The sequence below is a fragment of the Phasianus colchicus genome, chromosome 12, assembly GCF_987193195.1.
Source record: "Phasianus colchicus chromosome 12, bPhaCol1.hap1.1, whole genome shotgun sequence".
Taxonomy (NCBI): domain Eukaryota; kingdom Metazoa; phylum Chordata; class Aves; order Galliformes; family Phasianidae; genus Phasianus; species Phasianus colchicus.
Genome location: NC_143447.1, coordinates 19,475,286 through 19,756,618, shown reverse-complemented (window position 1 = coordinate 19,756,618; position 281,333 = coordinate 19,475,286). Strand labels below are relative to the sequence as shown.

The 281,333-nt window shown below is 49.4% G+C and overlaps 11 protein-coding genes, 1 long non-coding RNA gene and 1 pseudogene across 34 annotated transcripts in view; 4 read left to right on the top strand and 9 right to left on the bottom strand.

Annotated features, from left to right (window-relative positions):
- GLCE (glucuronic acid epimerase) overlaps positions 1–35,378 on the bottom strand; it is a 35,628-nt gene extending 250 nt beyond the window's left edge. The window contains exons 1-5 of one of the 6 annotated variants that reach the window (XM_090149196.1): positions 24,896–35,201; positions 24,448–24,818; positions 8,880–9,439; positions 5,686–5,931; positions 1–3,396 (exon numbers count right to left, since the gene is read on the bottom strand). The exon at positions 1–3,396 is cut by the window's left edge and continues 250 nt beyond it. In XM_090149196.1, coding sequence (XP_090005322.1) covers positions 2,372–3,396; positions 5,686–5,931; positions 8,880–9,426 — 1,818 coding nt within the window. In that variant the 5' untranslated portion in view covers positions 9,427–9,439; positions 24,448–24,818; positions 24,896–35,201 and the 3' untranslated portion in view covers positions 1–2,371. The other 5 variants (XM_031587897.2, XM_090149197.1, XM_090149199.1 and 2 more) reach the window with 5 other exon arrangements.
- Positions 35,379–37,685: 2,307 nt separating this feature from the next.
- Positions 37,686–46,403, bottom strand: NOX5 (NADPH oxidase 5). The gene is made up of 17 exons (XM_090149194.1): positions 45,941–46,403; positions 45,601–45,732; positions 45,314–45,464; positions 44,788–44,998; positions 44,071–44,305; positions 43,821–43,974; positions 43,345–43,517; positions 43,057–43,239; positions 42,622–42,754; positions 42,331–42,458; positions 41,825–41,980; positions 41,488–41,532; positions 41,222–41,346; positions 40,935–41,004; positions 40,645–40,744; positions 40,385–40,551; positions 37,686–40,315 (listed from the first exon to the last, which is right to left on the bottom strand). The coding sequence occupies exons 2-17, from the start codon at positions 45,718–45,720 to the stop codon at positions 40,184–40,186; spliced, it is 2,283 nt and encodes a 760-aa protein (XP_090005320.1). The 5' UTR covers positions 45,721–45,732; positions 45,941–46,403; the 3' UTR covers positions 37,686–40,183.
- A 118-nt stretch (positions 46,404–46,521) lies between these two features.
- On the bottom strand, positions 46,522–49,382 carry LOC149916313 (uncharacterized; annotated as a pseudogene). Its single transcript, XR_016470499.1, has 2 exons — positions 48,380–49,382; positions 46,522–47,428 (listed from the first exon to the last, which is right to left on the bottom strand). The product of XR_016470499.1 is annotated as an uncharacterized LOC149916313 (transcript).
- A 10,762-nt stretch (positions 49,383–60,144) lies between these two features.
- On the bottom strand, positions 60,145–67,555 carry LOC116225489 (uncharacterized). The gene is made up of 4 exons (XR_016470500.1): positions 66,949–67,555; positions 65,745–66,088; positions 64,842–65,061; positions 60,145–62,224 (listed from the first exon to the last, which is right to left on the bottom strand). It is a non-coding gene; the product is annotated as an uncharacterized LOC116225489 (long non-coding RNA).
- Positions 67,556–67,661: 106 nt separating this feature from the next.
- ANP32A (acidic nuclear phosphoprotein 32 family member A) lies at positions 67,662–87,007 on the top strand. 3 transcript variants are annotated; one of them, XM_031587893.2, is made up of 8 exons: positions 67,662–68,237; positions 81,244–81,393; positions 81,535–81,657; positions 83,056–83,254; positions 83,473–83,559; positions 85,105–85,202; positions 86,117–86,177; positions 86,394–87,007. In XM_031587893.2, the coding sequence occupies exons 1-8, from the start codon at positions 68,184–68,186 to the stop codon at positions 86,453–86,455; spliced, it is 834 nt and encodes a 277-aa protein (XP_031443753.1). In that variant the 5' UTR covers positions 67,662–68,183; the 3' UTR covers positions 86,456–87,007. The 3 variants fall into 3 exon arrangements, with proteins under 3 accessions (XP_031443753.1, XP_031443752.1, XP_090005319.1); XM_031587892.2 differs by having other exon boundaries at positions 67,665–68,237; positions 83,461–83,559; XM_090149193.1 differs by lacking the exon at positions 67,662–68,237 and adding an exon at positions 68,567–68,820 and having other exon boundaries at positions 83,461–83,559.
- A 4,632-nt stretch (positions 87,008–91,639) lies between these two features.
- Positions 91,640–119,541, bottom strand: CORO2B (coronin 2B). 4 transcript variants are annotated; one of them, XM_031587891.2, is made up of 14 exons: positions 118,640–118,786; positions 113,164–113,252; positions 109,997–110,063; positions 104,206–104,406; positions 96,597–96,713; positions 95,689–95,838; positions 95,313–95,477; positions 95,010–95,126; positions 94,658–94,762; positions 94,428–94,524; positions 93,896–94,008; positions 93,193–93,283; positions 92,952–93,091; positions 91,640–92,490 (listed from the first exon to the last, which is right to left on the bottom strand). In XM_031587891.2, the coding sequence occupies exons 3-14, from the start codon at positions 110,045–110,047 to the stop codon at positions 92,359–92,361; spliced, it is 1,479 nt and encodes a 492-aa protein (XP_031443751.1). In that variant the 5' UTR covers positions 110,048–110,063; positions 113,164–113,252; positions 118,640–118,786; the 3' UTR covers positions 91,640–92,358. The 4 variants fall into 4 exon arrangements, with proteins under 4 accessions (XP_031443751.1, XP_090005316.1, XP_090005317.1 ...); XM_090149190.1 differs by lacking the exon at positions 109,997–110,063 and adding an exon at positions 119,347–119,541 and having other exon boundaries at positions 91,641–92,490; positions 118,640–118,681; XM_090149191.1 differs by lacking the exons at positions 109,997–110,063; positions 118,640–118,786 and adding an exon at positions 119,347–119,541 and having other exon boundaries at positions 91,641–92,490.
- Positions 118,652–168,499, top strand: ITGA11 (integrin subunit alpha 11). 4 transcript variants are annotated; one of them, XM_090149189.1, is made up of 30 exons: positions 118,652–118,672; positions 141,697–141,808; positions 150,536–150,645; positions 152,176–152,267; positions 152,563–152,677; positions 153,644–153,771; positions 154,704–154,852; positions 155,067–155,211; positions 155,291–155,456; positions 156,097–156,167; positions 156,634–156,778; positions 157,629–157,777; positions 158,034–158,174; positions 158,335–158,538; positions 159,012–159,142; positions 159,786–159,952; positions 160,535–160,677; positions 161,633–161,743; positions 162,345–162,430; positions 162,982–163,189; positions 163,832–163,930; positions 164,771–164,847; positions 165,231–165,320; positions 165,884–165,974; positions 166,055–166,168; positions 166,432–166,518; positions 166,646–166,756; positions 166,860–166,955; positions 167,208–167,321; positions 167,611–168,499. In XM_090149189.1, the coding sequence occupies exons 4-30, from the start codon at positions 152,217–152,219 to the stop codon at positions 167,680–167,682; spliced, it is 3,261 nt and encodes a 1,086-aa protein (XP_090005315.1). In that variant the 5' UTR covers positions 118,652–118,672; positions 141,697–141,808; positions 150,536–150,645; positions 152,176–152,216; the 3' UTR covers positions 167,683–168,499. The 4 variants fall into 4 exon arrangements, with proteins under 4 accessions (XP_090005315.1, XP_031443750.1, XP_031443749.1 ...); XM_031587890.2 differs by lacking the exon at positions 118,652–118,672 and adding an exon at positions 135,688–135,860 and having other exon boundaries at positions 167,626–168,499; XM_031587889.2 differs by lacking the exon at positions 118,652–118,672 and adding an exon at positions 135,688–135,860.
- Positions 168,500–169,933: 1,434 nt separating this feature from the next.
- On the bottom strand, positions 169,934–176,807 carry FEM1B (fem-1 homolog B). The gene is made up of 2 exons (XM_031587887.2): positions 176,497–176,807; positions 169,934–173,110 (listed from the first exon to the last, which is right to left on the bottom strand). Exons 1-2 carry the CDS (start codon positions 176,742–176,744, stop codon positions 171,475–171,477), a joined length of 1,884 nt encoding a protein of 627 aa, XP_031443747.1. The 5' UTR covers positions 176,745–176,807; the 3' UTR covers positions 169,934–171,474.
- A 2,097-nt stretch (positions 176,808–178,904) lies between these two features.
- On the top strand, positions 178,905–185,264 carry CLN6 (CLN6 transmembrane ER protein). Of its 2 annotated transcripts, XM_031587886.2 has the most exons (7): positions 178,905–179,061; positions 180,110–180,224; positions 180,791–180,889; positions 182,711–182,899; positions 183,018–183,073; positions 183,451–183,573; positions 184,941–185,264. In XM_031587886.2, exons 1-7 carry the CDS (start codon positions 178,979–178,981, stop codon positions 185,227–185,229), a joined length of 954 nt encoding a protein of 317 aa, XP_031443746.1. In that variant the 5' UTR covers positions 178,905–178,978; the 3' UTR covers positions 185,230–185,264. The 2 variants fall into 2 exon arrangements, with proteins under 2 accessions (XP_031443746.1, XP_090005313.1); XM_090149187.1 differs by lacking the exon at positions 180,791–180,889.
- Positions 185,265–186,268: 1,004 nt separating this feature from the next.
- On the top strand, positions 186,269–188,968 carry CALML4 (calmodulin like 4). The gene is made up of 5 exons (XM_031587885.2): positions 186,269–186,350; positions 186,462–186,492; positions 187,380–187,520; positions 187,911–188,099; positions 188,666–188,968. Exons 1-5 carry the CDS (start codon positions 186,348–186,350, stop codon positions 188,761–188,763), a joined length of 462 nt encoding a protein of 153 aa, XP_031443745.1. The 5' UTR covers positions 186,269–186,347; the 3' UTR covers positions 188,764–188,968.
- Positions 188,969–189,048: 80 nt separating this feature from the next.
- Positions 189,049–251,340, bottom strand: PIAS1 (protein inhibitor of activated STAT 1). Of its 6 annotated transcripts, none has more exons than XM_090149185.1 (15): positions 251,137–251,340; positions 221,853–222,297; positions 210,402–210,486; positions 209,771–209,818; positions 209,158–209,248; positions 208,372–208,506; positions 206,188–206,293; positions 204,641–204,714; positions 199,363–199,523; positions 197,637–197,767; positions 197,165–197,342; positions 195,798–195,940; positions 195,421–195,458; positions 193,653–193,917; positions 189,049–191,366 (listed from the first exon to the last, which is right to left on the bottom strand). In XM_090149185.1, exons 2-15 carry the CDS (start codon positions 222,292–222,294, stop codon positions 191,278–191,280), a joined length of 1,986 nt encoding a protein of 661 aa, XP_090005311.1. In that variant the 5' UTR covers positions 222,295–222,297; positions 251,137–251,340; the 3' UTR covers positions 189,049–191,277. The 6 variants fall into 6 exon arrangements, with proteins under 6 accessions (XP_090005311.1, XP_031443743.1, XP_090005312.1 ...); XM_031587883.2 differs by lacking the exon at positions 251,137–251,340 and adding an exon at positions 241,940–243,086 and having other exon boundaries at positions 193,653–193,717; XM_090149186.1 differs by lacking the exon at positions 251,137–251,340 and adding an exon at positions 227,350–241,924.
- A 6,256-nt stretch (positions 251,341–257,596) lies between these two features.
- Positions 257,597–263,131, bottom strand: SKOR1 (SKI family transcriptional corepressor 1). Its single transcript, XM_090149288.1, has 10 exons — positions 262,962–263,131; positions 262,596–262,880; positions 260,047–262,010; positions 259,892–259,982; positions 259,407–259,514; positions 259,205–259,273; positions 258,922–258,996; positions 258,780–258,854; positions 258,281–258,346; positions 257,597–258,177 (listed from the first exon to the last, which is right to left on the bottom strand). Exons 3-10 carry the CDS (start codon positions 261,991–261,993, stop codon positions 258,080–258,082), a joined length of 2,529 nt encoding a protein of 842 aa, XP_090005414.1. The 5' UTR covers positions 261,994–262,010; positions 262,596–262,880; positions 262,962–263,131; the 3' UTR covers positions 257,597–258,079.
- Positions 263,132–268,625: 5,494 nt separating this feature from the next.
- MAP2K5 (mitogen-activated protein kinase kinase 5) overlaps positions 268,626–281,333 on the bottom strand; it is a 111,254-nt gene continuing 98,546 nt past the window's right edge. For all 3 annotated transcript variants that reach the window (XM_031587880.2, XM_090149180.1, XM_031587879.2), the window contains one exon: positions 268,626–268,874. In XM_031587880.2, the coding sequence (XP_031443740.2) occupies positions 268,770–268,874 (105 nt within the window). In that variant the 3' untranslated portion in view covers positions 268,626–268,769. The remainder of the gene's footprint in view (positions 268,875–281,333) is intronic.

Below are 281,333 nucleotides of genomic sequence, written 5' to 3'. Positions count from 1 at the left end.
TATACCCCACATGTAAAAATGTAGAAAAAATAAAGTACAATTACAAGGTGAAGGGAAATAGCAGCTTTCGGTGAATGTCTTGCACAATGGCTGAGAAAACAGCACGGCCACACGCATACGGTTGTGCTTGTGTGTCACTGGTGTGCATACACCACGCCTCCAATCAGGTCTATGTACAGCGAGCCTCACGGGAACGTCGAACTGATCTGAGTCCCCAAGACCTTTGTCACGTTGACCACTGGGAAAGCGCAGGAATAAAAGTCATTGACTTCAGCCAAGTGATGGGCGCCCACGTCCGGCCATCCCCTCCCAGCTCTGTACGGAAAACACGAACCCAAGAGGAGCCCTCACACCAAAACCCTTTGGCCCCACAGCCCCTGGGGGCAGCGGGCTGATGTGACACAAGTGCCAAGGCCAACGGGAACGCAGTGTGGGTATTAAGGACACGGTGTGCCCAGAGCAGTGGCACTGCCACCGACCCACCCCAACACAACCATCACTGCCATGATCAACCCGATATTAAAAGCAAGAAGAAAGTAATTAAATAATAATAAAAAGAGGGCACGGTGGCCTCAATAAGGCACCGGCACCGCTGCAGAGCAGCGCCCTGGAAGTGTCTCTCGCTTCCCCAAATCCAAAATGGGCAAAAACCAGAGGGGATGCACAGGGGGAGATGCTCTGCTTGCAGCGAGGACCGGTCGCTGGAAGGAAGCACGTCGGTTGGGTTGCTTTCTCTGTGCACACGTGTTAAAAACAAAACAAAACAACACTAAAAATAAAAATCAGCTCTGCTAACTTTGGTATTGAGATTTCTCCTGCGACATCTGCTTTTCACATTAAGCGACACGATCACACAGCACGCCTTCGCAGAGATCAAGTAATTACAAAGTCGCTTCAAACATCTGCAAGAAAAAGCACTGAAAAAGCAAGAAAAGCAAACAAAAACCAAGATGCACGCCGTCCTCACGCCCAGCCTCTCCGCAGTCTGAAGCAACTCTGTCCTCTGTAGGAGCACCTTAAGCCAAAGCACACCAACACCTGCAGCATGTCAGGGGATCAGTGGAAAAGCCCCGCAGCGATACATGATCGCAGCACGCCAGGACGTGTTGGCAGTTTTCGTGCCTGGGATGGGAGAGCAAAGCCCAGCACGCCTGCACAGAGCTGACGAGCTGGTGTTTGCTGTGCTACCAAACAACACCATTGCCATCTGATGATGCCATCACTTTTACCCTTCCAGAGCCAATGGAAACCTCCAGGCTGTGAAGGCAGACCCATGGTGTGGGTATGGGCTTACAAAGATGAGATGCAGACCATCTGCTCCTCTGCGTGCTGCCAGCACAGTGGAAGTGTTGGGGTTCTGTCTGATGACTGGTGTCGGGCAGCAAAGGCCAAGCAGTGCTAAAGCACAGACGGAGCTGTAGAGCCCTATGGACTGATTGTCATTTTTCAAGTGCTGGATCTTGGGAAGCAGGTTAAAAATGAAAACCCCCATAGGACAATGCTCACCGTTTCAAATTACATTTCCTGCACGCCACTCGAAACGAGCTCCACGCCACACAGGAATTCAGCACGGGTCTCCTACAGAACCAAGCCAATGCTTACAGAAACCTCTCAGATGTGATGAAAAAAATACAGAACAGAACATCGGGCTCCATGAGAAGAGACTCCAGCTGCCGGGGGGGGGGATGTGCTGCCAGCTGCAAGCACCCCACGTGCGCCTGGCTCCCAGGTCAGGGCTGGTGCAGCCGCAGTGCTGGGCCATCCATGAGCCACCAACTTGTGCTTACATGGTGCAACGCAAAGCCATACGGCTACAGGACCTCCAGACAGAGAATAAAAAAGGCCGTGTCACCCCAGGGAGAGAATCCATACAGAAAGGAACACCTTGAAAAAGCTACGCTGTCCACTACCCAGGCTACAAGGAAACACACGTTTACAGCATTACACCACACCACCGGCAACGCTGTTCCAACATATACACAAATAGCTCCATTTCCAAAGAGGCCACATACTAACTTGTCAGGCAAGTGCTGGACTTTAGAGACCTGTATGGCTTCCGTAAATATCTTCCTGCAAAAAGGAAAAACGAAATCGTCCCCCAGCTCAGAGCACAGATGGGTTTTGCTTCGTGCAGGTAACGTCACGGTGGAGTGCTATGGAGAGCGAGCGAGCTGAAGTCCCCGATTCCTGCCCATCAGACCCAAAGGTTTTCACACTGGAATGCAATTATTTCAGGAGATCAGTTTTAAGGATCACTTCTTCGAAACGGTCCGTATCGATTTAGGATGCAACCTTTCCAGGCGTCCCCTCGCCGAGCTCCAGAAGCCCGAACCTTTGCCGCCAGCAGGCACGAGGGCTTTGGTTGTCAGCTCTAGTTGTGCTTTGCCCTGCCGCCCCGCAGGTAGCTCTTCCACCTCCTGACAAACTCTTTGAAAATCGGGGCCTCGTCGATGGTGCTGAGCAGCTGGAGCTGGTTGATGTGGGTGGTGTGGTAGTCCCAGCGCGCCAGGTTGGGAGCGGTGCCCAGCATGAAGTGCCGCAGGTCGTAGATGGTCCCGGAGCCGGTGTCGTAGAGAGGCAGCATGGCCTTCAGGGACTCCATGCCACGCTCATACAGCAGCCGTGCCTCCTTGCCCAGCTTCTCCCCCGCAGTCTCCTTCAGGTCGTAGAGCCCGATGAGCGAGTACATGAAGCCGTTGAGCACAAAGGAGCTGGGCGAGGTGGGGTACTCCTCGTACCAGTCGTGCCTGTTCATGAACACAGCCTTCACCCCGTGCTGCTCTGATGGCAGCTTGTAGGGCGCAGTGGCCCGCAGCGCGGCGCTGAGGAAGGCGTGCTCCTTGGTCAGCAGGTAAGCCCGCACCAGCGTGGAGATGGCCTGGCCCTGCGCCATGGCCGAGTACCAGCCCGGGTCCAAGGACTTGAAGCCTTCCCCCAGCTTCCTGGTCACCATAATGGGCCAGCCGCCCCGCTCGTCCTGGTTCCTCACCAGCCAGTTGCTCGCCGCGAAGAAAGCCGCCATGTGCGCGGTGGTCGATATGGTGACGTTATCGAGGAATCCCCTCCCCTTTGCGATCAGCTTCACCACCTTCTTAGGCATTATTTTGGTCTGCTTGACGGCCTTGGTGTTGGACAGCCCCACTCCCTTGCGCAGGTCGGTCACCAGGTCCCGTGTGACGGTGCTCCAGCCGGTGCGGGCCCCGATGCCGTAGTAGACGTCGCGCTCCCTGAAGGCGATGAGCTGCGTGTTGGAGACGTAGTGCACGGTGAAGAGCTGGTTCTTTTCCGTGGTCTCCAGCACCACAGAAATGCTCCCGTTGGTTACGAACTTGAGATCGAAAGAAATAATGAAATCTCTGGTGTTCCCGAGCTGCAGGGAAACCCCCTCGGTGTTCTCTGCAAAACAAACAAACAATTGCTCGGTGGGAAAGAGTTCGTTTCTTTAAAGATATCAAAGATAGGGAGCGCAGCATCCAGAGCTAACCAGACAAAACTCAAATGCTTTTAGGCGAGCTGATCAATAATTCAAACAGCCTCTGCTTTCTGTACATGTATTATTTAATTAAGCATAAAAGTAAAGCCGTGAGCGATGGCTGAGGCGGGGAGCAACCCGCAGTAACTGAGCGTGCCAGGGGCTCAGCACACAGCCCAGGCAGCCACTGCTGGGAGCCCAGTGCAGGAGGATTTGGGCAGAGGAAAGCCGAGGCAAGGAGAGTCATGGGGGATTCCACTGTGCCTTCAGGTGGTGCTGGGAGGACACAGGCCAGGAATCTGGGGTAGGGTACGACCTTAAGAAATACTGTCACAAACAGATCTTAACATTTAGTAGAACCGTAGAATCACGACCGTTGGAAATGCCCTCTGAGATCCCCAACCCACCCCACCATGCCCACTGCCCGTGTCCCTCAGTGCCATATCCCTGTGGAATATAGAAAGAACACATTAAAAGTATTTATTAACCTCTCAGTTGGCAAAATTCAGTTCAGTTTAAAAAACAACAATAAATAAAGCTCCCAGGTGGCAGCACCTAATGCAATAGCACCTAATGCAGCTAATGCGTCTGTAATGCCACGTGCAAATCCCACAGCTTTGAGGGCACAGAGGGATGACCAACGCTTAAAAGGCAGTTGTTTCAAATTAACAGTTTTCCATAGAATAAAACCCTCCCATGGAAGACCACTGTTTCCATTCTGCTACCTCCTGACGTGTGAAATATCCCATCATCTGCAGACGGAGGGCTGTGGCCACCAGCAATGGCTTCCCCATCTCCAACCACTTCCACTGCATTTCAAACCATGGGCACTTCTGCACTGCACTGTAGGGACCACTGTGCTGTGCCCTGAATATCATGCACAGTTCCATGTAAATAACTTCTGGTGCCACAATAAAGTGAACTATAATGGGAAAAGGAGCTTTAAGAAGGAAACCTAAAGGCTGTTTGTTCTTTCTACAGCCACAAGCGCCTCAAAGCCATTCCTTACAGCCATCTCAGACGAGTGGATGCAGACTGCAGCCTTCAGCCCTGCACATCACTCTGCCATCAATAAAGGATGAGGAGAGAACGCACAGCAGCTCTTTTAGCCTTCTCTCTCCCTGTATTTCTCTACTACAAAGACATGAGAGCGTTCGGCAGCTTTTCCCCAGAGGCCTGAGCCTAAGGTGCCAACTGAAAATTACTTCATTGTCTTTTTAAGTAATGGACTCATTAATTCTAATGGGTATTGATTGAGGAAAAATACATTACGTCCTTATTAACGAACCTGTCTGAGCACAGAGGAAACTCCTGCATGAAATAATCCTCTTCTCAAAATAAACCTCTGCTCAGGACGAAGCAGAACAGGGGAAAGTCAAGCAGGCAACAGCAGGCATGTGGTGTGCAATGGGCAGTGAGAGCCCACACACAGCCCCACAAAGCCAAGGCTCTGGGGATGTGAGGGCCCTCCTCCATGGGCCTGGTGGCAGTGGTACTGCAGCCTGGCAATGCCACCAACACTGGGAGCTGCTGGGGGGGGCTCTTGGTGCCCATCTGCCCATGAGGGGGTTTTCCTTTCCTCCCTTGGAAAAACATTCATCACCTGTATACGGTCACTGCAACACAGAAGCTGATTTAGTTACACTAAGAGAGGGCAAAGAGCACAGGAAACCACCCCTAACTGCCTGCAAATACAGCACTCCCTCTTGCTGTCTCTTTAAGGCAACCCAGTTAAACCAGAACGAGGTCTGCATGGCCCTCAAACTGCAAAAATAGTGGCATCCCAATGAAGAGATGCAGGGTCCCAGCAGCAGTCTTGCATGGGACATCTGCTCAGGCTGAAAACTGCCCCTCTCTGTCATCTCACATCATGCCCAGCTTCGCATACCAGCTCTCACATCATACTCCAGCACCGTGGGCTGGAGTGCTTTGCTTCCACTCTGGGACGGAAGCAAACAGGCTCAGGAAATGTGAGCACAGCTGCTCTGCTGAGCTGCCCTCCCAAAATATACCCCCATCCTTTTTAATTAAAATAAGGATGTTTCAAAGAGCAGTGATGGAGAGAAAACAGTTAAAAAAGTACACAACTCAATGATGTCCTCAGGTAAGGTCCTAAGGATGGAAAGCTGCTCCATAAAACAACACCGGAGGAAAAGGAGAGGAGCCCCCCGCTAGCAGCTGAGCGAGCCAACAGTGTGTCTGCCATAACCCACCTGGAGCAACAAAGTGTTTAACACTGGTGAACTTGGTTTTATCGGGCACTGTGGAAAGGGAGCAGCCCTTGGGCACGGCCCACTCGGCAGCCCTGCTGCCCCTGTCCTTCTCCTCAGCCGTTTCGTACACCTCGATGTGCGGGGGTTTCTCTGTCAGGTTTTTGCTGTAGTGGCTCAACCCGTACTGTGCGATCTGGATGGGATAGAAGTAGCCCTGAGGTCCCCACTGGGTGGATAAGGGCACACCTAGGAGAGAGGAGCAACGTGAGTGTTTCATTGGCACAGTTTCACACGTGAGTGTTTGCAATGCTGCACGCTCCCTTCCCCATTCCTTCCCCACCACAGATGATCCTGGCAGACGATGTGAGAATCATAGGATAACTCAGATTGGAAAAGACCTTCAAAATCATCAAGTCCAAACACAAAGGTTAACAGGCTTCATCACCAGCTGGACTCAAGGAAAGTCCCATTCACAGAATGAACTGTCCCCATTGGCACTGGGATCTGCGACGGGGCAGCACTGAGCAGAGGGGAAGGGCAGAGCAGTCCTTATCGTGGTCCTCCACGCATTCCCATCTAACTGCACCCTGATGCATCATACTGACTTTAACATGCATTTAAAAGGCCCTAACAGATTTTCCTCCCTTAACTCTGGAGATCACTCAGCCCCCACACGACATCCCATATAACACAATCCTTTAACGCTGCATGCATCTTTTCAAACTAAATGGCTGTTATTGCTGGACTGTGGTTTGAGTCACTTGGTGCTAAAGGAGGAACGTCCCAACCCCCAGCTGCCCCCATTACCTCGGCTGGGATGTGCCAATTAACCCAGCCACACACGTACAGAACAAAGCAAACACACATTGCTTAGCACAGAATGGAGGAAAGCAGGATTCCCCAAAGCCCTAGATTTTGTTTGGGGCAAATTCCCAATTGCAATCTAAGAATCCAAAGTGGGACTACACCACTGTGCCCCTCTTGCAGCATATTTAGCACTGCAAGCTTTCATGTGCATGTAAGAAGAGAAAAAGGAAGATGCAAATAAACAAGTTGGCATTCGTACCACTCTCCCCTTTGGCAATGTCAAGCTCAGAAACTAATACTGCAGTGAAAATATTGCTTAAACTCAATGGGAAAAAATACATTTTCATACATATTTCTGTGCTTCACGTTCCTAATAAATATCATTGATGGGGATGTGATGGTTTACTGCTGCCTGAAGAGAAAACCATCAGAGGAAATGTTTGAGTCTCGTGTGCTGTCTCCGTTCCTGGAAGCCAGCTCGCTCATTAGTGCTAAGCATCTGCAGTTAAAGGGTGCACTCGTTGAGACTGAAAGATGCAAAAAAAAAAAAAAAAAAAAGAAATGTGCTGGAAGAGCTTGACTTGAAATTCATACAAGATGACAAGATTAAATTCTCCAGGTCACAGGACATAACAACGCATTAACCTTGCAGAAAGGGAGAAGGTGAAAATACAGCACGAGGTTTTCATCATGCAACAACGTGTTTCCAGGGCTGGAAGCATGCGAGGCAAGAGCTAAACCTGGCTGAGTGTTTTAATACTCAAACTCCTCCTCTACAAGCATTTCTCAGCCCTGTTTGCTGGCTGCTAACTATTGCCTTTACAATAGCCAGGCTCTGGCACTGCGTTTCACAAGGATGGCTCCTAAATCACTGCAAAAAAAGCAAGGCCAACAGAGGAATAACCCAACAGTCAGGTGTGAAACGTGCCTGTTCCCTAAGCTGTCCTCAGTCAGCAATTACTGCAGCGAGAGGAAAGGAACCCCAGCCTCCTGCACACAGAGGATGCATAGCCACTGGGATGTGCTCACACCTTTGGTGATGAAGATGTTCCAGGAGGGCTCTGCCTACATCCTGCTCCCAGCACACATAATTATGCCACAGAAACAAGCGTAGGGAAAGTTCAGAACTTGAGCTGAGAGATGTCAGCCCTTTTGACAGCCCAGCTTAATCACCACAGTATGTTACCCCTACCCAAAGGGTCCCTTTCCCTTCTCCAAAACCTATTTGGCATTTGGACAAAGGATCTTGAACCAGAAGCCCTTGTTTGGCTGATGCCCAAGTGAAAAAGACAAAGTAACCTCAAAAACCAAGATGGACGTGTACAGGGCCCTGCATGCTTGTGGATGTGAACCCTGTGCAGACAAACTAATTGCATGACACGGCAGCTTTCTGCAGGGACTGGCAGGGGAAGAGCTCACATCAACACAGCAGAGATCACCAAGCACTGAGATGTGTGAAAACTAACACATTTCAGTCCTTCAGCGAAAGCTGGTCTTCAATTTACAAGGAGTGCCACATTCTATAATAGTTTTATTTGTTTTAAAATCATTGCAATTTTTTTAATTTGAAACCCAACGAGAACCTCCTGTGATTAAATCTTTACCCAGATACGAGAAGACCTCAACTCCCTGTGTGGTTCAGTGAGAAGCTCCTGGAGAGGTTCTCCTGTGCCACCATTGGATGTGGGGACAGAAGAAAGGGCACTGTCAGTGTTTTCTCACCCACATGCAGTTCTGCCTATAGGCAGCTCCCATACTTCTAACCCTCAGAGAGTGCACAGGGATGGACTTGGACAAGATCTACCCTGTGCCATAGCGCTGAGCCAAACCCCAACAGCTCTTGGGAGCGGCACAGAGGGATGGCTCAGCTGGGGGAACTGAGCACTGCCCCAGCCACGCAAGGAAACAGGATATTGTTAAAGCACCAGGAGCACAAAGCCAAAAAACCAAGCAGTGAGCAGTGGCGTGGTGTCACAGCTGCCACCCAAACTGCTGGGCTCAGTGAGATGGGGCCTGGTGCTGCACACGTGCCCACAAAGGAGCAGAGTCTCCTTGGGAAGCAGGGCCAGCCCCATGGCTTTGCTGCTGTGTTGGCTTGTGCGATGGAGAATTTGGCTCCCTGACAGACACAGCAAGTGGCAATGGCTGTCTCGACACTGCAGAGGAGCACCCCATCCCAGCCACAGGACATGGCTGCAACCTGCAGAACCAATGCCACAAAAAGGAAGAACAGCAGAAGTCGATGTGATGCTGCAGACTGCACCACATTTCCTGATCCCCGATGCATTTTAATCCACGCTGTCGTGACAAAATTAGGAGCGCTTTGCATCTCAGATGGCAAATTTCAAAGAGCATTTCAACCGAAAAGGAAAACGTGGAGCACAAACCTTCAACACCACTTATGCACTTCACTCTGTCTCGAACCTCTACGTTGTAGCCCTCGAAGGACATAAAGACCCCATCCGGGTGGTAAGGTGCTCTCTGTGTGTATACTTTGGAGTAGCTATGAGAGAATTCAAACCTGTCATAACCATCGTACTGAGCAATTTTCCCATAAACCTCAAAGTATTTCTCTACCCAGCTGAACGGCAGGAAGACCTCGCTGCCTTCCCTCCTCCCTTTGATGGTGTGCTCGTCGTTGATCAGACAGTCTATCTCTTCATACTTCAGCCCTGAGGCTTTGTTGAAGCCTCCCACGACGGGAGGAGCCTTCTGCTGCTCCTGGGGTGATGCTTCCTCGCTCTGCTTGCCCACATCCCGTGCGGGGCCACTGCTGGCAGCGGCTGCGCGGCGCTCGGGGCCACCTGGGCTGCGGGGAAACGGTCCGGCCCCATCCGAGGAGCATCTGTTCCACAGCAGCACCGTCACCAGCGTGAAGAGAGCGCAGATGATGATCAGAGTCTTGTAGTTGACCCGAGCTGCCAAGCAACGCATATTCACACCATACCTGCAAAACAAAGGGAGAGGCGTTCAGGGAGCGGCGCCCAGCGAGCTCAGGGCTGGAACTACCAACAGAACCCCGTGGTTGGGAAAGACCTCCGAGGTCCTTGAGTCTGACCATTGGATTTCCTGCTTTCGTTTGCTTGTGTGATGGATAATTTGGGGTTTTTATTTCTTTATTTCTTAGCTTGATGCATAATTGGATGTTCTGAGTCCAATCACCCATCCCTTGGTGCCACGGCTCCTAAATATCACCAGGGATGGGGACTCCAGCACTTCCCTAAGCAGTACATTCCAATATTTGATCAAATTAAAAAAAAATAATCATAGAATACCCTGTGTTGGAATGGACTCATGAGGAATGCCAAGGCCAGCTCCTGACTGTATGCAGAGCAATCTAGGAGTTAAACCAAGGTGAACTCAGCTGAGCCAAGAGCAGCGCCCCAATGCTCCCTGAGCTCAGCAGGTCAGGGCCGTACGCACCACCATCAGGTGCAGAACCTTTCTTAACTCCCTCCCTGTTGAGTTTAGCCCCAGGCCCCTCTCTGCAGGCATCACTCAGCCACACAGAACCATAAAATCCTTGGAGATGGAACGGAGCTCTGATGGCCATCCAGTCCAACTCCCTGCAATGCACACAGACACCACAGCTACATCAGGCTGCCCAGGTCCTGATCCAGCCTTGCCTCTAAAGCCTCCAGGGGAGGAGACTTTCCTCTTATCCCCCCCATTGTGTTGTACATCCAGGACCGTGCCATTCCACGCTCTCACCATCAACGAGAGGCCGAGCAGCCATCACAACATCACCACAAACATTCAGATGGAAAAACCACCACCATGCCCAGAGCAACGAGAGGATTTCCAATGGAACAACCCCACAACCAAAGCCTGGAGCCTGGCAGCAGTTCACACAGCTGAAGTCACTTTTTTTTTTTTTTTAAACTATTATTATTTTCAAATGGAAACAATCAATTATCTCCCACCAGTCTTATGCTCCTACACTGTAAGCACCATCTGGTCAGTTAAAACCGGACTTTAAAAGAGAAGTGCCCTGTTTGCCAAAAGCCTGGCTTGCTGCAAGCTTTTAGAGAGCATAAATTTATATCTAATTGTATTTTTATGGAAACTCTAGCATAAGAATAAATCCAATTTTCTGCATCAGCAGATGGTTTTCAGCAATGATGCTTTTGGGATGACCTCAACAAACACGTTCTGCTCTTTTTACACGCGGGGATAATTCACTTTTAAAGAGTGAATAACATTTCTGACTCCTACCTAGAAAACTCAACATTAATTAACTCACCTGGATTAGCAGGGGATGGGCAAAGGGATGGGGAACATCACCACCATCCTCTTCTCACACCCACTACCCCACATGTGTGACTGTTTCCAAACAGCCCCATGTGTTACCCCCCAGTTGTGCACAGTCCCTGGTCATGCTGCCTCAAAGCAATTTTAGCTCAGCTTGGTTCTGCTCTGAAAGCACACGTGCAAAACCCCAACCACAGAAAGGCAGAGGGATGGGGCACGCAGCAGCTTTTGGGACCCCGAATGGGAGATGCTGATGCTCAGCTCCAGCACAGTGTGAGCTGCAGTGATACTGAGCTTTTATCAACTATAGATGAGCTGAAGAAGACTCAGGAAGAAAAGTGGAGTTTTCACTGCATGAAATTATACCAGGCATTGGAACATCCAGAGCTGCCAGGGCAGGAGAAAGGCTGACTGTGTGGTACATGAAGACATGGATTTCTTTATCCAGCTGCAGAAGAAAGAATTCAGAATTTCCATGAGAGAAAGAGGTAATTTAAAGCTGCAGAGGGGCTGTGTTAAATGGGCCTATTCCCTCGGTGCTCTTATGAAAAGCATTTCACCATATGATACTTAAAGGATTTGATGATCGCAGGATGGAAAAGCATTTTAAGGCATGAAGAGGGGGTGGGGGGTGGGGTGTTTTCTCCTATTTGCTGGTACAAAGGTGGGTTGACATCAAGAACCACTGGGCTAAATAAACAAACCAACTGGATTTTGCTGTGGCTTTGTGATTTCTGCCTGCAGGAAGGACAAACTTTGCCATCCCATGCTGCACATGTGCCATCACCATTCCCAGCTGTGCGCCCATCACAGCCTCTCCTTCAACTCTTCTCACCATTGGCATTTCATTCCTTCCTGCAGAGTTTTAGGGTTGAAAACACGATGAGGACTCTTTCTTTTGGAAAATTCCAAGACACCAGAGCCAAATTTCCAGCCCGGCAGCTCAGATGCCTTTCCTCTATCATCACTGCTCTGCACAGAGCCCCATACATCCACCAAACAGGGCGGCTGCTGTGCTGGGCTGAGCCGTTCCAGAAGAAGAAAGGCAATGCAAACAGAAGAACGGCACCTAAACCAGAATAATGATTCCTGGCACAATAAGGATAAAAGAGAGTTTCTGCGGGAAGCTCTGGATTTATCGAAGGGACCATTTTGTTTAATCCTTGGTAAGAGATGGGGGTGCCCACAGCCCCGGGCATCGCAGGCTGCTGGCAACGAGCCCCTGCAAAACAGAGCAGAGAAGCTGTGCTTCCCTGGAAAGCAGAAACCCTTCTCCATTCCTATGCTGCCTGCTTGCTTTTTGCTGCTGGACTTTTCCCAAGCAACCAGCCCTATGGAACACAAGGTGTTTTAAGAGGTCTTTTCTTGCATTTTGTCCCACCCCAAAACACCTCTGCTCAACTGCACGGCTCAAAGAATGGCTTTAACCCTGCTCTGCACAAGCACACAGACACTTCACGCACCTATCTCATTTTCCAAGGAGAGAGAAAATGACTTATTTCCAGCAGGAAGGTCTCCTAGCACTGCCCCACGCTGCACAGCACAATTCCTCCTCCTGCACAAAGCTCCTACAGGAAGGCTGGGTGTGCCAAGGGCAGGCAGGCATGCAGCCCTCGCTTCTATTTCTGCTCATTCTGTACAGACAGCATTTAGCAAACAGGACCAACGAGCCCTGAGCAGACGGCCCAGCTCCACAGGAGCTGAGGAAGACTCAGAAAAACAACCCCCAAGGCGACTGACTTCCCCAAGCCACGGCGCTGGCAGCAGTTCAGGGCACTCCCATGGAAATTCTCCGTGCTCAAACAAGGATCAGAAGGGACTGAGCCGCAGAGCTCTGGGACACACAGTGCTGCTCCCAGCGAGGAGCTGGGTTCCTGCTGCACTGCGATAAGGCACCGCCTGACTTTGAAGCCTGTGTGCCACACTGAGCTGCTGAGAACAGAGAGAAAACACGTCTCAGATTGGCAGTTCTGTTCACGCGTTCGACCCGATGTTTAAAGAAGAGCAGAGCAGAACTTCAATCTGTGCCCTGACCTGAAGGTGTACCCAGCCACGCACACGGCCAGCCTGCCTTTCCATTTCCTGCAATGAAATGCTGGTGTTACATAACACACACAAAAAAATAAAGAACTCAGGCCTTGTTTTTAGTAACTGTGGAAAACCATTCTATCAAAACTTCTGACCTTTTGCCAAAGCCTTCTTCTGTCTCAAAATGGGATATTGGTGAAAATGGGATAACGGCTCTGCCCCTCCATTGGCTCTTCAGCACAGATCAGCTGTATAATCCTCATTGGATTGCTGGGCAGGAAGGATCTAACATACAGAAACCACAAGTCCATCCCACAGCTTCCCAGTGCACCCAGAGCCTTACAGAGCTTCATTCATACCCACGCACCCATGAAGCACCAGGAGAAATGCCTATTGCTGTGCAGCAGCTCTTGAAAAAGGCGCAGCACCCACAGACACCTATGTGTCCTTTGGTAGAAACGGAGATTTGCATCTCATTTCAGCATTAGATACACTCATTATAGGGCTCTGTTTGTCAGTGGTGGTGGCAGTGCTTTTTTGATCATGGTTTTTCGGGGGTGCTGTTGGCACAAAAACCCACAGCACAATCCCAAAGCATCCGAATATGCTTATGCTTCTCATCCCATACAGCAAGCACAGGTCTTCCTTCTCAAACCCTACACACTGTGCACGCTTTGAAGGGCGTTTATCAGCCTGTACTAACTGAAAAACCAACTGCAGCTCCAAAGTATAATTGCAATCTGAAGTGCACACCAAGGAAACAAAGGAGCACTGAGGATGGCAGGCACCCACCTGCACTGCCTGCAATGCACTCAGGGCATTTCTTTGCACAACTGCTCTGTGTGCATTGGCCTGGCCGGTCCCCTGAACCTGAAGCAGCACTCACCTACTGGAGCACTGCCAAGGTGCTTTTGTTCTTCCAGTAAACATGCCATAGAGCACTGCTAAGAGCTCCAGCTCGGTGCCTGCTGTGTGCCACGCTGCCTTACTGGGGTGCGCGGATCGGAGGGACTGCTGTGCTAATCATCAGCCCATTCATCGTACAGCCCAATCCATCTCCTTGCTTTCCGGATGGATTAAGCTATTAAACCCCTCACTAACGGCACAAATAACAACTCCAAGATCTGGCTGCTGCTCACAGAGGCATTGCAATGCCTCTTCCTTAACTATCCAGTATTGCGCTGTTACCACACAGATTAACAAAGCACGAGATGAACCATTTCATCAGTCCCTGCATTCAGGCTTCGGGAGGAAATGTGGGATCCAACACCACAACACACAGGTGAGGTCCTCTCTTTACACCTGTAAAGTGCAGTGAGGGGCAGTGCTGCCTGCACGGATAGGTGGGATGCCCTCGTCCTGGTGCCAACCTGTGCACTGCATGCTCACACCTTCTGCCCATGCAGCAGCAGTCGGCCTTTCCCAGCAGATCAGCATCTGAGCACAAGAGGGATTTTTGTGCAGAAGTTATTTTAAGTGATTGGTGGAGTCGGTGCAAGACAGAGCAGTTAGCAGCTGTGATTCTCACAACACATCGTGTCCCAACAGCCTTATGTGAGCTCTGCGACGCAGAGTTGCTACAAAAAAGTGTTGAAATATGAAGAATGCACAGGGTTTCTGAGCAGCAGCGTGCTAATTCACATCCTCAGACTGCTTTGCTGATGGAAGCCTGCAGTCAGCCACGAGGACCTTCATCTCAGCGGTGGGGAAGTGTCAAGGCAGAGTCAGGAGCAGCCAAACCATAATGGAAAGGAAGGAGAGCACAATTACAGCATCACAGCGTACAGCACAAGCAGATGACACCCAGCCACAAGCTGAGCTGAACACAGGGATGTCCCAGCAGCAGGGGACAGGAGCACACAGACCTGGTGCAAGGGGAACTCTTTGCTGGGAGCTTAGCCTGGTATCAGCTGTGATAAGCCGGGTGGAAAGCCACATGGACCCCTGATGCATTTACCTGTCTCTACTGCAAACCCACAAGGAGTGAACTAAAATGCAAAGCTTTGCTGTCCTTGCTTTTGAGAAGTGAGGGCAACATCAAAACCATCCGATCCTCTGACAGCACCCAAGAGTGGCTGCTGCAGGAGAGCACTGCTGCTGCTTGTGTCAGCAATGCAACGTCACTGCAAATCAATGGAAAAACACAGAGGTTCAGGTCAGAAGAGTTTTCACCATTCATTTCACATTACCCCATTGCTGCTCCTGGCTCATCAGGAGTGCTGGAATGTTGTCACACAATTCCATAAACATCAGCAGTACATTCTGCAGCTCCAGCCATCCCACACAACACCTTTTTGGGACTGGGACACCCCAGTTGGAAGAACCTCAGGGATCCATGCTTTCCTTCCCAGCAGCACTGCACAAACAACAGAGCCACGGAGCAGAGAGATGCAGGCACTTCTGCTGCCAGCTCATGACAGTGCCTACAGGAATTCAGCACAGAGCGTGCTCCAAACGACAGCTCAGACATCTGGCAAGGATTTGGCATGCCTGCCTGCATGCAGCATCCCCGCACACCGCTCTGAGGAGCTCTCCTTGGAGCTCCTGCAAACTCCAAACCTGCTGCTTTGCTGCACCGTTTGCTATCAGCACAAAGCATTCATATTCCCACTCCTACATATTTCAAAGCTACGTCACTGCTTCTTTCCCCATGCAAAAAGCAGAGGTTAAGGAGCACAGTGCTTTACAGCAGATAAATAGGATATGTTTTAAGTCACAGAAACTGGCTAAGAGTGCCCTGTTTTTACTGCACGGCAAACGCCAGCACTGTGCACAGGCAGTTCCTTGGGCAGAGCTACTGATGGCAGCTGCAGCAAAATTAGCTATTTCCAAAAGAAACGACCTACACAACAATAAGCACTGCAAAACTTCAATAAAGTGATGTTCCCAGGAAGCTTCTGAAGCTCAGACTGCAATTGCTTTCCCAGTACCTTCCCAGTGCTCCCATACTGCCCCATAGGAGCAGGCACAGGTCCCTCATTTTAGGACCAGATGTGTACCATGCTTGGGACCACAGGTCTCCAGCCCACAGCTCTGAACCCCCCTACTTGACTTGCCCCAGAGCTTGTGTTCAGACTGCCATTAACCCCAGCATGGGTTTTTTCCTATTTTTCCTACTCAGAGCTGACAAGGCAGCCCAGCACCGGTACAGGAAGCCCAAGCTAATGCACAGATGCTGCTTTCAGGCAGCTCCAGCTTCTATGTACTGCACCACAGTAACTTCAGTTCTGGTTTCCGGAATGCAGCCCATGAATGCAGGTAGCACGTAATAAGCTATAAGAGAGAGATAGCCTTTCAGCCACCTTTTTTTTTTTTCTTCCTAATCCTTTCTACTTCGGCTCCTTGGAAGAGCTGATGAGAAAGGAGGGCAGAGTAAAATTAGAAACGATATAAAAGCGAGCTGAAAGGCGCTCCATGCAAACGGCTCCAGCTGCGAGTCATCCTGCACTGTGGTTTATTTGCATTATTTAATACTGAAGGTGATTGCTGTTAAACAGCTCACACACACACACACACACACACACACACACACAGAAGGAAAAGGTCAGAACAACTGCTGGGAGGAGATAAAGCACTTCCAGAGGACACCTCTCTTTGGGAGGAGCAGCTCAGGGAGTGCCACAGTGACGGTATGGGGAGAGGTGCAGCATTGCTGCCCACTGCTTCTGTGCTGTGCTGAGATTCCAGTTCAGTGTGGACAACTGGTTGGTTGTGTTTCTTTGGGGATGGACCATTTTACCTCATTTCCTAGCTGGTTTCATTCCAACCCAGTCTAAGAGGCCGTGGCTTTGCTCCTTGTGCTGCCTTCTCCTTACCAGCCTGCATCCTTCTGGGATTCTGCTCTCCCACAGTGACCTGCAGACCCCCACGCACCCAGCATGGGGACAAGCAGTTGTGCCTATGCCATCACATGGAGCTGTGGCATGCAGCTGTACGAAGGGATGAAGTCACCCCACGTGGACAGGAACAAGGGCTGTGCAACTTGCACGTGCAGAGTGAGGTTTGTGCTAAAGCTCAGAGGGGCAGCTCTGTCCCTGCACTCAGAACCCCATTTGCCATCAGCATCACTCCATGCAGTAATGAGTACTGAACCAGCTGAGTTACAGCCAAACGTGGTTCTCAAACCCCACAAATCACAAGTTACACAGATATCCCAACTGGACACCACAGTTCTTGCTGATGAGACTGCTTAACCTTTGGAACCAACCAAGGGACTGAAGGCATCCTGACCACAATTTCTTTCATCCAAGTGAGGATAGGCTTTCTGAAGACACAGCATTCTGCTCCAAAACCAGATCTGAAGTCAGTGCTAACCCAGAGAAGCCACCTGCAGACCTTCACTTCACAGAACGGACATTGGCAGCTCTCCCTGCTGGAACACACCAAATCCACATCCTCAGCCTTTCTCCCAAACTCCTTCCAACTCATGGAGCAGAAAGCTGCAACCCAACCTTACTGCTCTGCTCAGGCTCAGAGACAACTGGAGCTGCTCACTGCAGGGGCAGCACCACCAACCAACACCACAGGGGAGGACAGAAGCACAGGAACATTGCAGCACTCAGCACTGCTCTCCTCTCCCTGGGCACGCACTGGGCTCGAAGGCTGGGCTGCAGAACAAACCCCTCTGCCTTCCCCATCTTTGCCTCCCCAGTCCCATTAGGGCCCTGCAGGAGCCTGCTGGGGAGCACAGCACATGGCCTCACTCCATCTCTGCAGCCCATAGCATCCTTCTGCTCGCTCCTCACGTCCCACCATTAACCCATGGGTGCTTTGCTGCAGACATCAGTTAGAACTCGCTTCCTCTCCTGGACTGCACACGTTTACCCCATGTCTGCAGCTGTCATGTTGCACGGAGTTTCATTCACAAAGAAACAGCTACAACGCAAAGCAAACCAAGACCCTCCTCACGCTCAGCTGCTCTCCCAAAGCACCGCATCCCACCCACCTCCCCACTGCCTCAGGTCCTGGGAAGCACTGCAGTGCACACAAGCTCTGTGCCAGCCCACAGCCAACCCAGCTCACATCAGCATCCCCCCCCATGCCAGGGAATGGACAGATCTGTGTTGGCACACACAGCACAAGGAGAAAAGCACTCTCTTCCAACACCACTTTGTACATCTGTTCCTGTTGCTAGAAGAAATTTTTTTTGCTGTTTACCCCTTTTTTCCAAAGCAGCTTCTGCTTTGCAGAAGTAGGAGTTGGGTTTTTTTTTTTCCCCCTATTTTAAGTAAATTGCTGTGAAACATCAACAAGCCCAATTCTTCCTCCCCCGCAAAGGTAGGCAGCTATTGGGCTTGTGGCAGCAACGCAAAGATTTCAGAATACAAAGGAACAAACGGGAAGGATGCAATCAAGTTTGCTAATCTGGGGAAAATCAAAGCGAACTCGAAGCTTTCAGAGCCCAATTTAATCCAGAACTCCTTCATTACACAGCATCTCCAAAACAATCAGCGTGTGCAGAAATTCTATTTACAAGCAAGAAGACCACAAAAACCGAAGGCCTTTCAGAGTCATTCTGAATATGAACTCAATCCCAAGGACACTCTGATGCTTAGCTACACACCAGCACACTTGACCTTTTGAGCGTGACTTGCAGCAAATTGGATATGACTCAACTGATGGTTGCTTTTTCCAAAAACATGTGTTTTCCAATGGCAAGAAGTGCTGTCCGGGACCCTGGGGCAGCAAGGCAGCCCACGCAGAGGACGTTCTCCATTGGCTCTGCGTGACTCTCATCCACTGGCACAGCAAAAGCACAAGTCCCAAACAAGTCCCAAACAAGCACTGCGGCTGAACAGGACAGAGTAAACCATAGTCACCCAAAGAGCTCTGCCCACCTCTCCTCCCACTCTGTTCCACACATGCAACTATCAGATCTTACACGAGCATAAATATGCTTTCAGTTTTAAGAGCAGAATGTTCTCATGCCTTGGGGCAACGTGGCTCCGTGCCCAACCAGCTCTGCATCCCACAACTGCACAGCTGTAGTGCTCGGTGCCAGGGGGCATCCCAAGGCTGAAAGCCCCAAGCTGCTCTGCAGACAGGCAGAGGTTCAGCTGTAGGTACAAGATTTGGATAGAGCTTTAAAAAAAAGAAAAAAAACCAAAAAACCCACACCCTTAGCAAAACCTACAAGAGAATGCAGTTATTTACTCCAGGGAAATATATTCAGAATGAAACCTTTTGCGTTCAAGAAGCCTAAGGAAGTGTCTGCTCAGTGAACACTCACTCAGAGGGTTCATTTATTGGGAAATCGTGGATGTCTTCGTAGCTCAGATGCAGCACTAGGAAGGCCAGGGGCAGCACTGAAGCAGCCTGAGCTGGCCTTGAAGCCTCACGGAGCACCGTGCTGAGCTGGGGCAGCAGTGCAGGACGCAGCAGTCAGCCCTGGCTCCACCCGTGGCACCGTACACCAGAGATGCAGAGCTACAAAGGGAGGAGCGTTGCATCCACCCGTGTACAAACACAGGGATTGCTTTATAGATGGGTTACATCTGTCCCACAATAAGGGCATTCATCTAATGAAAATAAATTAGGAAAGACGTGCTGGGACCGACAACGATGCCATGCATCAGCGCTCACCCTGACCACACGGCAGCACTGCAGGCAAAGGAGCTGCTCAGATGAGAACCACCCCACAGACACACCTCATCACATCACTATAAAAATGGTTTATTAGCAAAACACTTCCAAGCATCATCCGGAACTTTACAACACCTGCTTTGCATGCACTCAGTGTTTGCAGTGGATTTATGGCTGCGTTGTCGCTGCTTCAGAACGTCGGTGCTATTAATCCCAGGTCTGCCATTCACAAACACAGCACTGCCAGCATCATCCTTTCACAAGTGCTTTTCTAACGAGCAACCAGCGTCAGCATGGCCAAAAATTTCTGCAAACACGCAGCCATCCAGTTTGCAATTAGCTCCAACAATAGTTTCGCTGATGATACTTTTTAGACCGAACGCATCCAGCAGCACGCACTGCAGAGCACTGCACAGACAGGGCAGCACCACTCATTGTGAGCGAGTGGCTTTGCTAAGCATTTAAAAAGAAGGTGTTCTCAAAGTAAACGTCTTAAGCTAAATTAGAAGCATTTAATATTCTATGCATACTTACATACACATAGGAGCACCGTGAGCATTTACCATCACTGGAGAGTGCTTGCTTGTGAGCAAGGTGCCATTAGCAAAGCTGCTGGAGAGTGCTGACTCCATCCATAGTCAGTGCATGAGGAGGTGAGAGGCTGCACCCTCCTGCTGGAGTGGCTGGGGGCTGCATGGAGGTGCTTGCAGAAGACAGGGGAAACCCAATTAGGAAAGCAGCAACATCTTTGTCAAAAAACAGCAAGCAATTAAGTGCCTCCAACACACGGAAGATGTGTGTTAAAGCTGATTGTTGTCCATCAGTCAATGTAATTGCAACTCAAACACAACCTGGCCCATGTAATTAGCTGGAAGCCTCATAATGAAACAAATTGCTAAGGTACCTCGTGTCAAGGATATGTCCTCCAGTGCCAGGCAGGCAGAATGCTGCTCCTGTCAGGTCTCACGTGCGCCTGGCCAGAGGGAAGCCAGATGGATGCCCTCCCTTCTCCCCTCCACCAGGGACACCCAGGTGAAGGCATCCTTTCTTCTCCCCTGTGCTGCTCTTAGGAGCTCCTTTTGTTCCATTAGTGCTAAGCCTTGCCATCGAGATGTGCTTACAGACCTCCAAGACCCCCGCAGAGGAGCACACAACATTTTCCAGCCTTCAGTGTGCTGCTGGGGCAGCCAACCTGCACTGTTTGGCATCGCTCAAGAAGCACTCTGCCAAGGCTGGAGGAGGAACACGGCGTCAGATGTGCAGTTGCAAAGAGCAGGAGCACTTTTCCAGGCAGCAAATGGTCATCACTTTCTTGTCCGAGCTGATTTTGGGGCTCTAACAGCTGCAGGACAGTTTAAGGCTCTGTCTGGCTGTGTTTGAGCTGCAGACACCTGCTGAGCTCATTGTGCCTTTGGGTTTGCAGTCCAGCATCACTTACCCGCCATTATCATGCCCTGGTCTCTTAATGAGTGGTTTAACACACAGTTAGCAGCCATTCACTACCACACTTACACCATAAGGAGGAGAAGGGAAAGCTGCAGCTTCCATTTCCAGCATGGGAATTAAAATAAGAGACAATTAACAGCCTGCAGCCAACTCTCATTCCACCAGGTAAGCAGAACTGGGCTCAGCAGCACCAGGATGCTCACAGGTTTCCCCATTCAGGCCTGCCTTAAGGAGAACCTTCTGAAACAAGAACTTTTCCATGTGCTGCTCGTTAAGAATTAGCTGAGGTCTTAATTAAGACAAGGCAGGAACAGTAAGCCATAAAATCCAGATCTCCTCCGTGATGTAAGGACCACCTGCACCTTCCTGCCTGCTCACACCACACAAGCTGTTCCATCCATGGCAATAGCTTCTCTTCTGCTCTTCCCCCTGCGGATTAATTATTAGTCCACCCAGCCCTGCTCCTCCATCACATTAACGGATTCAATGTCATTTAAAACATATTAAATACAGCACTACAGCAGCCTTGAATAACTGAATAATTCACAAAGGCAAAATAAGGCCGACGTGAAGCTGGCAGATCTTACAAACATCATTCTTTAACCCACCCTCCCAGTATTGTTTTGTTTTTTTTAAACCAATACCAAACTTGGGGGCAATTACAGCTGATGCAGTTTGAGCAGCAGCAGAATAACTGTCAGCATCTCCTTCAAAGCACTGCTCCATCCCAGCCATCACTTACAGGAGAGCAGCATCACGACAGGAATCAGAATACCTCTGCTCCTTCTCCAGGATTCAAACCAAGCTGCTGCTAAATATGCATAATGCCCAGCTGCATTAACACATTAAAGCTTTGCAGATTGCCATCAATGCTGCTGCTGCTTAATTTCACCCATCCCTCACCATTCACATCTTCAACTACTTTCATCCTAAAAAAAAAAAAAATAGAAAAAATTCACTTTAAATATAAAAACCTCATGATGCTCACATCAGCAGATTGCTGAGTGCATTTAGGAGGATATAGATTTAAAAGCTGGCAGCAAAACTTTATTCCCCTCCTAAACAGGAGCATGCTCTCCCATTCTATTGCCTGGATGTTAATAAAAAGCACGCTCTGCAATCAGTGAAGCTGGAGAAGGGCTGGGAAGGTGATGAGTTTGACAAGTCAGATGATTCCAGGGCAGACTTGCAGCACAGGCTGACACATGGGAGAACAAACATTGCTAGCAACCAATTGAAAACTCCATGAGGGACCCAGCAGCAAGCAGGCCAGGTGCCACGGCACAAAATGGATGCTTGGTGCTAACACACCACAACTTCCCAACGACTTTGTCTGTTCCAGCCTGAGGATTTGCATTGCTAAATGCTCTTTTCTGCTCGTTTAAGAGCAAGGGGAGGATTTGAAGCTGGAGCATCGCGCTGCATAATGCGAGCTGACAGCTCCCAGGCTGGGTGCTCACACACCGTGCTCCATCCAAGCCACCAGCAAGGGCTGCAACACACAACTCACCAGCACTGGTAGGCAGCAGTGTGGATTAATTACTGGGCAGAAGCCTCAAGTTTCCTTTAATCATTGCAAAGTGCTTTGAAATCGCTTCTCGGCTGCAAAGGAGCTTTTATCTCTGGGCTGTGACACAAGGGGGAAAATCCCACAGAGGTTTCCCAGCCCCAATTTGCTTCTTTTGAATTAGGTCTCCTATGGTTGTGCACGGTGAGATCTGCACCATCACACAGATGGTGAAGAAACTGTCCAAATAAGTGAACGCATTAGCCAAATAAATGAACAAATAGTCCAAATAAATGAACAAATAATCACTAAAAGGAGAAGAGGAGAAACTTTTCTGGAAAGTCGGGGAAAGCCAAGCTTCAGCTCAACATCTGTGTTTCATATGGCATCCCAAACATCCAGGTCAGCACAACAGGTTAAAACCCGCTCTCCTGTACTCAGAGCTCCGTGCTCACAGCGTGGCTAATTGCACAACACACCAAAGCAGGTAATTAGCATATTTCTCACATAAAAGCAGCCAGGCTGGCAGCACACAGCCTTGCTCTCACGCACCACCTTCCCCTCGATCATTTACAGTGTTATTTACACACTCCGGCACTCAGCCATTGATGGATCCCATGGCAACAGCACCCAGGCTGCCTACGGTTCCCCTTCCATCACCAACCTGCACCCAGGGCTGCCCCAAAGGGTTCGGAGCTCTGCACACCCCTGCATCCCACACAAGGTCCCAAACCCACTCACCGTCCAGACGGAGAGGAGAGAAGCTGCACTGAGGTGCCCCGGTGCCCAGCAGCAGCACAGCAGCAGCTCGGGGCGGGCTGAGCGCCCACAGCCAGCACAGCTTGTGCCTCCTGCAGCTGCACAGTGGGGGTTATCCATTGGCAGCACAGTGCCAGCACATCGCTGCCCGGCTCTGTGCCAGCGGATGCACGCACCCATAGGAGCACGGGCTGGCTCCTTGCTTACCTTAAGCAAAGGGGATTCTCCGAGTTCTAACGCAGCTCGGGTATTTTCAATTTCCAAAATTGAGGGGTTGGTGATTAAAAGTGATGTCCTTCTCTGATTTCCTACAGAGGAGATGTGGAAGGGGGTGGGGGAGAAGAAAAAAAAAAAAAAGGGAAAGAAAAAAAAAAAAAAAAAATCGACGCACTTAAGGATGTGCAGCAGCCACTGGAGCTGAATTTCTCCCTCTATCCGCAGAAATCCTCTTACTCAGCCCTGCCTGCTCAGAATCTCAAGGCTCAGCTCCTGACACGCGGAATCACTGAAGGATCAAGAGCAGAAATGGCACTTCCTCCAGGCAGCAGCGCAGGACCCGATCTGCTCTCCCCTCCGCAATCCGCCCCAATGGCAGAGCAAATCCCAACATCTGCCTTACGCAGCGCCGTCATTACGCGCTCCTGCACAGCGCCCAGCTAAAGCCCGTGCTGAAGGACCTCGGGTTTAGCAGAACCATTATCTGGTTTCACTTGAGAAACAGCACAAGTGGAAGAACATAAACCCAAAAGCTAATAAAGCAGAAGTCGGAGCCTAACCTTGAAAGGCATCACAGCTGGCTGCATCTGAGCGGCAGCGGGGGCTCTGGAGTCATTAAGGGAGCTTGTAACGAACCAAACTCCACCACGGCGCTTTATTTATGGCACACACACCGGGCCCAGAAGATTTCTGGAGGTTTTTCCATCTCCTTTATTACTTTTGTAATATTTCCCAACCAGGCGCAGCGCCACCGAGGCTGGGAGGTTTTGGATGGCATTTCGTAACGTGGCCAAAACTTTCTTTAAATAGCAGTGGGTTGTCACGAACTCAGCATCCTAAATACAGGCGGATTAAGCAGGAATCAGGACACCGTACAGCCTGGAAACACCGTGTAATTAACTCCTAAAGCAGCACTTCAATGTTCTCTGCCCTTTCTCAACTTGGTGATGGTGTGTTGAATTACATCATTATTAGCTCCCCGCCAGCCCCCTCCACCATCCCCAGCCCGAAATTGAACAAGAACTCCTCTGTTGGAGTCAGCCTCAAAGCAGTCCTGTTTTAAAAGGATTACCCTCTGCTAAGAGCAAACCCGACTCCACAAGAGGAGGCTCACTCAGGAACCCAAAGTCTGCTCTTCCTGATCGGAAAAGCTGCCTGATACACACCTGGATTAAAAAATAACCATCGCCTCCATGCATTCTTTTCCCACACTAGCTCAGGGAGATGGGTTTCAGCATCCATGGCGATGTGTGCCCATCATCCCTCGCTGGAGGCTCCAAGGAACGAACAAAGGCAGCTCTCACAATCACAGCCGTACTTCCAGCGATGCTGCGCCTGTCAGAAGCTTTCTGCAGCAGTGGGAGCACTCCTCCGGTCTCCCTCCAAGGCTTTGCATGCACTAAGCCCAAGCCTTGCCTCGTGAATGCTGATAACCACCGTTTCTTTTCTCTCCTTTAATGGATTAAACGCAGCCACGCAGACGCTCGTATTCGCGCATCACGCCCCATTAAATCGTCAGCTTGTCTTCCACGATCCTCTTAAAAAAGAATAAAATATAAATACACGGCCTTGAAAACATCTTTGCAACAAAATACTCATTTTCTTGGCACTTACTTCGAAATGGAAGCAAACAAAAGCAAAACCCAACCAAAGCCCCGCGTGCCTTCTTCTTACAGCCAGGTTCCAGAAGAGGAGACCCACTCTGCACAGAACATCTATTTTTAAATACTGTGCAGCGTTTCCATGCTGCATCCAGCAGGAAGATTTGCTCGCCTTCCCCAAGAGACTCACTTTTATTATTCAATCCTTCAGAGCGTTGTCTTCAAAAGACGTCTCCCAGGCTTTGTGCTATCACCCTGTGGCAACAACATCCAGGGTAGAAACAGGGGTTGGCTGCCTACCGGGCCTCCAGGGGCTGCTCCTTCACCACCTTTCTCATTCCCTGTCCACCTCTCAGCCCAGTATCCTTCTGCAGCTGCAGATTCCTCCTCCTGAACCCCCCAAGCACAGATTTGGGGTTGTCCCACAGATGCCCCTTAAGCACAACAGGCTCCAGCACCGCGCAGGTTAAGCTCTGCCCAATCCATATCCCTTTGGAAGATGCTGCCCATATATATGTGGGCATATCCCCATACATCATGGGAATCAGACCAGATGGCTCTCAGAAGTCCCTTCCAACTCTTAGGATTCTATGATTCTGTATCTTTGCCTTTAAAAGAAATCAGAGTATCCGATGTCCCTAACTGAGATGACACAAAGGTGGTTTGGATTGCTATTTCCCTTCGTGCACAGAAGTATTCCTGTATCTATGCATCAACAACTCCACTCTAAAACACAGCTAAAACCCCACAGCAGCCCCTCTGCACGGAACGTGGGGCAGACCCCATCCCTGCACTGTGCCAAGAGTTGTGCTGAGCCCACAGGGACCAGCAGGAAGCACCCCCAGCAGCCTGGAGCCCCAGCCCAGCCCTGCTCCCATCCGGCCCTGGCTTGTTGGAAGAACAGCTGCAGAGCCTGGAAATGCACTCAGGAGAGCGCCTAAAGGAGCAGCCAAGCAGGTGCAGCACCCGGTTCCCCTGGCAGGAAGGCAAGGCGAGCCTGGCAGCATTCACACACAGCAGGAGGAGGGCACAGCTCCAACACAGAGAAATCCCTGCGGTGCATCCGGCACAGGGACTGAGCTCTGGGCACAGCCAGCTCCATTGGGACAGCAGCAAACGGGGACAGAAGGAGCAGAAGGGGCACAAGTGACAGCTGTCTGCATGCTGCCTCCCCAAGCTCCCCAAGATGAAGTTGAATGCAGCAGACGTGCAACACACACCTACCAATGTCTGACTTTGCTTGTCATTAGTAACTGGTAAGAGTGTGTACACAGGGACCTGGGAAACCCCCACTGATATGGATACAGTTCATTCTCCCAAATCTGCTTTCAGCAGTAAAATAAAGTTTTAGATTCCTTTTGGTAGGAGGATAGGAATTTATCCTGTTCCTTTGAACACAGCAGTAAGAGTCCCTATTTTCCTTCTGTGTCCTACAGAACAGAGCCCTGAGCTGCTTGCAGAGAGCCCAAGATCACCAAGAGAAAAAAAAAAAAAAAGACCCCACTCCATTTCCAGCTGTCGTGCATTCCTGACACTGCACCACGCCTACAGACACGGCGTGCAATTCATTACTGCATTTCCTCATTTCCCATCTGAGCCAGATCTGATGCTGAGTCCCAAAGTTCAGGGATGCTGCCCAGGGCTGGGGATTGCTTGGGGTGCCTGGGCTGCTCTCAGTGTGCAGAAGCTCACGCTGATGTTTGTCATTTATTGAGAGCAATTCCCAATTGAAACAAGGTCGTTAAAGCAACAGCATCCAATTAACCGCTCGGTGTAAGGATGGCATTAATATTCAAATGCTGAAAGCAGGCGTGGAACTCCGTGTTGTCTGAATCCACACGCAACAAAGCCACACTAATGCCATGCAAATCAATACGCATTTCAGCAGCCGGTTTCCATTCTGATTTCTGCTCATTTTAAGTGCTGGTGGTTCAGCTTTTCCCAGCTCGCTTCCTGCTGACAGAGGATTTGGGGGTTCTATGGAGGAAGCAGCCTGGCTCGCAGCCACCCGCTTGCGCCCACGCCGAGCAGCTGCAGATCCCCTCCGTGCACATCCACCTCCGGGTGCTGGCATCGCCTGTGTTCAGCCCCACATTGTTTGCTCCTCCCGGCTGCGATGCAATGCAAAAGCTGCTATTTAGAGCAAGCAAAAAAAAAGTGCCTGTTTCAGGGCAATCTTGTTCTACATGGCAGCTCTCGATAAGGTCACAAGAAATGGGGTCAGATGGAGTGATCCTGGACGCAGGCTCCCTGCGAGCAGGAGCAGCACAGACAGACCCACCCATGTAGGTACAGAAGCCCAGCAGAAGTGACTTCAGCTTCACAAACCAGAGAACCCCATTCACAGCAGTGTCAGCTTTTGGCCCCGCAGCAATGCAGGCTGCATCACATCCCGCTCTTGTGCTCCCAGGGCTGCACAAAGAGCCTTGCATCCACCCAGGCAGGGAGCTGTGTGTGCAAAACAGCAGAAGCAGCCTTTCTAAAGCACATCCCAAGTGAAACGATCACAAACAGCAGACTACCCTGATACCGAGGGGCAACAAGCAGCAAGGAATGCAGAAGTTGCATCAAACGCCATCCAGGACTGCTGCAATCAGCAGCCAGAACTTCATCACGGGGAAGAGAAGGGAGCTCCAGCAGAGGGCACTCAGATGCAGGGAGAGAAACCTCAGAGCCAGCAGGGCAGCAGCGTCCTGGAGAGAGCAGGGTTCAGCAGCCAGCCCTCAAACGGCCGTAACACAACGTGCTCACCGTGCAGCACACTGCAGGCTGGCAGCCTGTTGATGCAGCAGCCTGACTGAGCAGAACGATGTCCTCACGACATGGTTGCATGCAGTGCTGTATGACAGGACACCTCAGCACGCATTCAGCTGACTTGTCCTGCAGGTCTTGACACCCACAGACCCCACACAACTTGGGAAGAGCCAACACAGCCTGCAGACATCAGAAAACACTACACAATCAGTGAGCAAAATTGCAGGTTATCGGCTCACAAAGGTCTGCCTTCAGGTTCTCTCCCAGCCCCAGTAATTCCCATTCCCTATAGTCCCACAGCTTTAAAGCAAAAACCAGAGAATAAGAAACCCCCATGTAGACACCAAGGAACTTCTCCTCTTTGGGAAATGCTTATGAAGAGAGGTGCCCTACTGGCAGGCATATCAGCCGCTAAAAGAGGAAGGAAGCAATGGCAGAAGCACCATCTCAGATATGTTTTATCCAGCAACATTTCATAAAGAAAGCTCAACTCTGATTCTTTCTTCATCAGCAATATGAACAGACTCAGAGCTTGAATTCACTGCCAAAGTAGCCAGGGAACTTGTTAACAATTCCTTGGGTATTAAAACACAGTGCATCACCAGCCATATCTCAGCCAGACAGCCTCCTCCATTCACTCCCATAGAAACCTAATGGCAGGGCTGGAACCAGTAGGACCAGTTTTGTTTGTAGCTGCTTGGGCAAAAAGAAAAAGTTTCTTGCTCCATAAGGACCGTGGGCCACTAAAACATCTTACCACCTGTGTTACAGGTGCTCATTTTAAACAGCAGTCACAGCAAGAGCTGAGCTCAGACCTGGCTCCAGCTGGGGATGTGCACAGGGTGAGAAGCCATACAGCCCACCATAGGGAAACTGCGAAGTAAAAAAGGGGGAAGGTTGGTAGAACTCTGTCTTTCATTTTTGCAAACAGCTGAGAACACAGAAGTACGTCACAATTATGCACTGCCATACAACCTCAGCCATGGCACCTCTTCCACCACAGCACTGCGCTGTGTTTCACTCCAAGCGCTGCATTGTTTTCTGTAACTCTTCCTTTTTTTTTTTTGTGATAAAATATTAAAAATGTTTCCTCTAAAAGCCTAATTCTCAGCAGGCTTAATGTGAACATTCTCCAAGAGGGCTGTTGGTGCTTAAAAACACGCATTAAGCAGCTGAAGCATTTGATGTTTGGAAACAAAGTTCCCCATTGCAAGGGTTTTGGAAGCATTACATGCAGGCAAGATTTTCTGTTCTAAATCTATTTAACATTAAAGGAAAAAAAAAAAAAAAAATGTATCTCCAAACACGCAAAGCTTAACACCGACAAACAACCCTTCCTGCTTACTTCTGGATCTCCCCTGCAAAGGGGTTTGTGCACTGCCAGGAGTTTCTGTTACTAACAGCATCGCCAGAGCACTCAGATCCACCTCGCCTCGACACAATGGCAGCATTTATCAATTAATCATCACGCTCAGAAATAACTGCCCTACTTTCCTCAGCCACCGAGGACTTGCTGTGCATGGCAGCCAGGACAGGAGCGAGCAACAACCAAAGGACGGGAGAGAATTCCTGAGCATCCCAATTCGGACGGGGACCCGCTGCAATCATGGAGCCCAACCCCTGGATCCACACAGCAGCACCCAAACGGTGTGCACTGCTCCCTGAGCTCTGGGCTGAGCCTTCCCCTAACCCCACCTGACCCGACAGCTCCATGTCGTGCCCTCAGCTTCAGATCTGCACCTGCCCCTCTGCTCCCCTGTGAGGAGCCGCAGGGCCGCCATGATGGAAGCGCAGGGCCGCCATCCCCGAATGTGTTTAAAAACCATACGTCCCTGAGCATCACGTCCAGGATTTAGCAGTGGATTGTTAGAGTTACAGGAGTAAGGTTGGACTTGATGATCTTGAAGGTCTTTTCCAACCTGAGCAATTCTATGACTTAATGATGGAGCTGCAGGGCCGTGCCTCTGTACCAGACATGGAGACCTTCACTGATGCACACACACTGTGCCCTCCATGCCCACCCCCATCCCTGTATCTCCTCCTTCGGATGCTCTCCCACAGCTTTATGCCCTTTTTTACACTGCAATGCCCAAACCCGCAGGCTGTGCCCAAGGCAAGGCCACATCAGTGCCACTGCTCACCATGCAGCGTGTGCAGGGCAATGCTGGCACCCCTTCACAACCAGAACAGCTCCAAGAGACAAACACAGCCCTAAGGATGGAAACAGGGGTCTGGGGCCAAGCTGCACCCACACAGCAGCTTGAGAAGAGCTCCAGGGCTGCCCCTGGGGCACAATGAGCCGCATGTGCAGCATGCAGTGCAGATCACTGCTCTCAAAGCTGGTAGGTTTGGGGATTAAACTCAGTGCTACCATATGGCAGATCACAACGGAGCGCTTCCTGCCGCCCACCCAACATGAGTAGCTTCACTGGCAGTTCAGCTTCCTCTGAATTTTGGGTGGTTTTTTGTTGTTTTTTTTTCCCTGGAAGAACGTCAACTGCATAAAAAACAAAGCCAGGGACCACCAAGAGGTGGAGGAGTTTGGCTGTCATGCTGGCAGCTCAACACTTCCATTCTGGGCTCAACGTAGCATCAAGATTTTGTCCAAATTCACCTTCTGTATGGCAGCTGCAGAACGAATTCAAGGACAAAAAAAAAACAACAAAACCCACACTCCAAACCAGCCATGGAAATAGAACACAACAGAGGTGCACAACCCAATTTACAAACAGACTTTAAAAATATCGTGACCACACAAGTGATGCCATCCTCCCTGTTCTCCCACAGATGTCTCATCCTTCATCATCATCATCATCATCATCATCATCATCTGCAGAACAACCACAGCGCTGCTCATTATGCCTTCATTACCAAGACGCACAAAACCTCACAAGATGATGGAGAGATATTTTTGGCACTTTTTGTGGCTGTGCTTCCATGGTTGGGATCGCTGCTAAGAGCCCCTGGCACCAAAGGAGCCCCGCAGTGACTGCAGAGACAGAAGGTTGTGCTCCCATGCAGAACCATGCATGGATTTTCCCTTGCAGCCCACCCAGAACTCAGCTCCTCTGCACTGAGCAATTCTATGATTCTGTGTGACCGATTTGGGTTCCTCAGCTCCACAGAGAAGCAGGCTAACGAAAAACCACACCGAGAACTGCTGCTCCCTTACTGCTACAGGAGATGCTCTGATCTCGTTTGTTGACATTTATCATTAGGAGGAGAGACGCTGAAAGCCCCATGAGGAGAGCAAAGCTTCTTAGGGGCTTTAAGAAAGCCTGCATTAAGCAGCAGGGACAGCAAGAGCTGATGAGTCCCTTGGCTCGAGATGCACAGCACAGTTAACACTTAACAAGCAAAAAGTTATTCAGAAAAGCAGAGGGTGAGATAGCCCACCAAGCAGCACACAGCACTGTGTTCAGGCACCTTCCAGCAGGGCAGCAAAGCTACAACTTCAGGACACATTAATTGCAACATCTCAATAATCAGAAGTTGATGTCTGTAACAACGCTCACTCGAGAAAATCTCTGCTGACCAAGAAGCAGAAACAGAAATCAAACTGGCAACGACAATAAATAGATTCAAAGCCCCCCTCCATCCAAACCACTCTAGTCCCTTTTTGGGGTAAGTCTGCTGGCTTGAGAAACACTTCTGTAGAGATGTGTGGCATCTCTGAAGTTGCACAGATCTCAGCAATTAAGCACATCCAGGTCAGCTCGTTATGCTCCGCTCGTTAATGACAACTGGCTGCAAATGCAGGCGGTGTTTTTAGGGACACAGCCCAATAAGCCATGTAGCAACTAATCCTTACATCCCTTTGAATTCTGCTCAAAACAATCCATTAGAAAACACGAAGCCAACAGCCACCCATCACTTCTAGTTCAGTTTGCTCACATAACATCAAACTGCACGGAGCAAAGCAACAGCTCCTGATGAGAAGTAGGAATGTGGAAAACATAAGACCAAACACAGCACAAAGGTTACTTGAAACAGCTCCATTCTAATTAAAACGTAATTAAAGGAGGTAAATCCCAAGAGAACTCAACAACTCCGGTGGAAATGTCGGGGTTGGAAGCCCAACCTGAATTCTCTGGGTCCACAGCTCAGGGCAGCGCAGGAGCAGCTGTAGGGCACAATGGGTACAGAGGATTTACCCAGGCATCAATGAAGGCTGTAACCCATTAACATGCTCTTAACAAAGCAGGGATGAAGGTTTGCCCTTAAACTGACTGAGAGAAACCAACTTCATTTCCTTGCATTGTTTCATAGGAATGAACTAACACACCTTCTGGTATTGTTAAGGTTTCTGTACGGAAGTCCAATACTCATTAAATAAGTAGCGAAATATCCTGTTTATATTTAGATTTCCTTTCTTTTCCTATCAAAATCCTTCAGGTTCTCCCACAAAATATTGGGAATGGAGGCACAGCAGTGTCAAGGTGCTGCTGCCATCCCTACCAACACATGCATGGAAATCAGCTGCTGATAAATCCTCTCCTTTGTTCCCGGACTTTCAGGAATTTCCTGCCATACCTTAATGCAATTAAAAAGACAAAAATAAACACACAACAGCCGCATTTCCTGTGCAGGAACAGCACAGGGACTCTCTCAACAAACAAATTCACCTTTTCAGACTTATCACTGCAGCACACAACAAACTCTCCAGCACCGCAAGGGACAAAACCAGCCTGTAATCCTCTGTAACAGACTTCATTTCCCATGGCAAGAAGCAGAGTAGAAAACACAGCTCAAATGAAGCCACTTTAGAAGATCAGCCCTCCCCACCAGGCACCACTTGTGAGAAAATCTCAGGCTACACCCATTGCATCCCCACTTCACACCCCTCCACCTCTCCCAATTACCCCTCCATGGGTCCATGCGTTTGCTCAGAGCTCAGCAGGCACAGGTGACACCATATCAGGAGCACCAGCTGACCTTTAATAACACAAGCAGTATAAACCAGGCAAAAGGAGAAGGTGGCATACTTGAGATAAGGCACTAATTAAAAGCTCTTCGTTTCCTTTGGAATTAGCAGTGAGCTTCCTTCAGAAGGTTCTCATTAGCGTGCATTTTATCTGTCCCCTCCAATATTTCAAATTCAATATTTAACATTTGAAACAGAGCTCAGGAGGGACCGTACGCTTGGGTAAATATTAGCTCAAGTGTTACAAAGCAGCACCATCCTGCCCTGAGCTGCACCCTGCAGCAGCTGCCAGTGCCTGGGGGGGCTGCAGGTGGGCACAACACAGGAAGGTCACTCCTTGTCTGAGTGCCACAGATCTGGCCAAGGGGGAGGAAGCAGAAAGGAGGTGAAAGGCAGAAGGAAAAGCAGAGGGAGATGGTCAGGAAGGAAGGAGTTGGGGTCAAACTGCACAGGGAACAGCTGCAGGATGGGGAGAGAATGCATTGAGCAGCAACACAACAGCGTAACGCTACATGAAAAGCCAGTGCAACCAGAGAGGAGCTGGTTTGTACCCTACACCAGGCTTCAGCACATAAAGGGAGCGCTTACCCCTAGATCTCACTGGGGTGCAGGAGGATTTCAGCATTAATATCACGAGATAATAACACTGCAAAAATGGGAACATCTTCCGACATCTTAGGTCTGCAGTGCAGGATCAGACCGATGACTCAACCTGCTTTGAAAGCCTTCAGAAATGAGATCCTGAAGTTTGGGCTGCTGCTCAGACATGAAAGGGAGTTCATCAAAAACATTCCCCAGCAGTAAAGTTACCCGGTTCAGAACCACCGCAAGCAGCTGCCTTTTCATCTTCTGCCTCAATTAAATGTAAAGTAGCTCTCTTTCTCTGAACATTTAACTTCAGTGAAATCCAAGGAAGAAAAAAAAAAATAGAAGAAAACCACTAAGGGGCATTGGACAGAGCGGCCGCTAAGAGCAGCTCCACCTCAGCACAGCACCTCTGCCTGCCCCCAGCTCACATCCCACTCAATACGTGTACCCATTATTCCCCCCTCCGTGTATTTCTGCACAGCAGTGACCCCAGAGCTGCTGAGGAACGGTGCCCAGCCCTGCCTTCCTGTGGAGCAGCTGTAGGTGCAGCACTACAAATGGGAGCACTACTATTAAGGAATCAGCTGCACAATGAAAGCACTGAGGACACTTGTCTTACAGAGAATTCCTTGCCAAGCGCTGCCAGCCTCAGCTCTCCGTTCTCTCCGGGCCTCCAGCCAGACTCTAATCATTTTGGGTCCCTTCTCATTTTCAGCTGTGTGACACAAAGGGGCAGCGTGGGCCGGCCGCTGCTGGAGGATACTTTTATTGACTATGTGAAAAAAGGAACTGCTGCCACCCCTAATGCAGACAGAGACATTATGATCTCCTGAGAAGGGAAAGAACTTCCCCTGTGCCCCCACAGGGCTGCCTGCCAGCATTCCTGTACCAAAGGGACCCGCCTGCACTATCAAAGCACTGCACCACCAAGGCTGGGCCAGGCAAAGGGCACTGCTCCCACCTGAGCTTTTGTTTATTTTAGTTTTTTAATGAAGAAAAACGTTCCAGAAGCACTGCTACACGAGTGACACCCCCCGATGCTGAGGCTCACAGCAGACCTTAGAAGGGCAGCACTGTGCAGTTGTGGCAGTTATCCTCCAGCTTAGAAACAAAGGAGTCACTTTTTCTAATGGCTACAGAGAGCACCTGGATAACCACAGAGCCTTCAGCCTCAGCTACATACATCGATCACCCCCTGGATCAGAACCCTCAGCCCCTCACTGAAGCATAACAGCACCTTTGGATACACACAGAACACAGCATTCCCCCCTCACTTCCTACCTGTGTCCCAGCAGAGCAAGCAGCCTCTGCAGGCATGCTGAACTTAATTAAGGTGCGTTATAACCAGCCAAGAGCAGCACATCACAGCCTTAAAAACCTTTCCGCTTGGCCAGCTCCAACCAGCTGTACTCAACGAGCTTTTAATCAGCGCGTTGCCCACAGGCAGCACCTAAAGGAAGGAGCCAAATGCCCCGTGCTTCTACGGACCACAGAAATCCGCTCTTTGTGTATCTGAGGCTCTGCTGAATCCAGCACCGCTTGGAAGAACTGGGAGATCTCACTCTGCGTGCAGCTATACCCCCACCCCCGCCCATGGGATACGTGCTCTGCACCATCCACGTTTTGTTCCGAGGCAGACTGTATTAATTAACACTTAGATCCGTCACAAAACCGCCCCGCAGCCTCCCAGGCAGGCAGCCACAGAACAGCCCAAGGACGCTCCGAGCACAAACGCGCCCTATCTGCGCTGTTGCAGGGCGAAGTCGATACAAAGTGCCCCCAGACGGCTCCGTCTGCTCAGGACAGAGCCTGCAGGAACCCACGTGCAGGGCCTGGAGTCAACGGCTGCGCACAGACACGGTGCAGGCGGCGCGCACAGCCCGCACGCCCGCCTGCACCCAGCACGTCCCCACGAGCACCGCGTGGATCCCCGCAGGTCCGCTCCGCAACACAACACACGGGATGGGGCTGCGCCGTTAACCCCGATTCCCCCGCAATCCCACCGCCCGACCCACAGGGCCGCAGCCATCGGCCCGCCGCCCCCAACCCGCGTGGCCCCGCCGCTCTCGCCCCGCGCTGCCGGCCCGGTGGAGGCCCGCTGCTGCCGCCGCTCCTACCTGCGGGCCGGGCCCTGGCTGCCGGCGGAACCCCAGCGCCGGGGAGGCGGGGGCGCACGGAGCGGGGAGCGCCGCGCCCCGCCTTGTCCCTGCGCGGCCAATGGGAGCTCCGCCCTCTTCGTTCTCTTCGCTCCTATTGGCCGCGCAGGGGTAAGGCGGGGAACGGCAAGAGTTTTGACCAATGGGACAGCGAGGCCTGGCGGAATCCCAGAGCCGGGGATGGGGTGGTGCGGCCCCGCCCGCACTTCCCGCGAGAGCACAGCGAGGGGGCGGGGCTTGTCACAGACCAATGGGGGGGGCGGGCGGGCTGAGGGCGCGGCCTATTGGCTGCGCGGTACCACGCCCCTTAGTGCGTGCACGTGGCGGCGCGGGCGCGGGAGGACGCGGGCGAGGCTTTAACCCTTGCGGCGCCGGGAAGATCAGACGTATAAACAGGCTTTTTTTCCCCACAATTAAACTAATTGCATTTTTTTTCCTAATCCGGAAAAAAAAGTTTATCAGGATCAGGACATTCATTTTCCAGCTGTGGAACTGACACTTTCTGTTTGTATTTTGTTGTGATGCAGGAATTCCCCTCTTTTCCAGGGCTCCATTCATTACATGCACTCCTTTTTAGACCTGCCCACGTCTGCAATCCTGCAATCTTGACCTTTTGCCAATTTTGCCATATCAATAAGAGCACTTACTGCATGAACTGAACATCACCTGTTCCTATTCAGCACTCCAGACCCCAAATTCCCATCTCTACTTATGGCACAGCTGCTGAGGTTCCCATTGCTGCTGTAGCAGCAGATCTCCAGAGCTGGTTTGCTTTGTGCAATAGGACTTGGCTGTCCAAAGGCCAGATCCTGCCCAGGTCCGCCCTCTGTGACCCTTTGCACAATGGTACACACAGCTTCTTGCAAAGGAAGATAATGCACTGCAGTGCATATAAATAGAGCTTAAATGATGTGGTTGCAATGCTGTTGTAAATGTGTGCGTTGCAATTATTGCCTTGTTCAAGATTACCTGCTCCTGCACAGGCTCACTGAGCTCTGTCTGGAGCTGGGGGAGTGACCTTTCACTGATTTTACATTAACAGAATAAGAAGACTCTCAGCAGTGCCTTAATTAGAACATCATCTTCATTACTCATTAGCAGACCCAGGAAGGTAATTACAATCGGCCCAGCATTGCCACGAGACCTCCACTGTTTTACACTGTGGTTGCAAGGCGCAAGTTTTGGCCTTGCATTCTCCAGGATAAATGCAAGGAAGTCTCAGCACTGCTGCACAGGATGGCCATAGGACCATAGAATGGCCTGGGTTGAAAAGGACCACAATAATCATCCAGTTTCAACCCCCTGCTGCGTGCAGGGTCACCAACCATCAGACCAGGCTGCCCAGAGCCACATCCAGCCTGGCCATGCCATGGCCCAGGCTGAATGGTGTGCAGTGTGCATCACTGCTGCTCTTTAGCAGACGTTTAGGAAAGGGATGGATGCTGACCTTGTGCTGCATTGCGTGGACCGATGGCGGGGATGCGCTGCACAGAGCCCTCAGATGCTGCAGCTCTGCAGGGCAGGATCTCTCCTCTGGAATTGGCCCACAGATTGTTCCCATGGTGACACGAAGATGCACACTGCTCTTTTGTCTCAGTTATTCATCAGTCCTGTTTGTCACACACTGTGAAAACAAAATCACGGGGTGAAACACAAAAAGATTTGAAGATACTGGGGCTCATTGCTCCTGGCTTCCCCTCTTTTTGCACAGAGGCTTCGTGCCACAGGAGCCAGCAGCCTGGCACTGCCACATGTCACAATTGCACTCTCCCTTTCCTCCAGGAACCACCCCTGATTGTTTTGGTGCCGTGTCTGAAAGTAACCCCAATGTCCTCAAAGCACACAGCAAACAAGTACCACGGATACTGTTGTTCCAGTGCTGGGTAAAGGATTTCGGCTGGGGCCCCACACACCACAATGCATTTAAATAGAGCTTAAAAGCCGTGGTCCTGACGCCAGTGTAAAAAAAATTTACATTGCAATTATTATCTCGTTGCAGATGAGCTGCCGTGCTGCTGAAATCCTTTATTTCACACAGCCCCACGTCGGGACGTTTTTCCCCCTCAGACTTCTCCTGAACCAGGCCCAGAGCTGATGATTCATGTATTAATATGTGGTTATTAGATGACTCCCCTACCTCCACGGCTGCTATCTGTCTTCAGCAATGGAGGAAGGAAATGAATTCTTAAAACCTCAGGAACAAATGGTACACGCATGGAGATCAATCCTCCTCCCGCTGACGTCAATGGAAAAATTTCCATCGGCCTCAATAGGAGCAGAATTAGCCATATATATCAGACACTGGTGTAATTTACAACCCCACAAACATCAATAGAGCCGGAGGGGGAAAGTTGTGTCTGTTAAAAATAGCTCGTGGGAATTAAGTGACAGTCAATGATGCTTCAGTTTCATGGGGACAGAGAAGTGCTGGGCTGTCTATTGGACGCACAGTGATGCTCGCTGTGGTGATGCTGATGGCACATCTGTGGGTCCAGCTCTGCACCTGGTGGTGGTATGGCTGGATGGGATCTGCTGCTGGAGCCTCTGCACATGGGGAGCCCCATGGCACCAGGGCACGTGGGGCTGAGCTGAGGGCACACACACAGCATTCACCCTGTTGCCCACAAAGTGATCATTGCATCGATGGAATGGGGAGGAAGGAGGAAGAAAAGCCCCAGGCATCCTCTGCTGATGGCAGCACTTAGGTACAGGTGCTGCTGAGAGCCCAGCGCTCTGGCAGCAGAACTGGAAATGGCAAGAGAAAGCACAGAAAGCAATGATGTCCTTCCAGCACCGCCAAAACCTCCATCACCAAAACCATCATTGGTCATCACTACCACCACCACCACATCTCTCATCAGCATCACTACCACCACCACCATCATCATCGCTACCATCACCACCATCATCACCTCCATCACCAAAACTATCATCATCGTCGTCATTTACATCACCACCACCACCTCCCAGTGGAAGTGACTGGGATCACGCTGCCACCAGCCCCTCCAGCTGCACCCCAGAGATGCCCACCACCAGGAAGCTGCTGCCCCAACCCCCAACCAAACCTTCTCCCTGTGCTTTGAGCCTCTGCTTCCTCTTGCCCGTGCCTTGGCTTGGGATGAAGGCTGCAGCCCCTGTGCAGCTGTGTGACACCCTGGCCCACAACATGACCCCATCCCCGCCCCACCAGGAGATGAAACAAAGCATCCACAAATGGCCACCGGCCCCTAATTAGAAGCCACCAGCTAACGAGATGTTATCCAAAGCAAATATTAGGAGCTGCCTAATAGTTATATCAATGAAATCAACAACAATTTAACAGCAAAGGTTAATTGCATTTATACAAAAATCTGATAGACAAAACGATGCTCAAACAGTTGGGCAGACTAATTGAAAGCTAATGTTGCTCCTAAATTGAATTTCAAATGAATTTTACATCCATAGCTCATTTTGCTAATTTCATTCCCCGTATCCTGTAATTTGTTGGCAGTGATTGATTACTTAAGTGAATAATATCTATGTACCAGGGCTGCTTGGCGATGGAATGCCGTGGCTGCTGAGAAATCCTGTTCCCTGCTCCAAGGCAGAGCCCAATGGACATCCCCCATTGCCTGCAATGGAGCCGGCGCCTCAGCGTCTCTGGAGCATCCGCTGCTGTGAGATGAAGGCAATGACATCTCAATAAAAGAATTGAATCTTTGGAATGATGTTGTTGGGTTTTTTTGTTGTTGTTGTTTTTGTTGTTGGGTTTTTTGTTTTTTTTTTTTGCATCCAACCAACAATTAGTGGTTGCTACGCTACAGCCGGAGCGTAATTGTTGTAATGAAGGCAGCCAAGGGAAGGCATTAATCAGAGAGAGATGTGATTAGCCCACCTCCAGCCCTATCCAGAGCCTCCTGTTGCTTTTCTGGTGCAGATTCTGGGCTCTGGATTTGGGGAACATCCCAAACTATGGGCTCAGCATCACTTGCAAGCATCAGTTCTGGGGTGTGTGTGGCCCTGCTGGCCAGGGGCCATGCACACCCCAAAGGATGCTGTCAGCTCCACCCCCTGCCCCTCAAATCCATCCCAGCAAGCCTCTAAACACAATTGCAAAAGAAGCACACGTGCATATGCAGGAAGCTTCCACTCGCAATGCCATCCAGTTGTGCATCGATGGAGATTTGGGTGTATTTTAGGCTCAGCATGGAAGACAGCTCTAAAAGGACCACAACACGATGGATACGATGTTATCCCAATTACCATCAGCCCCTCACTGGGATGGATGGGATGCAGGACTGGGAAGCATCCTGGTTGCCAGCATCAGTTGTGATTTCCTTGGCCATGGCTTGGAATGGTCAGATTTGCTGCTCTGGGCCCCCTGGACAGCCCCGAAATCTCTTTTTTTCCACCCAAAGTGCAAACAGCAGCAGGACTGGGGTTCCTGGGGGCGGCGGGCTGAGCCCCCCCGGTTTCCCCGCTGCTCGCAGCCCAGACCGGGAGATGTCCATTCACTTTACCGGAGCTGCAGTGCCCTCATGTGGCACCGCTCCTCCACCCGCAGCACATCCATCCATCCCCAAATGCTCTAGGAAACCACTCCTTGCCCCCCAAGACCCCACAAGGATGCTCCAGGACACCCACGCCTTCTGTCCCCTAATGCTCCATACCCCACACACAACCCCTACAGACCCATGCAGAGGACTGCAGGACCCCATTCTCTCACCTGTGTCACCCCTCCTACCCTCCCCATCTCCCCACTGTGACGGGGAGTGCACTGTGCACTGCAGGACCAAGGCACAGGAGATGCCACGCATCACAGCAGTGCCATCAGCCCCGAGCTCAGCCCCTTCCCAGCGGGTTGGGAAGGGTCACCCTGCAGCGAGGATGGTGATGGTCTTTAGAAGTTCTCCTTGAAGAAGCGGAAGCCGAAACGCTCGCAGTGCGCTCTGACCACTTTGGCCAATGCTGGCGAGCCACAGAAGAACACATGCACCTTGCCCTTCCTCTCCTCTGCCACCCTGCCCAGCACCTGCAAGGGAAGGGAAGGTGCCAGGTCTGTGCTGCTGCTGGAAGTGCCCAGCAAGGCTCTGTCCCTCACCTGGCTCCAGTCAGGGCGGCCGGGCTGCGTGCGGGTGCGCAGCCCCGTGATGGAGTCCTTCTGCTCCTTGGCGGCCAGCAGGTCCAGGGCCAGCTGCAGCCCCACAGCCTTCACATCACTCCTGCCCAGCGCTGATGTCATGTACAGGTGCAGCTCCAGGAAGCGCCCTGGGCACAGTGGAGGGACCCGGCTGTGCCTCAGGATGGATCTGGGATACCCTGGGCTGATTTGGGGTTTGGGATGCTCCACATCCTGCTCACCTCCCGGCTCCTGCTCCTCCTGCTGCAGCTCCAGCGCAGCCAGCAGGTCAAGGAACCACTCAAAGTGCTGCTGGTCCCGGTTAATCCAGATGAAGTCAACCTGGAAGGATGCAGCCTCCATGTCAGGGCAGGCTGGCAGCACGTGGGACACAGCCAGCCGTGGGATGTGATGAGAGCCTGCATCTCCAATGGGATGAGATGCTCTGGAAGCCTGCATCTCATATCCTCTCCCTATGGAATAGGAGCCTGCATCCCACATCCCCCCTGCAAACCCCACAGCCTGCTCCCACCTTTCTGAGTGCCATGTCCTCATCCCACAGAGTCTCACGTCCTGGGCAGCTCTGCTTCCTCTGACGGTACCTGCATGGGTGGATGCAGCCCTTGTCTGCACCCCTTGCACCCTGAGCACCCACACAGACCCCAAGCCTCCGTCCCCCCCAGCCCCACAGCAAACGCCCTGCCCGAAATCCCGAGTGAAGGTTAACCCCAAAGGCAACACAGTGTAGGGCCCTGTGTCTGCATGTCCCATGTTTAGCAATAAGGAACTGCAGCCCTGAGCGCGTGGCACAGCCCCAACCTGTACATGATGCTCTGCAGGATGGAAGCAAAGGGTGTGATGCCAATGCCAGCACCGATGAGCACAGCATGCTCTGAGGTGAAGATCCGGCGAGTTGGGGTCCCGTAGGGGCCATCAATGTAGCACTGGGAGAGATAGAGGCTGAGCACCCAGAAACAGGGTGACAAACCCAACACCAAAGCAGGATGCTCAGCCCTGGGCAGGACCAGCACACAGGACAAAGCCCCTTCCCAGCTCCCACCCCGCTGCGCCCGCCCTGAGCTCACCTTGATGCTGCAGAGCTGCTGGTTCTCACCCAGCTCCACAGGAACCTGCAGATATGGAATGTCCATCAGCAGCAGTGGGCGGCTGCCTCCTCCCTGCTCCCACAGCTCTGCATCCAGCATTTCCCATAGCCTGGCTCCCAGCTGCTTTGGGGTTGTTTTTTCCCCAGCTGTGCCCATCAGACCCCAGAGCTGAGCCCAGTGAGAGTGAAGGCTGATGGACCCCAATCCCAAAGCCATTGGGGCAGTGACACCATATAGTAGTGACACCATATGACAGCGAGGTTCCTCCCCTGCCATGTGGACATCTGAGGGGTTTGGAGGCTGTGCTGGCACCAACCACCTGCAGGGACGTGTCCTGATCCCTGTCCCCATCCTCGGTCCCTCGGGTGGTGGTGGGCGCCCCACTGCGTCGGTACGATGTCAGTTCAACGGCTGCATCCCCAGTGCTGGGCACAGAGCATCCCAATGTGCCTGGGGTAGTGCAGGGAGTGGGCTGCATGGGAAGGGGAAGGGAAAAGTAGGGAGAGAGGAGGGGAAATGAGAGGAGGAGTGAAAAAAGGGGGAAAGGGTGGGAAAAAGGGGGAAAGGGAAGGGGAGAGGGAAAAGGGGAAGAAAGGGAGAAAAAGGGGGGAAATGAGATGGGAAAGAGAGGAAAGAAGGAAAAGGTGGAAAAGGGAAGGAAAGAGGAAGGAAAAGGTAGAAAAAAAAAAACACCTGTCACTGATTTTTATTCTTTTGTGGAAAAGCCCAGCCTGTGCTGTGTGCTCCTGGGCTGCTGGACCCACAAGCACTGCCCTCACCCTGCCATGCAGATGGCACATTACAGGCTTTAACCTTACCCACCTGCACCCACTGCCACCACCTCTTCCTTTCCAGGTTCCCGTGGAGCTGCAGGGGCTCAGCCTGCCTGAAGAACTCATAGAGCCGCGTTGTCCACTGCCCCAGAGAGCGGATGTGCAGCCAGATGGTGTCTGTGGGATGGGGACATCACAGTGGCACAAGGGCTGGAGCACAGCATGCCCTGGGCACCAGGCACCCCTGCACCAGAGCAGGGGGGGGATGGAGGTGGGATGCTCATGGGATGCAGGACATCCTGGCCATGAGAGAAGCCCCAATTTGGGCTGCCCAGCAGACCTTGCTGCTCAGGAGCACTGCTGATGCTGAATGGGTGCCATTCATAAGCAGCAATGGCTGGGATGTTCAGGTAGATGTAGTCCCCAGGCTCGTAGCGGAAGGAGCGCGGCCGCTGGATCACCAGGTGGGTGACCTGGGTTGGGAGGAGCAGAAAGCATTTAGGCAGTAATTTACCAAAGAAATGGTGTTTTCACCTTTTGCTGCAAACGTTCACCAAAACATTGCAGATTTCCTGAATGCTGCCAAGTGACCCCAAAACACATCTCTGTACAGTTGAATCTGAAGACTTTACCCAACCTTACTGAAGCCAAAGGAAGGAGCAGTGCTGTGATGCAGAGGAAGGGATGCAGAGCCCCAAGTCTCTCATGCAGGGCTGGAGGAGCACGACCCCAACCTACAGGGCCCTTTGTGCACACCACAATTTGGGCCGCACACCTGGGAAGGCAGCAGGTGGACCTCCACGATGCGCAGCCCCATGGCACGAGACACGGCCATGCCCACTGCCTTCTCCAGCACAAAGAGGCCCCCAGGAACCAAAAACCACTTCCAGAAGTTGGGAGCATGGAAGAAGAGCAGAGCCCAGACAGTGATGTAGGAGAGGTGGCTCCAGTAGAAAAGCTGTGGGCAGGGGATGCGGGTCAGCAGGGTTGGGCTGTACAGGGCTCAGTGCCCCCTGTGCCACAGGACGGGGCACCTTTGGGGTGTTTGTGTGCATTTACGTACCTCGAAGTGTCCACCACGGCGGACGCAGGGGCTGGAGAAGGTGAGCATGGCAAACAGCAGCACCTGCAGGGCCAACCCGGTCTGTGGGGCTGTGCCACCGAGCCCCCCCCCACCGGGACGAGCCGTCAGCAGGAACTCGGAGAGGGCGCCGTGCCCAGCCTGTGCCAGCCTGCCTGCAAGCAGAACAGCGGTGAGCAAGGGCTGAGTAGCTGCGTACGAAGGCACAGCTGGGTTTGCTCAGATATATTGAAAACGAAACGTTTGTCGTTGTGCAAAAATGCCACGCGAGGGCCGCAGGAAACCCAGGCACCCGAGCTCCTGGTGCGGGGGGACGAGGGAGGGGGTAGGAAAGGTCTGCAGGCCCCGCTGTGACGCTGCCCGCCTGGGAGAGCCGCTAGAGGGGGATAGCAGGCAGCGCACGAAGCGAGCATCTCCAACCCCAACCCAACCCCAACCCCAGCGCCCGCCCCACTCACCGAAGTTGGCCACGTGCGCTCCGGTGTGCAGCACTGCCAGCGCCAGCACGGCGCTCCCCAGCAGCTGATGGAGGCTCACGCAGTGCTCGAGCGGCAGCGCTCTGCCCGCGGGGGTGGCACGCAGCCGGGTCAGGCACCGCCGCAGCATCGGCACCTGCGGGGCAGGGGCGGTTCGGGGGCTGTAAGGACGCCCAGCGGCGTCACCCCGCCGTCTCGATCCCCATCCCCACGGCCCGGAGTCCGCACTCACAGCGATGAAGGCGCAGCTGAAGTTGAGGCACTGCCCGCAGCCTCTGGCCACCACCACCCACCCGCTGCGGCCGACGTGCTGCAGGGCAGCCAGGATGAAGAGCAGCAGGTTGAGGCTGACGTAGCCCCCCAGGAAGGCGAGCTGGCCGCGGCGGTTGTGCCAGTACCACGAAGTCAGGCAGCGCGGCCGCCGGCTCTGCCGTGTCGGTGCTGGGGGCTTCAGCCAGCTGGCAGCGCTGCCAAGGCACCGCATGGCATCCCGCATCCAACCCTGCACCTATCCGGGCACCGACCCTGCATGCATCCCTGCATGCAAATCCTTTACCCACCGTCCTGTTACCCCAGCCATTCACCCACATCCCTGCTTGTAGCAGGGGGTTGGAACCGGGTGATCTTCAAGGCCCCTTCCAACACAAACCATCCTATGAACACAATCCATCCCAGAACCCATCCCTGCATCCCAGCTCCTCACCCACCCTCGCACCACATCCCATCCCCAACCCATGCCCAAGTGCTGCGGCCACCCCAGCACGCTGCTCCTGAGCAAAGGGACAGGATTGAGATGCCCTCAACAGCACCGCAGGGCACCCTGCTCTGCTGGAGAGCAGCCCTGACTGCTCCTGCTGTGGGCCTGAGAGCCTCCACAGAGCACAAACCCCACAGCACAGCAGGAGGGAAGAGGGAAGAGTGCCCTACAGACCCGGCCACATCCCTATACCTGATGGTCAGGCTCTCCATCAGCCCTGGGAAGGCCTCCAGCTGCTGCTGCAGCTCCTGGAAGGTGATGGAGCCGTTGCCATCCCTGTCGGCCGCCTCGAGCAGCGCCCTGGCCATGTCGTGCAGGCGCTGTGGTGGCAGTGAGATCTCGCTCTCACGCAGGCAGGCCTGCAGCACCAGGAGCAGCTCAGCTGCGTCGATGGAGCCGCTGCCTGCAGGGAGAGCAGCACCACCTCACAGCCCGGCCCCAAACCCCTCCACTGCAGTGCCACCCCCTCCTGCCTGAAGGGACGGCTGTGCCCACTCACAGCGATGCCATCGCTCCTTCACCAGCACATTGGTTTTTGGGAATTGGAGAGAATTCTGATCTAAAATTCATTCCCATTCCGATGCTGCCATGGGGCATCTCTCCACAAGCAAAGCTAATGAGGCTGCTGCATTTGCTGCCTTACAGATGGATGCTACTCCCATCCCAACAGGACAAAAGAGCAGCATTCAGGGCTGGATGCACTGAGCCACCCTCTCACCATCGACGTCGTAGACTTGGAAGAGGAAGCGCAGCTTGTCGGCAGCAGTGCCGTGCAGCAGCAGTCTGAGGGCACTGTGCAGCTCCCCCAGGCTGATGGTACCGCTGCCATCCACGTCAAACAGCGCGAAGAAACGCTCAGCAAAGAAGGACTGTGGAGGATGGATGTGCTGGGGCAGCTCTGGGATGCTCTGCACAGCCCAGACCTTGTACTGCAAAGTGAGCTCCTGCTGCCAGCAGTGCTCACCCCACCGATCAGTGGAGATCAGTGCAGGGCCCAGCACTCACCTCCTTCACCTGAAGGGCCGCCTTGAACTCCTCCAGGCCGATTTCCTCACCCTGCCCTGCAATGCTCTGGAACCGCTCCGTCACCCAGCGCAGCCACGCTGCGTCCTCAGCTGTGCTCATGGTGCCAGGAGCCTGCAGGGCGAGCAGTGGGATGGGGACAGCTGGGAGCACTGGTGCCCTCGGGGAGCCCCCAGCCATCCTGTTGAGCCTCAGAGCACAGGGGATGGCACCCAGCGCTGCCAAGCATTGCAATCTGCCCAGCTGTGCCGAGCCGCTTTGCTATCGCCACATCTCACCTGCAGAGCTATGAACCACAGAGGCCCAAACCCACACTGCTCACCTTCAGTCAGATGCTGGATGCAGCTCTCATTCCCAGCGCTCCTCAGCAGCTGCTGCTCAGCCCCAGCGCTCTCCCCGAGGAGCTGCAGCCCCTTCATACCCTTTTAAAGGCTGATGTGAATTCAGTCCTGCTGAAGCTTTTCACGTCAAATTAAAACAAAAAATGGATTTCAACGGAACCATTAAGGAGCATCTGGCTGTGACGTTCCCATAATTACCTCCTTATTTTAGAACTGATCTGACACTGCCTTACGGATCTCCACCGAAATACTCTGAAAAAATAAAAGGGCACATTTGGTTCTCTGAAGGCAGTGATCCAACCATTGGCCCAAGGCACCGCAGACCATTGGTTCTCTATTCAAAATGCATTCACTGCTCCTGACTTCCCTGCTCCGCAGCCTCAGTGACCCATGGCAGGAACATGGGCTGCTAACTTCCATTGGGCAGAAGGAGAAAAAGGCTAAGGAAATATTTTAACCAAATATGCCAAACTTTAAACATAATCCTGGTATGAATCCATTCTAATGGAGGAGGACATCCTGGATACTGAACTCAAAACCACACAGGTGAACAGATCGAATTCAAAGGTGCCTTTATGCCAAAAGAAAAGTGAGCTCCCATCTCCAGCCCTGAGCCCGTGCAGAGGGCTGAGCTTCAGGGAAGAGCAATAGCTGACAGAAGCTTTCTAGGAATTTAACTGAAACCAACAGAAAGAAAACAGACATAATATACAGCTCCACAAATCTGGCAACCAGCAGCAGGAAATAAAAATAGCACCAGTACAAACTTGCTTTCCAATGATCAGAAATGAAAATATGTCCGCCTAAAAGCAAAGAAAGAGAAAGAGGAATTGTTGGAGCCGATTTATTATCATCACATTTGCACAGAACACTGTGTGTAACTGATAACACTCCACATGTGACTGCCTTGGGTGGCCATCTCTTGTACGCCCACAGGAACCACTGCAGTTTGGAGCAGCTCACTGAGCAACCTTCATCATCATTTCGCAGTAAGTTTGGAGTTCTGAAACTTGAATGTGTTTGGTTTTTTTTTTGTTTTTTTTTTTTAGCATGGCTTCTTCAAGAACACTCTTTAAAGATGTCACTGAATCCATTCTTTAACTGATCAAGAATGTCATTCTCCCTTTTTGCACCCCCAGTCCGCAATGCTGATGCCAGCTCTGCCATGGCTGCTGCCAGCTGTGCAGACTCAAACCCACACAAAGCAACAGAAACATCTGGCTGGGGCAGAGGGGATGGCGTTGCTGGCACAGCAGCTTTCCTTCTCACCGTGCCCCTCACCAGCTCTTTTTGCTTTCCAGCCCTCCTTCTGCATGCTTGTAGCCAAGGAGCAGTGGTGGTATTGCTGGGGGTGGCTGCTCCTGCTGCGTGCTGAGCTCCTCGTGCAGCGTGGTGCAGAACAGCCAGCAGGTGCCCCAGGGTTTCATCCTTTGCTGTTACTCGTGGCCTGGACAGGGCTGTCCCAGATGCTGTAAGAGAATTAAATGGCTTTTACAGTTGTGTAAATGGTGTGAGTATGTTTGCTTTGCTCACCCCCCAACCTACATCACCAGTAACAAACTTCAGTACAAATGCACTTTTGCTAGAATTATTGTACTCTTCATGTTTACAGAAGATATGTTAATGCTGCCATACGAGGTGGTATGCTTTCCTGAATGGGTGAATAATTAAAGGCGCACAAAGGGAAACACATCAAAGGCAAAACCTACCATACAGTAACTGCTCAACCTAAAACCCTTCACGTTATCTCCTAATTCTGTGTTTTCTGAGATACCAACGATGGCAGATCACAGAATCACACAATGGCCAGGTTGGAAGGGACCTCAAGGATGATGAATCTCCAACCCCCTGCCACAGGCAGGGCCACCAACCTCCACATTTCACACCAGCCCAGGCTGCCCAGGCCCCCATCCAACCTGGCCTTGAACACCTCCAGGGATGGACGGGGCATCCACAGCCTCTGTGGTCAGCTGTTCCAGCACCAACGGTCTGGTGCTGAATGGTTTGGGTTGAAAGGAACCTTTATGACCACCCAGTTCCAACCCCCTGCTATAGGCAGGGACCCCTCCCACCAGACCGGGTCGCTCACAGCCCCATCCATCCTGGCTTTGAATGTGCACAGGGAGAAGGCATCCACAACCTCTGCCCATGTCTCACTGCCCTCACAGTACAGATTTTCCTCCTGATATTTGCTCCAAAGCGACTCTCTTCCGGTTTGAAACCATTTCCCCTCACCCTGTCGCTACCTGCCCTTATGAGAACCCCCTCCCCAGCCGTCCTGCAGGAACCACAAACCAGTAACGGAGCTGCAAACGAAACCAAGAGCTCCGACAGCAAACGTCACCCCAAAGAAACAGCGCTGGGCTCGGGAACACCCCCTACAAAACGGCCCTTGCTCAGCACGGCCGGCTGCCCCTCACCGCCGGGCGGCAGCAGCAGCAGCAGCAGCGCTGCCCGCATCACCCGCAGCCCCAACGCCATGGCTGCGCTGCGGGGCGGTGCTGCCCGTTGTGCGCATGCGCACAGCAGCTGCAGGGCATGGCGTTGGGGAGCTGCGGCTGGGAGCAGCACCGCGTGCTTCGCCCTCTGGACCTTCAGAGAGGCACGGAGTTATTGCAGAGCCCCTTTGATATTGGATCAGATCCCCCTAGGCTGCTTTCCCCCAGGTTGAACAGAGCGAGATCGTTCAGCCTTCCCGCAGCGGGAGATGCTCTGTGTATCTTTGTATCCATCCTCTGCGTTCCTTCCTGGATAGCCTGGACTGTTTTGAACCGGGGAGCCCAGAATTGGGCACAGGATTGTAAATGTGGCCTCAGCAGGGCAGAGCAGAGGGGAGGATCGCCTCCCCCAGTGGTACCGACTATCCTGAGATTAACAGCTCCTTTAGGAAATGGGTGGCTGCAACCCTGTCAAGCCAAGCGTGGTCCAGTGCAGCAATAACCTGGCTCCTGACCCGTGGCTGCACGCTAAGGAAGAGAACAAAGGGATTTTGAGCCAAGAAGGGGAAGTGCAGAGAACTGGGATGGCTTTTTCCTGCTGTTGCAACAGCATTCCCCAAATGTCATCAGACATCCAAGTGATGGGGACTGAATGGTTAAACAGACAACACATCTGGAACGAGGAGTGAGTCCCTGACAGTTTAAACACTCACTAGAAGGCGTTCATGCAGAGCACCGTGGAGGATTTTCCTTTCCACAGGCACAAAGTTGGCACCTTTCTGGGAAGGCCCACATTAAGATGCTGTATTACAAAGCTCTGCACCTTTCCTGTGCCCTTTGTAAAGAAGTCACATCACCTGTTCCACTTGAATGGCATTTTTCAGCAGGTGGGGCATGACACAGTGGGCAGCAATAGGAAGGACTGTGCAGAAATGCAAGCAACCTATGGGCAGCCTTAGATGGGACAGGGGGAAAAGATGGTATCATGGAAATGAGCAGTTACCTGCAGTGGGCACTGAGATGTCAATGGTGAGACAGGAGAGATGAGGGGCATCCCCAAAGTTCGGTCCAGAGGAACTGGAACATGTGAGAACAGCCATTCTCCAGGCAGCAACAGCTGCAGTGGGATCCTTTGGCAGAGAATGCCAGGCCTGTGTTGCCTGAGGAAAAACGGCCTGTGAGCATTTATATTTAAAGAACAGTGGGAATAAAATCAAGGAGACATTAGTAGGAACTGACAGGAAAAGAAAAGCACTCTGTGGGTGCTGGAAAAATGCAATCTGTGCTGAAACCCAGCTGTGCAGACACAGTGAGCCAATGCTCTGCTGCTCCCATTGCGTGGCCATTGCTGGGCTCAGAAGGAAATCCTCTAGAGGGAGTCAGAAAATTGTTTAAAGGATTTTCTTCTCCCTTTCAGTCTGATGGTATCAAAAGACCAAGAGGCCATGAGGTATTCCACAAAGAAAAACAGTAATTAAAGAACTTCATTAGAGGAGGAATATTTAGAGCACAGCAGAGGCACCAGGCTGGGAGCAAACACGCACTGCAAGGCGGGTGCTGGTGCAGTGAACTGCAGACCAAAGGAGAATCTGCCTCTCCTAGGGACTTCAAAGTAAGCCATTTTCACCTGTCAAGAGATTGTTGGAGATCCAGGCAAGCCAAGGAGATCCAAGGAGCTTTGGGGCTGGAGGCTCAGCAGGCAGCAAGCCAAGGTCAGCAGCAGCACAGCTGTAGGATTTGCCATGCTGGGCTGCCTGCATCAGCACTTGGGGTTCCTGGGGCAGCCCCAGATATTTGGGCACTGTATTATGTTATTGCATAACAGTACGGCCCAGTGTGACACCATTGATTGGTTGTGGAAGGATTCCAAGTAATTTTAAATGGGAAAGTGAATCGACGCCCCATAAGAAATGCTGCCACTGAAAATCATAGGGGAAATGTCACACCTTCTTTCCTCAGAAGTTATCAGCCGTTTCATTATAACCAGAATTCACTATCCACAGTCTGACCAGCTGCTTTTAACCTATTACAGACTTGCAGCTGTGAGCTCAGTATCACTCTGCAGCTGTTTACCTCACCTGAGCAGCCCCGTGAAAATCAATGGCAACACACATGCCTTAGAACAGGAATTCTGTTCCAGGAGAGTTCTAATTAAGATCCTGCTACCAGCAAAGCAGCTGGAGGGAAGGTGGCACAGGACAGGGCTTTTAAGATGCATTCCTCTCAAAATTTTCTGTGAAAATAAAAGTTGTCTTTGTTGAGAGTTGGTGGCACAGGCTCTGGCTTACCTGAACCTTTCCTGTTCAGTTAAATTAAAACAACTAATTATTCCTTTTAGGACAAGTAGCGGAGTTGAATCAGCCACAGCCAGGTGGTAGCAGCACAAGAGTACTTACAGCTGTAGTGCATGGGATTGATTGGAAACTGGATGCAGAAGGCCAACTTTGATGCTTGATGCTGGCAGTGCCACTACAGTACACTTGAAACAATCTCTGAATGGCTGCCAAGCACGCTTCTTTCTTGACATCCAGAGCCCTCTATTCTCACAGTCCAGAAAAGAATAACCAAAGCACCTCAAAAACTCTCTACTCCCACTTTTTCCTGAAGTGCCTCATGCCATCTCCTTGGTTTCCTCTTAAGGAAAGCAGAACAACGATACACCTTGCAGAGCACATCTCACCTTTGTACTACCATATAAGTAGCAAAAGTAAAGGTCTGTCTGTGCACAGGTTTTGTACTGACGCAACCGAGTTTATCTGAAAACAAACCCAGTTCATTCATTAAACTTGCCTGTATTGGTGTCATTACATTTGTACAAAGATAGTTCATAAAAGCACAACTACTATGCCTAAATGCATGCACAGTTGGGCACGTTTTCCTAAATAGTATGCTAGGTCTACAGAAGATTTAGAAATCTTTGGACAACACAGCCCACAGAACACACACAAGAAACTCTGCTCGAAGAAAATTACAAATTCATTTATTTATTTTAGGAGGAAGGGACTAAAAGATTCCAAAGTGTGCTACGTCCCTGATTTCCCACCCACTGGTCCTTCCTTGCTCTCCTCCCACTCTGAGGTCTGCATTTGAGCCAACGAAAAGCAATGCAACAGACAATTAGCCTTGGTTCCCTGGGTATATTAGAGCATCTGAAGGGAAATTAGGCAAATAACCACTTTTAATTCAGAAGCCTAACTCAATTTTAATACTGAAGGAGTATAACTTACTTCCAGTTCCACCAGTTCTCCCAGAACCTCCACCCTATTAAACCTGCCCAGCAAGGTAATGAGTGACAACACACCTCCCCAGTGAAATGCAAGGTAAAAAAAAAGACACTTTATCATTGGCATATTCATTGACAGAACATTCTTAAGAGGATGTCACAGCCTGCTGAGGAGCCCAGGAGCTGATCAGTGCCTCTTTATGTCACACATACACCCCTTTGGGGGACAAGGGGCCACAAGACACACCTGGAGAAGCCTCAGCATGCAGCAGCACTCACTGCTCCATCACTTTGTTCCTTCCTTCTGCTTGCAGCTGAGTGCTACACCAGGTGCTCCTCAATTCTCAGACCTGTTGCACCTCTTTGTGTTAAAGATCAGCACCAGAGGAATGGCAAAGTTGTAGAAAGTGGGATTGCTGTTACCTATCTCTACCTCTGCAGTTTCTAATAGTGGCATTACAAAGCAGAAAGTTAGTTTCTTGTGCTGAGGAAATGCATACGCAAATCGTGGTGCACTGCTGAAGAGAAATTTCAGAGCAAAAATCCTAGGGATATATCTTTTAAACATTATTTTATATCAATGAGACAGACTGAAGATCTGTCTGAACTGAAAAACAGTTCTTCCATCCAAACTTCACAGCACTCAAACACATCCTGGTCCAAGCACTCAAATACCTCCTGGTCCAAGCTGGTACACACTAAGGATTTTACCTTATTCTCAATTCCTCCAACTTGTTAAAATCAAGTACAGCAAGCAAAACTTATGCTGTACACCATGCATAGTCCCCAGGGTTAATACAAATTGAAGTCTGTTTGGCGATATATATTTACTAAATTCATGGAAGACCAACAAATCTGGTTTCTAGAAATCCAGAGATGCAGAATTCCAGAGCCAGAAACAGAAGATAAGATCCTGGAAACAGCAGTGGATATGCTAACAAAGTGCTGCCACAACACGTGTTTGTTGGGCAACAAGTTAAAAGCACTTTAACATCAGTGACGTCCCCATACAGTCATCTACACAAAGATGAGAGTACTGTGTTGTTGGTTTTGGACTATCTGACTATGCACGTTAGGCAACAGTTCCATTTTAGGGCTCAGTTACAGCTACATTAACAGCCGAGTCAGATCTACTTACCTTGAAACAAGAAGAAATATGGATAAAACAATGTGACACTTAATGCTGACCAAATACACATTTAGTGTTTGCTACTCTACCTTAAAAGGATAAGACATGTACTCATCCTTATTAGTGAACAAATTAAGCAGCAGGTACGATTATTACTACGTCAGAAGAAGAAATGCTCTACAACAGCAGGCAGTGCTGGGTTAACCCCAAAGTTGTTCTTCCCATCCGAATCACCAAACATCCAGCTTCTGCTCCGCTATTACAAGGCATTGCCTGCAATCCCAGCAATGAAATAAAAAGACCAGGGGGCCTCAATAGCCAGCAGGTGGTTGGATCTGCCTCCCTCATTTGACCGTTTGCCCAGCATTTACCTCACAACAGCAGCACATGTTTTCCTGACCTCGGGTTTGATCTGAGCAAACAACAGATCAGGGAGAGCAGGCAGCAGTGCAAGAGGATAGCAGGACCCCACTCACAGCCCCTCTGGAGCACCACGATTCCATAGACTGCAGTTATACTCAGATTATTTTACTTTGCCTGTTCAGTAGTGCAGGCCTTTCATCGCTGTTTGAGGTTCTGAATAGGATGCCCTAGTTAATTCAAATCCTTCTGCACCTCCTTTATTGCCTTTTCTCTTCTCTTTGTTGGAGTTCATTTAATCAAACATGATACTCCATGATTCTAAGATGGATTTGTGATAGAAGCCCTTTGCAGAAGTGTGTGTATTATCCAAGCAGCACCTCGCTTCGCTTAAATTCATTTCCTACTCCTAGTTGTAAGTTGCACCCATGCTTCCTTTGCAGTCAGAGAAGACAAGTATTTACAGAAGGAAGAGGAAAGCTGGCACAAGCTGAAGATTCTAAGATGAGATCAAGGGGAAAAGGTTTTGTTGGTGTTTGTGAGAACTATTAATTGCTGAGCCACTGTCTTCACTATAGAGGAAGAAAAATCCCCCTCTAGTATTCATCTAAGCCAGTAAATATCATGCTAGAATCCCCCCCCTTTTTTTTTCCAACCTCAGAGAATTAAAAGTGATTGATTTCTATCACAATAACAAGTACTTTCCTTGCACTGACTTCCCCTGTACACCAGACCTTACCTTCAGTAACCCGTATGCAGAAATGCACTGTCTGAAACTTCGTTTTGTTGGTTTTTTTAAAGCTCATAGACACACTACTGAATACAAATAGAATACAAACACTCAAGTCATTTTTCTTCTCCTCTGTATAATCATTTATCCCGAACTTCTGAGTGGATTAGGTTCAGGCACAGTAAAACAAGCCCAGCATACACAGCAGCTTGGTTTGCTTGGTCACTGTGAGTGAGGACACACATTGGAATGCAGTTCCACATACCTGCACATGCTAATTCAGCCTTTTTGTATTCCAGAACTTGATTCTGTCCAGGTGAACACCCACCTTTCTTTACAAACACGCATTCTCATCCACACTTGCTATACTTTCTAGTTAAGATATCCCACAGCTGCCAACAGACACTTTTGGCATTTATTTTCATTCAAATTAACTGTCAGTTTTGAACACCAACTTGACTCCTAAACCTGCCTTGTAGGAAACAGACAGCAACCACAGCACTTGCACAAACAGCATTTCAAAATGCAACTCTTACTTGTTTTGCCCATACTGCTCTATTTTCCAAAGCTCTTAACTAGCAGAAGTTGAAGCGTTAATAAACACAGACATTCATTTCCTATGGGTTTCCATTCATAAGGCCATCCGAGATAGGAAAGCAAATATTTAAGGAACAATGACAGAAACAGAATGTTTTTAAGACGACTGTGAAAACAGCAGAAGCGGATGGAAGAAAACAAACAAGGTTCCATCATTTGTGGCTTTCAAGAAAGGAGCTATTCATGAAGTATGGAGAAAAGAAAGAAAAATGTATTTTATTCCCATCCTCTTGGGACTTTTAAATATCACCATATATAGCAAGCTCTGGGAATTTTCAAAGAGAAATGCAGCACATGAGCAGTAATAATGTTGGAAGCCTCTGACTATTTCCCTAGCTCATCTCCCACCACCCATTCCATGTAAAGATCTGTGCTTTGCACTTCATTCAGAGGACTCACAGCATGCTGAGGCACTTTGTACAGCTGCTATCTGAAAAAATCTGACCCCACAACAAATGATACTATAAGAGAAAGCTCAATTATCAAAACTTTATTTCAGCATTGTATGCTCAACAGTGTGCTCTGCATATCTGACTAAGCAGCCAATTTGCTGCTAGGTAAGCAAAGAATTTCTGATCCTGTTTGTACAATGCTGAACTCTAGCACACGAGGGTGAACTGTGAATACTGTGAAACTCAATTGATTAAATCACTAGCTGTTTTTAGTAATAGCATTTCTGTTAAGAGAAAGTGCTTCCATTTACTCAACTGTTTATCCAGCTTAAGCTGAAGTGGGAAAACACATCCTGCATGGAGAAAAACAAACATATATGGCCTAACCAGCCTGCTTCTTTTTGGAGAGAAGTTTTTATGTTTAGCAGATGAAAAATCCTTTTGGAATATTCAATATTTAAAATCTGCTACTTAGTCTGAGGCTTGCTTTTGTCATATTTAAAAGGAAAGGAAAATAACATGTCATTTTCAAAGGCCTAGAATAGTAATACTGCACTCAGTACAGATAGTGATTAATTATAAGAAATTCTTCTATTCAGATCTTTCTCCATTTCCTCCAGTATTGTTTTTATCAGTCTGAGAATCCTGGTGAGGTTTTGCTTGGCCTGGAATTGGCAGAGCATACTCCTCAACTGCCTGAGCACTGAGTTGCATGGATGGCAAGGACAGATTTCAGCCACTTGGCCTGCAGACTCTTCAAAGCATCTGATACAGTTAGACTTGTTTATGTTGTCTCTAAAATTGAAGATTCAGCAATTAAACTGGGATCCCTCACATTGTGAATGAAGGCCAGGATGAGATAGTTAAGAAAAATGAGTAAATATCTAATTATTCTTGCTAGCAAGGAACAAGTCCAGAGAAGAACAACTAATGTTACATTTGTAATGGATGCTATCACAGACACAAGTGCTTCACTTTTGCTCAGGTTCCCAAAAGTGGAAGTTGAAAAAGGATAAAATTCCTCCTCCTACATACACTACCTGAGGGACAAATGTCAGAGAAGTAATGGTTTTTGAAATAACAGATAATGCTGCTGCAAGGATAAATCCAAAACATTATGAAAAAAAAGTCAGATGCCTTACATCCCACCACGGACTTCCGGACAGCCTCAGCATCTTTTCCAGTTGTGTTTCCAGCCCAAAGCCATGCAGTTTCCTCATGCCAATCAGATAGTTTGGCATTGACATATTGACCACCCAGACTCAGATCCTCATTGAGAACTACCTCCAACTTACTTATTATTGCTGCCACTTGCACCACAAATGCCAGACAAAAAGAACACGGCAGGAAAAAAAGAGAAATTACAGGTGTGCATGAGTCAGTGGTTATTTTTTCAGTTTGACAGCAGCACTGCACTATGTAGGGAACAAAGACATACATAAGCTAGATCTCATTGGAGTAGAACACCCAGCTTTGAATGCTGTGCCCTAAGACTGCCTCACACAGGCTACAGCCAGAAAGCCAGTCAGAGCAACTGCCTGTTCAGAAAACAACATGCAGGGAGAGATGGGAGAAACCGAGGTGGCTGCCCTGACAAAGAGACCACAAAATCTGTAAGTACTTTCAACTAAATATTAACAATACCAAAAGGAAACGCCTTTTTCCCATTCATCACCCATATGAAAAGAAATGGAAGATTCAGGTCAGACAGTATGACGAGCAAGGACAGCAAGGTAATGGCACAAATTACTGGGGAGCAGAAATTCCATTATCAGGGACCTCCAAGAGCAGCCCACACAAACATCTGCTCAGAACACAGAGGAACACTGTGGCTGACCCTGCCCTGAATGGAATTATAGATCAGTTCACTCTCCATACTTGCCAGTCACTGTCTGACTTTTTCATGTTCCATCGCTATTTGTTTTACTATTATGTCTATCAAGTCCAACCTCTGAGTCACGCCAGGTCCTGGGGCAGAATAAACACGTGTGAGAAATTCCACAAGAGACACAGGAATGTAACACAGGAGATAACAGCAGAATAGACAGGTAGGAATATCCAAGGAAACAGCAAGACAGCACTGAGCAGTCCCAGCTGCATGGAAGGAGATAACCAAGGACATCTGCAATCGTTACAGTAAAGTAAGGGTTGCTTAGGAGAAGAGGCTGTTTGTGTGATATTCTCTCATATGAAAATAATGATCTTAAATGCAACAAACAGACAACAGAGGCTGGCACGCTGCAATCTAGGACAAGAAAGGGCTGCACTATCAAACCACTACCCTGCACAACACCACTCTGCATGGAGTAAATATGTCATGTTAGGGAAAACAATGCTGGAAGGAGTGATTAATTAGACACTAAAACATTGCAGAAGTTTTACATGTGCAGATGGCCAAGGAACTCATCTCTAAAATTTCACATAGAAATATGGAAGTCTAGACAACCCTAGGAAGGTTTAGAGAGTCTTATTTCAGACGATGCCTGATTTGAATTTGCATGATAAGCAAATAAGGCTGTTTCATCTGCTGTGCCTGAGACAGTGATGAAGTAGGACTGGCAGAGGAAGATGAGAATCTCTGCTTTAATTACGTGATGCATGAGCTGATGCTTCATTTACACAGACAACATAAGATTTTAACTTCTGACAGAAAACAGAGCTAGGTAACACCAGATGATGCTGGTAAGACCATTGGTTTCATGCTCATTCAAAAATGAGGGACATGAGATGAACAATTCTAGTCTCCCATCATCTACAGAAAACCTAAAGAGGGACAAACATGGTCAAGAGAGAAGTAGGAAGGTGCAGAAAAAAACCTGGTGACAACCAGTCACAGTACCATTGGAAAACAGGTCTAAGAACATGGTTGCTTGTGGCAGAAGCAAGATAACCAAGGAAACTTCTGCTTCTTGGCTCTCATACTGTGGAGTAAACTTATTTTTATTTTTTTCTTGGCTTTGCACTCGATTGTACATTGCAGACTGACAGGTGTAGATTCAAAAAAAGCAGACAGCATAACCCTTCCTGCTCTGAGATAAAGTAGAGTTTTTTACTTGAACATCACTACAGTCAAGCTGTGAATCACAACCTCAAATGATTCATCAGAAACATCATCTGCAAGTGGATATTACAAGATCATCTGTCTCAAGACAGACTGGATGACCAACTCAATTCACCAAATTAGCAATACATTACATGTTAATGCCTAACATTCAGCAGGTTTGCCCACAGGAAGCACACTTTCTCGTATTCCACTGGATTGTGTTCACCTCCAATTCGATAAGGGGCTGAGGCACCACAGAAGCATCAAGTAGAAAATGGGGTGCATGCCAGTAAGTTTTAAAATGCAATACATCCTTCTGGAGGGCTGAGGACAAGACAATCATATCAGCATTTATATATTCCTACACAATTACAGCAAAATCTTTTGTTCAGATTGCAGAACTCAGCTGTGTCAATTGAATCGCTCTGATTGAACTAATTGAATTTCAATTGCTCAAGTCTGGTTTTGAACAGTTTTGTATGACATTCAAAAGACTGAAGACTTCATTTATAAATGGAAGTGTGTGTGGGGAGGGACAACGAATGATTTGGCTGTTACCCAAAAACTAATAAATGTGTAATATATTTCACTGGAGAAGCACACTGAGGTTTATCTTTCTCTGAAGGCCTCCATTTCAGTGCTGCATGAAATGTTCCCTGGGTTGGGGTACCTTCCCATGGGGAAGGAGGTAGGGACCCTCACCCCAGCATCGACTGAAGTAAAACTGCATGTTACTTGCCTAAGTCCTGCCTCACCCCTGTAGCCACCACTGCTTCAGCAGACTTGAAGCACAGCTGAATTACAGCTTCAGAGGACACAGAGTGCACACTCCTCATAAAACCACTGCTTTTGTTGATCAGACTCCCATGAGCACCTAGAAAGGAAAATGCCATAGTATGACCACCAGAAATTCTCAAATATTTCCAGAAAAACATATGTTTAATTAAGCTTTATTTAAATGCCAGGCTAGATCTCATGGCTGATGTCTGTCAGCAGCTTCTGTGCAAATCTGTTGATTGCTCTTTATCCTCACTGCAGAAATGGAACTGTAAGTGGCTCACAAGCCAAAATCAAAATGTTCATGAAGCCAATGGCAACAATTCCATCAACAATCCAAGCCAGGCCACCACACCTGGTACCTGTTCAGCCTCCTCTACAGCACCAATTTATTCTACTTATTTCAGTTAAATACTTCCCCTTTAACGGCATTTGTGGTGCAGACCTATAAGAATCCTGCCCTGTAAGTTTCAAACAACACCCTTTTACTTTAAAATTAACTGTTGATAACTTCCAGGCTAAAGAGCTTACTTCCTTCCCTTTCACTCTCCCTTTGAACAAAGACAACACCCACATATTCAAGCACAAGTCTTCAATTTGTTAAATTTTCATTTTCTTCCTGAATGTCTTAAGAGCAGCTGCATCTATTTCTGTAACTGGGCATGAAAATGGCAGAAGGCACACAGCATATGCAAAGACCAGCCTGCACGACCAAGCAGCACCAAGCACTTTCAGATGGATAGGAAATTTGTGGTCTGTTCAGATTAGGATAATATATACCCAGGTTTCCCACGTGATGTGCACATCACTTACCTCATCTCAATTTACTCATCTCTAAAACAGACTCAGTTCTTCCTCCTACTTTGTACATCTCACAGGTATTACTCAGTTATCAATCCATCGGTCAGATTTCCCTCTCCCTCAATGGCATTTTGTACCAGTAAAAACTGCAAAATCCTGTCTTACCCAGGGAGCTGGGTAAAACAAGAGTTTCATATCCCATTACCACCTATGATTTACCCTGGAGTTGAATTATTTATTTAACTAGGCAAAAAAGCAGTGGGCACGTCACACTACTCTACACATTAGCCAAAAAAAAAAAAACCCAATCAAAACACTAAAAGACACTCAAAACCTGCTCTAGTTTTTGGTCAGCCCTAAGATGGCAATGTGAGTGGACATGATTACCTTTGTAGGCCCCTTCCAATTGAAGGAGTCCATTTGCTAACCTCCTTTGGAGACTGTATCCATGAGTATCTAATTGTTGAGAAGAGGGAAGAGTCAGCTCTGAGATGAACACACCTTCTTTTGTAACATCTAAAATAGTATTTTTCATTTTAAAACTAGAACTATTTTTAATTCATAGGCTTTAAATGAAGATTTTAATTTTTAAAACAATCAGTTCTCACCCGGCTTATCATATTAGAAAAAGGCTCAAAGATGCCATGGGAAAAGGACTGAACTACCATTCTCAGGCTTGAGATTTTTGTTATTAAAACAAAAAAAAACCAACCAACTGTGATCTCCAAGCAAACTGAGAATCTTAGTATTTAATGGCATTTTCAAAAATGTTATGCAACTGTCATTCCATAAATTAACAGCTACATATGACAAAGACAATATGCAATGCAACTTTCATAAAAGGTGACTTTATTAGCGCTGAGCCCTAGTATACACATATACACATGCTGGACACATAAGCCACAGAACTACACTACTTACTGTCACTCAGGTTGCAGTCAGCAGGTGCTTGGGATGAGCACAGGGTCTCTTGCTGCACAAGGAGAAACTCTGCAGTGTTATTTTAGGACTCATCTTTGTGCCTGGATTGAAGCCTGTGGAACTCGTACCCTCAGTCAACAGGGACAATGAAGAATGATTTCAGGATGTTTTCATAAATTAGCTAACAACCTTTGATAGCTTTGGATGCAGGAACTTGTGACTCTTGAATTGAGCCATAAACACCATTGCTGAAGAATGCCAAACAAACTTGAGGGAGGCACGTTATTAAGAACAGGAGATGGAATTGAAAGAAATGAAATCAAAGGTAAGTAAAAGGTTGAAAAAGAGCAAGAAACTCTTTGAAGAGGATAAGGAAGACAAAGAAATTAGGAACACCGTGTGTGTATGTATTTATGGTTGTATTACACTTAGAACAGGTAGCTAAGCACTCTCTTAAATAGGACAAAATGACTATTTCTACTGCACGGGTGAAATGTTAGGAGATGTAATGCAGATGTTGGGGCTAGGCAGTTAAAAAGATTGCTCTGACAGTAAATATCAGAGTCCCTGAATTCTAGGAAATTCTGCTGTCTTTGATGCGAGACTGATGTAAGACTTTTGGCAATCCACTTCAATTTTAAATGCAAATTGCATTTGTGGAGAGCCAGAGAAGCGAGTTCTGATGATGCACATTAGTGACAGAAGATAACATTTTGTGGTTAGTATTTCAAAATTCCCTTCACTCTCCAGTGAAAGCTTTTCCTCACTTGGTCTAGCCATTTACACGAGAAAGAAGTCTGGGTTCAGCAGAACATTCCTTCCCACTCTTCTGCCCCAATGCTTCAAGAGCTCCACACTCCAAATTCCACTCTGGGTCAAGTCTGAAACGTGTCACTTGGCTTAAATGGAAACAAACACCAAACCACAGGTCAGAGGCTTCAGATATTACAGAATGACAGTTAGAAAGTTCCATCACAGCAAAAAGTTTAAAACCTCATTTAACAGAACACTGAAACACATAAATTTATTACAGAAATAAAACCTCATGTGTTGAAAACGTTAAAACTGAAGGTGTTCACGTCCTTGGTTTTCCCTGCCTGAATTTGACAGGTTTTACTCATTATCAGATTAATTCAAACCCTCTGTATCACTACTCTTTTACTATTCTTTACAGAAAACACAAAACAAAAACTCTGCCACTTCAAATTCCAGAGTTTTTCCTCAGCCTAAACACCTCAGGAAATCCTATGATGGTTTTATGTCAATTTGAAACCTAGCAGAAACTGCTCCACTCACATACAGCAGTCTGGAGTTGGCACTGCTGCTGCCATCGTTATCACTTACACTGTGACCAGCGAGCACGGGCCATGACAGGCTTTTTTAGCACTGGCACAGGGTACTACAGCAGCTGCACTGCTAATTACACCAGTCACTGTGCCCCATGAATCACATTCCTCTTCAAGTCCCCTGCCCAAGAACTGTCCTCACTTTCATCTTTGCTACTTAAACTGTCATACCCAAAAGCTCTCGCATCCACCGGAGTAAATTTTGCACAGTACTCTCTTTCTACCATAGATGCTTCCTATTTTGACTCTGAGAAATACACTATGTTGATCTGGGATACTTCTGCTAAATTAAAACCTAATCATACTGTAAAGCATAAAAACTACAAGCGCGTTTCTTTTTTTCCTCCTACTGAATAGAGTAGAACTTGTCAAATGCTCCTGAAGTTTTCATAAAGCCCCAGCAGAACAGCAAGGCTCCTTTAGCTCCAATTGCACTCACAGTCCTGGTGTGCAGGCCTCGTAAATACCAGCATCATGGTCTTCATGCTTTAGGTTACCCAAATGGTTGCTGTAAAAAAAAAAAAAAAAAAAATCAAACAAAAACTTTGTTTATTCTGAAGTACACAGATACAGGCTTAAGTAAAAAAACTGGATTTTCTACTTTCAGTAGAATTCTGCAGATCTCTTGTCATCTTCAGGAACCTTCCTGCAGACTCTTTAATAAGCTTCAGTGTAAACTGTTTCACTTCATTTTCTACTTAAGTTACAAAATGTATTTTATTTGAATATTAATACTTCAACTTCTTAAACTCTTTGTACCATGAGTTGCCATTTTTTCCCCACCTCTGATTTTGTTTAATCCCACCACACTACAGCTGAGTTCATCAGGTTTTGCAAAGGAGTTTTGTCACACTTTTGCAAGAATCTCTGAGGCTCTTTTCCTGCTTCTGTGTTAACCCACACACAGTTCTTTGACTGCCTAGAAATATACATTCTCTATTCCTCCTTACACAGGTCTAACAAGTCACTGCTTTTTGGGTTTTCACAAGCCTGAAGAAAGCTGCACAGCCTGCTCATTTGACTCAGAGCCATGCTATTCCTTCACTTTATATACACATTTTCCCCTTCCAAATAATTCTGAAAGTCTATCTAATGTTTTTAGTTCACAACATCGACCTAATCCCTGAGATTTTATAAGAGTTTTTAAGTTGGTAATGCACAGGACAGCTTTTAAAAGGAAGACCAACGGCCATACAATGGCTAAATGCTTATTTACAAAATAGGTAGCACATGCACAGAAAGTGGAACCACTGCCCTCCACAGTTATTTGTTGAGCCCTGCACAGGGATCTTCCTCAAAGCAAACAAAACATGAACAAAACCACTTATCTGTAATAATATCAGCCTACCTTCATAACAGAATGTTCAATGCTTCAGAAAATAAACAAATAAAGAATAGCTTGGTCACCTGTCAAATGCTGAAGGATACACTTAAATACTTCTAAGCACTGTCACAAGAAGGACAACATGCAGTACATCTGCTGCTAAATACACCTGCAAAACTCAGCTAAGCCCTCTCTTATAAGCACAGCAGTAACAACAACTGGTTTGCGCAAGAAGAAAAAAAAACAACGCATTTGGCAACCAGAGACTGGGGACCAACGGCTGCAGAAAGTGGTTTTAAAAACTAGCGTCAAACTTATGGAAGGTGGCAGGCTGACGGGTAAGTGCTGATCAGGCTATCACTGCAAACAGCAGAAATGGGTGACTCTTGATTTCTTTCCTTGTTTTGCTAAACATGAATTTCCAGGCTCTGCTGGTATGCCAGATACTGTGCAAATAAAAGGGAGATAACACTACGCTGAACAATTGGGGAACAAAACAAGTTTTGAGACATACCAGAAGTATCCACCTCCTCTAGTTGGGCACCTTAAAACAACTACTTCCCATTAAGTATGTCACTTTTTTTTTTTTTTACTTCTTCTCTCCTACTTGAAACAGTGTTAGACAGAATTTTGTGACACAAACATGCAGTACTTGCAAATGATAAATGCAGAAATCAACAGGAATCACTCGTCTGCCAGGAGCTATACAGTCACAGAGTCAGCACTGAAAGATACTTTGTTTTAATATAATTCTCCCTTGAGTTAGGCAAGCTAAAAAAGGCAAATAATAGGAGACAAAAACCCTTCTGGGTTTAAGCTTCACTCTGCTTGCACCTCACTAACCACTATCAGGAGAGATTTAAGTAACTGAACAAGTAACAAGGCACAAAACCAACACCCAAGCCTCTTACAATGGCAGTTAGCTTTGATGCTCTGCAACCAACACCTTGAGGGCTTCATTTACTTTTTCTATCTACAGTACTCCCATACTGAGTGTCTCAAAGCATAAGTCTGTGTTGTCAGAACATATAGATTGTTTTCCAATGCTGGCTTTCACCCTTTTTTCTCCAGAACTCCTGGGTACCAGTGATCAATACTGTTCTTACTTCCTGCTCATGACCAACCTTCCAGCTACACTGGAGGGGTGGAGAAGTGAGGGCAGGAAGAGGGACAACTCGCAAACAGAATTTTCTCTTTCCAGTTTTTGTATTTACATACACAGAAACGACTGAGGAAGACGTTACACAAACATGAAGGAACGCACTGTATAGATGCAGCAGGGACAAGCCAGATACCAGTAGGTCTACAAAGGAGTATTATAAGACAGAAAACAATCAGCAGCTCATTTCAACAAATGCTCAGCTACTCAGTAAGCTTACGGACATGGGAAATCCTCCTGCTGCTTTTCATATAAAACTTATGTTAAAGTAAGGCTATAGCACTTCACATTAAAAAAAGGGGAAGAGATGTGCATAGCAAAATAAGAATTTGGGATGAAATCACCTAATTGCAGTCACGCTAAATAACTTTTCAGTGTTAGATCAGAGAATACCGAGAAAATAATCATAAAGAAGCTTGTAAAAACGTAACTCAATAAAGCTTTAGCATCTTCCACAGTGAGTGCCTTTAGCATTTCAGATTTGGGCCAAAGATCCTGACACATGATCAGCTTCTACGTGCAAACCTGTACTTAGAATTTGTTGGTCTCATAATCAACAACAGATGACTTTCAGCACTGAAGGAATTGGTTAAATATATGAACCACGTTCAAAATCAAACAATAACTGCAGTGATTACTCACAACATCAACTTCTTTGTACTCGAACATTAAAAACCAGAAGGTACAGATAAGAACAGAATATCTTCATCTTCCAACAGGACACTGACCACAGGTCCTCACGACTACTTCCCACCACGGTGAGCTGAGCTCAGCCCAGTACTGCTGCCGAGCTCTGTTAAGGACTCTGACAAGACAGGATTCCATAGGTTTGTCAGCACACAGCATTTCCAATCAATGACATCTACAACAGATAGAGACAACTGTTTCCTTCATTGAAACACACAGTAAAAATTCCCCAGTTAAGGCTTAGCATTCCCGCACCAAAATGTAATTAATTTTCTCCTCTATTACAAAAACAGCAAATCTGAGTCTTTACTACACAATCATATCAATTTCTAAGCTAATTAATTTTTCTTATGCCCTAAATGTAACAAGCCAGTCACCAGGCATTGTTTGTTTTTAAGAAAAGCTATACTCTGCACAGTTACTCAGGATGCATGCACTGTTGTGAGAGGACACTTCAATATCTGATCCCCAGGATATTTCCATGCATTTTTAGTTCTCCCAACAATTTTCAAGTCTTCTAAAATCCATGCAACACAAGTAGCACGTGCTTGCACGGGGCAGAGAGAAACAATCAATATTTAAACTTTTCCTTTTGGTTTTGAACTTTGAATAAATTTCTCCCCGTGTTTTGAAGGGGAGCAGTTTATAATTTTAAAGAACACATTCTTATTTTCCAAGAAAGCAAAAAAAAAAAAGAAAAACTCTAGGTTCTCAGAAACTTATTTTTTCCTACGGTGATAGTTGATAGTTGTTATTACAATCAGAAGTCAGCATGGTGAACCAGCAATACAGAAATGTAACAGCAAAGGGACTAGTGCAGATGGAACAGGACTGCAAAGAGAAAGGAAAGGTGCTCACCCACCTCTGAAGATCTAGGCTCACAGGAAAGACTCTGCAAAGGAGGGATCTCCAACCAGAGATCCTTCCCCAGTGGGAGTCAGCCCTTAAATGAAGTCTAAGAGAGGTGCAGCCAGGCTCCACCCCTTCCTGTCTCACAGTTGAATTGCCTTCACCTGTGCTCCCAGGGCTGACCCAATCCTTTCCCCAGCTGCTCAATCAGTGCTTCAGGCCAGTACTCAAGGATTACCACACAAATATAGATGGTCTACTCTTCCAAAGATCTTCACCTGTCCCATTAAACCACATTCCGGACCGAGACCTCCTTGGTGAAACTTCAACCTAGGGGTCACCTTTGTTCACACCTGTAAAAGAGAATTTAAAACAGAGGTAAAATAAAGTTCACTTTAAGCCAGAAGTTTGAAAACTGCCAAATTTATATCCTAAAACACTGCTGTAGTAACTTTTAGCACGCTGAAACCAATGTTATCAAACAGTAAATAAAACAACTCATCCATGCTGCAGAGAAAGCAGAAATCCAATGCCTCTAACAGCTAAACTATAGAGAGACTCGTGCTGTAGAATCACAGAATGGCCTGGGTTGAAAAGAACCACAATGCCCATCCAGTTACAACCCCCTGCTATGTGCAGGGTAGCCAACCAGCAGACCAGGCTGCCCAGAGCCACATCCAGCCTGGCCTTGAATGCTTCCAGGGATGGGGCATCCACAACCTCCTTGGGCAACCTGTTCCAGTGCCTCACTGCCCTCTGTGTGAAAAACTTCCTGCTAATAATCCAACCTAAACCTCCCCTGTCTCAGTTATGTCACAGAACTGAGTTAAGGTTGGAAGGAACCTTAAAGATCATCCATTTCCAGTCCCTGGTGACCCCACCAGATCAGGCCGCCCAGGACCTCATCCAGCACAGCCTTGGGCACTGCAGGGATGGGACACCTACAGCTCTCTGCTCAGCATGTGCCAGCTTGACCTCACGGTCATCTGAAAGAAGAATTGCTTCCCAACGACTCCCCTCTTTAAGTTTAAAGCCATTTCTCCTTATCCTATCACACATTTTAAATAGTTACACCCCCTCCTGCTTATGAGCTCCTTTCAAGCACCGGAGGGCTGCAATAAGATCTCCCCACAGCCTTCATCACAAAAACACCAACCTGCTGCAAATAAAGAGAGCAGTGGAATTAAGGTTAGTTTGTTGTTTTTTTTTTTACCTTACACTGGATCCAGTTCTATCTCTGCCAGTTTGCTCAGTCCCACAGAACTCACACTGAGCTGCACCCACTGCAGCTCCTCCAAACAACACGGGTAAGATAAATACCCTACAAATGAAAATATGACGGTAACAGCAATTCTCACCTCTTGGTAACAAACACCAAACCACTCTCACAGCCTTTTCACCGCCTCCTGAGCACACAGGGAATCCCACCAAGGACCTCGCGCTGCTCACCTCTGCGTGCAGCAGGCCTCCAGCACGGCAGGGCCAGGCCGGACCCACCGCAGCCATCGAACCCTGCCAGGACATTTTTGGCACCTCGTTTCAGCAGCCCGCCTGGCCGAAGATACGGGAGAACGCGCCTCTTATTGGCAACGCGGGCCCTCGGCCGCACGGAGCCGGGCTTCATGCGACCCCTCCATTCACCGCAGCCGTCAGCAGCTCCGCAGCGCCTTTACACTGAGGAAACCGCCCGGCCCGGGCCTTCCCAGCACCGCCACCGCCTCCTCGACCGGACATCTCCGCACCCGCACCGCGCGGAGCCCCCAGCGCTTCCACCCCCCCCCCTCACAGCGGCGCCTCCTCCTCCCCTCACAGGGCGCCCCCTCCCCCGCCGGCCCCGCCCCGCCCCGCGCTCTTCCCGCCCATTCCCCCCCCACCCGCCGTCGGCCCGCGCGCCATTCCCCTCAGCCGCCCCTCCGCCGCCCCGCTCCGCACCTTTCCCTCCCTCCTGGCTGCGCGCCCCTTCCCCGGGCGGCTCCGGCTGTAAGCGCCGCTCCCCGCCCCTCGGCGCCTCCCCCAGGATCCGGCAGAGCGGCGGGGGGAGAGCGGTGAGGGGGGGAGCACAGCGCGCCCCAGCCCCACCGCGGAGCCGCGCCGCTCCTTCCCCATCAGCCACCAGCACGGAATGATCCTCCGCTCCCAGCCGGGCTGTCCCCCTGGCCGGCTGTGCCGCTCCCCTATTGGCTCCCACCGCGCCTCGCTCTCTCCTATTGGCTACAGCCAAGCGAAGAGGCGAGGCGATTGGCTGGATCAGCCGTCCATCAATCCGAAGCCCCCACCTCCGCAGTTATCAGGTTAGTGTTCGCCGCGGCGCTGGGGCTCGGGATTCCGAGCGGCGCTGGTTGAGCCCTCAAAGTCCCTCATTACCGCGCGGGCTGAGGGGGGGTCTGCGGCGGTGTCACCACACGGAGCGGAGCCGGGGACAGCGAGCGCCTCCCGCCAGCCGCGGCCATGGACATGAAGAAAAGGATCCACTTAGAGCTGCGGAACAGGACGCCCTCAGATGTAAGCAAAAAAAAAAAAAAAAAAAAAAAAAAAAAAAAGCAAAAAAAAAAAAAAAAAGGCAGCTCATCTATCTATATTTTTTTTTATTATTTTTTTAAAGGGGAGGGGAGGAAGGGGGGGGAGTCGCCTTCACAGCTCCGTGCCCGAGGGCCGCGGGCCGGGCGCTGCCTCCTGCGTGGGGCGGGGGGGGCTGGGAGGTGGGGGGTCCTCACCTCGTACCGCGCACCTGGGGGGCGACCCCAGAGCGGGGCCGGGGGGGGGAACGGCCGGGTTGTGGCGCCGGGGGGGGGGAGGCGAGTTGTGCCGGGGGGGTCCGGAGCGCGGCGGGTGTGTGCGCGGCGGGCGGGCGCGGAGGCTGGGGAGCCATATTTGTAACTTTGTGGTGCTCATGAACGCGCCCTTTCTCTCTCCTCCTCTCTCCCTCCCGATGCTGAGCGGGGGAAAGGGGAAAAGGGCTCGGGGGAGCGCTCGCGTGGCGATGGGGGAGCGGGGAACGAAGGAGGGAAGCGATAATAAAAACAACGATTGCGAGGAAGAGAATGCGCTCCGCACCTCTCCATCCCCGCGCGCCGGGTGCGTGCGTGTGTGTGTGTGCGTGTGTGTGTTTTCCTCTTTTTTTTTTTTTTTTTTTTTTCTTAGCATTATTTTTAACCCCCGTCCCCGCACCTCGGGGCCGCGGTTCGGCCTCTCCCCGAGCAAAGCGGCCGAGAAACTTTGTCAGGACGAAAATAGTCGGCGCCCGGGGGGTGCCCCGAGGCGGGCGGGCCCCCAGCCCGAGCCCCGCTCCGAGGGTGGCGGCGGCGGCGGCGGGTTTCGAACCCGCGTCCCCGAGCGCGGCGCCCCCGGCCTCTCGCTGCGGCCGCGGAGGCTGAGGGCGGCGGTGGGGTCCGCGCCGAGGGCGGGGGGGAGCGCGGCTGAATGGAACGTACCTCTCGGGGAGGAGGGCGGAGGCGGATGGATGGATGGAAGCTGCTCTTTAAACTTTAAAAAGTCCTGGGCCGGGAGGAGGAGGAGGAGGGCGCGCGGCGCGGCCATCCCGCGGGGCTCGTTGCGTCCCCCGCGCGGGGGCACAAAGCGGGCGGATTGCCGAACCGCTCCCGGGGCCGTCTCCAGGCGCGGGCAGCGCAAGTAGGACGCGGCGCCATGTTTTTTTTTTTTGTTTTTTTTTTTTTCCTTTCCCCTCCCGAGCTCTGAGGGAGGAGGAGGAGGAGGAGGAAGCAGGGCGGTCGGGCCCTCCCCGCCGCTCCGCTGCTCCGCGCTCCCCTCCGCGCCGGGCGGGGGTTCCCCTCAGCCGGGGCCGCTTCGGAGCCGCTCGGCGGTGGCGGTTGGGGCGGTGGGAGGTGGGTGGGGGGGGGGGGGGGGGGGCAGCGCGGGGGTCTGTGCGCGCCATAGCGGAGCGCGGCCCTCCTCTCCTCTCCTCCCCTCAGGGGGCGCGGCGGGGGCGGCCGGGGCGCGGAGGGGCTCCTCCATGACGGACCGCCGCCGTCTGCCATTTTGTCGCCGCTGTCGCCGGGCGGGCGGAGGTTCCTGGCGGCGAGACGCGGCGGCGGGACGAGCGGAGGGTAAAGCGCGGCCTGCTCCTCTCCCACCCCCCTTCCCCTCCGGATTCACCTTTTTGGAGCGATTTTTTTTTCCCCTCTGGGGGTGTCGGGGCGGGCGGGGGATGGGCTTTGCGCCTTTGCGTAGCGCCCGGCTCGGCTTTGTTGTTTTTATTGTTACCGTCGTTATCTTGGAAGTGTTTGATGTCTTTACTTTGGGTTTTGTTTTTCTTTTTTCCGCGTTTATTTGTGTTTTTGCCTCTCTACCAGCGCTCGGGCTTAGATTCGGCGTTCTGTGTGGACTCAGCCTTGATCCCAAGCGTGCTGGGTGCGAGCTGGGCTCTGCCGTCACCCACAGCTGGGTCAGGTCCTGCTCCGGCTTAAAGAAAGTTCCCAGAGCCCACGTTGAGAGCTGCTTCAGTGCCCTGAGAGCCCCGGTTTGACAGTGGTTCAGTGCCCTGAGAGCCCCGGTTTGCCAGTGGCTCAGTGCTGCCCTGAGAGCCCCGGTTTGGTGCTGGTTCACTGCATAGAGAACCCCAACTCACCGCTGTGTTGTTCCCCCTCTGCAGCTCAGCAATCTGCACTGCTGTGAAATAATGCCTGTTTAACCTGACATGTCTTTTTTCTTTCTTTTTTTTTTTTTTTTATTAACCTCTTAACCTTTAATTGTATCGCTGCGTTCCTCTTCCCGAGGTAACAAATGAGATCACAATCCGTTCTGTAGGTAAACAGTTGCGCCTGCATACAAAGGGGAGCTGCCCTTTGGGAGTGCTGCTCTGTTTACAGTCACTCCTGCAGAACCATTGATCACAGATGCTTCCACGTGCTCTTGTGTTGTTGGGAGCTAAGGGTGCAGTTTGAACTCCGTTTCTAAAGTCTGCGTTAGAAGAAAATGCAGCTAAATCCAGCCAGTACTCCAGAGAAGACGTTTGAAGCTGAGTTTTAGTGTAAATATAATGCCAGGTGTCATTGATTCATGGATTTTAGTAAGATGTGGGGCATGAACAAGATGGTTCTGGACGTTGTGTTAATCTCTGCTCTGATAGGCAGACGGTGTTTCTTGTATGATCCGTGATGGATCATTATTTTCAAAGCTTTAAATGTAATGTAGATAAATCTTGGTGAGAACAAGGGCACAAATGGAAGTGTATTCACTTTTTCTCGGAGCTGTTACTGAATATGTGCTGAGGTTTGCAGTGCCTCTCACATTTGATTTATTTTGTTCTCAGAGCTTGCGGAATCAAAACTTTCTGTAAATCAAGCTTTGATAAGGGAATGTTGATAAGGTGTTTGAGCTCAGAAAGCCCCTGTTACTATCTTATGCTTTGGGCTAATACAGTTGTGTCAAATACTATGTAATACTTACAGCTAGCTACTTCAGTTGCTCAGTTACATAACCCTGCAAGGTTACATGTTAGCCAATAAAATGTGATATAAATGTCTCAAAGTGGATCCTATAGTAGCTATTTCTTCCTCAGACTGCTGCTGTGTTACATGAAGTCAGTGTTGGTGAGCAGTCTGGCGTTACAGTGCCTGAAATTGGGTGTTGTGTGTGTGTTGGTGAGAAATCCGTTTGTGGTGCCTGAAATCTGTTTTTCCTTGTTGTACGGCTAGAGCTGAGCTCTCACATCTACCTTGCAGGTATTTCCACTTTTTTTTTTAACCCATTATGTTGAATGGTTGCTTAGGGCAGTGCACATGCTGTGGCCTTTGACACTTTGCTGATCTTATCACTATCATCTTCTATTGTATTACGTAAGAGTGCCTACTAGAAATTGGTGAGATCCAACCATTTTATGTGGGTTTTCTTCAGGCCATCAGCCTGTAGTGGTGTAACTTCTGACCACAGGGAGCTGGGTGTGTTGGTGGATATTGCTGCTCGTTCCTATTGTCTGTAACCCAGCTCAGCTGTTCACACGGGCTGTGCAATGAGGTCAGTGTGAAGGGGGACTTCTCAGCCATGGGGCACAGAGGCAGTGTTTAGAAGTTATGCACAAAACTCATCTTTGGTGGCTTAGTGCTACCTATACCAGTTCACTTAATCTAAGGATTTAGTGCTGCTTTTGAGAGCTTTATCAGCACAAATTTATGGCAGTCATAAAGCACTGCCCACAACGTTGGGTATTTCTTACAGGTTTTTCTAACTTTCACTTTAAAACTTATTTGAATTGTGACTTCCCTCTAGTTTACTGTAGGTTTTAATGTTGAAGGGAATTACAGTGCAAGCGTCTACGTGAAGCATTCTCTCATATGAAAAATATAAATAAAAGAGCTCTTTTCTCAAGCTAGTTAGTTGGTGTGATGCTCACAATAACATCGCTTCAAAGACCTGCATTTGAAAAAGTTCTGGTATTGGAATTTGGTAAGTGGGTCAGGATACACACGTTTACTCATCCCCTGCTGAATAGCATACAAATGGAACAGGGATGTGCTGTAGGTTAGCAGCAGTGGGACAAGCTGGTTGCGCTGTAGTGTGCAGTGGTGTGCGACCAGCATGTAGAAACTCTGCTGAACGTACAGCTTAGCATGGATTTTTGCAGACTTGAATCACTTAACCACTTATGTAGCTGACAGCAGGGTGTAAATGTAACAAAGAGGTAGCTGAGGTTTTTTTTTTTTTTTTTTTTTTTGCCAGCTTCCTGGGTTTGTATAATAGCTGCTTTTAGAGGCTCTGAATTTTTAGATGCAAACCTCTGAAACCTGGCTGGATGGATGGGTGTTCTTCTTGCAGGAACTGCAGCCCACAGACATCAGGCTTGCAGGATGGGTGTGATGTGTGTGAGCTGTCCTCACTGAAATGTAGGCTAGCTTCTCAGCTGATGACTGGCAAATCCTCTTAACCTGGACCAAGTTTAAGCATGTGAGAGGAACTGTGAATATAAAATTAAAAATTAAAAGAAGAAGAAAAAAAAAACCACCACCTGATGGTATATAAACCTGATGGGAAGTTTCTTAGCATCAATCTCCTGGGGTGTAGGTGCTGTGGCTGAGTGAAGTGTAACTATTTTATCTGTCCTCGCAGCAAAATTTGTGCATTATATATCAATGGATTGAATCAGTGATGCGTTTTTAAATGTTCATTCAAATGGCGTCATAAATGCAGACCAGAAGGCTGGCGTTGAGTCCTTCTTCCCATTTTGTTTCTTCTATGGAGTGCTCTTTCCTCCTCACCATCCTCCTGACCTAAGGGTACAGGTGTTGTTCACTTTGAGAAGCCTGAAAAGAACTGAACCTGCAGAATCTGAGTAGGTGCTCTGTACTGAATGCTTCTAAGTGAAGTAAGGGTAGAGCAGGGCTGGTGCCCTAAAGAGCCAGGGATGGCAGCATGGTGTGCTGGGTTGCACTCAGCAGCCTTCATAGGCTGACAGCTCACCTGGATGGGCCCAGCATTGCTCTGTGACTGCTGCAGGTCTCAGAGGGGAGCAGGGTGCAGTTGTTTGTTGTGCTCAGAGGGATGGATGCCCCTCAGCTATTTGTATGACACCACTGGACCTGTGTGTATGATTTTTTTGGTCTCTGTGCTTGCCCTGCCACCCTTCAGACAAAATAGCTGGTACACGCAGAGCTTGTGGGTTTTATCACTGTGTTGCTAAAATCAGTCGTGGAATCCTTGCATATGTTAGGATGATGTTTTGAAATAGAGTCCTCAGTGTTTGCCTTCACATCACTGTGCAAGCTGTGTTCTCTATGGGAGTACTTGTATGTCCATTGACTTGGTCAGTTGAACCCTTCTAAAGCCATAAAAATGCTAGGAACAGCTTATCTTCTGTAGATGTGATTTGCTGATGCGTTCTGTAGCAGCTGACATCTTCAGAGACTGCTTTCTGTATAAACTGTGCAGCTCTTGAAATTAGTATTAATTTAAATACAGCGTTTCTTTTTTATGCACATCAGTCATTTGTTGCTGAGGGCAGTTTGATGCAGCTGAACAAAGTGAAGTGGTTCAGCTAAATACTTTCAACTTCTAACTGCAGAGTTTTCAAATTAAAGTTGTGATGTGATCTACTTCTTGGTTGTTTTATTTAATAGTAGCTGGCAGTGACTGAAGAGCACCTTGGATGTGCTGTCAGGCATGGTGGCTCTCAAACAGGGAAGCTGGGACTCGAGGCTGATGTGCCCCCCATGATGTCACCTGCCCCAGCCAGGAGCAGAGCAGAGTGCTCGGCCAGTGAAAAAGGAGAAGAAAGCAGCATCAATGTGAATTTTAGCAAGCATTTAACATGACGATTGAGCAACTTAATCACTTGCAGATTTAAAACACTCACTGTCTAAATAAATATTTGGATTCTTTAGATTTTTGCTGCTAATGCTAGAAATGAAAATGAAAACTAGCTCTACACTTTTGAATGAAGCAGCTTTCTGTGTCCCCAAAGTGTGTTCTCAATTTATTAATTAGTGTGCTGCTTATGCATATGGCCACGTTGACCTTGTAAGTGTGTGAAAGTATCTTTATGTGACCCATGGGGCTTCTTGCTGGGGTGCTGTTTCTTGAGGAAGGCAGCAGTAGGTTGTTTTTTTTTTCCTGGAGGTTTTTGATTCTGGAGATGCTTCTTAATTAGATACGAAGGTGTAGTCAGGATCATTAAGACTCTTCACCCTTCTCCTGCTTACGTATTTCACTTGCTCCATTAGGTTTCTCTCAGGTGCAGTGTGAAGGGGCATAAAGTTGGCTGGAGCCAAATGTATTGCTCTTGGGTCCTGAAACTGCGGTGTGTGAAACGTTAGAGGGTAGAAAAAGTAAATATCTCTGAGCTATGCAGGCAGTCTTAGACTGCCTCAGAAGAGAGAGTAGCTTCAATAACAGATACGTAAGAAAACATTTTAGGCTTTTCTTATCTCTCTTCTGCTCCTTCCCTTTTCTTGAGGTAGCGGTGATGCAGAATCCTGGTACGCTGAGTTTCTGAAAAAGAGATGCAGAAGATGAATTCAAACATGAAAGTTTGGGGTTGCATCATTAGGAGGAAGCCTAGATGAATTTCATAGCCCAGTAGTAGTCTCACATGACCTTGTTGCAAGACTTTGGAGTTCCAGCTCAGCTGAACACAGAATGGGCAGAATTAGCAGAAGTGGAACAGGTTGCCATTGGACCAGCCTGCTGGACACTGTTCTGCTCACCATCTGCAAACTGCATTGTTTCAGAAGGGCCAGCTGGAGAGTGTTGGTGGAAGAGACAGCTGTGTTAGGATTTGGAGAGTGTTTTGTGAGGAACTCTGCAAACTTCAGCCTCAACTGCTCTGTAGCTCCGAAACGCACCAAATGTTTGGCAAGGGTGAGCTCTGCACAGGTACCTGCTGTCCATAATGACACCCAGCGCTCACAATGACAAGGGCCACATGTTAATTCCATCCCGTCTCTTCCCAGCTGTCACTCACTGCCTCTGGTGGCGTGATTCTCGAGTGCTCTGCCTGTTGTATGTCCTGCTGTATCTCGGGGCAGGGGTTTGTGTTCTGTGGCCCTTTTTTTTTTTGAGCAGTGTTTCTCCTTGTTCCAAGCTTTGCAGGTTTCTGCCCAACGCAGTAATGACCAAGCCTGTGCAAGGTAAATGGTAGTTGGCTAGCTAACTTTCATTGTTTAAGACAGTTCAAGCAAGTAAAATCTATTCATTTATTGCATCTCAGCTGCTCATAGTGAAACCTTGAGGAGATGCATCAAAATCTAACGTCAAAAGTTGTTCTGGTAAGGGAAAAACAACTTTGCTACAGGCAGCTGGTGCCTGTGAACTCTATTCTGGCTGTCTTTCTACGTGTGTAAGTTGGCGGGCAGGTTGGAAGCTGCTGACACTGTTAGAATTTTCCCTTCCCTATTAAATTGGTGGTAGAAAAAAAAAAAAGTACATGTGGCTCAGTCATTACCCCTGAGCATCCTGCTGTCCATCCCTCCTCTGCATCACTGTATGTGGGCAGCACACCCAGGGCAGAGGCACGGCCAGGGCATGTGGTGATCCAGTGAGCCTGGGATAGCTGAGCAGCTCTTTAAGTGCCTTAACTGGCACACAGCAGTCCTGATTTGAGCTAGAGACTGTTCTGTGTTCTTCCGTCAGGAGGTGAACTCTGTGCAGACAGGCTTTGCTGTTTGGTTGTATCATGGGGTACTTTAAGGTGGCTGAAGATCTGTTGTGTATGCAAGTGGCAAATGGCATGTGGTGCTATCTTTATTTAAAGATATATTTGTTAAAAATCAGCTCTTTGCACGGGTTATGTTTTGGTGACCATCTCGGAGAAGAAGTTGAGTCCTGTCTATGATCATTGAGAGCAACTTCATTCCCACAAGGTACAGAGTAGGCTGTTTTGTTCAAGCATTTTTTGACCTAGTGACATTCTGGGTAGCATCTGAAATGGAGATTTTTGCAGCATTTAAGTTCCAAAGCAACTTTGAAGGAACCTTGTAAAAATTATTCATGAAAAGCATCATACCACCCTTGTGCAGCTAAAACAACAGGCTCTGCGGGGACTTGTGCAAGATCTTGATCTGGTTGGATGCATTCGGCCCCTAGCAAATGAGAATATCCTGACTGCAGAGGGCTGGTTACTCTTCAGCTTTGGGGCACAAACTGAGTGGAACAGAAACCCAAAGAGATCAATTTCTGCTCAAGGATCGCCAGCTCTATCTACATGGGTACGGATCCAGGAACTGGAAGGAGCTCAATCTTTGTCGGATTGGTTACAACAGACAGCTCTGAGGTCTCTCTTTGATGCAGGGCTTTGCACAGATCGAGCATGCTTCTGAGAGCAAAAAGTCCCAAAGGCGCAAACCCAAGTGTCTTGAAGAAATGTCTGCACAGCTAGGAGAGAATAAAACTCTGCTTTCACAAGTAATTTGTGCATGGCTTCCACTTACCACAGCTGACTTCCCTTGGTTTCCCCTCCCTACTTTCAACTCTCTGCCTTGTTCCAGACAAAGTTTCCATTGGGTTAATAGGTGTGAAGGACTTATCTCAGTGTTCCCCTGGCTTTTGGCTGGGAACAGAGCAAGACAGAGTTAACACCCTCATCTTTTCCTGTTTCTGGGGGGTTAAAATGCCACACGCTGAGCTATCCCTATCCTAGGGGCACCATATACAGCAAACACTTCAAAAGCATCTGATCCATTGTGCTGAAAATGAGATGTTACAGTCTTAGCAGTTCTGCTTCTGAAGCCACAGAATGGTACTTGTACTTGTAAATTTGCCTTTTATCTTTTAAAAATTGTATTCACAGCTGTGTCCTTCTGTGCATTGTTAAGCCTTCAATCACAGACCTGGAGTCGGGAGCTTAGTCCCACTTCTGGGTCTCCCTGCCCAGGGGCTGTAGAGAAAGTCTGTACTTCAGAAAGCCTTTTTTACATGCTCCTGTGGAAATGCAGATTAAGGGTTAAGGTGATACCTTGTGCTGCATAGTAGCTGTCTGTAGCTGTATTCCCTTGATTGTGCATTTAGAGTATGGTCGCAGAAAAGGAGTGAGTGAGCTGGAGATCTTCTTGCTAGTGCTGCCATGGAATTCAGTCATTGCTTACACGTGACTGCCTGTACTTGGCCTAGGAACAGGTTGGAGTCTTGCAGTACGCGTGGCTGTGTTAAGAATACCATACAGCTGGGCATACAGCTTAATGTGGTAACCGTACTAGGAAAGAGATAAGAGTCCCTGGTTATCAATTAGGCAGTAGTACAGGGTGTGATGTCATGAAAGTCCTGAAGAGATACAGAGGATGCTGTAATCTGCAGCCAGCAGCGCAGCATGTGTTAATAGCAGCATGATGTCATCTTCTGAATGCCTCTGAGACCGTTGCAAACAGACACTGGCATGGCCACAGGGGAAGAGGCCCAAGGCATGCTGTCTCAGGATTTGTTGAAGAAGCTGCAATCTGCTTATGTGCACGCATATGAAAACCGAGGGTTGGTACCAGCAAACCACAGCGCTGCAGTGGCGGTGCACAGATGAGCAGGATCACCTGCTTGAGCAGCTGGCACCCGCTGGACAGAGCAAGGAGGCGCAGGGCTGAACATGAGCTGAACAAGAAGGCAGAGCAGCTGTGGAACATTCCTACCCAAGCAGGTGTAGGTGCTGTTGAAGACTTGGTTGTTTGCTACAGGACCTAACCTAGTTACATGCATGTTAGGTTTTCTGCTAGACACTCATCTGTGGGTGCCTTCTTAGTTGTTTAGGTAAGTATCACAGTGTCACCTGCAGTCGTTGGTTGCCTATGGCATGTTGCTCTTCTGCTGTTTCTTGCAGTATAGCGGTACTGTATAGCACTACTCTGGGGAGAGAGGGAATGACAAGCAAAGATCTGTCTTGTGTTAGCACTGCCTAGATTGGTCCTCGCTCCAGTTAGTGTGTTGAGTAGCTTGCACGTTGTGATGTGTACAGTAGTAAGGTTGACCACATGCAACTTCTGCAACTTGGGTCTTCCTGTCTTTGCAGCTAAACACAAGCTAGCTCAGGGCACTTATTACACTTATTACCTTCTGTCTCTCCAAACAGGTTCATGCTATTGCCCTTAGTTCCAACTGTTCATCTACATCCATGCTATTACGCAGACTGCAGTGTGACACAGCCAGATTGGTTCAGACCAGTTGAAGCCTACTCATCTGGCTCAGGCTTATAGCAAGACTCAGGAAGGGTGCTTACATCATCAAGGGCTGATTCTGTGTTTTGGTGACACAGTATGAGGAAAGAGACAGGTAAAATTACAGTCTTGCTGTGTACTGTCAGGGTGTTCATGGGAAGTCGGGTAGATGTTTGGAGAGTGACTCGGAGTGGAATTTTCATTTCAAATTTTGAAGACTTCTGAAGACAAATAGGTGTGTAATCCCCTCGTGGTAGCGAGCTGTTCTGTGTGGAATGTAGCTCTCCTAAAGTCACCTTTTGCTTCTCTCTTGCATACTGGGCACAGCAAGGAGAAGAGTGTTGCAATTCTGAATCAAAACCAAAGTTTTCTGAAAGACAGGAAACATCGGTCTTGCTGTAGCAGGTGTAGACTAAAAGTAGAATCCAGTTGGCCACCATACTAGAATGGTCACCAATTTTATGCCACCATATTGAAAAGTTTTTCTTTTACACATGGCTATTTCCTGCTCCCCTTCCAATCTCTCTACACTGGAGGAAGCTTTGCCCTGTTCCCCATTTGCTGTTTCTCCATCCTGCCCTTGGGTGGGATGGAGGGATGTTCCTCCTTTACGAGGCGAGGACAAATGATGCTTTTCCCTATTGGGGCTCAGGTACTGCTTCACTTCACTTCATGCTTTGGTGTGCATAGCTTAGAGCTGTGGCTGACACCGAGTGCAGTGCTGTGCTGGCTGCAGGCTGCGAGCATTACCCCTCATGCACTCCCTCCTGCTTTGCTTCATCTTTCTCGTGCTCTCACCAACTTCCTCTTCTGGCCTTTTGCAAAGAGAATAACACCAAAAGGACTCTGCATGGGCAGCAGCCTCAAAGGGGGAGGAGGATTGCTGCTCTTGTGCATGGGTGGGCACTGACCCGCAAAGATAACAGGGCAGGCGAAGGGCTCTGCAGGCTGCTGAGCAAGGACACACACAGATAGGCATGGGGTGCAGCTGCTGGGGTTGGGGTGGAGCCTTTCACTTCACTTTTTTCTTTTTTTCTTTCATTTTTTTTTTTTTTAACTTTTTGGTGGGAGCTCTGTGTGCCTATGAAACAGATGGCTGAGACAACTGAGTGTATGTGCACCCAAAGGGTCTTGCTGTAGGACCCCAATAGTTGCATACTGTTACAGTAATGAGATATGCATATGTGCCTTTAAAATTGCTTTCCTGCTGTCTGTATTTTAAAGAAAGTGGGTTGATTTTTTTTCTGTTTGTTTTTAATTTTTGGTGGAATTGATGTATGGGGAATCTGAAGCATTTGACTTGTTTTTTTAGTTTCTTCTAGCCAGCCTAAAGTTCTTCTGGAAGAGCTTTATGTAGTCATTCCCTATCATCATTCTTCTAGGAAAATTGTGGAGTCTTGGAAAACGTATTTCCTGTCTAACTCTGGTCCTCCTACTCAATGAATCACTTGTACTCTTGTGTTGCTTTGGGCTGACTTCCCTATTGACTTCAGTGCCTGGGATTTAATTAGAAATCTAGGGATGTTATTTGGAACCATAAAACTACATAGGATTCTTCTCTGTGCAGCAGGGCTACAGTAATTTAAAAAAAAAAAAAAAAGAAAGAAAGAAAATATTTGCATATTAACTGTCCTTGGTGTGACCTGAATAGTTGCTTCATGTTCCATATATGCCCTTTTTGTAAACTTCCCTTTATCCCATCCTCCTAGCAGACAGCAGCACCCCGTCCTTTTACAGACCTCTAAACAAACCCCAGAGCTGGAGGCTTCTCTGGCTGCCTGGTGCAGGAGGGCTCTGCAGGGCATGCAGAGAGGTGTGCTGTTCTGCTGTTCCAGGTGTTTGTATTGGGGACAAAATAACCCCCAGAAATTCTTCATTGGTGTGAAAATGTCTGCGTATTCTCCCAGTGGGTGGGACCTTCCTGTGGAGTCACAGAGAGCCCAGAAAAGCCCATTTCATGTTTGCTGCTAATGGTCTTGACTCCTGTAAGGCTGCCCTGGCACTAGGGTGAAAAACAGCAGCCTTGTTCAGGGTGGGGCACGTTCAGCTTCTCTATTGCATGAATGCTGCTGTTCAGTGTCCATTGGAGATAGCACCTGCAAAGAGAGTGGGGATCAGTTTTTCAGACAAAAGCAAACACAACCACCCCTTACCAGGCAGTCCTGTGCTGCTCAGGACTGTGAGACATTATCTCCACCCCTCCCATTGAGCTGCTCGCTGCATCAGGGCAGGGGAGATAAGAGACAAAGAGGCTGCAGCAGCAGCAATGCTCACCAAACCTCCCCTTCCAGCATCGCCTGCAGCACTCCTTGCAGTTCCCCAGCATTTAGGTGCCACCACGGAGCACATCTCCCCCTAAAGCAGCCTGAGGGATGCAGGTGGGCTCTGACTGCCTGGGTTAGGATTGCCAGAGCCCACATTTGGCTTTTCAGAACAGACACAGATCTCTACATGCTTCTTCAGTAAACCTTACATGGTAGAAAGAAGCTGTTTTAATAAACGAGGACACGTTATTGTAGCACACTGTATATCACAGTGTCAGGGTGGTAGGTTCATTTAAAAATATATATATTTTTTTTTTTTTTTTTTTTACAATGATTATTGCTTACATTTGCAAAAAATAGTTCTAAGAACCAAATCTTTCAAGCCAGGATTAATGTTTTTGAACTGGTTATGCTTTTTACCGAACAATACAGAGGTGAACAGTTGAAGCAAAGCTAAATATCCGTGTTTTTGAAACGCTGCTTAATTGGCATGCTAGCAAAATTAGGGATCAGGCACAGAAAATAACCTTTTGCATACTTGCCAACCCGATGGAATAAGTTTCATTTTTTGCCTGAGCTGCGTTGTCCTTTGCTTGTGAGTGAACTCTTTATCCTCCATACAGAGCTGCTTATGTGCACTTTGCATTGCTCTCTTTCCAGGTTAAGGAACTTGTTCTTGACAACTGTAGGTCATACGAAGGCAAAATTGAAGGCCTCACAGATGAGTTCGAAGAGCTGGAATTCTTGAGTACAATCAACGTAGGCTTAACCTCAGTTGCAAACTTACCAAAGTTAAACAAACTTAAGAAGGTAAAGATATCATTTCTCCTCCTCTTTGTAATATGCTGAATGTAAAATGGTTGTCTGCATAAAAATGTGATTTATGACTGACCAAGCTGCTTTGTGATGCATGTTTGCACTAGAAACTCAAGGTGTTTTTGTGCCTTTTAGCTCGAGCTAAGTGACAACAGAGTCTCAGGAGGACTGGAAGTGTTGGCAGAAAAGTGTCCAAACCTCACGCATCTAAATCTAAGTGGCAACAAAATAAAAGATCTTGGTACAATAGAACCTCTGGTAAGTCGGTGGATAAAGCAAAATAAAAACTAATTTTGTTGTTGAAGAGAAGGGGCAAAGCGCTGGTTTGGCAGAGACAACGCTCTGCGTTTTGACATTCTGCATCCACTTTCAATTGAATGTCTTCAGCCCCGGTGCTTATCTCTGCAGCCTGGTGGCCCTTGCTATCTGGCTGACACCTGCAGTGCTCCGCCGGTGCCATCCGAGCAGCCGGAGCCGGGCGTCCCCGCGGGGAGCGTGAGCCGCTGCTCCCCCCTAGCGGCCAGCGCTCCGCCCGGAGCAGCCCGGGGCTGTCCCGGCTTCGGGCGGTGTGGGACAGCCCCGCTCCGGGGATGGTGTCACCTATGGGGTGCCTTGAGAAGCAAAGCAGTGCTGCACCATGATGATTCGAGAGGAGGGATCGAGCAAGAGGCAGCTCTTCGAGCTAAATTTCCAGCTCCTTCCTCCTGGTTTCCATCATTGTGTCCTGCTCACTGCTGGTATATACTCCTTATTTCAGTGCTGAGTTCAGGTTTATCAGGTTGCTGTTCCCAAAACCCAACTAATTCCCAGAAATCAACTATTGCTTCTAATAGTGCTTTTTAAACCAAAAATTAGGAAATGGTACTGTGTGCCCTTTATTGTCCAGAAATGAAGGCTTTCAATGCCCACTTCCCAAATACTTGCTCCTAAATGTCTTGAAGAGCATTTTTCAAATGAGTCCTTGGCTCTCCTTCCCTCCAGGAGGAGGGGAAAGCAGAGCAGTAAACTCATACAGCCAATAGATGAGAGAGGATTATAACTACTCCCTGTTTCATACTTGTTTTCTTGATGTCACTATTGCTGTACATACTAAACTCTGGAAGAGAGATATTTCATAAGACTTGATACAAATCCTTAACTGCTCTGCTTGCACTTTTATTGTTAGTACTTTGAAGTGCTGCTGGCAATGCAGACCTCTTACCCCAAAAAAATTCCCTTTTGGATTTCTGAGTCCTTTTCTCATTCTTCCAAAATCAAAGGTACAATCATCAAAATTTTTAAAATCTCTTCTAGAGAAGTTCTTGTGTCTAAAGAATAGTTTGTTTCCTTTTCCATTGTGAATAGTAGTCCTTCTAGGATAACTCCCTGCTCTGCTAGTTATTCTTAACTTGGTCCCTCGCAACACATGCGATTTTTGTACCATTACCTCTTTTCAAATCTCAGCCTTCCACTTGCAAGGTGCTTAAGTTAAGAGAGTCTTTTCCACTCACAGATACTGCAGCAGCACTGCCCAGACACTGCAGGTTTCTGTTCTGCCCCAGTTTGGTAGGCAGAGGCTGAAATGACTCCTTTTGTCCCGAGAAGCTCTTGTTAAAGTGTCTGTCCTGTACAGTTTTATTGTAACATCGAACTTCAGAGACTTTTCTTTCCTTGCAGAAAAAGTTAGAAAACCTGAAGAGTTTAGATCTTTTCAATTGCGAGGTAACCAACTTGAATGATTATAGAGAAAACGTATTCAAGCTCCTCCCACAACTCACATACCTCGATGGCTACGATCGGGATGACAAAGAAGCACCAGACTCTGATGCAGAGGGCTACGTGGAGGGCTTAGACGATGAGGAGGAAGATGAAGATGGTATGTGAATTGTGCTACTTAGTGTGTGTAAGTTAAAAGAGCAATATGCTGCCTAGTACATATTGCTTCCAGCTCTGACTTGTTGGCAAGAGAAGGGTGTTCTCAGCAGCTTCTTCCTGACTGATGTAAAGGAGAAGTACCTCAGTGTCCTCTGAAGGAAAGAGGGGAAAGGAGGTGGTCAGGGCCTGAAAGAACAACTTTCTCAGTCTTATCTCTAGTGAAAGATCGGGATGACAAAGAAGCACCGGACTCTGATGCAGAGGGCTACGTGGAGGGCTTGGACGATGAGGAGGAAGATGAAGATGGTATGTGAATTGTGCTGCTTGGTGTACCTAAGTTGGATGATTGATATGCTGTGTGGTATGTTTTGCTTCCAGCTCTGGCTTATTGGCAAGAGAAAGGTGTTCTCAGCAGCTTCTAGCTGACTGATGTAAAAGAGAAGTACTTCAGCCTTAGCAAGGGGAATGGAGATGGGCACGGCCTGAGAGAGCTTTTTTCTCAAGCTTATTTCAGCTGAAAGATGGGGAGTGAAAGGCTATAGACTAAAGGGGTCAGAAGGAAGAAGACGAGCAGTAAGGACACCAGAACAGTTAAGGGAACCGTAAGCATCAGGGGATGAGTATGGAGTATGTAAGGGAAAAACATAAGAAAAGATGAGATCCACACCATTTGGTTTTCCAGGAACCATCAGGGAAGTGTGTGTGGTTGCAAAGACCCTGGCAGAGAAGGGCAGAGCAGGAAACCAGAGTGGGCCTAGAAAAGAGTAGCTGAGTCAAGGGATCAAGTGGAGAAACTAAAGCATTGCTGGGAGGTTATAGCTTGTCTTTGAGGATGAGCTGAACTGATTGGGATCAGGCAAAAGAGTGGAGAATGTATGTATTGAAGCCTGCCTGGGGCAAGCTCTGTGAAAGGCACTAAGAAGTAGCAAGCAACTTTTTAATAATAGGAAAATGAACTGTGGATTCCACTGTGCTGTAAGCGCCATTCTGCCTCCCTAGCAGACTGCACTCAGGCATCAGTGTGCTGGTTGGATGAGTATCAGGCTGACTTTGGGGAATTTGCTAGACTCTTCAAACCCAGCTGCACAGCAAAAGCAGAATAGCTGGACTTGCACTTTTCCCTTGAGTGCTGAATGTGAGCCCTGGTGAAAGGGGTGAGAGCTGCAGCAATGCCAGGCAGACTGGTGCATTCATCCAACAGCACAAAGGTTCAGCATGGACAGGTTCTCTTCATCAGAGCACAAGTCTGAGCCTGTGCTGAAATGCATGAGAAAGCTCCCAGAACACCATTCCTGCAGCATGAGAAACATTCTTGGCTTGTTGCTTGGGCTGGTTGCATTTAAGTACTTTCCTCTTGAAAACAAATTGCAAATTCATATGGTGGATTGTGACCCCCTTTGTATTGCTGCATGCAGGCAAGGTGCTTCCCCTAGGGAGAGTTCCCACTGCACAGTTGGCTTGTAAAAAGTTCCATCCCATTGCTGTCGGAAAAAGATGGACACTTGCAGTTGAAAAGCTGCAAGGTGTTCCAGAAGCTCTAAAACATATTTCAGTAGTGGGAACTGGAGCAGCTGAAGCAGTCCTGAGGCTGCTGTGACTTGCTGTCAAATGTCCTGCAGCCCTGGAGCAGCTCCATCCATGGAGACAGCTGTCACACCACCCTGTTGCTTGGCTAAAGAGGAACAGAACTGCGCCTATCCCTGTCCAGCAGCAGGAGAGCTTTTGATTCTGTATTGCATTTAAGCAATGCTTTGTTTGCTCCTTGTCCCTCAATTAGGTCCTATATCTTATAGCAGTGTTGAAAAAATAAATTTTAAATGTCTGAGTAATTAATCTTGTTTAACTATATAGAAGAGGAGTATGATGATGATGCTCAGGTAGTAGAAGATGAAGAGGATGAGGAGGAAGAAGAGGAAGGAGAAGAGGAGGACGTAAGCGGAGAGGAAGAGGTAAGGATTTATGCAGCTAGTAATGGTATGAAGTGAACATACCATAACTGGGAATAGCTGGGCACGAAACGGACAGAAGGTTGCAGGCTTTTTCCAGAAAGCACTTGCATGCTTTCTGTTTTCACCTGAGAAGCATCACAGTGAGGGTGTCTTTGAGGACTGCCTGTCTGTGAGCCAGCTGCCATCTAGTGACCACTGACATGAAATCATTCTGGTTTTGCTGATGTCAAAAGTAAAAGTACTATCAGAAATGTCTGCAGACCTAGCAAATGGGGCCTCTGAAGGGCTGGGTTTATGGACAGGAGTGGGACATGAGTTACTGACCCTATGGTCTTAGTTAAAGGTTCTCTGTATGTGTGCCTTGTGATTCTTCAGGATGCTTGAATTCTTAGCATAGTCCTGCTGCTGTGTGTAGGGCGTGACAAGCTGCTCATGTTCTGCTGAGACTTCACTGTTAACAGAATCACTGGGAATGGGGCTGAAATTTGTCTGCGGGAGGTCAGCTGCTCAGAATCTGCAGATGTCTGTCCATGTTGTAACTCTCCTTACCCATCGAATGTGTGCCTTCTGCTGAGCTATCATAAGTAGCAGTCATCAAGTTTTACTAAACTCAGGACATCATAACAAAATTTGCAGCTACTTATTGTCTGAAGTATGAAACCACTTACTTGCTGAAGAGTTGAAGCTAGAAGTGGTGCTATGATTTTCTGCAATGAAACTTGGGCCGGAGTCCAGTTATGCTGCAGAAAAAAGACTTCCAACAATTGCACTTATATAAGTGTGTGGGAAGTGTCTGCCTTTTGTTTGGTTTTTAAGATGCTTCAAGGACTTTCTGTCTGGATATTGCCAAATTGTGAAAGATGCTGAGCTGAAATCAACTTTCTTACCTATTTTTGATGTTGTTGTTTTTCCAGGAGGATGAGGAAGGCTATAATGATGGTGACGTAGATGATGATGAAGATGAAGAAGAACCCGGTATGGCAGTAATCCACTTTTTCCTTGAGATTAAAAAATAAATAAATATATATATATATATATATATAAAAACTATATAAACTTTCTAAAAAGCAGGCTTGTGTTTTCATTCCTGCTCCTTTGGCCAATTGCCAGTAGAGTAGAACTCACTGAACTTGCCCACTCAGCCACTTGTGGAAGCTCTCATGTCACTCAAGTTGTATTTTATTTTTTTAGATGAAGAACGGGGACAGAAGAGGAAACGAGAACCCGAAGACGAAGGAGATGAAGATGACTAAACTGAATAACCTATTTTGAAAATTTCCTATTGTGATTTGACTGTTTTTACCCTGTATTTCCCTCCCCACACCCCCAACCTTTTTTCTTTTTTTTTCTTTTTTTTTTTTTTTTTTCCTGATTGTAATGTTGCTGTGGGAATGAGAGGGAGAAGCAGACTGGGTGGGCAAGGGAATAAAATACTATTTTTACTGCCACTCCTCCTTCTATTCATTTAATATATTTTTTTTCTTTTTGTCCCTCTTTTAGTCCCTGTAACTGCAATAGTAAGTATAAACCAAGTGGTAATTTGTTTCTTATTATTGGAGTGGATAGTTTGACATCCCTAAAGAAAAAAAAGTTTTAAAATCAGTGGACGATACCCCAAATACACATGCTTTGTTCTGAGATGGCTGGATATCCTTGGTTGTTGAAGTTTTCCACCTCTGCCAGTCACAGAATACATTGTAAGCATTTTTGGGGGGTGCTCCTAATTTAGGCAAAGCATCCCTCTGCAGCAACAGGTGTGAGAATGGCATATTGATAAAGTGATTTCTTTGTTGCCTGTCCGTGAATGACTGCCATTTTCAGCCATTGCTTTCCCTGCTTTTTGTAGGTACCTTTCCTTTTGCTGTTTGTAAATAGTGACCAAATGTTTCCGGGGGTTTTTTTGGGGTGTTCCTTTGGATCTGGTTTGTGGGGTGAATTTGCAGTCCCCTCCCTCCCCCTGTGTGTTGTGTTCTTTTTTCCTTTCTCTTTTTTTGGTTGGTTTTTTTTTTTTTTGGTTGTTTGTTTATGGCTAGGGTACAGCCAATACACTGAAAATGGCAGGCATTTAAATATATATATATAAATATATATAAAAAGTGTTCCTAATTCCTGAGTTACTAGTGAAATGACTTTGACAATTGTAATAAAAAAAATGTTTCAACCCTTTTAAATAAGGTGTGTACTATTTTGGTCTGTAATATATAACACCTAGTCAATTTTAAGTGATGAGAAACTACTTCCACTTGTGCTATATACTTGGAAAATTTTTACAAACCTAAATACAGGAGGCAGTACAGCATGTAGGGTAGAAAGTTTCTTTTCATACACTCAAGCACGAGATACTAATACGAAATTGTATTTTCTTACCTAGTGGAAGTCAGTAAAATGACTGAAAATACCTAGTGAATGTACAGTTTTACTTTCATATCCCTCTTTAAAATAGCTTTAGAAGTGACTTGTATTTCCTAGTCAATATTTCATCTGTATAAATACATTTGCAACAGTTTTTTTTGGTTTTTTTTGTTTTTTTTTCCCCAGAAGAGCCAAACGTTGAGTTTTATGTCTGTTTGTCATTGATGAATTTCAATAAATCTTTTTATACAATTTTTTTCTGTGGCTTATTTGAGTAAAATGTGCCACTGGGAATGAATTGCATACCTTTTTCAAAAGGCATTCAGTAAGTTATTCTGGTAAATGCCCTGATATTTTTAGTAGCTTGATGATATGTTTTGCTCTACAGAACTGTTAGCCACGGTTGGGTGAAACCAAGGGAGAGGTTCTGACTTCACTGTAAATAATAGCATGCCGTTTTTCTTTCAGAACAAGTGGGTTTTTTCAGTGTGAGCAACATGATTAGTGCAGTCCGGCACGTTCGTTTCTGCTGTCTGTTTAATCCTACCCTGTTTATCCCGGCCCAGAAGAAAGCATCTTGATTTCCTTCATCCAAGTGAGGCTCTGTGTGAGCCCCAGGTTAGTGTATCTGGGGCCTGAGGAACATCACTCGTTCTTACCCAAAGCCATCCTCCTGTTCCTCTCAGCCAGTCCTCAGCTAAGCCTCTGCGTTTTCCTCTTTGAAAGAGTTGTTTGAGAGGTGAACGGCAGAGCAGGCTGTGTATTTTGAGCACTTCAGCATGTCTGTATGTGCCATGCAAGAGGAGAGCGAGGAGCTGCAGAAGATCATATGCAGCTCATCCTTCATCGGATCTCTTTGAAAAGATCTTTTTATTGTAAGAGGCAGGCTGGTGGTGGTGTTAGTTGGGGTTTTGTTTGTGGGCTTTTTTGGCTGTTTGTTTTTGAGAAGCAGGCAAGCTGTTGCTCCCACCCCAGCCGGGGTCTGCTGCTGCAAAGCCATAGCCCAGCAATAGGTCATAGTCCTGCAAAGCAAACAGCAGCAACCAGTAGCAAAGACAAACTGAAGAGCTCAGAAGCTCCAACCCAAACAGAGCCTTTGTGTCATTGAACCGGCTTCAAATTCAAAGGTTTCAGGTGAGCTTTGTACTGGCAAGCTTGGCCTCTAAGCGTTTTTCCAAAGATGGAAGTTTTCACTCAAGCTATTCAAAGGATTCAGCAGCAGCTGGACCTGACCCATCTTTCAGAACGAGCCAGAGACTTGGAAATGAGCACACTGCATCCCTGTGCCCCTTTGCATGCGGGAGATGCAGCAACACAGCTTCACATGGCAGTGCTGAAGTGACATTTGTTTTAACCTTTGTCACCCATGGGCTCCAGCGAGCCACCACTGCCTTGCAAAGCAGCTCTTACTTTCATCTGTGAAACGCGCAGACACCCCTAAGCTCTTCCCTTTCATAAGCAGTGACTGACCCAGGTGTCAATTAAGTGACACTTCTCTTTGTACTGCTGATTATCTCAAAGCTTACTTTGAAATTAATGAGGTTTCCCGAAGAGAAGTGCAGCAGTGAGCCTGCTGCTATGCAGGACTGCTGTTTGCTGCCTGCCTGCTGAAGCAGAGCACTGTGCATGGTTTAGCACTGCTGGTACACTGGCTGCAGGTAGGAAGCAGGATTTTGGTTGCACCCTTGTGCTGGGAGGGGGCTGCTGCAAGGCTTTGCTGCCATCACTGAGAGCAAAACTGAGCTTTGCTTAATGTGGCTGATTTCCTAATTATTTCTCGAAGTGTGGCATTGATGTGCTGCCTGCCAAGGGTCTGTTTCCCAAGTGGCTAGAGGTACCAACTTGCAGCCTCCTCGTGGGGAAAAAAAACTGCCCAGAGCCTGACGTTTAGTAAGAGATCAGCAGGAAAGCCCAAGAAAAAGTAAAAATAAATAACAGGCGGGTTCAGCTCATTCAAATGCCTGTTTTCCTCAGCTTGGCCGTTCCCACTTTCTCCTGAGTGTTTGGGCTGGAGAATGGCATCGTGCTCCTTTTCTGCTATCAGTTGTTTGTTGACACTGCTGCTTTCACTCCTTCTTCCCAGAGCCAACAAAAACCCGGTGGAGAATTTCTGGCAAGGCTTTAACAATCTTCTGTTTGGAGTTTCTGTTTTTCTGTTACAATTGGAAGCTGTACCAGTGCAAAACGTGCACGGAGAATGGAAGCATCGGCAGAGGGAGAACCAGCCAAGCTCTTCGAACATCCCTCCTGTGAGAAAACCACCGTCTTTACTTCTAACACCTTCCTAGAGCACCTTTGCTATAATTGTAATTCTGCTGCCATGCAGTCTGAGCTGCGCTCAGAAGCTCAGTGCTGCTGGGCAATATTGCAGGGGATGGAATGTTCCCATGCTGAGCCCTGGCTGTGTTTGAAAGCCTCCTTGCAGGGGATCTTGCTTTAGGTCAAAAAGCAGCAGTGCGTCGTTTTTAAAAAGTGGGTTGTTGGTTTGTTTTTTTTTTTTCTTTTCTTTTTAGCTATGAGAAATCTGAGCTCCCAAGGGCAGCCCTGAGCGCGCGGCTGCAGCCATGGAGCCTCAGGGTGGTGGGGAAGGGAGGGCCAGCAGCACCCTCAGCTCATTGATGGGAAACTCCACTGATCTAACTGACAGACAAAAACACAGGGGCTCTTCTTTTCTTAATCTGCTCGATTTTCGCTTTCAAACAGCAGCTCTTATATCATCTGTAAGTTAAAGGGGTTTGATCACCAGGAATCCTTTCCAGCAGGCGCTCGCTCTGAAGATGCTGGAACCAATAATGCAAAGGATGGGAAATACCACGCGGCCAAGCCAAGCTTTTGCCTCCAACAGAGCACAAGCTCCAGGAAGCAGAAAGTAGGTCAGGGTGATAAGGCTGAGCACGGATGGGGAAAGCATAGCAGGAAGGAAACATCCCTGGCTAGGGCTGTGCCGGGAAGGGGCCGTCTGCTGCTGCTGGCGGCTGAGTTCTGTAATCCTTTCTCCTTCTAACCCACTGTCCCTGAAGCTGTGCCATCAGCAGCATAAATGAACGGTGAGCCCTCTGCCTGGATTTGTGTGGGGAGAGCCTGGAAAATCCTGCAGCTAAATCAGGTGTTTCAGAATTGCTGAGGTTGCAAAAGGTCCTGGAGGTGCTGTGCATCCCAGGAAGCAAGGGAAGCATCTTTAGGCTTTAAGCAAATTGTAACGCTTGCAAGAGAAATGGAAAAAATAGCTGGGAACTTTGCGTCATGGGTCTTATTTAGATCCTGGTAAAACACTGCAGACTGCCCAGAAGTGCTGAAACACCCCCCACTCCCAAAAGCAGCGGCTGGGATGCAGCCCAGTGCAGAAGTGGTCTCCTGGCCCCATGCTGCAGGGACAAGGGGAGATTGGGTTGGTCCTTATGGTGAGCCATAAGGTTGGAGCAGCACAGAGAGCTCAGTGCTAAAACTGGATGGTTCGAGTTCCCCAAAATGGGCCTTTCTGCTTTAAATAGCACCCAGATGGTGCGAGAGGAGATGTCAGGAAGAATTCAAGCTGTTACTGAGAGGAGGGAGCTGGAGGAAAAGGTGCAAGCGCAGGAGCAGCAATAGCCTCACCCAGGCTTTGCCCTAGAAACTGCAGAACCGGGGCTTGTCTGTCTGTGGGGCTTTAATGGGGCTGAGAGGAGCTGGGCAGTAGGAAAGAGGGCGGGCACCCACATCCCCCCCTCAGTGCTGGGTTTGTGCTGATGTGTGCGGATATGCTGATGGCCTCATAAATCATCCCCACCTGCAGCCATAATTGGGCTCATTTCACGTGGATTCCAGGGGCTTGGGAGAAACAATCCATCTTCCCATGCAAAGGGTGATTTAAAGAAATGTTAGCATGCTGCGTTTGGATAAGGACACAGACATGGATAACCCCACGCAGGACCAGGATGGGGATGGGGAAGGGATGGCATGGGTTGAATTTCTCATCCCTACAAAGGAAAGCCTTTTGGGACCCATGCCCAGGGCTCTTGGTTGCTTGTGATTTGAAGAAAGAAACAGCCAGCAAGGTTTTGCTATCTTGAAAACATTTTATTTTGTCACTAGTCCGTGATAGCATAAATAATAGGCAATGACAGCACATGGAACGTAAAGATGGGGATGCGTCGGGTATGGGGCACAATGTAAATTAACAGGGAGAAACCATTGCACAGGTAGTGCTAGGCAGCTCAGCGACTTGATTTAGTGAAAAGAGAGAAACTAGCAGTATTTGGTGTCTTTCTGTGCGCTAAAGGCCTAATTCACAACCTGTGATTGTACACGTGTGTGTGCTGTGCCCTCATGCCCCTGCCTGGGCACCCGCACTTGTCCAGTGACAAAGGAGGAGGTCAGGTCCCTCCGTGGAGGGGAAGGAGCAAAAATCCCTCTCTGGTTAGGACATCCAGCTGTACTGCTCTCAATATTTTTCTTTCTTCTAAAGGAAACGCTGTGCGACCACGCACACAAATAGCATTTGCAGCTCCCGTGCTGTGCTAACCCAGGTCCAGTTTAGCAGCCGAGGGAATCTCTGTCACGTTTTGCATAGGAAAAAAATTAATAGCGAGGAGCCACGGTGCCTTCCTGCAAGCTCCAGGGCAGCCAGTGCACTCAGCTCCCTTTGTGCTGGAGCTGCAGCACGGCTGCATTGAGTGCAGACGAGGCAACGAGGACTTGTTTCCAGTTAGCAGTGGGCTCTTGGCAGGTCACTTGACTTCTGGCTTGTATTCTGTGTAAGTGGATACAATAAAATTAAAGAGCGAGTATAAACAAAGAGAGTTTATTTATAAAACGTCCCTGGAAGTTAATTATTCTTCGGGCTGTTGCGTAAATTCTTCAGCTCCAGCTGTAGCTGGCGGATCCGAATGTCTTTCTGCGAGAGCTCGTCCTTCAGCCGCCGGATCTCGTCCTGCTGCCGGAAGAACATCCGAAGGAGCTGCAAGGAGATGGGAGCGGAGCTGCAGCAGGGCTGCTGCATAACCTCCTGCTTTGCAACCCTTCTGTTTTCCAACCCTGTTGCTTTTGCAACTCTGCTGCTCTTGCAATGCAACGGCAGCAACGCACTTCCTCCTTGCTAGGATTGGATTTCCCTACCCTGTGCATGCACTCTGCAAGAAAGCCAGCTTCCTCTATGTTTCCCCAGCATTTCCTAGTGTTGTTCCAGGAGGATTTAATTAAAAGAAAAATCAGGAGCATCACGCTGCTCATTTGGGTGCACCCACCAGGTTTAAAGCAGGGTGCCCCAGGCTGCACGGAACGCACAACTGTTTTGGGACTTGGAGCAGAGAGCCAGAACGCAGCAGCTGGTTGGGCTGCAGACAAACCTTGCCCCCAGAACAGCCCAGAAGGACCCAAAGAACCACCCTGGGCCCATGGTAACAGCACGGTGCTCCCCACCTCGTTCTCAGTGCGGGGCGGCACGTTCTCCAGCAGGTCAATGCCATTCACCACCACGCTCTTCTTCTCCCTCACTGGTGCCTTGAAGACGATTTTGGACGTTCTCTTGTAGCCCTCCTTCAGCGACATCAGGATGGGGTCTGGGGGCAGAGCAGGGGCTGAGTGGGGGCTGCTTTTGGGGCTCCCCCCACAGCCAGGACTGAGCCACATATGCCTGCAGGGCTGTGGGTCATTCCTTTACCTCTGTTCACCCCACTCAGCCACTCGTCTGGTGTGAGGGCCGGCTCCGTGCCTGGGGTCATGGGGTAAATGTCCTCTTGGTACGTCTCTGACTGCAGAACAGGGAAATAAAAGCACCAAGCTCCATAAAGGATCCCATCCATGCACTGCAATTGCTCCCTCCCTCCGTCAGCGTGCAATAATGCAGCCACGTGGCAGCATCCAGGAAAAACAACAAACTGATGTTTGCTGTGCTGAGTCAAATGAGAAGGAAAGCATCCCAGGGCTGTGCACTGAGCTCATGCTCTGCAAGGCAGCAATCCTGTGGCTGTGCAGGGCTGTACAGGACTTTCACCTTTGTCCCTGCCCAGTGCCGCACTGTGGAGGCCACAGGATGCATTTGGTCTACAGCAGGCAGAATAAATAAATGTCAGCCATCAGGATGATAACAGAGCTGGAAAGTTCCCAAAGGGCCCTGAGCTCTGCTCCGGGCTACAGCACTCAACTGAGGGCTGATGGATGCTGAGCATTCGCGCAGCAAAAAGCAGCAGCCAAGGGCAGAAGTGTGCAGAAATGCACCTTCTGAAGATGTCCCCATCTTACCTACAGGTCAAAATCCACCCACTGGGAACTGTGTGTGTTGGAAATGTTACCATTGGAAGGTCCAAGGCTGGACCAAAGAAGACCCACCTGCTGGATGGGATGTCCCCCCCTATGGCACTCACCCTCCTTGGCACAATCATGGAGATGGGCTCGATGAGCCCCTTCAGGGTGACCAGCTTGTAGAAGCGGAAGACCTCACAGGCAGACACATCCAGCCCATGCTTCGGCATCACCCCTGTGAATGGTGAGTGAAATAACTCCCCCTGTAACAACCCCCAGTGCTGCAAACACTGAGACCCAGCCAGCCAGGACCCTGAAAGGCTGTGGGTCACATCATTACAAGATCCACGTGTGGCTGAATGCATCCCAGTGGGGCAGAGTGGGGCTTTTGAAGGGACAGGGGGAAAGGGATGAGCAGCTTTGATTGAGGAACAAGTGAGTGCTCCTGGCAGGGACCCAGGCTTAGCATCAGCGGAAGGAGACACAGAAATGGGACGCTTTGGGTTAACCCTCCATTGGCTGCCCCATGGCATCCAGCCCCTCCCCCCATGTCTGCTTTGCAGGATGCATCTACCAGCATTATTTCATTAAGCACTCCTGCTGTTGACCTTCTGCACAGGGAGGCTCAGCAGCGGGGCGAGCTGCCATCCTTACCCAGTCCTTTCTGCGGGGCTGGGGAGCGAAACTCCATCAGGTAGCTCAGGTAGGGCTTCTCTGAGCCAATCTCATAGTACCGAATGTTGCCGTCACCCTGGAGTGAGAAGAATGAGATTAGTGCTGCACAGATCATGCTAACATCCCCTGGCCCCATCCTGGAGGGGATTTGTTCTGGTGTTTGCAGCACCAGTTCCCAGCATTGCCGTGCCGGCACCAAGCCCACAAACCTTGCCAGCTAAATACAGCATGTGAGTGTCTGCGTCGTAGAAAGGGAAGAGCAGCCCTGAGAGCCCATCGATCTCCTCCTCAATGAGGGGCATGGAGAGATCTTCCTGCACAATAGGAAAAAGTGCTTTTAACTGTACAGCAATGGAGATGTCACAGGATTTGTATTGCACTGGGATAAGCCCAACACCTTCCAACATGGTCACAGAGGTTGGAGATGCTCCCACCCAGGGATGCAGAGCAGGGCATCCCCAGTGAGGATTGCCACGGGCAGGGCTCTCCCAGCCCCCCGATCTGGGCACTTTGGGGCCACCTTTTGCTGTGGTACCCTGACAGGGAGTCCCAGCCACCAACCTGGTCCCAGAGCGCGATCTGCCGTGTGTTCCAGCGCGAGACCCCGGTGGTGAGCAGCCGCTTCGTGCTGCCCAGGAAGACCACACGGTTGACACGGTGGTTCTTGCAGCTGGCTTCCTGCAGGACAGGGCAGGAGATGAGCACCGCCAGGGAACCACTGCCTTCCCCCAAACCACCCACCTTCTCACCTCCATTCCTATTGCTGCCTGCTCTTAGCTTCTATTGCGTCCCACCCAAAGGGCTGTGATGTGACTGGGGAACTGTCCTGTGCCCCCATTTGCAGACCCTTCCCAGATCCCTCACCTGCAGCACCCGGCCGGAGCGCGGCTCTACCACCCGCAGCTTCTTGTCCTTGCAGGAGGTGGCCAGCAAGCTGCCATCTGTGTTGAAGGACATGCAGAGGATGACATCTGTGTGGCAGTCGATCATCTTGACGGGCTCCCCGATGTCCAAGTTCCAGATGAGGACCTGTGGAGGGGATGAGGCTGCATTTTGGGCCATCCTAAAATTCATCTGGGTGCTGAAACTGCTTGCTCATCACTTCCAAAGCCCTTAGCCCATCTTTATGGGGTCACCACTCGTGCAAAACCAAACCAACGCCTACAGGAGGGTGCAAGGCATGGTGCATGGTTGCATTTCGGACACCAGGAGCTCCCTGCATGTGGTTCCCTGGGCTCACCTTGTAGTCGTAGCCGGCGCTGAAGAGGATGTTGTTGGTGGTGGGGTGCCACTCGACCAAGCCAACGCGCCGGCTGTGTCCATACAGCTCCAGCACCGCCTCCGTCATGTTCCTCTTCAGGCCCCCCTCTGGGATTTCCCATATCCGCACCTGCACAGGACACATATTGGGTGGTTGTGTCCCCAGCAGGAGGGCAATCCCCCCTAACAGCGTATAGAAGTTATCATCTAAGGTGGGAGACAGCTCCCCATGATTCATGGCCATGATCTGCATTTCTTCCCCATTGAAAAGTTCCCTTGACAAGTTCTCAGTTATTGAAAAATACCAATATGTGGAGCTGAAGGAGAGGACGAGTCATTGGGTGACAGCATTCAATGAGATGCAGTGTCTTTGTGAGCTGCCAAAAACTGGGTCACCCCAAAGCCTGGCTTCTGCCGCGCAGAACGGGCCACGCTCTGCCCAGCTCCCTTGTAGAGCCTTTTTCCTTTCCATTATACTCTTTGGGATGGACTTGCGCGCGTCCAGCAAATAAGGGGGAGGCAGATGTCAGCTGATTCAGATGACCTGATTCAGTGTCCCCCCAGTGGCAGAGCTGCCCTTGGCTCACACTGCTGCATGCACCAGGACACGAGCGCAGCCGCAGCCCTGCGGTCTCTGCTAGCAGGAAGGATTAATAATAGCACTGCTGTTGGGCTTGCAAAAAGCCATCACTGCGCACAGCTGTGCAGGGACACAGAAAGAGCAGCACTCAATGCCACATGGCTCAGGGGACAGCAGAGGGGCTGATCACCAGCAGCGGCCCCTACACTGATGGCACACAAGCTGCAGATGTGCACAGTTTGCCATACAGTTTTCCTATTGCCCACTCTTCGCTTGCTGCACCATCAGCAGGGCAGTGCACCACTCACCGAGGTGTCCTCAGAGCATGAGGCGATGATGTTCTCAATGAAGGGGTTCCACTTGATGTCGAGCACATTGCCCTGGTGGCCGCAGACTTTGGGGTAGTTTGGCTCGATCCGGCCTGTCTGTGATTAAAAACAGTATATTGAGAAAGAAAACGTAGTAAAACAGCTCTGTCTTTTTAAGGCTGGAGCCCTAGCAGGAGGCAGCCCCTAGCTCACCAGGATGCTCTTTCCCCGGGGAGGCTCAGCTGAACCCTGCAGACTAAGAGGTTTTTGCAAATACAGGCCTGTTCCACATGAGCTACTGCACCACCAGTGGGGGGGGTTTGGTAAGAAATCTCTGTATGACCACTTGAAATCACAGGCAAATTGCTGGGACTGGAGAGGCACCAACCTAAACCCTGGGCAGATCAAACATGAGGCGAATCAGGAAACAGATGGTATTTTCCTCCCAAACTTAGCAAGTAATCTCAACCAAGGTCCACGTGCCCATGATATTCCAGTTATCAAATCCCCAGTGACTTTAGGAGCATGAACTCTCTTGCTTAATGATGCCAATAATGCAGCAGCTATCCCAGGCCAGTTGATGTGCTCCTTTCACGTGGATGGAAACCCTTCAAGACCTTTCAAATGGTCAATACTTGTCAGCTGGGTGAGGGAAGCTGCAGCAGAAAACAGCACACAGCTCTTGGTACAGCCTGATGATGGTTCCCATTGCAGGTTGGTCCTACAAACCCCAGGCACTGCTGCCAGAATCAGTCATAGAACCATGAAGTCGTAGAGTCAAAGTCATAAAACCATAGAATCATAAAGTCATAGAACCATAGAACCATAGAGTCGTAGAACTATAGAACCATAGAACCATAGAGTCATAGAGTCATAGAATCATAGAACCATAGAATCACAGAGTCATAGAGTCATAGAATCATAGAACCATAGAATCACAGTCATAGAGTCACAGAACCATAGAGTCATAGAGCTATAGAACCATGGAATCATATAGTCACAGAGCCATAGAACCATAGAATCACAGAACTACAGAGTTGTAGAACCATAGAACCATAGACTCATAGTCATAGAGTCATAGAGCCATAGAACTATAGAACCATAGAATCATAGAGCCAAAGAACCACAGAACCATAGAACCATAGAGCCAAAGAATCATAGAACCATAGAATCATAGAGTCATAGAGAAAAACAATCATAGAGCCCAAGAGCCATAGAATCACGAAGCCAAAGAACCACAGAATCATAGAATCAAATGCTCCTCCAGCCGCACCAGGACCCCACAGCCCCTCCTCCAGATCCCATTCTGGCCCTTTCTGCACCCCTGGCACCCAGGAGGAGGTGGTGAGCTTCGGAGTGTGCAGGATAAGTAGGTCAGCGCGACACAGCCACTAAATATTTCATGGCCCTCCCAGCTCTGACCTTTCGGAGTATCGAGCTCCTGGCTTCATTTAACACGAACAAAGGAGCGCAGGCAGGATAACATGCTGCATTTTAAGGACCCACAGCTCAGGGCCATGGCCAGGAGTGCTCTGAGCAGCTGGATCAGGCCCAGCGGCTCCCTCTTGCACCGTTGCTGCCAGGAGGATTTATTTGAATTAATTTGCTCTCAGGAAGACCCGGCCTGCTCATTGCAAGGCAAAGCAAGGCTGCTCACAGGGCCCAGTGCCTGCTTTCCATCTACCAGTGGTACTGCCTGCTTGCAGCACGGTGGTGCAGAAAGCCATTGCATGAGGCACTGGGAAACATGAGGGAAAATGAAGCGTGTGCACTTCAAACCCCAGCCCTGCAGCTTACTTCAGCAGGCACAAAAACAAGCATTTCAACTGGAAGTTGCACCAGGCTGCTCTTCACCACGCAGCCGTTGCAGCCGTGTCCCCCTCCGCTTCCCTTTGCCCACATCCCAACAACTGCACGCACAGCAGCGACCCATAGGAAAGGCTTCAGCTATGCATTATAAAGTTTTGTTGTGCTCAGTGGCAAAACCAGGCAATGGGGCACTGCCCACCACACCAGAACTTCAGGGGGGGTCTGGTGTCCAACCAGACATCAGGGAACCCCCTGGGCTCTCCATGCTGGGAGCCAGCAGCCGAGGTGGAGCACAGGGGATGCAACCATGGCAGTGCTTCATTAGCACTGAGCCTGCAGCCCCCTCCCTCCTGCCATCTCCTGGGAATTAATGGGATGCACAGCGCTGCTTGATGGGTTATTACATGGAGCACGACAGCAGACATCACCTCCCCTCACAGCTCACATTATCCAGCTTCCCCCCATTTCCCTGTTTGCAGGACGTGATTAACGCAGTGTCTGGAGCAGGGATGCATGCAGCAGCTGCTGAATTCCAGGACGGAGCTTTTAGTTAATATGCAATCCCTTTAATTCTGAGCAACCAGCTGAGTAATTTCCTTTGCAAAGTAGATTTGATGGGTTTTTGTCAGAGTACATTAAGCTTCCAGGAGGACAGAGCAGGGTTGGTTGCCGGTGATGGTTTCTGTGCAAGGAGTCAGGAGTTTTAATTAAGACCAATTGAATACATGGAGCAGCAGTGGGCCGGTTCCCATGCCCAGGGCACCTCAGAGAGGGGAAGGAGCCTCAGGGGGAGTGGAAGCAGCAATAACAGTGACAAAAAGAGAACAATAATTATAAAATCAGGGATTCAGGGCAGAGCTTCCTGGGCGGCCTCTCCTGAAGGCACCTTGTCAGTGCTAAACCGCAGTGAATCCTAATCCTGCTCCGAGGCTGCATGGATCCCACACTGCCCAAAGCTCAGTGACCCAAATAGCAGCTCCTTAATACCGGGCTCTGCCTCCAGGCTCCAGCACTTTGGTGTTTTTCACAGCAGGGGTTGGAAGGAGCCTTGCACAGCTGCTGCAGCAACTGGGCAGGAGCGCTTTGTGTGGAGAAGTGTTCGTGTGATGCTCACAGAGAGAAGGGGCAATAAACAATTCCTGCTTCCAGGAATGGCTTGGATGGACCAGGGGCACACAGAGCTCTGAGAGGGATGGACACATGGCACCAGGATGGACAAACAACCCCAGAATGGTCACATTGCTCCAGGACAGGGATGATCATCCTGATGGGAAAATCCTTCCTCCTTGTTGAGGCTCTGCTTCCAGCTCCAGGACAAGGGGAATTTTCTCCTTTCCATCTCCTCCCCCTGCACTTCTCTGCTCTCATGCAGCTTTGGGGGATCAGGGAGGGCTGCCTGAGCCACAGGGATTTGCAGGGTTTCCTCGGAAATCCTTGAGTACACACAAGTCTCTAGTGGCTGAGATTAAGAGTAAATACGTTTGCTGCTGCCTTCTTTAGAGGAGGTCTCTCCTCCTTGAGAAGAGAGGAGAAAATCACACCAATTTTGCTGACCTGGGGCTGATTTCAGTACATGCAGAGGTGACCGCAGCTGACCCGAATTTCATTAGGAACCAGTTCCACCTGAGACAGCATAAGCAAGGCAGAAATGGGACAGATCCTTGGCAGAGACCCAGAACAACCATGGGAAGCAGTGCTCTGCCAGCACCAGAGCTGGGGGCTCAGAGAGCTGCAGGCACTGCAGGGCAGCACGTCTGCAGTGGGGGTCATCAGGGCAAGGAGAGAACTGGTCACTGGGCAGCTTGGGCTCTGCTGGTGATGGCACTGCACTGAGAGGCAGTGATTGTGCTGAGCATTTGCTCAGATCGTTTCCCCAGAGGCCATTCCCTTATGTGCGTGGAGGGATGGATGCCACTCGTGGAGATGTTTCTGTCCAACAGTTGGATAAATACAGACGCCTGCAGGCTTTCCCTTCTGCTCTGTGCAGCCTCCAGCACCTGTGCACCAGCAGCCACGTCCCTGCATGGCCAGGGCCATGGGAACCAGCACTGCTCAGGTCCATCCTCCTCCATCCTCCTCCATTCTCACTGCAGTTACCAGGTGCTCAGCATCCCCAGCACCACCCAGGGCTGACGGCTCCTTTTATTTGCAGCCAAGCCATGCAAAGTGGAGCAGAAGAAGTAACCAGCATTGCTGCTTAGCACTTTTGCCAGGATGAAGGCTGAAATATCAGTCACTCCCCCTCCTTGGATATAAATACATTTATAGGCTATAAACGTCCATCTCCTGCCCAGCCTCACTGCAGCACATCCATAATCTGTATTTTGGGTAACAACTACTTCTCCAGACACAGCAGACCCAGAGCCCTGTGCTCTGAAGGCCAAATTAGGGCACACAGGAGCTCTGACAGCACTTTGCACCGGTTCAAAGCCACAGCTTTGCCGCAGCAGTGTTCACCTGCGCCATAAAAGCAGCAGCTGGAATCGATCTTATTTAATTAAATAGGCAAAAACCCACACAATGCTACCGTTAGATGGGACGACGGGCACTAAAATCAAACCCAAACCCTTGTTTGCTGGGCACCCAGGACGGGGTTTCTGTTTCAGCCGGCAGAGGGTGCAGGCAGTTGTGTGCAGGTCGGCTCCCCGCCCCGCTCCGCCCGCCGCTCTCTGGGCACTGCGTGCGGCAATGCTGGGACATCGCTGCCACCAGCCCGGACTGCTGCCTTCCTTCCTTTCCCGTCTCGAGGATACAAGGAGATGGCTCCTTCAGACCAAAATCAGGTTTGGAAAAATCGACAGAAAACCAAACTTGGACGAGAGTTCCAAGTCCTGAGCTTTTAGGTAGAAAAAGCCCTCAGGGCACCGCTTCATATTGAAGAGAAATACTGAAATTCATGCAATTTTCTCTGCAGAAAGCCCCGAGGAGCAAGCAGAGCATCCTCGTGTGGAGTAACCCCTTCCCTGCCCGGCCACCACGAGTGGCTGTCCCCACGGCAATGCCATTGGCACACAGCTGAGCAGATGCCATCGGGTCCCCAAGCCAACAAAGGCAGAGTGGGGGCAGACAGCTGCCCTGGGCACTCTGCCTGCTGCTCCGCTCAACAGCTGTCACTGTGGTTGGGGATAGGATGGGAATGGGATGGGGGGCAGGATGGTGGGATACAGCAGGACTGCTCCCAGGGGCTGCAGGAACGGTCCACCCACTGAGCTCTTCCTTACAGTTTGGGTTATGGGCAATGCAGAAACATCCTGGGGTGCTATGGGGCCATTCAGAGCTCAGCACGAGGGATGGATGCCCGTGGGCAGTGGGGACACAGCTAAAGGGGCAGCACAGACTGCAAGCAGCAGTGAGCAGCAGCCCTGGATTCTGGCTTCCTAAATGTAAACAAAGCCTCCTCCTGTTGTGTGAGCTTTGATTCCAAACCCAGAAGATGCAAAAAGGCTCTCAGCTCTAACAGCACAGTTAAGCCCATTATCCACCAGATGAAGGAAAAGAAGGAAAAGAAATAGAGGAAGAAGAAGGAAAAAAAAGAAGGAAGAAAAGAAGAAGAAGGAAAAGAAGAGGATGAAGGAGAGGGAAAAGAAGGTAGACATGTCACTTCCAGCATTTCTGGGATTTTTATACAACCCCAAATCCCATTTTTCCTACTGCTCTGTGGCTCCATCTCGCCCATCATCCACAGCCCTCCTTCCAGGATGAAAGAGGGAGGTGCTCCCAGAAGAATACATGGGATTTCTTTCCTTCCACAACTTCAGCTTCTCTGAGCGCCAGGTCAGGCCTGGGAATGTCTGCACATTGTTTGCTCACGAGGAGGGTTTGGCTCCTGCTGAACACCCAAAGGCTTTCAGTTGCAAGGAGCTGAATTTCTGGTGTGCGGAGGAACATATGGCCCAGCGTATGCAAACACATTGGTGCTCACAGCACAAAGCAGAGCATTTTTCTGGGGAAGATTTCTGGCGAGAACAGAGGGCAGAAATGTAAAAATAAAATTTATATTAAAAAAAAAAAAGAAGAAGAAGAAGAAGAAGAAGGAAAAATGGCAGCAAATCAGACCCCAAGTAGATGCGCAGTATCTAGGTTACCTTAATTATGTTCAGCTAAATATGGATGCCAATTAATTAGATGGCTGCTGATTTCCAAAGAAAATTAGTTTACTCTTAATGAGCTAATCAGCTCCTATTTAAGAAAAATAATGAAATTATTAGGTTGTACAAAGGAGCATGCAGCCATCTGACACGGAGAGCCGAGGGTGCTCCAATGGGGACCATCCGGCAGCAGCAGTGCGCCGCAGCGCTGGGCTTCTCTATGGGCCAACCATCCCTTCAGAACAGGTTGCAAGTGACAGCCTGGCATTGTGCTCCATTTGCCAAGAAAAAAAGTGAAAAAAAGAAGAGTAATTTGCTGGCAAATTAGGGTTATGGCTCAGGTTTTGGGATGGCCACATGGGGCGTGGATGGGTGTGCTCTGAGCTCGGGGCGCAGGCAGGAGGCAGCGATGCAGCTCCGCCAAAGCTCCTTGTTTGCAGAATATTAATAAGAGTCAAGCTGTGTGCCGCAATTAAAATGCTGATTATGATTTCTTCCATCTGTAGCTGATGCTACTCGGGAAATTAAATAAAAAGGAAGGAGAGATGTGGATGTTACATGGGGAAACGTCTGGGAGAGAAGCAGCCGTTGCCCGCAGCTCCGCATCCTGCACTGTGCTCCCAGAAGGCAGTTTTGGGGAATCAGCTGAATTTCCAAGGGTTTAAAATTGCATGAACGGGGGATGTGTAGATTGGTGTGGGCACTCATGCAAGAAGCGGAGGGAAGCTTCAGAAAGCACGGTGCTGCAGGGGGAAGGAGTACGTGCTCTGATCGCGTCCATAGCACAGAAGTGTGCCCTCACCCCAGTGGCAGGATGGAGAGCCAATGTGAATGGAGGAGTGCTGATGTACTGGCATATTTTTGTTCCTCCTCATCCTCCCCTAGCTGGCTCTTAACAATGAGGTGACGTCAAAAATGGCATTTCTGGAGCTGTCAGGTTGCTGCTGCAGATGAGTCACGGCCAGGACCTGTGCAGACACAGGCTCAGCTCGGCTGTGCTGGCTGAGGAAGCAGAGCTCGTCTGCAGGGCTTGCGTGGGGATTTTGCAGCAGAAAACTCAGGTGCAGAGCTGTGCTCCCCCTATCTGGCTGCGCAGAGCACCAAGCTTTGGGGTGGAGCCCATGGGGGTGGGATGGGATGGGAGGGGGTAGGATATGATAGGATAGGATGGGATGGGATGGGAAAGGAAATGATAGGATAGGATGGGATGGGATGGGATGGGATGGGATGGGATGGGATGGGACGGGATGGGACGGGACGGCGTGGCGTGGCGTGGCGTGGCGTGGCGTGGGAGGGGAGGGGAGGGGAGGGGAGGGGTTGGAGTGAGATGAGATGGAGTGGGATGGGGTGAAGAGAATAGAATACAACAGAGTGGAGTAGGGTAGGGTAGAGTTGGGTAGAGTAGAGTGGGATGGAATGGAATGGAATGGATAGAATAGAACAGAATAGAATAGAATAGAGTAGGGTAGCGTAGAGTAGGGTAGAGTAGAGTAGAGTAGAGTAGAATGGAATGGAATATTTTCAGTTGGAAGAGATCTACAAAGACCATGGAGTCCAAATGCTGCATTTTCTTCCTAAAGAACAAATCCAGCTCCCTAAGGCAACCATAAATCCTGACTTTGCCGCAGAAGAAGCCCCACCAAGGAGATCAGAGCCGGGCACGTGCTGCAGGAGGACAGCTGGGATGCTCCGAGCAGGAGCAAGGCACTCACCTGCTCCAGTGGGATGACGAGGAAGGAGCCGCCGCCGGCACTCTCGGTGACGATGGCGAGGAAGCGGGCGTTGACGGCGCAGAAGTGATTGTCGTGCACGTTCTTGGTGATGGGGATGCCATCGAAGCAGTGCTCCCTGCTCGCCACCTTCCCGTAGACATTGCGGAATTTGGAGCTGCGGTACTGCGGGCGCCATGACATCTGCGGGGCAAACAGCGCCGTCAGCATTGCCGCCAGCAAAACCCCCTCGTGCTGCTGTTCTCCAGCCCCTGTTGGGCAGTGCTGGCTGCACCACGGCCGCTGCTCATTGAAGCGTGGCCGGGCAGAACTGCGAGCACAGCACACCGAAAAAATATTGGGGTTGTCCCCGCTGCAAGATGCAACTCCCAAAGGGCACGGAAAGGCTCTGTGCTGCTGCAGAACTGCGGGCGATCGCCTTTTCAGCATGCACCTCTCATCGAGGAGACAGCACTACCACTTCATGTGCGTATGACAAAGGAATTAAGGCTTTTAATGCGATGACTTGGAAATGGATTAGGCCAAACCACATGAAAGCATGCATCGGTGCAGAAGGAGAGAGCGCAGAGTGAGCGAGCAGCAGTGAGCTGTGGGGCTGCATCTGACTGCCCTGCTCCTTTTGCACAGCTCTCCCCTTGCATTCCCCACTCGCCCCACTCCCTGCAGCAAGCTGCACACACAGACGGGAGGGCAATACCGCTTTTGCCGACCACTTTGCTTTTTGTAAGTAAAAAGAAAGCTGCTTTCAGCTCCATACGAACACTCGGAGCAGCCTTCTCATAGCTACTGATAAAGGCATGTGAGCATACATTTAATGCTGGGTCACCTGCAGTTCTCAGCATGGGGCAACCCCAACAAACATCCCCGCCACTGCAGGGGCTTCCCCCAAGCACAGTACTGTGGACAACCCAGAGCATGGCATGCAGGAGCAGCATCTCCCAAACAGGAGGGAAGAATGCTTAGAAGTATAGGCAGCAGTGTTTCCATCTCTAACACAACAGGCTCATTACCAGGCTTAATGCACGGCTAGGGGCACGGGGCAGTAAATCTCCACCTGCATGCCCTATGCATCGCAGGGCCAACAGCAGGAGGGATGCAGCAGTGAATCCTGCACCCAGCCATCACACCAGGAGCTGCATTTCCCAGCCCCGCAGCACCAAGAGCATCCTCTGGAGGATGCGTGGCCAGGGTTGAGCATCAGCCCTGAACCTGTGCAAAGTCAGCCTCGGGAGGTGGGCACACAGGTTGGCTGGGTTTGCGCTCCGCAGCATCGGAGGCAGTGCTGCAAGGGAACGGGATGCAGATCCTCGGGGATTTACCCCACAGTGAGAGCAGATGGACTTTTTATTTCAGGATGGAAACGTTTCTGCTGGGGAAAAAATGCAGACTCACAGAGCGCTGTGAATCGGTGCCAGATCTGCCCGAGCGGTCGGAGCACGGCAGGCGAGGAGGAACCCAGCACAGCCCAGGATGCTTCTTTCAAGAGTTCCACTACATTTTATCTTTTCCTTTTGCTGAATAGATGAGTTCCCATTTTGAAGCTAAAGTTAACATCTTTATATATAAAGTTTAAAAAGCACACAAAATGTCTTTTAATAGCTTTCAAGCTCTCTGCTTGCTCCCTGGGTGAGGCTTTTCTCCCATTCCTGCCATTCCATGCCACTCTATTCCTATTGCAACAGAACCACAAATCCCACCCAAAGGCCGTTTTCTCCCTATCTCTCTGCTCAACTCAGCTGTTTTTTTTCGCATCTCCCCACTTGGGAGGTTGTGGAAAGAGGAGCTCCTGATCCTCCTGCATCAAGCTCAGCTCAACGAGCTGCTGCCAAATGAAGCATCACACCCCCGAGCTCCAAGGTGCACAGGGATGCACCCCACGCCACCCGCCCCAAGCAGCGATACCACTTTCAGGATTTTAGCATTTTTGCTTTGCTCTCATCTCTTTGTTCTTTCACCCCAAGCCGGGCGTGCCTCCATCCCACCCTGAGAGGAAGCAATCGGCTCGAGAGCGCTTTGCTGGCCAGATCCCCAGCGCCATTCCTTCACCCTCAGTATTTCCTGCAAACAGCAGCCAGAAGCCCCAGGGCTGCAGACAGCCCGGAAACGGCAGCAGAATGTCGGGAAATGTCTGGGGGCTGCACAGTGCCCCGCTTCCTGCACATCCATTGTTCTGGCAGCCAGCGAGGCTTCCCTGCTATAGCAATAGATCTTCATGCTGTGGGGTGATGCTGAGGTCCCCACACTGCTGTGCTTTGGGGATGTGGATGGAGGGGGGATGCGGTGACTTGGGGTACCCTGGAGCAGCAGGGAATTGCAGCTGGTGGGAGGTTCTCATGCCATTGGAACCTTCGGGATCGGAAAATAAAAATCTCAGCATCTTTTGCTGTGCTCCAATGGCCTGGGTCAATGGAGATGCTCCCAGTGGGGGCCCAAAGCCGTTCCTCATGGGGATGCAGGAGGATTTTCCTGCAAAAATGAACCAGAGAGATCTTCTGGCCAAGAAAGGAGCCTTTTCCCATTGCCCTTTCCATCTGTCAGGCTCATTCCAGGGTGAGGAAGCAGCAGCAGGGACAAGGATGAATGGGTGGCCCCACAGTGTGTGACCCCCAACCAGGACAGAGTCCCCCAAGGCTTTAGGTCACACACCTCGTGCTGGGAGCATGGCAGCCAAGGGGCTGTAAGCAGGGATGTATTCCCAACAAAATACACAATTTCAAAAGAAACACCATTTTGCTATGGAAGATTGTTGCCCACCAGTCCGATTTCCCAATTTCCCCAACAGGATGAAAACAACCTCCAACCCCACAGTCTGCACAATGGGGAGGAAAGCAGCCCCTGCCCCAAAGGATTTCAACTCAATGGAGACAAAGGAAGAGGAAACGCTGGAAAAACCTCACAGCCCCTCTGCTTCCTCCTGGGGTGGTGGGAGCTTTGCTCAGGATGGAGCACACAGCACCTCGTGTCCCACAGGACATGGGTGCTCTGGCAGCAGTGCAGCAGTGAGCACTGGGGAAATCCCCCCAAGTTCACACTGAAACATACCATTTCCTTCCTTCCCCTGGACTTTCAGCCCTGGCTTGATGCCGTTTCAGGCAGCCGATGCTCAGAGCCAGACAACCCCACTAAATTTAGCAGCCACGTGCAGCATGCCCTGGCCATCACCTGCACTAAGCCACAGCATCCCCAGAGCCCTGCAGCAGGTCCTGGCCCTGCACACAGCTCTGCAGAGCCAGGAACACTGCTGGGAGCTGTTACCCACAGCGGCTGTAACCCAACGATACATAATTCTTAGGAAACTGTCTCTTGGAGTCATTCTATACATTCTGCTGAGGTGAATGGGCATTTTATTTTTCCACCTCGATAGCTGGGAGGTGTTACAAGAAAGCTGCTGGGTTTTTGGAGCTGTCTCCACCCATCTCCCAAATTAGAGCAACGTGCCACCATTCCCAAGGTTTGCTCCAGCTCTGCATTGTTCTTGGACTCTGATGCTTTCTTTCATTGCAGAGCCCCTGCCTCGCTTCAGGTTGAGCAGAACTTCCATGAAAAACACTACGGAGCACTTTGAAGAGAGGCAGTGAAATAAACCCCATCCCCAACCACGCTGCTCCTCCGCATCGGCTTTAGGCCTCATGGAAAGTTGGAAATCTCTCTGCTCTGCTCCAGCATTTGTCAGATCATGGCAATGTTTTACTTCTTTAAATACTTGAGGGAAAGAGCACGTCCCAAAATCCCACTCTGGGAGGAGGAAACCTCTTTCATAACAACAGTTAGAGCAGGAACCAGGCACGGCTGGAGCAGATTCGGGGAGGTTTTGGTGGCTCCTGTGGCACTTTGTGAGCAAAAAGGACATCGATGAAGATGCACCCTTAGGAGAAACCCTGCCTTGTTTGGGGCACTTGTTGGTGCATCATTTTTGTGCCAATCCCCAGGAACAGAGAGTTGGTAAGCACACCCAGGTCCATGGCACAGCTGCCATTAGCATCTCACCCCACCATCACCCCACTGCACAGATCTGTGCAGCAGATGAACGGCAGAAATGTAGGTCAGGCAGGGGGGGATTTTCCATACACAGCAGTGCTGGATGGAGGCACGGACATGGAGGAACCATCAGTGGCAGCATGCAGGGAAAGGACAGGCAGCTTCCTCTCCCACAACATTGCCTGGTCGACACTTTGGGGCTTTACAGAGCTGTGCTTATCCTGGTGCTGTACCATGTGTTGTGGGCCAGCTGGGAGCAAGGAAAGGATGAGTCTGTGCAGGAGCAAGGAGCACAGGGAGCATCTCCAGCAGCAGTTGCATTAAAAATAAACCAAAACGACACACAAAGAACCTTTCTGTTTTCCAGGCTTTTCTGTTTTCCGGGATGAAAAGCTCTTCTGGAGATGCTGTGCCAGGCTCCCCTGCAGCCCCACGTCAGCTGGCGGAGCGCGGCACACAAAAGCCCATCACCCTGGGAACAGCTCGCTGGGTAATGGGAACAAGGAGCGAGGTCCAGCCCCTGCCTGGGCACCCATCTGAGCTCCTGGCAGCCCCAGCCTTTGCCTACCAACAGCAGCAGGGCCCAGCTCTTGTCTCCGTGGGTTTATTTTTAAATGCGTCTTTTCAGGCGTTGGGAGTCTTGGCAACAGCAGCTGAGGAGCAGAGCTTGTGCAAAGAGCTCAAATGCTGCAGTGGGCAGTCACACAGCAAAGCCTGCCGTCATCCTTTAAAGAGCTGTGTGTCCTCTGTGCTGCTCGGCCTGCCTGCACCGTGAGGTTCTCACGGAAAGTAATCAAAGAAGCATGGAACCATTAAGGTTGGGAAAGACCTCTGAGATCCCCAGCCCCATCCCATCCCACCATGCCCACTGTGCCCTGCAGTGCCACGTCCCCATGGTTCTGGAACCCCTCCAGGGATGGTGACTCCACCACAACCTGGGCAGCTGTGCCATTTCAGAGAAGAAATGTTCCCTGATATCCAACCTGACCCTCCCCTGGCACAACTTCAGGCCATCACCTCTCACCACAGGTGCATCAGCATCAGGATGCAGAGCCTCACGGTCAAGGAAGTCTCAGCCTCTTCCCAAGGGGCTTCCCAAGCCCCTTCCCCTGTGCCCAAAGTGTACATACTGGCCATGGATTGAGGTTGGCAATCCCTAGGATAAGCCAGTGGATTCCTTCCATTTGGAGGGGAAAACACAGGAGCAGGAGGGAGGTGGGTGGGACGGGATGGTGGCACACCATGCCCTGAGCTGCATCCACCTGAGCTCCTCCAGAGCTGCTCCGTGCACAGGTAGGATCTGTGGTGTCGGAATCCACTCTGTGCAGAAGAGCTCGGAATTACACAGCACTGTGCTGATAAGATCCCGGCTCTGCCTACGTTACTCATCAAACGCTTATTGTTCCTTGCACATTAGATTAGAGCTAAACAAACGCTGATCTTAATCTCTTCAGTTCCCCGATGCTTCTCAATTCAACCTTGAAAACGGCTTTTGTGCACATTAATGGCTTTCATGCTAACGAGGCTCAGCGAGATTTAACATTTCGCCACATCCGCTCCTCATTTTCATGACAATCCCGACATGGAAAGCAGCGCGCATTGCAGCGCATGATGTCAGGCAGCCCCGAGCACACCGGCGGGGAGAAGTGCCGGGAATGGAGCACAAACGGAGCACATCTTCGTGCAAAGGGCCCTTCCGAGCCGCTGCTTCTGGGGCCGGGCTGCCCTCGCTGTGCTGCCGTTTGGATGCATCTCGGTCACAGCCTTCTCCAAATGCCCCGCGCGGGACACTCACCAGGCTGCCGTGCTTGCTCCCCAGCACGCTAGACTTGTGCAGGTCCCTCATTGACTCGACAAGATCTCTGTGCAGAGAGGGAAAGCAAAAACATTCAATTCGCCAGCCCGGGGTTTGGGGCTTCCACCAGCAAACCCCACACAACCCCTGCACACCCCGGCGGACTGAGAGTGGGCATCTCCCGCTGCTCTGCCCCAGCACACGGGGGGGTCAGTGCCCTCCGCTCCCAGGGGATGCTCTGCACACTTTGGGTTCCAGCCCTGAGCATCCCCGGTGATGTGGCCACAAATGTGGGGGTGTTGGGGGAGCAGTGTGCGCTGCTAGCTACTTTCTTCTAGGGAACGAAGCGATCCCAGCACAGAGATGGTTTCAGCTCTGAGCCCAGCCCCAGGAAACACCTGTGGGCTGCAAGAAACACTGCAATATGTGCACTGAGCAGGGCCCGGAGGAAGCACACACTGCTACAAAGCAGGCTCACAGCAGCAGCAGCAGCTCAGGGCACAGGCTGCATCTGCAGAGCGCATCGTGGCTGAAGGTTGCATTAAAATAATAATAATAATAATAATTAGGGATTGGTGTTAAATGCACTGTGCTTTTATCATGGGGTTTTGCAGAGCAGGAGTATCAGTGTTGGTGTGGCCTGGCTGCCTCCATCCTGCAGGGCTGGCATCGTTATGGCACCAAGCCCAAAGGCGATATGAGGGTGCTGCAGGAAGAGCGGTCCATGCTGGGATCCCAGCACATGGCTGGGATTGCTCTGCCCTGGCCATGCACTTCCATGTGCATCAGCATCCCCATGCGTGGCAGCATCCCTGTGCACATCAGCACCTCTACTTACATCGCATCCCGGTGCACAACAGCACTGACCACCATCCAATTTCATGCACATCTGCATCCCTGTACCCCAGCAAACGGGGGTAGCAATGGCAGAGCTGCCCCAAAATGCTGTTTCCAAAGTTGTGCCACAGAAAGGGGTGTGCATTCAATAGCTGCCAGACCAACCTCACCCAGTGCCCCCAACACCAGCAGGCATGGCCACAAAGCCTCCCCAGCAGTGCCCTGAGCCAGCAGCAATGCTGTTTGTATGCGATGCTGTGATGATATTAGTGCTGGGGGTAGGCAGAGGAGAGACCAGGGAGACTCATCTTACAGACATGAAGGATTTATCCCATTAACACAGCCTAGGCAAAGCACAAAATGAACATTTCTGAAGCAGTATCTGCCAGACGAGTTTTTTTTCCAGTTTGGAAGGAAGTGCCTGGGATTTCCCTCGAGCTCAACTTGTCAACAAGTTCTTCAATCCAGAGACCACTGGCTGCATGGGAATGGTCTCCACACTGCTGGGAAAGGCTTTCCCCTCCGCCCCCACCCGTCCTTCTGCACTTTCCATGCACTTCCCACATGGTCCCAGCCCGCAGCCCCCCTGGGGCTCCATGAAATCGATCCATTTGCTACAATCCTGGCATCCCCGTGACACCCTGCTCAAGCTCAGCATCCTGCCAAGGCCCCTGAGCTGCCCGTGCTGGGCTGTGTCCCCACATCACGTGGTTGAGCCCAGGGCCACCGCAGAGGGACAGTGAGAAGGGACACGTGTGCAATCAAAGGATGCGATGGAGCTAACCCAAAAACATGCTGATGGCAGCACTACTACAGACCTCCAGGCACCCCCAGGGGGTCACCCCACATCCCAGACCCCAAAGCATCACTGTGGGGCTGTGCCCCCTCAGAAAGCACTCTGGGCCCCATGCTGGGAAGGAACAGCAGCCCCACGCTCATCCATGGTTCATGTAAACAAGCACAGCTTTCCTCCCACTCTGTTTCCCAACTCCTTCCCACCCGGCGAAGGCAGCGGAAATGTTTTGATGCAGAACAAAGGGACGGGGATGAGGGCAGCGCCCCGGGTCACTGCTGTCCATGGGACTTTGCCCTTCTCTCCCTGAGCTCACAGCTCCGCGCAATGGGGAAAACACAGCGTGCTCGTTCCCAACCTGAGAGCTTTTTAAGACATTTAAAGAGACTAAATGCTCTTTCCATGTAATGAGGACAGATTTCACAGCAGAGCCAGCAGATCGTGTCACACATCACCCAACACAGAGCCAGGAGCCTCTGTTACAGCAGTTCTTCCATATTCAAGGAGAATGAGTGGGGCCACTGATGTGCCAAGAGAAACCCTCCAGTGGGAGGGAGCCATAAATCCATCCCTTGCTCAGCTCTCTGCTTTTTGGTTAGGGAGAGCTAGAAAGTCATATGCATTGGTGGGAAGGTGAGAGAAGGGCGGGTTGGAGAGACTGCTTGGGAAGATGCTATGGGATGAGGGCAAAGCATTGGGGTAAAAGGGAACTGCTGGGAGCTCTGACATCAGTACCCTCATGGCTTCTTGCTGAGCCCCAACTTTGTAAGAGGAATGAGCCCAGAAGGTTATCTGTGCTGCAAATGGGGCTTTGCTACAGCAGGAGGGTGCAGGGGGTTGAGCAGCACAGGCCAAGAGACCCCACGGCACTGAGGTCCCTGTATCCCCACACCGTGGTCCTGGACAGCTGAGCTGCTTCTTCAGAAGTTTCCCCCAGCAGAGGGGCAACATTTATCCAAAACAAAACAAAACAAATAGAAAGAAAGAAAAACAAACGCTATCTTCTGAATGCTTCATGCTCCAGAAATGTCCCGGCCGTGCAGGGAAGTGCCAGCGAGCGCAGGGCTGTGGGAGGCAGCACAGCCCCCCCTGCCAACCCACACCAGACAATCCCAGCCTTGTGTGTGGGGATGGGGGGGACGTCCCCAGCAGCAGAATGGAGCTGCCTTGCTTGGGGCAAACAAGGAGCCCTCACTGCTGATCTCACAGCATCCCCACCCTGTGCTTTTTGCTTGCTCTGCTGGAGCCTCCACTCTCGTTTTTGCTATTGAGCAGACGATGCTGCAGCATTGGATTTCGCTGCAATCAATACAATGATGGCAGCAGCCAAAGCTCTTTGCTCACAGGGAATCGATCCGCAGCCGCGCAGCCCCCGAAAGGCGCCGGCATCCATCAGGCTCTGCCCACAGGGATGCTCAGCACACACTGCATCCTGCTCCATCAGCAAGACGTTCTGCCAAAATTGGCTGTTTCCACCCTCTCTGATCTCCCCTTCCCCCTCCCCCGACCCCATAGGTGTGGGCACAAAGCTCCTCACCTGAGCTGCTGGGCTCCGTGGGCTCGTGGGGCACCTCCTGCCACCCGGGGCTGGCACAGGGCTCAGGGGGTCACGGGCACTCCTCGATCCTGGAGGAAGGGAAATGTCAGTTATAGCAGCACCCACAGCCTACAGTCCCCTCCCAGCTTCCCATTTGCAATCACTGCAAAGCATGAGGCAACCCTGCAGCTTGCAGTTCCCCACCAAAAGGTCAAAGCAAATGATGCCCATTGACCCTGGAGGTAAAAGCACATGGTTGTCAGATTGCCAACCCTGCACACGGCCTGAGCACAGCAAGGTGGGCTTGGGGAGCTCTAAAGAGATGGACACTGTTGGGTGCTGATGTTGGGGAGCACCTCCAGAGATACTTTGTGTGCCTGGAGCAGTGCTTGTAGGCACGGAGTGCAGGGAGCAGAGCAGTGCTGTTCCATCCAAACATCCCCACAGCTGCAAAGGGACCTCATCCCTGCAGCCCTAAGGTCTGGTGTTCGGTGACCATCCCCATCCTGTACTCCCAGGGTCCAGTTCTCCAACCCATCCAATGGCCGTTTGACCTGGGAACCAGCCTTCAGGTCCTGCCCATTAGCAAACCCTGGCAGCACTCACTCAAATAAGAATATTAATGGGGCTGACAGCTGGAGGTCAGTGCAGGAGGGGCCAGACACCTCCATACGGGCCGACAGCTTGCCTGGGGATTGGCACAGCAGGGTGGCGGGGGGAGAAACCACCCCATGCCAAGGGGAAAACCCCACACTGGGGGCTGTGGTGGCAGGGACCACATGTCCTAATGATGAGCAGCTCCCCGTCCCCAAGCAGGGGCTCTGCTGTGCTTGTCACCTGCCTGGATGAGACCCAAATCTGGGCTCTCTGCTTTCCGCAATGCAAGCACCACCTCAGGTCCCAGCCGTGCTCTGTGCTCTGCCACCACTTGGTGACAAACAAAGGAGGGAAGGAGCTGTGGGAGCCGAGCTGCACGCTGGGGCCCTTCCAGGCTGTGAGCGATGCGATGCAGATTGGTGGGGGCTCCAGCAGCTGGCTGCAGCACGGAGCTTCTGCCTGCTGCCAGATTTCTGTAATTGCACACTGACTCGGGAGATAGGAATCCAGGATCCGGCTACTCCATGCTCTCTGCTTGCAGGATAATGAATCGAACTATTCATCATTTGATAAAATTTCCATGAGAAGAAGAAGGGGGGGGAGGTGGGGGCTGTGACCCCGCGTTGCATTCTGCATGGTATGAATTACAGCCCCCAGTGAGCCTGCTGGCTGCAGCCAGGCCACGGCAAAGCCCCAGATTAATGCTGCATTGAATCACAATTAAAACTCATTAAAAAGCCATGGGCCAGAGGAGTTGCCTTTGATGAGAGTCATGCTTCTGGAAATGGGGAGCTGCCATTTTTAGACTCAAAGCTGTCCCTTATATGTGCTCCCGGCCCCCAGAAACCCCAGCAGCACTGAAGATGAGTGAACACAACACAGAAAGGAGCACGTTGTGCTCCATGCAGCACTGTTGCCCGTGCCCTGGCACTGGCTGGGAGCAGTGCCATCCCATCCCTCCTTCCAACACAGTTATAGGACATCCCCCAGTTTCCTCCAGGACTCCCCAGCCCCTATTCCCTTTGAGACGACTGCTGGCAGCGTTACTCGTGCTGTTTCTCAAAGCTCAGACAATACTGCATTAAATGTGGCTTTTAGTGAACTGTCTGCAAAGACCTCCTGGCTATTTCTCCAGAGACAACGTAGAGCTGTGCTGCCCAAAGCCCATTTCTAACACAGCCCATAGCACAGCCCCGTGCCTGCAATCAAATCTGCATCCATTGAACCAGCGTCAGCTCTGCCATGGGATCAGCATTTGCCCCAGGCACTAAAACTGCCCTTAATGACAAGGGAGGACAGTGCCACTCACCACGAGGGATGGCATTGCCATACTCCCAGCCTCCCAATTAAGGCCTCTGCGTTAATTACTGGTTGACCATGTTCAGTTGCATCGCTCAGTCACTATCTTAGATCACGACAGATTGTGGATGCAATTTCCTCTCCGGGTTTTTGGTTTTGGCTTCATCTGCTCATGAACTAAGAGGATAAGCTGTTATCTAAGCAGCGTAGCTTGATGACTAATACCAATTAATAGATAATAAAGCCAGAGGAGACCATAGGATAACTACATCTAATGCATGCCACAGGACCTCCCAGACTGCATCCTATTTAAACGGTGCCCTTTAGAAAAACCTCCAGTCATTTTAAAGCTATCTTTCCCAAATTAACGCTCCCTCGGGCCCTCGTTAATTTGTGTTCATGGTTAATTGTATTCCAGCCTTTTGAAACAGCTTCAGGCAGAGGGTAGGAGCAAGGAGCACCACACCAAGCCGGCCCCAGCCATGCAGGGTGTGGGGTTATCCAATTCCAGATGAGCACAGCTTTCCAGCAGTGCCCAACTTGCAGCAAAAGCCCTTTGTGCATAATGGATTGGGACTGTTTGTCTGCTTGCACGCAACAGACTCAAGCCCCAGACTTCACCTAGGACTGCTGATCTATAGCAGGGATGAATTTGCCCAACTCCTGTGGCACTTCTCATGTTGATGGTTCTTACTGCAGGGCCTGGAGAAAGCAGAGCTCATCTGAGGGAGCGTGGCACAGCATGCAAGGCAACGCAGTGCAATGAAACACAATGCAATGCAACACAACAACACAACGCAATGCAACACAACAACACAACACAATGCAACAATGCAATGCAATGCAATGCAACACTGTGCAATGAAACACAATGCAATGCATCACAACAACACAACACAATGCAACAATGCAATGCAATGCAACACAATGCAATGCAAAACAACACAATGCAATGCAACACAACACAATGCAATGCAACGCAACGCAACGCAACGCAATGCAACAACACTATGCAATGCAACACAACAACACAACACAGTGCAATGCAATGCAGCACAACACAACACAATGCAACACAACACCATGTAGCACAATACAATGCAATGCGACACAACGCAGTGCAACACAATGCAACACAACACAACAACACAACACGGTGCAACGCAACACAATGCAACCAACACAGTGCAACTCAATGCAAGATTCCTGGCATTTGGACAGATCCCCAGGCAAGGAGATGTGGGCTCTTCCTGCATTTCAATCCATCGTTCTCCATCCTATTTATAACCTGACTAAACTCTCCTGGGTAGAGCACTCACATTCCTCACCGTGGGAGGGAAGGGGGTGGCTCAGGATGTGGATGAAACCAGCTCGTTCCACATCCTGACAATGCACGCCTCACCCCCTCCTCGCTTTCCCCTGCTCACCCCCACTCTCAGAAGAGCCTTTTGTGCCTCTCCATGCTGGGTTGACTCCAAGATCGCCCTGCCTGCGCTGGGCACCTGGACCTGCTCATCAAACAGATTTTCCCATAGACATGAATTGCAAAGTTTGCCCAACGTTTCCCATTGCTTCTGTTCCCAGCAGCTCCTAGGAAGCAGCCCCAGCGTGGGAGGAGCTGCTGCAGGAACGCTCTGAGGGAAAATCCCCACAGCACTGGGACTCATTGGACACCTGCACTGGAGAGGATGAAAGGATCCCTTTGCTCTCCTCCCCACAGGGACACAAACACAATTCCCAATCTCTAAACAATCCGGAGCTGTCCCCCACGTCACCTTGATGGCAGCTCCCTGCAAGCAGCCCAAAGCACACAAACAGCAATCTCCTCTCCCACGGGTGTTTGTTTGAGTTTTTTGCTATTCCTACATCCACACAGCCTGAGATGAGCCGTGGCTTCAGGTCACATTTGTCACTGCAGTGCTGGGTCTGTGCCCTGACCTGCTGAAAGCCCCTGGCACTGATGTCACAGCAGCTCCACAGCTCTTTGCCTGCCTCAGGACCATCCATTCTGCAGGAAACAACACCCATGGAGTGCACTGGAGCTTTACAGTGCTTTGGTGAAGGCACACATTGTGCACACGGTGTGGATCTTCCCAGCATACACCTCTGCTCCCTGCAAACCACCAGCACATCCCTCGCTGTGCTACCGAGCATGCTCTCCTTACAGCCCGGCCTTTTCTCTGAATGAATCTGTTTGCACTTTGGAAATAAATGAATAAAAAATCTGCTAACGAGCACGACTAATTAATCAGCTCGCCTGGATGTGCGACTCCTTAACCGCAGCCCTGCTCTTTCAGCCTTGTCGGTCAGCCCATCAGTTCTTGTCTCAGCACCCACAAGAGCTGGGAACACTTTTTTCCTCCAGCATCCACAAGTGCTGCTGGCTTTGTCCAGCTGGCAGCAAGAGCAGGACGGCAACAGCGCGGTGCGCATGGCAATGGCCGGCAACAAACGCTGGTGCCAGCCCAACAAAAGCAAAGCAGTGAAACACAAGTTATTTGTTAAGGACTGAGACGCAGGGCGGGGGGTTTCCTCCCCCTCTGTCTCTTCACCAGCATCAGCCTGGAGCTGCTTTGGGCTCTTTGGTCATGAGCAATGTCCCCATCACTCTTGTGCTGGTGTGCGTGCCCCCACCACGTCCCCCTCCCAACAGGAGGCACTCAGACAGCAAGCAGGACACGGCTGCTGTGTCTTCTCCCTGGATACATCCCACATGGGGGTTCAGTAGGTGACCCCCACCCCGTTTGCTTCCACTTGCCATGCAAGGTTTGTTAGCTCAGCACCGCACCACTCTTTGTGGCAATGGCCAAAGCTTTGTCTGGGCCTGAAGCAGAGCCCAGAAACAGAGCTGTAGTGCTGCACAGGGCTGAGAGCCCCCACCCCGGCACTGAGGCTCCAGCCTGGATCCCTTTGCTCCCAGACCTGCAACATGGCCCCAGTCCCAAACACACAAATCACAGCACTGCAGTGGGACGCTGCCCGGACCCCCAGCAGCAGCACCCAGCACAGCTCCCTGAGCCCACCGTGGGACGGGCTGAGTGGCAACTGCTGCTCCGGGGACACAGGGAAATCATAGGAAAGAAAGACCTTCCTCCTCTGCAGCGATGTGGGGAAGCACCTGGGGCTGCTGCAGCAGTTAAGGGGCAGATCTGGGGACCGAATCCCCGCAACACTTCCCTGAGCACCGGGAAGCTTTGCTCAGGATGGGTTCCCTCCACCACCTCCGAGCCCCCTGCAGCCCGCCGCCCCTCCAGCCGCTCCCTGACCCCCCTCCCCCCCCCCAGCCCTTTTCTACCCCCCCCTCCCAAGCCCGCAGCCACCTGTAGAGATCCGGGCAGCAGCTGCCGAGCAAAGCGGCTTAACGGGGCCGCGTCGGGGGGATGGATGCTCGCAGCCACCCTCGGCCACCGCCTTCCCTCCCTCAAAGGGTTAAAACTGCAGCACCGCCGCCAGGGGCCGAGCGGAGCTGCCGGGAACGGTCGGGCCCCGCTGCCCCCCGGGCCCGGAGAGCCGAAATGGGAGCGGGGAGCTGGGGGAGCATCCGCGGGGAGAGGTGGCTGCGGGAAAAGCGGCTCCTTACCTTTGTGACAGTCATGCAGAGCCGAGAGGAAGGGTGAGCGAGCTGTCCGGGGGGGTAGGGAGGGGGGGGGGAGGGGATAACGAAAAAAAAAAAATAGAAAAGGGGAAAGAAAAAAAAGAAAGAAAGAAAAAAAAGGGGGGAAAAAAAAAAAAAGGAAAAAATCAAACAGGAAGGCGGTGGGTTGGTTGCTTTTTTTTTTTTTTTTGCTTTTTTTTTTTGCTTTTTTTTTTTTTTTTTTTTTTTTTTCGCCTGAGCGAAGCGCGGCTGTTTTTCCCCGCAGATCACTCGGCGTCAGCGGCTGCGGGCGGCGGCCCGGCCAACCCAACCCCTCCTTCTCCTCCTCCCTCCTCCTCCTCCTCCTCCTTCGCCCGGCCGGGCGATGTGGGGCGGCGGCCCCGGGGGGCGGCTCCGAGCGTTCCGAACCGGGACACCCCACGGAGGGTTCACCCCAGCGGCGGGAGGACGGGGCCGATCTGATGTGACGCTTGGATTTAACGCTTTGCACGCCGAACTGCCCTGCCTCGGCTGCAGGCACCTGCTGCGCACACCCCACACCACCCCCCCGTCCTTCCTCCGTGTACAGAAATACACGCGTGGGGAGCGCAGCTCAGCCCCCGGCGCATTAAAGGCAGCGCTGCGTTCTGCCGTGCCCACCCGTGGCAGAGCGCTGCTCTCTGTGCGTCCCCCCCGCCTCGTGCCCCGCTTACCGCCCAGCGGTGTGCATGGGGTGGGATGCGGTGGCTTTCCCCTCTCCGATGCAATAAGAGTAAATGCCGCTCTCTGGGCGCCGGGTTGCGCTTGGAGCTTCTGCAGGAGGATTTTGAGCACGTTCGATATCTCACTGTCGGAGCTCTGTTGTAGGAGCAGGGCTGCAAGGCTCGCACTGTGCTCCTGGTCCCCCCCCCCAACCAGCTGGTTCCTATAGGGAGAACATCGGTCCTGTGATGGAGAGGAGCGGTGTGAGCGGAGCTGCTCGCTGTGCCACGCAGCAGCCAGGACTGAGTGCCTTTCCCAACGCCCGCTGCCCTGCACTGATGGCTCTGCAAAGCCTGGCTGCTCCGTGGGGTGAGCTGTCAGAGTCCAATACCATCCATAGCTTTGGATGCAAAGCAAAATTCGCCTGACTGCCAAACTGCGCTGCTGAGGGCTCAGTGGGACCCCTAAAAGAAGGACAGCCCCTGCACACTGCTGTGCAGGCTCAAACCAAAGGGAACCTGAGCACAAGTCAATGCCAGAGAGCAATGCTTCGTCCCAGAGCTCTCATTCCCCTTTTCTCTGCGCATGGCTCTGGGATGCACAGGGTTGCTCAGGATGCAGGTGTCCCATTGAATCCCACGGGGCTGGGTGTCCTGGGACAGCCCTGGACTGGGGCAGCTCCTGCTACAAGGTCACTGCTGTGGGAACAAACCTAAGAAAGATGTTTTCTCTAATTTACTGCTCCCAGCACGGAGCAAAGTGAGCTGACCACGCTGAGCCCCACAGCACCACCACAGCCTCCATTGCCCAGCCTTGCACACTTACACACCCTTGCACACGTGCTGTTTGCACAGGCTCTGAAGCATTGTGCCCCATTCCTAAAGTTCCCCATCAATGCAGGTGGGAGGCAACGTTTGGAACATCAGCACTTTAACCACTTAGCTCATTTCTAGCACTTCAGCCCATTGTCTCATGGCAAGGAGGGAACAAACCCAACAGGCTGCAACCAGGCACAGAATTGCCCAGCCATTGGATTAGGAGTTGCACCCACTTGTTTTGTTGTTGCTGAATTAGAAATACTTGAGAGCAAAAAACAAACGCATTTCCAATTCCCCTTAAAGAGAAGAGCTCTGCCAATAAACAAAGGATTTCCTTCTCTTAAGGAGATTATACAGCCAAGAGTCTGATGAAAGATTACCGAGTTTTATTCTAACACTGAGCCTCCCCACGAAATATCAGTGGATCCCATAACAAGCGAATACCGAGTTGTAAAAAACACCCATCCTGCAATGTCCTTCTAAATAACAACTCTGTTTGCAGAGATAAACCACGAGCTGGGAGCTGGGAACTGTGAGAAAGGTTAATGCAGTTAACGTGGAGCTAATGACATTAGCCAGCAGAACAAGCCCCTAATTCCCGAGCCACCCAGCAGTGACCTCTCCCAACAAAAACCCCATTTTTCCCCATTGGCGACCGAAGCAGGAGGTTCAGAGTGGATGGATGGTGCTTAAAACCAAACAGCATTTGGGATGTGGTTGGGGCAGAGGGCACCGAGGCCCAAATTGTCCAAATGGGGATCAAATGGGCTCCTGCAAAGCCTTGGAAATGCTGTAGGGAAAACTTGCTGTCTGTGGTAGACACTGGAAAATCCTTCTGCTTGAATGTAGTCCTGCTCCTGTGCAGAGTGGTGCTCAGCTGGAGCTGCTGGGATTAATTAGCACCAATTAGCTGATGGATACAGACCGCGTGGCGCTGCAAACTGGGGCAGCTGGGGGGGGGGGGGCAAAAGGAATCGGATCTGATCCTGTGTGTCCCGTGGTGCTGCAGGACATTGTGTGATCTGCAGGAGTCCCAGCAGTGACAGCACTGATGGGTGTGCAGAGGGCAGCAATGGGCCCTGGGCTCTGCCCTGTAGCTGGGAAAACTGCAGCTCCAAATTCAAACCATCAGTCTTTAGAGCAAACTGGAGAGGATTTGATTGCAATTGGGGCTGACATGTAGCTGGTAATAGGTCGCAGCGGTGTTACTACTTGCTTGTAGTTTTGGTTATTGGTGGTGGTGTTTTTTTTACAGCGCTTGTTCTCCTCCTGCAATGTGCAGCACAGTGCTCCTGGGGTGCTCAGTGCTGGCACAATGCAGGTCACATCCCATGGACACAGCGCAGGGAACCAGCAGCAGACATCCTCCACGTGGGAAGGGCTGCTCAGTCCCAGTGCTGCATGCACTGCTCACTGTGAGGGTGCTGGGATGCTCGTGTGGGGCTGGGCTGGAGCACACAGCACAAACCTGGCCTTTGCTGCAAAGAGCTGTTGAACAGGGCCGTTGCTGAGAGGGATCCTAAATCTTGCACCCAAAAGGGTGCTCCCACCTCAGCGTGTCCCCAGGGAGATGTGCAGAGCTGGGGCAGAAGCTTGCAGTGCCACCAAGTCCCCTTGGACTGGCCCCAGTGCTATCTGCAGGCTGAGTGTGAAGCAGGATGTAGCCGGGTTCCCGGATGAGATGTGAAGCAGGATGCAGGCACAATCCCACAAGCTGCAGGGCCCCCAACCCCAGGATGCGTGCACCAGCCCAGCCTCCAGCCTATTCCTTGCCGGGATAAAATGCCATTGGGGTGCTGGGCAATGGCCACACAAAGCCCTGACCCATGATAGCAGATGGCATGGGGATGGGAAGGGGGGGCTCGTGCAGCCAGACACCAGGAAAAACTCTGAGGTCATGTTCCTTGTGGGGAGCAAACCTACAGCCATTGTTATTGCAAAGCAAACCCACTCTGTTGGCACTCAGGAGCTGGGCTAATCAATGGGAACCCCTGTGCCCCCATCTCACTGCATCTGGAGTCCAGCAGAAGAACTCCACTGCACTTCTGCCCTCCCTGCTGCACCTCTCCCCTTCCCCTCTCTGTATCTGTGGGCTTCATTTGCTGTTGCTGCTGAGTGGTAGGAAGGAGAATCAGCCTCAGTGCATGTGAGCAATTATAGCATGTCACTGTGGGGATGGGAGCTGCACGGCTTGGGCACATTTGTGGCTGCAGGGCTGCAGGCTGTGTCTGCCTCCAGTGCAATGCATCACTTGCTCAAGGGAAGGTCTGCAGAGAAATAACGTGGAACCCATCCCAACTGTAAGTCTGGAGGGGCTCCACTGTGCCATTACTCAGTGCTTGGCAGGCTCTGTGCTGGGGCCAGCTGTGAGGTTACAGCCCTGCCTTCCAAATGATGACACCCATGGAAGGACACAGCCTACAGCACTGTGGGCTGTGCGTGGGGATGCATGAAACAGAGCTGTGAGGACAGATCCACCAAGAGGTTCCTTGCCCCATTGGAAATGGATGACAGCTCGCCTGGGGCGTTGGGACGGCCAAAACCCAGCGCTGGATAAGTAAGATTGAAATTATTTTAACATGGATACTACACACAGCCTGGGCATGGCAAATTGTCCCAGATTATCCCCGGAGTTACTGCAGCTGTGAATTATACGGAGGTTAATGTTTGGATTTCAGGCCGGATAATTTATGGCGAAGTCCAGGGATGGGCTTTTATCTGCTGCTGAAAGTTCATCTGGAATAACAATACTTGGGAGAACCCAGTGCTTGGATGCACAGAAATCCCAGGCCCTTCTGCCTGAAAGCAAAGATGTTTCCATTTAAAAGCACTGTTAGAAAGAACAAACATCTCCCTATTACTGACTGAGTGCTCCTCTGCTCTGCGCCGTCATCTGGTTTGGATTAGGGCTGGATACGGTCCTGCTCTGCCACGGCAGTGAGGAGGAGAGCTTGGAGCTTGTCTACTCACCCCAAGTCTGAATTGAATGTGGGACACAACTGCAGGCAGAAGGGATTCCAGTGGGCACAGGGCCATGGGAGAGGGTGCAGCTCCTCCCCCTGGGAGCGCCTTCCAGCAGCACAAACCATGGGAAACCACCATGATGGGCAGTAATGACCTTCAGCACAGGGATGCTGTGGTGTTTGGGGGATTCCTGCTCCCTAGGGAAGCCCAGGAACGGGGAGCCTCTGGATCCAGCTTCTGTGCTTCTTGTGCTTGGTGCTGACACAGCGCCTGCATGGAGCTGGCTCTTGCCAAAGCTGCTAATGTGATAACGTGATAAATTGGAAACATTTAGCAGAAGGAGACAGAGGGAAAACCAGAGAACTTGTCCTGTCAGCAGTGACGTTCAAGCAGCATCTCAAGACACGTTCCTCCAGGAATATTCTTCCCCACCTTAGGACCTGCTTCACCCCACTCCCGTGCCTGCAGGAGCACCCATAGGTTGACCTGGAGGCTCATCACAGTCCCACATGCCAGGCTGAGCGTCCCTGTGCTTTCCTGCACTGGTCTCAGACAAAAGACAAGGAACTCTTCTTGAGATGTCTGCTGGCATTTTGGAGGGAAGGGGCTGCCAAGTGTTGAGCAGGAAGAGATTGTTGGTAGGAAAGAATCTAATTCAGAAAACTCAAGGCATACCAGCAACAGAGGGAGATCAGGTTAAAGCCATGCACTGAGCTCCAGCCTCAGCCTCCCAGGCCTTGGGTGCTCTGGGACCCATGGGCTGTGGGTACATTTCAAGAGCTTCCCAGGTCTCTGGATATGCAGCCCTGGGAGCAGCATACAGGGATGAGAGGTGGGTGCCATGCAAAGTCCCTACTGAGGACCCACGCTGAGCCCCCATGAGCTCATTCTCTACCGTTCATTTGTTTGCATCCTCCTGGCTGAGCTCAGGCAGTCAAATTTGGGTTTGAACAGAGCATGGACTTAAGGCTGCTCTGAGCCCTCTCCTGCTGGGGAAAGGCGTGTGCTGCCTTTGGACAGACGGAGGATCTGTAGCAGAGGGGAAAGTGGCAGGACTTGGGAGCTCATCCCACAGCAAGGGGTGTGGAAATAGGACTCCATCTTAAGCAGAGAACCCTGGCACGAGTCCTGGCTGCGGGAAGCCAGCCCGGGCAATGGAAGAAGGGTTTTCCATAGCTCTGTTGTTTGGTGAATGTGTTGGGCAGTTGCATCCAATATGCATTATAAAGGGAAACACAAAACGCATGGCCCATTTGCGCCGCAGCATCCCCGCGCTGTGGGGCAGGAGGAGGGAGATGGGGCGGCCCCTCCTGCCCAGGGCTGCTCGGAGCCGGGCCTGCAGCACTGCCGAGCCCTGCCAGGGATCCCCGGCTGCCCCCCACCCCGTGAGCTGAGCACAGCCCTGATTCCAGGTGGCGTTGCTGTGTTACCTTCCTACAGCCCGTCGGTGGGGCAGAGCAGCCAACGCGTGCCAGCACGGGGCTGGAGCAGGGCGCGCTGCAGCGTCCTTGTGGGGCTGAGCAGGAGGAGAACACCGCGTTTTGGATGCTGAGCCCACACGCTTCGCATTTTTTGTTTCCCAGCCAGCGGCACTGCAGCACCCTCAGGGTCCGAGCCTGGGATGCACTGGAGCATTCTCCAAAGGCTGAACGTGGGGGATAGCAGCGCTATGGGGAGGGGCTGAGATGCGCATCCCAGCGCCCAGCCCGAATCCCCGCAGCATCCGCGGCCGCGTTTGCCCCCTAGCGCCGGCAGCCGCCCCGCACAGCTCCGCGCTGCGGGAAGGGCCGGGGCTGGGGCTGAGCCCGCAGACACCGCTATTCGAATGTGCCTCAGTTTACCCGGACAAAGAGAGCTGCTGCCCTCCAGCACTGACTCTGGGCAGACAAGGGGTTTCTGCGATGCTTCGGACATGTTGCTAAACGAGAGGCAAAGTTGTCTGCAGCCCCCAGCAGCAGTAGGTGATGCTGGTACCCAACACATGGATAAAATGCATCAGCTGCCGCCTCTACGAGCAGTTAGAGGCTGCTTGACCTCTCTCCTGCACCATAAACGCACCTGTGCGTGGTATGCATATTTCGTGCAGCTCCGAAGATATGTGGTCACATCAAAAACCCAGTGAGATCCTGCTGGAAACGTGGATCTGGGGTGACGGTGCAGAATACCGTGCGGTGTTTCACACTCCCCTCTGGCTTAGGGCAGCTCCATCCCCCCCTGTACTCATCCCCAGGACTGCAGAAGGAGCACCTCGATGCTGGGCGTCACAGCAGTGCGGCGCCAGCTGGGAGAGAAACAGCTCGTTAGGCTGAAGGTGCTAATTGGCAGCTAATTGCGTTAAAAGGGCGGGGCTGGTGTAAGAGGGTTGTTTGGTGCTGTGTGGAGCTGTGCTGCTCTGGAGGTGAGTAGCTTGGGTCTGCTGCTTGGAGTGTCCCTGAGTGCTGCAGAGGTGGCTTCCGTCTGTACAGCATCTCCTAGCCCTGCTGGTCTGCGCTGGGGGCAGGGGGTTGGAGCGAGCTGCTGGCTCTGGCTGCTCGGGGTTGGAAGGTGCTGCTCGTGGGGCTGCAGGTGATGTGGTGGTGGGTTCACCTCTGTGGGTGTATCTGCACCACGTGTGTCCTTATGCGCTGCAGGCTCTTTGTGGGATGAAAGGTGCTGCTGGCCCCGATGATGATGATGATGTCAGGCCAATGCCACTGTGCTCTCTGTAGGGAATGCCTTTTTCATATCCCTATGTGGAACCTCTATTCCTCATCTTGACTGGCTCTGAATTAGCATAAATCTCTCATGAATTTCCTGCCTTACTGCCTGTGAAGTAACCTCAGCCTGATACTTGCTGTGCTGTGCCCCCAACAGGGTGCCTGTGGCCATGCGGATGAGTGGCATTGGGACACCTGAGCAGGAGCTGTGTTCCCAGCTGTGCTGTGTCCATGCATCTGTTCCACAGCTGGAGGCACTGAGTGGCCCTGGGTAGTATCCTGAGTATCCTGTGGTCAGCACCCCTCCTCCCAGCTGGGTTCTGCTCCGAAGGGCTTTGGGATGGGAAGAGGTGCAGTACTGCTATAGGCCTGCAGCTGCTTGGAGGATGGCTCTATGTTGCTCCCCCCCTGTGTGCTGGGGAGAGCTGCCTGCAGGCAGCAGGGGAGCTGGCATCCTCATTTTTTAAGTCTTATTCACTTTCCTGTGAATAAACTTGGGAGGTTTAATAATGAAGTTGTTTGTGTGCGAGTCTGTGGATGTGTGTTGCATGCATAAAGGGAGTGCAGCTGAAATGATAGAGTAAGGAGCAGCCTCCCAAATGTTTGGAACTGCTGTGGAAAGAGCTTCTTTTTGGGGTGCTTCCAGATTTGCTCTGAATTTTCCCTTCAGGGGACTTTGGAGGCTCCTCTCACCCTTGGATCAAAGGTGTTCATATTTGGGACAGATCCATTTACTGCTCAGAAGAGTAATTGGGGGGAGGCTGTAAAGGGAAAAATGCTGTGAGATTCCTCCCTGACTGCACCCCGATGAGACGGGGCCTGGGATGGGCTGCCAAGTGCTGCAGAGGAGAAACCACAATCCTCATTCTGGTTTGATGCTTCCAGCAGGCCCTGGCTGGTATGGCAGCAGCAGAGTAATTGAGAGCTCCCCAAAATGGCTTTCAGGTGTGGGTAGGCAGCACAACGGGGGCTATAAAATGAGATGAAAGGAATGGCTTTGCTTCTGTAAATGGATAACCTATACACCGTGCTTAAGGGAAATAAAGACTTGGACATATAAAATGAGATTCCTATATGATAGGACTGTGGAAAAAGTAGCTGATGGAGTAATCTTACACCTGAGAGACCCTGTAGTGATGGATATAGCAGGGGTTCAGCATGGAGAGCCCAGAGATGGAGTGGAGCTCCAGCATCAACAGTGTCTGGGTGCAGGTGGGCTGTGGCACATGTGGGCAGTGTTTTGTTTGGTCACAAGCAGTGATTTATTGGCACCTGGGTGCACCAACTTCCTGTATCTCCATTCTGGAGTCCCGTGAACCTCTGGTGTTGGGGGAGGATGACTTTGAAGGGTTGGGTGAGTCCCGTTGCTCTTCTCAAGCACCACGAGTGCAACATCCAGAGATACCATGACATCATCTGGACAAACAACAAGCAGGGCTGTGTGCCCCTGAGCTGCCCACCTGCTGCAGCACACGTTCTCCCAGTGGCAAAGAAAAGTTGCAAAACGTTGTGCTCTTCTCTCTGCAGTCTGCAAAACTGTATTTGCACCCCCTCCCCCAAGAGCTAAGTACAGTTAAGTGGATTCAAGTGTGGGATGGGTTCTGCTCAGAGCATGGAGAAAAGCAGTGGGTTCAGCAGGTGGCTGTGCTGCTCGTGGGGCACCAAAAGGAGGAAATCTGTTGTAGCATGGGGAGTGCTTGCAGGAGGTGGAAGTGCTCTTTGCTGGCCTGCAAGCCAGGGCAATTTCTCTATTAGGGGGTGATGCCTCTGTGCACCCATCTGTGGCCCATGTGCTCCTAGGGCTCCCAGCAGTCCCAGCATGATTTTAAGTGCTCCATGCATCGCTGCTACAAATGTGGCCCACAGATGGCACGTAACAATGCGCTTCTCCACCAAGAGGAAGACCTTTCAACCTGCTTTGAGGCAGATCTGCTCACCTCGGTGCTTTTATCATTGCAGTGCTGCACTTGGTGTAAATACCTCCTATGAACAGAGTTGTCTGTACCTTCCAAGCTGTGACATGAACAGATGCAGTGGGTGATGTGCAGCACCGTCTGCTGGAGGAGAGATGCTGGCGCTTGGGTTCGGATAGCAAAATGAAAATGAATCCCTGCTCTGCCCTCCCCAGGCAGCAAGGATCAGGGCCAGCCCATGCTGGCACAGCCCTGCAGCATGCCGGCCGTGGGCAGCTCGGGCAGCACAACATCTTGTTCTCATTACACCAGGGCAGGTTTCTTGCTGATGCTGCATCCTCCCCGTGAGCCGGCATTTCCGTGCCACTGAGTCATCCCTGATGCTGGAATGTGGCCACGTGTGCACCGCCCTGCACAGCACTGCTCTCCTGGCTGTGCCCTGTGAGGAATGTAGGAAATAAGAAATGTTAATATGGTGATCGTCAAGGTGGTGGCTGAAATCATGTGGGGGAAAGCTGGAGGAGAAAGCTGCTCAGGAGCTTCTGTTAGCAGGTGGAATGGGGTGTGAGTACAGACCATGTGGCAAAGGGTTGACTCTTTCCCATCTTGTTTTGCACTGATTGCCATGGGAAAAGCTGAAACCAAAGTGAAGGTGGAGACTTGGTTCTTCCATGGCTTTAAGCATGCAGTGGGATTGAATTGAATTCCTGAACAGGAGCGAGAGCTCCAGCTTGGAGTGGTGCTTGGTGGTTTCATAGCAGCCCTGTGCTGGGACACTGGAGTTTGTATGCTGGGCAATGGGAAGAGAAGCCACCGGTTCAGCCAGGCAGTCAGCACCTCAGCATGAAATATTCCTTGTCTACCCACATGATCCACAGTGCATGCGTTCAGATGTTGAGACAGTGCTTTAATGTGAGCCAGGAGGACGGGGGCTGTGTTCAACGCCTTCGCGTTTTCCTTTTTCCATTCTTTCTCCGTTCCTCTAATTGGAAGCCTTGGGCTGGCATTTCCTGCCCTGCAGACCATGCTGTATGGCACAGCTGTGCCAGACTGGCGGCCAGGAGATGGCTCAGCACTGCAGGGAGCAGTGGGTCGGCGTTCCCTGCGAGAGCTGCCTTCCTGCTGGATGCATTCAACTTTCCCTCCCTTCCCAAAAAAATAAAATAATCTGAGAATGTGTTGGCATTCAGCTCTGTAATAAAGCCATAGCTTTTATTAACAAAGAAGCACCTTATATGGGCTGTTTTTTTCTTAAAAATCAGGCTTGTGAATTCCTTGGCAGAAGCAGGGAGCTTTGCACTAATACAATCTGTGCTGGTTATAGGTGTGACACCAGAGGCTGTCTTGGATGTCTGTGCCTTTCCCTGCTGCGCTCACGTGCTGCATCTCCACCACGTCCAGCATCATTGTTGAAAGTCTGCATTCTCAATACCAGGGCATGCAGGTTCTGTTGATTTCTCTGATTTCTAATCCGTGCTATTCCCAACAGAGCCCATTGGTTTTCAAAGCAATGGCCATAGCGTCAGCAAATGCAACTTAGCTGGCTTGTCTGTGCTTCAGGATTCCTACAACAGAAAAGATTGGGCCACTGGGGTGGCCTAGGGTGGGTGGGAGAGAGGAAACTTGAAAAGCCTGTAGCAGTGTGTACACTGTGGTACTTGCCCTGTATTTATGATCAGCCGTGGGGGGGAAGGGTTGAGCACCTTGCCCCCAACTTGTACTTTCCAAATAGACAAAGGACACTGGATGCTCCCCCAAAGGGCTGACTGCTTGTGGTTTGCATTTTGCTGAGTTCCCCCCTCTGTGTTCATGTTAATGCAGGTGATGGTCCATGGGGAGCTGATGCCCCCAACATAGGGATGTGAGGTCCTGGCCATTGCTGCCTGCAGGGCAGGGATTGAGATGTTTGCACTCCCTCAGCGCTGGGCCAGTAATGGCCTTAGCAGAGCACAGCTGGCAGAGCCCTGTGCTCTCCAGACACCTGGAATGTGTCACATCTTTCTCCAGTGCCTAAAAATGGCTCATCTCCTGATTCTTCACAGAGGGCTGTCTGCAGGGCGCCAGCTCTGCTCTTGGACCCAGGTGAATGGGCAACAGCAGATCCAATTTGTTGGCCTGTCTGGTTTGGAAAAGCATTCAAGACACTTGGATGAGACGCTCTGTGAAAGCACGAGGGCTGGTTGTGCTGATCTAACTGCCTCTCGGGGTGGGCAATGCTCTTATTCCTGTGTTGAATTGACTCAGTCTCTCCAATCCATCTCTCCAGTTCCACTGGAGAAGTGTGAGGATGCAGTGCCCATCTCACCCATTGTGACTTGCACCCCAGTGCTGCCCCTGGCTCCCAGTGAGCCTCAGATTTATTCTGTTTCCCTTTGCTGAAGCTTCTGAATCCCCTTAGAGCTCATTTTAAAGAAGATTGTTGTGTGGTTTTCCTTTAAGGGGAGGGAAAAATTTTTGGTTTCAAAGTGGAAAAAACTTGCATCTCTTTTGCTCTTCCTTGAGGCTGGGAGGACCTGGAGCATCACTCCCAAGAATCTGCCCTGCTTTGTGCTTTGCCAGTGGTTGGTGCCCTTTGTTCCATCCCTTGGCTGCATAGAGGATATGCACAGCACCCTTCTGCCTCCTCATTTCACAGCAGCAAAAAGGAAAAAGTTTGGGAGTCTATTTCTTAATTCCTTCTTTGCAAACGATTCCGTGCCCAGAGTCATTTTCCTGTTGCATATTTTCCCCTCCAATACATTCAGCAGTGTATTAATCAAGAGCTCCTCTGATGTTGTGATTTTTTTATGGGCTGCCAACTGCACAAAGCCAGTTTGGCATCCTCTCCAATGAATCAGTTTGAATGGCTTTACCGTTTGTATTTCAGGCTTAGCTGTGTGTCACTTCAGTAGAATTAAAGTGGAGGGGAGGGGGAGATGAGCTCCAGAACTCATATTGCACAGCAGCTCTTTCCAGACTGAGAGGAATCTCTGTACTGTGGGCAAATGGAGGCAGCAGAAGTGTGCAGCTGTAAATAGAACTTCCATGGAGTGGGAGATAATATTAATAATAAATAGTTGAGCTTTATGCAAGAGGGTTTTTTTTTTCCTGCTGTGGAAAACTTCCCAGGGGAAGCATTCTGGGTTTATTGGCGAGATGTTTGAATACTTTTAATTAAGTGGATGAGGGTCTGATGGGACGTCGTCCTCTGTGGAAGGCCGTGGGATGCAGTGCTGTATGCTGGCCCCATGGCTGAGCACCCGGCTCTGTGGTCCTGGTTGGGGTGATGGGGTTTACATTGACTCCATGTAGGTCAGTGCAAAAGTGCAGTGCTTGGCGTTCAGTGGGTTTGTGGCAGATGGATTGCTTGGGATTCTCGGGGCTCGTTCATCTGGAGTGAGAAATAAAGAAGGAGAGACTAAATAAATGGGGGAAAGTAACGCTAGGTAAGCAAACAAAGAAATTCCTCAGTAGCAAACAGTACTTTTTTTTTTTTTTTGGAGGCTAATGCTCTGTAAATGCTGTGTTGGAGCTGCCTGAGCTGTGAAGTCACTGGGACAGCACCTGGGGAGGGTCAGCCTGGGCTCCGGCTGGGGTGAGTGGGCTTAACCCACATCAGGAAGCTGTGCAGCAGTCTGCTGGGAGGTGGATGTTTACAGCTGGGGGCCAAGAGAGCTCTGAAACACCCAGCAGTGAGCACCCTGGCTGCCAGGGCTCTGCAGGATGTATCGTAATCACACTGGTTAGGAGGGGTTTGTGCAAATCAACCTGGCACAGTCCTAAACCCAGGTGTGAAAGTGTATCTGAGCTTGGGGGAGCCTTGGTGCTCGCTGTGGGAGTGCTTGGCTGGAGTGTGAGCCTGGTGGCACAGAGAGGAACCTTCTGGCCAGGGCTGATAAATACAGCAATACTGATGGAGTGCTGAGGGCAGAGTTCTTCCAAACACTGCACTGCTTCCAAGCTGCTTTCCAGAGGTGAAGTTATTTCCTTGCGTTGCTTTGAGCCTGGAGAACCAGGAGGGTCCTCTCCCCAGCTGTGCCCAGGGTGCTCACAGCTGCTGTGCTGGGTGCCACTAACGATGGATTCCTGTGTTGGGACCCCGAGTCACTCCCCACGCTGTGCTGCAGGGAATGCTTTGGTTAGAAAGGCAATGGGTGAGGAGCTGAGTGCTTGGAGCCCTCCGGATGGCTCCCTGGGGCTTTTAGCCTGTCTGTCTGACATCTTCCTTCTTGCCGCCTGCTTTCATTTCCAGCCTCGTGCTCTCAGACGACGTAAGGTTTCCTGGCCTCGTGCAGAGCTGCTAATCCCTGGAAGAGCATGGCTTTGTGTTTACATCAGCCTTTGTTTTGGACAACCAACTCTCCAGGGCTCTGAGCTCAGCCGGCCACATGACAGCCAGGCGTGGCAGCACCACGTGCACCTCATCCCAGCCCCCCATCCCCAGGTGACCATCCCTGAGACCCCCAAGGGGTTGTCTGGCTTTGTGCTGAGCACCCCCTGCCCCATCCCTCCCTAAAACATAGGGGAGGAGCAGCCTTGGGTACCACATTGCTCTCATCCCAGGCAGCTCACCGTGGAACACACCGTGTGACCCTATCAGCCCTTCCTCTGTTTAGATTTGGGAACTGGGGGTTTTGTTTTCATTCCTGGCCTCTGTTTACATTCCTTGTATCCTGGCTTAGTCCTTCTGTAGCTCACAGAGTGGTTGTGTCCAGCGCATGACACCGTCCTGAAGGTCAGGAGCAAGGGGGAGGGGGGAAAGGCTGAATTTAGGAAAAACTGAGCACGTGTGGGAAAATACATTGGGAATGTGTGGGATGAGTTGTAAACACAAGGGGAAATAAGTTCAGGTTGTCAACACACCGGGCTGTGCTTTTAGCTCTGGAAGAATTGTGGAGTGGGATCTTCAGCAGTGACCCAGCTGGGATGCAGGGATGGCTGCTGAAGTTTATTTGCAGGATTTTCTTTGTGAGAGGTGCACAAAGCCTTTCTCAATTCAGGATAGAACTTGGGGTCATCCAGCACTGCCTCCTGGCTCTGAGTGAGGGCACAGTCAGCACAGCTTTCTGCTATCCAGATTTCTTAAGAAGCCCATCCAGGCTTGTTAATGTGGGGAAGACATGAGATCTTCCCTTTGGGAATGGCTGAGAAACAGCTTGTGTCACTCCCTGTGCAGCCCTGCAGCCAAGTGAGCTTGCTGCTTGGATAGAGGCCACGCTGTTTGCTCTCTCCTTGCTTCCTACCAACCTGCAGCAGCACTGGGTGAGGTCCTGCTCTGTGCTGGAAGGAAGGGCTGAAGGAAGCAGAACACTGCTCAGGTGCAGGTTCAGTGCTGGAGTTTGCTTCCCCTGCTAGAGGGATGGGTTGTTTTAACCTCAGGGATGTCTGGATGCAGGGCACTGATTTTTTTACATCATGTGTGGACCTTGGTTTGCGCTTTGTCACATGTTGGCCATGGGACAGCATGAGGGGTTGGGCTGCAAAATTACGGCACCTGCCCCACGTGTCTTCATGGGGCTGAAGCTGAAGGCTGCCCTCCCACACCAAAAGTTGCTGCTTTGCTCTGATTTCAAGGCAAAATTTTCCTCTCTCACTTTCTCCATCCATTTGTTCCTGGCTGCTGGAGGGCCCTGAGGACTCCATGCCACTCACATGGGGTTGGATTTGGTTTTGCAGTACAATGCCTGAGCAACCAGCAGGAACGATGCTGTGTGCACCTGCAGGTGCAGCATCCCTGCCCTGAACACCCCCTGCCCCCAGCAGAACCCAAAGTGAAGAACCCCATCATTGGGACTTGTTGAGAGCCAGACACAGATGGCAGAGCACTAGGAAAAGATGTGCTGCGAAGTGGCTGTGCAGGGCTGGGGAAGGGCTGTTTGTTTCCAGCCCCACTGGTCTCTATTGGAGATGGCTGTTGTGCCCTCCCCAAAATGCTCCCAATGCTGCTGGGCTCATTGCAGCTGGGGTAGGAAAGATGTCAGAAATAAAGTGATAGTGATGAAAAATAACCCCCCATCAGCTGCCCGGGGCACTGCATCGGTCCCCCCTTCACCTTTCCTCTGCAGGCTGAGTTTTTGGAAAGTACTGGGTTGGATAAACCAGAGCTCAAATTGCACTGGGATCCAAGAAAAAGAAAGGAAGAATAGCACTTAACGTGAGCCCAGTTTTTTGCTTTTTACAGGATTAATATCATATGATGAATAGATGAGATTTATCTACTGTAGGCTTTTTGGATGTTAAAGAGCCCTGCTGCTGAGCTTGCAGCTGGAATATCACGGGATGTCCCATAATAACTTTGCTTTCCTCAAATAACATTTTTGCATGGGGGTGAAATGCCATTATTTCCCTATTTCCTTGTTTGTGTTTTCCCATCTAGCCCTTCCACAGACAGCTGTTTACATTTTGGGAGCATGACATCAGTGTTAGCACAGCTCCTCTCCTTGAACCCTCGACACTTGTGCTGGGGAAGCAGCGCTGAGACACAGTGATGTGCTGCAAATGGCTCCAACTCAAGCTAATGAGAGACCCCAGGAGATGTGCAAGCTGCTGGTGGACAGCTGATGGAACAGGGCAGGGCAGAAGGAGAAAGTTTCCCCAGCTCTGTGCAGGTTGAAGGGGAAAGTCCCAGGTTCAGTTCTGTAACCATGCTTTGGGGATGAGCAGCAGTGCTGCTGGGTCAGGAGATGCTGCAGCATTGTGGTGCTGGGCTGCACGTCCTGGGGCATCCCTGGTGCTGTATGAAATGTGAGGCTCGTGAGCAGGGAAATGTCCTGAGCTGTTTCTGATACCCTGGAGAATGGCATTTGTGCCTGGGAGAAGCAGGGATTGCTCTGTGCTTGTGTTGTAAATCTCTGCTTATTGATGGAGATTTTTAGAGTTATGCTCTGCTCCCTAAGAACTCTTAACTTTCACCAAACCAACCCTGCACTCTGCTCCCTTCATCTCTTGATACCCCCTGAAATTCTGTTTTTTTTTCCTTTCAGATTAAGGTATGGGAGGGACAGCTGGCAAGCGTGGTTAAGAGCTGAAAACATTTGATTTTGTCCAACAGCATTTTGCTGGGGGAAGGGGTGCAGTGCAAACAAGCTCCAGAGCATTCGCATCTCTGAGACAGTTTGGATCCCATTGCTGCTTTGATCTCTGTTCCAGACATGTGTCCTCTCCCCCTGTTGCCCCAGAATGTATATTTGTGGGATGGAGGGGGGGAGTAGGAAAAGGAACTGCTTCTCCTAGGCACTCCCCTGCTTCTGGAGGAGTATCTTGAGCAAACTTCTTCTGCAGACCCACAGTCTGTCTGGCAGAGAGTTGGCAGGTAGGGATACTGCTGGTTGGAGCTGTTTCAGATCTTCCCCATCAGCTGGGTGGCAAGAGAAGTGTTGGGCACAGCTTGGTCTGGTGGAACATGGCCTGTGCAGGCAGCAACTGTATTAAATTGGGATTGGAAGAAAGGTTTGGAGGGGCCTCTGGGGTCTGAAATTAAACCTGTGGCAGTGGGTGCATCCTCCACAGGTTGCTCCCAGGTTTGGGGAGGAAGGAAATATCACCCAGGAGATGTTGTGTGGTATGGTTGGGGCTGTTCAGCTCACCTGGAGGTGACAGGGCTGTTGCTGATAATTCTCAGGGAAGCCAATTCAAGGAACATGCAGAGTCACAGCATTCCATAGTGCCTGGGAACAGCCCAGGAGGTGCTCCTTGGTGCACTGCTGCTTTGCTCCCACTCCCAGTGGGTGTAGTGCCTGAAAAGGGGTGACAGCACAGCAGTCGTGACACCACCATTAACAGTGGCCCCGTGCAGACTTTTTGCCACCAGTCCCGTTGAGGCACGGGGACCCCAGCAGCGTGCCATGGGAACACGGATCCCGTCCAGCACAGCCTCAACGCTGACCCGATCCCTAAAGGGTGCCGTGGCCGCGTGCAGGCTGTCCCCTCTCCCGCTGTACCTCCTCCAAGCCTCATTCGTCCCTCCCACTCCCTCCCAAAGCTCGTCTGCTGTCAGGGAGCAGGGGAAGGCTGGGGATAAGGAAAGGGCTTTCTGAGCGGGGCTACCACTCTGGCTGGGTGTCTCTGGCAGATGCTCGGGGCCAAGGAGCCCCCGGTGCTCCTATGGACCTTCCCAGCGGGATGCTCCTCGCCTGTTCCCTCTGCCTCCTGCCCGGTAAGAGCCCACTCCCCTCTGTGTCTGGGAAAAGAACTCCTGCTGGCTTAGGCAGAGGGAAGGAAGGTGTTCGGGAAAGCCCAGGTTTGATGGGGCTGTTGGAACAGGAGGGAGGGAGCTGGGTGCCTTGGAGGCAGGCGGAGAGTTAGTTAAAAGGGATGAAGTGCTTCCCCATCCAGGCTGTGGGCATGAGTGGGATTAGTTAAGCAGCTTTCTGGAGCATGGCACAGAGGAGAAGTCCCTTAGACAACAGGACCTTTTTACCTTGGGTTAATTTTTGCATCCTTCATCTGGCTTATAATGTAACTTACCCTGTTGTGTGCGAAGTTGCTATGCAGAAGAGAAGTGCCTGGGATTAAAAAAAGTGAAGAAGGTCTTTAGGTCTGTGTCTTGCTTATGGATGTGCTCCTGCAGCCCTCTTTGGCTGGGATGGGGCAGAGCTCAGCCCATTGCTGCCTGCTTGCAGGAGGCTCCGTCCTGCTGTGGTTGCAGCTGGCAGCTTCCTGCACACAGCCCGGGCTGGGGCTGCTCAGCTTCAAAGTGAAGAAAAGAGCTCATTCCCACTACCAGGAGCACCGCCGGCGGCTGCGCATCCCCGGCAGCACCGAGAGCTAATGCCACTGTAAACATTTCTAAACATCCCAATGGAAAGCAAGCCAGCACTTTCTTTTTTGTTTTCCTTTTGTTTTTCTCCTTGCTAATAGCACTGTTGCTGGATGGTTTCAAGCCAGCCGCGGCGGGGCTGCTTTTCTGTGCCTAATGGGGACCATGTGTGCATGGCTCGCATGGCGGAGGGCGCGGGGCTGCCTGCGTGGAGCTGCGGGGCAGAGTGCTGTGGCTGGCCATGCTTACGTGGGCAGCAGAGTCCCTCAGTGAACTCCTCTTAAAGAGCTGCTGCTTGTAGAGCTATTATAGAGTGAGCTCAGGGCTGTGGTAAATCTGTGTTTCTGCTTTGGGCTGAATAAAAATCCTCGGGTTGAGCGTTTCTGCCTGTGGGTATCGTTGTCTGTATGGTGACTGGGGGGGATGGTGCTGCTCCTGGGGGTGACAGAGACACAGAAAGGGTTAGCACTGCTTCCAGCACAACGTGGTGGTCTCTGAGCCCAGCCAGACCCAATGCTTTGTGACTGTATTTTGCTGAGGACTGACTAACTCAAAGCAAGTTTGTGCCATGTGTGGGCATTGAGCTGGGATGCGCATTGTTGGGAACTGTCCTTTTGCTGTGCAGGCAGCCACTGAGTGTTCTGTTGGTCTGCAAGACACTCTCACCTGGGTAGGGAGTCCCTGAGACACCGCCATGTCCCTGGTGCTGGTGGGCATGGGGCATCCTTCAGGGGTTACTCAGTACTGGGGGCAACGTGGTGCCTGGGGGCCACCAGTGCCATATGTCATGTGGGCAAATGGCTAAAATCCTGGCCAAGGACTTGCTGCAGTAAACCCTCCAGGCATTGGCTGTGTTGGGTAGTAGATTGCAAGAGAGGTGCAACTTACACCATGGGGACTGGGTGTCTGAACAGATATGAAGATAGATTTCTTCAGGAAGTCATCCTTAGATGCAATAATTTCTCCCATTTCGCAGCGTGCATTTGTTTTCCTGCATTAGTTTCCTTGTTCAGAGAAGGCAAGTCAGCTCATCCTTTCACCAAAGGGTCACCAAATGCTAAAACTCTCGTGCTTGCCTTGTGGGACATGTTTGGGATGGTCCAGGTGGGGTCACAGGGGACCTCCAGCAGTTGTGCCTAAGGCTTTCTGATGGGAACTAAATGGTGCGTGGCTGCAGAACCCAAAGGTCAGGGCTGGAATGTCCCACACCTCGAGTCCTCCATCCAACAGCCAAGGTTTGGCCACTGGAAGTCAGTGGGCAACTTGAGTGTAGGAAGTCCATCTCCATCCCAGAGCCTTATGATGAGCCTCCCATTGCTCCCCAGGCATCTCCTCTGGGAAAGGAGCATTTAGAGAGCAGCTGATATTCATCCCACATTGCTGGTTGTGTTATTCCTGGTGAACACATTTGCAAATGAATAATCAACGTGTTCTTCGATGCTGTTAAACATGGTCTACTGCAATTAATGCAGCCACACAGCTCCTCCCCTGCTTTTGGGGGGCCAGAAAGCTGAACTGTGGAAGCACAAGGTACTGCTGTAGCTAGTGCCCCAGGGCTGTTTGTTAGATGTTTTGTGGGTAACCAGGAATGTTACAACACATGCATCTGTGATGACTGATCTTCTGTTCATCCCCACTATTCCTTGGCTCTCTATCTGCAGCTGTGGCAGCCACCAAGCTCCGTTTGTTTCCTAATAACTGATGACAAATGCTGGCTTTGAGATAGAGACCTGGATAGGAATTTGGTGCTTTCAGTGTTTCATTCTGCAGGGTTTGATAGAGGCTGAGGCCGGAGGGAGGCACAGGAACGTGTGGTCCACCCTATTCCTCCTTGGAGCCTGCTAGCTTTTGCCTAAATACTCCATATCAACCTCAAAGTCTTCTCTAAGCCGATCCTGAACATAAAAGTAAACAGTATGTGTGACAGATGGATTGCAGAGTAGTGTCTGATGCCACCAAAGCCCGTGTGGCAATGGGGATCCCATCATGGGAACCTGGCTGACTGCCCTGGACACAATGGGGTGGTGTGGGTCGCAGTGGTTCAGTGACAGTGTCTTGCATGTGCTGTCCCACACTATGGAGGTTGTCTCTCCTGCATGGGTTTGGGCAATAAGAAAGGAAAAGATGCAAGGACAGTTCTTGGGCTAAGGAGCCCAGGGCTTCACCCTATGTTTCCACCAAGCTGGGACAGAACTAACTTTGGGGGTGCCCTCAATAAGAACAAATTTATCCTAGCAGCTCTTCTGCCCAGCTCAGATCTCCTCAAATCGACAGTTTGCAGCAAAACAATGAGCATAGCCTCCCACTTCTTAGCTTGGGGCAACATGGCAGAACCTTCACCCACCCCATGGGGACCAGGGGTAGATAGGCTGATGGTTGGATGATGGGTTGATGGTTGGACAAGATGATCTTACTGCTCTTTTCCATTGTTTATGATTCTGGGGGCACAGGCATTGCTTTGGGCAGGAGGAACCCTGAGAGCATCCCTGGCACAGGAGTGGCTGAGGGCTGCACAGGGAGGACTTATTTTTATTATTTTGGCAGCAAAGGTGCCTTTTTTCCCAAGTATTGTTCCTCAAATGTGCTTTATTTTCCCCCTTTTCATTATTTGACCTGACAAGAATCAAAAGTTTGGACTCAACAGAAGTTCCAGTTCGGAAAGGAGGTATTTGAGGCTTCCTGCCTTGGCGCGATCACAAGCAAAACATGTGGGTTTTGGTCACATATTTATGACAGTGATGTCACTTCTGACAAGAAAATGAGGCTGAGCTCTCTGGGTTGCTAAATCTCCTTGACAACCTTTCAGAGAAACTTCCATTAATTTAAACTGGCTTAAATCTTGACACGTTTATTTTCTTTCTTTCTACCTCGAATGCACCCACATCTGTCTGCTTTCCTAAATTCCTTCCCTCCCGTGTCCACATACCAGCAGTGTTGCCATCCATTGTCTGGAAGCTTTCTTCCTGACCGCTTTGTTTTTCTGCCTGGTACCTGCTGGAAGCACGGGGTGTGCTGGCCATCAGAGCCCACGTCCATCTCTCTGCAGTTTTGGGAGCCAATGGGTTTAAACTATGGGATTGGGTCAAGGTTAGCTGCAGCCCCTCATGTCTACACAGGCATTGTTTATGTTAATAAAAAAAAAAAAAAGCTTTTGGGTACTTTTAAAGAGGAGGAGCAGCAGATTGGAGCCCAAACAGTGCTGCAAGAATGGGGTTTGAACTCCTTGGGTGGGTGGTGGCTTTTGCTGGACAAGCACAGCTCTGCTGTTGTGGTCTCTTTCTTTCCATCTCTGCTATGGCACGCAGTGGAGACATTTGAAGATGGAGAGAAAAAGATCCCAAACTGCTGAGTTCTAATACTTCAGTCATTGGGGAGACATCCCAGGAAAGTGTGAATGCTTGAGAGCAGCCGTGCTGCACCCCTCCCAAGGATTTCAAGGGGATCTGTAAGGATGGAAGGGAACGTTTTCACCATTCCTCTTCTTTTTTTCCACTCTTTTCCAACCCTAAATGCAATCTAACCAAGCTCAGCTCTCAGTCTGGATTCCCCCTTCACACTGCCCATCCTTTGGGGTAGCAAACCCCACGGGAAACTGCTTTTCACCTTCACACTCTGCACACTGTGCATTAATTGGCCTACCTCACATTTCTCCCTGCTTTGAGACTTTAGCATTCTATTAAGTACTTGCACTCTTTTTTTCCTTCTCCAAGCTTCCTCTTGCAAACAGCTCAGTTGCTCTTTATTGCTCCAGGAGCACAAAGCTGTCCAATGCATTAAAGCAAAGAGCCATAGGATGGGTGTCCCCAACTTGTCCCAGCATTCCTGCTCCCCATAACCATCTGCTTTCATGCCAGCAGTGCTGACAGAAGAAAATGCTCCTTCAGTGCAAATTTGGAGGACGTTCTCACCCCCTGTGCACCCTCCTCTCCCTCTGCCACACTCTGTGCCTGCTGCTCAACTCCTGCGTGTCTCCAGCGGGCAATGGTTAACTTGAAGGAGGTTTTGATTTGTTTTGCAATGTTAAATCAGGTCAAACTACCACAAAATGTGCTGGCTCTCATTCTCCCCAGTCTCCTTTTTTTTTTTTTTTTCCCCCTGCTTTCTAGAATTTCTTTTTGTAGGATTATAAAGCTTCTTACCTCAGCTCTCTGTTGGCGAGGCTGTGTTTCTCTGTTTATCAAGCCAATGCTGCCAATTTGTCACTATGACTGCAAAAAAAAAAATCAGGTTTAATCCTAACATTCCTACCTACAAAAGCACTTTCCATCCTAAATTTCCTGCCTGGGAAGCAGCGTTCCCAGCCTCTCCTGTTGACAACTCCTTTGTATCTGTATGAGTTTTGAACGTGACCCTTCTGCTGCCTCTAAAGCTGCCTTATGGGCAGTGCCAGGATCCTTTATTTGCTGCAGGCTAAGTGGTCCAGCAGTTACTTGCTGCCTGGAGGCAAGCGAGCTGGGATGTGTTGGGTGCCGTACAGCCACACCAGCTGTAGAAAGGGGAGGTTTAGACTGGATATAAGAAAAAGGTGGGGTTTTTTTGTTGTTTTTTTTTTTTTTTTTTAAATAAGGATAGTGAGGCACTGGCACTGGTTGCTCAGAGAGGTGATGAATGTGCTGTACCTGCAGACACCCAGCGTCAGGCTGGAGCACCTGGTGGAGCTGTGGGTGTCCTGTTCATTGCAGGGGAATGGGGCCAAATGGACTTTACAGGTCCTTTTCACCTCAAGCTGTTCTCTGATTGCTCTCCCTGGCATCCCCCTGGTGACATCAGCTCCTACTTGCATGTGAGATGTGAATCTAACTGTTGTCTCTCTGGTGCTGCGAAGCCCCTGGAGAAGGCAGGAGGTGGTCAGTGGGGATGGCTGTGTGCTGGAATGCAGTCTCACATCTCCTACATCCTTCAGTGACTGCAGGAGGGGTGGGGTGAGTGCCTTTGGGGTCTCAGCCTCCCTTCCATTGCAGGTTGTCAAGGTGATGCCGTGCCACCAAGCTGCTGGTGATGTGATCAAAGCAGCTTTGTGCCACTCTGGACAATGGTGTTGGGGTTGGAGGCAATTCTAGAGAGCATCTGGTCCATCCTATATTCTAATTGGGGCAGGCTGTGTGGGGAATCCCCGTGGATGGGGCTCCACACAGCTCTGGGTGACCTCTTCAGGGTCTGATTACCCTTGCTGTAACAAGTGCTTTCTTCTTCCATCTCTGCACTGTGTTTAATGGGCTCCTTCTCTCCCCAGGGCTCAGTGACACCTTCAACATCGACACCAAGAGGCCCAAAATCATCGCTGGCTCTAAGGATGCATATTTTGGCTACACAGTGCAGCAGCACGACATTGGGGGCAAGAAATGGTGAGTGAGCTCTGAGGGGAGGGGTCTACAACACCCTATGGGATTGTGCCCATCCCCTGCTCCTCCCAACCTGCCGGTCTGGGGCAGGCATTGCTCAGACTCCATAGGGTAGCAAGGTTTGGTGCTGGTAAATGCAAGACTTAAACAAGGCTTGAGATTGGAAAATGCAAGATTTAAGCGAAGTTTGGTGCTGGATCCAAGTTATGTGCACAGAGCAGGGCTTACAGGTGCTGCAGGGGCTCTCGTCCCACTCCAGGCAGGTTCACAGCTCCCCAGGGCTGCTCAGCCTCCAGCACTTGTTGGAAACCCATCTGGGCTTTGGGTTAGGGCCATCCCATCTATAAAATGTTATAGAGTTTCCACTGAAGAAGTGATGTCTGCAGAAATGATCAGAGCTGCCTGCAGCAGTCGGGAGTCTGGGGTGACACTGGGATGAGTTTTGCTCAGGGGTTTTGCTCAGGTATTGGAGGATGGGGTAGAAAGATGGTGCAGTCCAGGAGGCCACCCCATCCCCATGGCAGAGCTGGGTTCTGAGCACGTGATGTAGCTCCCAGGGAGCTCGTGGCTGGGTCTCCTCCAAAATACGGTCATGCCTAGCACTGGAGCATCCCTATTGGTACACCCCAGTGGTCCATGAGCAGGTTTTCACATGGCACTGGGGTCCCTTCTATTTAGAGATGATCCTTTCCATCCTCAGTGTCCATGAACCTAAACCATGGGACTCTTTCCCAACTGTCCAGCTTACACTTAAACCAGGAATTCCTTCACCCTTTCTGTGCTTGAGAACGTGGCTATTTACCCAAAGCAAGACTTTCTTGGAAGGATGAGGAATTTTGGGCAGCCTGCCAGCAGGACTGCTCATGGCCAAAGCCACCGGAGCAGGGAGTGAGCACAGCCATGAGGCAGCTCCTGTAAATAAAGGACATTCCAGCAATTCCCTCAATGCACAGCCTGGGAGCAGCTCACTGCAGCAATGCTGCTGCTTTGCTGGGAAGATCTCATGCATGGTCTGGCTCCATGTGATGCTGGGGCACATGTCCCTGCAGCACAGCTGCTCTGAGCCCAAAGGGATTGCTCTTTTAGCCTGTTTTCTTGCCCTAAACTCTCACAGACTTTTTGCATTCAGGCCATAACCCAAACAGAAGCTGTACTGCTGTATGGAGGTGCAGATCTCACCACACCAGCAGTGCCAGAAGGGAGGCAGAACCTTGCCAAAAATGTGAGGTTGGGGCTAAGCCTAGGAAAGAGCTGATCAGAGACTGCAGTTCTTTGAAGCAGATAAGGAGCAGAACAAAGTGTCTCTGCCATCACATTCCTACCTCTGCTGCTCTACTTCTGTTTTTCTTTTAATCCTCCAAGTGCCAGAACCTCAGTGGGGAGCAGTAACCAGTGAGGATGGTATGTGGGCTCAGGTGCCATCGTGTTCCTCAGGTGACAAAGTGGCATCTATCTGTGGAAGCTATTGTAGGGGCCCTGCATTAGGATGGGGTTGGGCTGAGTGGTCTCCATGGGTCCCTTCCATCCCCTCCAGTTTTGTGAGAGTGGCAGCAGGGAGCCAGCCCAGCTCACATGGTCTTCTCCCACATCTCCCATGCCAACATCTGCCAGCACTTAGCTGCCATTTTCATAGAATCTTAGAGTATCCCAAGTTGGAAGGGACCCCATAAGGATCTCTGAGTCCAACTCCTGGCTCCACAAATGACACAGATTTTCTCCACCGCATGGAGAAATGGATGTTCTCTGCCCTGAGTAAGCGTAGGCATATACATAAATACAGTGTGTATTAGAGTGGGCAATTATGTAGTATAAAATGCCTATTAAATGTGTACATCATTAAAAATGAAGCCACCGTGACTCACTCTGGTTAAAGGAGAAATGACTGAACAAACAAAATGTCTGTAGTATAAACCAAGGACGCAGAGAGCCATGTGATAATCATTGTGCAGAGCCTCAGCCAGGCTGGGAAGCTGCCAGGGGCAGAAGGAATGGGAGTGATATGGCAGAACTGTGGCTAGTGGAAGTTAGGAGCAAGGCAAGCAGCACCCAGGAGCTCAGAGGAGTGAAATGACTGTGTCTGAAATGTAGCTCCTCCAGGAGCAACGGCTCTGACAGCACTCAGCCATACAGCTGCCAAATATCGAACGTGGAATCTGAGCAGTTTGGCACCTCTGCTCCAGTCTGAACTGTTTTAATGCTGCTTTTGGCCATCGTGGATGGCTGCAGGAGGATTGCAAAGCAGCTTATATATGTGTGAGTGAGAGTACAGGAATATTTATGTGTGTGTACGCAAATGTAATTCTGCAGGTGTATTTGGAGCTGTGGCACTTTCCCTTTCAGTAGCAGCCAGACAGCTTGCACATGGGGCTGTGACAACAGCTCTGATAGTGGAAAACCTGGAAGGAAAGAATCCCAATTATTAAACTCTGGGGAAGAAAGCAGTTGGAAATGCACTGCTCCAGGAGCTCTCTGCTTCGTGGGGTCATGTTCCCTGCTGGCAGGCAGCGTTGCCTCCCAGACCTCCCTCTTGCTGCTTCTCTCTCTTTTTCACGAAGCTGGAGGTGCGAGCCGTGCTCTCTCTAAGTGTGCAAATGGAAAAAATGACAGCAGGCTCCCGAAACTCATCCCAACATGCACGGATCAAACTCTGCCTGGATCTGGTGGGTCTGAGCATCCCACAGCCCTGTGCTGGTGCCTCAGGTAGTGCTGTGATACTCAGTGGGGTCAGTGCTTCCCCATCAGACATGGGCAGATTTGTGGGATTGATGGAGGTGCTTTAGGGGGTGGGTGATAGCAATGTCCCAAAGAAGTGAGCTGCTCCTCTTCTTGCACTGTCTCATACAGTTTAGGAGTATTTAAGGTATGGATAGCATGAACCCAGACAGGCTTGTTGCTGTAGATGCATTTATTTGGGAAAAGTAAGGATGTTCAAGCATGGAAATGGGGGACTGAGCATTGGCACAGGCAGCTCAGGGCAGCAGTGGAGTCACTGTTCCTGGAGGTATCCAAGAACCATGGAGATGTGGCACTTGGGGACGAGGTCAGGGGGCACAGTGGGGTGAGTTGGGGTTGGGCTTGCAGATCTGAGAGGTCTCTTCCAACCTTAATGATCCCATGAATCGCAGCAGGCACGTGTATATCAAATACCAGAATTGCATGGAGTTCAGAGGGAAATGTTGTTGGAGATTCCTTTCCCAAGTGCTTCTCTCAGCTGTCCATCATTTCAGCATCTCTGGAGCAGGAGCTTTCCGATGCAGCAGGCCCAGCCCCGCCGCCAGATGTTCTGGATTTCCCCCTGCTGGCTCCAGCTGGATGGGGGATGTGGGGTGGGGGCTGGGCTTGTGGCCACACAAAGCCCACCCTGATGAGATTAGCACTGCACTGCCAACCCAGACGGGACTTTCCACCGCACCACCTGGGAGGGGTTTATAGGGAAAGGTTGAAGGCAGGTGTCTGTGCTCAAGTGCAGAGATGTGAGAGGGCTGGGGGCACTCTGTGTGTCATCTGAGTGCATTCCCAGCCAGAAGCCCCAGCTGCCGCCCTTGGCTTTCCACCGTGATATTCCAGACACCCACATCCTTTTCCCCATCTAAATAAAAAATGTGAGGCTGGGAGGAGGTGGCTGTGCCATGGGGCAGCAGGAGCATCACTGCTTGCGTGCTGAGCGTTTCTAGCTATCCAAAAAAAAAAAAATGAGGCATGAGGAGAACTGGCTGTGGAAGTGAAACGTTGTGAATAAACATCCATTAGCCTTCTGAAGCCGTAAAAATAATAAATATAGCATTCTCAAGCAGGCTGGGAGCTGAGCTTTGCTGATGCTGCTGGCAAGGTGGCATTGTCCCGAGAGCATCACCGGCTGCTGCAGCTCGTGCTGCCCCAACTGCTGCATGATGTGCAGTGCTGCAAAGCCCTGCTGTGGGGTTTGGCCCTACAGCAGTAGGAGGGCTGCTGGGGATGAACCCCCCCCAGTGCCCACAGAGAGCAGCCCCAGCAACAGACGTGACGTTTCCAGTCTGAGCACTCGTGAGGGAAAAAGGAGGAGGGAGAGGAGAGAAAAGTCTGCTCGGTGGATTTAAAGCTGTAATTGTGCTGATCTGGAAAAACAGTTAAAGGGTTTGCTATTTCCCTACTACTGCGAGGCTTTCTTGGCTGCAACTCTCCTGTGGTTTGGCCAGTGCCCGAGTGCTGGGATTATTTTGGTGAAAGGGTGCATAGCTGCAGAGCATTCCTTCGTCTGCTCCCGGCGCTCCCTCCCACTGTGCTGGGGATGGGGGATGCACTGCAGCCCCAATCTACTCTCTTGTGTTCAGGGCCCATCCCTGGTTCTGTGTTAATTTGGGTGTGATTTAGTGGGCTTTAGTTGTGAGAACCCCAGGGCTCTGCTGGTAGCATCACCGGGCTCCTCAGGGCTGCCCTAGGGCTCTGTGGAGGACGTGGGATGTTAGACTTGGAGAAGATCTTCCAGCTGGTTCTCACCAGCTCCAGGGATGGATGGCATCAATCATAAGCTTAGGTCCTACCATTTGTATTTATTATAACTACTTTTCTAGAAAGCCTTTGCTTCAGATGGAAAACAGTCCCTTGTGATCCTTGTGGCAGGTCCTGCAGAAGGGAGGAGGAAGCCCTCCTGCAGTGCTCATGGGCGCATTCTTTCAGCCTACCTCAAATCCGGGAGGAAAAGTGGAGCTATAGATACTGTGCAGCAGATCTTTAAGAATGGAGGTGGTGTTACTCCCTCCTATCCCATATTGCTTGACAATAAAAAGGCTTTTGTGGTCATTTCTTTGCTATTTAGGGTTGGGTGGTCTCAGAGCACTGCACGGCAACAGGATGGAGCCAGTGACCTAATGGTGGTATGGGAATCCCCAAGAGCATAGTTTCCTGGTGATAATGGGCAATTAGGGAAAGTGAGAGGCAGCCAGTGAGAGTCAGTGTCAGAGATCAGGGTTTGCTTTGGAAGCTTCCAGTAGAAATCAGTGCTGGGGTCAGGATGGACGTGGTGCCTGATGCCCCAACCAGCCACCCCAAACATCATGGTGGAAACCCACAGCCCGGGGGCCTTGCCTGTAAACACTCCTGGGTTGCCATAGCCCTGCGTAAAAGGAAAAAATTACACCAGGAAAAACAAGAAAGTATCATTATTTCTGACCACAGTATTCTGCGAGTTCCTCAGCCGTGTTCTGCAACACACCCATCATGCACTATTTTAGGGAGAACTCTGGTCATTTTGCTTCTTGCAACGTCTATGGGATTGTTATGGCAGAAAGGACAGCTGCATGGCTCGGTCTTTGGTCCCATGTCCTGTTGGAGGCCCCTTCCCATTACAAGGCTACAATGGGTGGAGGTGGCTGTGCCATGGGATGCGCCCGGAGCTGTGCTGTGTAATTAGGAGCATCCCCTCCCGGCTCGACCTGAGCAGCTGGTTGGACTGCAGATGTGTTTATGTTTCATTTTGCAGTGAGAGGGCCAGCATAGAGAAAAATATCTCGAAGTCCATTCCCCTCCTGTGTCCAGTCCAAGCAGCCACAAACCAACTTAAAGTTTTCCACTGCTGAACTCTCCCTTTCCCGAACCCCTTTAATAACTTCTTCATCCAATCCCATCTTGAATAAATTAACTCCAAGTGAATTTGCCTTGCAGGAGATTAAGTGTCCCATTGATTGAAAAATCCTGCGAAAAGCATCGTTTCTTCTCCATTCCTCCCTAATCCCTGCATTCCCAGATCACCAGTGACACATACCTTCTTTTCCTGACTTCTTTCCATTTAATCAAAACGTCTTGGGGGACTCAGAATGAGCTTTGCAACCTCTCCATGGTATGCGGGGAGTCCTCCCTTAAGTCAGAAGGTCATAGGGGGCTCCCACGCATCCTTAATTTGGGGTGCAAAGCACCAGCAGTGAGCACACTTCTCTTCTGCCTGAAGAGAGGTGAAAGGGGTGAGCTCTGCAACACGTGCTCCATTGAAAGAATGGGTTCTCCAACCCTCAACACCTTCAAATCACAGCTGGATGGTTTTGGGGGAGGTGTGCTCCAGCCAAGCGTTGCTTCCTGGGTTCATCACTGAGATAACCTGCATGAATTAATGTCTGTGGTGCAGGGAATTACAGCAGGTAGTATGGCTAAAGAGAGAAAAAAGAGAAGCGTGGTTTGGCACCAAGCAGTGGGACTCCAGTTGTTCCAGACACTGCAGTGCTGTTGTCTTTCAGGTTTTGTGCCACCACCCATGTTCCCATGCAGTGAAACCATTTGAATTAATGAAGGAAAAAAAAAAAAAAGAAAGAAAAAAAAAACAAAACTCCATGAATTCTCAGATTTGCATTGTTTTGGTGTTTGATGTGAGCTTTGCATAGTTTGCAGCCGTGGCTCGTGCAAGACCATGAAGCAGGACAGAGCATGGGTTTAATGTTCTGATAAAAGCACAAATCCAGAAATTCAATTCTTACTGCATCGTCTGAGAAGACACAACGTGGGCCTTTCCATCAACATCGCTGTTTTCAACTTTTTTCCCAGGGAAGAATGCTAGAAATATGTCCTCAGTCATGTTGCTCTGAGCGGTTTGTGCGCTTCACATTAAATTCCTTTTTGTTTTTTTTTTTTTTGCTTTTGTTTTCCCCATAAGGACCGCATGAAAAGGAAGGCGAGGGAGGGCTCGTTTGGTTCTTATTTGCTCTTAAATCTTCCTTTATTAGCCAAAGCATGATGCAAGGCTGCTGCTCCGGGCTTTGCTTTCTTAGGACCACTGGGAGTGCAAGGGGAGGATTTGGGGTGACGTGGGGTTGCATGGGAAGGGATAGCAGGATGCCCTCATTGGGTTGCAGTCATTTGAGATAGGGCGTTTTAGGAAGTTTTGTAATTATTTTCTTTATTTATAGAGAAAAACAAAAGAACTATTTAGACCACAAGTGTAGAAAGCACAAGATAAAGGGAGGGGTTGGTAACTTGCAAGCTGGCATCGCTGCCTTGGGGAGATATTCCCCTGATCCCACAGCCTGCACCATCATCTTCCCAACAGCTGCAAAAGCCTTCTCCTGAGCTGCCAAGTTTCCACGGGAGTTTGACAGCTTTGGTTAATTAATCACTTCTATTTAACCCAAGAGGGAAAACAATGCCATTGTCTTCAGAAGGCAAAAAATTGTTTTTGTGAGCTTCTCAACCCTTTCATGCATTTCCGCTACGTTTACGGCAGTGGCTGTAAGTATTTGGGATTTCTTTGAGCCTCCAGGCGTGATGTAGGGCTGGGGAATGGGTGGGATGGGCTGTTCTGCTGTCACCGCTGTCTCTTGCTTTACAGATTGCTGTCGAATGCTGGTGATGGTTAATTAACAGATAGTGTGATAATGGTGATATGGGAGTATTAATTAGCGGGAGATTCCCAGGTTGGATTTTCCCATGGTGAGGATAATTCCTGGGCTGGGGGGGAGCACGTATCCTGCAGCCCCAGAAGGATCCTGGACACAACAGGTTGGGAGCCACCAAGGTGAAGGTGCTCCAAGTTCCTGTTAGATCCCATTTGTCTTCAACTCTTGGGGAATGAAGAGCAAACAAATGGGGACATCATCCTTTGAGATGCCTCAACCTTTATTTCTTCTCATTTCCAGGGTTTTTTCTGTCTTCCACCCCAACATTTTTTTTGCATTTCACATCTTCTCTTTTTCTGACCATAATAATGTGTGGGCTAGAAGCAGAGAGCCATGAGCAACTCCTCCTCAATGTCCAGGAGAAGGTACACAACCTCTGGATGCCATTGAGCATGGTTCCAGATGGTTGTTATTTTATCCTAATTAATCTCCTCGTTAGCAGTGAAGCTGTAAGACAGGAAGTATTTCCATGGGAATCCTTAAATACTTCTTAGATCTGGAAGGTTTTCGGTTGGTGAGCAATCCCATTTAATAGTGATGGAATAAAAGAATGAGTGCTTACTGTCTTTGTGGAAGCAGTATTTGAAAAAATTACCAAATCTGGCCTAACTGGGAACATCTGTGCTGGAAACAGTGGCTTTGCCAGCTGTTGTGTAGGGCAGCCCAGAAAAAAAGGGGTCCTGTGTGGATGGAGATGGCTGCGTCCACCAATGGGTTCTTAGAACAAAATGCAGTGGACTAGATTTATTTTGGGCTAACACACTGGGAGCAGAAGGTGCCAGAAACCCGTGGTTCAGGTTATTTTTGAACCAGCCTGGAAGAAAAGGCTGAATTCCTCAGGTCCTGCTCTTCTCCTCCTTTGGTTTGCTGCTTTGTTCCAGTCTGGTCAAGTCCACAAGAAAGTGAGAAAAATGCTTGCAATGTCCCAGACGAATCCCACAGCTCTGTGTTTTTCTATCAGCTGACAAACTCTGCTTATTTCAGCGTACAGATGGATGCCCAGCATCCTTGCCTGCCCCTGAGCTGGTTACCACCAGACCACTCTGGGCTGATCATAAGTGGAGCAAATCTCCCGAAAATTCACTTTTTTACCTTTTTAGTGGAGGATATTCCCCATGCACCTCAATGTGAGTTACAGTTACCTTTTCCTTTGGGTATCAGGCAGTGCTTCCCAGCAGCAGTAAGGAGCATGGCCAGTTTATAGGTTTGCATGGGACTGGTGGGGACCGGGTCTGATTTTGCAAGAGCCAACAGATGAAAATGTTTTGACCACATCCTCGCAGGGAAGGATTTCGTTGGTTTGGTTTTTTTTTTCTTCATTTTTCTAACAAAAAGTCAGCCCTGAGACACTGACAGGTGCCTCTTTTTGCAGGCTGGTGGTGGGGGCCCCCTACGAGACCAATGGGCAGCAGAAGACAGGAGATGTCTACAAGTGCCCACTGACCAGCGACACTCACAGCAACTGCACCAAGCTCAACCTAGGTACTGCATCCCAGGGCACGAGGGGTTGCTGGGTCATTATTTCAGGTGTTTGTGTGACTCCTGGCCGTGAGCTTTAAGCACCAATAGGATAAAATGAAGCAAGTCAGGATGGAGTTAAACATCTACTTAGTTAATAGAGCTTAAATGGTTTGATTCATTCAGTCAGGACAAAGTCAGCAGTGGGTAACGACCACCTCAATCTCATCACACACCAGCCATGCTAAGAGCAGGATGTCCCAGGCTGGGGGATGAGTTCCCCATATTGCCCCATGTCAGTGGGAATGTGAGAGTTTGACTTTCCCAGGGTCTTGAGAAACATCTCTGGGACTTAGGGGCAAATTCTCGGGTGGTTTCACAGCAGAGCAGGAGTTTGCACTTTATTTGTCATCACTATTCATCTGAACTGTTATGGGTTCCTACCAGAGCTGATAAGAGAGAAGGATCTTTGGCTCATCCACAGTGTTTGATTGATTGGAAGCAAATATGGTTTTGTTTGAAAACATTGTGGTTTCTTATTATTATTATTATTATTTGTTTTGTTTTGTTTTATGAGAACTTCAAGATTTTTCCAATGAATAAATCTCTCATATGAATCTGAATTTTGCTAAAAAGCAATCTTTTTCCATTGGAAACAAGTTTCAAATGAAAAAAAAAAAAAAAATCAGTTCAGAGAGAACCCTCTATTTTTATTATCTTGACTACTTAGCACTGAGACCACCTGAGTAAAAGCAAGCCCAGGGCTGCCCTGCAGTGACACCAGGCATTCCTGCACAGCCAAGAGGCAGGACAACTGTTGGCTGTCACAGGAGCCAGCAAGGCTGGCAGGAGCATTGCCCCATTGTCTCCATCATCCCTATCATTCCCATTTTCCCCAACATTCCCATTGTCCCCATCATCCCCTTTGTGTTCATCATCCCCATTGTTCCCATTTTCCCCATCATCCTCATCATTCCTGTTGTTTCCATTTTCTCCATCAGCCCCATGGGCCCCACCTGGGTTCCCAGCCCAGGTCAGTGGGCATCAGTGAGGGTTAAGTATCCTCAGTTTGGGTGGAGGGAGCTTGGATGTGCTCGTGAAGCTGCACTGGGAGAACGAAAGGGTTAGACAGTGTTTTTGTCAAAGCTAAATGCTATTCATGTTAACCAAAATAAAGGGTTGCCCCATGGGCCGTTCCTGGTTTCTGGACTGTGACATGGGAAATGAAAGAAAGGCACAAATATAAATGCATGCTGGCCCAACATTAAAGGATGAGATGCTAGAGCTGCTCAGAGGGGTTTCTCTCCTAAGGACTTCCTACGTAAGAGTCTGTGACTCACGGTTTCATTCCCAGAAGACATTTCTCTTTGTTTGTTGTGGCAAGAAGAAAAAAGAAAAAAGAAAAAAAGAAAAAAAACAACACACCTTATCTTGACAATCTGCTTCAAAAACAAAAGGGAAAGCACAAACTCTGCAGCTCTCCGTGTCCCAAGCTCTCATGGCAGGGATGCCCCACGCAGGCAGGCAGCAGCTAACTGTGTCCTCTCTCCAAAGGAAGAGTCACTCTGTCCAACGTGTCCGAGCGCAAGGACAACATGCGCCTGGGGCTGAGCCTGGCCACCAACCCCAAGGACAGCAGCTTCCTGGTGAGAGTGGGGGGACCCTCTGCTACGCACGTGTATGAAGGCGTGCAGATATGCTTGTGCACGTATTTATATGCACGTTTATAAAGATGCACGTATGCAAATGTTTTCCCAGCTCTCAGCATGCCCTGGTGGTGGTTCAGGATCTGGGTGGTGGGCAGCTGCAAGCTCTGCACAGTGGTGATGTTGGTGCTGGTCATGGTGATGCTCCAAGTGATGCTCTGATCTCCTGCTTTGCCATGCAATGAAAAAGTGCCATTCCCAGGACTATCCCTGATGCTGTCTCCTGTTCCCCCAGGCCTGCAGCCCTCTCTGGTCCCACGAGTGTGGCAGCTCCTACTACACCACTGGGATGTGCTCCCGTGTCAACGCCAACTTCCGATTCGCCAAGACGGTGGCCCCTGCTTTGCAGAGTAGGAGAAACTCTTGCGTGCCCTCTAACCCTCACCCTGTAGGGTTGGTGATGTTCTCCAGAGGTCCCTTCCAACCCCTACAATTCTATTGTGATTCTATGCTTGAAGCTAGCATAAATTTCTGCCCCCTGAGCACTTCGATACCATTGAGCAAACAAAGCTCTGTCGGTGCTTGAGAGAAGGCGAGATAGCAAGGGAAATTATTGCAGGGCAGTGATTCAAAGGAGGTTACGAGCACAGACATCTGGTAAACATTTTCCTTCTGACTGACACCCGGGGAAGACAAAAATACCTTATTCTTCCAAAAGCAGAACGAAAAAGCATCCAGAATATTTTATCAGCGCAGCTCTGAAGGCAAAATAGGGAAAGAATTCAGCACTTGGCCACATAAAACAAAGAGCTCATTGACTGGAAGCTAAATAACCTGGCCCCAATTTGTAGATTCGGGGGCACGATTTGATTTTGAGATATTAAACAAGCTTCCTGGCTTTCCTGCGGTGGTGGGAAATTACAGAAGGCTGTCCCAGGATCTCAGCTCTGCAAACGCTCCCTTTTCTCAGCCTGGCATAAGAAGGAAAGGGGAGATCTGGGTGGTGGAGGCAGTAGGGCAGAGCCCAGCACCAAATTTCAGGTGTTGCTTCCCTCATTATGATCAGATGCTTCTTGCTCTCGTTGCAAATGGGCGTTTTATAAAGGGGACTGTATGAGACAGGACAGAGGGCCAAATCTGAATTAGAAAATACATCTCAGGGTGTTATTCAGACTGCTATTGGCAGGGAGGATGCACGTGGCTTCTTTCTGCCCTGTTGTAGTGAATACGCCCAGAAGGGCTTTATGAAGGATTGAAGTAAGATGTTTTTTTTTCAAACTAATCATCGGTACCTGATGGTGAGGAATGGGGCCATAAATCCCCACTTCTCAGGGGCTGCCAAGGCCTTTCAATGCCGCGCTGCGTATCTTTCACAGGATGCCAGACATACATGGACATAATCATTGTTCTGGATGGATCAAACAGCATATATCCCTGGGTTGAAGTTCAGCACTTCCTGATCAACATCTTGAAAAAATTTTACATCGGGCCCGGCCAGATCCAAGTAAGCCCTGAGATGCTGCTGTGTTGTGGCTTTGTGCAAAGTCTCTCTTTGGACAGAATGCTGTAATCTGGCACTGCATGTTCTCAGTGTGAGCATTGGATGCATGCATCGTGATGCTGAGCCCATGGAAATAATGCTCACATTAATGTCCCTCAATGAGCTATGGGGAGCACAGCAACACACACCCCGACCAGGCATGGGGAGGATGAAATCATATGGAAATGTAGGAGTATTACCCTGGGCAGATGCAATCGTGCACTTATTTGTGCAGGGATTTTGCACAGTTCTGTGGTGAGGAAAGGGAGGAGAGAGGTGTTATGGCCACTCCTGATTCCTCAGCACTTTGCACAGATAACCCCCAGTGGGTCCAATCGGGAGGTGATGTGGTTCTGCACTGGATCACAGCACGGCTGCATCATCCCACTCCTACATACCCAGGGTGGGCAGTAGCAGGCAGAAAATGGAAACAAAATTGAGCATTATCAATGGTCCCATAGGGAGAAAACTGGAGCAAATAGAGATGTTGAGGGTGGCTGCAGGCTGCTGGGGAGGTCGGGTCCCAGCGGGGCTGGGGATACTCAGCTGCTGCCTCCACTAATGGAACACAATGAGCAACGAACTGCTGTGTCAATGTTCTGAATGGCTTTCTCTTCAGTAGCTGAGCACAACAACAGCAGTCCAAACAATCTCAGACCCAATATTTCGGTTGCCACAGCTAGCCTCAAAATCTGGCAAAATACCCCTTGATTCATTTTTTACTATTTTCCTTTTCCCTTTTTTCTTGGACCAACTTTTGCTTGGGTTGTTGTTCCCAGCCTATGCAATGCATCCATGCCATTGATCTGCCACTCTGTGGGGCAAGGAAAGCATCCCTCAGGTTGCTGTGCCCCGCTATGCAGCAGGCTTTGTTGTGACCTGTCTGTGCTCTCTAGGTCGGAGTTGTTCAGTACGGAGAAGATGTGGTCCACGAGTTCCATTTAAATGACTACAGGTCTGTAAAAGACGTGGTAGCGGCTGCCAGCCACATCGAGCAAAGAGGAGGGACAGAGACCAGGACTGCCTACGGGATAGAGTTTGCTCGGTAAAAATCCCTCACGTTCACCTTCATTCCCATAAGCTTAAACTCAGTGTTGTCTTCCCTTCTCTCCCTCGTCGCACTCCATCCCTCCCTGCAGTCTGCAAAGCGTGGGCACGGGGACGCAGCCGGGATGCAGGGCACAGCCTCGGGGACGCGTTGGGGTGGCTGTGACCCCTGCGGTGACTCTGAGCAGCCCAGGGCATCTCTTCAATTGCAGCTCGGAAGCATTTCAGAAAGGTGGCCGGAAAGGGGCAAAGAGAGTAATGATTGTAATCACAGATGGAGAGTCGCACGACAGCCCAGATCTGGAGAAGGTGATTGAGGACAGCGAGAAGGACAACGTCACCAGATATGCGGTGGCTGTGAGTACCGGGGTGCTTCGGGACAGCTGTGTCCATGGCATGAAAAGAGCTGATCTTCACATCCCTACCTCCGCCCCAGGTGTTGGGTTATTATAACAGAAGAGGAATCAATCCCGAAGCCTTTCTGAACGAAATTAAATTCATAGCGAGCGACCCCGATGACAAACATTTCTTCAATGTCACGGATGAAGCGGCGCTCAAAGACATCGTGGACGCCCTGGGGGAAAGGATTTTCAGCCTGGAAGGTGAGCAATGCCTTCCCTGCCCTCCCCATATCCCAACCCAGTCAATAGGAGCTAGAATAGCCACAGAGCACTGATGTGGGTGCCTCCACTTGATGCTCGCGCCCTACAATGCCCTAGGTTGAGCAAACAGGGCTGAGCTTTTTGGTTTTCACTGCTGCATTTATTTCCATTTCATAAGGAAAGGGTGTACTGGGACAAACCATCAAAACTGAAGATGGAAGGCTTTCACTGAATATACAAGAAAGAGGATTTGGGGGAATTTTGGTAAACCTCCCCACCAGCTATCTCAGCCAGCCCAGTGCTTCTCCACAGCACGATATCTCACTGGCTGAGCAATTTCATCCAGTTGCAACGAAACAAAACCCTTTGAATCCACTCTTTTTTTTTTTTTTAATGTGATCCTGCAATTTGCAGCTAGGAAACAAGGCAGCTGCACAGAGGCAGTGCTCACACTATTTATTCTGTATTTATTCAATGGCTCATTAGCAGCACAAGTGTGTGTAATTGTGGTGATTGAGGGGCATTTGTGCCAGCTGAGGTCATTTGTGCTCAGCAGGGTGGAGGTGTTCTCATCCCATCCAAACCAATGTCAGCCCTCGCAGGAGACTTTTGCATTCAATCCTTTCTTTTCCTTTTTAAGGAACCAACAAGAATGAAATCTCCTTTGGATTGGAGATGTCCCAGACTGGATTCTCATCACACATTGTGGAGGTAAGAGGGTAAAACCACTTTGCTCCTGCTCCTGTAAATACCTGTGGGTATTTACAGCTGGGGAACAGGGCTGTGAAGGGGATCAATGGGTGCAGCATTGGCATAGGCAGTGCTGGGGTTACTGTCCCTGGGGGTGTTTCAGAGCTGTGGGGATTTGGCACTGAGGGATGTGGGCACGGTGGGATGGGTTGGGGATCTTGGAGGTCTTTTCCAGCCTCAATGCTTCTGTGATAGCCTAGAAGCTGGGTGTTTAGGGATCCCACGAAACCAACCCCTTGGGTCATGGAATCATAGAATCACTGAGGTCCTCACTCATGGGTCACCTTCACCCATCCAAGTAACAAGTGGGAGAATTCTCTCTGATAAGCAAGAAATAGCGTGAAGAGAAGCTTTAAAAATAAAAGGCAACCAAATGAGGTGCAACGCGGACCTCCTGCACCCTGTGCTGACCGTGCCATCTCTGCAGGATGGGATCCTGCTGGGTGCTGTGGGTGCCTACGACTGGAATGGGGCCGTGCTGAAGGAGACCAGCAGTGGGAAGGTGATCCCACTGCGTGAGTCCTACCTGCAGGAGTTCCCTGAGGAGCTGAAGAACCACGGCGCGTACCTGGGTGAGGCGGCTCAGCTGGGCTCTGCAGCTGGGATTTGATGCTCAGTAATAGGAAGCACAAAATGCTTCCCGAGTTGGGAAGGGCTGCCAATGTCAGGGGTAATGTCCATCTTTGCGAGACCTCCGGTAACCCCAGCACCAAGGGAGAGCCCCACAGCAACTGCATCGTGCAGTACAAATGTGATTTTGGTGCAGGAGGAACTCAGGCCCGGCTCACCCCAAGTGCTTACTGGAACAGCTTAAAAAACACTGATGAAATTTCATGCCCAGGGAGGAAATACCTGCTGTGCTAATCTGTTCCATGTGTGGGAGTCCTGCAGTGAGGATCCCGGACTGGTTTGCAAAATGAAGCCTCTGCCCAAGCTGTGAGTGCTGAGACTGGGGCTACTCACCCACCCAAGAGCCACAGGCACTCCTTTCCTTACTGGAAGCAGTGGGAAAGACAGAAATAGCAAGAAAGCCCCAGTGTGCCCTGCCCTGGGATCTGAGTGCTTCAAGGTTGATGCTCTGCTTAGAAATGTCCCCCCAGGAGGGGAGAATGTAGAGAAGACAAAGCCTAAGGTAGAATCAGGACCCAACAAAAAGGGATCTGTGAGCCCCAACAGCCCTTGGGCACTCACATCTCAGTGCTGTGATCCTGGGGGAGGTCTGAACCAGCCTCAGAGCCAGCTGTGCTTTGAGGCTCTAAGATAATCTGTAGGAATCCAGACCAGGCTGCAAGTTTGATAAACGGGGTTTGTCAGTTATGGTGCTGTGTAAGCTGCTCTGCAGTCACCAGAGGTGACCCCGTGCAGGATATAGGATGGGACAGGCAGGAGGCAAATGTTGCTCACCCCACTCCCACCCCACAGGTTACACCGTCTCCTCTGTTGTGTCCACTGCACGTGAGAGGCTCTACGTCGCAGGAGCACCCAGGTTCAACCACACTGGGAAGGTCATCATCTTCACCATGCACAGCAACCGCAATCTGACCATCCACCAGGCGCTGAAAGGAGAGCAGGTAATGAGAGACGTGGCTGCAATGCCACCTTCTGCTCCTTCTCTCCCTGCATGCAGCATGGATTTGCCCAGCTGCTGTGCACTCTCATATTGATGTTCCCCATTCATTTTGTATCATAATGTATGAATAGTTGGGGATCTCCGGGCTGTTGCTGCACATACAGCCCCAGAAGGTGTAGGAGAGGAGGGGACTGGAGCTGTCCTCGCAGGCAGGGTCACTGTCCCCAGGTGCTCCCAACCTCTCTTGTCTCCCCCAGATTGGCTCCTACTATGGAAGTGAGATCAACTCCCTGGATGTGAATGGCGATGGTGTCACAGACGTTCTGCTGGTTGGAGCCCCCATGTACTTCAGTGAGGGCAGGGAGAGGGGCAAAGTCTACGTCTACACCCTGCAAGAGGTACAAGCACGTCAGTGCCACCACAGAGCTCAGCATCGTGGCTTGTTGTGGCACCTATGTGCCACAAACCAATTATTTTGTAGGATTCACCTCTCATCTATTTCCCTTTTAGGGTTTTCCAGGCTTTCTGTTGACACGATTTCCCACTTTCTGCTTGCAGAACCACTTTGTCTCCAGTGGGGCCCTCGAGGACCTGCAGAGCTACCAGAACTCACGCTTTGGCTCCTGCATTGCTGCTGTGCCTGACCTCAACCAGGACTCCTACAATGATGTCGTCATTGGGGCACCTTTGGAAGATGACCACCAAGGAGCGATCTACATCTTCCTTGGCTTTGAGGAGACCATCCTGAAGAAGTACAAGCAGGTACAGCTCCCAGGGCTTTTATTGGCTCCATTCTTCATCAACTGTGCCCACGGACACTGATGGACACTGACTTCACCAAACCCAATCTGAAGTCAAAGTCCATCAATGTCTATGAGCGCAGCAATGGTGCGTTTGGGCATTGATTTACATGAGCCAGGAATTCATGTTGTTTTTTCTTGTTGCACGATCATCCGTTATTTCCTCTTTTGGTGGGCCCAAGGCAAAACAAATGCACAGTATGGAGAGCACGCTCAGCATTCAGAGATTTTGGATCATGTCTCCAAAGGGAAACTTCTCACATCTTCTGACAAACCAAGTTTGATGTAATTACTTGGGAACAGGTGTCCCCAGTAACCTGGGGAGCTGGCACGGCAAACCTTGGTGCACCCACGCTCACATGAACACCCAACCTTCACAAATGCTGACTTTGCAGAGGTACAACCAGGCTGGTTTCTTTCCCTTTTGCTTTTCAGCGAATAGCAGCTGCTGACCTCGGACCAGGCCTGATGTATTTTGGATGCAGTGTCCATGGACAGCTGGACCTGAATGAGGATGGGCTCATAGACTTGGCTGTCGGCTCCCTGGGGAACGCTGTGGTGCTGTGGTTGGTCCATCTCATTTGGCACTGTTCTCTGCCCAAAGTCCGTTGCAATGTGCTCATGTTTTCAGGGGAAAATGATCTCCCAAAATCCTGCCCCATCCTTCCAGAATAACATCCTCAGTCTGGTAGGGCTCTGTGATTCCACATGCAGTTGAGTCCTAAAAGAACATCAGGGATGTTATACATGGACTCTCACCGTTAGTTCCCTGGGAATTTCAAAGCAGTGTATTCACCTGTGATGATACCCGGACTCTTCCTACTCTTATTTAATAAGACAAAAATAATTTCAAACACTGATTAATACTTGGGAGGTTCCTTAGGGCTGTTAGGACATAGATAGCTGCCCCAGTGGAAACGCTTTACTTGCACACCCCCTGAGGCTGCAGAAGCACTTGTGTGCATGAAAGGCACCAAGTCCTGCTCTCACACTCTCTGCTGTCATAAGCAGGGGGCAAATGCAGAGAGGAGACCCTGTGCTTCCAATGCTACACAGCTGAGCTGAGAGCAGGTCTGCATGCTGCCTTTGGTCTTCTCAATGTTGAGGAAAAAAGTGTGAAAAGGGTGAATCTAGAGGTCTGGGGCTTTCTGTAGGATGCTGTGGTCATGCACAGGTGCTCCATGCTGCAGTAACTTGCTCGCCCCTCAGGTCCCGCAGCGTTGTCCAGATCAATGCCAGTATCCGCTTTGAGCCCCCCAAGATTAACATCTTCACCAAGGACTGTAAGCGCAATGGGAAGGATGCCACCTGCATGACAGCCTTCGTCTGCTTCACTGCCATCTTCCTCTCAGCCCACTTCCAGACAGCCAGCGTGGGTAAGCAGTAGGCAGAACCCTCATGTGCTCCTTAGGGAGCTCCCTGTTCACCTCTGCCCCAGGACACAGCTGTCCCACTGCTTTGCAGCCAACAGGACAACGGGACGTGCGTGGTCCCACAGAGCTCCTCTTGCTCTGTGCTGCAGCAGCAGGACACATCTGCACTCCAGATGTGCACACTTCCGATCAGCTCGGAGCAGCTTTACTGATGGAGCGCTCTGCTTTGAAAGCACCGCGCTGCTGTGATCCCACATCCACCCCAGTGCCTGGGACTCAGTGGGGGGTGAGAGCAGCTCAGCCCCAAAGCTGGCAACAAATGTTCTCAAAGGGTGCTCCAGATGGGGGAAAAAGCTGGTCCTGAGCAAAGCTCAAGAGCCACCAACTCTTTGCTTCCCCGCATACTGGGTGTAAAGTTGTCCTGCTTGGCACCACTTGAGAACACTCAGTTGCTTTGCTGTAGTGCACCTGGGAGAGCACAGCACACCCGGGGAGCAGCACCTCCAGAGCAGTTATAGGTCAATGTGTCAGTGTGTTAGCTAAATATCTGGGTATCCTGCACGTAACCCAACGCTTCCATTGCAGCACTGAGGTACGAGGCGGCCATCGACGAGCGGCGGTACGCACCGCGGGCACTGCTGGATGAGAGTGGTGAGCGGCATGCACAGCAAGCACTGGTGCTGCCAGCAGGGCAGGAGCACTGCGAGACGCTGCGCTTCCATGTGCTGGTGAGTGGGGGGCTGTGCTGGGGTCCTGCTGCTGGGCTGCATCTGCAGGAGGGAGGATGCTTTCCCCTTTGTGCAGAGCGCTGATGCAGCAGCGTGCATCCGTAGGGTGGTGGCTGAGGGCTCTGTGTGGCTGGGAAAGAGCCTGGTTGCTGAGCCTGGGTTTATTTGCACTGGTTTTGATGTCATCAATGATGGGTCACAGTCATGGAGCTGCATTGCATTCCAGCTTGCTCTTGGGGATGGAATGCACTCCATGCCTGGATAGGGTGGTTCTCCCACTCCAAAGTCAATGCAAGTTCACTTTTTCCCATTGGAAGCCACTCAGCCCCTGCTGCTCCTATCTGCTGCGTCCCGAACCTCGTGGTCCCCTCCCCAAGCACAGGAGCCGGCAATATCCTTGATGTTGTGCGTGGGGAGCAGCTGATGCACAAATCTGGCCAAACTCAAACATTCCCAGCAAATGATGAGAATTCTTTGGAGGCCAAGGAGGCTGCCAGACTGGCCTGGCCCCAAACCCCAGCCTGAACTGCCACGAACTTCTGGGAAATTTTTGGTTCTGGAGATGGAGCTTAGAAATGGAGCTTGGGATTTAGCTCCAGAAGCATCATCATGCTTTGAAGCAGCCTCATGCACATCATGTGTTTGGGGCATGGCATGGGGGGAATTTGTGGAGGTGCAGTAATGTGTGTGCTGTCACCACCTGGATGAGCTCCAGGAATGGACCCCAGGGCAGTTCAGGATCAGCCCCCACCTGCACCACTGGATGTCCACATGGGTGGGTGCTGCTCAGCACCACAGGGCTCGCAGTGTCCCTGCCCCTAGATAAGGGTTAGCTAGAGAGGGAGGATGATGCGCAAAGGACGCTGTATTGCAAACTCCTGTTTCATAAAATATCCACCCATGCCACCACAAGCAGTGGCCCTGTCTCCCCAGCACTGTTTTCTGTCTGCTGCAGGACACAGCTGACTATGTGAAACCAGTGACATTCTCCATTGACTATGAGCTGGAGCACCCTGAGAGCGGCCCTGTGCTGGATGATGGCTGGCCCACCTCACTCCGGGTCTCGGTACGTGCAGCATCCTCACGCAGGGCATCACTTAGTGGGGTGTCTGAAATGGTGTGGGCAAGGAATCCTTGCTGTCTACTGTGAGTTGTCCCTGTTCCTTGCAGGGGAGTTGGACTAGATGGCCTCTAAAGGTCCCTTCTAACTCAAATACTTATATGATTCTATGAAAATCCCCCCAGCAATTGCAACTCGGCAAAGCACCAGATGCTGAGTGTTTCTATTACTTATTCCTAGGGAATTTTGCCATGGGATTTGGGAGTTCTGGCTGGAGATGCTCCACTGTGGGGGTGTGCATCCATGATAGCCCTGGTTTTAAGCAAATGTTACCCATGTGAGCTTAGCTGCAGAAGGGTGCATGCACACCAGGCATGGTTAGGCTTGCCCAGCAGTACTGGAAGCTGGGTGGGACTGGTGACTGTCGAGGACTTTGCTGTCTGCAGTTGGAATTGAAAGTCTAATTTAGTGGTCAGTGGGCTTATCCCCAAAGGAAGCATCTGCTGCCTTACCCTGGGGCAGCCACCCCCATCCCTCCTGTGGTCAGAACAGCCTAATGCTCTCCAAGGCAGAACAATCAGTGGTCTGTTCTTGTTGTCTCCACCAGGTCCCTTTCTGGAACGGGTGCAATGAGGATGAGCACTGTGTCCCTGACCTGGTCCTGGATGCCCGAAGCGATGTGCCCAGTGCCATGTGAGTTGGCCGTGCCAGGGCTGGCTCCCCAGCCCAACACCGAGCACCTGGATGCTCCCAGTATGGGTGGCATGGGGTTGGCAGAGCACAGAGCAGAGCAGTCCTGCTCCACTCCCTGAGCATCTCTACTCTCAGCCGGGAATGGATTGGTGTATTTCCAAATAATTCCTATCCGATGCCATGGTGATGGGGGCCCCAGAGACAAATCAGAAAATAACAGGGGGGTAAATGCCAGGCTTGACTCACACAGCAGAAATAATTATATGCTATGTCTGATCCCTTAAAGAGCTTTGAAAGGTCATCTCGGGGGGCTTGGGCCTCTCCTCACGTGGGTGGCAATGGGTTCTGTGCTGAGCTCACGGTGGTAAAGAGATGACATCTGTTGAGAAAATCACTTTTGAGGTTGTGTGTTGGAACACATGTCCCCCAGCAAGGCTGCAGGGCTTTGCTTGCTCTTGCAAAAAAAAAAAAAAAAGAAAAAAAAAGAAAGCAACACCCAGGGATGTGACATAGTGATGCCATGGCATTTACATCCTGCCCCTGCCCTGCAGGGAGTTCTGCAGCAGAGCCCTGCGCCGTGCAGCGCCCGCCTGCTCTGCCTTCAGCCTCTCCTTCGACACTTCTGTCTTCATCATTGAGAGCACCCGCAGGAGGGTGGCTGTGGAGGCAATGCTGGAGAACCGCGGTGAGAACGCCTACAGCACTGTGCTCAACATCTCCTTCTCCAGGAACCTGCAGTTCGCCAGCCTCATCCCCAAGGTGCGGTGCTGGGAGCTCTGGTGGTTGGGAGGAGGGTGCCCTACGCCCTGTATGTGTAGCTCCTCGGTGTTTGGTGCTTCTTCAGCTCCTTCTTTTGGAACTACAACAGTGTTTGTCATTTCAAGCAAGGTTATCAAAAGGTTGCTCTGTTTCATGGGCACCTGGCTCAGAAATGAGCAGATTGCTGACAGAGGTGTGGGGGCTGTTGGAAACTTGGAGCTTCCCAAAGAGCTGGAGGTGTTCAGACAGCAGGGACCCAATCCTTGAGCTGTGCTGATTAACAACTACTTCTCATCTGGTCAGTGTGCAGGACAGTATCTCCTGATGCTCAGAGTTCACAGGGAAGCATAGGAAAATCTTGAATACGGTGCCGAGAACAATCAGTTCCATTCATTCAGCACTGTAGTTAAGCTTTGGAAGAGGATTTAGATGGGAAAGCTGAAAGGGGCTTGTTGGAAATGCTGCTCTCCAGGAGATGTATGGGGGGGCTGCCCCTGCAGTGGTGCATGGGGAGGCTTTTCCTTGCCCATTAGTTAAATGTCCCTCTCATGAGGGATGTTTGCCCGCTTCATGAGGAGCATGGCCATGAGGTGGTGCCTGCAGCCAAACCCAGCATCACAGCTGCTCTGCATCCCACTTTAGGATGACACAGACATCAACATCGACTGCGCGACCGAAGAGAAGCACCCCAACAAGAGGGTCTGCAATGTGAGCTACCCCTTTTTCCGTGCCAAAGCCAAGGTAATGCCATCCCTTAAGAAACCTTTGGTTCAGGGGGCCAGGTATGCCCAGCCCCAAAGCCAGCTGTAGGCTCTGCAGCCCAACCACGATCACGATTCCAATTCCAAGGCAAGGAGCCAACTTTCCCACCTTCACTTTCCACCATGCATTTTCCTGCTTCAAATTAACCAAGAGCAATCAGCTCCCTGCCCGCTCCCACAGCAACACCTCACTGAGCTGCCCTCCATAAAACCTTTTCAGCCCCCAGCTCTGGCCAAAGCTGTACCGTGTCAAAGCCTGGAAGTGATAGGAGAACCCCAGGCACCTTGATAGCTCCCAAAAGGGCGTTCTGGATGCTTGTGGCTGGGAGCGAGCGGGGAGAAGCTCCCCATGACCTCCAAGGGTTGAGAACGCATCTGCATGGCATCAGGTAGCCCTGGTCCTGCCAAGACAAAGACAAAGCTGGAGATGGAAATTTGGCCGGCGAGCAGCAGGAGCTTTAATATCATAATCAGCTGTGCAGTCCCAGACAGCTTGAGGTCATCGCCATGGCTCACAGATGTGACACACATCACATGTTATTGCCATTGGCTCCCAGCCCCACCGGCCGACCCCACGCTGCAGATGTGCACTGCAGTCCTGCACTGCTCCCCCCAGCAGTGCCCTTTCCTGAGGGGCTGCTTTGTTCTCCAGCCTCGGAGAGAAAAATGCAGCACATCGTAGGAAGGGAGCAAATCCTGCACGTCCCCAGCACGGCCTCTTTCCCTGCTGGGAAAATAGGTCTCTGTGCAGTGCCCTGCAGCATCCCCCCACTGGTGCAAGAGGTTTTTCCCATGTAACGCTGTCTCCCAATACCCACAGGTGGCTTTTCGCCTGGATTTTGAGTTCAGCAAGTCAGTTTTCCTGCAAAGCATGGAGATCTACCTGGTTGCCAACAGGTTAATGCTAGCTGCACCCCCTTGCTGGCTGCAGCATCGCTTCCCTTCTGCCTGCAGCTCTCTGCTGGGGGGGTCAGTGGGGAGGGGCCCTGCGGTGCTTTGCTCAGTGCTTTGTTTGCTGCGTCCAGGTGGGGAAGAACTGCATGGAAACACCATTGCTGTGTGTTCCCCTGCTCAGTGCCCATGGGGCTGCTCCACTGCTGTGTGCAACCTTCCACCTCACAGTTATGGCTTCAGGCTGATGCCAGCTCTGCAGTAGAATTGCTTCTCTCTGTGCTCTGGCTGTAAAGCAGAAGTGCACCCCTTCCCATTGCACTCCTGCACCCCGCACCACAACAAAAATACCTGGGAGCTGCTCACGTTGTGCCTTGCTTCTCTTTCAGTGACAGCGAGGAGAAGGAGAGCACCAAAGAGGACAATGTTGCCCACCTCAACTTCCAGCTGAAGTACGAGGCCGACCTGCTGTTCACCAGGTGTGGGGCAGGGGGGCACAGAGGGGGGCTCTGCATCGTTGCTTGGAAAATCAGCAGGGAGAAGCAAGGAGGGAGCTGTGTTGTGTTAAGTGCAATTATTCATGGGGATAAAACAGCTTTCTGTAGGTAACAACGTTCCTAGCATGTGTCACAGCCTGTGCTGAGGCTGTAAAGCTGCACCTGGGCTGGCAGCTGTGTGGTTTGCAGTCTTCTCTCCAAGCAAAAGAGTGTGCATGGAAAGCTTTGGGCATCTGCTAGAGCAGCGCGTGTCCTCTGTCCAAAGCAAGGAGGGAGTGCAGGCACAGCTGATAATTTATTAACCTGATTGCAAGATGAGACGTGGACTCAAGCAGCACATTCTCTGGCACTGCTTGCTGTGATTCCAGAAAGGTTTTCTAGACCTTCAGTCACTCTTTTTTTGTGTGTGTTTCTTTGTTTGTTTGGTTTGGTTTTTTTGTTTGTTTGTTTGTTTTTAACACTAGAGGCTCTGGGGCAGAGAAAATAAATCCACTTCATTACTGATAGTTAATGAGTGCATTTTCTGTCCCCCTCTGTCACCACAGGACATCCAGCCTGGACTACTATGAGATCAGATCCAACAGCTCCCTGGAGAGATACGACAGCATCGGTCCCCCCTTTCACTGCGTCTTCAAGGTAAAGAATTGACTGCATCCCACCCCCGTGTCACCATCTGCTCACCTCCCATCCCTCATCCCTACCCTTTGTCCTTTCAGCTGCAGAACCTGGGCTTCTTCCCCGTGGAGGGGGTGACCATCAAACTCACTGTCCCCGTGGCCACCAGGGCTGGCAACCGCCTCCTGCTCCTCACTGAGTTCCTGGTGGACCAGGTAGGGAGGGGTCCATCACCAGGTAGGGAGGGGTCCATCCTGGTGAAACCCCTTGGCATTGGCTTTGGAGGTGAGAATGGAGATGCCCCATGTGGATTGCCCCGTGCCATGCATCACATCAAGGCCACTCTGATGTCCCCACTGCAGGCCATGGTGCAGCAGTGACAGCTCTGAGTGACAGGGCAGTGTCAGGTCCACCGTTCCCACCAGGATGCAATGAGGTGGCACCGGCACATCTCCATCCTCATCTACTTTTCCCACAGGAGAACACGACCTGCAACATCTGGGGGAACAACACCGACTACCGCCACACACCCACTGAGGAGGACCTGACCCGCACCCCGCTCCTGGTAGGCACTGAGCCCTGCAGAGGAACCCTGGGATGGGGAACCCTGGGGCTGTCCCTGCTCAGTGACAGAGTTAAGGCACAGAGCGTGCAGGGCTGATGCTCCCGATCCACCCATTCCCCCTTTGCAGAACCACAGCAACTCCGACATCATTTCCATCGACTGCAATGTGAAATTGGCCCCCAATGAGGAGATGAACCTCCACATGCGTGGCAATCTGTGGATGAAGTCACTGAAAGCAGTAAGTCCTCTAAAGGCAAAGCTGTGGGGCTGCAGGGGACACCCCCTGGGGAGCAGCTCCCCATCCCACAGCCAGTGCTCAGCTCCAGCCTCTCTTTGTGCAGCTGAAGTTCAAGTCACTGAAGCTGACCACCAATGCTGCCCTCCAGCGACACTTTGGGAGCCCCTTTGTCTTCCGTGAGGAGGATCCCAGCCGCCAGGTGAGCCCTGGGCTGGGCAACCCATGGGGGTGGGATAAACCTATGCAACCCCGTGGCTTTGGGGTTGTCCTGATCTTGCTGGAAAAGCGTGGTGGCTGACAGAAGAGCTGGAGTAACCCATGCTGGGCACACAACAGCTCCAGGCAACCCACGTTGGGTCCCCAGTGGCTCCAGCGTTCCCCAGCATCACCTCCATTCCTGGTTCCTGCACCCGAAACCAGCATATCTATCTCCGTGCTCTTTGCCTTCCAGATAACATTTGAAATCTCCAAGCCAGAGGAGTGGCAGATCCCCATCTGGATTATCCTGGGCAGCACGCTGGGGGGGCTCCTGCTGCTGGCACTACTGGTGCTGGTGCTCTGGAAGGTGAGCAGTGCCCTGGGGGGGGGAGAGGGGGCATGTGCTAGGGGGATCCCTGCCTCTGAGCCCACAGCTCCCACCGCTCATGTGGCTGCTGGGGAAAAAAATGCAACTTCACACCTTGGGGTGCTCTATTGGGCATCACAACAGCATCTCTCTTCTTTTTTTTTCCCCACATCCATTGTGTTCACATTTCAGGCTTCAACCGCCTGACGACATCCTTTTAAAAGAGAGGCGTTCCCCGCAGCCAGCCCGAGTGATGCTGGGGTTTTTCTCTTCTCTCTGATCCCTACAGCTCGGCTTTTTTCAGAGCGGCAGCCGCCGGCGGGAGGCGGAGGAGCAGCGGAACGCAGCGGTGCTGGAGTGATGCTGGCGGGGGGGGGGGCCTCTCGCTGCCTCCTGGGCGCACCGCCCACCGCCCCTCTCGGTGCTGGGAGAGCCGGGGGTGCATCGGGACGAGGGTGCGCGCTGTGGGGGGGTTGTGTGAAATCGCCTCGACACCTCTAAAACCCAAAAGAAAACATAAAGATACGTGGCAAAGAAGCAGCCGTACATCCACCCCCCATTTGGTGGCCCTATATGCCATGGGAGCACAGCGAGAGGAACTTCAGCCTGCTTTGGGCACAGCTCACCACTGCAGCTCACCAATGGGACAGCACGCAACATGGGGCTGCAGCACCTCCGTGGGCACCACCTCTATCACGTTCATTACTTCTAAGCTACATTTCCTTGTCATTTCCATCATGGAGCTGTGTCAAACCCCAGGGCCCAACCTGTCCCACCTCTTCCCCCAAAAAAGGGGCAAAAGGCCCAAAGTTTGGCTCCGTCTGCAGGGCAGGGCAGCGCTGGGGCAGGCAGAGGATTGGAGTTGCCGTCTCCTTGATGCACTGAACACAAACAGTCGCAGAGCGAAGCACCTTAGGGCAGAATGGTGGCTGGCCGTGCTCAGCACCCAGCAGAGGAGCAGTGCTGTTCGACAACGCTCTTCCTTTATGGCGTAGCAGAATTTATTTATGCTGATGTTAATGGTAACGGAGGGGAAGGAAGCTACGGCCGCCCAACGTGTAACGGCGGTTGGTGAAGAAGTTTTCGGGGTGGTTTTTGGTTTTTTATTGTTTTTTTTTGGTTGGTTGGGTTTTTTTTTTGTTGTTTTTAAAGGATTAAAAATATGGTATTTGGAAACCAAAAGGCCTCCTGTTTTGTTCTGGGCCACTGGGGGGAGGAAGGGGGGAATGCTCCTCCCCATGGATGGGGGCTGTGGGTGGGATTTCCTCCCAGGAGCAGGGGGTACTGGAGCTGTGTCATCCATGCAAACCACTGCTCACACCAGGCAGTGCCTGCAGAGGTGGGGAGGAATGGGGGAATGCGTGTACCTCTGGATGCACACATCTGCACATACATGGACACGTACACATAAATTTACATATACATACATCTCTATACTTATACACACACATAAATGTGCGTATGCATGCACATGTACTTACATAAACACACATGTATACTCATACTACACATGCATACATATACATACACACATATACACATATGTAAATATACATACATACACATGTATGCACATACGTACACATATGTATTTATATGTACACACATATACAGATATACACATACATGTACACACAGATACTCATATACATAATCCTTTATCTATAAATATACATACATGCACATGCACACCCATATACATATAGGTATACATGCACATATATATACACATATGTACACACGCATATATGTATACACACAGACTCCATCACATACACATATATACACACACCTCCCTTTATATACATACACATATGCACACACACACCCATATATACACACATCTATATATATACACACACACTCCATATATTTGTATATACACACACTCATATACATACACACACATATACACACCCAATACACACACACATATATACACACACATTTCATATATATGTATATACACTCACATATATACACACACACATATACACACCCCATATGCACATACATGCACACCCCATATATGTATACACACATCTATATGTGCACACACCATACACCCACACACCTGTATATATATATACATACACACGTACTCCATATTCATGTATACACACACACGCCCATATACCTAGATATACACACACCCCCCTGTATGCATACCTATACACACACACAAACACCACACATATATATGTATACACACCCCCATATATATATATACACACATATATATACACACCCTCTATAGATATACACACACCCCATATATATACACACACACACACATACATACACATTCCATATATACAAACACACACATATATACACACCCTATATAAAGATATATATGCACACCCCATATATATACACACACACACATACACATATATATATATATACATTCCCTATACACACACACACATACATACACCCCCATATATATATATCTCCCATATATATACACACAGATACGTATATACACATGCACACATACATACACTGCCTATATATATATATATATATACAGATGAAGGTGTGCATGCCTTGGTGTTTGTATTTTCCAGCAGAGCAAAGATGGCAGTTTGAGAAGCCAATGTATTTCTAAAGCACTTCCCTTTGAGGAGACACAACCACCAATGCCAGCAGTACCACCCACCTTAAGCCCTGCTCTTCTTCCTGGTGCTGCACAGAAAAGCTACCTGCAGACCAATCCCACATTCAGTGTTTATTTATTTTGTCATACAAATAGAAACGTGTGCCATAATCTCGCCTTGGAGTTCTACCCGGATAGTTGTTTAAAAAAAAAACAAACCTACAGAACATTCTTTCATCATCTGAGGGTTAAAAAGCTGCTTTTTAAAATGGCAGAGTTCCCAGGAGGTGGTGAGACCAGCGACACAGTACTGCCACAGCATCTGCAGCTCCCAGCCAGGACAAGCACCGTCTGAGGCAACAGTTCCACTGTACAATCAGCTGATTACCATAGAAGACCTTATAGGTATAGGAGAGTTCTTTGTAAAAATCAGTTCTAAGAGAGATTTCCATAATGAAAGGAGTAAAAATGATGAAAAAATTCTCACAAAGTCCAATTGGGGGAGGCACAGACTCCTGGCTTGTTGGAGGAAGCAGTTTCAAGCAGAATCACGCTCTGAAGGAAGACTCTCTTTGGCGACGACGACCCCGTTAGGAAGATACAGCATTTGGAATCTGAGAGTGCAGCTCTACACACTTTGAGTCCAAGAAAGGTGCGTGTTGAGCGTCCAAACAAAACAAGTGAAAAGCGGATTGAAATGCTGGGACACACACAGACACAAATACCCTACCCATTTCCTAGGTATCCATGCACGGTCTTTACACGTGAGGGACTTAGCTGCATAAAAGGAAACCATGCTGCTGGTTCATTTTGACCAACGTGCAAGTTCGTTCTTGAAAGCTACTCAATACTTACCACAGTATTGCCAATAAAGAGCTTGGCACTTCAGCTGTTACGAGAGGAACAGACCACATTTGAATTTGAACCTGTATTTCCTAACAGAGCATCCCTTACTTCTGTGGCTGTTGATAACTGCTGTTCAGAAAGTCATTAAAAAGAAAGTTAAAAGCTTTTAAGATGTTACCAACATCTTCAGCATGAACTGAAAGGCATTACAAGACTGTGAGGTATAAGAGCAATGGGCTGCTCTGTGTGCTGAGACATTAACCACGTAACGACCAGGGAATTCCATTCCCTACCTCACTCGGAGACATTTTAAAACCTCAGGAGCAGTGTGAGTGGGGCACTGGGGTGCCTTTGTATGTAACCACTCAGAGCATTCAACTGCCATCACCAGCAGAGAGAGACATTTGCAACAAAATATTCTGCACCACTTACACGGGGAATCTTTGTCTTTTGTTTCTGAAAACAAGGGAGAAAACATTATGATTATTTTTGTAATTAAAAGCAATGACCAAAATCTATGTGACTATGGGAAAATCACGTGGCTTTTATCCCCCCCCCCAGGATACACGTGAGAACAGAGGCTGCAGACCGAATCCAAAGGAACCAAAACAAGAGAGAAACACAACTCCATGGATACACGCACGTTCTGTCGCCTGCAATTGATGTCATCATGGGATAGCACCACCACAAAAGATTTTGTGTAGCCTAGTGAAACTTCACAAACTCCTCCAGAGTCCTGGGGATCTGGTTCTGATAGCTGATGTTATAGATCCGCACCGCACGGGCAGCCAGGCACTTGAGACTCAGCTTCATTTGAGTTTTAAGGAGTATTTCAGACACCCCCGTGGTACTTTTATCCAGAGGAGTTTTCTTCTGCTTATTTGTCATGTCTGTGTGGGCTCCGGCCTCCACCAGGCTAATGATGATGGAATGCAACGTCAAGAAGTCACTGATGGGCCTGTGGTATTGGACAATGAGGTGGAGAGGGCTGTTCCCTTCGTTGTCCACAGCGTTCACATCAGCGCCGCAGTCCAGCAGCAGCTTTGTGACGAGAGCATTTGGGAAACTGCAGACATCATTGGTGTGGAAGTCGTCCACGGGAGTGCTGGAATTGACGGCGTGATGCAGCAAACTGGAGCCATCCCGCGTCCTGGGGTCGAGATGAATCAGGTTGTAGATCTGCTTGTTGATGCGCGACTGATCCTCTTCGCTGCACTGGGTCTTAGTGGAGATGCAGACTAAGTAGAGGAAGGTAAAAATATTGCATTCGTAGTTGTCCATGGCTGTGTGGATGTCAGTGTCCTGGGTGGTTTTGATGCGGGACATGCCTTGTTCTATTTCCAAGACGTTGCACCTCAGAACACTCTCGATGTCCTTGGCTTTAACCGGCTCATTTAAGTGTATCATCTGAGAAAAGACCTGGGCAAACCTCAGGAGGTCCCTATGAGTATTCCTGTTGCCTTTTTGCCTCAGATGCAAGGCATGGAGCCACAGCTTGATACACTGCTCAAACTCCATGCTATCCGCATAAACAGCCCCACGGTAAATAATGGGGTGAGAGACATCGATATTGTCCGAGCCCAGAATTCTTTCACGCACAATGAGGCCTTCCATGTGGAGGGCATCTCTGTCCTGCCTGATAGACTCTAATTCCTGAGGAGTTCTGCATTCCGTCCTGTTTCCATACGCTTCGATTGGTGGAAGAACTTCCTTCTCAATGATATTCTCACTGTCTCTGTACCTCTCCAGCATCGCTAAGTACAGGTAGTGGTAAGTCTTCATGATGTCATAGTTCTCCCTGTCGTTAGCAAACGAGGCACCCAGCAGCTCCAGCGCCTCGATCCGACTTCTCCTGTTGCAGCCTGCATGCGCCAGCAGCAGCTCCACCACGTCTGCCTTGCAGCTCTCGGCTGCTACTTTCAGCGGAGTCATCCCGTGGCCGTTGACCATCATTGCTGCCTTCCACTTGACCAACTCCCTCACTATTTCCAAGTGGCCAGCCTCAGCCGCAAAGTGCAAAGCCGTGGCCCCGCAGTGGGCTTTGGCGTTGGGGTCTGCATGCTGCTCGAGGAGATACCTCACCACGTCCGTGTGGCCCTTGTAGGCTGCGATCATAAGGCAAGTGTTGTCGTACTTGTTGGCGATGCTGATGTTGGCATTGTTTTCTACCAGGTACTTGACGATGTCCAACCTGCCATCAAAACAGGCGGCCCTCAGGGGAGTCGAGTTGGTCACCGTAGTGTGATTCACATTGGCTCCGTGACTGACCAGCAACTTGACAACCTCAAAGTGCCCCGCTCCTGCCGCGCACCACAGGGCTGTGGCCCCATCAATGACAAAGCTGGAAAGAGAAAGCAAGCGACAAGCAGTTAAACGTTTGGCTGCTCTTTCAACTGGATCTTTTAAAGACAGCTGAGCACCACGCAAAAAAACACACCTAACCACTTTACAGCCATCCTGTTTCTAAAGGCGAAGAGACTTAGTGGGATAGCCAAAGTAAAAGAACAAGAGACCTACCAAGGAGACCTCCTGCAGGAAGAAATGCTGGAAGTGGAAACTTCAAAGCAGCCAAGGGTGGAGCCACGTTTTGCAGCAGCGCTTCCCGGGCTGCTTTGAAGGTCCTACCTGCAAAGCTGCAGCCCCAGCCTGCGGAGATCTCCAGAAGAACAGCGACAGCAATTCCCTTTCCTTTCATCCCTCGTGCCAGAAACTCATTAAAGAAACAGGTAAAGTTTTATCTTTAAGTTTACATATTGACCAAAAAAAAAAACAAAAAAACACTTGGAATTCAGGCACAAATGACAGTGTAACTATAGCATACCTTTGGCAGCAAGGCTGCCTGAAGAAATTCACAGCACTTCACTTGTTCCCTGCCCCTGACAGAGAACAGGGGTGCTCTCTGTCACCCCTTCTGCTGTGCCCATTCCTTGACACCACAATGCAAAGCAGACCAGCAACCAGATTTAAAAAAAAAAAAAACAGACTTTGAGGAATATAATAAAATTTTAAAAAGAGGAACCTATTCTGAGCCTATTCAGAGCTCTGCTTTGCATTACAGCCTTGCAGACAGCTTGCTGGCACTCGTAAACGTGGGGAGAGTTAACTCCAGCAAAGCCTCACAACTCCTTAAGCCATTTTCATTCCTAAATCTTCAGCACCTTCTGCAACTACAAATACAAGGGCTGATGTCCTTTCCATTCCCCTCGATCTCTGAAGCAGCACTTAAGCACAGTTCACCCTGCGAGCAATATACACTGGAGGCACAGCCCGGATCACAGAGGAGGGAGAAATATCTGATTATTTCCATACGTCCACGCAGTCACGTTTTTCAGAATTAAAATATCAGGAGACACCGGCTCACTTTCAGCTTCAGCAGCAATTTTCATCATTTTACAAAGCTCTGCAGAAACAGCTGGTTGCCTGTTTGTAAATCCAGCATCTCCAGACAACACTTCAGAGGCCACTTAAGAGCCCTGGCATGCAGAGATGTCTATATAACAGATGTGGCTACCTTTGTTCCCAGTAAGAAGTTCCTTATTTTGCACATACATAACCACATCAAAGTACTTTTCTATTAAAACAGAAGTAAATCAGGATGTAGGCTCTGTGAGCGAACACAAGGTAATTTACTAACGCGCTACAGGCCCATATTTACGAGTCAAAAGCTTGGAGCCCAAACAAGGGGGGTTTCGGGGCCACCTTATCACAAAAATGAAAATAACGCCAAGCATGATCTGGGATCACATGCTGCCTTTCTTCTCACCAGGCTGCGACTCCTACTGAGGCCAGGGGAGAGGTGATGGCACACTGTGCCCATTGTAAGTCAAACAACACCTCCTTTAATCTGCATCAGGCAGAGGCTCTGGCAAGCAGATCAGCATCCCATCAATGCACAGCATGAGAGAAAATCCAGCAGCAGAGGGGAGACAACAGCCCTTCTATCACTTTCTGTCAACACAGGGCCCTCTTTTATCTAAAATAAGGACAGACACTCACACCAGCAGGTATTCTCAACCAGTTTCTACTTGTGAAAAGAGGGCTGAAAGAGGAATAAAAAGCACATACACAGGGAAGCCAGTTCCTCCCCCTTCATTCAGCATTCAAGAAGCAAGTCAGCCTTCCCGTGGGTTAGGTGGAGCTGCACAGACATCACTGCAGCTCATCAGGCAGGAGCCAGATGAGAGATACGGGAGGACCGCGACGATCCCTCTCAGTATCTGATGGGAGCTCTCCTCTCTGTGCCAGCACACAGCCAGCTACCTGCTGAACCTGGAGCTGCTCAAAGAGTAAATGGACCTTCACAATTCTTGGCTTTAAGAATGACATATGGGCAACTACTTGACAAGAATTGTGAAAGACTTTAAAAACAAGAGAGGTAATGAAGCTTGTGACAACAAAGGAACGTGGGAGCACGGCGGCCTGCAGGTTTAACACAAGGACAGGCAGAACTACTTCAACACCTAACAGAACAGATGTACTGCTCATTTGCTGTTAGGAAAACACTGCTAAGAGACTAAAATCTATTTAGAAACAGGCTTTCTGCAGCCAGCTGGCCACGCCCCCCCCCAGACCAGGAGCAAACCACAAGCATTCATCCTGCTTGTCACACAGCACCACGAACCCCAGCTCCTGGGCAATGCCCTCCTTCCTCACCACAGCTCCTGCCCTAAACCATCGCATTTTCCTCCCTGCAACCCCGTGCTGGCCCCCAGCAGTGAGGAAGCTGCTACTTGTCTGAGCTGGAATGGAAAAAGTCTCACTTGGAGCAAGCAGGTGGCACCACCCCGCTCTCATCCTACTTGTGGGTCTGTCACAGAATGCTTGATGTCACAGAAAAGCTGCTTTAGTGCAGAATGCATATGGGGCCACCTGCCCACCAGGCTAATAAAATCCTGCCTGCAATCTCAGCTGGAAGTGGTGAAGGAGCATCAAGTGCTACACCCCTGGGACAGCAGTGCCATGCCCATCTCAACAGCCCAGCCACCAGCTGAGCAATGCCAAGCAGGCAGCCACAGCCTGCTGCTGACCCCAGACACACTGTGACAAGGCACAGTGCAGGCCCTGGACACAATGTGACATGTCCAGGACAATCACCACAGAATCATAGAACTGTCTGAGTTGGAAGGGACCTTTAAAGGCCATCTGCTGCCACTCCCCTGCAATGAACAGAAACATGCAAAGCTCCATCAGTGCTCAGAGCCCCTCCAGCCTGACCTCGGGTGTCTCTAAGCAGGGGACTTCCACCGCCTCTCAGGGCAGCCTGTGCCAGTGCCTCTCTAGTCTTATCGTAACAGATTTTCTTCCTTATACCCAGCCAAGATCTCCTCTCTTTCAGTTTGAAACCATTTGCCCTTATCCTCTCACACAGACCTCACTGAAGAGTCTGCATCCTTCCTTCTCAGATGCTGAAAGGCCTCTCTCAGCACCCCCCAGGGCCTTCTTTTCCCCAGACTGATCAGCCCCAGCTCTCTCTTAGGGGAGGCCTCCCATCCCTTGGGTCACTTTCATGGCACAAAAATGCTCCAAGAGAACCACGTGAGGCCCAAGACACCTTATGACAAAGCCAGGACAGGCCGTGCTCGCACCATAACCAGACCCCGGCCAAACCACCGCCGGGCCCGAGGCGGGGCTCAGACACACCGTGACCAGCAGCAGCTCAGCCCCATCCAAACGCCAACACCAGGCCCGGTGCCGGGCCCCGGGCATCGGGCTGCCGGCCCTACGTACCCATCAAAGCGCACGGTGCCGGTCTGCTGGGTCTGCACGCGGTAGTGCTCGAGGAGCAGGCGGACCACCTTGGTGTGGCCGTTGCGGGCGGCGATGATGAGCGGGGTGGAGCGCTGCCCGCCGTGCTGGCTGACGTATCCCAGCAGGTACTTGATGTCGCTCTCGGAGCGGTTGAGGAGCAACGCGGCCAAGGTCAGCACTCGCCCCTCGCTCGCCGCTTTGTACACGTACCCAGCCAGCCCCTCCATCGCCGCCTCCTCCTCCTCTCGGCTGCGGCCCCGCCGGCCCGGCCGGCCCTGCTCGGGCCTGCCCGCGGCCGCCGGGGCCGCTTCTCCCTCCGCCTCCCGCTCCGTCCTGCCTCGGGGCCCGGCGGGGGGCACATGCGGCCCTCTCGGGGCCAGCCGCCCCCCGGGCCCGGCGGCGAGGCGGGGCAGCCCCAGCGCCCACCTCCTCCTCCTCCTCCTCCTCACCCGCGAGCCATCCCAGCGCCGCCGCCCCCGGCCGGGACGCGAACCCGCAGCCCGAGGCGGCGCGGGGTGGGCTGGGAGGGGGCGCCGGGGGAGCGGAGCGCCGCTACGGGTCGCCGGAAGGGCTCGACGGGGCGCGAACCGGGCACGGGGCTCTCGCGGCCGCTCCGCCCCCGATTCCGGAAGTGAAACCGGAAGCGAGCGCTGCGCGTACTCCCTCGTTGTCCCCCCCGGAAACAGAGAGCCGCGCACAGACGTTCCGCGTTGCGGACTCCATCGTTCCCCCTGCCCCCAGCGCCGCTGCCCGTAGCGGGGCCTCCCTCAGCCCGCTCGGCGAGGGCAGCCCGGCCTTGGGGTTGGCCCCTTGGTGCTGCGTTTGGGTTGAAGTCACGCGTGGCTTCAAGTTGCCGGCAGCTTTCCAAGCCCATCCACAACAGGGCACACACACGTGTGTCGTCCCGCAGAGCCAGCCCCGCACCGAGCCCTCAGCAAGATGCCTCAAAATCCCCCGAGCTGCCCGTGTGGCCTGGGGTCCCATTGGCACGAGCGAGGGCACCGTGAGCACAGACGGCCCACGCCGACCCGCAGCCCGTCTGCTGCGCCCCATTGTCCTGAAGGGGATCCGGTATCAGCCCAATAAAGAATTAATGGAGAGCCATGCAACTGGAGCTGTGCGTAGGCTACAGCGTGCATTATGCATGGCAGCGTGGCCCGGCCGTGCTGCAGGCAGTCACCAAAAGGAGCCCTGAGGAGAGGGGTCGGGGTGTTCAGTCAATGGGGATCAGCATCACGCAGCCCGAGCTGTGCCCAACGCCATGAGTTCACGGTGAGTGTCAGTGGAGTTCTTCTCCGTTACCTCCACCATCCCCTCTGCCTCGCAGGGTGTTTGCATTCCCAACAAAAGCCGTGCTCCTCAATGCACGAACAGCCACGAAGGGAGAAACCAGATCCATTCTGCAGCCTCGTCGCAGCCACTCCTGCCATGCTCGGTGCTGTCAGGACCACAAGTCATCATCACACAAGCTGTGGCATAGCCTGCAAACAATTCCAGCCTCATACTCTGCAAAGAGAGCTCTGTCGTCCCAGCCCGGCAGCACAGACCAGGGCCGTGCACACAGAAGGCAGCACAGCATCAGGAGGTTTAGAACTCTGTGATCTTTAAGGTCTTTTCCAACCTAGGCAGTTCTGTGATTCTGTGATCAGCACCTCCTGACTCACTGGGTTTCACCTTTGTGCCAATTGTGTGCAGCAGCGTTTGTACTCCGTTGGCCTTTTCCCACTTCCAAATCTCATTTCCTCGACGGGGTGAGGACTTCAGCTCCAATAGGGTTTTATTTCTAAAGAGCACTTAAGGAGTTAAAAATCGTCTCGCTCTCCTTCCTCTATTTCAAAAATAGCAAGGATTATCTGAGCACACTTTGGACAGGGAAATAAAACGAGCTGCCCAAAATTTCTACGCGGAATACAGGGGACGATTGTGGGCTTGGAGGGTTTTCTGTGCTTTATCTCCCCACTCTGATAGCTGGAGGAGGCAGGAGAGCAATGCCGTGCCCACAGAGCAGTGCCTGCTCCCTGTTTTGGGGTGGATTTCAGCCCTGGCACTCATCCTGCAGGGCAGCATCGCGTGCAGAGGCAGCAGCGTGTTGGCCGGCTGCTTCCCGTACCAGGGTGCATGAAGGGGGGGGGGGGGGGGGGGGGGACAGGAGGATCATGGAGGCGGTAATAATCATCGTTTGAAAGAAATAATTCAAAACAATCACGACCAAAACAATAAAAACGACAACGAACGTAACAATAACGAAAATAAACAGAATACAAATACGAAGAGCCGCAATAACGAAGCCCATTACAGCCTCTCCGACGATCCGCAGCCCCGGCTCCCCCCGGCCGCTCCCTCCGCCCGTCCCGCCGCCCGCAGCCGCGCAGCCGCCCGCCCTCCTCCAGCGCCGAGGCGGAGCACGGGCGGAGCAGCACCGAGCCGAGCCGGGCCGAGCCGAGCCGAGCCGGGCGGGCGCATGCAGGGCTCGGCGCGGCGGCGGCCGTTCCCGGCGGCGGCTCCGGGCTCCCCGCAGCCCTCCGGGCCGCTCTACGCGGGCAGGTGAGCGGCAGGGGAACGGTGAAAGGTGGGGGAGGGATACGGATACAGGAGCGGCCCATCGTGCCCAGAGCTCCCGGCACCATCCCTGGGATCCCCGCAGCATCACCCGGAGCGCCCCTGCCCGCATCTTCCTGACCCCCCCGCCCCAGCCCATCCTGGCTGTATCGGATGCCCAGCTCCACGCAGCTCCCGTCCTACACGCATCACCCTGACCGCCCCCTGGATCAATATGGACCCCTCCGGTCCCACGCAGCCCCCCGGCCCAGCTCCTCCTGTGCTCCCCGGGACGCTGCAGTGCTCCGGGGCATCCCTGGCGATTGGGTGCCCCCGACTTCACTGCAACTTCTTAAGGGAACCACGGCTCTCTCAGGCTCATCCTGACCCTCGGGGTACCGCCATCCATCCCACAGCTCCGTGCTCAGCTCGGGGCTCTGCTCTCAGCACCCTAAAAGAGGACGTGGCACCTTGGCCCTAAAGCAGCTGCTTTCCCTTGCTATAGGGAGGTGAAATCCGGGGGGCAGCCTGGAGAAATGGGCTCAGTGGGGCGGTTCTGCAGGGGCAGGGCACGGGATGAGCCTGAGATCAAAGAATGAAGCTGACGGCGTGTCCCGACCATCCCCGTGCTGGGGCACCGCCGGGCAAGGATACTTTCTTGCATTCGATACTTTTTTACATTGAGTACTTTCGTAGCATATGACACTTTTTTTTTTTTTTTTTCTTTTTGGCATTGGAAGTGTGGTGGGAGCTTTGTTTTGTCGCACGGAAGTTAAAAATAGTTGCACTTAATTCAGCATTCGGGCTTTGCATCCTGCTTTTGTGCTCCCACCTCAGCCGGGGAGAGCCTTCATAAGAGACGTGTGGGTTTTTATTCCTGATGCTTTACCTTTCCATGCTGCCTTCTCTGCTCAGAGCCCCAGCTCTGTGCAAACACCACTGATCCCAACCCACCCAGCAGCAAAGCGCTGGCTCTGGCTGGGCACGCGGCCCTGCAGCCTTCTCCTGCCATCCCCATCCCCACGGGGCTGATCTCTCCTTCTGTCCCCACCAGGCATGGGGCAGCAAAGAACGAGGACACCTCCAAGACCTCCCCGTTCCACCTCGACCTCTGGTTCTACTTCACACTGCAGAACTGGGTGCTGGACTTCGGCCGTCCCATCGCCATGGTGAGCTGGGGGTGGCAGAGCAGTGCTGGTGCATCCCCAGCCCCATAGGTTTACTTTTTCATAACACCTGTGCTGTTTCTGCTGCTCATCCCCGTCCCTTTGCCTGCATGTCTTGAGCGTGGGGCTCTTGCTCTCCACATAGCATGTGGCAGGAGGTTTTTTTCAGGGTCTTTGCCCTAAAAATGAGGTTTTTTTAGTGCTGGCACCTGAACAGCACAGTCCTTTAGCACAGATCACTGCTGTTGGGTTTCTCACTGCTTTCTCAGCACTGCAGGAGTGCACAGCTGAGATTCAACTGCACTGTTCCTTTAGCTCCTGTATCCCAAAGGTGCCAGCAGGGATGCTCCCTACAAAAACAGCTCCCCACTGTCATTATTAACAGCAATGTGAAGCATCGCAGAGCTGGCCACCAGACCACAGGCCAGCAGCCATAGCTCCGAAACAAGCTCTTCTCTGTTCCCATCCCAAAGCAGGTGTGGGGCTGTGAGTGCTCCCAAAGCAAGGTGTGGTAATGTTGAGCTGAGCCATAGGTGTGCACTGATGCATCTTTTTCCCCCTCTCCTCAGATAATCCTGCCGCTGGAGTGGTTTCCCCTGAACAAACCGAGTGCTGGAGATTATTTCCACATGGCTTACAATGTTATAACACCGTTTCTTCTGCTAAAGGTAAACCATTCTTAATGCTGCCAGCTGTAAAAGCAGGGCAAGAGGCACTTCTCCTCAGGTGAAACCACTCACCAACCACCACTGAGCCCTCCTTGTGCTCTGCAGAAGGAACTGAGGATGCCGGCTGCTCAGGACTGAGGCAGTGCCCACCTCTGTGCAGCCCACGACCACCTCCCCACCTTTTTGCACTCTGGAAACTATTTTCACCTTTCTAGCAATTCCCCACCCGTCGGCCATAAGCCTCAGATGGGACTTTTGAGGTTTTTTTCTCCTGCTTTGAGGCAGTTTAGTGGCTGCGAGCTCGTGGGAGCCAGGCTGCTTTCCCGTCCGTGTGCCGTCAGCTGGAACAAACCCGGTCCGACCACATTCTGCACCCACATGGCTCAGCCTCTGACAGAAGCTCTGATTCAAGGGGAAGGCTGCAGAAGTCGGAGCCCGGGAGAAATCCCTTTGCTTGTTCACGTGCTCCCTGCATGTAAAAGCACGTCGCTTCAGCCTTGAGCTCCGCGTTCAGAACCAAAGCTCTTCGCCCCAAAGTGCTTTGTTAAGACAACAACCACCCAGACCTTATGGGGCAGCTGGAACTGCAGCAGGTTTCCCAAGTTGTTCAGTGCTTAATTACACTTGCTGTTCAGCATTAGAGTTGTGTCTGTAGCTCAAATTCATCCAGCCACCAAATCTTGCAGCTACGTTTTCAGGTTAAGGACTGTCCTATCACTGGGAATCTTTTCCTATGAACTACTTGGCAGTGAGGAGATACAAAAAAGCAATTATAAATATACTTTAACCTTCGTTAGCCAGGAATTGAATTATGTCCCGAGATGGAAATGGTTCTCTCCTGAGTTTGGGAGTGATTGAACTCCATTGGGGCTGGAAAGAAAAGCTCAGTCCTGGTCCTGGTGGGGCTGTGGGCACTTTCACACTCAGTGTGAGCTGTGCTGAGTGGCACAGCCAGTTTCTGGGAGCTCAGTGCTCCATAGGTCACAGTTTGCTGCTGTAGTCACCCCATGTACCCCTAAAGGACACCTCTGCCCTTCTTCCTACACCAGATGGGAGCTCCCTGAGCCCAGTGCTCCCCTCCCCGAACCCCGTGACAGTGGCAGCAGTTAGAGAGAGGGAAAGTTAAGCCTCAGAATTAAAAACAAATAAGGAGCTTTTCTGCGTTCGTGCAGACGAAGGGCTGCAAAGCTGCTTTGGCAGCGCGGGGTTTGCTGGGTCCCAACACTGCCGTATCTCCCCCTGGTGGGCTCTAAAACCTTCCCCATCCCCAGGCTATGAGGGACAAGGCTTCCCTGCCCACAGCGGGTGGGCTGAAATAAAGGAGGGCTCATTCCGCTCCACTTCAGGAGCAGAAAGAGAGGGAGAGATCCACTTCCCTTAGGAAGAAAGGAGACCAAACAACCCAGCAGAGCCCCCTGCAGACCCTCTGTACGGGATGCGGCACAGGGGAGCGGTGCGGGAGGTCCCTCTCACCGCTGGAGGGCACAGAAAGGCTGCTGGAAGCACGAGGGGAGGGGAGGCAGAAGCTGCTGCTTTGTGGCTGGTGAACGATGCTTTTGGTCACGTCTGGGGAAGGAATTGCTGGGTGTCCTGGTTGGGAGTCGTGGCTCAGTGTGAGCGGTGACTCAGGTGTGAGTGCCCAAAAATGTGATTTATCGTCCCAAAAAGGGATGGAACGCATGTTGGGAACAGAAAGCTGCACAGGCTGTGCTTTTCTGCAGATCTCTGCATGGCGTGGGTGACTTTTGCAAGGCGGGAGAGGGATGGATTTGTCACAGCATCGCTTTGTCCCTCCTCACTGCTCAGTGTCTCCTTTGCCAGCTCATCGAGCGCTCCCCAAAGACGCTGCCACGGTCCATGGTGTACGTCAGCATCATCACATTCGTGATGGGCGCCAGCATCCACCTGGTGGGCGACTCCGTCAACCACCGCCTGATCTTCAGTGGCTACCAGCACCACCTGTCCGTCAGGGAGAACCCCATCATCAGGAACCTGAAGCCAGAGACGCTGGTAAAGCCACTTCTTTATATCGGGGCTTAAAAAATCATCATCATCATCGTTGCTTGTTCTTATTTCGGAGCGCGCCGTGCCCTCTCTGCCCTTTTGAATCTGTTCTGTTGCATTGCAGATTGATTCCTTTGAGCTGCTGTATTACTACGATGAGTATTTGGGTCACTCGATGTGGTAAGCGCTTTGCAGGGTTGATCTGGAGGGCTCAGAGCGATGCACTGAGGGGCAGAGCTGCTTGCTGCACTTCTCTGGGGTTGCTTGCAGGGATCTCTCCCTCCAAATGCTGCCCATTTCTGCCAGCTTTTTCAGTCCCTGTTATTTGGGGGACTTGCAGTCATGGGGAGCAGCAGAGCAGCACAATTCCCCCCTCCTCTTTGCAGATTCACTGACAGTTCTGCTCCAAAAATGTAAACCAACGACCACCACCACCCTGCTCATTTGTTCAGATGATCACACTAATGAATGGTCACAGTGGGGGGAAGAGGGGGGAGAAACGGACACAAAACAGGACTCTGAGCCCCAAACTCACCCCAGGCTGCCTCTGCCCCCAGGTACATCCCCTTCTTCCTGATCCTCTTCATATACTTCACCGGCTGCTTCACACCCGACGAGGATGAGAGCAGGATGCCAATGTCTGCACTGCTGCTGACGGGGCCGAGCAGCCTCTATTACTGGTGAGTGCCCCACTGGGGCTCTGGGGGTGCCAGGGCAGAGCTGCAGCTCCCGTGCCAGGCTGGAAAATCCAATCAAATCATCTTTCAATGAGCCTTTGAGAGCTGGGACCACTTCAGCACTGCGTGTCCCTGTCCCCACTTGGGGTGTTCGGGCACCCACTGTCTTGCTCCCCCCACTGGCACAGCTGTCCCAGCCCTACCTGCTGGCATCCCGTGCTTTTCCTGTTCTTCTATTCCTTAGAAATCCCAGCACTAGGTCCATACAGCTGCAGCCTGAGCTCCCACCCCCCCGTGCTGTGGGCAGACAGATCTGCATGGTGTTGGGGTGCTCCTGGTGCCACTTTCCCTGGAGCACAGGGATGTACACCAACACATCCTGCAGGGCTAAATGGCCTTTTGAGAGAGGTCTTATTTATTTCTCATTTTCATTAGCCTCCTCTTCCCAGACAACTTCCCTGATGGCAGCCAAACAATTTCCCATTCATTGTCAGTTACTGCGCCTGTGGCTTTGACCCCTGCTGAGGCTGTTCTCATACAGTAAATTAATTTTTGATCGTCAAAATCATCAGGATGATTTGGTCAGTTCCCACTTACCCCGCTGCTCTGCCTTTAAATACATCGGCTGAGTCTCTGCCATTCCAAGGAAAACAATTTAAGGTGCACTGAGCACAATTCCATCCATCAGCACCCGACCAATCCTCAGCACAGCTCCCTACAAGGAGGCATCCATGGGTACCCCCCACCCCATGGGCTCCTGGGGGCTGGTACCCAAAACAACACCTGGCTTCCAGCACTCCCCAGTAGTTTGCTGCCTCTCTGCACTCTCCCAGATGAGCGCAGCACCCTGATTTACACTCATGGTTCTGCGTGGTGCAGGAGGAAACAAATGTATAACAAGCCGTGGGTAACAGTTCCTCAGGTTTCCCATGGACAGGAACCAAATCCTTCCCATTTCTCATAGACAAGAACCAAATCCTCACTGTTTACCACTGACAAGGACCAAATCCTCACTATTTACCACTGACAAGAACCAAATCCTCACCATTTCCCATAGACACAAACAAGAGCTGGGAAAGTGCAAGAGCTCTGCTCCCCCCCCCCAACCTTTTCCTTAAGCTTTCAGGACTCACTGCAGCCATTTCTCTGCTCCACAGTGTGTAGAAATGAATTTCTGGGCTGACAAGAAGTGCCATGTATCCCATTTGGAGCCAAGCAGGGAGAATACCAACCCAAACAGCTGCTTTAATGGAGAAAAAAACGCTGTAGGGTGCTTGCAATGGGCTCCTAGCATCAATACAAACCTTTTGGACAACACTGCTGTCTGGTAGGTGTTTTGGGGTGCACACTACAGGCGCTTTGCTTTGCAGGTACCTCGTGACCGAAGGGCAGATCTTCATCCTCTACATCTTCACTTTCTTCGCCATGATGGCTTTGGTGATGCACCAGAAGCGCAAAGGGCTGGTGTTGGACAGCAACGGGCTCTTCCTCTTCTACTCGTTCATCATCACCTTGGTTCTGATTGCTGTGTGGGTGGCGTGGCTGTGGAACGACAAAACCCTCAGGAAGAAATACCCCGGGGTGATTTACATCCCCGAGCCGTGGGCTTTTTACACCCTGCACATGAGCAACCTCCACGCAGCGAAGGAGAGTTTATAGGTTTTGATATTTCAGAGAGAATCAAAGAAAAAAAAAAAAAAGAATAAATAAATTAAAAAAAAATCTAGTTTTTTTTTTTTTTTTTTTTTTTAAATGTAGAGGTATTTCAAATAAATCTTTTGCCCGACATTGGCTGCAAGGTGAATGCTGTCAGCTGGGGGGGCTTTGCTGGGAGCCCACCTGCGATATTCAGCTGCTGGAGCTGCGAGCTCGTGGAGGTGGGGGCTGCAGGGGAGGATTGGCTGTGCTGGAGCAGCACTGGGGGCTGCTGGTGGGGCTGTGGGCAGACAGAGCTGAGCTCACATCAGGGTGGGCTTTGGGGTCCCTTCCAACCCAACCGTTCTGTGATGCATTACAAGATGTCGATGTATTATCATAAATTGTGGTCTTCTTGCTCTTCGGTTTATTGCTTATTCGGGACATGTTATGATACATTCATGTGTGGGAATAATGAGTTAGGGTTGAGCTGTAATGTCTGTTCAGTGTTTTTATAGAAAACACTCAAGCCCACCAAAAAAAAAAAAAAAGAGAGAAGAAGGAAAAAAAAGGGGGAGGGGGGGTGGAGGAAGGGAAAATAAAAGAGGAAAAAGGAGGGAAAAGAGGAGGAAAATAAAAAGGGAAAAAAGGAGGAGGAAAAAAAGAAGGAAAAAAAGGAGGAGGAAAAAAGAAGGAAAATAAAAGGAGGAAAAAAAGGAAGAAAAAAGGAGGAGAAGAAAAGGAGGAGGAAAAAAAAGAAAATAAAAGAAAATAAAAGAAAAAGAGATAAAAATAAAAGGAAAAAAAGAGGGGGGAGAAGAGGAGGAAAAGAGAAAAATATGAGGAGAAAGGAAGAAAAGGAAGGAAAAGAATATAAATGAAGAAAAAAAAGAGGAAAGAAAAGGGGGGGGGGAAGGAGGAAGAAAAAGAGAAAAAGGAGGAAAGAAGGGGAAAAAAAGAGGGGAAAAAAAAGAAAAAAAGAGAAAACGAGAGGAAAAGGAGAGAAAAAAGCCCAGCAGAACCACCCGACCCCCCCCTCCTCCGCCTCCCGCCCCGCACCGGCTGTTATTTCAGCCCTCCCCGCCCCGCCCGCCGGACTTCGGCCCTTCCGCGCCGCGCGGTGCGACCCGCGGAGCTCCGCCATGGTGAGGGGGGGGGACAGGGGGGGTCGTGGGGGGGCACCGCGCTGCGCCGCGTCCCCGTAACGATGTTCAAGTTTTGGTTCTTTTCTGTTTTTCTCCTCTCCCTCCCTGCAGGCCAAGTTTCTGTCCCAGGATCAAATTAATGGTATGTATTTATTATTGCTGTTATTCCTACTTTCCGGCAGCAGAACCTCGCGGCAGAGGGTGTCGCCCCCTCTTTTTTCTCCGAGCAATCTCCCTTCCCCCCGTGTCCCCCCCCCCCCTCCCGCCCCTCACAGGGTGTGGGGGGGCCACCATAGACAGAAAGGTTTCAGCTGCGGTGGGAGCAGAGGGACGAAGCCGGCTGCCAGCCGTGGGGGAGGGAAGGGGGGACGACCAGGGATCCCCCCCGCCGCGGAAGGGGCCCCGAGGAGGGGGTTGGGGGCAGGGTGTGCACAGCAGTGCTGCAGTGCAATAAGAGTATTATGGCCAATCTGCTCAGCGGGATCGCGGCGGGGGGAGCCGGGGCCGCGGCCCCATCAGGACCCGACGTCTGTGGGAGGGCGGGGAGGGGGACCTCGGGGGGGTCGTGCCATGCTCCATCCCTTCCTGCTTTGCAAGCCTGGAGTTTTAATTACTTTTGGCACTTTAATATCAGAATCACAAATTCCCTGAGGTTGGAAAAAGTCTCCAAGATCCCCAACCCCAACTCAGTCCATCCCAACCATGCCCACATCCCTCAGTGCTGCTGCCCCATGGTTCTGAACAGCCCGAGGGATGGGGACCAGCCCCGTGCCAGGGCAGCCCGTGTCAATTCATTACTTCTCTCTTGGAGATGAAATTATTCCTCTATATCCAACCCAAACACCACCTAAGGCCGTTACCTGGACACAGAACCATAGAGCAGTGAAGGTTGGAAAAGATCCTCCAGGATCCCCACCCCTGTCCTTGACTTCAGTCCTCCCCCTCCCTGCACCACAGGGTAAGGAGACACCCGACGCAGCCACCCGATCCCTTCCTTCACCATAATTGAGACTTTTGGCTTTTAATTAGAGTTCAAGGAGTGCTTTTCGCTCTACGACAAGAACCACAAAGGGAAGATCAGGGCTGCAGACCTGCTGGCTGTGATGCGCTGCCTGGGGGTCAGCCCCACGCCGGCTGAGGCGCAGCGGCACCTGCACCTGCACAAGATCGGTGAGTCAAACACACATCCCAAAATCAGCCCACGAGTCCTGAACACACATCCCAAAATGGGTCTGAGAGGAAGGGAGCAAAGCTGGCTGATGCTAGCAGGAGGTGGCTATTTTTTGGCTAAAACATTGATTTTCTGGAGTTGGGAGATGATGGGAGAGGAGGAGGGGGCTGCATGTCACTGTGCGCCCCAGGACCTGGCACGTAGAGGGGGGAATCTGGGCTGGGGAAAAGAGAACAGCTGTACGTGGGCTGTGGGAACCACCAGCAGTGCTCTCCCCATCAGACAAAAACCAGAAGGAGTCCCAAGAAGGGAAGATGGGGATGTGGAAGTGGTAGAACTACCCCAGAGTCCAGAGCTGAGCCCTTCTCCCGTGCTCTCCTTTCTGCCAGAACGCAATGCAGAGCTGGACTTCTCCACCTTCCTCAACATCATGTACAGGCAGATGAAGCAGGAGGAGCCTGAGAAGGAGATCCTGACGGCGCTGGCCATGATTGATCGGGAGAAGCGAGGGCTGATCTCTGCTGCTGAGCTGCGGGCAAAGCTGACACGACTGGGGGAGAAACTGTCCGAGGAAGAGGGTATGGTAGCTTCAGACTTCCCACTCCCTCTCTTCCCCATCCCCCTGTCCTATCAATGCACACAGAGTGCTCCCACAGCCTCATTAGCCTGCTGTTCCTAATTACACACCCATCAGCATGGGCTCACCATGCTGCTGCCACCCCATGGCCACCACCACTCGTCCAAACAACAGCTGTCCATGCAGAAGGACAGCAGTTAAAAGCACCTGATGCTGAACCGACCCCATCCCACCTCAGCTGTGCTGTAACTCAATGCGCTCTGACCCAACGAGAACCGACCCTTTCTCCCCTCCCCACATTACTTTTAAGTGTTCTGGGAATCGTTCATTATTTTTCAATTAAAGAATTAATTACACCAGCAGGATATTCTCTCTGAGGAGCAGAGTGCTTCAGCCTGCTCACAACAGCATACCTAGGTCCAGTAACCGCAGATGGATGGCACCTCCAATAGAGCCTGACCACCTCAAAAACCCACATCCCACGTTCCTTTTCTTTCAAGCAGCACAATACCACTAACCTACACCCAATACAAATTTAGCCTTGTATTTCCTTTTGTTTCCTTGCAGTTGATGACCTGCTGAAAGAAGCCAAAATCGGACCAAATGGAACAATCAAATACGAAGAGTTCACCCGCACCATTTGTCTCCCTGCAGTCGATTACTGACAGCAGGAGGGGTTTGTGAGCAGCAGGACCTGCAACTTCTCTTCACTCCATCTTTCCTCATCACCACCTGCACTCAGGAACCATCATTTGCCTTTGGGAGCCCAGGGGTTGCCTTGGCTGCACTTCCCCAGGTCCCCACCCCATCCCCAGAGAAACGCTCTCTCAAAATGTGAGCTGATATTTAAATAAACGAGGTGTGATGTTCCCTTGTGGCAAAAGCATCGTGCTTCACAACACTTCTCATCATACAGCAAACCTACAGCCATGACCCGCTGTGCTCCCACTGCCAGGCCCCACAGCCTGACCCAGCAGCAGAGCTCCCAGCCAGATGCTGCCAACAGCACTGTTGCACATAGAAGGGATGCAGCCTCCGCTGGGCACGATGCCTGTTGGCTGCAGGGGACATTGCCAGCCTCAAAGCGTGGCAGTTCTCATTCCCCCCTCCTGCAGCACACCACATCCCTGCAGCGTTGCACTCTGCTCAGGTGCAGCATCACACAGGGGCGGCTCTCAGTGCCATTCAGTTGCCCCTGCATTCAGGCAGCACTTGGGTCTGCCTCCGAGCACTGGGCTGGGCTGAACACACTCCTGGAGGTGTCTGGCAGGGAAAACAGGCTATGCAAATCTAGCTTTCCACAATAGCAAAAAAAAAAACAAAAACAAACAAAACCAAGCAAAAACCCATCTCTAGACTGCTTAAAGCTGGTATGATCCAGAGCAGTCAGTATTCATCCCACCCGTAGCACGGCAGCACAGCTGAGGACTGAGGGCAGCACACAGCACAGCCCTGAAGCCCAAGCAGGGCTGGGCTCTGTGCATGTCCCCACTGCCTCCTCCTGCCTCTCCCTCCTCTCATTCATTCTGCAGCAACCATTTATGTGACAGCCAGCAGGGAAACCCTCACAGCAACAGTCAGTGCAATGCCTTTAGGCCCTCAAAGGCACCCAGCACTACTCCAACACCATCACACAACCCCTGAAGTCAGGCAGGAACTCAAGCAGCACACAACTGGTTAGAAAGCAAAGCACGAGCACGTCTCTTCCACCACCCAAGCAGCACGGTCGGAGCTGCAAGGCACCAGCATGAATCACTCCATGCTACAGCAGCAAAGCATTCCTGCTCACAGGGTCCTGGGCCACCGAAGACCCCCAGCCCCCCAGCCCCCACCCTGCTGTGTGTGGCTGTAGGAAACACAATGTAGCCGAATGCTTTTTATTACATCTAAAGAGTTCTACATAAACAGGTAACATTCAATAGGTAAACCATTTGTTTTTTTTCCAATGCATATAATAAATATTTTCACTTGGTACTTTTATACAAACTGACATTGGTCTACTATACATCTTTAAAAGCCATGTACTGGTTTGGCATGCCGTATGGAAACTATGAGAAAGTTTTAAGGCAATGAATGACAGATCTGAGTTAATGGTCATTTTAATATTCTGCTTATATACATTTTTTTTCCCTTTGTTAATTAAAACAATTAACAGCAGCACTTTGGGGGACCACCAGCAATTTTCCCTTGTTAGAAATCTAAGCTCTGTTAAAAAAAGAAAGGAAAAAAACCAAAACAGTTACACTGACAAAACAAAACCCTTTCTGAATATATTTAAAATGTGCTTAAAACCCTGAAATGTGAACCTGCAGCGAGGAATTCTCATCCCACTGCTCTCCCCGCAGCGCTGTGTATGGGGACCGCTCCCTGGCCACCCATCAGCCCTGCATCCATTCAGGCACCCTGCACGGGGGGCAATGGGTCAGCCTGGAGCTGCTACCACACCTGTGATGGTGACAGCACCAACACGCTCTCAGTGCACAGTGCAGACTGGAGTTCAATGTGGTGGTTTATTCCCTTACAACGCAGCAGTAATGCTCACCAGGACCCAAAGCCACGTCCAGCCCACGCTGTGTGCACACCCTGACCCCATACGGAGCACCCACCCCCATCCCTCCCTGCAGGAACTCAGGGTCACGAACCACCACCGAAGGACCGCGGCTGCCCCACATCAGCAGGCACGCACTGCAGCACTTTGCAGCAGCTCTTCTCATCAGCAACCTGACGGGGGAGATCGGAGTTCCATTTGCAGGGAACTTTGAGAAAGACTGAGACTTCTACCAAGTCACGTTAACTGTGGTCAGAGGCACAGAGATTATCGACTATACAGCACACCCCAGCGTGAAACATGAATACTCAAAGCATGTGGGATTCACACCGCAAAGAGTTTCGGGAACATTTCTCTCCCTTCTTTGCAGAGCAACGAGGTTGGAGATGGCAGCAGCAAACTGAGCAGCCTTCCTTCCCTTCGGGGCAACGCAGGAGGAGTGGAAGACATCACCAGGCGGCCTCACTCTCCAAGCGCGGGCAGCAAGATGCCAGATCCTGTCTTACCACGCTTGCCACGATCGGTTTTATATGTGAATGAAAAAGATTTTAATACCGTGGTGGAAACGGACGCGGGCTGCTCCTCAGCTCCTCTTCAGTACACTGTTCAGTCAGTGGGAACATTGCCTCGCTCAGCTCTGCAAACGTCTCTGGGTGCTCCGCTTTACAAAAGGGACGGACAGGACGCGGCTGCTCTGCGGGTACCGGGCAGAACTCACGACTAAAATGTATGAGACATATTCCTAATGTAGGTTTAATCACTTCGAAATCAGACTGAGTTTAAAAAATAAGTATTTCCCATTTTCTATCCTTTTATTTTATTTTTTTTTTTAACTGACATTTAATAAATTATAAAATTGGTGTATGGTGAAATATATATATATATATCAGCCAGATATGTATGAAATACACATGCATGGGAAAAACTATTTAACTCACTTTTAACTCACACACACAGATCTATAAATACATATATACACACACATATACATATAAACACAAACGTTTGTTTTCAAAATTCAAGTCAACTATTTAGTGGCAGAGGGATGCTGTAAAAACACTAAAAACAATTTTGATGCCACATAATCATGTGAACCTTTCAAAGAACCATACAACTGATCATACAGCAATACCTAATGCTACTTGGATTAACGTGTTTTTCTTTTTTTTTTGTCATTTTTCTTTTTTTTTTCTTCTTTTTTTTTTCTTTTTTTAATTAATGCAATATTTTGAGACAACTTCATAGGCAAAAGGTGGCCCTCGTCAATGCTCAAAGCAACTACAGCTGCAATAAACAGCTTGGGACATTAAAAACTCAGACAAGCATCTGCTAACCTCTGTATTCCTCACTCTCTTTCCTGATAAACCTGTTACCTGCACTTTCAACCAGTTACAAAAATAGTTTTCACACCAGAGGAAATCATTTCTCTCTGACGCGGACTTTGGGACACAAGAGAATCACCTCCTTCCCTCCCCCTACTCTCACTTTAAAGAATCTCCTGAAAAACTGCATTCCAGCTATTTACACGTTTCTCTGTAACAAGAACGGATCAGCCCAAATGATCCACCAGTTCTTACAAAAAGATTTTCCAATGTCACACATGGCTGAAAAATAAAAGAAAAAAAGAAACGAAACCAGGAAGCAAACATGGCTCCAAGTGCAATGTAAGTGAACTGAAAGGAATGGGGAATCAAAATAATTGCCAAGCCAAAAAGAGAAAACTGAATAGGAACCCCATAACCCTAAGAGACTTCAATAGGCAGAGATTCATTTAAGTGCAGGGAAGGGCGCTGGGCTTTTTTTTTTTTTTTGGTTTAACAGACTCACATTAAACATTTAATATCAACTTAACTTGGTGAAGGTGAACTCAGAAGACAGTGTACCAAGACCATTATCAGCTGCACAAACCATGCAATAGAGCGTTGGCATTTGTATTTTCTTCCTTTTGCTGACAAGTTCACTTTTAAGCAGAAATTTGATCTATTGCAGCTAAAAGGAGGTTTTCCCAGCCAGAAGACAGGCCCAGCCCAGTGGGCCAGTTCTACACGCGTGGCTGATCTTAAAGCACAAGCAGCTCCACACATTTCAAATTGACACATGCTTAATATTGTGATTAGGATCTTAAGTTATTTTAAAAGGATTTCATAGTAAGTTGTTAGAAACAAAAACCTACAGTCAGATGTGTCAATGCTTTTCTGTGGGGCTAGATTCTATACAAATTTGGTCTTGTCCCACATAACACAGCCAAAAAATTTCTCAGCCTGACATTTTATTGAGTCTGGCCCTCCAGAATAATTGGTGCACTAACGAGCTTGCAACATGCTTGATTAAAGCATGGAATTAAAAAGAAAGTCAGCTGAACAGAGGGTCACATGGAACAAAAAATGACAAATAAACACTCCTGAAAGGCTATGTACTGCAAACTGAAGGAACGGTACGGAACAGGCTGGGTAGGGTTTATTCCACTTCAAGCACAACAAAATCTGCACTAAAATGGGATGGGGGGAATTACATTCCACCACCAAATATAGATGTCTCTAAGAGGAAAAAAAAAAAAAAAAAAGAAAAAAAAAAGAAAAAACCTAGAAGCTTGAACTTCAGAAGTTCAGTTCCTTTTCCCATTTATGTTACTGTGAAGAAAATAATGCCATTTGTGTCCAAACTAAGGGCAAAAAAAGTAACTCACATGACAAATGCACAGGTGTAGAATCTTCAGCATCCAGAAAATCGAAGTTCCTTGTTTTTGTGGGTTTTTTGTGTGTGTGTTTTGCTTTGTGTTGTTTTTTTTTTTTGTTATTTTTTATCAGTGAGGCCATCTTAGGTTTATATACAAAAGTAAAACTGAAAATATAGTTTTGTTCTCTGTACATGTAAATTTTTTTCCCTAAAAAAGGAAAAAAACCTGTCTATGTTTCTAACATAAAGTAAAACCAAGCACAAAGACTTCCTCTGACAAGTTCGTTTTCTCCAAAAATCAGTCCAAGGAAATAATGTCTGATATGATACCAAAGATAGACGCCGTGTCCGCGCCGCTCCTACTTGCAACTGGATGACCATGATTCTCTCGCAGGCTGTTGGAGGAAACAAGACTGCTGTTACTGCCACTATTGCTACCGTTTGTGGCTGGCAGAGAACTGCTTCCTCCTGCATTTAGCTGATCGAGAAACATCTGAGATGAAGTGTATGGGAAAAAACGAGAGTGTAAGAGTTCTTGATCATCTGATGCAGAAACTGCCGCAGCTGCAGCGGCAAGAAGGGATGTGTTGTAATGCTGGGGGGAAAAACAACATTTGCAAGTTACATTTCAGACACCATTGTTTTGATTCAGACCAGCAAAAAAGAATATATTCGTAAGCTACAGCTCTGACAGCTTCTGGGTTTCACACCAGCTCGCCCACTCAACCTTTCTGTAAGGTAAGCGGATCGATGCAGTGAACTTTTACCTCTGCAGCCCCTGACTTCCAGAGCCAAAAGAAATGGGAAATACTGGCAATTAGTAAGAAAAAAGACTAGAAAGGCAATGGCATTGCAGGACTGGCAAACAGTAAGAAACGGCAAGCAGAAGCACTCTTTTACCTCTCCATACAATTCCTCGGTGGAAAAATTCCCCAAAATTCAAAGAATCATTTTGCCATCCCTCTGCTCATTAGTCATCAACTACAGCTGGTAAAACTAAGTGCTAATCATTGCGGGTGGAGGAAAGCATACTTCTGTGAAAAACACACTTAGAAATAGCATGTTTAGGCCCATCAGAAGGCAGCAAGGGCTGTCCAAGGTGATACTCTTTGACAAGCAGCCCCCAAAAGGCAAGAACTTCAATTACCAAGATCCGGATTTGAAATGCTATCTATCTGTATGGTAATTCTGCACTTTATATTTCTTTTCTCTAGGAGGAAACATCCATGCAAGCCATTTAGCCTTGTTTCCTGACACTCAGGCACTGGTACAGATTATGCCATGCCAGTGCAACAGCAGACTTGGGCAATACTCGTTTCAGAATAATTCTCACATCTGTGTTTTTACTGAATATGAAGAAAGTTTCTCTGAATCCAAGTTCTGTTAAACAGGCTCCAGTCTTTGTAATGACATGGAAGTCCCCTTGTTTTTAGTCCCATTCTCCTGTCTGAGGCTGCTGAACAGGAATGGAGGGCCGAAAGGTGGGTGAACCCCAGTCTTCTTCTTTGCTTGGACACACTGGAGGCACTGTGATCAAGTGGGAGGGCTTGCCAATCCTTTTGAGAATGATCTTTTTAGTTCTCTGAACTGCAGAAACCAGCACCGAATCTAGCTCATTTCAGTAAGCACTTACAGAAAAGCAGCAAACAGCATGAGCAGGCACACAGTCTCAGGGGAAGGAAAAAAAAAAAAAAGAGAGCTGTCCTGACTCTCAAGACTGTGTAGAGAACTGCCAAGAGGCCCAGTGGTGGGGCCTAGCACCGTCAGATGGAGACAGGTCACACAGACTTAAAGTCTATAAAAGCTCAGGAGGTGGCTGGTGCACTTTCAGCCACAGCCAAGGGTCATCCCACAATATACCTGCAGCTAACTAGCTTGAAGCCCTTGAAGAGAAGTCTTTATCTGTCGTTATGCCTTATCTTGCACCTATATTTAGGACAATGCTTATCTTTGGTTACATCTTGCGTGCACAAAAGAGGTACAGTCTGCCTGCACTCACACCTGTTACAGATCTGCTCTTTCCTCGCCTATACGTCCAAGTCAGCAAGTCCTTTTCAGAAAAGCAATCTGCCAGATGATTTGATTTTCCTTAACTTACCTGATTGTCTCCTGACAGGAAGGGGAAGAAATCTAAACCTGAAAAGAGCAAAGAAAAAGAGTCAAGCTTCTCAAAACAAACAAGCACCTCCCAGTTTCTCCCACCAAATTTTGAAATGAAATAAATTTAACCAGCATAAAACTAATGACACTTCAGACTCTCTTTACCACCAGATCTTGGAAGAAATCAGATTTTTAACACCTTAAGACACTAACCTAAACCTTCTTTCTCTTAAAATACCACCTTCTCTTCTATGGCTGTAAAAATATTATTTTTGCACAACTGGATTGTGCAACAACTGTATGTTTGAATCCTTTTGTAATAGTCACAATTGCTGAGAGAGCTGTACCTACAGCCATGAACTGTCAGAAGCTTACCTTGCAAGTCATAAGGCATAGGTGTCATATGGAATGGATGCCTGTAGTCTTGGATAAGTGATGTGTTGATGTAACTGGTGTCAACAGCAGGAAGGCTTGGTGTTCTTGACACAGGAGATGCTTGATGGGGTAAATTCAAAATACTAGAAAAAGCAAAAGGTTTAAAGAATAAAATTCAACCTTCAAACCAAGACTATAAGTACATCATTTGAAGATTTCAATATTTCTACTGTTGTTCCACGCAGGGTGTGCCTATTCTCAAATTTAACAATCTCAGTACACAGTATTACCATTGTGAGAGGCATAACAGCTCTCCTGCTAAGTTTCAAAGCTTCTCTAGAAAGCACCAAGCTGCTGCTATACCTCAGTGAGTCTTGCAGGGGAAAGAGGTTGAGCATCACATGTTCCCCAAACTTTTTCTTGCAATGAAGTTTCTAAATCAGAAAACTGATTCAGTTCCAGACAGACTGCCAACCTATTGAAGTTCAGCAAAACTAAAGCAAATAAAAGCTCAATCTTTACAGAAAAAAACTGATGGAACTCACTGCAAATGGTACAGAGATCTCCACTGCAAAGATTCTACATACACTCCTAAGCTGGGACAAGACAACCCTAAGACATTTTATATCCTAAAAGGAGGTACAAATCTGCCTAACAGTCGTGCTTTACAAGGCAATTAACAATGGAACACAGCCAAAAAGGCCTTGAAGAGTTTTAAGTGATCACTGAGTGGTTTACATCACTGGAGCAACGGCAGGATCCCATAGGTTTAGTTTCAGTTTTCATCCCCGCATGTTTATGTAAACAGGGTGCTATTAACAGCGTGGCTACTTAGGTGTAGTCAGGTTATTCTGGCATTCTTTATTACTATGCTACTGGCAGCAGTTACTGGCAAAACCCACACGCTCCCATACCACACCCAAGTATGTTTCTCACTGCTCACTCTCCATATGTGCTGCTCTTATATTTCTCTACGGAAGAAAAGCATTTCCAAAGCCACTAAAACATACCTCTAAGCCACAACCTCTTGCATGATTTTATACTCGTTTTCACAAATGCAATTAAAAACCTGCACCGTGTTACATGCTTAACGATGTTAATTTTACAAAGCTATGAAAGCATGTATATATACAACTTCACTTACGAGTTGTACATCCTTCACAGTGTTTTATGTGTGTTCTACATAACAGAATATACATCTAACATTTTTGTACTCCAAACTTTTCAGGCTTTGTAAGCCAAGATCAAATTATTTTGTAACGAACTACTAGCTTTGGGAATAATTTAAGTATGCTTTAGTTTTGAATTTGTCAGCATTTTGTTGCAAATATGTTCTCTCTGCATTGGCCTCCATTTTTAACTCTCACCCCTTATTATTCATTGGTGATGCTGGAGATATGGAAGGACAGCTTCTCTTCGCAGAGGGTTCCTCCTCCTCTTCATCTGACGAGCTATCAATGGTCAAATCAATCACTTCTACCTTCTTATTTTTGTTTGATTGCTGGTGAGAAGACACCTGATGCTCTAAGGAAGAGCTTATGCATCCTGTACGAGATAAACCAACAGTAACTGTAGTTTTCAATAACACTACAATCATCATCACATCACAGCTTACTATGCTGTCTCCAGAAACAACTTAGAGACAGCAAACTGACATAACAATACTCATTCCTTAAAAAGTATTATTGGCCCCAAGCGGGAATTATTCAAGCAGTCTTTCCTGCAAACATGCACCAAAAGCTACCACAAGCAAAAACAAGCATATCAAAGTTAAAGGGGCACTGACTCCACAGTCCAATGGTATGACATTCAGTCCACATGTCCCAAAACACGACTTACCATCAACTCCATTGTAAGATGTGGTTACTTCCTGCACCTCCTTCTTCGATCTCATAGGAGCCCATGAGCCATCCTCCTTAAACTGAATTTCGTCACAGTCTGTACAATACTTCAGGATTTCCATGAACAACCTGTTAATCAAAATCTTTTAGCATCCACCCTCAAAAAGAGCTTAACTCATTTCTAACTCGATATCTTTGTTATCAGTCAGTCTACGTTTGAAAAGTGTTGGAAAGGGACTGATAACTTCTGCTGCTTTATCCTTGGAATTACTGTTTTGGTTTTTTTGTTGTTTTTTGTTTTCCCTAAAGTACAGATCTGCACATTCACTTAAAAGATGGGTTTAGAACACTCCAGATATCACAACACAGAACTGTGTATTTTCCAAAACAAAGGAAGAATGTACAGAAACATGAAAATAAACACGGGTAAGTAAGAGATTGTTCAAAAGTGTCTAACTGAGAAAGCCTATATCTTAAAGCAACCTCTACAGCTGAGTACTTCAGGGCCAGTACTTTCAGAAAGCTCTTTTTCCTTTCTAAGTGAAAGGTTCCTTACAAAGGCTGAGCATGGGAATCTAAACTCACATACTCTTCTCTTATCTGTGTCTCCTAAAGCATCGAGAATCCTGGCACCACATCACTCCCTGTGTGAATTCCAGCTTTTGACCAAGACTATTCATGTGGTTCTGCCTATGAAAGAGCTTTGCTTTAATTAGCGAGAAAGTTTGCTCTTTCCCAGGTTAAAACATTTCTAGAAAGAGCCTTTTCTCTGGGATGCTACTGTTCTGTCACCTAATCTCCAACATCCACACCTGACAACACAGGGGTAATAAGAATGATATATTGTTTTAATTATTTACTAACTCTTAGTCTTCGCTACTAGCGGCTGAAACTGTTAGTATTTACAGGAGCAGGAATCCTTGTAGTTCTTCAATCCAAAGCAGAAGACCCATAAATCCAAGGGTCCCCGATTCCAAAGCTGTCTGCACAAGACCTGAGAGTCTCCAAAAGGGCTTGAGAGTGGTTTTCTGCAGCTCTAGCTTCTTTTTCAGCATAAAACACGTATTCCTCCATGAAACCCTACTTGCTGCTCTCCTTTATCGCACTCTGGAAAGAAGGGAAGATAGCTCCTATCTAAGAAAGAGAATTGCAAATTCTGGAATTCGTATTTGGCATTTCCTCATGGAGACCAACACCTGCTTTCCTAACGCTCTGTAGGTGGGCAGTAACAGGGAATTGATCTCTGTCACTTTCTATACACAGCAACTCCCCGAGTGTGAAATTGTACGTGCATCTGGGGGGTGAGGTGGCAGCACTTATTTGATCTGACACAAATGTCTTATCAATTATGCCAGATTTGTGCAGTTGCTCTATTTAAGGGGAAAAAAAGTCAGTATGTGCTATTTTCAACTAGGAATCCATCACTATGGAGTATGTGAAAGAACAGACAACTTTGAGCACAGTAGTAAAACATTTGTCTGAGATTGGAAGGAATACCTCCAATGATTATAAACCTTCAGTCTGATCACCTCCGTTCTTCCAGAACGCTGACAGAAGGCACACCTGGTAAGTAGTTCTTAATAGTGTGGAAATTCAAAGATGTGGCCACTTAGAACAGCTCATAATCAGATAACCAAACTGCAGAGCAATGTATTCTGTACTGCACAAGCACAGTAACAGAAAGGAGAAGCTACATCCTTCATTTTGAATTCAGTTGTACTTACCCATCAATAATGAGATGTTCATAGGGTGCCTTCTTGTCACAGACAGGGCAAACCCAAGTTGGTTTCTTTTCATTCATCTGGATGTATAAAGTGGCATCAAAACACTGCAGGTGTGAGCAGGTCAGAGCCCTGCACGGTATAGTTAGCCGCATTTTACCAAGCTGTAGGAAAAAAAAAAAAAAAAGATTGCATCACCTTGTTATTAGATTAACAAGCAGAGCTCTTCTGTCTAAAAAGAGGCCGGGATGTGCTGAATTCTACTCCAGAACACTTCCCCAAATCCAACTTTCAGCTAACACACATGCCATAATACACTGTTCCATCCCTTCCTCATTTCTAGGTTTGCCTGGCAATACAAACCTCACTGAAGTCACATTTTCAGCTACATTTGATCAAGGAAACCGATGACTACATCCCTCTCTATGCTGGCAACAACATACAGAGCCTACCAACCACTCACAGCATACCAGTGTCCTGGACAAGTCATGAAAAATAATTCTTCATGCTCATTAGTATTTAAAATCCAATGAAAGTGGGTCAGCCCTCTCCTATTCACTCACAGTTGATAAAGTGTGTGCTCAAACTGCTGTCCATATCCCAGCCACCAGGGCACTACTGAACAACCTGGTTAATTTCCACACTCGGGAGCATGCATACAGAAGCACGTTTGCAGGGTTACAGCTTGTTTCCTCAAGTTTTTTGTTATTTTCACCACTTTCTCTAAGGAACTGTCAGAAAGCAGCAATTCACGATATAAACCATACCTATTAACCATTAAGAAACTATTTTATACTCATTCTGCTGGGCTAAACATCATTGTTATGCATACAGTTGAGTTACCCTGAAATTTTTTTGCCTTCTTATACAAAATGCAAATAGCTGACCATCCCCTATTATACGTTACATCTTTTCAACACCATAAAGGGCTAGCAAGAACGTAAGTGCTTTCAGAAGGGAACAGCCTTTCCTTCCCATTTGCAGGTTTAGAGGGCAGCACAAAGCTTCCACACGCTCAGTACAAAGAGCACAGCGAGTCCTGAGTAGGGCAGGCAGACACAGGGGTGCTGCACACAGCAGGTGCACAGACTGGATCTGACAACAGAAACAGCTTGATTTGGATTAGGTAGATTAATGATAACCCAGGCCATAAAATATCAACGCATGATTACAACAAATGCAACGCTGGTTGGACAGTGGTGGGCATTGCACATTCATCTGAGACGAAAAGTTTCTTCAACAGGCAGTTGCTTCTGGAGAAGTTGCGCTCTAGGAGGGACAGCCTACACTAAAAAGTAATAAAGTCTAAAGGAGACTCCTCCCTACGTGAAAAAAAATCACAATGATTTATTAAGAAGTTGATGTCAACTATTTTGAAGCCAGATAACTGACCAAAATATATGTTATGACTTCACTTGAAGCCTCCAGCCAATTCCAGCAGTGGCTGGGAGGAGGAACTGTTTTTAGTACGGCTTAAGCAAGCAATGTGGTCACGCATACTGATTGCGAGCAATACAAGATGGGTGCCACAGGATGGCACTCAATCTCAGAATATCACAAAACTAAAAACAATATCAAGAACAAAGGCTCTACTCACAGTCCACTACTTCCTCCATGATGCTTTTTTTCCCTCCCCTTTTTTTGGATCCCTGTAAGCAGAAATCCCCCCGCCCCACTCTCAGCAAATTCAGCTCGATTACAGGACCCTGCTCATTTCTGTCCCCTCTGGCTGTCCGTCACTGTCACAGACCTCACCACCAGATGGAGGAAAGCAGGGACCTCCCTGGGGAGCCTGCAGTAATGGTGCTGGAGCTGGGGCAGCAGGAGGTGCTGCATGCGCCATGTGTCTGGCACCCCTCCCCTAAAATCCATGACCAAGCACATTATTTCTATACTATAATCAGCCCCCAACAAAGCAAGGGCCCCTGACCCACGTCTATTATGAATCCTTATCTCCCAGATGGCAGTCAATGGCTCATTTGTCTTTTGGGCACTTAGAGAGTCTCCTAGCTCAATGAGGATTGAGAGTAAGAGTGCTGGAGATTAAACTGGGTGCTTCTATGTGATGCCAAAGAAAAACAAGTCAGGTCAAACACATATGCTGCAGGAAGAACTTAAATACTCCAGTGTCCAGAAAAGATTTCAACCAGAAACATTTCTGCAAGCTCTTGGTATAGAAACTGAGCCTGGGTCTCACAGAAGCCATGTGCACACAGACAAACAGCACACACAGTGTTAACAGGAAAAGTCTCCTTTCCCCATTTTTGGCACCGAACGCTTGGATCAGCTCTGCCACGCCGGCCAAGCTGTGTCAGAACTGACAAAAGGAGAGGTCATAAAAGAAGGGATGCTTCCCAACTTCTGAAAAACTCCCAGTGCTGTTACTGGTTCCTGCTTGCTGTCAGCAAAAGAAATGCTGCATTCATTTCTTTTACAGGCTTACAAAACGTGGCTATCTTTTCATGCTAAGAGAACGTACCCATAACAGGAGTTACAGATTTGTAAACAAAGCTGCTAAATCTACGGTGAAATGCTAGATTTGGAATTTTTGTTCAGCTAAATATTTGGTCCTGCTGCAGAGCCTGAGGATTTATTTTTATTCTGAGGGCAGGAGGAGAGAGGGAAAAAAAACCCGAAAAACACAAATTCAAGTGCCTTCCTGAAGCACAGATTCAGCCCAGCCTCTGCCTGCTGCATCCGAGGCAGATCCAGCCAATAGTTAAGGGCAGCTTTTTCTCCGTGCTGTATGGTCTCCGAGGGAGAGCAGGCCTCTGTGCTAAAAAAAGCTCAGCAGCAATCCAAAACACAGTCACAGTAAGCTGCCTACCTCCACCTTTTATTTTTATTATTACTTTTTAAGGGCAAAATAAAGGTTATCAAGTCTAAACCTGCCACCCTTTTCCAGACATGCAATCCCATTTATTTTGCTCAAGTACATACATGATAGAATCACACATAATGAGTGAGACAGGAGGATCAGCATCCTCACATCAACATACCTGAAGATGCACTGATCTTTAAGTTTTAGTTTTGCTGTTGGAAACTATGTAAGCATTTTCAACATGCACTTTCAAATCCCCCACTTTGCACTCACGCATTAGAAAGCAAGCAGAAAATACAGGCAAAAATTTCTCCCTAAGCCAAATGTTTACAAATCTGCAAGTAAAAACATGGAGCTTCCAACAAAACTGAATTCAGAGTCTAGGGCAGCCTGAATCCTGCTAGCCATCCTTCTTTCCACAGGACAGCCTGAGAGGTGCAGTCTTGGTCCTGCAGAGCTTTTGCAATGATGGATTACTCCAAGAGCTACAGTGACATCAGACAGCCCTGAGAGAAGAACACGCTGGAAAAAAGTCTACATTTTGTAGAGAGTATTAAAATGATGCAGATAAATATGTGGCTACCAACTCCATTTTGTATGTCTCTCAGAAAAGAACCAAGAGGAATCAGTGAGAAAAGCGGGCCTCCAGCCTAATGTCTAGCTGTGTCTCGTTTCCATCCCTAACATAACTATGAGAAAACTAAGTAGAATTTGACATCTTCACGTATTTGTAAAATTGCAATCCTAAAAACAATCTTGTATCTTCCTGCTCTAACACTAACTCATCCAAATCACAGACAGCAAGAAAAAATATGCTTCAAAATATCAAAGCTGAAGAACTTTAATCATTAATAGACACAATTAGGACAAACAGAAGCGTGTCAGAAAACTGAGACAGAATAATCTATGAAGAAACCCAACTGCCTCAAGTGGCAGTTTTGACAAATCAACCATGGCCAAAGCAATAAACTACTTCCAGAAGATGCACGAGGATTAATTCAAGATAAGGAATTCTTCTAAACTCTTACTGTCATTTAATTCTACTAACCTATTTATTATTTTTGTCTGTACTAAAAACTAATAATGGGGTTAAAACATCTTGTCTAATGAATGACAGAAAAAGCATTAGCACTGTCAGTGTGCTTTCCAGAATAACAGAATGCAAACAGCACAACACCAGTTCAACTAAAGCACCTCCATGCATGGAGGTGATATGCTTCAGCATTCCCAGTCTGCAGCAGTTTCAGTGTGGTGTACTGGTTATTGTGTTTCTACAGTTATAGGTTACAAAGTTAAGTTTAAGATAAAATTCTGATCTGTAAAAGTAATCCCTGGATCTTATTTACAAACAAATCCTATTAGTCTATAAATGTGTTGTTATTTACAGTTCTCCATCCCAATATCGATGGCAAAACCTTAAGAAAGATTGTGAAAATACCACACAAAGATGTACAATAGTCTTAAAAAAAAAAACAAGAATGTAATCACTGTGCTTTTAGATACAAAAGCTTTGCTTTGTGAAAAGCTTCTTTGCATTGACACAGTTGAAGTAGACATTTAATAACCACTGAAATAAACCTCAACTTCCCAAGAATAGAGAGATCTCTCTTCCATTTCAAAACTGAGAATTTCACGTCAAGCTTGAGCAGACTGAGCCAAACCAGGAAAACAGATTTATCCTCAATCTTGAGGACAGGTTAAAAAGTTATACTGCGCTAAAGATACCGTGTCAATCACTACATAGAACAGTCAAGTATTCTGAAAGTGTTTGATATTTAAAACAAGAGCACCACATCCCAAAGACGTTAAAAGGACACATAATGTTAATACTGCGCAGTTCAGCCAATGATAACAAAGCCAGGTATGAACTACTGCTAAACCCTACATGTACTTGGTTAAAAAAACAATAGGTCAAGATACAGCAAGTCTGTCACTTCCACATTCACTGGAACTGTACTCCCCCACTTCACCTTTGGTACAAGTTTTATTCGAACATTCTCCAGATCACCACTTCATTTTTTCTCTAAGACTCCGAAATATTCAATGCATACAAGTGCATATAATCACCTTTACTGAAAAGATGCTCAACTCTTTGCTAGCAGGCACTGGCTGAAGAGCTGTTTTTAACAGACAGAATCACCTGCCTTACTGCTGAGAGTGGTGTAACCACAACCAAACCCTAGGAACCCAATTTGTACACATGCATGACCTAGTGATAGATTTAAATGTGTACTTACGGGTCATTCTGAATAGCATCTTCAAGTTAATGGAATACTCACCTGGTCAGGGGCAAGTCATGTGCTTTATTACAGTACTGGATCCTATTCCCATGAAGCTGCCACATAAGCCAACCTCTACCAAAAGCCTGTCCCTCAACAGCCACATTTTTTTTTTTGCCTTTTTTTTTTTCTTTTTTTTTTTTAAATCACAATAATTTTTAAGGGAATTAAAAACACTTACCGGACAAAGAAGAGAAACTCTTAAGCTTGTTGTTGCTATTTCACTGTCTGGATCTGCAGTCAGTTTCTCTTTGACTTTTGAAAGACAGTAAGTTATTTGAAAGAAAGTAAGTTAGTTTTACAGTCGATTTAAAATAAATTTGTTAAGAGAAATAAAATAATTCTAAAACAGTACGTTAAGCTTTGCTATATCTGCTGGAGGCAAGCAGTAGTGTTTCTAACTTGCACAGTAAAGGTGTAATGTAAGCCATCTTTACCTCTAGAAAGATCATAAGTGACAATTTAAGAAAGCTAAAAGTAGGAAAAGCTCTTCTTAAACCACGATACCTAGAAAAAATATTTATATACAAATGGCTTTTTCCCCACGCACACAACTGTTCAGTTGAAAGTTATTTAAAAGCCACCACCACAACGAACAACAGTAACACTACTGTTAACTTCAACTATTTTTAAAAAAGCTTTAGTAACTCTCACATGGACAAGTCTGTGCAAACCTCTGAAACGCTCAACAAGAAAACCTCCAATTCAAAGACCAAAAATCAAACCAAGAAGTAGGAAATCACAGCAGAAGTACCCTGACAAAACTGGAGCTTTAAATAACTGCAGTGAAACATTAACACTAGTTAATACACCAGTCTTCAGTCTCCACCCAGCCTCTATTTTTATCCGAGAGGACTGCTTTATAAGCAGCCATTGTTTAAGTGAACAAGTCAGTTCCACGTTCTTCCTGCTCCGTGAACCATACCTACACCCTCACTGCCCTCTTGCATACAAGCAGTGGCAGCCACCTGGGAAAGCTGGATTTCTGTGCACCATAATTTGCTGCTCAGTACTACACACCATCGGCTTTGTGGCCCTGCAGTTACTGGAGGGCTGATTTTCTCCCTTTCCTGTGGACAATGTGCATTATCTGAGCATCTCCCAAAAGAGCATGAAGGAGTACAACTCCAAGAGCTGGCAAGTGGTCTTTTCATACTTCCCCTGGAAAAAAGGGTGCGTAGCAGATTTTGTTTGCATTTTTCTTCTACCACCGCACACTTGTCAGAAAACAACAAAGCAGCAAAGCTCACACCAAGTTTGGAAAGGAGCGGGGAGAGAGCGGAGGGAATTTTGTGCCAGACTCTCTGGGAGCCCACTCCACAACAGCGTGCCAAAGGAACAAAGAGTGTGTTGATGAAGACTTTCCTCCAGCACTTCAGCATCAAGGTTCAGTCTCTGCCATTTAGTTCAGCTTGCTGAGGTACTGAATTACCAGTTAACTATGTAAATACAGTTGTTGTATTCTGAAGAAACAAAACCAGCATGACTGAACTGAAAGAGATTCTCTTGCATTTTTCTCTTCACTGTGTCAACAGGGTTCCTGGACTGGCTCCTAACACAAACAAAAGCCTCGGAGTCTTTGAATTGGAACTGAATACAAAGAACACCACTATCAGATTCTCGAAACCCAGAGAATTGTAGGAAGTCCAAGCCTTGATTAGTACAGCCCTATTTCAAATCTCCATTTACAAAAGCTACTTTTTTTATAGAGCAGTACATCAGACATACTTAATGCTCTTGAGTGATCGGGGTTCCGTATTCCTTTTGCTCGTAACCTCTGCAGTAGCACCGTAGAGGACAGCTGCTTTACGAGATAGACCGCCATGGAATAGTTCTGGAAAACAGAATAGAAGTTCATTTCTAAAATTGGGATATCATACTATTCAATCACCAGCAACACCATCACTACCCCCACTCCCTAGAAAAATAATGGAAAGGACAGAACATGCCTCACATTAAGGTGCATCAATTACTTCTTGATATAAAGCATTCTCCAGACTTGCAGATACACTCACATACTTGAAATTGAAAAATGAAAGGCTGACCCCCAGCAATTACCATGTATGCTTCCACTAGCAAAACAAACCAGAAAAATCCAGACAATTGTGATATCTGCCACTCTACGTAGGATGCAACCAGAACCCAGAGATGGGGTTTCAGTAATATATCTTAGCATAAAATTACACAAATTGAAATAGCATCAGAAGCACAGTTTAAATATTTCATTCTTACAATGAATGCATCTCACATCGTTAAAAACCACTACTGCTTTAACTTGTTTGTTTAATGCCTCAATTAGTATAGAAGTTAGAAAAAAAGCTAATTAACATTGTGAAATTATTTACAGACAGCTTGAATCTACAAAGCTAGGAACTTGCCCAAGGCATCTTGTATGGAAGGCTCGTGAAACAGATTGTGTAAAAATCACAATTATGACTTTAGGAAAGGTAGAGTACATTAGTTGAGATGTGCAACTGACACTTCAGAGAAGGTGGGGAAAGGAATTCAGATTTTGTACTATGCAGGCACATCTGAAAATAGGGCAGTTCCTCACATTTCACTGTCCAGGGCTCAAACAGTCACATTAGGAAGCATTCTATCTAATGAGAGGGGAAGTTCTGACTGGCACATAACTCCCATGAAGCACGCTAAGAATTTGCCCCTATCTTCAGTTTCATATTGTAAGTTGGAAGTTAGCCAGTATATTCTTTTGTAACTGGTATCTATGAAGGCTAAGGAAATTGCTAGGTCACTGAAGAGAATCTCAGAAGCTACACACTTCTGACATTTCTTTTCCCTAAATCCCCATTTGTATTCTTAAGAAAAAGCACAGCATTGGACTGAAAGCCAACATCAGTGTGTACAGGCACTTCTGCAAAAGAAACCAAAATGGATTTTAAAATAAATGCTTATTTCTGATACCTGTGGCTCTCATTAGATAAAAGATGACTTTGAAAAAATCAGTCAGCCATCATTTACTCTGTAATCTCAATGGAGATTGTTTTACGCTCCACAAGAAATCCATCATGACAGAGAGGGAATGAAATACCATCGTGGTGTTTTACAACTGCCTATTGTGCATGGCTGGGCTGTAAGCATTCTTCCACTTCGCTTCAGGAATCCTGGGCTTTGCACTCAGACAAATGTTTGGACCAAGTTTCACCCCAGGACAGTTCTCAGGACCTCAAAAAACAGGACGGTTGCAATGGCAAAGCCAGAGTTTTTTCAAGCACATATCAACTCTGTAACACGTAAGCAGCGGTTATTTGTCATCATTGAAAGTGAGGCACTAATTCAGGGACTAACTTATTCAATTATGCCTTTGCACCACGTTCCAGATTTAATTAGTGCAGTGGAACATCAGCAATTTTATAGCATCAATTGTAACATTCTGACACTCTCCCTGCAGACAAGAAAAAGCTATAAAATCATGACTTTTTAAATATTAAATAGAAGGACAGCATTTGTGAGAACAGAAATCCAAGGAAAATTTAACACGAGCCCTACCTAGCTGCTATGCTTAGGGTCTACATTTACACGGTTATAAGCCACCATTCTGTACACAACGCCACATTTGTTTCTCAAGTGCCCAAAACCAGAAAGAGCCTAATGCCCGCAGTTATGACAAGCAAATTGTCTGGGCCCTGACTCACAGAGACAGCTGGGTGAGAGGTAAGGACAGACAGCTCACACCAATAAAAAATTGAGGACTACTGACCTAAGGGAGCATGTCTTATCAGCCTAGGCTGAAGTAACAGGGTAATACAGTCAATATAAGGAAGGATCCACTGCGAAACCATGAAGTATTTCCTGCACAATTAATCTTGCTTTTCTTTCAAATCCTTCAAGCAAATGCCAAGGCAGAAATTAGTAAGCTTTAGACAGCATTACGCACCAAATAAAACTACTTACTCTTCCAATTTCTGCAGTCCACGAAACAACAATTGTGTTTGGTACCGTCGTAGACAATCTGACGAGTGAGGTAATGTTGATTGGTCTGCTAGGTCGCTTTGGTTCAACACCATTTTTGGTTGGTGGAAGATAGCCCTAGAAATCAAAGGACTTTCTCCCTCAGCAAAAGAAGAAGAGTGATTTCACCTTCTCCCTCCCCACTCCCCACAGCCCTGCCACAATACCTGCTGGGTCCCACCAGAACTGGGCTTCCTCCTCAGTTTAAAAAGTATGAACATCAGACAGCAAAACATCACGTGCTTCCCAACTGCTTTTTCCTTACACATAGCTCCACACTTGGCAAATCTGAACCCTATCCAATGGAATATCAGAAGGCAGCTCTGACACCTCTTTCTCAGCGCTCTCACTGCATGTGCCTGGCTAACACTGCCCAGTCCAGCCCCATGCTCTGCCCCAGTCCTCCAAGTCCATGCCTTGTTCTTCAGCCCTGTTGGTCAGCGATGCATGCATGATCTCCGAAACAGAGCCCCACGTTAGCCAGACTCAGAGGATGTTTATCAAACAAAAACTTACTGTCAAGCTTTCAGAATATCAGTCTCCTTGATCTGCTGGCTGGTCTCATGAGAAACAATTTACTTAACTATCTTTTTCATTCCTCTATCTGTCTTCATTCAAATGCTCCAAAACGGGAAAACAAAGGTTAGGATAAATTCTCAGGCTAATTTCTGACAGACAGCTCTTAACAATTCTATCCAATTATGTATGTCAAAATAACATCTTACTTACTGGAAGGCTGCATGGTTTCCCATTTACTTTCACACACAGATTGGGTGGGAAGTGATCTTCTTGTGGACAACTGGTTTCTGATAAACAAAACCTAAAAGCAAAGAGTTTCCATCACCTTTCACTAATAAAATGATTTAAAAGCCATCTCTTCCTAGAAGGACTATTTTCCCCCCTCTGAATTGTGAAAACATGCCAAATCTTGCTAAATACAGTCCCCAAACTAGCCTTATGGATCCTTAAGCAGGAAAGCCCCCCAAATTACAGGTTTAGGTCAAGAGAGCTGTAGGTTCCTCCTCAGATTTCTTGAATTCCTCAGGCTGGATCTGCCTAACAACAGGTTCACTCAGATATGCAGGTTCTTGTTACAAAAGATAGATCATCCAAGTTTCTTTCCTACCATTTCTCCAGCCTGACCTCAATTCCAGACCATGGTTTCACAAAGGACAGCACACAGTTTCTTCAACTGCACCTACTCCAATTTCAGTAGATACCATCCGATACTATCCTGATGCCCACAACAGGCCTTGTAGTTAAGTTCAGATCATTATATAATTATATAGTTTTTGATAATACTATATAATTTAAGAAAAGAACAGGCCATACAAATACATACCTTAGCTGGACCTGTACTGTGAAGTCGCATTTGGTCCCAGAAATATCCCTAGCAAAGAGAGAAAACAGATTAAGATGCACTGTTTGTACAATAGGTTTGTCAATGTTCTGTCAGTCACTGCTTTTAAGTCAGATCTCTGCAAAGCCCTTTATGCACCACGCTTCCTTCTGGTCAGTCAAAACACAACTCCCATGATACAGACTACTTTTTATTTTTCAAAGGGAATAAACCAATTACAGTCTCACCTGACCTCTATCTTTTACTTTTTTTGGTACAGCAAAGAGAAAATGTTGATGGTGTGATGCTGTGAGGAACGTCTTTATACTGAATAAACATAGAACTCGACAAAGGATCTGACTCATGGTAAAGAAGGGCTGCAAGTAGGAGAGTTCTGTATTTGTACAGCGCTTACTGCAAGAGAAACCACAGCACAGCAGAGGTATTTCATTCCACACCCCTTTCTCCTCCATCAGTTTACACACAAAGGAGTAAAGAATTCCCCACACGAGCACCCTCTGAGCATTGTGTACACTGAAGATCACATTTTAAAACAAAAACTGTTGTAAGCTGAGTTTGGGGTATTTTCAAGGATTTTGTAATATTTAAATACTGTCTTACTGGTCAAACTCACATTGAACTGCTGATCTGCTGCACTTGCTGTGGCGTCAGTGCAAAAGCAAAGCAGGTTTCACGAAATCGCTGACTGTTATCTGATGCTGGAAGAAAACAAGAGATAATTGCCTTAAAACAGTAAATACAGAATAATTAACAACAGCCTCCTTTCATTAAAACGTGTACATATATATACACAACACATTTATAGCCCAATAATCCGATACACATCTGCTTTTGCAAGCAATTTTGGAGCCAAGATGGAATTTGTCATTTAATCCCTCTTGTAAATAAAAACAATAAACAACTGTTATATTTCTATATAGAGCATACTTTAAAAAAACAATGCAGGTAACAGCAAAGCTGAGATAAATCAGCTTAAGACTTCATCAGTCACAGCAGCAACATTTGATATTAAATGAAAAAATTAAGGAATTCTCAATCACTTCATTTCCTGTAACACACAAGACCATGGGTTACCTCATAAAAGCATACAGAGGGACTGAAAAGTACAACTAGGCAACTTCTCGTGGTTCCAGAAGCTATTTTATAGGGTTAGATGCATCAAATATATACTATGCAAGCAATCATGAAACACACAGCAGTGAAGTCTGGCTTTGAAGTCCTTCAACTCTGCCTACTTACTCCACAACAACACAAACAGTGTTTAAGAATTAATGCACCTGCTGAAAAATCAAAGAAACGTTAAGCACCTCTAAAATAGTGCTCTGAAGGCACTCCCTCCCCCGGGGGGGGACAGTGACACAAAGCCTGACTGCATCCAAAGCGAAGGAAACGGCCTGAAACAAACAGGAGCCCACATCACCTCCATGCAGAAATGGCCAACGGGTTACAGCTTTCACTCCAACACACGTACTGATGAGTTCACCATTCAGTTCTGCTCTTAATAATGGCACGAGGTTACGAACAACTCTGGTTCTGAGCGCTCAAATGTATCATTTCTGATTTACTCCAAAACGTGCCCTGTCTCATCCTTGAGTAACAGATGAGTGACAACTTCAGGGTGATACCCCAGATTCTCCCTTGAAGCCAGCATGTGGTAGGCTGGGGCCAGCAACACAATAGTGGCCAACCTGGTGTAAATACTAACAGCAGCAATTTCACTACGTGACATTTGTACTTTCTCTGTTCAACAATGCTGCAAGCCCTGTGCATTTTACTGCACTCCATGCAACAACCACGTGCTGCTCATGGATCGGTTGCACCAAAGCTGGTGGACAAGATTGGTAGTACATGCTGCACAAGAATTTTCGTAAAAATATTAGCTATTGTTATAAGCATTAAGTTATCTGAAGAAACACTTATATGCAGGGCATTTCTAACATTGCCAGCTGAGGCTCACAGCACAAGAAAGCCTCCAGCACCTCCACCTGGGCTGGCTATCACCCTCACACACACTCATCCCAATAAATGGAAGCAGAAGTCTATGAGCTGATGGTCCCCAGTGGTCAGAGGTGCACTGCATCATACGCTGCTCAACCCTCCCCAGCTGTAAAGCAGTGCTAATATCCACTTGCAGTGTTTTCAGGACGCTGTTTCTGCGTACAAGCTATCACACAGGAGCAAGGTCAGATTGGGAAGAAGCAGCAACTTGTTAATTAAAGAGAGATAATGTAAAAGCTAATCTTCAAAGAATGCAAAACCCTTGACAGATTGAGCAATGCAAGCAGAGGGAAGACATCCCAGCACCCAAGATCCAAAGCCAGGCTCTGAGCCATGGGACACAGCCCCAGCCTTACTAGCAGCTGGGAAAAGGGCAAGTTTATAGGCCCATCGTTTATTTATTTTGGCCACCTCGTGTGCCACTGGAAAGCAGAACTAAGATTTGGTAGCTTTTTCTTTTTTTTGGTCATTTCTTTGTAAGAGGAGAATGTATGGGTGACAATGCTGCAGGGACAGAAGCAGGGAGGAGGATGGGAGGAGGTGTTGATGTGTTCTCACCCCCTTGTACAGGAGGAAAGGGGGGGCTGCAACCAAACTGAAGCATCTTCTGAGAGGGAAATGAGAAATGTTTTTCTACTTTGTGGTTTTCTCTGATCTCCCATATGTTTTCTCATATCTTTTTATAACCTTATCTATTATTTCTAGATCTACTTATCCTACAAACGATGCATGAAAATTTCAACAAAACAAATCAAAGGGAGCTAATTTAGCAGCTCCATGTCTAAGTGCAAGGCTCCCAAGCTCATCTGTGACAACACAAACTGCCTTGTTTGTAAGGAGTTTGTGTTTCTCGTGGAAGTGATTTTGGAAGCCAGGAAATTAAGAGTGCAGAAAAGCCAGCAGACTTCTCCCAATTCATCTGGCAGATCTGCTGGGTTTAGGAGAGTCAAACAGACCCTGACCAGATAAACACATTGTTTATTTTCAGAGTTCTGGAATTCGATTACAACTAGAAATATGCAAATACAGTTTTATATAAGAAAATCGTTTTCATGGCTAAAAACATCCAACCACGCCTTGCAAATAGCTTTTATTTAACAAAGGGAGGCAGAAAGATCTCCAGCTGACAACTGAGCAGATTAAAATAGAATTTATAATCTGATAAAGCTGGAACACAGCCAAGACAGTTAATACAAAAATTCTTACGAAAGTTGCCAGAAACACATTTTTCCCCTCACAATTATAAATTATTAAGCTTTATAACCTTTTCTTTTGCACATTTTGAATGGCAGAGCTCAGAGGATTACTTTGTAGGCCATTTTCCTTCACATCTCAGAAAAGAGGTACCAAGCACAAATGTCTACTAGATATTTTCTGCTCCACGTGCACACAATAATTTCAAGGAATGCCATGCATGGCGAGTATTACTGCTAACAACTCATGTGAATTATTCAGACATTGGAAAAGGTAGATGCTTGAATGTGGATAATAACAATCTTTCCACGTAAATTTGTGTAATTAAATGGATGTCAACCAGAAGACCTTCAGACAAGCAATATGGAAACCCACTACTCCTGTTCCAGCAATCTCTGTTTTTGAGGAGGTGTTGGAGCCAACTATTCACTACTACTTAATTCACCCAGCTTAGAATCCAGAGAAGGCAATGAGCAAAACGCACATTCTCTTTTAAGCACACCTGGGCCTGATGTTAGCAGGAGACACACGGAGCTGCATAAAACTGCAGTGCAGCACTTCTTTTTCCAAGTGGTTTCTCTTACCTGTTCACTACTAGCACAGCCTGCTGAATTATTTCACGTTCTTCACTCCAGTAATGATCCAAACAGCAGATGGGGTTGGTACATATCGGGAGCGCCCCTATTACACCTTGCTTGTTGCATTTTTATTGACTGTTTCACACGAGTAATGAGTTTTCAAAGTTGGAGCAAAAACCATCTTAATACTTTGGAGTGCTATCCACAGGACTAAAACACTTCAAATTCTATGTAAGTATTTATATTAAAAAGATAATGAGCATAACTAATAATAATGACACATAAAAAACGTTTCATAATGACACGTAAAAAAACGTTTCCTACCAGTTCTACTCTATTTTGACAAAAAAAAGTCCATGGCATTAGAATGAAAGAAGGCAGCTCGAGTGGCTGCGTTTTCTACAGCTCTAAAAATATTCTGTTCCACCTCACCAGTACCCAGGGCTAAAAATAGCCACGCAATCTTTCTGCAGTAAAATACCTCTTGCTGCCTCGAGAAAAAGCTGCTCTAAGTTTCCATTCAAAAGCAGACACCTTCAAACCTTTAATGAAGCTCAGGTCATTACGCCGTCGACGTGGGGATGCTTCCCGATGCAACAGCAGCTGGCCATCGAGCTGTCAGTGTGCTAAGGTTAATGCTCACCCAGCTGATTACAGAGGGAATACGCTATTTTGTAATGCAGAAACGTATCTGGACTAAAATTAAGCTTACATTTTATACTCTACCTTAGCTGGAGACAAGAAAAGCCATCAGTGAATTGGCCTTTGACCAGTCGTATGCAATAGTAGCATGTTTATTTCTGAAAGCAGGAATAGTTAAGCATCAGGACTACAGCAAATTTTTGCTCGATGCTGTAAGCCGAACAAGAGGTGTTAATTGGGCATTCACTAAGCTAATAGAGTACATCATTTTCATCAGTTACATTTGTCAAAATATTGACCAGTAAAACCCAAACACTATAGAAGATGTCAATCCAACACATAAATATTTATGTGTCTTCCCTAAACACGTAAGATACTTCATTTTGTTGCGAGACAGACATTTTGCTTTTTTATTCTTTTCAGCTACAGAAGGCATTGTATCAGTTTATGCTCCATCTCCTTTCAAGTACCACCACTGAAAATGTAATATACCGGCTCCAAGCTAAGGCAAAAATTGCTGCATTCAGATTAAGGCACAGAAAACATTTACCTTTTTAAAAGGTAAAATTCAGACAGGCTTTGAATCACGCTCAGTTGCAGTGGAAGCCAGGGAACCTGTAACACAATACCCAGATGCCTCATAACGGAGTTTGCCCAGATCCTCTCACACCAATCCAGAAAGGGGCTCATTTACACACACGGTGCTTTTAATAAAGCAGAAAGCAGGCTGCTGCACAGGACAGGAACGATGAGAGGCTGTTTCTTGTTTAGGAGATTCGCAGCATCTCAGGATACATCGCTGCCCTTTTAAAAGCACCACAATTTACGAAGCTCCTGGGTAATGCAAGCATTTACACACAAACACTTCCCTTCTATTAACCGCAGCCCTTCAGCACCGAGCCCCTGCCACCAGCCACAGCTGAGCAGCAATGCAGTAAACCCAGCACCCCACTCCCCTGGGCTCCTGCTGCCCGCTACACACAGCCATCCTACGCCCAGAGCAGGCTGCCCAAGGCTCCATCCAACCTGGCTTGGCCCACCTCTAGGAGTGAGGTGTGCACAGCTTCCCTGGACAGCCTCTCCCTTATTTCTCCATCCTCACTGAGAAGAATGTCATCCTTAGATCCAACCTAAACCTCCTGCCGATGACCAGAGCCAAGTCAACCCCAGCTGAAGAAGAACCCTGGGCCAGACACCAAGGAGCACATCAAAACTCTTCAAAAGGATCGCTGGGATTCTAAAGGATATTTCTGTAAAGAGACAAGTCGTTCTTCCCCTGGCAGCAGTGGCCAGCTCTTCACCCACTCCCAAGGGTTACAACTGCACTTGAGAACACGTGGCATTACTGTGAAATGGCAGCATTGAGTTCTTGGGCTTAAAACCGATGAAAAACTGACCTCAGGTTCTGGTCACTCTGCAGCATTTCTCTCTTCAGATCATTTCCAGATTCCACTTGGCTTAAGTCACCGCTTTTAATAGTTAAGCCCTCTTTACTCCCTGCCTTTCCCACTCCCAGTGGAGCTATGCCTATTGCTTCTGAGCATTATTTGAAACAGTGCCTAAACATACGTATACGAAAATAGCCTGGAAATACTCCAAAGGCTACAATTAATTCATAAATATCACTTATTTTATAGCACTTCATTATATATTGTATGAAAAGAATAGATCAGCCGGAACCTCCAGTGCAACTAGATGCATATTTAGGCATTATTATTTTTAATCAGCCACATATCACAGCATTTCTGAGCAACAGACTCCTGCAGACCTTCAAGGCCAAGCCAATGCTGACCAACAGCACCAGAACTCTCCCCTTTCCATCCTACCTCTCACCACTGCTCTTGCTGGGCCCACAGATCTCCTCTGCTGGGGGAGGAACATCACTGGATCCTCCAGGCCCTGTTTAAGTCCCTTGATTTACTCACACACCTCAGTGTAGATCCCAGAACTCACCTTCCGCCATTCAGGCTGGAAAAACTTAGCTTCTGCTCCTAAGAGCACCAGCAGCAGTGAAGCACTCCAAGCAAGCTGCTAGCACTGCCTATCCTGAATCTAACGTATTTTTGGTCTCAGCAAGACAGCATTAAGTTTTATAATCCTAATAAGAAAGGCAAAAAGGAAGTTCAACATTTATGATCAGATAAGAACCCCTACTAAGTTCTCTCCTACAATTAGAGCAACCCACACCACCTTCTTCTGAAAGTCATCATAAGGGAGATTAAAGCATCAAGATTCCAAGGCACGAAAGCTGGAAATGCTGTTGGCAAGTGACATCCATGTCTTAGCTGCAAGTTGAAATCTTAAAAGCACATATGTGTATAGCACAGCTTCCTCTCACGATACCTGAGCTACACTTCCAAGCCTCAAAGCACCTCAGTGGGATGCCACCCCAAGGTTTATTCACTGATTATTCATGGATTACTCAGACTTTGAATCAACAGTGTGGTTTGCCATAATTCCTTCCACTAAAAGCTTTAATTATCAAAAAGATATCCTAATTTGATCTCGGGAAGTAAAGTAGCTTTATAGATCCATCCACATTACAGCTGTGGCATCAGAAAGCACGCACATCCTGCAGGGTCCTGGGACCATGGTGATCACAGTTCCATACGTGAGGAGCCAACAATCATCTGCTAAGGTGAACAGTAAGCATTTACACTCCCCCTCTTGCAAGGCAAGAGCTGCACAGCTGTGTAAAACTTTAAAATGTTAAGAGAAACTAACTACGGAAAGAGTCTTCAGATGTGAACTTGAAGAAGGCCATATGCAAATAAAACTGGAGCCCAAAAAAGAAACTTCAGTGCTCCGTAGCTCTGCTCTGCCACAGCACACAAACAAGAGTTCAGATTCCAGCTCCTCCTTGCGCAACCCGAAGCTGCAGAGCCGGAAGTCGGAGCGCGGCCTGGGCTGAGAATGCAGGGTTTTGCTGAACTTCCTCCCACAAAGAACATTTGAAAAAATAACAAACACAGAAGACAGTAAAAGCGTGACTTTCATATAAACCATGATTCTGATTGCACAGAGCAGCAGATCAACTTGTTGATATATGAAAGGGTGAAATACTTGCCAAACAAAACTCTTCTAGTTTCCAACCCAGATTTCTAGCTGCTTTGATTTGTTTAATTGTTTAATAGCTGTAACTTGAACTACAGCCACACTAAAGATTTTGGTCAGACCAGATGCAAGCTCTGCCTTCAGGAATGTGCCATGTCCAAATAACCATGGTCAATCACACGTGAGAGAAGTTTCAATGTAAATGCAAGTTGGGAGCGTGACTGCTAGTCAGTGAGCACCAGGCCAGAGCTGCTCTTCTGAGGACAGGCACCAGGGGAGAGACTGGACTTCCTGGAGAAACTCTATTATAGTCCATAAATGAAGAAATTCCACCAGGACCTAACAAACCTGAGCAGAGCCACAGAAGCTCCTTCTGCCCAGTGGAGACAGCCTGTGGGTGCTGGCAGGCAGGAGGTGCTGCTTTGTGGGGTAATGCCCAGAACACCTCATTGTTGCCTCCTCCTTCCAGAAGGCTGAGATGCGTGGGCCAAAATTCCCATTTCTGTGGCTCAGTGCTTTAAACATCACTTAGCACGGAAACACAGCAAACAAATCATAGGACCATCACCTGCGTGGAGTCCAGACAGCTTCATAAAAACAGAATGGCATAGCCCATAACCTCCTTCATCCTTTAAATTGAAAAGAAAAAGTTAATATTCCACTACACACAGGTAAACAAAGACCCGTAGCCTAGTTACAATGTTTTTTTGGAACAACTACATAGCTAAAGCAATTAGGAATGACATATGCTATAACAAGAAGTATTTTTAAGATGTTGTTTAACAATCTAACGTCCCTTCCATAATAAGCTGGCAGAATTTGGGTACTCATTACTCATCTCATAGTAAACATTTTACCACACAAGAGATCTTATCGGTGTGATAGAAGTTACTTTTAGAAAATTGGCCCTATTCTTAAAAAATAACCAATTAGTAGTGTATGTACACTGACTGAAGGCTGAAAATAAAATTAAGTGAAAGCTGTAGCTTCTCTTAAGAAACTAACAAGCAAGATTCTCTAACTTAAAGGAATTCCTATTAAAAAAAAAAGGTCAAAATAATAAGCAGTTTTCATACATTCATCAAGGCCAAATGGGATCTCCTTTTCCAAAACACCTGCATATAATCACTTGAAATGGCTGCTCAGCACAAGGCAGAGTGCTCACACTTCTCATTAGTGCTGCAAGAGCTCAGGGTACACATCCATCCACCACCACACACCTTCAGAACAAGCAATGAATATCCTGAATTGGCTCGAACACAAAAATATCCAATACAGGCTCTTTCTCAATGTTGCAAGGATGATGACTAACAAAAGATGGATAAATTCCACAGCTCTGCTGCCATTTGGAGAGATCTTTTCCTTTCAGCTAAATGAGGCTACTGGCAGCCCTCACAGGACCACAGAAACGCTGTCACCTCCAGCAGCCCAGGCAGCAGAATCATGACCAGCAGCACTAGCCACAAGGCTCCAAAAAGGAGTTACGTAGTTGGAACACTTGGAAGCAAAACAAGACACCTAAGTGAGCAGAGCAGCAGGAACAGTCCCATCACCACCTGGATCTAGGTGCTACTGTCAGCTGTTCAGAGACAAGCAGGTTGAAGTAGCATGGGCTGTGTTTACACGTTCAACTTGTTAGGCAACTCTGGGAGCATCCTACTCACTGCTGGGGGTTTTATGGGTTGCTGCAGAGAAAACAGAAATAAAGAAGCCAACAGACTTCTAACGTTAGCTTGTCACAGCCATTTCAGCCAGCCATGCTAAAGACAAGACCCTCAGCAGCTGCTGCTGGTGAAGAGGATGGGGGTTGATAAAGCACTACATTTTCTTGCCTGTTGTGAATGAATCCTGCCCACCTAGCTGTCAGCATGCAGATTTTATTGCAGTTCAGAGCTACATTTTGAGGAAGCAAGTATAAGAAGGTAACATCCATTTCCTCCTTTTGTTCTTGACATTAAAAATAATAGTTAGCAAATTTAATTTCCTTATCTGTTATTCACATTAGCTTGCATACTGCCTACTTACACAGAATATTTGGATACAGAATGCATACTCAAGTGCCCTGCTGTGCAACTCCCTTCCCCCAAGCTTTGTCAAATTATCGTTTTCCAAATTAATAATTACTTCTTGATGGCAGACTACTTGATGGAAGACTACTCCAGGCAATCCTTCAAGCAGCCCCACATTGAATAGGGAAAGACCAGGAGAGAATCAGATCCAAAGATGTGATCTACTGAATTTATATGTAATGACTTCTTTCAGAAGAATCCAAAATCCTCAAACCAATGGAGTCTGCGTTCATCCCCACGTACTTTTACCATTCTGACAGGTTCTATTTTAAGAACAGAGACATTCATTCAAAAACTCTTCAGCAGCTCATCTCTTAGTTCTCGTGGTGCAAGGAAATGAAGAAAAAAATAAAGGTTTCTTATAGCCATCCCATAACGAACCTGTCAGGAAAAAGCAAGCAGGAGATCCCAAACTATTGGCCAAATGACAAAGTTTTGAATGTTCACAGTATGCATCTGCCATTTGAAAACAAAACCTGAGAAGCAAGAAATTTGATATTTGAGGAAAGCCATGCATTGCCACAGTGAAAAGAATGTCCAAACCATTTAGGGCAAGTATTAAAAAAATATCACTTAAAGCTCTTTTCTATTAGAGTATTTGTAAATGCACAAACGAAGATGACACACAGGGGCTTTGAGTGTTTTGCCATGGATATGGCCCTGGGACACCCTGCTCTGTGTACCCCTGCTTGGGTAAGGGTTGGACCAGCAGGACCCAGAGGTCCCTTCCCACCTCAACCACCCTGCAATTCTGCGACAGCGCACAGAGCTGCACATCCCTGGTTACTAATCCAATCATTATTTTTCTTCTCCAGTCAACATATACATCTATTACTTTAAAACATCCTTATGACATTTAGAGCTGGCAACTTTACAGTCTGCAGGAGTATTGCTTTCCACTACAAAAGGAAACAAACGTTTCTCACACACATGGACACTGAAACATTCTTCCCAAAAAGCACAGGAAGAAACAGCTTTTTTAACAGTACTGCCTCAGATAAACAGCACAGGATGCACATGCTAAACAAAAACCCGGAACAAGCCCTTACACCAACTGAAACGAGCAGAGATTACTTCAGCTGTTTGGTTGGAGCTTCACCCACTTGCATTTTCTTACCCTGGCGCTCAGAGTCCACAAAGAGGAAAAAACAGATTACTGTACATGAACTCCTCAAGCAATAAGAAATGACAGAGCGTGAATTACGATCTCCTAATTCAGGGCTGGTTTGTCAGGCACAGCACTGACAGAAAAGTGTTCTTACCATATCTAGGATTAAAAGCAAACCATAACGCCTGCATCGGAATGTCTTATTGAAATGACAGTGTTATTTTTAAGTAGTTATAACGTAGAAGTGATGAGACATTCTGAGCACCTAATTGTCCTGTACCACCAACACCGCCTGCAATGCTTATCAATCCATCAGACTTCAGACTAGAACTGAACAGACACAGCACACCTTTGAAAACAATACCTGAACCAGAACCTGAGATTATCAAAAGCCGTCTATTTTTCTCACAGAGTCTCAGATTCAGCAGCTAAAACAAAACACAACTGTGCAATGTGCTGCACAAGCCTGCAGACAACCACCACTCTCTAACACAGCAGACTCCTGTCAGCCCTGCGGCAGTGCAGGCTACAAACGTAAACTACCTGCTCACTTCTGCTTACAAGGAATCTCTTTTGCAAAGGACAATCTTCTCACTCCCCACCACCTCCCATCTCCCCCTCCTACTAGCTTTTCTCGCTGTGAGCCTTCACCAGGATTCTAAGACAGCAGAAGGTTCCAACATACAAGCAGCCTCTCTAGGAATCAACAGGACTATTGCATTGAAGTAGTATTAAAAGTTAGCCGTGCTCACAAATGCAAGGTGGAGTCAGAGCCAGAAAAAACCCACGTTGTTACATAACGCTCTGTAAGCATCATCTGGTGCTCAGCAGCTACCCAAGTGATTTATACCTTGGTACAAAAACTGTTAAAGAAAAGAAGCCACAACAGCTGAAGAACCACAAGTCTTCCCAAACTCGGATGTTCAGTCCATAAGGAATCACGGCAAATAGCACAGCATTCCTTCCCAGCACAGATGAGAAGACCTCTGTGGGCCTTACAAACTCAAGGTTGTTGGAGTACTTTTTTTTTTTTTTTTTAATAATTAAGCTCTGTGTTTTGAGGAATTCTTATGCGTGTTTTTTTTTTTTTTTTTTTTTTAAAGTTAAACAGTTGTGAAGTTTGTTTGCTTTTTTAAAGTTTCTTTTTCTAAGGTTCAATTGTTTCTTTTTCAAACTCACCCCTTAAACATAACGGAACTTTGAACCATATTTAATGGCTCAGCTAAAGCAACTAATGAGCATTACGTAAGATGTCTCTCTGCATAGAACAATCTGTTCCCAAAGTTACCAAAAATAGCAATTCTCTAAACACTGCTGTGATGCAATATTTAACCAGTTACTGCATTAGCAGCTTAATTCATCCCTTACTATTAAAAAGTCCATCTTCAAACATTATCACAGCACGTTGTTTGCAAGCTTACCTAGGCTGGTAGGTTTTATCAGCTCATCCAACAAGTCGTAAAAAGGTAACTTCTGAAGTTTGATGTCGGGATGGACAGGGTGGAGCGCAGATGTGAGGTGGGGGAGTTCCAGTTCATGTTTAGGTCCCAGAAGCGAAACGGGGAGCAATGGTGACGTGGCGGGGTGGCCATCGTAACTGAGCTGTGGAATGGTAGATGGAGACAAAGTTGCTGGCATGGAGCTTGAGTGTACGCTGGAGAGAGATAAGTCTGCGGGCGTCATGATTTTCTGGGGGAACCTTCGCCTATAGAGTTCTTTGATTTTCATTTGTACAGCAGGACTGCAGCCAGCCTTTAACAAATGCAGTGCTTTCGTGAGAAGTTCGTGTTTTCGTCCGTGCTTGTTCCTCCCTGCGTAGCCCAGAAGTACTTGCAGCTCGGAAACTCTAAGGCTCATAACCATTTGCTTAAAAGAAACAAAACAAAAAATAAGTATTCAAGTTTCATCATCTTAAGCACTAACATCAGAACGTAGCTTAATCTTGTTAAGCAGAACATTCTTGAAGGCACACAACCGCTGCTCTTCTCCCATTAATGAACTGAAATATAATGAGAACAGGACTAGATAGGTGCATCTACTTGAGAGTCTGTAATGAGCAGTTTTTAAAGGGATTTCCACTTGCCATAGGCAATTCAGGATAGCAACACTGGGAAAAACACTGAGACAAGGACAGCTTGTCAGTACAAGAAATAACATTGGGACACATAACTATTTTCTAGTCAGTGTTCTGCTAACATCTATAACGTTAACAATTCTTCTGACTTGCAGCTGGAGGAACTAAAAGTCGCACACTGCCAATATCCAAGTCTCCACTACTTGCACTTGAAAGCTGTGTCAGCACTTAACTCCAGGGCCCTACTTCACTTCTAAGTCCCTCTCTCACTTTCGCCATGCAGCTTAACTATTCCACACAGGTTCAAAGGAAAGGAGAGAAATGACTGATGCTTAAAGAAATAGAAAGAGGTAATTATAATTTGAGTTGCCTAGCCCCACATGATCATTACTGAGTTAAAGGAAACTCCTCGAGCTTCAATTTCCTCACTTATCCTCAATCTGTTCTCTCATCAGAGCTGCACGTTCTGTTTTGGTTCACGAAGCCCAGTGTGCCTTCTATTAAATAGCATCTTTATTTAAGCAGTTTTTCACTGTCCCCCAATAGTTAATGAATCAAACCAGTAGGACTTGTAAACTGTTTCACTTCTCCAGGAACTGAGAAACACACTATGCAAAGCAGAGCAACCAGCAATCCCCTGTGCACACCAAGTACTTCCCCGCATCAGGCAGCAGCCAGAAAGCCAACTTACAAGTCTGCATTCTATTTCAGAATTTCTTTCAGTGCTTGTCAGTGGCTTATTCACCATAACACAGCCCATGACACAAACTGAAATGATATCCCTGCAGAGTTCTGGATTTGCAAGAAATTTCATGAAAGCAAAATGCCTAAAACCCATCGCTACCACCAGCTAGTTGGATCTTCCATACAAAGAACAGGGGTGTCTTGGAAGAACAAGGCATTTCAGTTGCACTCTGAGGCACTGACAGCTGAAAGGAAAGTGAAACAAACAGATCTGAAACATGCAAAAGAGCACTGTAATGCTCAGCAAACATTTCTTCAACAGAATGAGGAGTTACAGCTGAAGGGCTCTGTCTGTGACCATCACCATTTATAAACACCACTTCCTCAGCAGCAGTCTCAGCGTCACTATGTTCTCGTACTGCTAGAAACTTACAGGCCCAGCTTGCAAAAAAATGCAGAGGAATAAGAAATAATTGAGCTAAATGAGAAACTCCTGCTAAATTTTGGATGCTCTCCATCTCTCAACTTATGGAGAAGTTTGAAATAAGCACACAGACAGCAGGGCCCATCATGCAGCCAGACTCTTGAACCAAAACAAATAAAATTCCTCATGTTTTCCCCACCCTGAAACACTCCTTAAAAAGAAGAACACGAAAAACGCTGTTTGCAATATTAAGAGCACTAGCAGATGCACCAACTGGAAAGAGCCAATGAAGAAATGGTATTAGGAGTTTGTAGCAGAGAGCTGCCCCTACTTCTGGCTGTTTATCAATATAAAGTGCTTGTTTAGTTCTTCCTAATGCAGAAGCAAGTAGCAGGTAAAAATACAAATAAAAATTGAGGCTGGTTCAAGTTAAACACAGAATCAGAGACTGGAGACTAGTTTGCAAACTGCAATTACAGGTAACCTAGAGTACAGGTAAACGCACATTCCTCCCAACTTCACACTAGTGCACAGAAGCAGGTGCTGTTTAATTTAGCTGTTCACCCGCTGTGGAACTGCAGTGTGAGGCAGCAATGTGACCACAAGCTGGTTCCACGCATGATGAACCCTGCTATCAAACCAATGGGGTGCTCTGGTGGTACTGTGCATTTTGGTACCTGTCATACTAAGGTAACAACTAAAGTCCAAGAAGAAAGGACAGCAGAAAAACTGTTCCAAGTGTGAAAACCAGCTCTACAGAAACACAACTTATCTCAGTTTTGACTTGCTGTGAATCTCTCGATAGAGCTCAGAAGGTAACTCTAATCTATAAACACCCATCTGACATTTCCTGCTCAACAGCACAGCACAACACAAGCACGTGCTCCTGCACGGAAGCCGTGAGTCACGAGGGCTGCCTGCCTGGCAGCGCGCACTCCGCCACCCATGTGCCCTCCCCCAAGGCTTGGGTGCCACTTCCCTGCCTCACCACAGGTCACCCGACTGCACATGTCAGGCAGGAGGCCCGCAGAAGCGCTGCATGAAGCCACTGCTTTCCCACCTCCCAGTTGCTTGTTTCCAAATCTGGGCCACAGCACTGGCAGCCAGATGGCAGGCACGCAGCCATTCGATCCTGCTCCCACTGCACCACTGCTGCTGGCTGAGGAAACAAGGATGTATCCTTCCCACATCTACTTCAGGTAACCAGTACAGTCCAGAAAAAAAAAAAACAGCTTAAGGATGCTGAAGCAATCCATGGGCATCACCCTACGGCACCCATTGACTTCCCTCCTGCATCTACTTATTAGAAAGGACTTTCTACCTACAGCTCTGTTTCAAGAGCTGCTGCATTTTTAAAGGTTGTATCTACATATCAGATATGAAAACTGTTCAAGTTAACCAACCAAAACATCTGGACACATCTCAGGCAAACAGGAACACTTTTCTTTCTTCACTTTTCTTTTGACAGCAGGACAAGGGGAAATGGTTTTAAGCTGAGGGAAGAGAGATTTAGGTTGGATGTCGGGGGAAGTTCTTTACCGAGAGAGTGGTGAGGTGCTGGAACAGCTGCCCAGAGAAGGTTGTGGATGCCCCATCCCTGGAGGTGTTCAAAGCCTCCAATCCAAAGATTGGCTGGGGCCCTGGGCAGCCTGGTCTAGCATTAGGTGGGATGGTTGGTGGCCCTGCGTGTGGCAGGGGGGTTGGAGATTCACGATCCTTGAGGTCCCTTCCAACCCTGGCAATTCTGTGATTCTGTGATTCTCTTTTCAAAACCCAAGACATCCACCGTAGGGCCATGAAACAAAAAACAACAGGCTGCTTAGTGCACACTGCAGTGTCAGTGTGTGCCCTGCAGCTCCTGACCCAGTACAACATCTCCATCAACAAACATGCCACTTTGGAGAAGCGCACCTATGACGCAGAACAAAACCCTTGTTTCACAAACGCTATTTAGGCAGAATAACCACTTTCCCAGGAACCTTAACTTCTAGGGAACAAATGCGTACAGAGCCATCAGCATTAAGTGCCATTTACTGCTACTTCTGTTCGGCAGAAAACAGCAGAGAGAAGTCTTTTTATAGAATCTTTACTTCCTGCTCCCTCCTCTGCTTCTTTGGGGGAAGGACTTAACCTGGGAGGAAAGACATCTTGACCTGGGAGGTAAAAGCAAGCATCAGTAAGCTAGTTTTTTTTGTCTTTCTTTTAATTTAAGCAGCATCAAAAGGGAAGCACAACAGGCAATACTGAAAACTAGTTACAAACAGCAGTTAGAAGATGCTGCCTACAAAGCAGTGTCCAACCACCCTCAGCAGCAGCATGAGGAACCCCAATTAGCAGATAATGCCTTCTACAGAGGGTTCCTGCTCCAATAATCAGTCCCAGGATCTATCTGGAGAATTTAACAAGTTATTTCCGGATGCCTGTGATAACTAGAAGCTGTGAACAAGCTCCAAAACACATCCAAGAGATCTGCCAGGACAACAGGCAGCATTTGGCTGGGTACCACACCACACGGCGTGCCTAGAGCTATGCAACAGGTCCTCCTCAGCTCCCTAACCATCAACATGAATGCTGAAGGGGGGGGGGAGAAAATAGAACACCTCACCCTAGTCTGATGATGAGAGAAGAAAAAAGATCCCAATTCTTTTTCCCAAATAAAAGCAACTAGGAAGCATTAGATTAGTATGGAAATGGTCTTGGAATTAATCTCAGTATGCCTCCAACATCCAGCTGTAAAAATAGAGGAGAGTTCCTGCATGCTACAAGCGGCCTGGTTAACCCGATATAAATCTTCCTGAGAAGAAAGAGCTACACAAGCCCTCCGCACAGACTGAGCTCTTGGGTTTCCACACACCTACAATTTGTGAAAATGACAGAACATAAAAGATGGGAATACTTTTACCTCTCTGAAGGCACATTCCTGGGTCCTAAATTCTATCTGCAAGACTTACACGAGGAACCTAAAAGGGCTCAACTATATAAAATCAAACCAGCCTACCGAAAACCTACAGGAGGGAGTAAAACAGCCAATTCATGGAAGCTGAAGCCTCCACGACAGGCTGTAACTTCCTGCATTTGTCTAATGCAACCAAAATACTAAAAGGTTGAAGTCACAGTAATTCAAAAGAGAAGGGAGGCAAAAGCACAGAAGAACGGTAATAAATATGCAACACACTGCAACCTTTAAGGAGGCAATTGGTTTTCATAATGAGAAACTCAGCTGTCTCCCAGTGTGATACACACAATGTTTAGGCAAGCAGAGCAGCTCTAAAAGAATAGGTACAAACCAATGGCAGGTACAGTGTTATTTGCCTTTTATTGCACGCACAAGGAGATTGGGTTTCTTTGGTTTAAGAGATACTCTATGTTTGCCCAGTTTATCCATGCTGATAAAGAACATTTCACAGCCATATGACCAGAATTACACATTCACCTTCCTGGCATTAAAAATGATTCTAATCCACAAAAAAAAAATGCATCAAAATGACATTGGCTGCAAATGCCAAGAGCAGCCTGGGTTGACCTACTGTTAGCACCTCTGCGGCTGTGGGCTTAAGGTCAGACACTGCACTCATGATTTTCACTAGCTTCCATGCTAGCAAACAAAGCACACTGCCAAGCTGAAGTCACCGGGTGTTACTTATTTCAGTGTGCTGACAAACAATGTGCTTCCTTGCTATTAATGTCACAGTTGAGTATCTTCAGCATAAACATTCCAACCCTTGAAAGAACCCACCTCAGCTGCAAGCACCTTCCAAGAGCAGGAAGCCTCTCTGGCACTGAAGAGGTCACCCGAAAAGTGTGGAACTCTGCGCTGCAAGAGCTTCTGAGAGACTTTCAAGGTGAGGCTGGATCAGGGGCAACCTGATCAAGCTGTGAATGTTCCTGTTCACTGTAGGACAGCTGGACTAGATGGCTTCCAGAGGCTGCTTCCAACTCTAAGGTTTCTATGATTCTGCCAGGAGGTCCTGCAATTTGCTGCTGCCCTTCTGCTTTCAGCTCACGTGACAGCTGAGTGCACCCAAACCACTCAGCTCTGCTCCAAACTTCACAGAACAAGCAGTGCAAAGAGCACTACTAGAATCACCCAGGATGCTCCACGTGGCCAAGCCCTACCACCAACTTGTCCCACTGGGTGCCATCACCAAGTGTCACATCTACGCATCTCTTCAAAGCCTTCAGGGATGGGGACTCCACCAATCCCAGGCAGCCCACGTCAGTGCCTGCCCACCTCCCTAGGAGGGAATTCTTCCTGAAATCCAACCTGAACCTCCCCTTGTGCAACCTGAAACCATTTCCTCACATCCTATCACTTGGCACCTGAGAAAATAGACCAACCACCTCCTCTGCTGTGGCCTCCTGGCTGCCAGTAACAACAAGCAATCCAAGCAGACAATTTTTAGCGTAATACCCTCATACCAAAAGTTCTCTTCTGTTTTGTTGTTGTTTTTTTTCCTTTGACTTTGGAGTTTTGGGCTGTTTGTATTTTGCACAAACGCTCCCTCAGTGGAGCAAAGGCAGCAACCTGCTGGTGCAGCAAAGGGGAGATTTGCTGAAGGAGGCAGACACAGCCCTCCATCATGTCTACGCTGGATTTGATTTCAAGTCACTCACATTTTTATCTTAATCCATAACAAAAGTTTTACCGCTCTTGAGAGACTGTACCCACTAGGTGAGCTATATTAGGACTTCTGCTATTAAATAAGGTTGCTGACAATGGTAATCTTCATTCCAGTTCTTGGAGACTTGAGGGTTTTTTTCAGCCACGCTCAGCCTTAATTGTCCCCAGTGTATTTGTCCTTGCAGATGGGAATTACTTTTACAGAGCTACGCGCTAGCATCATTTTCATGACAAGTAATTGCAGAAATACTAGTTTAGACCATCCCTGGATACAAAACACCACGCCTCAAGACTAACAGCTCATACCTGGGGCTAAAAAGGAAGACAATTACTTTCAGCTATTTGGGAGAGGGTCACTGCCAGACAAATTTACTTTTTATTACAGTGTTCTTATCCTTAACTAAAGCCTTTCAGCTGGCAGACAAGAGAGAATTCCTACGCCATACACTTCGGTGGAGCCCACACAGGCTGCAAACACAGCTGTCCCAAGAGCTGCTAAACACACCATGTCGCATTACAGCCTCTAGCTGGTTACACCACAAGTCTGCATCGGAAAAAATCAAAATGTATCTTGTACAGCATTCAGTAATAGTCTGAAAGATCATCTTGTAGTTTCAAAAGGATCAAGACATTACAATTTCTGGAAACCAAACTGGGCAATCACTTATTCCTAAGCCCAGCAATCTTCAGTTTTAAAAAAATATCACATGCATTTTTAAATTTGCAATTAAAACACAAAAACAATGGTTACATGAACCATGTGACTGATTTGAGATTTACAGATAGGGAGTCTGCTAAACAAGAGCATTCAGCCTTTATTTTTCAGCTGGACACCAGAGAATTAAGCTCTGGTTAGTTTCTAAATATGTAAACTATCTGCTTGAAGCACACATAGCTTTGAGAAGTCAATCCAGGAGGGAAGCTGGAGAAGAATGTACCTGGAATTCAATGAATGCACTCACATTGCAGCAAGGATGAAGAGGCAGCTTCCACAAGAAGCTTAGAGAAGCTCTAAGCAGCAAAGCACAACAATTCCAAGACTTACATTCTCACTTTCAGTTCTGATGTTTGCTTGCAGCAGTTATTTAAATCTCTACTGCATCAACAGATGTTGGTTCTTCACATGTGATAGCTAGCTTAAGCATCACTTGATTAAAACAAATTAATGCCATAATACATGCCTGCCTTCCTCCAAGGTTTTAAGAAAAAAACAACTTCTCTATTCCTTTACATTACAAAACTGCAAAGTGCTCTATTCTGCACATGCTGTAAATTAGCACCAAGTACTGACGAGTTAGTTGTCCATTGTAAATAAATGAAGTTTTTCTACTTAGCTCGCTTGATATAACACTTCAGGATATGAAATTATACAAACAGATGCTCAACACATTCTCCAATAGACTGCTGTTCTGTTTGGGTCTTTTTTCCTCAGTGTGCTCATTTTCCTAGGATGCAATACAAGATACAGGCTGAGTCATCACTGACTTATTCTGACATCCAAAGAAGTCTTAATGATCATATTAAACTTGGATAACAATTTGAAAACTATGGCACAGCAGGCGGAAGCCAGTATCTAATTGATTCTCCCTTCCCTTGGAAGTAACCAATTATGCCATCGGAGAAGGAAAATTGAGTAACTGGAATCATCTGTCCACAACTCTCATTAACGTAAAAAATAATCAAGGAAAAAGCTAAGACGGCATCTTCTGTTAGACTTTAAAGCAGCCCTCCTCAGGAAGGCTCCATTCTGAAAAACACATTCCCAGGCTTTGTGACCTGCACTGAGGAGGAGCTGCAGGATCCACACACAGCTACGAGCAGCAGCTGCAAGCCTCGCTCAGGGCCACAGCCACACCAGCCCTGCCATTGTGAAGCACACACCAGTACCACCAGTACACCTCACTGGGTGCATGGAAGCACTTGTGATTTATCATTAGAATATCACCCTTGCCAAAAGGGGAAACGGAAACCAAATGAAATAAATCTCCTCACAACAAATACCTATGAAATATGCTGGCCAAATACCCTATTCCCTTGTAATAGCAGTCCGTCAAGAATAATGATTTATTACTGCTAACAAGCATTCTTAATTGTTATGGCAAAATAAGCAGGGGAACTGGGGGGAGGGGAGCAAAGGTTCCCACTGTGCCAATGAGTAGAAAAGCAAATATTCCATCAAGCAATCATACTGCCATCCATGTAGTTTGGGGATGGTTTTTCCCCTCCCTTTTGCATCACCATTCCTCCAAGCACCAGGTAAGATGCATCACACAACAGGAACCATCTCACCAGACCTGCAAAGACCACCCGACACAGCTGGAAGCCTCCAGTTTACACATCAATGTTCTTAGAGCACAGATTAACGTGAATTCACCTCTACTTTGACACAGCGTTGATTTCAAACATGTCTGAGTGAAGGGAAGAAGGCATCAATTGGGGAACAGTTCAGTGGAATATGACTACTATGCTCACCACAGGAACACATGGAGCTATGCATGGAACTCAATCAACAAGATGCTGAGTAAAACCACTCTTACCCATCCTAGCTCATTTTTTTGTTGAGACAAGAGATCTAGGACAGAGAGAAACACCATACCAATGAAATGCCAGCAAGAAAGCCATGCCTGAACCACGTGGGTTCAGGTACCTGGTAAGTCAAGAGAAGCGAACTTAGCAAACTCTGATGAGGTACTGACTGACATCACAGCACAAAGTAGAACACAAATCACAGGTCTGACTATTTAAATGTACTCTAAAATCCAACGTATTCCTAACTGTACAGGTGCATCAAATATGGAATTATCTATAACATGCAACAACACGACATGGAATTTGTTTTTACATCAGATATTGAGACACCTCTATTTTAAAGCGTCATTTTTTATTTGGAGAGGAGAAATCAGTACCTGGGTAAAAAATACCAATGTCAAAGGTAGGTGAACATGCCACCAATGGCCACAAGGAGAGGAAGCAGACCTTTCTGCTTCCTACTCAAAAGAAGATAAAGACGTCAGTCCCAATGACACTGGCCAGTGACAGCACATAGAGACGTATCCAGGCTGCCACAAAGTGATCCTAAAACCACAGTCCTGCTGCATCTCTCAGACTTAGGGCTGCTCTGTTCTCCCAAGCCTTCCAGTGTTGTCTACGATGGACAAGCGTATTTTTACATCTATTAACTGCATTGTGTTACCTGCAGGCTCAAAGACAAGCAGGCAGTGCTTAAGAACGCATTAGTTAGCAATGATTAATCCCAGGACAAAACACTCAGCAGTGTTAGAAAGCTAAGAATACATCCCCTATGCAATATTTTCCTGGCCCACATACAGCACAGACAGAAACACTCCTTCCAAAGCTTGCCTAAGGAGACACACCAAGGAACCTTGCTCGGTGCAAAGGGACGTTTCATGCCACGTGCCATCGGCACCTTTCACTGCCACCGGATTCTTCTCAGAGTCAAAATAATGCTGAATTAATTGAATCTATTCACACAATAACCCCCTGCCATGCATGGAAACAAACTGCCTGATGGAATGAAGGGGTTTTTTTGTTTTGTTTTTTGTGGGTTTTTTTTTTTTTAAACAAGCCAACTTTCAGCCACACCTATGATTTAAAATACATTATAACTCTGCAGTAAACTCCAGAAATGATACTGCGTTTAACTTGGCTTTCTGCATAAAAGAGCTGCCTAAGAAAACTTTGATAGCACAGTTGAAACTTCCATGGAAACCCTAGCCAAGTGAGAACAGAGACGCTCTGCCTTTCTGCAGCAGTGCCCACAGACAGCTCTCCTTGCTCCCCATGGAGCACGGGGGGCAATGCTGCAGCCACTGCCCCATTTATTCAATCTTTGGTGGCCGAACCACTGCCCCACCTCATTAACAGCACTCATCCAAATCCCACTCTCAAGAGGAATTTGCATATATACAAGCCTTCCGTAGCTCATTAATGTCATCTGCATGACTCTCACTTGCTCATGAATTTATACTCCGTTTGTCCCTTTTCACATATACAGACCAAAGGCATTAAGGAAAAAAAAAAAAAAAAGATTTAGGATCTCCTGACAAAAGCAGGATTTTCTGGGTTTCAGTCCAGCACTTTACAATGAAGTGTCTTCATCTTTCTGTCTCCTGGTAGGCTCACTAGATAATATGTAGCTTCCTCCCAGGTAAGGATGCTGTAAGCTGCACATTATTTCCCCAACCTGGCTCAGCCCATACCCCAAAAGTACCAAAAGCCCTCTTTCAGGAAAAAATACAACCAGAGGCACTGAGGAGCAAAGCAGCCAATACAGTTAATCCACTAACACGGAGCTCAAGGCCTTTACTAAGCTATGAGAATGTGGGCTGAAAAACAAAGCTGCCTTAAAAAAAAAAAAAGCTTTTCTAATTAACCGAACACAAGCAACAAGTTTCAACACATCTCTGCTTCCCCTTCAAACAGCTGGGCACCTCCTCAGTTGTACGTATGTTTAAAAACAACTGTGTAGCACGAGCTGGAAGAAACTCTGAAAATCCAGTCCATGCACACAAGCCAGGTATTCTTACAGCTTTTTTGTTTTTAAACGGGCCAGAGATCCCTACTTTGCTATTCAAAGTTCTTCTATTACAATCCCGTCCAAGTTAAAACAATAGAGGAAGGTCATGCATGGAGTTCTGCAGGGGCCCACGCTGGCACATGCAGCTTAACCTGCTTGTTAGTGACCTAGAAAACAAAGTGATCAGCTGTGACAAAGTTGCTGACAATACGATGTGGTCATAAGGATGAAGGCACACTAGGGAAACACCGAAAGATCTCAGGAGACTGAGTGCCAGAGCAATTCAATGCACGTAAACGTAACGTGATGCCTATGGAGACAGATGGACCGAGCTCAGTGTAAGCAGCAACGGGCTCTGAACGACCTTTCCCACCCCCGGAGCAGCTTCTGGCCCCTCGATAAACACACATGGAAACATCAGCTCAGTCGCAGTCAAACACACAAGTTATTGCTAGAAATTATTCAAAAAGAAATAGAGAACATGATCAACCATTACTTGCTATATTAATCCCTGTTTCATCCATATATCAAAGTGTAGATGGCTTTGGTTGTCTCATTTTAAAAACACATAAATGTCACAGAAGGATGGCAAGTCATTTGGCAAAAGCTAAGACTTTTTAGCCTTGAAAACAGGGAACGCAGGGATGGACTCGATAGCAGCCCATGGAACCATGTGCAGCATGAGCAGAGCGGACAGGGATCAGCTGTTCAGTCCCTTTAGTGATACAGAACAGCGATCACAGCATGAAGCTGGACAGAACCAGACTCCAAACAAAATGAGAAGGGCCTCCATGCAGCAAAGCAGCAGAACAACAGAAATTGCCATTGCAACGCTGGGAACAGAAGCAGCACATGCACGCTCAGAGGAACCCGTGTGAGCACTTGGGAAGGACTCACCCAGCCTGCAGCCCCAGCAGGCTGAGCTGAAAAGAGCCAGAGACTGCGAGAGCTCTGCAGGGAGGTGGGACTTATCTCCCATATTTGCCCCCTTGTTGGTCTTCCCTACACGTTCACTTGTGGAAGCTGGAAGGAAACAAAACTGAGCTAAACGTACCCTCGGTCTCACACTCTTTAACTTGTGTTTGGAGCACATCTCTATTTTTAGCTGTTTCCTCAGAATTCCAAGTGACATTGTCAAGAGCTCTCATAAAACGTTACCTCTCAACTGAAAGAGTCAGATCCGAACAGAAGAGGTAAAAGTGAAAATTACGAACTGTATGAAAACCTGGGTGTACTCCCTTTAGAAAAATATTATGTGAAGTACTTGTAATTCAAACTGACAACGGGTCTGATACTTGATTAAAAAAATTTGAAACCCTGCCATCAAGTGGCCTCAGCAGATTCCCTGCTGAGATACTGCTAAATCAACATGGAACCTAAGGAAAGGAACAGCTTTGTTTCTGTACCACCGCTGAAGTTTCTCCATTTTTCATTTTGGTGCGATGTATTTATAGGTGTGCTAACAACTCCATAGATAGCCCGAGCAGAGCCGTCCCTAACAGATTTTTCAATAAGCTGAAAATCTACACAAATACTTGGACTCTTTGAAAGGCTCTTATTTTGCACCAGGGAAACAAGATACAACATCTGCACAAAAGTGAGATCATTTTATCAAGGGAGTCTCAAGAAAGAGTATGAAGAATGAGTATACCAGAAAACATTCCCATCCGCACAACTTTTTTACAACTCACTTTCGCAGCTCAAATTACAGATCTTTACCTGAACCAAACATATCATCCCTACCGGATTTGACTTCTGCTTAGGTGCTTAAAAATAAACAAATAAATGGCTGCACCTCTGCTGAATTGCCAAGCAAAACCAAGTTTGCTGCTGTTTCCATCCTACATTCTACTCTGCCTGCTAACTGGTGACGTTTCCAGTTAAAAAGCTGAACGGCTGCCTTATTAAGCACAAACCTGGTGTACCTGCCTCCAAATACCATCCCTCTGTCGTCACCTTTGCCTGAAGATTGTGACTCAGCTCTAGCCCAGCACAGATTCTGAGAACATTTACTATGTGTCTGCACATATGGGCTACAACCACAAGGGATGCACCTTCGGAAAGTGAGGGAGCAGTAAGGAGAAGGTGCTCAGCTTTCAGCCTGCTTTATAAGCATATATTTAATTGGGGTGGTTTGGAGGAAAGAGCAGGGGAGCTTTACGTAGCAGCTTTCAGAATAGACAAGAAACTTCCCGAGCCTGCTGGTGAAGAAATGCCCAGCTCCTGCCAGCCACCTGCCGCCACTTCCAACAGAAGACTGGCCACTTTTGAAGTCCAGCTCTCTGAAGCAACTCTCATCTCTTCCAGAAGTATCAATGGATGGTCTCAGAGTTTAGCAGTGCACGTTTCTGAAGCTGGTAATGATTTGTTCCTACATTTCCACTACCCATCCAGCACGCACAGGAGGACAGGTCCAGGCTCTTCAAAGGGGTACACAGCAGGGTGCAAGACAGAGAGCATAAGCTGAAACAAAAGGTTAGGACTGGATATGGAAAAAAAAAAACTGTTTCCACCACAGGACGGTTAAGCAGTGAGAGAGATCACCCACAGAGGTTACACAGTCTCCATCTCCAAGGGTTTAAAGGCTAGAGGGGATAAAGCACTGCCTAACCTGTTCTGACCTCACAGCTGAACCCACTCTGAGCAGGAGATGGACCGGGGACTTCTCGTGGCCACTCAACCTGAAGTACCATACAATCTCTGGTCAGGATCAATGAGGCAAGTAAGCGTCAAACTGAAAGCAACGCTTAGAAAAGCTAACAGGAGAGTCCTTCTGAACTCTCAGCTTGATGAATTTAGCATGACAGATCAGACCCAGGCTGGAAACTGGGAAAGAGCGCTCCTTGTATATACTATAAACATGTAAAACACAGTGAAGGAAACATCTACAGAGATAAAGAGCTGCTTCACAGCTTACTGCTCTGGAAAAGCAGCTGGTTGTGCATTGGCCCCAAAGTGGGGTAAAGACTAAAACTCACCTCTTCTTAATCTGTCTTGCTGTTAAAACAGACCTCTAGGATGGAATCTGGCAACTGAAGCGCTGCCTGCAGCCTGTGCAGCTCAGGTGGAAGCAGAACTCATACATGGCTAATAGCATACATCCAGGAAGCTCATTACCGTTTCCTAAACAAAACCAGGGAACTTCACTACAGAGCAATCTTCAGTGATGCGCATAAATGAGTAACACCATCTCTGCATGCTAAGCAAACTCTAGCCTATCCACACAGCTTCATGCTCTATTTGCATCAAGCAATGGCTTTAAGATGCTTCTTTTCCATTACTTATCATGTCACTTCCTGTATAAGCCTCTCATATATTGTTTCCTACAAAGCTCAAGCTTAGACTGACCCCTGGGTAGTTACATACTAGCTTTCCACTTCTCTCACGCTCTGCAAGCCCTGTAATACTCACCTTCTGTGTGTTCCCACTCTCCTTTAAGTTTGGGATACAGCGCTTGTCTATGGAGTGCTCTGGCATCCCTTCGGTGCATGCTAGCATGAGAGCAGGGATGCAGCACCTCCAGTACCAGCAGGAGACTAAGATTAAGCAAAGAGCTGAGAAATTCCTAAATCAGACATGGGAGCATCAGCAAAGGAAGAAATGACAATAGAAAGCCCTGAACCACAGCACACAGAACAACAGCATAGCATTACCTGCTATGGAACATTCTGCAAGATTAGAATAAAGCTGGCTAAGTCGGTATGTCCCATCCCATGCATCCCTAACTCCATATATTCTCATTTTCAAGGTCTATGATCCTTTACTTTTTATTGGAGCCCCAAAGTTTCTCATTTACTCCGAAACGGCCATGTTTTTGGCAATGACTTACAGCTGTTCAAAATAGCTTTGACAGCACCGAGTTAAGTTACAGAAATAAACACCCTTCCGTAAGCTACTAGAGGTCCTTTCTTCTCCTCACACCCCCCACCATTTTTACTAGCAAAAGAATCTGCTCTTAAGAAATGCATTTAATTTCACTAACAGACTACCATTGAAGGTCCTACTTGCAATTTTTGCATCATAAAATCCAATTACTCTCATTTCAAAAAGCCCAAACCAACACTCTGAGCACGTACTAGCTTACAAAGAGCTGGAATAGCGACACAGCCAACGGGACAAGCAGTACCTGAGCTTGATTGAGAGGACTCCAAAGCTGCCAAGCACGTGTCCCAGCAGTCACCCAAACAATGTTTTCCTTTTTCACTCCCCCTAAGAACAGGACAAACTTTTCTCCTTTCTACACTACCCAGAGGTGAAGTTCCTGCTCACCAAGGACAGCATGAGCTGACTGCAGAACGCACACGGTACGTATCGCCAGCTTTTTAAACACAGAACCTTGTTTGCATTCTTCACTCCTGGCTTTCTTAAGATATTAATTTATTTTTATGAAGGGCCATAAAGCAGGGTCTCCCACTAGAAAGGAGCACCTGTAGCATCTCACATCTGAGCAGAATTTTCTCAAGTGGAAATGCAGGAGCAAAAGTAAACAGTCAATGCTGAGACAACTCAACTCCTGCAGGCAAAAAGGGGCCAAAGTGCCAAAGAGCAATATCACCCCGTAAGAGAAAAGCTGCAAGTGGTCCATCCATTTCCCAGCCACAAACCCTTGGGGACAACAGGTAATACAAAAGTCCATAAGCTACCTGTTGAAAGCACAGCAAGGCAGAGACAGTTACCCCAAATGCAGCTGTTTTAGATGAGACCCCTGTGCCAATGGAGCCCACAGCCCTGGGGCCCAGCTCCCACCAGCACAAGGTTATGAGTGCTGCTCCAGGGCCACGCAGCAGCAAGGTGCCAGCAGCCACGGAGAGAGCTGGGGTATCTCCAAATAATTACAGGCAGCACTCGAGCCTCAAGTGTTTACAAGTTCTGTTTTGTTTTCCACTGTAACAGGGCTAAAGAGAAAAATGATCAGATGTTGACTTCTGCAAGAACAGATTACAGGAAATAAAACCCGTCATGCCAAACACATTAGTGACAAGTCCGCACTTATCTCTGTGCTCTGCATAAGCACAGGTCAGACTATAAACCATATCCATCATCTCCATCCCCATAAATAACTTCGCTATCTGAAGAAATCTTAACTGCCCTAATCCAGCTCCAAGGGATGCTTTTAAGTATCCCTCATGCACCTGATCCATAGCCATTCCCATCAGCAGCCCTGCAGCCCTGAGCACTCCCCTGCCCAGCTGACGCTTGGCTCTTGCTCCTGGAGAATACAGCTACATTAGGTGCTTCTGCCCCCGCCCATCTCTTCCCATCTAAGCTTTTTAACTGCGATTGCTAAATCTCTCTGTAACCAAAACAGAGATATTTGGAGCAACCGGCGGTTATCCTCTCCCCCTTCTCACAAGCGGCAATAAATACAAACTTCATTTGCACAGCCCACAAACACTTCCAGGATGGCCCCTGGCGTCAGGGAGGGGTTTTTACTGGAAATGTGCTGACACCGTATTTACGTGTACACAACAAGCAATCTGTCCTTATCGGCAATAAAGAAGTGGTACGGATTGGGATTCTGACAGCTCAACAGTGATGCTCAGCTGCCAATTTTATCCATCTGATATCTGCAATACCAATGCTGAAGAGAAAAGCCTGAGAAGTGATACCTAGACCACAGTACAGAAAAATACAGCGATACTGACACACACCAAATTACTGGCATGAAAATAACGTAATCCAGGACTCACTTCACAATGAAAAGTGGATTATATTGCCTTTAATCACAGAAACACGCAACCCCAGCAACTTATAAAAGGATTAAGCAAAAATAGCACATAATACAGAAGAGTAAAATTCTAATTGAATACCAAAATAGGTAGCTTATGCTTATTAGCATCGACAACGCAACTTAACAACCACATTTCCCACCAGAGATCCATTTGTCACTGATAGCACCGCCACCTGAAAGCCGTGCTGCCAGCCTCTCCCCCAAAACTCTGCTTCCCTGTATTTAGGGGAGGGGTATTTCCCCACTGCATGTTCTTAAATTGCTTGTTTTCATCACCATTGTGTGGAAATGCTATTATGAATTTTCATTCAAACTCTTGGCTCACTTTTTTTTTTTTTTATAATGGTATAAATTGTGTCTAACAAGAAACACACCAGGGATCTCTTCAATCCCCAAAGGCACTTTCTTAAAAGGAGAGAGAACAAAGGAGAAAACCTCCCAGCATGTGCTTACCAAACCAGCTTCTTAGGACAGTATCAAGAATGACAATACTAGAACATAAGCTTTTCTTTTTCATTCTTTGATCCATGTATAATTGAATTGATTATTGCAAATTGTGTAATGATTTCCAAAAGACTTGAGTAGAAGGCAAAGATCACAACAGTCTAATAACCAATTTAAAGAGATGTAAGAAATATTGAAGGAAAGATTTAATCACTCAAGTATACTCCTTCCAATTAGAAAGAGCTTTAAATAGCTTACCTTGAGATAAATTACAGTCTGTATGCAATTATACAGGAATAGTAATTAAGATCGGGAAAATTCACGTATGTCTCAACCTCCAGAGTTAGGGAGGTAATCTGCAGAACAGACTTTCCAGTTACCTTGTTTCACCAACAGAAATAAAAACATATTGGTTCAATTTATCCAGAACTTGGAGAGTACCAAAGAATTCAGTAACCTTACAAGGCTACGATCTGCAAAGTAGGTTTGATCTTATCTGATTATTTTTCTTTCAATAGGACAAACATTCTCTAATGGAGCACAAGATTGAAATACTCTCGAGCGTGGTAAGAAAATACATCACAGGAAACGTTATTTCATGACTTAACATTATGTGAAAAATTACAGCAAGCAAGATGACCGCTGTTTCTCTTAAGAAAGCGAGATCTTTTATTTTACTTGGGGCATCTGGCAATACCCCATGCCGTATCACATTCCCCAATTTAAATGTGTGTACGTTACCCACACGTAACCTCGTGGTTCTTTGCACTGGAAGGCAAGAAAGTTTTAGAGAAAGAAGAACTCTGACAAACTTCACCCTGCACGGGCAAGCCAGATACTACCAATTATTACATTTGATTTCAGCTTTAAAGGTCAGTAGATCTGAAATCAATGCCACTTCCTAATTAATCAGAGGAGAAACGTGGAAAAATTTCACCTAAGAAAATCAAAGTAACGAGAAGAAGTCTGCGCTCATTCCTCAAATAGCAGAGCCTTGATCACAAACCCTCCCCTTAGTTTTCTTTAAACTTTACAAAAAGAGCAAACATAGAAGCTTGCTTTCTGGGGATGTATATCTGCATGAAAACATTCCCTGCACCAAACCTGACAGGGCAGCTTTCTGTTAGCCTCCTTTTTTCAAGGACCACTCACCTTACCCAATACCCAATAGCAGAGCCAGGCTGCTCCCGGAAAACTCAGAACGTGACAGACATGACCCTGAGCAGAACTTCCATGCTCCCATGTTCTCCCTCTCCCTCCCAGAGAGGGGCACCCACCCACCTCTTTTTTTTGTATGTCCTAGAGAAAAAAATAAAATAAAATTGCAGTCAAGCCTCTCCATGTTGAAGTCTTCAAAGCATGAATGTATGAAGTTACTGGGTTTTTTTCTTCCATAAACTGCCAAGCCCTCACAGCCACCAAAACCAGCCAACTTCTCACAGACCGCAGAGTTTCCATCCTACGGTCCCAGCCTGCAAGTACAACTAAATATCCCGAGCAGCAAAGTGAAATTGAAAATAAACCAGTCAGATTGACATTTACCCTACAGGTCCCTGAGGTAGCAACAGTACTTTAAAGAAAAAAAAAAAAATATCATAATTTCTCAGCACTGGTACTCAAGAAGCAGCATTCAGACAGAGATCGATGAAGAAGTCAGGGATGACAAGTGGGCACAAATACACTTCTGCACAAGCTGTGTCTGTAACGCTGCAGACACCAGGACAGGGCGTTCGGCAGGCAGATCTCAAAGCTCTCAGGATCAATACATCGCCACTTTTCACAGGGAAAATGTGCCTTTTAGCGCTGCCTCTGGACCACTGCCCTGCCATCTCAACACGCACTGCAAAAACTTTATTCCCTCATTGCACTCAAGTCAGATGCTTATAAAGGCATCACCTCGTGCACCCAGCCCAGCACTAAAAGCTGCAGAGCCAGGTACCAGCACGCATTTGCCACGCAGAGATTAACAGAAGTTTAACACTGGAATCAAACCTCAATCCTTTAGCTCATTACGTGGAAGGATAATTTGGGGGAAAAAAGTCTTCAGGGCAACACAGCTCAAGCAAGACAGCTTGAAAACAAAGGACAGCAGGGGAACTGAAAGGAATGGGGGTCTGGCAGGCACAGAGCCCAGACTTTGGGGCGAACACAGAGCGCCTGCACCGCCAGCCCCTAAAAATGAAAGGGCAGGAAACCGCTGCGTGCAGAAAACTGAGGGCTCCTCGGAAAGACAACAAGTTTCTCCGGTCACGCTCTGTACATCTCAAGTTTCTGTCATATTCGACGCACTTCTGATTCGTACGGCTCTGGTGATGTGCAGTGCAGAGCGTGGAAGCGAAGCCCTCCTGCTGAGAGCCCTGTGACAGCCGCAGCCAAACTCTCAAACTTTCCAGCTCGCTGCCACACACAGCCCACACCCCCAGCTCGCCAACGCGAAACGATCGCAAAGTTCCGCCGGTTTTCGCTTTAATTTCTCAGCATGGACTCCCTGACACCCCCCAACCCTGACGGCCTCATCCCGCTGGGCCTCAGCCCAGCACCGCACCGCAGCCCGGCTCGGTCCCCACCCCCGCGGAGTTACGGGAGGAATAACTTCGCTGACAGAGGGGAGGGCCGGGGGAGGGCTGCGTGGGGGGGCTGCCAACGCCTCCTAACGGCCCCCGTGGCCGAGCGGGGGGGGCCCGGCCGCCTGTCAGCCCCGGACGGAGCCGTGTCACCGGGCTCGGCCCCCGGCCCCGAGCGGAGCGCTCCGCACCCGCCCCGGAGATCGCAGGGCGGCTCGACCGCTGCCCCCCCCCGGGCTGCTCCCCACGCCTGGGGGGGCACCGCTCGGCGGGGAGAGCTCCGCTCCGCCGCCCGCCCCGCTCCGTCCCTCAGCCCCCAGAGGAAGGCGGCCCCGCGGAGTCACCGCGCAGCGCCTCGCTTCGCCCCGCAGCGCTGAGAGGAGCGCGGCCCCGAGCGGCGTCGCGGAGGGAATTGGAGCTGCGCTTTACCTTTAGTTCCGCACTGTCCGCCATCTTGCAACTCCGGGCGCAGGCGCAGTGAACCCCGCCGGGACGCCGCCCCCCCCACCGCCCCCTCCCGCCCGCACGCAGCGCGCAGCGTTTGAATCGCGGCGCCATTTTGTCCCTCCCCTGCGCTCCCTCGGGGATCTCTCTCTCTCCTTCCCTCCCTCCGCACGCGGGGTTGTGGGATCCCGCACTTCTTTCTCCTTACGCACGCATTGCTGCGGGATCGTTCCCGAGCCCTGAGTGCGAAAAGTTTCCCCCTGTGACGACGCGGCCCGCTTTCATCGCTCCGCCAAGGAACGGGGCGCTGGGGGAGCCGCTCTCCTCAGCGGGGCTCTGAGGGGGGAACGCGGGGCCCTCCGTGGGGCAGCGCCGGGGGAGCGGTGGACACGCATTCCTGCAGCAATAAGTTGATTAAAACTGGAATTTGCCACTCTGCTTCTTATTCCTCCTAATTACCGATCGCTGTCACACTTTTTCCGCTTGGCCTTTCCCTCCAGCGCACAGGGTGGAAAAATGGTCTTGGGCACAAAGGTCAATATTGTACATCCTTTTAAGTGAGACCAAACTTGCCCGTTTTCCACAGACTTCCATAAAATTCATCATCATACATTCAGAAAGCACTTACATTATCTGCGTTGCGAGATAGAAGAGCATTAATGCCTCCACTGTGGATGGAGGAAAGCATGCTTGAGGCCACACGGGGAATCGATGGTAAAGAGATTACTACTCGTGATTATTTCTGAATTATAATTTATGTCTCCCATGTGACCTGGGTAGTTAGCCACAATTTAAAATTAGGCAGTTTCCATTGAGGGGAAAATGTGATAGCGGTATCAAATATCTCCTACTAAGTAGCTTTTTGATACCATCCTGTTAGCGGTGAGAATATACATGAAGTCCTGTTTTCTGAACAACAGAAAGCAACCCCCTTCCTTCACAAACGTTTTGTTGCCAAGTGTTTCATCCAGAAGCATTCCCCAGCTTGGTCTCAGGACCAGAATGGCAGAAAAAGCTCAGGAGCATCTTTGGACTCATCTGTGGCAGCCCGCTCCGTGCTCCTGGTCACGGGTACATCCCATTTCTCTTGCAGGTCCACCAAACATCCACTGTTCTCATTGATTTCTCTTACCGTTGGGCACTGGCGTATCGAATGAAGCGTTCAGAAAATGAGCAATGAAAAAAAGGCTGATAAGTAGCAGATAGCCCGGCTTAATACTGCATGTAATGCAGAGTCTGAAGGCTGGTTTGGGGAGGGGGCAGGGTGCTAGGCAAGATGTCTAAAAAAGCAAAAGTCAGATGACTACCCGGTACACCCACACGTACCATAATTAGCTGATCTATTTCAGTGGTCTGAACCAGCCCATGTTAGAATATTTCATTTTGACTGATTGAATATGTTTAATAAACATAATCTTCATATGATCTATTGGTTTGTGTCTAACACAAAGAATTTGACAAAAAGATCTATGATCATATGAAGGCAAATCTTCATTTGCTTTTTTTTTTTTTTTTTTTCCCTGAAAGAAGCTTGCTGCACAGCAAACAGTTTTTCCTCTACTTCTTCACTTCCTACCAAATTCAGTGGGATGTGGACATGTGTTCAAGTGCTTTGCTAAATCATGGCATAGTGCTATCAAACCTGACACATGGCCATAAACCACAGCGTCCTCTTTCAAAACTTGCTCTAAATAAAATAGACTGAGAGTGTCTTCAGATACGCTAAAATAAAGGAGCAAGCTAAATGAGAGGATACCGACAATTCCATTCAAAATGGTTCTCCCTAAACACTGTGTTTTTTACAATGCTAACACAGAGCCTCCACTTTTCAGTTTAGACTTTTGATAGTCACTTTTTTGTAATGTGCTGTGTACTTTAGCTTGAAGAGGGAACTTAATGTGAAAAACAATCTGCGTTTCTATTTTTAGACAATTATTTACATGTAATGAAATTTTGTTCCTCTCTGCTCCTGAGACTTAAATGAGGGCTTCTTTGCCAAGAAAAGGTTTTGTCAACGGACAGCAATTTTCAGAGATGCTCCCAGTTGCTCCAGTTTGCTGCAGTTTTGTTGGTGGTAGCAACACTCAGATCCCTCACAATTCTGTTATTTCAGAAAGACATGGCCCCATAGCAGTGCACCAGAGCTGCACTGATACATAAGCTGTACCAGAGCAGGTGAGAACACCTCCAAAACAGCCTCCCAGTTGTCAGTAACCTCTTTTCCTAAGCAAAAAACTCTTTTTTTTTTCTTTTAACACCTCCCCCAACGAAGGAGGAGAAGAGATAAAAATAAAGATCCAGGGTTTTCCTCAAACGTTCAGAGCTTTGGTATTTTCAATTCCCAATTTTCAAAAGTTCATTTCCCCTTTTTTTTTGCTGGATTGTAGTAAAATAAACGGCTGCCAGAATCTACCTTCTACCCTAATTTCTTCCATTTTTAATGCTGTAACCTCCCAGAAAACATACCGTGTCAAATAACTCACTTTCTGAAAACCGTGTTCAGACACAATAACATTTTTATACAGATATGCAGTTCTTCTACTGACATGTTGTTTTCATTAGCCTGAATCTCCAAGACCTTCCTCTTTTTCTAACAGTGCAAACTTGCTTTCTGCTCCAAGTCGTGGAGGTTGCATTTTCGTCCTGAATTTTAAGTCATTTAAAGAGAGGTTCTAAATGTCTCTCTTTCTTAATATTAAAACATGATCAGACCATTAAAAACATCTTTTATTCCCAACATTGTTGGAGGTGAAAGAACCACTTAGATGTGTCACTGAAATGGACGTTTCTGGCAGAAAAAAAAAAAAGTTGCAGAAATACATTTTAGTGGAAATTACTTGATTACACGCAAAGAAAATTTTGGAATAGAGTAGCCAGCACATCAATTAAATATTAAATGATTAAATGATTAATTAAATGATTAAATAAATTCTTATAATTTTTTATATACAATGTGCATGGAATTGCTCCGCATGATATACAGTAAGTTCAGCAATGTAAAGTAACTGAAACGCAGCTGGTGCACACATCTCCCCTGAATTCACACCTAAGTGCAATGTTATATTACCACCATCTCAAATTAGGTCCAAAATAAGGGCTGGTACTTATTTAGGAAAGTGTTCGTTACATCACCAGTGCCCATGTTATTAAAATGCACAGAGAGCTAACCACCTAAAATCCTAAATTAGGAAAAAATCTAAACCGTTCTGTTAAGGTTACCTGTTTTATGTCCTCAGGCCTGCTGATAGAGCAAAGTTATTGCAGGATGGAAAGCACATGTAAATGAGTTACTATCATCTTTAATTACATATGCAGCGTTACAGTGTGACACATACAAGCCTCATCTGCATATTTCCTGTTTTTTCAGTTCCTAAATATCAACTTGCCTTTTTACTGTACACATACGAGTGCATTTTACAACACCAAGTCCTCAAAGCCTGCCTTAGCCTCTATACAAACTCTTTTTCCATCGCAATTTTGTGTTTAATCTTTCAAAATTTCTAATTGTCCTCTCTGATACTTGCATGCCCTGTATATTGTATTCCCAGGCTGGAGTTACGGATGCCAAGCCAAGCTTGGCTCCCCGTGTGCTTTGCTGCCATACAAAGCACTGCAGCTGCAGGACAATGGCAATAAGCACACAATTAGCCCATTCTTTCAAACTATTTGCTTAGCCTTTTCCGCCCTACTATCAATGGGCGATATCTGCTGGCTCGCAGCGCCCTGCTAACGTTCTTAAGGCCTGCCCTTTGGAGGTAAGCTATTCTACATATGCACTGTGTCAAAATTAAGTATTGGTGATGTCAAATAGCGGTGGTTTTCAGTGAGGATGGACAGGACGGGGTCTTCCTACAGTTCCTCAGGAGGGGAGATTCCCTCCTGCCCAAAGCCTTTAGGTCTAACACCTTCATAAAGCAAGGTGAGGAAAGAAAAATAGAGGCTGGATGACCACTGCTGCAGAGCGTTCACGTGAAAACACATTTGTGCAGCCTTGCTGATATTTTGGAACAGGCTGCCCAGGGAGATGGTGGATTCATCATCCTTGGAGGGGTTCATGGATGTAGCACTGAGGGACGTGGTTAGTGGGCATGTTGGGGATGAGCTGACAGTTGGACTACATGATCTTAGAGGCCTTTTCCAACCTTAATGATTGCATGATTCAAAACTTGATGCACTGGATGATGTTGTGCCATAGGAGAGCTGCTTTCTTATGAGCTGAGGCACACGCATTACAAGCTGTCCTAGCTAAGAAGGCAACCGCATCCTACCTTCCTACCAAATCCTTCCAGCAGTGGTTTAACTTACCCAAAGGTAACTCCTATAAATTTTATCTCAGAAAAATCTCCCCAAGGACTGATCGTGTGTACATTTGCTCACCTTTCTCTGGTGAGAAAATGTATTTGAATGTTCATCTTCTCTTTTCCTCTTTCTTTCTTTCCTTTCTTTTTGCTCTTTTTTTTTTTTCTCCAAGAAAGCTAGAATAAATGGTCATTCTTGAGATATTCATCTACACTTGCAAAAGCATTTCCTTTGGCTGAGCTGAATTCAGATTTTGTCAACAAAATTCCACCTCGCTGAGTCACAATTGTGATTTTTCCCCATTAGCACCCATTTTCACAGCACGTAGATGAGCAACAAGGAGCAGAAAGCACTGCGGCCGGTTCACCTTGAGCCATGGAGCGTGCAGTGTTGTGCCACAGCCCAGTCTTCTCCAGGCCAAAGACAATCCAACCCCGAAGACTGGAAGCTGCAGAAATTAACTTCTGCTTCCACATACCTTCAGAGAAGTGAGGTAGGTTTGTAATAAACCATGCAGACTTACAACACCAATAAAACCAAGTTTTTGGTTCTGGACAAATTCTTCCATTTTGATTACAAGTGATTCTAAGTAAGACTGCAAGGCCTCATCACTCAAAAGGTTAAGTTCTACAGATACCAAACAGTTCCTAATAAGGAAAGTTCTGTGGCAGAGAAAAAGAATTAAAAAGCTCAAGGTACTACATTTTCCAGAACTTTGAGAGTAAATCCCTGTTACAATGCTACGTTGCTCCCCCCCTCTTTGCTCTCCCACTGCACTGTACATGTGAAATGCAGCACTTCCACACAGTCCTGTTTTGTAACAATTTTGCACAGGGCATCGGTCACAGGCAGCGATCTGGAAAAAGATAGAGGCATGCTACAGTCTGAGCCTCTTTGCTCCCCGCATCATAGCATTTTCTAGTTCTATTGCCCCCATAAGACCACGCAGGGAAGTAACACAGATAGCACGGGAGCAGATTTTGCTTCTGTTCTGCAGTCCTTCGGCTCTGATATTGTCTAATGAGGCTGGGAGCAGAGCTGGATGAAATGCTGAGGAGACGCCAGCAGCCAGCCTCCACCCACAGCATGGAGATGCTATCTCATACCAAGCACTCATCTTTTTTTTTTCTTTTTTTTTTTTTTTACCTAATCTCAATTTTTTAAAGAAACACTTTAGTCCTGGGAACACTGTAAATAAAGCTGAGCTTGAGCAGCAAGCACAGTTCATTTCAGCTGGCTCTTAGAAAAACAAGAGAGATAATTATACTATAGTAATTACCTGAAAATTATATGTATGTTGTTTTTCCACCAGTCGATACTGCTATTTTTGAACTTTGCATTGTTCTCATGGATTGCTGGAGTCATGCTGTCTCTAAACGGTCTTCATGTCTCATCATTAGCTTAGCCTCTGCTTTGGAGAGAGTGTTAGCAGTTCAGCTGCAGCACATGCTCTTTAGCCCAGATCTTTTGTGCTCAGTTGCACTCTCCCCCTCAGCACATCCTCAGCTGTGTTATATCTGAGAAAACATTTCCATTTTAACTGCCTTTTGAGAGCGGATGCTAAGATTCTGCCTCTGCAATAGGGCTTCAGTTTGCTTCATCTCCTGCCCTGGGTGTGGCACGTTGTTGTTGTCTGTTTTTTGTTTTAAGGGCAGTCCATAAAAGCACCTGACGAGCGAAGGCACCGCGCAGGTGAGTGTCACACCACACTCCCACGAAGGGAATGCTGTCTAGCAGCAAGGACAGGAGAATGGGAATCAGGAATTTTTGGATCATTCCCAAATAGATTCCTGCCATACTACCTGCCTTTGACCACGTCATGGAGTAAAACATACTGCTCTGTGCAATGGGGATGATGATAAGAAGAGATATCTCCCTGCATTGTTGGAAGGAAATTTATTAACGTTTGGAAAGTACTTTGAGATTCTTGGATGAAAGATGGTGGAGCTGGAATGCTGGCAACATTAAAATGAGTTGGAGTCATCTTAATATTTATTGCATCCAGTGCTTTCATCTTCAAAGCTCTTTACTAGCGTCAGTGAATTAACAAAGAAAAATATTAATGAATATCATATTTACCCATAAAATTATTCTTCCAAAGCATATATAAATAGAAAAATTTAAGCATCAGCTCCAGTATAGTGCATTAAATCCCCAGCGGTGCTGTCCATAGCAAGCCTTCTCAGAACTATGAGTTATTGGTTTGTGCTTTTAATGAGGATAATTGGACCCTAGGCCTAATCCAGCAGCGCTGGAGTCACTGGGAGTTTATCACTGATTTTCAGGGGCCAAAGTCAAGGCTGCTAAAGACGAGGAAGTGCTTAGAGAACAGCTCTGCTGTGCCTGGGTGCTCACATAGGGCTGCAGTGAGGGAGGGATGGCATCTCATGCTGCCCAACATATTTCGTGTCAAAATAGGGTTTGTTGGGTCTTCAGAATAAGCTACAGAGCTCAGAAACACATTTTACACCAGGAATGAGACATAGCAGCCCTAGATATGCACTGCTCGATATATAAAACTCAGGGCATCCCAGACTAAACTACCCCGATGTTGCTTGCAAGGAATTGTGGACTTCCCCCCCCCCCCCCCCCCCCGGTATATTCTTACTGGCATAGACATCACTATCACATCACCACAGGGAAACACAGCCCAGCAGTTTACTGAAAACCAGTAAACAAGGCAGTCCTTCCAAGTGCATTATCTACATTGATTTCAAACCGGTGCTCAAAGAACAGTGAGGGCCGTTCCCCTCTGCATTTCATTTCCCAGCCACCTTCCCCATCTCAGCTTCTTCAGCTATAAAGACAAATAAAACCAGAGAATAAGCATTCTGCTCTTACTCTGTCCCTGTTTTGTTTGAATTAAGGACATTTCCATGGGTCTCCTTTATTTCAGAAAGCGCAGAGTCCCTGGGATGACGTGCTCGGATACATTCCAGAACATAATGGGCTATCATAGATTTTTTAAAAATCCATGGTGCACTCCATAGACTCTGAAGGTCATTTTAGGCAGCCCATCAGCGTTCAATAGAAATCTTTCTGTTCAGAGTGTTTTCTGCACACCGATAAGAAGTATGCAGTTGCCAGATGTGCTTCCCACAAAACCAAAGCAGTTCTGATTTCCCCCTGTTTAGTGTGAAAAAAACACATTATGTGTGAAGCATTCTGCAGCTCTACTGCTGTTCCTTCAGAGCTGGCTGAAGGCTTCACAGTTATTCACAGATTGTATTGTCCCAGTTAATCTGCTACACAACGTCTTGCAGGCAAAGCTTCAAATATGTCCAGGTCTGGATAGAAATCAAATGTTACCTTTGGGAAATATGCTTATTATTAGCATTAGGCATAGCTCTTGGTTTACCTCCAATAACTCTGCTGAATTATCTGGGGTAGGTTCCCTAGATAATTGGTGTGTGTTGTGTTTGTGTGTGTGTGTCTCTATATAGCATGGTGGGGTAGACACTTTTTCAGCGTTTACTGTTTCTGACACTGCCAGAAGAGTCTATAAGAACTAATTTTGCACAACACCCAACACACAGGAAAGGATCAGTTAAGAGAATCGCTCCTGCTGCGTGCTCCTGAGCCAGCACTGTCAGACACAGGTAGCAGTGCCTATAGGACAGAAAAACAGGCTGTGCAGGAGGCAGGATTTCTACGGACAAACTGCATTTTAATGACAGGATTGACAAGAAGCCAAGGCCTTTTTCTCACCATGTGATCTTTTCATAATCCTCAATTTCTCTTTTAGATCAACAGGTTCCTCTTTATTTGTCATTGTCAGCCCCTAACACAAAGAGCCTTTTGTCTACAGCTCTGACCCAAACACAAGATTTTTTGTCCATTCTCGGCCATATGCTTTCTGATGGACTAATGGGTTTCCAAGCTATAGAGCAGAACCTTGACCCCAGAATGGGAGATGGTTATGTGACAACATTGCTGTGTTTTGACGTCGTAACTTATCCCATGCATCTCCACTGACACCAAAGCACTCCAAGTAGGAACAACCCAAACCAGCCAGATACACGGCACCAGCAGCCCTGTGACAAAGGCAGCACGCATTGCATTAGAACTGCGCAAGCCACAAAGCTCAGAGTCCCACCACAGCTTCCTCGTGCTCTGCTCCCTCTGCCCTGGTACACAGACTGCAATAGAACGCCATGTTGTGGCCATGCATGAGAGGCACTGCTGAGAAACAACCAGCGTTAAGGCAAAAGTTAGTTTTCTCAGTTTGCTGCAGCACATCCCCATGTTGCAATCAGCCCACCTGATGAAGCAGGGTGCAGAAAGCTGCCGATGGTCGGTATGAAACTTGCTGCTAACATTCTGCAGCTGAACACAGGATGAAAGGAGCCCATGCCCTTTGGCTGGCACTTGCTCCAGACTGTCACAGAAACCCTTTTGTTTTCCACTGAGAGCAGTGCCGGAGCCACATTCCTACCTGTCTCCCTCAGGGTGTGCCTGTGCCCACTCTGTCACATCAATAAAATGGGTTTTACTCAGGGTAAAGCTGTTCCACAGCTCTAAGGGTGTCTTCTTGAGAGACACAATGGGTGCTGGTTGAAGGGAACCTGCTCTTTCCTAAGTACTCTTTAATTCCTTTCCCCATACCATTTCCCCCCAAATGTTTGTACTTAAATGTCCCCCACAGACAGGGGTGCATGAGACCCATTCCGTTTGAGAGCCACTTCCCCATACATTTAGTAGAGCTCATGTGGTTCTGAGAGCTGAGCCTCAGAATGCAGGAGCCACAGGGCAGGGAGGGGTGGCAAAGAGCCCCTTATCTCCCCACCCCTTATCAGAGCCCCCAGCTGTCCCACTACGGCAGCAGAGAGGAGGGGAGGAGAACAGACGGAGCTCAAAACCAGAGACAAATATCAGCATCTCACCCTGCAAGGTGCTGCGTGCTTCCAGCCAGACCAGAGATCTGTCTTTTTCGTAGCATTCCTCAGTGATTTCCCTATGGTAAGGAATACATGGATGGATTAGACCTAAAAAGCAGAGTTGCACAAGATCCTTTCAGTTTGGTGTCTCCACCCGAACTCTTTCAAAACAGTCACTTCCTTCTTTCCGTTGAAATTTCCTTTTTTTAAGCCAGAAGCCTTTAGCTGGAAGGCCTTTCATCTATTAAAAAAAAAATTAGCTGTTAATACCTTTTTTTTACTTTTTTTTTTTTTTTCTTTTTTACTATTTTCATTCAAAACATCCTGTTTTCTACCATCCAAGAACAAAAATTCTTCAGACAATACCAAGAGCTAATGGCACATCTCAGCCAGCTATGCTCCTGGGCCATCCTCTGGCAGAGCTGGGGCTGGGTTTCATGAAACATGGTTATTAAGGAGCTGTTGTCTCAATGGAGCCAGAACATGAGCTGATGTAGAAAGTCATCTATATACAGTGCTGATAGCCAGAAAGAGGATTAAAATATATATATATCAACCAACCCCCGGCCACAACCATTGCCTTCTTGCTTGTCCAGCAGGAATGGAGCATTGCTTTGCTGTTAAAAGCTCTGGGTCTGGTTTTAGGGGCTGGAGCAGCAGCTTGCCTGTATTCAGGGCACTGCATACCACAACAAACAGGAGGCCATCTTTTGAGCATGCTGCTCTTATCAGGAGCCACAGTGCACACAGATGCAGCTCTGATTAGAGATTGCAGCCCCTTATCAGCTGTGCAGCCCTACAGCCTGGGACCTTTTGGGAAACCCACGGGGCTGGCAATAGGTTGGAGGCCAGGAGCTGGGCTCCACTCAGCATTGGTGCTGTGGGGACACCAGGCTTTGCCTTGTGCTGCTTCAGGGCCTTACACAAACAGCAGCTCAGTGAGGGACCATTCCTGAAAATATGGAGACCCAGGCAAGCTCAGACTCACTGAGCTGCTCTGCCATCAGGGACACAGCTCAGGGTTGTGTCCCACACAGCAGCAGAAGCCCCATACACAAAGCTGGGCCCCCCATTTCCCTCACCCCTCACTGGAGCTCACAGCTCTCCATACAAGACCCCATTTGCACTTGCAGCTTTTTTGCTTTTCTTTCAAATATTTCTCTGCCTGTGGACACTTTGAAGAAATAAAATGAAAGAATGAATTTACATCAACTCCATTGTTTTCACTAAACCCAACTACAGAAAGGGATCAGACCGTGGCTGCAATTTGCCACATCTGTTCTTTTTATGCATTGTTTTATCACCAAGAATTTCATAAAAGGTCTTACGTAACTTCACATTGTATCACATATTCAGCATGTTTCCACAATCAGGAGCCCACGTGAGCACTTCAGTGGTGATCTTGCCCTGAGTTTTCCCATCCATCTTTCAGCTCAGCCACAAAGATGGGCTGTGGTTGGGTTTTCCTCTCTTCTCCTACAACTGTACAGCCACTTACTGGCCAGGCTCCATTGTGACCTGTGCAGCATGGATCACTTCTGCATTTGCTCTCAGAACAGCATACATTGTTTGCATCCTTTGCACTGCTCAACAGAACAAGGAGATTATATGGATGGCCATGGTTACGTATAACCAGGCCATCTGAACTCAAGACAATAATGGATCCATTGTTTGCAAAACACTGCAAGACAGGCATTGAAAAATACATTTGCGCTGAAAGCTGCTGATGGACGGTTGGATCCAGGAGTGGAAATAATGGCAGAAAGCAATTTCAGTGATTATAAAGTGATTATAAAGCTGCCTTACAACACTCTCCCTGCACTGAGTGCAACCCATCCACCTGCAAGCAGGAGCTCAGGGCTGGCAGAGCCGTGCACGGAGGGGATGCCGTCTGTGCTGCAGTGCAGGTGAACTGTTGAGCGCTTTGGAAATTTCCAGCCTGGCACTGCTTCCCATGCAAAGCTCCATCCCGTTCTCCTGGGTCGGATATTCTGCACGCAGATCCTAATTTGGACTGCGGCTCTGGAAAACTTGATTAGAGCTGTGAAAATGGAATTTTTATTAGGGACAGCTGAGCTTCTGCCAAGGTTTATTTTTCAAGGGAGTAGGACCTAATCCTCGAAGTCGTTCCAGGGCTGTGCTATTCTGGATGCCCTCGTGATGGTTTATGGCAATTACGCAGCCAGACCTGGCCCGACGGGTAATGTTTGCTTTGGACAAGTTGCTGCAGATGGCAAGCGACTGCAAATGTACTTTTCAGCCCAGCACGGGCATCACTGAAAATGCATTTTTTCCTAAGCTGTTTCTTTTTTTCTTCATTTTACACATTATCACTGCGGTGCCAAATCCACATTACCTAAAAAGCATTTAAAGAGAATACAGAACATTGTATGGGTGCTGGGACAGAAGCCTGCTGGGTGCAATCATTGCATAGATAAGTGATGCCAGGAGATCAATTTCTGCCCAATCAAACCTGAACCTCTGTTTAGGTGATGCTTTTCAGGGAGCAGCATGGAAACCCACAGGCTCAGAGCAGCCCTCTGGAGGGGCTTCACCCCTCCCAGCAAGCAGCAGCCAGACGAAACCAAGCTGTAAACCCAGGAATGCATGGGAAAGGAGCAAATTAAGACGTGCTATACTTGGCAGGTTGCTTTGCAAGCGTAGCACTTGGGAAAGGTGACATTAACGGCCCCAGCAGCTGAAGGCTGCCTTCTTCCAGAGCTGGGGCAGCAGAAGCAAAGGATTCCCAGAAAGCACTCCTTCCTCTCCTTACTCCTCGGGTGCAGGAGCTGCAGTGGCACAGCCCTTTGCTCACTGGTAGCAATTAGCACTGATTCATAGCAATGGCAGAGGGGCGGCTGTAGGCAGTCAGACTGCAGGGTCATCACTGCTGCCCCAGCGCTGAGGCTGAGGAGCATCTCTCTGCCAAACGCCCGCACGGTGGCAACAGTGGCTCAGTTCCACAGGAAAATAATGAGAGTTCATTTGTTAGTGTCAAATTCCACCGCTGGATGTGCATGCCCAGCTCATAGGGCCCCAGTGAGAGCCCTGCTTTGAAGTGGGGCTGGTGGCACCAGGTGCAAAATATTTGGGAGGAGAGCTCACGTGCATGCAGAGCCGGGGCCACAGCTTCGTTAGGAGCTGGGAGGAGATGAAAGGAAGGAGTTTGGAGCATAAAAAGATGATAGTAAAGGGGGAGAGAACGATGGGGAGAAAGCTGCAGTGTTCACTTAGCCACGTGAGCATAGATGTGGGATTTATGCAACTGCGCACCGTCCTCTCAGCCATGTCATACAGAAAGCCTCCTTAGCACCCAGACCTCCGTCAGCCTAATTAAAGCCAGAGCTGATTGCATGCAGGCACTGCAGCTGCTCACCTGCAGCTCCTTCCCTGACCCACCTGAATGAACCCCAAAGAGAGCAGCTACACACTGCACTAATAACCCAAACACTCAGGCTGAGGGCAGCAGGGCCTCCAGCCAGGCAGCAATCAGATTTCAGGGATTTTTCCCCAAAAAAGGCTATGGAGGTGCAAAGAAAGGGATGGGCCATCTCACTGCTGCTGCCCATACCACATGGGATGCACAGAGAGGAAGGAGCCCACAGCAGGGCCTGGAGCCAGGCAAATTTGGGGGCCCCTCCCAACCCAAGGTTCTCTGTAGCTTGTCCTATGGATCTCACACACCTCTCCCTCGCAGCCAAACACAGCTGTGACCCAACAGACAGAAGAGGTGATTATTTTTCCTTCTTTATCACCAACAGCAAGTAGAAGCCAAAAAAACAAGAGCCACATAAAATACAAGTGAATACTTTTTAGACCCTTACTGGTGAATTGTGGGTACATAACACTGTGACTTTCCGAGCCAACCTATCTTTTGCTTGTTGCTGGAATCTAAATAGTGCTCAAGGAGCATTTCCTCACTTCTAACTTGAGTTAGAGAGCAGCACTGCTTCTCAGACCACTCCATCAGTCTGATGATGCCCAAGATGTTTGCAAAAGCAGAGCCTGTCCTTGCATTATGACAGAGCATCTTAAACTATCTCTAACAGTGCCACTGATGAGCTCCCGGCACAGGGTCGGTGACCCACCCCCACCTGACATCATTATTTTAAGTTATACACTATTCCAACTCCATCAGCTCCCTCTGCTCGGAGCTGTGGGATCAGAGGACACAGGAGGGTGAGCCCCATATCCCCAGTTGCTTTCCAGACCTAAAATCCCAAACTTCAGCATGGACTAAGCATGTCTGTGCACCAGACTGCATCCTCAAGGGGTAATTTGGGAGTTCCCATAAGAGTTGCACAGCTGAAGCCCATCTGGGCGTGGGGGGAACACCATCTCCTGGCATCTTACAGAGCCGACCCCGCTGCACACTCAGGTGCTGCACATTGCACATGCCATTACATCCAACTTCAGCACAACAGCTTGGAGCACATCTCAGGACCAGCAGCTGAGCCCCAACCAGCCACTGCGATTTTGAGATGTTTTGGGGGTGTCTGATATTTGCATCCCCTCCAAAAGCAGCTTTGCAAAACATCTTCCAACCGAGAGGTGACACAGCAACAAAGCCCAGAGCAGACACTGCACTGTCACCACCCCCAGACAAGGTCTGCATGCAGCCCTCAGTGCAAGAGGGAGCAGCATATGGGGAGAAGCATTGGCCAGGCTGGAGGTCTGCTGCTCAGCTCCTTGGAGCTGCTCTGCCACTGGCCTGAAAGAACGACTCCATCAGCTGCAGCACACAGACCTTCTGCTTCCCCCAGTTCGAATTCATCACAGGCTCAAGTACAGGCACTCCAGGCTTTTTCCTGCTTTAATTATTTAAAAATCCTAACTCTGCCTGTTTATTTTCGTGGGCTATTACTGCTTTCAACTATTTTAAGACTGAAAAAAAAAAAAAAAAATTTGAAGCCTCTCCCTCATTGTGCTGCTGAAGTTTAATTCACTCTAATTATTTCATATTACTTAGACTATAATAGTTTCATAATTTCTAGTATATTAAGCACTTAATACGTTGTGTCATTTGATGTCGCATATTAAATTCAGCAAAGTACATTTTAATGAGAGCTAAGTAGTGTGAAAATATTAATACAAGACAAGGAGTGGGTTTTGCACCCACGCTGCTGGGAGACGTGCGGGGCAGGTGAGCGCTGGCACGGTCCAAGCAGCCTGCTATGGAGAGAGAGAGACTGGGAGGGGTGGGCATGGTGATGGGATGGCAGTGGGGTCCCCTCTGGGTTGCAGGAGCTCCTTGGGGTGTGATGGCACTGCCCAGAGTGCTGCCAGCACTGCCTTGTGCTTCTCCCCAGGGACAGAGGCCCAGGTCAGGTTCCTCCATAGGGTCACTTTGTGCCACATCTCAAGGGACCCACAGCAACCCAACCTGAGAGTGGCAAAAGAAAGCGGGCAGTGCAAGATGCTGCAGTCTGCAGAGAGTCCCAACTACAACCCCCACAAGCTGACAGCCTCTCAGCCTGCAAAGCCCGATTCTAACTTCTTATCAAAGCTTTCAAAGCTCCTCCAATCTCTGCACCCTTTCCGTGCCCAACAGGAAAACCCCTCCCCAATGGGCTCACCTGCATCCAGGTGAGATGCCAGCAAGGTCACGCACTGCAACTCAACCGATATCCCTAAAGGAACCACAAGACTGCTCCTGAGAGCAAAAGCAAAGCTCCAGAACAGAGGGGAACCCGGGGGTAGGGGCAGTGCCCGTTTATACGTCCCTTCCCCCCCCCTCCCCCCAGGTGCTGGCGATCCGCTCCCACCCCGCATAACTGAGCCCAACCTCGGGGTGAGGCACCACCTGGAGCCGTGCGGGGTTCGGGCAGCCGCTGCCCCGACGGGTTGGTGGGGGGGGGGGGAAGAAGCTGCACCTCCGGCTGCTCCCACGCGGTGGCGGCCGAGGCCGCAAAACTGCTCCGCTTCTCTCACGAACGAGTGCCGGCGGCTGAGCGCGGCCGCTCCGCGCTCGGGGGTGCGCGCCCCGCCGGAACGGACATTACGCAGCTTTCCCCGGGCTGTCGGGGCATCCCACGGGCCCAGCGCTGTACCCGCAGCCCGGACAGCCCTCTGTCCGAGATGCAGCTCCGTCCCAAACGCTCTCGCCCCGCCCCAGCCGCGCAGCCCCCCCGGGCCGCCCCCGGCGCGCTGCCGTCGGGTGTCCCGCAGAGATGCGGCGCTGGGGATGGAAGCGGGAATTTCGGCTATAAGGTGCGCAAACTCCCTCCCAGCCCGCTCCCGGAGCTCATTAATGTGATACTTTCATGTGTGAAACGAGCATATAAATGGGCATTAATGAGCTCCCGGCTGCGGTGCGGGGGAGGAGAAGGGAGCGGGGAACTGCGTGGGGTGCGGGCGGCTGCAGCGAAGGCACCTCGGGCTGTGCGCCCCGAGGGGGCGGCCCGCAGCGATCAACCCCTCCCAAACCCCCCCCGCACGGAGCAGGCGGTGCTTAAAGTCGGCTTTTATTAAAGAACCAAAATCCCGTACAGAGGTGGTGCCCCCCCGGAGTCGCGAACCGCCCGTTAAAGTGCTGTCACATCCAGAAATGTACGGGAGGGTGTAGGGGGGGGTTGAGGCAGGAGGGGGCCCGAGGGAGGATGGGGGGGAGGGGGGAAATAAATATACATCATAAATAAATAAAAATCCAACAAATACTGTACCAAGAGAATCACAGTACATTTATATCCATTGCACATAGCCACGTTTGTTTCCAGTCTGGACGAGGGCGGAAGAAGCGGACACACAGGGAGGGGGGGGAGGACGCGGAGCGGGGTGGGGGGCCCGGGGGGGTCCCGCCCTATTGCCAGTCCGAGAGGGCCGAGCTCCGAGTCCCCTTATGTACACGTGGCTCCTCGTGGAAATGGCTTTGCGTGGGCTCTGCCCTGGGCTGCGGCGCGCCGCGGGGCGCATGGCTTCGGGGGGGGGAATGGAGAGGGTCCGGGGGGGGTCACTGGGGCAGCAGCGGCGGTTTGAAGGAGCAATTCCCCGTGCAGTGCCGCGGGGTCAGCATCTTGCAGGAGAAGTGATGCAGCGCGTCGTGGGCCTCTGCAAAGCGACGTCGCCGTCAGCCCCGGCCCCACCGACGGAGGAAGGGGGGGGGGTTCTGACTCCGCGTTGTACGGCTGAATCCCCCCTCCTGCCTCGGTACCTTTCAGTTTCTGTTGGATGGCGTAGCGCGCTTTCCTCTCCTGGTCCAGCTCGTTGCACAGCGTGTCTGGAGCGGGGAGAAGAGCATCAAAATGAGCCGGGGGCGATCCGGGAGCGGCCGCCCGTCGAAGGGAGCGGGTAAAGGGAAAGAGGAATTGGCGAGGAATGTCACTCCTCGGCCGGGGACCTAACGAGGGGGGAGGGGGGGGGGAGAAGGGGCAGCTCCCGTGGGTGGCTCGGGTGTAAAAGTACAATGAAATAACGCAAGGAAATAATAAAACGCGATCATAAAAATAAAAGAAGAAAAAGATTGAGAGAATACAAAGAATAAAAGAATAAAAAGAATCAAAGAAATAAAAAGAAATAAAACTAATGAAATATTCAAAAAATAATAATAAGACCAATAAAAGGCATGGGAAAAAAAAATAATAATAACCGAAACAATTAAATGAAACGAAACAGGAAGGAAAGAATCGCGACGGGACGCGGCCGGGCCGCACCTCGGACGATCTGCAGCTGCTGCACCATCTCCTCGCGGTACGCCAGCTCCCTCTTCATCTGGTCCTGGAAGTTATCTGCGGGCACAGCGCGGTCAGTGCCGCCCCGCCCGGCCCCGGCCGCAAGGAGGGGCTCCCCCGGTACCTTTCAGGCTCTGGAAGTCCCTCTCCAATTTCTTCCTCAGCTCCATTTGCTCCAGGACGAGTTTTTGCAGTTCGTCTGTTGAAAAACACGCGGCGGGGTTTTGGGGGGAGCGCGAGCTTTTCCATATGGAGCGGCTCAGCGCGGCGCTAATCGCATTACATTGCATTAATCACAGGAGTTAATCACTCCTGCGGAAAGCACAAAGACCTCGAGCCGCGATGGGGGGTCTGGGGGTCGGGGGGTTCCCCTCCCGTCGGGTCCCGCAGCGGCCGCCCCCTCTCACCTCGGGCCAAGTTCTCGATGTCCTTTTCCACCAACTGCGTCCCCGCCACCTCCATGCCGAGCTCTTCTCCTGCGTTGGTTTATTATTGTTGTTTTTATTTCGGAGAGGAGCGCGGAGCTCCGTCCGCGCCGTCGGGGGAAGCGGGGGGGTGGGGGTGGAAGGGTGTTGGGCGGCCGCGCAGCGCCCCGCGGTGAGGACTTACCTCTGTCAGTATTTACAGGGCTGGGATGCGAGACGCTCCTTTGGTCCTGATAGGATTTTCTAGTCTCTAAATCCTCTGCTGTCGAGTGATTGTCTTCTTTATCTTGCTCTTAAAGTTAATAAACCGATTTTCAACCGTAAGCAATGAAAGTATGGTCCTGATATATCCTTAATTACATAATTAAGGACAAAGCCCTCGTTAAAACCTTCTTAGAGGACATCCTAATCGCTTTGCCGTTGGAAAGTAGCTTGCTGGCAGCTTTGCCCCATCGGGCGGCCCCCTCCCCCCCCCGCCCCGAGCCTTCCCGACGGCCGCTCCGGTGGCATCCCCAGATCCTGCGTGCTCCTCGGCCCGTCCCCTCTCCAAAATCCGTTCGCTGTCTTTTTTTTTCTCCCGAAAGCCGCCGAACGAAAGCGGCGTTCCGGAGGCCCCCGTCGGGTCCGTGCTGTGCCCGATCCCCCCCTCACCCCCGCGGTGCGATTTACCCTTCGCTTCAGGGGTGCAGAGGAAGGCGGCTCCCAAGGACGCGGCGGCTTTCAGAGGCTGCAGGTGCTCCCCCCGCTCCGGCGCGTACACCTACAAAACAGCGGGTCAGGGCGCGGGGCCGACCCCGAGGTGCCCCCCGGCCCCGGCCCCGCACCTCGTAGGCGCCGCCGTTGCTGTTCCGCTCGGGGCTGCCGTCGGGGCCCCGGGTCCCCTCCTCCGCCGCCCCCTCGCCCCCTTTCTCCTCCGGCCCCTCCGCCGCGGGGAGCGGCTCCTCGGGCGCGGGCAGCAGTCGGGGCGGCGGCGGCTCTCGCTCCTCTGCGGGAGCGGCGGTCTCCTCCTCGTCGTCCTCGGGGAAGCGGTTGGATTCCACGTCCACCTCGGGCTCCTCGGCCGTGTCCCCCCCGGGGGACAGCGAGCGGTAGCTGGAGCTGCCCTCGCTGAGAAAGTCCGGCGAGAGGTAGCCGGGCGCTCGGGCCGCCGCCCCGCCGTACGCCTCGCGGGTGCCGTAGAGCTTGGCGATGCTCTCGGTGTCCTTCACCACCGGGCGGAAGGCGGACAGGTAGCTGCCCTTCCTGGGCAGGGGCAGCGGGCCCAGCAGGGCCTCGTCGCCGGAGCGCTCCTCTTCGCCGGCCGCCCTGGACAGCGCGCTGGGACAGCGCTCTCCGTCCGCCCCGGAGCCTTCCTGGGGCGTCGCGCTGCTCCGCCCGCTGCCCGACGGCTCGGAGCCCTCCAGCTCGCCGTGCCGCCCCGACGGCTCCGCCGCCGCCGCCGCAGCCGCCGCCGCCGCCGCCACCACCACGGCCGTGGCCGCCGCTTTGGCCTGGCTCTGCGCCGGGTAGGGCGGCACGGGGAGGCTGCCGGCCGCCGGCCAGAACATGGGGAACGAGGGGTACACGGCCGCGTCCTTGGCGGCGCCGGGCTGGTGGGGCGGCTGGGCCGGCTGCGGGGGGTGCGGGTGCGGGGGTCCCCAGAACATCCCCGAAGGCAGCGCGCCGCCTTTCCCCGCCTCGCCGCCCCCCGCCCCGCCCAGCGCGTCCTCCTGCTTCTTGGGGCAGAGTCCGAAAGCGGCGGCCGGGAAGCCGTAAGGATGCGGGAAGAGCGGCGGCGGCAGCTTCTGCAGCATCCCGAAGCCTTTGCTGGGCACCGGGATCACCGGGTAGCTCCGCACAGCTCCGGCCCCGCCGTGCCCCCCCGCCGCCCCGCCGTGCCCCGACGGCAGCCCCAGCGCTCCCCGCTCCCCCGGCGCCTCCTGCCCGCCGCAGCGGAGGCTCTTGTGCGCGGGGGGCAGCTCGGGGCCGGCGGGCGGCGGGGGGTGCAGCGGGGCCTTGGCGGCGGGAGAGCCCCCCCCGGGACCGCCCCCGGCCGCGCCCTGCAGGGAGAAGGTCCGCTTGCGGGTGCCGCCGTTGAACATGGCCTTGACATCCTCCCAGGCGTGCGACAGCTCCTCGGTGGCCGTCTTGTCGCTGAGCTTGAGGTGGCGGCGCCACGAGTTGAAGTTGGCGGCGTCGGGCTGCGTGTATTTGGAGTCCGGGGTGCGGTGCGAGTGGAAGATGAACTTGTTGGGGGAGAAGTACATGCTGCAGTAGCTGCACTTGATGCACTTGGCGCGGGAGCTGTTGTAGCGGGCGGGGATGAAGCTGCCCCGCGAGCCCCAGGCGCACTCGTGCACCACGTCGAAGGCGAAGTTCTCGGGCAGCTTGGGCGGCTTGTGCTCGCCCAGGAAGGACTTGCAGAGCCGCTCGGCCTCCCGCTTGGTGATCATGCCGCAGCGGCGCGACGAGATGGGCATGGCCCCGGCCCGCCGCAGGATCTCCAGCTGCACGGGCGTGCACTGCACGCAGGTGATGCCCAGGGCCACGCGCCGGTTGTGGATCTCATTGTAGCTGTAGTTCTTGAGCAGAGTGTTGGAGATCTGCGCCAGGCACAGCCGCTCCTGCCCGTCGATGACCAGGGACACGATGGGCACTCCGTACAGAGAGGTCTCACCCACTTGGTTGGGCTTCAGGGTATTGGAGCCCTGGTACGGCTGCAGCTCTTGCTTTGAATTTGGGGAGGAGCTTGCATCTCTCCCGTTTCCCAGCTGACTGCCGATCGCCTCCATTCCCCCCGAAAACGCCCCTGCAAAACAAAATAGCGGCGAAAGGCGTCGGTGAGGAGAGCTCCGGGGGCCCCTCCGGTCCTCCCCCCGCTCCCCGGCCCTCAGCACCGGGCGCAGCAGCGGGGACGTTCCCGGCTGCGGCCCCGGAGGGCTCCGCGCAGCCCCGCACCGCACCGCCGCTCCGCAGCTGCGGCCAAGGGCGTCCGAACCGGAGATGGGATGGGGATGGCGATCAGGGTGGGGACGAGGACGGGAACGGGGATGGAGATGGGGAGGGGGACGGGGGGGACACCGGTCTCTTTGTGCCATACCCCAACGCACCGCACCGAAGGGAGCGCGGAGCGGCTCCGGCCGGGCCGAAACTTGGAGCCGGGGCCCTGCAGCCGAGCGTCCCCGGGAGGCGATTAGGGGCGGGGAGGGGGATTATAGGGGCCGGGGCGGGCAGCCCCCGCCGCACGTAGCAGCAGGGAAGCGAGCGAGGCAAATTGGCTTAGCGAGGAGGGTTGTAAGCGGCTTCCGCGCTCGGCTCACGAAAGAACCGGGGAACCGCTCCCCAAATCGCTCCCCCGCGCCGCCCCGCGCCGCCCCGCACCGCCATCACTTACCGCGGCGCGGAGCCTGGATGGACGTGCGAGCGGCCCGCGCTCCTCGGGGTTAAGGGCCGCCGCTCATCCGCCGCCCCGGGGCCGCTCATCCGCCGCCGGGCGCAGTGCGGGCCCCCCCGGCCCCCTCCTCCCCGCGGTGCGGTGCGGGCGTTCAGCGGTGCTGCGGGGCGGCCGCTTCCTCCGTGTCCGCCCGGGCGCGATGCAACAAGAGCGAGTGGGCAACCGCGCCGCCGAGGGAGGATCCGGATCCGTACTTGGAGCCGCCGCACATTGATCCGGTGACAGCTAAAATAACGGGAAGACACACCCACTTAGCACCAGCATATTTACATTAACTGCCTCCGGGACCCCGCGGCCGTCAATCACCGATGCGCTCCGCTCAATCACGGCGCGGCTTTAAGGCACAGCGGAGCGGGGCGGGGGGGCTCGGGGGGCCGCCAGCGAGCGGGGACCCGCCCGGGTCTGCCCGAGGTAAGAGCGGGGATCCGCAGCTCTCCGCGCATCTCTTCTCCTCTCCGCGCATTTCCCCGCGTCCCTCCGCGTTTCGGCCCGCGCCGCCCCCCGGGGTTCGTTGTAACGTACCGGTGGGAGCGGGATGCAACGAAAACCCTCCTCCCCGGGGGGGTCACCTCTAGGGCCCCAACGAATCTTCCCCTTCCTTCTCACCGCCGTTTCCCCCTTCCTCCGTAACCGGGATGAGAGCTCCGCCCGGGGGGTGAGGATGCGCGGATGGGGGACAGAAGGGCGGTAACGAAATCGCCGGGAGGAGGCGGATGGGGGGGCGACAGCCGCGGTTTTTCGTTCGCTCCGGGGGTCCCCTCCACGCCGGCGGGACCGGAGGCCGTAGGAATGGGGGTACCGCTCCGGTGGCCTTCGGTCCTGCCGGCGTGGAAGGGCCCCCCCCGGCTCCACATCCCCGCCCTGGGTGGGTTGGTCACGGCCACATTAATTAAACTGTAATTAATCATCATGTCCGGCCGCGATCGGCGCAATTACACTGATCAAACAGAAGTTAATAACGGCGCGCATCGCCCCCGGCTATCGCTTTTATAGATATATATTTATCTCTCGATATTATTGTTTATTATTTATGATTATTTTATAATCCCGCTGCCGAGAGGATGCGGTGCGGAGAGAAACGCGGCCGCGGAGCCGATCCCGGCGCTGCGTCCCCGCGGTGAGGCCGCTCCGCACAGCCCGAAGGCGGCTGCGGGTCCCCGCAATTTGGGTGCGGGACGCCCCGTCGGGGCGGGGCGGGGAGAGAAGCCAAAGGTTGGGAGCTGCGGGCTCGGCCTTCCCGCAATGACTGCAACACGAGCCGGTAATTATCCCTCTTTTTTTTTTTTTAAGTTATTTATCCCCGCTCCTCCTCCAGCCGGGAGTGAGTGAGACCCTCCGGCGCTGCCACATCTTCTCACCGCTTATTTTCGTGTTTGCGGGGTGGGCTCACGGCTGGGGGTCAAACGCGCGGTACCCACGGAGCCGCTCCGCTTCTCTGTGCCACCGCCGGCCGCAGCCCGACGCCCCATCCGCACCGGGGCGATCGCACGTCGGGGGGCTCCGAGGGGCTCAAATCCGCGCCTCCACCGCGTCCCCCTCCGCCGTCCCCGCGACCCGCAGCACCGCACCGCACCGCACCGCACCGCTCCGACAGCGCGGAACGGCCGCGGCCCCTCCGCTCCTCGCCTCCTCCGTTATCTTCGAACAGTTGAATTGACTGCAGTTTTTGTCAGTTAATTAGGTTTAATTTACATAATTAGTACAGTATAAAGAGTATTGGGGATAATCAGGAGGTACGTCTCGCTTACTGTGTAAACACGGATTCGGAATTAAAAATCAGATGTAATTAAGGCGTGTGCGCGCGGCTTTTAATTGTAATGAATTTCTAATTAACGCTCAACGATCGCCGCACGCGGGAGCGGGGACGTTTGCGGGGCTCCCCCGACCCCCCCCCACCCACGGGGCTGCGCGGTGCGGGGCGGTGCGGGGCGCCCCGACGGGACCCGCGGGCGGTGCTGCTCCCGGCTGAGCCCGGCGGATAATTTCGGTTAAAACTTATGGAGCCGTGGCACGGGGGGGTGGGGGTGGGGATAAATAAATAACCGCCCGGAGACGGCCGCGGAAGGGCCCTCTCTGCCTCTCCCTTTCCCTCCTGGAGGGCTGTGCCGAGATTGCCACATAAATCACGGCGGTCTAATTCAGTGGAAGTTTAATAAACGCCTCCTATTGGAAATGAATGTTCCCCATTTAACAGTTGTATCAGCACCATATAAAACCATGACCCCAATAAATTTAATTTTAGAGGCCGATCAATCCGGGCTTCTCTCCATCGATCCGCAGCGGCTCTGCGTTTACGGCCCCTTCCGCGGCCCTTCGCAGGGAGCGGGGGGGGCGGGGGGGAGAAGGAGCGCTTCGATCACACTCTTTATTAGGAAAAGATTGCTCCGAGAGGCCTGAAAATTAAACGGTGACATTTTAATTACTGGACATTGACAAAGGAAGCGGGCGGCGGCTCTCTGCGGGCCGGCAGCGCTGCGCCCGCCCCGACGTGCGGAGCGCCCGCGGGTGCGCAGAGATACGCAGAGCGGTGAACGGAGCCCCGGGGCCTTTTCCCGGTGCCTCCGTGTGCCCCCCCGGCTGTGTCTCACGAATGCCACTCCTGTGCTCCCCAAGCTCCATGCATCCCCACTCCGTTCCCCCCCTTCTCATCCCCGCCATCACCCCTCCACCTGCTCTCCACATTACCCCTCACCCTTCTCCCCCCCCGTTACCTCCCAGCCCAATTCAGCCCCATCCCGCCCGGCCCGGTGTAGGAGCTGTGGGGGCTGCGGAGGAACGCAGCGCTGACGATCGATGCCCACAGTTTATCGATGAGGTTAAAGCAGCGCCGCGCACCCGGGGCAGCAATTAGAGGCGCTTCGTCCCCGAGCCGAACCGAACCGGGCCGTGCCGAACCTGCCAGCACCCCGACCCGCAGCTCTGCTCCCACCGCGAGTTGTTCTCCTCCCGCCATCCGTCGCCCGGGCCGACAAACCTTGACCTTCCCGCAGGACGAGGGGTTCGGTAGAGCCGCAGAGCTGCGGGAGCGGGGAAAGCTGAGCCCATCCATCCGTTCCCAGCGCGTTCCGGCTGTGCCCCCCCCGAAGGGAGCGCCGCTCCGGTCAGCGCAGCTCCGCGCACTGCGGCTTTCGACGGGGATCGGCGCGCACCTTCGAGCTTTTTATTTTTGCCTTCTTTCTATTTCCGCCTGCCCAAAATATCTGAACGTATCGAGTGGTTTTATTTATTTATTTATTTATTTTCTTTCTTTCTTTTTTTTTTTAATTATCATTTTGAGTTTTTTTTTTTTTTTTTTTTTTTTTTTTTTTCCCCAGAGCTCTCACCGGGCAGCCCAGAACTGCAGCACCTCGAGCAGCGCTCGGCTCAGCCCATCCCGCTGCTTGGTGCCCCGTGGGGGCCGCAGCCCCGGGCTAATGGTCCCCACTGAAGGCGGAGAATGGGGTTCCCAAAAACAACCGCTGGGACTCCAGACCCCTCTGTCACGGGGTGCAGCACTGCTGCTCTGCGGGCGCTGTGGTGTTTGGGGTTCGGGTTGGTCCTGCCCGGGGGGGAGCTGTGTAGGGTGGAAGGACAAGGAGGAGCAGGCAGAAGTTAGCTGTAGGGATGTGGGTGGCTGTGGCAAGCCGCCTGCAAACAGCCCCGCACAGCATCAGAAGCTTCTGAGCGCCTTTCAGAAAAGTGGGATCCTGAGCGCCTTGCTTTGCAGCTCCCAAAGATCTGGGGCGGCTCCCGGGGTTTGCTTCACCCCCGGTCCCACCTCCCTGCATCAGAGAGGCAGAGGGAGCTCCCTGCGCTCAGCCCCGTCCCTTGGCAGCCCTCAGCCCCACCTTCCCTGCGGGACCGCGGAGCCCCCGCGCTGCTCGCAGGGTCAGTGCCGGCTCCTGGACGGCGGAGGAGCACACGGAGCCCCTCGGAGCTGCTCCACGTGTCGGTGGAGCTGTGCGGTCGGTGGCCGCTGTTTGTCCCTGTCCGGTACAAGGGACACGTTGGGACCGCGCAGTACTCCAAGCCGCCTCCTGCTGCAGTTCTCACTTTCTGCTTTTATTTTTTGCCAGATGTCTGCGCGCACAAACACACACACACACACACACACACACGGAGCTTTTCAGGCTGTTGGTGAGAAAACAAAGAGTGACACTTCGCCTTTGGAAAGCTGGCAGCGGGATGCACGCGGGCACGGGACGCAAGAAACTAAAGGTGTTCCGTGCTGCCCCGGGCTCGTGGGATGAGCAAAGGTCACGGGCAGAGGAAAGCTGAACGCATTCCAAATCCTGCACAGACTTCACACCCGCACGGTGGTTCGTCGCAGAGCCTGGGAGCTCCTGCGTGCGCCCACATCCACGCAGGGCGCTCATCCACGCTCCGCTGCTGCTCACCACGCACCGCCCCGCGCTGCGGCTGAGCGGGACGCGGCTGCAGGGTGTAACGGGGCTGCGTTTTCTTCAAGCTTTCTGGCCAAGGAACGCCCCGATTCCGGCTTCAGAAAGCTGCAGCAGGGAGGAGCAGCCCCGGCCCCTGTGCATGGAGCCCGGATGCACCCCATCCCCGCGGTGGGCTTCGGGGAGCAGCGATCACAATCGGACCCCAGCCGGTGCATCGCTCCCCCTCAAGGCACAGCCTTGCTTCTACCGACTTCTTACCTAAACCCGAGGGAGAGACTTTTTAACCAGAGAAAGCCGATGCGAACCGCAGGAGATAAACAAACAGGCGAGCTGCCCGCGGTCCGCACGGCTCCAAGGGAAGAAATTTGTCTCACTTTAGAAAAAGGACCTGAAGGTATGGGGTCCTGTCGACTCATTCATTGCACTGTTATCTGCCGGGGAGGCGGTGACATCAGAGCAATTAAGATAAACTTTTAGTCTATAAGTTCATGCCTGCAACCCCTATACTTCAAAAGAAGATGAATGATCCCTCCAAGGAAGGAAGCAAAGTCTTTTCCAAAGGAATATTTACGATTTGCAGGGATTGGGGAGGAATTTTTCACTGTGTTTTTTTTTTTTTTTTCCTTCTTAAAGCTGCTGGTATAGAATACACTACCTGAGCTTTTCTTATAGCAAAAGTTTATTTCTAATGCAAAAACGAGCAAAGGAAACCCCCACCCACCCCCCCTGCCCAAGCCGCAGCGGTGTGCAGTTTGCTGAGCAAACCCTCAGCTCCCACAGTGCCTTCTGCCCTCTGCTCCTCTGCTTTGCAGTGCCTTAACATACGGATTGATTGTGTGCCAAACGTACACAGGGATGGCAGGGACAGCAAACACACGCCAGAGATGCTGGAAGTGTTCCTGCTCCATTGGGAGCTCTGCACGATGGCAGTGAGTGCTGTGCCCCATCCCTGCCCATGGAGAACACGGGGTTTGGGGCAGGGACACCTGGCACAGCGTTCCACCCCACTCCCTCCCCTGCTCACACCGTGCCCCACATCAGTGGCACTGCTGTTGCGTGCCTGGGGCTGCTGTGTGCTCCCAGCCATGGGGAGATGAGCCACTAACTGTGACTATCAGTGAAACCACAGCCTGAGGGCACGCAGCACTGTCCCTCAGCACAGGCTCTGTCCCCGAGATGGGATGCAGCCTGGCATGGCAGTAGCACTGCACACCACCTGCCATCCAAGGACACCACGGCCAATGCTCCTGCAATGCTTGTATTGCAGCGGGGTGATTGCCTCTTCCCAGGATGAGCAACTCCACACCCTTCCTTCATCTTCCTTTTTTTTTTTTTCCTTAAAAATACCAAACCCATTTCAAACAGATGTTTTGTGGATGTCCACACTCCCCAGACAGCCAACAGCTCCTCCTCCAGCCCTCGGAACAGCCTGCTGGTCAGCCGTACAATAGCAAAACTAACAGTTCAAAAATACTCTGGAGCCATGAAATATACAATACATTCAATAACAAAAAAATAGAGATATAAAATACTCGCTTTAAGGCTGTGTACAGTTTAACTGAAGATTAATTTGAGGACATTAAACGAGAGAAATGTGTGAAGGGAATTCCTTAACGTTTCTGCGCGGGAGGGAGGAAGGCAACAACAAACATCCCAAAAGATTTTGTTGCTTTTTAGCACAATATGACCCTGATGGGTGGGAGCCCAAAGCTCTGTCCCACGACCCAGCAGCTCACGGTGCGCCCTGCGCCGAGCGCCGCTCCTCCAACGTCCTGCACACCCACATGGAAACCACCTCTGCATGGCCGTCGTTGTACTGCACGATGAACGGGTGGCCCTGCAAATGGGACAGGAAGGGTTAGCCAACAGACACAGCTCTCCCTGAGAGAGTTTATCTCATTCACGTTTTAGAAAAAATACGTTGGAAAATCCTGTGGTTGCAATGAAAATGGGATTCCAATCAGTGAACTTTCAGTTGGATGTATATTATTCATCATTTATATAGAAAAGAGGAGGCTGGAGGACTCCAAACTCTTCACTGAAGTACTGACCCACATGTTTGTAAAGGTCCACAATCTCTTAATTTTCTCCCTTTAATAGCCCCTTTGTGTGACTCTAACATAATATCACAACCCAACCCAACCCAACCTGAACTAACTCAATGCAACATAACCCAACCCAACCCAACCCAACCCAACCCAACACAACCCAACCCAACCTGAACTAACTCAATGCAACATAACCCAACACAACACAACCCAACACAACTCAACCCAATCCAACCTGAACTAACTCAATCCAACATAACCCAACTCAACCCAACATAACCCAACCCAACCCAACACAATCCAACATAATCCAACCCAACCCAGCACAACCCAACCCAACCCAACACAACCCAACATAAGCCAACCCAATCCAACATCATCCAACCTAACCCAATCCGACTCAACTCAACCTAATGCAACCCAACCCAACATAATCCAATCCAACCCTCTGTCTAAAGGAAATTGTCCAACTGGATTACACTCCAAAATGCTTCCCCTGCATAGGGGCATGGTCTGAATCATGCCACCATGAACACACACACACATGAACACAATGCCATGTACACATATATTTGCACCTTTGACCTGAGTCAGTACAAACCCCACACCTTACCCTGTGTGCACCCCTCACTCTTAGGGTTGTATGAATCACACAGAAAATGCCACGTCCCTCCAAGTGTTACGTTGCAGCTGCAGCAGGACGTGAGTGGCATGTGGCCTCTGGAGCCATCACTTGACATAGAAACTGAAAGCTCACCTATGCATAACTCCAATAGGCCTTCATGAGAAGCCACTGCGGGAACTAACGTATGATGGAAAGAGGGATGGCTGTACAACACACTGCCCCATGGAATCGTAGGGCTGCTACAGGCTGAGACACCTCAGAAAATCAGAACAGGAATACAGCGTGCAGTTTCAGCAGCCAGCTTAGGCAGCTCAATCTGGCCCCATTCCTAGAGATGGGAACATGCCATCTTCGGATGAATCTCAAATGAAGTATAAAAATCCACAGGAAACCAAGTACCGCAATTACATAAATGGCTGAAAGAAAGCAATCGCCAGGAGAAACCATCACAGATGATGAAAACCTCTCCTCCAAATCACTCAAAAGCAGCTCGGTTTTTGCAACACTAAACTTCACAGCTCTTGCAAACAGCGCCTGAAAGTAACCAGTGTTGATGTGGGGACCCTCGGGGACGGTGATGCAGTGCTGGCACAGCGGCGTTGGGCGCACTGTGCCTGGGATGCTGGGGTCAACAGAGCAGGATGGCACTGAGTGGAGCCATGAGGCAGCACCGGGCTGAACACAGCACCATAAATCCTGGCAGTGCCAGCTCAAAGCAATAAAACACTCTGCAGGCCAGGGCCAGAGAACAGAGGAGCTGCAGGGATAAAATACGTCATGATCTACACGATGGAGGGAGGAAGCGCGAGATGCTTCGACCCTCTGGGATGGCTGCATCCATGGGATGCCCTTCCATGGGCTTTGGGCAAAGGCAGTGCAAGGAATGGGCAATGCACAAGGCAGGGTGACCTCCACACACACACAGCAGAGCCCAGCCCAAATCCTTCATCCATCTCAGCTCTATGGGGTCCAGAGCTGCCTGGGTTAGCAGAGGTGCTGCAGGGCTCACTGCCTTGCAGAAGGACACCAGGATTGCTCTGTGCAATCCCTGGACAAGCAGGGCTGGCAGTCACTTGGTCTTTCTCTATTCTCACATCACAACCTCTTCTGTGCCATCCCAGTGGTACAAATGGGACTCCTCCACTGTGCAAATGGAGAAAGAACACAGTCAGAGGCAAGACTTTGCCAATGGACACATAAAGGTGAACTCAGTTATTGCTGGGAGACAGTTGTTCCCTTCAACTTCAGGAACTCATTCCCACAATGATGCACAGAACAAACATGGAGACACAAGAGCTTCCCGAAGTGAAGTCAGCTGCAGGAACTCGCTCTCCCTGCTCAGACTGTCAGTGCTTCCCACCAGGCTCAAGCCACAAGCACCGACCTTTATCTCAGGCCTCTGGAACTGAGCATCGCTCTCTGCCATTGCAATCGATCTTTCTAAATTTGCTCTTTGTAACTGCTGCAGAAATGGATATTTTCTTCCCCCAGTCCTCAATCTTTTTTTTCCTTTTTTATATTTCTTTTTGGGGAAGCAAATCGCTTCCTTTCAGCCGTTCTGGGCTGCGGAGAACAACTTCACATTTGTCAGAGCTCTGAATTTTGCACCCACGTGGACACACGTGAGCTCTGCTTGGGAAATGGCCACCGAGGAGCATCCCAGGGGTACCACAGCCCATCTGAGAGTCTGATGATGGCAGCAGCCAGCTCGATGCTACAGCAGAAGATGGATGAGCTTAAAATGATGCATTTGAGTACACAGATGCTCGCGGCACTGAGCATATGGACAATGTCTCTTCCCTCCCAACACCTGGCTATCAGAAATCTTTAGCTTTGGTCTTGAATGTCTAACATCAGGAACAATGCTACAGAAAGGCCACAAGTTATTTTGTATCCCCTCCTGCACACGCCCTGTGGGTTTAGTAAACAAACGCATTGTGAAATATTGCTGTTCTTTGAAATATTCCTTAATTCTGCCCATGGAAACCATTTGGAAGGAGCACAACCTGCACCCAAGGGACAGGATCCTGCAGATATTCCATGTACTTTCCAGCGTGACCTTCACAAAGCTGCAGAATCTCCCCCAGCATACGGTAAAAAGGGAATACATGGCTTCTGCTGCCTCACTGAGTGCTGAAAGAATCGGTGTGTTTTGCACAGCACCGTGGCATGGTGGGTGCAGAAGTGCACAGTAAGGTAAAGGCTTATTCTAAGCAACACAGCCTAGAGGTACCCGTCTGGCCCCTTAAACAAAAAAGCAGCCAAGGACACCAGTGAGAACTAGGGAGAAACAACGGAGCCCACAGACAAGGAAGAGCAGATGCATTGGGGCAATTAAAACGAAGCTATTAAAGACAGTCCGCTTCTCCCATGAATCTCCTTTACGATGGAGAGACTCCCTGCAGAGGAAGGCATCTCATGCCTGGTATATCCATGCAGTTCAGCTACTTCTAACATGCAGGGGAAGAATGCAGGCTGCGAGGTGTTTAAGATGTCAGTGAGCCATGTTGCTCACAGCCTCTGCTTTGTTTTCTGGGGTTACTCCATGGAGAACCCCACATTTTACACACTTTTCTTCCTAGAAAGAAGTTTAACTTGAAACCACTGTTTGGGTTTCTCTTGTTTTCCACTGCTCCAGAGAGGAATTTTCTCAGACTACAGTGCCAGTGGGCAGCCCCCAGTGTGCTCAGGTCAGGCACTGAGAACTAGGAGGGTGCACCAGGTCCATGCACAGCCTCAAATCAGCGCTGCTCCTGATACCCGGCCTCGTTCAGCAGCACCTTGCTGCTGCATCACACCTGCAACAAATGCACACAAAGAACAGTACAGAATTGTGGACAATGCATGAGCCCATCAGACCTGCCTTAGGCCCACTTGCAGCAACGTTTCATTGAATCACAGAATCACTAAGGTTGGAAAAGACCTCTGAGAAGACCAAACCTAACCCAATCCCACTGACCATGTCCCCAGGTGCCACATCTCCTTGGTTCTGGAGCACCCCTGGGATGGGGACCCACCACTCCCTGGGCAGCTGTGCTGTGCAGCACTGCTCTGAGAACGCATTTTTCCTAATATCCAACCTGAAATTATTGGCACGTTTTTATTGGCATGCTGTGCTCGTGCTCAGTCTTCTCCCCATACTTTGCACAAGTGCCCATGTGCATCAGGGTGGCTGGAACAAGATGATCCTAGAGGTCCCTCTCCCAACCCATTCTATGATTCTATCAACCCTCAGCACTGAACCCACGTGGCAACCAGCACAGCCAGGAGGCCCAGGCAGCAGGAAACACACCGAAAAGCCCCCAGAATGCCATCCCCCCCAGCTGGGGTCTGGCACGGCATGCAGCCACTGCTGTGAGAGGGGAAGCAGAGGAGCAGGAAAGGTCAGGCAGGACAGGGCTGCAGTGAGTGTCAGCCCACTTAATTTTGTGTGTCAACGCTGAAAATTAGATAAACAATGACAAACCAGGCTTTTTAAATGAACTTGTCTCATCTCGTTCCTTTGATAAAGGCTACGTTCCCTGCGCTGCAGTGTCCCACCAGACAGGTTAACTCTTTCCAAGGGAAGCGCCGCGCAGAGGGGGAGAGAAAGCATTTAAATATCTGACATGAAATTAAAAGGGCAGTGCCCCCCTGAGCACACAGCCCTGGTAATTCCAACCCATTGCCCACGCACCATCAATCATTTAGCCCAGTCAATTAAATGGCCATTATTCAAGGGGAAAAGTTCCGTGGTTTCAGCCACACTTCGCAGTCCCACAGAGGGGCTCCTCTGCTACACGACGTGTTTGGATGGCACAGGGATGGGCACACCACCATGGCCCTCCAGCCAGCCCAGAGGTCTTCCCAAGCACAAAGCACACAGCACAATCCTTCCAGAGCTCTCTTTTAAAGGACCCCCCCTCCCCCCAAGGACTATGCAGTGAAAGGACTGTGCCCCATTTATTACAAAGAAGTGCCAACAAATTACGCATTTCCTTTAAAAAACTGAATTGGGCATCACACGCACACACAAAAAACCACAATAAAAAGATCCCAACTGTTGCAGACACGGACTATCAAGACGATGGCAGTGCCCTTAGACAGCATTTCAAATACAGTTTATTAGCGTGTGATATGAAAAGGGTATTTTTATTGCATGATATAATGCAATGGGACCTTGGGCGCTCTGCAGAAGGACCTTGCACTCAGAAGTGTAATGAACCCATAGTCCAAAAAACATTATACTGTACATTAACCTATCATTAATGGCACATTAGGGCTAGGGGCACTGCACGCTTGCTGGTCAGGGCTCCATCAGGACAGTATGGAGGAAACCACAGTCTTCACAGGCTTAAAACAAATAGAGAAAATAAATATTACTGATGGCTACAGGCTGCTTTAAGGGAAGCTCACTCTCTGCTTAACATGCGACTCCGATGCCATTTTATAAGGGGGAGGGAGAAGACAATGCAGCAGTTTATTAGGCAATATTAGGAACAGCATGGCACTGCCTTGCAGCACTGGGTGTCTCTGCGGTGCATCGGATGCCTCAACACAGAGATTTTTCCTGCACAAAGCACAAGAACTGGGGCATCTTTTAAGAATAAAATGGAATCTGGACATCTCTGCTCCTCCTGCCATCCCCACATCCCTGACAAAGCACTGTTAAACATGACCCAAACACGGCACTGCTTCTGCTCCCAAGGCAGCTGGGATGGTCAGACTGCCACAGTGCAACACTAAATCCAAGGAACAACTCATCCCTGCCTGTCTGAAGGAGTGCAAGCCCTGCAGGTTTGGAAAGCAAGAACTTGGCTGCAAGGAGTGCACCACAGTTATCACCCCAGCTCGTCCTCCCATTGCTACCACTGTTTGTATGCTGTTTGTAGTTAACTGAGGGCAAGTAATCAAGAGGAAATTCTGCTCATTCACATGTTTAACGGGAACACAAGTCAGACCTCCAAAATAACCATCACAAACCTCAGCTCTGGAGCTCCTTCCCAGGACACACGGAGAGACAAAGCACTCCAGTAACACAAAGCACCCCACACTGACCTGTGTTCCCCCCTCTGCTGTCCTCAGCACACGCAGGATGTCATTGCTCTGCCACTTCCTCCAGCAGAGCAGGATTTCACATCTAGAGCTTCTGCCCCCAAGGACAAGCCAAACTAGACGCTGCTCTAATTATCTGTGCTAGCTCTCCACGAGGCCGATTTCTGCTCCCACAGCCAGGAATAGCAGCAAGGAATCCTCAGGCCAATACTCTGCTGTCGACTCCCAGAATATTGTTAATTCTCAGGCACGGTGGTGTCAGAGCCCTCCCTGGGCTGCTCCGTGCAGCCACCTTCCCTCCACTGCTCACCTCTAAGGTTCGAGCAGGGCAAAAAATCAGAGGGCTTCAAACACTCTCGCTGACCTGTGGAGGCACAGGATGTGTGCATGGGTGGAAAGACCCTGAAAGACACCATTTGTATCCATCCCTTTGCTGTACTTCTGCAATGTTAGCACGTGTTCTGGCCATGATGGGTGACCCCTTAGGGAACAGCATGGGTCCTTGGGAAAGCAGTGGCTGGGAGTCCAGAAAGCACGTCCCAGTTTCCCAAAGCTCCAGCAAGGTCAACCCTTTCTTTAATAGACACAGTTCCCCAGAAATGACAGCTCCTTGCCTCTCCTGTGCTGTTTGTGCAGTGATGGGACTGCATGTGCCAAACAACAGCAGGTTTAGCTTTTCTTATGTACTTGCATGGCTATGTTTGATGTGGTACCAAGCATTTACCAACCCAGATCTCTCCCCTCATTCCAATCATCCACTATTCAGGGCAAGGATGGCCTCTCACTGCACCTGATGAAAACCCCAGCACTTCCATAAGCCTGTTCTCAGCTGGTGTTAGACTGAAATCCCCTACAGTCGGAGCCAAAGACACAGGTCCTCAGGTCTGCAGAGCTCGGGGTGACAGAGAGACTCCAGGGTCACCAACCAGAAGCACCCAGAAGATGAAGTTTGCTCCGCATCTCCCACCCTGCAGGGACACCACCTGCAGCTTCTGCCTGTGAGAACAACAGGGGCAGCAAAGAGGGTCAGCAGCTGCATCAGTCCATGGTGTTTTATGGGCGCAGGTGAAGCAGGGACAAGGAAACATCTGTAAGCAAAATGAGGCACTGTTATCTCCTCGAAGCTCTTTCCCCATCCCTTCTGCTGAGCAGTCGCAGCACAGCCTCAGCCTGCTGAAAGTGTCAGAGTGGTGAGTTCTGTTTGTTGCATGGCCTCCCGAACATACACTGTAATTAAAATGCTGATTACTAAACAGTTTAAATATATGACAGACAGTGCAGTTAAAGCCTACAGTTAGGTCAATATGTGATTTAGATTTGCCATTTAAAAACTCTCATTTAAATTTTGCATACATTAATCACTACCATACTTCAATGTTCTGATATCCACCTGACTACACTATTAAAATAAAACTTGCTGCCCCAGGGAAATCCTACTTATTCTTAATTGTTTCGAGGCTTTGATGGGCTTTTAATCTAAGATTAATTTATGCAATTTTAAATAACTCTTCTTATGATTAATAAGCTTGAAAATTAAAAGGAGTCTAAAGCAATTATAATGAGCATTTGGTCATAACCTCATTAGGAGAAGGAGTGAAGGATACAGCTCTGGAATTCTTACAAGACTACAATTTAAGGTTACTTTCAGAGGAGTCAAACATACTTCTTGAAATTGCAAAGGCAGATTAGCCTAGGTCAATGGTAGAACCACGGCTGTCTAGATTAGCACTCTAATGGTTTTATCCCTCCAATGATATTTAAGATAGTGATAGAAAACAGATCAGGCACCACAGAGAGACCAAGAAGAACAGCTTAACTTAAACCTGAAAACCTGAACCTACAGAGGAGCTGCCCACACAGCAGCACATCTGAATTTCCATTTTCAGATAGTAACGCACATCCTCCGTGATGATTAAAGCTCTTTTTTCCACCTTCCTCTGAGGCTCTGGGCATCGGCCGTAGCCCTCCAGGCAGTCCCCATAAACCTGACCCCTGTGCCCAGACTCAGAGTCAAGAGAGCATTTGTTTTGCAGCTCAGGTCAGCAAGAACCAGTGCAGCTCATCCGACATCTGTAGCACAGACCTGACTGCACACAACTCAGCTCCTGCACGCTGTGTGTGGGGTGGGTCTGACTTGTGCTACGCTCTCAATGCGGTGCAAACCGGGCTAAAATTCACATAGAGCTCTGGTTTTGGCTGTGGCACAGTGGAATCTATTCGCCCATCTGTAGATCATTCTTCCCCCAGCAGTTCTGCTTTTTTGCTATTTGCTGTGGAGCCGATAGCGGTGCTTGGCACGCCTCGTGGTGCTCAGCTAACAAACCGAGCTCACTCCCACCAAAGGTATTTGTCACGATGACTCCTAGAAAAGAAAAAAGGCAAGCAAAATATAATTGGAGAGCGCTTCTGCAAGTGTTGCTGAGGTTAAGAAGAGCTGTGGAAGAGGAATAGAGAGAGTGGCCCAAGGCTGATAGACTATGTCAACATTAGCAAGCTGTCAACAGCAGAAGCAGATCTGCAGAGTGAAATGGTTGGTGCAGCGTTTTGGGGACGGAGGAGGTTTTGCTTTTGACCAGCTCTGGTCTGCTCTGCGGACGCAGCACCCGTCTGCAGCCGCAGCATGAGGTGTGTGCCTTGAGCACATCCTCTGCTTTGGTTTCATTTGAAATCAATTTGATTCATTAGCTTTGAGAGCTGTCCGTGATGGGAATGAAAGTGTGGTTGGCAGCTCTGAAAGATCTGGAGATTCAGACTGAGAATGCACACCTGAACCGAACTCAAACGTTGATGCAGATGCCTCCTGAGCAGTGTGCTCCTGCTCATGGCTCCCTGCAAGCACACCACCAACCAGAGAGAGTCAAACACCGAAAATTGAGGAAGGAGTATTTCCTTCCAACACATTTCCCAGAGAGGGAGAAAAGGAAGGAGAAACACCAGATGCTTCCTACAAGCTTTGAGGAAATGGTTTCTGCCAACAGAGAAAACTACTGAGATGGACAGAGTTCAAACAGCGTCTTCAATGTTTTCAACCTTGGGGTAGAAAATGCCATGAGGTTGGTTTTAGAAGTACCCCATAAGACTGCATCCCATCACATGGCTGAACACCATCCGTGCAAAGAAACATCCCAATGTTTGCTGACAGATTAAACAGAACAGGTGCTGAGTGCTGAAGCACACAGACAGCACCGAGCTGCAGTGTCACAGCTACAGAGCCACGAGCAGACAGATGCATGGAGCCCTACGGAAAACACGGAGAGCACGAAGCACACCATCACCGCTTGGCTTGGGAAGAAGAGAAATCCCTTCGAATCCGGCACAAGGAGCACCACGACCGTGTTTCAATGTTCCTGCTGGACCCTTCCCCTCCTCGTGCTCTGGCCTTGCCCACACCGCAGAGCATCCCACTGAGCAGGAAGGAGCAGTCAGGCTGATGGGACAGGGTGCATTTTGGGGCCGTGCCCGTCGTGCTCTGCTGCTGCAGCCTCCATAAAGCTGTGCATCCCTGCTCCGCGGCGGCCACGGCTTCAAAAATCATCTTTAATTTAAAAATTAGAAACTGGAGCAGGCTGCGAGCACGGAGGTTGATTGAAACAAAATTTAAATTCCTGTCAAGCCCATTTAAACACAGGGGCCCTTCATAGACAATTAGCTGCTCCCTGTGAACGCAGAATAAACTCAGGCCTGGTCACTGTTAGACGAGCGCAGACCCACTGTGAGGAGCTGGAAAAAAATTAACTAAAATCAGGCGCTATGAAATATTTAGCCTCCCGGTTTATCACAGGGGTTTGGAAGTGTAAACAAGACAAAAATCGATTCCTCGGTGCCCTCCAATCAATCCCCCAAAATGGTTAGGGCATCTGTTTCTGCTAAATTTTGTTTACTCTGGCAGATTTGCCTTAATTGCAGTTGTTTATCTCCCATTGTCCCCGGGGCCCTAATCTCCCGATTACTAATACTTAACACTCATTTCACATCTAAAGCTACTTCTAATCCTCAACAGGTTTCTGGGGCTCTTAAAATTATCGAAGCCGTGGGGACGGGAGACACAACCTCTTTGTGAGAGGGACATTTTCCTCTCTGCTACCAGCTGGGCCCAATCATCACCAGGGATGGCTGCAACAAAGGTGCTAAAAGGCTCTTTCACAGCCACCGCAGCTCCGCCGGGAATTCAGCGGATGAAAAAGAGCTTTGATAGAAGAAATCCCAACAAGAGGGCTCTAACAGTCCAGCCAAATAAAGTTACTGTCATAATCGAGTGCTGTCAATCACAATGAAAATCCAATTAACAATCTTTCAGTGCGGCCCTCTTCAGTAGAAAAATGTCCCCTATTTATATGCGTTTTTGTCAAGCGCACAAATTAGAAAGTCGTATTAATTGATTTTTTACTACTTCAGGCCCTGATCCTCCAGCTGAATTTCTGTGGATGCAAGAATCAACCGGCACAAATCTGATTAAGGGATTTGTGGCACAATGCGCACAGGTCAGAGGAAGCCCTATCTGCACCCCTGCTCCGTGCTCTCCTCATTCATAGGCAATTACTGCTCTTATTTAATGCTGCAGGATAGTCCTGAGGTGCTGCAGCCCACCGCTGCTGGCTCTATACAAACATCAGCAATTTGAATTCATCCGGCGCCTTCCAATCAATGGAAAATTCCAGTTTTATTACACAAATAAATACTGCGTGGAGGTTTCCAGGACTGCCCGTTACAGCACAATCCGTGATGAATTTGGAACGAAAGGAAAGGGCAGTGTTCTTGGCATTAAAGATATGCTTCACTTTGGAATATCCACAGATCTATTTACTTTTAATAAATATCATGGAATCGCAAGGGCTGGAAGGACCACTAAGATCACCGAGTCCAGCCAACACGTAGGCAAGGGAACAGAGACAGAAGTATCAGCAACATAAAAGCACAACGTCTCCAGATATTTAACTGAAAGACTTGCAATTGTGCTACCGAGATGAGTGAGATGTAAATATTTGCCTGAGTGCCTGGAGAACTACAGAAGCACCAGAAGTGCCAGATGAAACATTTGCTCAAATTAAACTGCAAAGCCCAGGAGACTCAAGTCACCAAAAATATTAACTATCATCTGAGCTGTATCACTCAAAATTGCTGCCAATTTGTTTTTGTCCCGTTTCCTTACATTTTCAATGCTTCTTCGTGCCGGCTCAAGTTCTCTTTTTCACATCTCACTGGAAAATGCCACTCCGTTGTGCAGCCTTAGGGCATGTTACTAAGAGAAAGTCAGAATTTCACATTTTCTGTACGAAGTCAGTGGCACGTTGAGCAGTGGGACTGCAGAAGACAGAGTATGAATGTAACACCTTAAAACCCTATTGCTCAGAAGTTAACCTTGTCACAATCTTAGTCCGCTGTAATTGCTGGATTCAGTGACACCGATAGAACGTATTTCTCCATTTCAATAGCTGATTTCTCAAGTGACAAAGAAGAGCAAATCGTATCCCTAAGGACAGAAACAGCGGAGAGAGAAGGAAAAAGAAAGAGCAGAAGATCCATAACCCACCTTCCTCTACTTCAGCAGAGGGGAACAGTTGAGCAGTGCAGCCACCCGAAACAATACATCTATTTTTCCTCCAGCTCAAGCTGACCAAGGAGGATGACTGAACACAGGAACAGGAACACCCTGAGTCCCATTGAAATCCCACCGGTGAAGTCAATATAAAATCTTTGCTGACTCCAGCACAGCCAGGATTTCATCCAGGACTTCTTGTCCACTGCGTGTCCAAATGGACCAACTGAAGACGCAGTTTAATATTAATCATGTTTACAGCAGCTGAAGTACCTGGCTTTGCGCTCGTTTCCTCAGGAAATCAGAGAAGAGCCATCTCCTTCCCATCTGGCACGGGTTTCAGTGCCTGTCAGAATTTCTCCTTGTCATGGGGTGAATGAACTGGGATCACTGCGACAGAGGAGAGTCTGAATGTTTGCAAACAAAGCTATCCATCACAGGTGCAGGAACTGACAATTCTTCTCTGGGCAAATCACCTTTGATAGGTGATCCTGCACCGGCTCAGGAAAACAAATGTTTGCAAGCAGCCAAAGAGTGAAAATTCTGGGCTCAGTGTGATCCAACAATGACGCATAAACATCCAGACAGACTGCAACAGAAAACATTTATCTGTAAGCTGTCTTCAAAAGATTTACTAAATGCCTCTGTGAAAAGCCAAGTGCAGACAGCCCTCTGCTCCCCCTCAGAAGTTAAGGTCATGAAAACCTCAATCTGTTCAGCAATCTCAGCTACTCAGTGATGCCACCGCTGCAATGCCGAATTAGCTGCTGGGGAAAACCTTCCATTGCAGACAAGAGCGGAAGGATATTATTGGTTTTATTCTGAAGGCTTACATGAAAATTCAGGGAGGATTATGCTGATCTTTCACTTGCTTGCTGAAAGCACAAAGTACTTCCTACCAGCTGCTAAGAATGGGCTAACACAACAAGCCGCACGCAAGTTTAGCTCTACCTGGTAAGAAATGCTACTGGCCAGACCCTAGTGAATATCACCACATAAAATATTGCTGCTCATCTCCATTTTCCTACATTTGTTATGGATAAGGGAACGCCC

Bases quoted from the DNA above. Each gene is read 5' to 3' on its own strand.
- ITGA11 (XM_031587889.2), top strand. From the start codon at position 135,809: ATGGACCTTCCCAGCGGGATGCTCCTCGCCTGTTCCCTCTGCCTCCTG. The intron at 152,678-153,643 runs GTAGGAGAAACT...TATCTTTCACAG, and splicing joins GGTGGCCCCTGCTTTGCAGA to GATGCCAGACATACATGGAC. The intron at 160,678-161,632 runs GTGAGTGGGGGG...TGTCTGCTGCAG, and splicing joins CGCTGCGCTTCCATGTGCTG to GACACAGCTGACTATGTGAA.
- CLN6 (XM_031587886.2), top strand. From the start codon at position 178,979: ATGCAGGGCTCGGCGCGGCGGCGGCCGTTCCCGGCGGCGGCTCCGGGC. The intron at 182,900-183,017 runs GTAAAGCCACTT...GTTGCATTGCAG, and splicing joins ACCTGAAGCCAGAGACGCTG to ATTGATTCCTTTGAGCTGCT. The intron at 183,574-184,940 runs GTGAGTGCCCCA...TTTGCTTTGCAG, and splicing joins CCGAGCAGCCTCTATTACTG to GTACCTCGTGACCGAAGGGC.
- NOX5 (XM_090149194.1), bottom strand. From the start codon at position 45,720: ATGAGCACAGCTGAGGACGCAGCGTGGCTGCGCTGGGTGACGGAGCGG. The intron at 43,975-44,070 runs GTGAGTGCGGAC...CCTGCCCCGCAG, and splicing joins TCAGCTGCGCCTTCATCGCT to GTGCCGATGCTGCGGCGGTG. The intron at 42,459-42,621 runs GTCTGCTGGGCA...CCCATCCCACAG, and splicing joins CAGTGCTCCTGAGCAGCAAG to ACACCATCTGGCTGCACATC.
- FEM1B (XM_031587887.2), bottom strand. From the start codon at position 176,744: ATGGAGGGGCTGGCTGGGTACGTGTACAAAGCGGCGAGCGAGGGGCGA. The intron at 173,111-176,496 runs GTACGTAGGGCC...TTCTCTTTCCAG, and splicing joins GGCACCGTGCGCTTTGATGG to CTTTGTCATTGATGGGGCCA.
- CORO2B (XM_031587891.2), bottom strand. From the start codon at position 110,047: ATGAGGGACCTGCACAAGTCTAGCGTGCTGGGGAGCAAGCACGGCAGC. The intron at 95,839-96,596 runs GTGAGTGGTGCA...TGTCCTGTGCAG, and splicing joins CATGCTCTGAGGACACCTCG to GTGCGGATATGGGAAATCCC. The intron at 94,763-95,009 runs GTTGGTGGCTGG...CCTATTGTGCAG, and splicing joins AGATCGCGCTCTGGGACCAG to GAAGATCTCTCCATGCCCCT.
- ANP32A (XM_090149193.1), top strand. From the start codon at position 68,626: ATGAACGCGCCCTTTCTCTCTCCTCCTCTCTCCCTCCCGATGCTGAGC. The intron at 83,255-83,460 runs GTATGTGAATTG...CAACTTTCTCAG, and splicing joins TGAGGAGGAAGATGAAGATG to TCTTATCTCTAGTGAAAGAT. The intron at 83,560-85,104 runs GTATGTGAATTG...TTAACTATATAG, and splicing joins TGAGGAGGAAGATGAAGATG to AAGAGGAGTATGATGATGAT.
- CALML4 (XM_031587885.2), top strand. The intron at 186,493-187,379 runs GTATGTATTTAT...GCTTTTAATTAG, and splicing joins GTCCCAGGATCAAATTAATG to AGTTCAAGGAGTGCTTTTCG. The intron at 188,100-188,665 runs GTATGGTAGCTT...GTTTCCTTGCAG, and splicing joins GAAACTGTCCGAGGAAGAGG to TTGATGACCTGCTGAAAGAA.
- PIAS1 (XM_090149184.1), bottom strand. From the start codon at position 242,068: ATGGCGCCGCGATTCAAACGCTGCGCGCTGCGTGCGGGCGGGAGGGGG. The intron at 222,298-241,939 runs GTAAAGCGCAGC...GTTTCTTTTAAG, and splicing joins CGGACAGTGCGGAACTAAAG to CAAATGGTTATGAGCCTTAG. The intron at 210,487-221,852 runs GTAAGCTTGCAA...GTTTTCTTCCAG, and splicing joins GATAAAACCTACCAGCCTAG to CATCAGATAACAGTCAGCGA.
- SKOR1 (XM_090149288.1), bottom strand. From the start codon at position 261,993: ATGGAGGCGATCGGCAGTCAGCTGGGAAACGGGAGAGATGCAAGCTCC. The intron at 258,855-258,921 runs GTACCGGGGGAG...CTGTGCCCGCAG, and splicing joins GGACTTCCAGAGCCTGAAAG to ATAACTTCCAGGACCAGATG. The intron at 258,347-258,779 runs GTGCGGCCCGGC...TCCCCGCTCCAG, and splicing joins GCAGCTGCAGATCGTCCGAG to ACACGCTGTGCAACGAGCTG.